This window comes from Camelina sativa, chromosome 4, assembly GCF_030686135.1.
Source record: "Camelina sativa cultivar CO46 ecotype springtype chromosome 4, ASM3068613v1".
In the NCBI taxonomy this organism is placed as follows: Eukaryota; Viridiplantae; Streptophyta; class Magnoliopsida; order Brassicales; family Brassicaceae; genus Camelina; species Camelina sativa.
Window position 1 is genome coordinate 18,467,207 of NC_141883.1, and position 258,936 is coordinate 18,726,142.

At 36.0% G+C, this 258,936-nt stretch overlaps 32 protein-coding genes, 1 long non-coding RNA gene, 2 other non-coding genes and 9 pseudogenes across 58 annotated transcripts; 20 read left to right on the forward strand and 24 right to left on the reverse strand.

Moving 5' to 3' along the window:
• Positions 1–8,859: 8,859 nt before the first annotated feature.
• Positions 8,860–10,819, reverse strand: LOC104783852 (uncharacterized). The gene has a single exon (XM_010508955.2). It carries the CDS (start codon positions 10,720–10,722, stop codon positions 8,878–8,880), a length of 1,845 nt encoding a protein of 614 aa, XP_010507257.2. The 5' UTR covers positions 10,723–10,819; the 3' UTR covers positions 8,860–8,877.
• A 10,325-nt stretch (positions 10,820–21,144) lies between these two features.
• LOC109132496 (uncharacterized) lies at positions 21,145–23,447 on the reverse strand (annotated as a pseudogene).
• Positions 23,448–24,307: 860 nt separating this feature from the next.
• LOC104780493 (serine/threonine-protein phosphatase PP1 isozyme 5) lies at positions 24,308–27,141 on the reverse strand. The gene is made up of 4 exons (XM_010504996.3): positions 26,603–27,141; positions 25,214–25,773; positions 24,949–25,132; positions 24,308–24,646 (listed from the first exon to the last, which is right to left on the reverse strand). Exons 1-3 carry the CDS (start codon positions 26,811–26,813, stop codon positions 24,959–24,961), a joined length of 945 nt encoding a protein of 314 aa, XP_010503298.1. The 5' UTR covers positions 26,814–27,141; the 3' UTR covers positions 24,308–24,646; positions 24,949–24,958.
• An 8,477-nt stretch (positions 27,142–35,618) lies between these two features.
• Positions 35,619–37,999, reverse strand: LOC109124693 (ras-related protein RABA2c). Of its 2 annotated transcripts, XM_010504998.3 has the most exons (4): positions 37,780–37,976; positions 37,603–37,668; positions 37,270–37,486; positions 35,619–36,400 (listed from the first exon to the last, which is right to left on the reverse strand). In XM_010504998.3, the coding sequence occupies exons 3-4, from the start codon at positions 37,432–37,434 to the stop codon at positions 35,912–35,914; spliced, it is 654 nt and encodes a 217-aa protein (XP_010503300.1). In that variant the 5' UTR covers positions 37,435–37,486; positions 37,603–37,668; positions 37,780–37,976; the 3' UTR covers positions 35,619–35,911. The 2 variants fall into 2 exon arrangements, with proteins under 2 accessions (XP_010503300.1, XP_087366442.1); XM_087510316.1 differs by having other exon boundaries at positions 37,603–37,999.
• A 1,044-nt stretch (positions 38,000–39,043) lies between these two features.
• On the forward strand, positions 39,044–42,536 carry LOC104783853 (subtilisin-like protease SBT4.5). The gene is made up of 10 exons (XM_019244302.2): positions 39,044–39,429; positions 39,534–39,628; positions 39,753–39,844; positions 39,932–40,184; positions 40,289–40,799; positions 40,876–40,970; positions 41,056–41,271; positions 41,359–41,470; positions 41,560–41,767; positions 41,875–42,536. The coding sequence occupies exons 1-10, from the start codon at positions 39,328–39,330 to the stop codon at positions 42,414–42,416; spliced, it is 2,226 nt and encodes a 741-aa protein (XP_019099847.2). The 5' UTR covers positions 39,044–39,327; the 3' UTR covers positions 42,417–42,536.
• A 7,217-nt stretch (positions 42,537–49,753) lies between these two features.
• On the forward strand, positions 49,754–52,981 carry LOC104783854 (subtilisin-like protease SBT4.5). The gene is made up of 7 exons (XM_087509080.1): positions 49,754–50,776; positions 50,870–51,356; positions 51,439–51,532; positions 51,615–51,826; positions 51,895–52,026; positions 52,107–52,314; positions 52,443–52,981. Exons 1-7 carry the CDS (start codon positions 50,526–50,528, stop codon positions 52,979–52,981), a joined length of 1,923 nt encoding a protein of 640 aa, XP_087365206.1. The 5' UTR covers positions 49,754–50,525.
• A 128-nt stretch (positions 52,982–53,109) lies between these two features.
• On the forward strand, positions 53,110–55,015 carry LOC104783857 (protein THYLAKOID ASSEMBLY 8-like, chloroplastic). The gene is made up of 3 exons (XM_087510317.1): positions 53,110–53,652; positions 54,058–54,448; positions 54,680–55,015. The coding sequence occupies exons 1-2, from the start codon at positions 53,269–53,271 to the stop codon at positions 54,445–54,447; spliced, it is 774 nt and encodes a 257-aa protein (XP_087366443.1). The 5' UTR covers positions 53,110–53,268; the 3' UTR covers position 54,448; positions 54,680–55,015.
• A 128-nt stretch (positions 55,016–55,143) lies between these two features.
• Positions 55,144–55,225, forward strand: TRNAS-AGA (transfer RNA serine (anticodon AGA)). The gene has a single exon. It is a non-coding gene; the product is annotated as a tRNA-Ser (tRNA).
• Positions 55,226–55,789: 564 nt separating this feature from the next.
• On the forward strand, positions 55,790–57,202 carry LOC104780496 (uncharacterized). Of its 2 annotated transcripts, none has more exons than XM_010504999.2 (5): positions 55,790–56,017; positions 56,113–56,164; positions 56,636–56,736; positions 56,856–56,928; positions 57,029–57,202. In XM_010504999.2, exons 1-5 carry the CDS (start codon positions 55,901–55,903, stop codon positions 57,043–57,045), a joined length of 360 nt encoding a protein of 119 aa, XP_010503301.1. In that variant the 5' UTR covers positions 55,790–55,900; the 3' UTR covers positions 57,046–57,202. The 2 variants fall into 2 exon arrangements, with proteins under 2 accessions (XP_010503301.1, XP_010503302.1); XM_010505000.2 differs by having other exon boundaries at positions 55,806–56,017; positions 56,636–56,697.
• A 7-nt stretch (positions 57,203–57,209) lies between these two features.
• Positions 57,210–58,013, reverse strand: LOC147945934 (uncharacterized). The gene has a single exon (XM_087510300.1). The coding sequence runs from the start codon at positions 57,886–57,888 to the stop codon at positions 57,271–57,273; it is 618 nt and encodes a 205-aa protein (XP_087366426.1). The 5' UTR covers positions 57,889–58,013; the 3' UTR covers positions 57,210–57,270.
• Positions 58,014–62,746: 4,733 nt separating this feature from the next.
• On the forward strand, positions 62,747–63,424 carry LOC104780497 (copper transporter 2 pseudogene; annotated as a pseudogene).
• Positions 63,425–65,898: 2,474 nt separating this feature from the next.
• On the reverse strand, positions 65,899–67,083 carry LOC109132497 (putative F-box protein At3g47150 pseudogene; annotated as a pseudogene).
• A 7,733-nt stretch (positions 67,084–74,816) lies between these two features.
• On the reverse strand, positions 74,817–75,930 carry LOC104783858 (putative F-box protein At3g47150 pseudogene; annotated as a pseudogene).
• A 535-nt stretch (positions 75,931–76,465) lies between these two features.
• LOC109132498 (uncharacterized protein At1g43920, Chloroplastic-like) lies at positions 76,466–76,911 on the forward strand. Its single transcript, XM_019244127.1, has 2 exons — positions 76,466–76,624; positions 76,690–76,911. The coding sequence occupies exons 1-2, from the start codon at positions 76,466–76,468 to the stop codon at positions 76,909–76,911; spliced, it is 381 nt and encodes a 126-aa protein (XP_019099672.1).
• Positions 76,912–77,686: 775 nt separating this feature from the next.
• On the reverse strand, positions 77,687–80,006 carry LOC104783859 (uncharacterized; annotated as a pseudogene).
• A 519-nt stretch (positions 80,007–80,525) lies between these two features.
• On the reverse strand, positions 80,526–83,005 carry LOC104780498 (tubulin beta-2 chain). The gene is made up of 3 exons (XM_010505001.3): positions 82,363–83,005; positions 81,986–82,255; positions 80,526–81,442 (listed from the first exon to the last, which is right to left on the reverse strand). Exons 1-3 carry the CDS (start codon positions 82,754–82,756, stop codon positions 80,757–80,759), a joined length of 1,350 nt encoding a protein of 449 aa, XP_010503303.1. The 5' UTR covers positions 82,757–83,005; the 3' UTR covers positions 80,526–80,756.
• Positions 83,006–90,277: 7,272 nt separating this feature from the next.
• Positions 90,278–90,383, forward strand: LOC147945935 (small nucleolar RNA R71). The gene has a single exon (XR_015597850.1). It is a non-coding gene; the product is annotated as a small nucleolar RNA R71 (small nucleolar RNA).
• Positions 90,384–95,140: 4,757 nt separating this feature from the next.
• On the reverse strand, positions 95,141–100,171 carry LOC104780499 (RAF-like serine/threonine-protein kinase 20). Of its 2 annotated transcripts, none has more exons than XM_010505002.3 (9): positions 97,325–100,171; positions 97,043–97,224; positions 96,879–96,950; positions 96,640–96,792; positions 96,380–96,543; positions 96,143–96,290; positions 95,742–95,864; positions 95,562–95,649; positions 95,141–95,479 (listed from the first exon to the last, which is right to left on the reverse strand). In XM_010505002.3, the coding sequence occupies exons 1-9, from the start codon at positions 99,633–99,635 to the stop codon at positions 95,280–95,282; spliced, it is 3,441 nt and encodes a 1,146-aa protein (XP_010503304.1). In that variant the 5' UTR covers positions 99,636–100,171; the 3' UTR covers positions 95,141–95,279. The 2 variants fall into 2 exon arrangements, with proteins under 2 accessions (XP_010503304.1, XP_087366445.1); XM_087510319.1 differs by having other exon boundaries at positions 95,562–95,597; positions 97,325–99,923.
• Positions 100,172–100,878: 707 nt separating this feature from the next.
• Positions 100,879–103,624, forward strand: LOC104780502 (serine/threonine/tyrosine-protein kinase HT1). Its single transcript, XM_010505006.3, has 4 exons — positions 100,879–101,189; positions 101,307–102,381; positions 102,485–102,931; positions 103,115–103,624. The coding sequence occupies exons 2-4, from the start codon at positions 101,620–101,622 to the stop codon at positions 103,415–103,417; spliced, it is 1,512 nt and encodes a 503-aa protein (XP_010503308.1). The 5' UTR covers positions 100,879–101,189; positions 101,307–101,619; the 3' UTR covers positions 103,418–103,624.
• On the reverse strand, positions 103,608–104,497 carry LOC104780500 (deoxyuridine 5'-triphosphate nucleotidohydrolase pseudogene; annotated as a pseudogene). The gene has a single exon (XR_015596827.1). The product of XR_015596827.1 is annotated as a deoxyuridine 5'-triphosphate nucleotidohydrolase pseudogene (transcript).
• A 178-nt stretch (positions 104,498–104,675) lies between these two features.
• On the forward strand, positions 104,676–106,206 carry LOC104780503 (uncharacterized). Its single transcript, XM_087510320.1, has one exon. The coding sequence runs from the start codon at positions 104,739–104,741 to the stop codon at positions 106,101–106,103; it is 1,365 nt and encodes a 454-aa protein (XP_087366446.1). The 5' UTR covers positions 104,676–104,738; the 3' UTR covers positions 106,104–106,206.
• Positions 106,207–106,258: 52 nt separating this feature from the next.
• LOC104780504 (DExH-box ATP-dependent RNA helicase DExH11) lies at positions 106,259–113,502 on the reverse strand. The gene is made up of 23 exons (XM_087510318.1): positions 113,034–113,502; positions 112,341–112,598; positions 111,970–112,230; positions 111,803–111,871; positions 111,627–111,705; positions 111,354–111,544; positions 111,168–111,275; positions 110,963–111,064; positions 110,681–110,881; positions 110,435–110,545; positions 110,103–110,170; positions 109,637–110,006; positions 109,384–109,539; positions 109,177–109,287; positions 108,968–109,021; positions 108,592–108,849; positions 108,379–108,488; positions 108,067–108,220; positions 107,539–107,992; positions 107,236–107,450; positions 106,903–107,141; positions 106,679–106,805; positions 106,259–106,598 (listed from the first exon to the last, which is right to left on the reverse strand). Exons 1-23 carry the CDS (start codon positions 113,166–113,168, stop codon positions 106,386–106,388), a joined length of 4,044 nt encoding a protein of 1,347 aa, XP_087366444.1. The 5' UTR covers positions 113,169–113,502; the 3' UTR covers positions 106,259–106,385.
• A 1,381-nt stretch (positions 113,503–114,883) lies between these two features.
• Positions 114,884–120,387, reverse strand: LOC104780505 (alpha-glucan phosphorylase 2, cytosolic). The gene is made up of 16 exons (XM_087510321.1): positions 119,800–120,387; positions 119,505–119,719; positions 119,152–119,331; positions 118,883–119,059; positions 118,719–118,804; positions 118,374–118,563; positions 118,199–118,291; positions 117,763–117,947; positions 117,561–117,678; positions 117,361–117,489; positions 117,048–117,266; positions 116,763–116,966; positions 116,277–116,435; positions 115,696–115,959; positions 115,345–115,535; positions 114,884–115,248 (listed from the first exon to the last, which is right to left on the reverse strand). The coding sequence occupies exons 2-16, from the start codon at positions 119,706–119,708 to the stop codon at positions 115,122–115,124; spliced, it is 2,526 nt and encodes an 841-aa protein (XP_087366447.1). The 5' UTR covers positions 119,709–119,719; positions 119,800–120,387; the 3' UTR covers positions 114,884–115,121.
• A 317-nt stretch (positions 120,388–120,704) lies between these two features.
• LOC104780506 (putative anion transporter 4, chloroplastic) lies at positions 120,705–123,644 on the reverse strand. Of its 4 annotated transcripts, none has more exons than XM_010505014.2 (9): positions 123,072–123,644; positions 122,717–122,943; positions 122,240–122,603; positions 122,032–122,076; positions 121,799–121,945; positions 121,515–121,652; positions 121,402–121,435; positions 121,078–121,257; positions 120,705–120,976 (listed from the first exon to the last, which is right to left on the reverse strand). In XM_010505014.2, exons 2-9 carry the CDS (start codon positions 122,863–122,865, stop codon positions 120,969–120,971), a joined length of 1,065 nt encoding a protein of 354 aa, XP_010503316.2. In that variant the 5' UTR covers positions 122,866–122,943; positions 123,072–123,644; the 3' UTR covers positions 120,705–120,968. The 4 variants fall into 4 exon arrangements, with proteins under 4 accessions (XP_010503316.2, XP_010503315.2, XP_010503314.2 ...); XM_010505013.3 differs by having other exon boundaries at positions 120,705–120,973; positions 123,061–123,644; XM_010505012.3 differs by having other exon boundaries at positions 123,061–123,644.
• A 5,516-nt stretch (positions 123,645–129,160) lies between these two features.
• Positions 129,161–133,397, reverse strand: LOC147945936 (uncharacterized). The gene has a single exon (XM_087509415.1). The coding sequence runs from the start codon at positions 133,307–133,309 to the stop codon at positions 130,364–130,366; it is 2,946 nt and encodes a 981-aa protein (XP_087365541.1). The 5' UTR covers positions 133,310–133,397; the 3' UTR covers positions 129,161–130,363.
• A 2,324-nt stretch (positions 133,398–135,721) lies between these two features.
• On the forward strand, positions 135,722–137,602 carry LOC104780508 (uncharacterized). Its single transcript, XM_010505015.3, has one exon. It carries the CDS (start codon positions 135,864–135,866, stop codon positions 137,493–137,495), a length of 1,632 nt encoding a protein of 543 aa, XP_010503317.1. The 5' UTR covers positions 135,722–135,863; the 3' UTR covers positions 137,496–137,602.
• On the reverse strand, positions 137,580–140,767 carry LOC104780507 (uncharacterized). The gene is made up of 9 exons (XM_087510323.1): positions 140,413–140,767; positions 140,082–140,286; positions 139,644–139,734; positions 139,407–139,552; positions 139,075–139,318; positions 138,880–138,984; positions 138,600–138,782; positions 138,326–138,527; positions 137,580–138,239 (listed from the first exon to the last, which is right to left on the reverse strand). Exons 1-9 carry the CDS (start codon positions 140,579–140,581, stop codon positions 137,755–137,757), a joined length of 1,830 nt encoding a protein of 609 aa, XP_087366449.1. The 5' UTR covers positions 140,582–140,767; the 3' UTR covers positions 137,580–137,754.
• Positions 140,736–143,574, reverse strand: LOC104780509 (uncharacterized). Of its 2 annotated transcripts, none has more exons than XM_087510325.1 (8): positions 143,278–143,574; positions 142,824–142,906; positions 142,595–142,740; positions 142,256–142,499; positions 142,058–142,162; positions 141,810–141,992; positions 141,528–141,730; positions 140,736–141,443 (listed from the first exon to the last, which is right to left on the reverse strand). In XM_087510325.1, exons 1-7 carry the CDS (start codon positions 143,357–143,359, stop codon positions 141,659–141,661), a joined length of 915 nt encoding a protein of 304 aa, XP_087366451.1. In that variant the 5' UTR covers positions 143,360–143,574; the 3' UTR covers positions 140,736–141,443; positions 141,528–141,658. The 2 variants fall into 2 exon arrangements, with proteins under 2 accessions (XP_087366451.1, XP_087366450.1); XM_087510324.1 differs by having other exon boundaries at positions 142,824–142,914; positions 143,278–143,482.
• A 39-nt stretch (positions 143,575–143,613) lies between these two features.
• Positions 143,614–149,567, forward strand: LOC109132499 (E3 ubiquitin-protein ligase SGIP1-like). Its single transcript, XM_087509416.1, has 5 exons — positions 143,614–143,675; positions 148,399–148,643; positions 148,737–148,876; positions 148,911–149,080; positions 149,195–149,567. The coding sequence occupies exons 1-5, from the start codon at positions 143,614–143,616 to the stop codon at positions 149,565–149,567; spliced, it is 990 nt and encodes a 329-aa protein (XP_087365542.1).
• An 893-nt stretch (positions 149,568–150,460) lies between these two features.
• LOC104780511 (uncharacterized) lies at positions 150,461–152,496 on the forward strand. The gene is made up of 2 exons (XR_766756.2): positions 150,461–151,684; positions 151,802–152,496. It is a non-coding gene; the product is annotated as an uncharacterized LOC104780511 (long non-coding RNA).
• A 12,855-nt stretch (positions 152,497–165,351) lies between these two features.
• Positions 165,352–166,784, forward strand: LOC104780512 (F-box protein At3g47030 pseudogene; annotated as a pseudogene).
• A 5,514-nt stretch (positions 166,785–172,298) lies between these two features.
• Positions 172,299–173,673, forward strand: LOC109132500 (F-box protein At3g47030 pseudogene; annotated as a pseudogene). The gene has a single exon (XR_015596826.1). The product of XR_015596826.1 is annotated as an F-box protein At3g47030 pseudogene (transcript).
• A 2,001-nt stretch (positions 173,674–175,674) lies between these two features.
• On the forward strand, positions 175,675–176,857 carry LOC109132501 (F-box protein At3g47030 pseudogene; annotated as a pseudogene).
• A 602-nt stretch (positions 176,858–177,459) lies between these two features.
• On the reverse strand, positions 177,460–180,763 carry LOC104780514 (uncharacterized). Of its 3 annotated transcripts, none has more exons than XM_087510301.1 (9): positions 180,356–180,763; positions 180,035–180,239; positions 179,786–179,876; positions 179,349–179,494; positions 179,020–179,263; positions 178,818–178,922; positions 178,544–178,726; positions 178,241–178,442; positions 177,460–178,169 (listed from the first exon to the last, which is right to left on the reverse strand). In XM_087510301.1, exons 1-9 carry the CDS (start codon positions 180,519–180,521, stop codon positions 177,682–177,684), a joined length of 1,830 nt encoding a protein of 609 aa, XP_087366427.1. In that variant the 5' UTR covers positions 180,522–180,763; the 3' UTR covers positions 177,460–177,681. The 3 variants fall into 3 exon arrangements, with proteins under 3 accessions (XP_087366427.1, XP_087366429.1, XP_087366428.1); XM_087510303.1 differs by having other exon boundaries at positions 179,648–179,876; positions 180,356–180,587; XM_087510302.1 differs by lacking the exon at positions 177,460–178,169 and having other exon boundaries at positions 178,233–178,442; positions 180,356–180,658.
• Positions 180,764–190,813: 10,050 nt separating this feature from the next.
• Positions 190,814–193,605, reverse strand: LOC104783860 (uncharacterized). Its single transcript, XM_010508962.2, has 7 exons — positions 193,363–193,605; positions 193,139–193,212; positions 192,929–193,013; positions 191,747–192,850; positions 191,498–191,629; positions 191,120–191,344; positions 190,814–190,951 (listed from the first exon to the last, which is right to left on the reverse strand). Exons 1-7 carry the CDS (start codon positions 193,603–193,605, stop codon positions 190,814–190,816), a joined length of 2,001 nt encoding a protein of 666 aa, XP_010507264.2.
• A 14,717-nt stretch (positions 193,606–208,322) lies between these two features.
• On the forward strand, positions 208,323–209,852 carry LOC104783862 (uncharacterized). Its single transcript, XM_087509417.1, has one exon. It carries the CDS (start codon positions 208,323–208,325, stop codon positions 209,850–209,852), a length of 1,530 nt encoding a protein of 509 aa, XP_087365543.1.
• Positions 209,853–212,606: 2,754 nt separating this feature from the next.
• On the reverse strand, positions 212,607–214,447 carry LOC147945937 (uncharacterized protein At3g43530-like). The gene is made up of 3 exons (XM_087509418.1): positions 214,124–214,447; positions 212,874–213,623; positions 212,607–212,789 (listed from the first exon to the last, which is right to left on the reverse strand). Exons 1-3 carry the CDS (start codon positions 214,445–214,447, stop codon positions 212,607–212,609), a joined length of 1,257 nt encoding a protein of 418 aa, XP_087365544.1.
• A 508-nt stretch (positions 214,448–214,955) lies between these two features.
• LOC104780516 (protein BCCIP homolog) lies at positions 214,956–217,173 on the forward strand. 13 transcript variants are annotated; one of them, XM_087510305.1, is made up of 9 exons: positions 214,956–215,307; positions 215,382–215,452; positions 215,591–215,710; positions 215,796–215,924; positions 216,077–216,166; positions 216,237–216,309; positions 216,386–216,479; positions 216,559–216,615; positions 216,728–217,173. In XM_087510305.1, the coding sequence occupies exons 3-7, from the start codon at positions 215,606–215,608 to the stop codon at positions 216,421–216,423; spliced, it is 435 nt and encodes a 144-aa protein (XP_087366431.1). In that variant the 5' UTR covers positions 214,956–215,307; positions 215,382–215,452; positions 215,591–215,605; the 3' UTR covers positions 216,424–216,479; positions 216,559–216,615; positions 216,728–217,173. The 13 variants fall into 13 exon arrangements, with proteins under 13 accessions (XP_087366431.1, XP_087366439.1, XP_087366441.1 ...); XM_087510313.1 differs by having other exon boundaries at positions 216,257–216,309; XM_087510315.1 differs by having other exon boundaries at positions 214,974–215,307; positions 215,606–215,710; positions 216,257–216,309.
• A 2,388-nt stretch (positions 217,174–219,561) lies between these two features.
• Positions 219,562–223,813, forward strand: LOC104780517 (ATP-dependent zinc metalloprotease FTSH 7, chloroplastic). Its single transcript, XM_010505020.3, has 13 exons — positions 219,562–220,647; positions 220,793–220,855; positions 220,933–221,067; positions 221,183–221,248; positions 221,340–221,525; positions 221,618–221,704; positions 221,792–221,905; positions 221,992–222,116; positions 222,222–222,330; positions 222,410–222,535; positions 222,636–222,956; positions 223,046–223,169; positions 223,331–223,813. Exons 1-13 carry the CDS (start codon positions 219,775–219,777, stop codon positions 223,456–223,458), a joined length of 2,457 nt encoding a protein of 818 aa, XP_010503322.2. The 5' UTR covers positions 219,562–219,774; the 3' UTR covers positions 223,459–223,813.
• A 243-nt stretch (positions 223,814–224,056) lies between these two features.
• On the reverse strand, positions 224,057–224,502 carry LOC104780519 (uncharacterized). The gene has a single exon (XM_010505021.3). It carries the CDS (start codon positions 224,500–224,502, stop codon positions 224,152–224,154), a length of 351 nt encoding a protein of 116 aa, XP_010503323.2. The 3' UTR covers positions 224,057–224,151.
• LOC104780520 (uncharacterized) lies at positions 224,057–227,619 on the reverse strand. Its single transcript, XM_010505022.2, has 3 exons — positions 227,301–227,619; positions 225,837–227,197; positions 224,057–225,664 (listed from the first exon to the last, which is right to left on the reverse strand). The coding sequence occupies exons 2-3, from the start codon at positions 227,165–227,167 to the stop codon at positions 225,412–225,414; spliced, it is 1,584 nt and encodes a 527-aa protein (XP_010503324.1). The 5' UTR covers positions 227,168–227,197; positions 227,301–227,619; the 3' UTR covers positions 224,057–225,411.
• A 10,641-nt stretch (positions 227,620–238,260) lies between these two features.
• LOC104783864 (uncharacterized) lies at positions 238,261–242,944 on the forward strand. The gene is made up of 7 exons (XM_087509419.1): positions 238,261–238,467; positions 238,810–239,163; positions 239,242–239,916; positions 240,073–240,301; positions 240,893–241,827; positions 242,040–242,093; positions 242,219–242,944. Exons 1-7 carry the CDS (start codon positions 238,261–238,263, stop codon positions 242,942–242,944), a joined length of 3,180 nt encoding a protein of 1,059 aa, XP_087365545.1.
• Positions 242,945–243,479: 535 nt separating this feature from the next.
• LOC147945938 (LRR receptor-like serine/threonine-protein kinase EFR) lies at positions 243,480–244,443 on the reverse strand. Its single transcript, XM_087509420.1, has 2 exons — positions 243,962–244,443; positions 243,480–243,681 (listed from the first exon to the last, which is right to left on the reverse strand). The coding sequence occupies exons 1-2, from the start codon at positions 244,441–244,443 to the stop codon at positions 243,480–243,482; spliced, it is 684 nt and encodes a 227-aa protein (XP_087365546.1).
• A 2,029-nt stretch (positions 244,444–246,472) lies between these two features.
• LOC104780521 (putative LRR receptor-like serine/threonine-protein kinase At3g47570) lies at positions 246,473–249,919 on the reverse strand. The gene is made up of 2 exons (XM_010505023.3): positions 247,139–249,919; positions 246,473–247,045 (listed from the first exon to the last, which is right to left on the reverse strand). The coding sequence occupies exons 1-2, from the start codon at positions 249,813–249,815 to the stop codon at positions 246,684–246,686; spliced, it is 3,039 nt and encodes a 1,012-aa protein (XP_010503325.1). The 5' UTR covers positions 249,816–249,919; the 3' UTR covers positions 246,473–246,683.
• Positions 249,920–258,936: the final 9,017 nt, after the last annotated feature.

Below are 258,936 nucleotides of genomic sequence, written 5' to 3' on the forward strand. Positions count from 1 at the left end.
GCATCGATCGATACTGTGGGATAGTGTCGGTCGACACCAAGGCCAGTGTCGGTCGACACTTGGCTGGTGTTGGTCGACACCTCCCTTCTAGTGAGATGATGTTTGATTTCTTGGTTTGTATATCTTGTTTGTTGATTGTTTGGAACATTGGTATCATTGTTGCTTGTGTGTATAGCCCAGTAGATGGGAGGATTGCCTTACTGAATGTTTATCAAATACTCATGCATCTCAATATGTGTTTGTGGTGCAGGTAAAGGCAAAGTGTGATCGTGGAATCAAGGCGATGAAGAGGAGGATGTTCTAGGGACTCGATTGGATGTTATCTGGCGTTGCTAGGTTGCTAGTTTCATGTTTCATGATGATTGATTATTGGATTGTTGATATGGATTAATATTGGTTATTTATTTATTGGATATTTATTATTGTTTATTTGGTATTATGATTTCCGTTGTTTGGTGGGTTTGTGGTTAGGTGGCTAGTGGGTATGGGACCATTAGTTGTAGTGAATTTATTATTATTATTATTTCTTATTTTAAAAAAAAAAACAAAAACACAAAAATAAAGCGGGTCGGGTCGTTTCAGTTTGGTATCACAGCCCTTACGGTTCTAGGTTTGGGTTCACTAGGATTTGTGTTGTAGATGTTTGGGATTGCATGTCTTGATTGATTATGTGAGTTAGTCAATTATGTGTGGCACGGAGTCCTAGAACATTCTCTTCGAGCCTACAGTGTGATTCCACAGTGAGTTTATGTTTTTCTGGTTTTGTGTTATGTTAAGATTGCTTGTTAGCCTTTATTCTTGGAAGTGCAGTGGTTAAAGGTGTTTGAGTTGTTGGTCGTGGACGTGGGCATTGTGTGTGGCGGGTTTCCGAGGCCAGCTAGTGTGTGGTCCAGAGTTCCATGAGGAGGTACGTCGTAGGATCACAAGCGTATCAGGACTGACCAGAGGGGGTTAGCCGGTGAGCTTGTCGGGGGTGCTGGGAACCCAAGTGTGGGGTTGCAGCAGGTGGAGCCCAGGGTCGAGATGATCGCTTGGCGGATCTGTTGGCGTGCTGTGGGAGCGGTTACCAAGAGGGGTACTAGTGCAGGCTCCAGTGTATCGCATGTGGCGGGGTGCAGCCGAGGGCTGCGGATGTTGAGACTATCCATCTCTTGTTAGGAGGATGGAGCAGCTGTAGATGACCGGTACGAGATTCTTCTCGAGGGTATCGAGCCTAGAGGGACAGATAGGTGGACATATGTAGTTGGAGCAGATATCTCTCTGTTTGGTGGGTAATCCGGTTGGATATTAGAAGTTGAGTGGGTAGGTGTAACATTGTAATGTTATACTCTTACCACGGGAAGTACCTTTGATCGAAAGATAAAAGTCTTTAAGGATTGTTGCTCCTGAAGGGATGGTGGTTTTCCCATAATACTGATAGCTCGAGGGGCTGTGGGCTCCGAGAGTGGCAGAAGGGATGATGTTCTCCTGAGGGGATGATTAGTCATCTGATACCGAGATCGTGAGGATTATGGTCCAAGAGTGAGACAGTATAACTCGAAGACGGAGGTCTGAGAGTGAGATCGGTATGGCTCGAAGGTTGCGACCTAAGGGTGGGAGAGTTGGGAGCAAGCAATGCCTAGGACGTGAGTATAAACATAACGACTGAAGGTAGACCTCGAGAGAGTGATGGTGGTTTAATCTCGGGTTTTGGATGTGTTGACCAGTGGGTCAGGGTTTTATGACTAGAACGGTCACGAATGTGTGGTTGTTGTGCCAGGATTGTGCGACCGGTGGTGCTGGAGTCCCGGGAAGGGGAGTTGCAGCAGGTATGAGCCGGGAAAGGCATGTTTGCCAGATACATAAGTTCATGAGAAGTCTTCATGGCAGGACAAACTAATCGTTGCGACGATGTTGGATGAAGTCCATTGGAGATGGACAAGGTTGCTAGATTCAAGGTTTTTGTAAGATTGTTGGAGGGAATAAGTCAAGTGGTTTGAGTTAGAGGCCTGCAAAGCATTTGATGCGGTGAATCAGAATATGCGAACGTATGGTAGTTGTTTGTTTTATTACGCTCGTATTAATGATTTACTGTGGAGTATTGTTAAGCGGAAAGTTAATTTTGGATTAAGCCATCTTGAGGAAGTTTCCCTTAGAGGCAAGTTACTAGAGGTTCTTGGACTAGCAAGAGGGGTTGATTTTCAGATGGTGGTGAGTTGATGTCAGCATACTTGATTATTAGTCTAGTAGAGCTGAGGAAGTAAATAGAGGATTTTTTTTCGTCTTATCACTTCACCGTGGGGGGCGTTGGTGGTGTTCGTCAAGTAGAAGGACGAGGTATGGGTTTATGAGTTTGTGGTGTTGCCGTTTGGGTTGACTAACACACCATCAGCGTTTATGAGATTGATGAACAGCGTGTTTCAGAAGTGTCTGGACGTGTTTGTCATCATTTTCATTGATGTCATCCTGGTTTATTCTAAGAGTCCCGAAGAGCATGCAGTGCATTTGAGGGCAGTTCTGGAGAAGTTGCGGGAGCAGAAGTTGTTTGCTAAGTTGAGCAAGTTCAGTTTTTGGCAGCGTGAGATGGGTTTTCTGGGTCATATTGTGTTTGCAGATGGAGTTTCTGTAGATCCGGAGAAGATTCAGGCTATCAGAGATTGGCCTAGACCGCAGAATGCCACAGAGATTAGGAGTTTTCTGGGATTGGCAGACTACTATAGGAGGTTTGTGCAGGGGTTTGCGAGCAGAGCACGTCCTATGACTAAGTTGACAGGGAAGGATGTTCCTTTTGTTTGGTCACAGGAGTGTGAGGAAGAAGATGTTGGCTATTGCGCCAGTGTTAGCTTTGCCTGAGCAGGGAGAACCCTATGTGGTTTATACAGATGCATCTAGAGTTGGTTTGGGGTGTGTTCTGATGCAGCATGGGAAGGTGATTGCCTACGCTTCGCAGCAGTTGCGGAAGCATGAAGGCAACTATCCTACTAATGATTTGGAGATGGGTGTTGTAGTTTTTGCCCTGAAGATTTGGAGATCTTATCTTTATGGTGCAAAGGTGCAGGTGTTTACAGATCATAAGAGCCTGAAGTATATATTCACTCAGCCCAAGCTGAACTTGAGGCAGAGATGGTGGATGGAGCTGGTGGCGGATTATGAAGATAGCCTACCACCCTGGTAAGGCTAACTTGGTTGCAGATGCTCTGAGTCGGAAGAGGGTAGCTTCGGCTCAGGAGCAGGAGATTGAGTCTCTGGTAGGAGAGATCGGTGCGCTGAGTTTGTGTGCTATGTCTCGGGTAAGAAGTATGTGAAGGAGATAGTCAGGTTGCACATTTTCTGGCCATTAAGAAGACTGATGGAGCAGCAGTCTTGGCTAAGAAGTATGTGAAGGAGATAGTCAGGTTGCATGGGGTGCCAGCGAGCATTGTGTCTGATAGGGATTGTAAGTTCACTTTGGTGTTCTGGAGAGCGTTTCACGCAGAGATGGGCACTAAGGTGCATATGAGTACAGCTTATCATCCCCAGACAGATGGACAGTCAGAGAGGACGATCCAGACACTGGAGAATTTGCTGAGAATGTGTGTGTTGGATTGGGGAGGCCATTGGGCAAATCACTTGAGCTTGGTAGAGTTTGCTTACAACAACAGTTATCAGGCAAGTATTAAGATGACTCCTTATGAGGCTTTGTATGGCAGTCTGTGTCGTACACCGTTATGCTGGACTCGGGTGGGGGAGAGGAGCATTTACGGGGCCGATTTTGTTCAGGAGACCTCAGAGAAGATTCGGGTTCTCAAGCTGAACATGAAGGAAGCTCAGGATCGGCAGAGGAGTTATGTCGATAGGAGGATGAGAGATCTTGAGTTTCAAGTACGAGACAGAGTGTACCTCAAGATGGTCATGTTGTGGGGTCTGAACAGGTCATTGACTGAGACTAAGTTGAGTCTAAGGTATATGGGTCCATTTAGAGTGATTGAGCGTGTTGGACCAGTGGCATATAGACTGGAGTTACCTGAGGTTATGCGTGCATTCCATAAGGTTATCCATGTTTCTATGTTGAGGAAGTGTCTCTGTGAGGATGATCAGTTGTTGGCTCAGATTCCTGAAGATCTTCAGCCTAACATGACTTTGGAGGCGAGACCAGTGAGGGTTCTCGGGAGGAGGATCAAGGAACTTCGGAAGAAGAAGATTTCTTTAATGAGATTCCTTTGGGACTATGATGGTGTTGAGGAGAAGTTTCCTGAAATAGAAGTTTCTAGTAGAGGAAAGATTTCAAAAGTGGAAAGTTCTAAAAATTGAAAGTTTTATGGGAGTTAGAATTGTCCATTTTTAGTGGTTGTGAGACTTGGAGGGGCTAGTGTGGCATTCGTGGCGGACTTTTGAGTCATTGGGCCCATGTGTGGCAGTCTTTTGAGACATTGTATGGCCTTTGTGGCAGGCTGTTTAGCCAATTGTGTGGCCTTTGTGTCGGGCTGTTTAGCCATTGTGTGGCCTTTGTGGCGGGCTATTTAGCCAGATGTGTGGCCTCTGTGGCGGATTGTTTAGCCAGATGTGTGGCCTTTGTGGCGGGCTGTTTAGCCAGATGTGTGGCCTTTGTGGCGGGCTGTTTAGCCAGATGTGTGGCCTTTGTGGTGGGCTGTTTAGCCAGAGTTGCCTGTTTAGGCGGTCCTTCGGGACAGATGGTCTTTGTGACGGTACTTCGGGATAGATGGTCTTTGTGATGGTCCTGTTTAGGAAATTTGTGACGGTCCTGTTTAGGACAATTGTTTGGCCTTGGTGGCGGTCTTGTTTAGGACATTTGTTTGGCCTTTATGGCGGCCCTTGTGGCAGTGAGATGATCCATGTGTGGTCATGAGGTATCCCAGTGAGGGGATATGTGGTTGGTAGGACATTGAGATGTCTTACGCGAACCATAGGAAGGAAACCTGGATAGGGATAGGACTCAGACGTGTTCAGAATTGTTTGCTCGCGACTCTAGGGGGACTTAGGTTCTCCTAGTACTGTCATATTCTGAGACTTTGTGGCTTGGGAGTATGGTTGGTATATCGACTTCGGATGACGATCCGGGGGCGCGCTGTAGGGTGGCAACCCGAGAGACGAGTAATGGATTGTTCCTTATATATTTTGGCATGAGGGCTTAGGCCCTATGAGAAGCCAACATTATGGCATGCAGACTTAGGTCTGATGAGGAGCCAATAAAAACTCAAGGTTTAGGCCTATGAGTAAAGGAAAGTCCAAAAGTCAAGAGCAAATAATGCCTGGAGCGTGAGTCTATCGCCTAGAGGTGACCTTTCGTAGATCGGTCGGAGGAGTGCGGGCCGTGGAGACGGTGGCACTGGAGTCCTTGACTGATGGTTGCTTGAGATTCGAGGACGAATCTATGTTGGTGGGGGAGAATTGTAACACCCGCAAACCAAAACTGTGTGTTTTGGGGGAGGGTGTCGATCGACACCACTTATTTCTGGTTCGACCAGTTTGATTCAATTATCGATTTGGACCGGTTTGGTTTAGGAAAAACCACTAAACCGAGATATTTAAGTGGGAGAACGACCTAGGTCGTGTTTTGGTGGTTGTCTAGCCGCTGAAAACAAAGAGAAAGAGGAGAAAGTACTGTTCTTTACTTGTTGGGAGTTTTTGTGAGACTTCAAGGCTTTGTGGGTGAGATCTTGCTGTGGGAGTGAGGATTCAAGGCTAGGAACGTGTGGGAAGCTTGATGGGAGTGTGGATTCGTTCATTGTTGGTCAGAAACTTCCTGCAAATAGGTGAGTGCATGACCATGGCTAATCTAAGCCTTTGATTCTTTGTTCTTGCTTTTTTGTTGTTGTTTTGTGTGTTTTTCTTGCTGGGATTGGTTGCCACAGGTTCCTATGGATGTATATGGCTTGGGTTTTGAGTATTGGGCGATTTAGAGGAGGTTGGGAGCGAGATTCGACTCTCGGCTTCGAGTGGATTGCGGTTGCAGAGGGAGTGTCGATCGACACCATGTGGTGTCGGTCGACACCAGCAAAATTAGGCATCGATCGACACTGTGGGGTAGTGTCGGTCGACACCAAGGCCAGTGTCGGTCGACACTTGGCTTGTGTTGGTCGACACCTCCCTTCCAGTGAGATGATGTTTGATTTTCTAGTTTGTATGTCTTGTTTGTTGATTGTTTGGAACATTGGTATCACTGTTGCTTGTGTGTTTAGCCCAGTATATGGGAGGATTGCCTCACTGAGTGTTTATCAAATACTCATGCATCTCAATATGTGTTTGTGGTGCAGGTAAAGGCAAAGTGTGATCGTGGAATCAAGGCGATGAAGAGAAGGATGTTCTAGGGACTCGATTGGATGTTATCTGGTGTTGCTAGGTTGCTAGAGTTGGGTCATTAGAACATTGTTAGGTTGCTGGTTTCATGTTTCATGATGATTGATTATTGGATTGTTGATATGGATTAATATTGGTTATTTATTTATTTTATATTTATTATTGTTTATTTGGTATTATGATTTCCGTTGTTTGGTGGGTTTGTGGTTAGGTGGCTAGTGGGTATGGGACCACTAGTTGTAATAAATTTATTGTTATTATTATTTCTTATTTTAAAAAAAAAAAAAAAAAAGGGTCGGGTCGTTTCAACTTGAGAGGAAAAATCTAAGAGACTTACAACTATAATATTATGAGTGAATATTCATAGCCAAAGAGATTATGTTTTAGGAGTCGAGCATTGGGCTCATCTTCATCACTAAAGACTTCCAACTATAGTATGAAAGTTAAAAAATCTCATTACAAAACAATGCAAAAACGTTAAATTATGACTATCTTAAAATATAATCCTTTAAAGGAGGCTAATAGATATTGACAAGATTATGATACCAAAATAAATAAATAAATAAAAACCATGGTAAATGATGGGAAAAGAAAGACATATAGTGTGTGATCGTTTTCTTCATTATTAGTCATGTGAGCATTGGATCTTACAACTATAATATTACGAGTGAATGTTCAAAGCCAAAGAGATTGTGCTTTAGGAGTTGAGCATTGGGCTCATCTTTCATCACTAAAGACTTCCAACTATAGTTTGAAAGCTAAAAAATCACATTACAAAACAATGCAAAATAATGTAAACACATTCACGACAATAAATACAGTTGAAAAGCATATTAATTGTAATTAATTCTGTCATATGCATTATTGCAACATGAACAATTTAAACAAAAGAAAACGTCCACCCATAATGTCTTAAAGGTATTGATTGAGCGAAGTAAATGTAACCTTAAGAAACTGAACAATTAAAATTTCTCAAATTAAAAAATATGTGTAGACAATTTAGTTTTACATTAGCAATAATTTGTCTTTTATTTCATTAAAATTGATAAAACAAAAAATGACACATGTTAAAAAATAGAGTGGTGTCAAATGACAATTTCTCATAATTGTACTTTATTATAGTTTAATATATAGTAAATATTGACATGTGAAACCGATAAAAATAGATAAGTAAAGCTACGGTTGTGATAAAAAAAATTAGTGAAGAATTTATAAATCGTAAAAAAAAAATAGAATAAATATATTATTGTAAAATAGATTATTTTTTCTTTAACAAAAGTAAACTATAAAGATTTTTGCTATGAAAGAATACTAAATGAAAAACCAAAAATAATTAAATATTTGGTAGACGAAGAGTAAAGAAATTTAAAGGAAAATTAGTGAGGAATTTACAAATTGTTTAAATTAAAATAGATATATTCTTGTAAAATGGATTACATTTTTCTTTACCAAAGTAAACTATATAGATTCTTGTTATGAAATAATACTAAATAATACAAACCCAACATAATTAAAGATTTGGTAGAGGAAGATAAAAGAAATAAATATTTTTCTAAGTAAATAAATGTAAAGGATCAAACTTCAAATTAATATAAACGACATGTGTCGCAAAAATAGAACGCCAAATATCACATCGAAAGGCAAAGTTAAAAAAAACTTGTCATATTATATAATGTATATAACTTTAACTGTGTATTTTTAATCAGAAATTATTTTTTTTATCATGAGTAAAATTCTTTAAAATTTTGTTTCTTATTTAAAAATTTACTTTTATTTTTTTTTCTACTAAATAATTGTAACTCTTAAAAATGATTGTTGTACCATTGAATATAGGAACCCCTTAAATATATGATGTTTCTTTTCCCTATCTCTAGTCAATTTTTTTTTTACACATTATATGTTAAGATGATTATCGAATTTTGTATTTATCCACCAATCTCAATTCATATTTTCATATGTTTGTGTTGTATTTTTTTCTATATCGCTTTTAACAGTTTAACTAGGTACTAACCCGAGAAAAACCGCGGGCTGAATTTTTTGTTTGATGAAAATTTTTAATAATTTATTTTGTTATTATGTTATTTATAAATATTTGTGATTAAAAATTTGGTTTGCTTACATAAAAAAATTATGGATGTAATGAACTTTAGATTTTATTCGATTAAATTTTTAAAATTTTAGCTGTTAAACTTTTTTTTTAAGTATGAATTAGTTTTGATTCTAATAGATTTTTTTTTACTTTTCTATAATTTATTTTATTTTTTGTGTCCCCAATTTTCGTTTTTTAATTAATTATATTTATTTAATTATTTAGTTAATCTTAATTAATTTTTTCTAATGACAATTGAATGTAATTTTCTACACATTTTAAGGTTAGTTTCATATTTGTACTTCCCAATTTATATAGTAGGATATTCTTTTTATAAAAAATAATTTAAAATATTGTTTTCCTTTAAAAAGGTGATAATATCAAACTTATAATTAATTTTACTTTTAATGTTATTGCAAAATAAAAAATGTGAAATTCACAAATACAATAAAATAAAATATGATGAAATAGATGATGATATGAACTGAACACCCTAGATGGAAAGTGAACTTTTAATTTATATATAGATTATTGTTCCAATACTCGCGAGGGTTTACACATATTATAGAACAAAAGTAACGGCCATCAACTTGAAGAATATAAGGAAGCTTGCATCTTGAAGAACACCTGAAGCAATGAGATCTACAAATAGAAGTGTTGGGTACCACTGCTCCTTTTGAGAAGTCGTCTAACGAAATGTGCCCTGGTATGTGATATGAGAAGTCTCCCACAACACACGAGACATGCAAAGTGATCCCACAAAGATTACATGCATAGGACCATTTATTTGGATTTATTTTTGTTTCACATACCTCACACCAAAGTTGACCATCTTCCTTAGTTTCACCGTAAGACAAGTAGAGAGGATGATCGTCGTACCTTTGATTCATTACCTTTCTAGGCAAAGTAGCACACCCGAAGTCCAACTGAAACTCACACTCATCACACCACAACGTACTTATGAAGACATGTGTTCTGTCACATGCAGAACATTTCTTACCCCTCTTAGAACTAAAGACTTCGTAGTATAAAGGATGTGGATGGCTTTCATGGAGAAATGGTTCAATTATTGAACTGCAACGTACATCTAGAGTGATACGACCAGATTCGTACTTGAAACCAGTGAAATACTGGTAACAAGCAAAACATCTTCTTCTATAAGTATCTGTTTGTAGAGTGAACGGTGTGTTGTCGGAGACATTCCTTATCTTTCTGGGAAGACTAGCACATGTCTCATGTAGAATAAAGTCGCATCGCTCACAATCATAAAACGACTCGTCATTGATCTGGGAGACACAAGCTTCACAAAGTTTGCTTTCGTGTATATTCTTACCAGCCTTGTTGAGTGTTAAATTATGGCCATGGCTGAAATGCTTTATATGATTCTCATCTACCACTTCGAATGGCGCGAGTTCCTCTTCTTCTGGTGTTCCTTCTAGTTCTACTTTTTCCCACACACCATTACTCGTTGCGCATCTCGCATGAACAGCATAGCTAGGACACTTTGAGCAAGAATAAGCCCCATAAAACCCATCTACTCTTTTACGACAAACTCCACATGTCCAATTCCCGTGTCCAAGATGACGAGTGTAAGAGATGCGATGATTGTGACGATTTATATTTATCACGCGGGGTAAATCAATACAAGCCCGATGAATCATGAAATTGCATTGAAGACAAAAATAAGGACTTCGATCACCTGCCGTCCCACAAGCATTGCAAGTACAATTGACAAGTCTTGGAACAAGGTGGAGTTTATGCTCATGTGTCGTTGGGCTCACAACAGAAACTGGCGGTGGGTTTGCCATGCAAAACTCGTTGCATATGGTTACATTACAAACATCGCAGTGGTAAACTTGATTACAGTTGTAAGATCTTCTGTCAAACTTCTTCCCACAAAGAAGGCAATCTTCATCAGCGTACTCTGGTGCTCCGTATCTGAAAAACTTGAGCGGGTGTTTGTGATGAAAAGAGTCTGGGATGAGCCCAGTAGTAGGCAGCGATAAGAATGTGGATGAAGTTGAGGATGGAGATGGATGTCTTGCACAAACCAAATGGACATTGAAGTCGCAAATTGAACAATAATAACCAACTTCCGATCTATGTATACACACACTACAACAAAATTGTCCACAATCCAGGCTAAGCTTGAGAGGATGTTCGGGATGGGAAGGGTGGTTGATCTCCGGTACAGACTCGACGCACCCCTTGTGGAAGAGAGTATTACAACCTAACTCATTGCAAATGTAGCCACCATAAAAGTAACCGTAAATACCACATCCTTTACACGTGTCCATACAAATCCGATCAAAGACGAACAAAGGATGCTCGTGAACCGGTAACTCTACTTTTTCCATTGCGGATTGAGTTCCAAAGCAGACAAATCAAAGCTCTCTTTTCTTCTCTTGTGATATCATTAGTCGTCAAGAAAATGAGTTTTTTTTTCTTTAGTTTGTTAAATGGGAACAAGGTTCGTGATATAACAATTTAATATCTTAATCAAAAGAAAAAAAATATAGATATACATATATTTAAGTTGAACCCATGAAATTATTAGTATACGCTAAAGATAAGATAAGAGACAACTGAGAAAAAAAAAATAAAAAAATAAAATAAATAAAATAAGAGACAACTGAGTCTGACGAGGTACATCGATACGTTGTAGGTCTAATTCATTTTAATACTCAACATTGTCAACAGCCGTCTCTATGATTGTTATCTTGGATATTAAATATTTCAATCCTACGCAATTCCTAACAACTACTTCATAGTTTATTGTATCACGTACAAGAAAACAATGATTGAGGTCACGTCCGTTTACTAGTAGTCAGTGACTGAGACTGTGACCATTGACCAATAACCAGCGGCTAGTAGCAGGGAATTGTTTTGTTGTTTCTTTGACATTCGCTAAGATTAATCGATGTGGTGTTCGTTTGACAGTCACTATTTCTTTTTTAATTTTTGAAATTATTAAGTTATGAAAATTGATTTTTAAATTAATCATTTAAATTTTATGGATTTCATGTCTAAGAACTAATTACCTAATTTTTTTAATAATGAATTTACTAATTTGTTTTTATTTTATATTTTAAATTGATTTATAAAAAATAATAAATTTAATTAGATTAATTTAATTTAACTTAGTTTTAGTTCTGTTTTTTGGTTTTTTTAATACTGATTATTTTTTACTTGTTTTTAAGGTGAATTTTTTTTTTGTAGTCGCTATTGTTTGTTTTTGCAGTTGTTCGAATCTAGCGACTGATCGCTAAAAATCACTAAACAATTAAAAACTAGAAGTTTCGTCGTTGGCCCCTGCAATTGGTTGCTGGATTATTGTTAAACGAACAGTCTGGCCGTGTCAAACGAACATAGCTTGATTCTGTATTAATCACTGCGAAGGTAAGAGGACTATATAAAACCAACAAAGTCCCATGATCTTTTCGTTGGTAGTTCAGTAGTGAAAATAATATGACTCACAGTATGAAATCATTGATGTTCTAATTGAAAAGAAATCATGTGAAATCAAAAAAAAGTCCAGAATTTAAATAAAACGACAAACAAATTTGTGGATTTTGGAACATTCGGAGAAAAAGGAAATAAATCTATATATAATAGCAATCCAAATAAATGCCATCAAAAGTTGTGTTTTTTCAATTATACATTTTGGATAATTTTGTCAAAACTGCTAAAAGTTTCAATTGTGTGTTCTACGAAAAGTTGTAATTGTTCATTACGAAAAGTTGCAACTGTTCATTGTAATGTTTTCTTTTTGTAAAGTTGCAACTGTTCATTATAGAGTTGTGTTTATTCGAATATTCGTATCTTTAAACATCTATATATTTGTCTATTCGAACTGTTTTCATTTTTTTGTCATGACACAAAATAAAATAAAGTTTCAACCTCAACAGTTTTTACAGCTTTCTAAATTTTTCTCTAGCATTTATTCTTTTAAAAGTAAAGAAATTCATCTAATTCTTGATTTAACAAAAGATATTTGAAATGGTGAATCTTTATAACTTTTAGCTAATTTTAAATATAAAAATTTAATGAAAATACCTAGAGTTTTTTCCAAGAGATAGATGGATTATATAGTGAGTTTTTGAATTTGACTTTTAGATTAAATGAAGATGCCTTCTATTTAAAAATAGTTTATATGAGTTGCATACATCGGAATTGGATGCTGCATTAACATTACTACAAAGTCCAGATCTAAAAATATATCCTCAAGCTATATGGCTATCTTGTATATTTTACATTTGTGTTGGACGCTTTAATTGTAGTAAACGTGAAATGAATCGTTTTAAATGGTATTCTTTTCCAGATAAAATTTCAACTATTAGAAGAAAAGCAATGATGCTAATTCGTCACTTCAATATAAAAGGAGGATATTTACGTTAAATATTATATATATATATATATATTTTTTAAAAATCATACAGTTGCGTCTGTTTATTGTAGAGTTATGTCTTTTACCATAAAATATCTATATAATATATTTATTTTGAAAAAAAACATACGGTTGTGTCTGTTTATTGTAGAGTTGTGTGTTTTACAGTAAAAAAAACTATATAATAATAACAATCTGAATAAATGACATTAATAGTTGCGATTTTTTGTCGTACATTTTCGTTAAATATTTTTTTCTTTTAAAAATAAAATCAAATGGTTGCGTCTGTTCATTGTAGAGTTGTGTCTTTTATCATAAAAGAAAATCATATGGTTGCTTATGTTCATTGTAGAGTTATTTCTTTTTACCATATCTTATTTACGTCTTTTTGTTCCAATAGTTATGTTTATCTAAAATGTTTTTGTCTCTTCTTAGATAACTAACAAATCAATGAATCATTGTTCGCTGACATAAATTTTTTCGTTTTATGTTGAATTTAAATAAAATGAATTTTAATATTCAATATTCAGTATTATTCAACAATCTAGCTAAAGATTTTAGTCATATAGAAATTTAATCAGCTTTAGTTATGTAACTTACAATTGCATTTATTTGTCGTAAATTTTCATAAAATATGTGTTTTTTTAAGATTTAACTATTTCATCATTTATTTTTAGAAGTTATGTATTTTTATTATAATTATTGGTTGATAAATTTTCACTCGAGATGACATTTATTTTATTTTTTTAATTATTTTATCAGAAAATTACATTTACTTATTATAATCGTTGGTTTGATATTCTCATTTAGGATCATTTCGTCATATTATTTGTTTATGAGTAATATAAATATCAGTAATTGTTATGATAGTTGTTACTTTTTACAATAATTTTTCATACAATATCTTATACTTATAATACATACAAATTATTTAATAATTTGCCTTAATACAAATAGAGTTGACTCGATTCATTATAAATTTTTATTTAATAATTTTTAACTAGAGTTGAGTCTTTTTACCATAATATTTTTTTATTATAAGTTTTTATTTTGATGGATGTGTTTTTTAAACTCACTGTTATATATATTTAATATTTATGACGTTTTAACCCTACTTATTATTTTTTTCTATTGAGATAATTTTAATTTTGTTATGTAGCATATATTTTCAAATGAATTTATAATACATAAATCTAAATTTGAAATTTAATTTAACTTGTTTTTAAATATTTTTCCCGCGATATCGCGGGGGTCTGAGTCCTAATTAGTTTTATAACCAATCTTAAGAAGTAAGAATAATTGAAACCATTTTATTCACGCGATGCTTAAAAATTTTACTGCTTAAACTTAAGCTAAACTAATGGCAGATCACAGTTGCAACTTGCAATCACCCGAAATACCGACTGACCACAGCTGATTCATTTATTTAATGGTGAGATTTTTACTCAAACTGAGATTTTTTGGTTAACCGTTTCGGTTCTCTCGGTTAAACCGATCAAAACATGTTTAATTTGGATTTGTTTGCTTTCGGTTCGGGGAATTGTTTAGATGTTTCACCAATACCTAATTTAACCGAATCAAATTAATCAAAAATACCCAAATGTAACTAAAAATAATCGATTCCGAATTTTGGTTTTGACCCGAGAACCTTACGAGTTTCTTTTTGGCAACTATTTAGAAATACTTTAACTAACCGATAACCAAACAAAACCAACAAACCCAGATGTTCGATTTCATAAGTAACGTGAAATTTTCTTTATATGCTAACAAATACGTCACTCCTCCAGTATGGGCTTTCAATTATTCCAAACCATGATGAAGGAATTTCTTGTGCTAGGCTGAGGCTCAATACTGAGAGTGTATTGACCCGCTAATGGATCTGTTTTACTTTTCCAACTGGTGAAACGTGTGTCCAGAGCCATGCCTATCCTTATAGAAAAAAGGCAAGTGCCTAAGGTCAGTTCACACTAAATATAACAAATTTCTAGGCCACATTTTATAGAAACTATCTTAATATTCCACACTATTTTACCTTTTTAGTGGTCAATATTGTAGAAAGGGAGACTGAATGATTCTATTAGATGTTAGGTTTACAATATATATAGTGTACACAAGTTATAATATTTACTATTGTCTCCTTTCCATATCTATATCCTATACACCCCTTCAAGATAAAGGGGCTTGAGCCACTCCAATCTTGTTAAACAGCTCTATGAAACGTGGTCGAGACAATGGCTTCGTCAATGCATCAGCGAGTTGGTCATCGGTAGAGACATCAACGACGCGTAACGCACCAGATTGGACCTGTTCACGGACAAAATGGAAATCAATGGCTATATGTTTCATGCGCGAGTGGAAGACTGGGTTCGCACAGAGGTAAGTGACGCCCATATTATCGCAGTACACAACCGGAGGATGTGGTAAGACGACCCCAAGTTCTGTTAGTAAGGAGCATATCCACATGAGTTCGGAAGTAGCATTCGCAACCGCACGATACTCGGATTCAGTAGAAGAGCGGGTGACACCTTTTTGTTTCTTGGACGACCATGCTATGGGAGTAGTGCCAAGATAAACAATGTAAGCATTGTTAGAAATCATGTCAAAGGTGTCGCCACCCCATGTAGCATTAGAGTAAGCATGCAATGTAAGCGGTGTGCGGGGGTGAAGCAGCAGACCATGAGAGACAGTACCGGCGAGATAGCAAAGAACCCGTTTGGCCGCTTGCCAATGCTTAACTGCGGGGGAGTGCATAAACTGTGATAAGCGGTTGACGGCAAAAGCAATGTCTGGCCGAGTGAAAGAGAGATACTGAAGACTGCTAACCACTTTTCTATACTCTGCCGGTTTGTCATATGGATCACCAGAAGTCGGAGTCAAAGACGGCGATGGTGGCATAGGTGTTGTCACTGGTTTAGCATTCAACATATTCGTCTTGGTAAGTAGATCAATAATATACCGCCGCTGCATAAGATGTAGACCTGCTTGTGATCGAGTTGCTTCAACGCCAAGGAAATAGTGAAGATCAGTTGGTGACTTAAGAGAGAAACGGCGTGCAAGAGCATCAATAAAACTATCAATCAGAGACGGATGGCTACCAGTGACGATAATATCGTCAACATAAACTAAAACATAGACGAGATCAAGGCCGTGCCGGTAAACAAAGACAGAGGTGTCGGCAAGTGAATTTCTGAAGCCCATACGAAGGAGATATGATTTTAACTCTTGATACCATGCTCGAGGAGCCTGTTTGAGACCGTAGAGAGCCTTATTGAGCCTACACACGTGATGAGGACGATCTTTATCAATGAAACCAGGAGGTTGCGTCACATAAACCTCTTTGTTCAGCGTACCGTGCAGAAAAGCATTGTTCACGTCAAGCTGCTTGATCGACCAGGAATGATTCACCGCCAGTTGTAGTACCGTACGAATCGTTACAGATTTCACCACAGGACTGAACGTCTCTGAATAGTCTAGGCCATATTGTTGATTAAACCCTCGAGCAACGAGACGTGCTTTGTACCTGTCAAGACAACCATTTGGTAAGTACTTAAGTGTGTATATCCACTTAGTAGGGATAACAATGTGACCCGGTTTTGGTGGAACCAAGTCAAAGGTACGACTGCCAATTTGTGCATTCATCTCAACACCCATTGCATTCCACCACTTCTCATCTCGCATAGCTTGGGTAATTGTTGTGAGGATGTGTGGCTTGGAGGTTACGGCAGAGAGATTAAATCGAGTATTTGGTTTGGTGATGTTGTTTTTACGGCGAGTTTGCATGGGATGGTTATTTAGTGGTGGTGGAGCAGGTTGCGGAGCTGGCGGTGGTGATGGTTGTGGTGGTGAAAGGGTTGGTGCCGGAGATGGTTGTGGTGGTGATAGAGGTGGTGTTGGTGATGGTTGGGGCTGTGGCTGTGGTGATAGATGTGGAGATGAAGTAGAAGTAGAGGAAGAAAGAGAACCTGTTTGCGTTTGCGAATCAGACCGTGTGCCAGTGGAATCGTTCAGGCTGATGGACCCATCATCAGCAACATCCCGCTCTACAGTACGTGGTGTACCTGTTGGTGATGCCACGGGAGTTGCAGACGACAGTGTGTGAGGATCCAAGACAGGAGGCCCGTGAGACTGAGTTGGTACGAATGGCGGAGAACGAATAGGAATGCTTTGTGATGGGGCATGAGAAGGAGAGGACAACATCGAAGGAGACGAGGAAGAACGTTGCGTGTTTGGCAAGGTAGCGAAAGGAAAACTGGATTCAACAAACTGAACGTGACGAGAAGTATAAACCCGGCCGGTGGTGATATCAAGACACAAGTAAGCACTTTGTGTTAGCGAGTACCCAACAAAAACACATGGAAGTGATCGATCTTGAAGCTTATGAGTGTTATAGGGGCGGAGCCATGGAAAGCATAAACTACCAAAGATCCGGAGTTTGGCATAGTTTGGAGGTTGATGAAAGAGCTTCTCATAAGGCGCGACGTTGCCAATCACCGGAGTAGGCATGCGATTGATTAGATACCCTACCGTAGCAAAAGCGTACGGCCAATATGTCTTGGGAATAGACGCTTGATGGAGTAGTGTGAGACCGGTCTCGACGATATGGCGGTGTTTACGTTCGGATATGCCATTATGTTCGGGCGTGTGAGGCGGTGTGGTGAGATGTGAGATGCCATGGGCTAACAAGAACGGACGCAAAGCGATAAACTCACCAACATTATCCGAGTACAAAGTACCAATCTTGGTTTGAAAACGGTTCTCCACCAGAGACTTGAAAGCAATGAACGTGTCCTTCACTTGTGATTTTTGCTTCAAGGAATACAGCCATGTGTACGTGTACCGAGTGAAGTGATCCACCAACACCAAATAATACTTGAAATTCTCATTTGACACAATAAGTGACATCCAGACATCAAAATAAAGATATTGAAGTGGTTGGGAAGAAACAATAGTGTTTGTATGAAATGGAATTTTGTGACTTTTATTAATAAGACAATGTGAACAAGGGAAACTTTTATTGGAGGATTCAGAACAAGGTAAAGAAAATTTTGAAATAAGAGAATGTAAAATAGGAGGAGAAGGATGGCCAAGCCGAGAATGCCAAGAAGGGAGAGACAATTTGGTGGAGGGTGAAGCAAACATGGATGTTGGTGTGTGTTTGGGGATTGGCCATTCGTACAACTCATTCTTTGTTCTCCCTTGGAGTAAACGGGCCCCCGTTTTGAGATCCGTCACCTGAAAATGAGCTGGAAAGAATGCCACAGACACTTGGTTAGAATTACACAAACGGTAAACAGAGATAAGGTTCTTAGCAACATTTGGAACATACAGAACATCATTTAAACAAAGGGGTTTAACAGGAGTGGAGAGAAAAGTGGAACCCGTATGTGAGATGGGAAGGCCGGAGCCATCCGCTATGGTGACCTCTTCACCACCATTGTACACCTGATGGAGCGACAGATTATTCAGATCAGTCGTGAGATGATGAGTAGCACCCGAGTCGAGAACCCAGTTAGGGTTGACCGGCGAAGCGGCAGCCAAGTGTGCACGTGGTTGCCAAGGAACCGGTGTCGAGGAAGACGACGAGAATTGAAACTGGGAACATCGTTTAGCACTATGACCATGGACACCACACAGTTGGCAACAACCTTGATATCCACCACGAGATGATGAGGACGAGAACCGTGGCGTAAACTGCTGCTGTTGCCAAGTTTGATTACCGCGAGACATTTGACGAGAGGAACCTCGAGCATAGCCGCGTCCGCGGTATTGAACTGCATTAGCGGACACCGGAAGCAAAGGAGATGGCATAGTCATCAGCGCCTTGAGCTTGTTTTCTTGGTAAAGCAACTTCTCTAACACTTCCGGAATAGAAGGACATTTCTCACGTCCTTCGAGTTGGTCCACCACACGATTATAGTCTTCCGGTAGACCTGAGAGAATCTTCTCAAGCTGATCCTCGGGAGACATAGGACTGTCGAGATGAGCCAGCTGATCAAAACGCGTTGTGAGCCCTTGAAAATAATCCTCAATGGACTTATCACCTTTGATCCACGCTTTGATTTTTTGTCGCACCTGTTGAACGTGAGAGCGACTGGGAGTGGCGTAGATCTGTTTGAGAGTGGAACAGATTTCAGCCGATGTGTTGGTGGTAGAGAGAAGTGGCTGCACGAAGTCGAAGATCGCACCTAGCAGGGCGCTGTAGATAAGACGGTCTTGCAGGACCCAGATCTTGTAGTCCGGGTTAGCAGCAGTGACGCCGGCCGTAATCACGGTAGGAGGCGGAACGACAATGGTGTTGTCGACATAGCCTGTGAGGTCGTAGCCATCAAGAAGGGCTCGAACCTGTCTGCTCCACATCAAAAAGTTAGTACTCTTGAGCTTGTTGACATTAGTCATATTGATGGAGGTAAGATTTTGTGTGTCAGAGACAGCAATGGTCTCACTTGAGGTTGACGACATGGTGAGCGGCGAAGAAGAGAACAATTTTGAGAGTTAAAATTTTAGGTTTAGGTATCGTCGCTCTGATACCATGTAGAAATGGAGACTGAATGATTCTATTAGATGTTAGGTTTACAATATAGTGTACACAAGTTATAATATTTGCTATTGTCTCCCTTCCATATCTATATCCTATAAATATAAGGCTTTTTATTTTCAATCCTTTTTAAAGTTTTGTTTTTCAAATTTTCAGCTTAGATACATATTTTCTGTCTTTTTCTTATACCAAAAGAAAAAAAAATACCCACAATCTTCAATATTTTGCCTTGCACTTCTACATCCTTGAGCACTGACGCTTCTTCACGTTTCAAACCTTATTTTAGCTCCGGGCAGTCAGGTATTTGACGGGTTGTCGAAGCTCTGCCAGAATACATTTCTAAAGGAATCTCTAAGTACAAGATTCCCATTTTTGAGAAGAATTGCATAAACTTGGCTGCTTCTTCTTCTGGTTCCATTATAAGGAAGGCCGGTGGACCAAAATGATCTAGTCCGTGTAATTATCACACAAAACTAAATTATGGTTTGATATCTTCAAAACAAATAGAGAATTTATACTATTTTTTAAAACGAGATACTTTTATAGGCGACCAAACTGATAAGGTAATTTTTATACAACATCTTATATAATAAAGTAAGATTTCCACAAAATCCAATATACGAGAAACTGATATTTGTTTCAGTTTCATAATCTTTTGACATGTTCCATTTTATTAAATTGAAATATATAAATTTTATTAGTTTCACTAAGGATATATTTTGAGACACATAAAACAATTATACAAGATAAAATACTAATCCAATTTCATATTTCTTAATCTTTTATTTTTATTAATAGAGTATTATATAATATATTAGATGTTTGAAAGGAAGATGAATAACTACGTGAAACTTGAAAACTTGTATTTAAATTTTATATGAAAATTTAATGAACTAATAAAATGCTAACGTCGCAATAAAAAGATGGTATGACATCTAAAAATCTATTTTATTTGTTATAAAAACACATATATAAAAATATTTTACTTATGTTTTGTTTTTATTTTACATATATGTTTCTTATATTTTACATATGTTTTTCTTATATTTTACATATGTTTGGCTTATTTTTTTTATAGTTAATTTACTTTTTCATATTATAAATGTATGTAAGATGTTACGTAAATGCAAAATCTTATCATTGAAATTAATTAGAAAATATATAATTATATGTAATATGTGTTCAGTTTTATGATGTTAGAAACCGTTTGAGAATTTTTCTCGAGAATTGTGGTATTAATTAAATACTAAAAATATGTTAATTTTAATGAATATTTTATGAATTTTTAGTAACATGGAATTTGTTCTCTTCGTCCATTCTTTTGGAGGAAAAAATGTTTCTCATAACAAGATGAACAAAATTTTATTATAAATAGTAACCTTTTTGTTCAACATTTCAAAGAACCAAATAACTAATTTGCTGCCATATATAAAGAATCACACCTACAAATTATTTTTTATATAGAATTTAATGAAAACTATACTCGATATATGTATCAAACAATAAAATCAATAATCACAAATCAATAAAATTATATAAACAACTAAAAATACATCGTCCATGCATCATGTGGGCAACCATACAATATGATAATGTAAGGGAGATAACTTTGTTTGTAGATACCCATTTCAAGCACGTTACCGAGGAACAATAGTCTAGAGAAAGTGAGGTATTTAAAAGAGTACATCAGATAAAGATGCATCTTTGAAATAGAGTGAAAGAGAGAGCAGGAAGAAACATACGAAGAATTCATAGGTTCCCATGCTGAGAAACTTAGCTCAGTTTATTTGTTGAACAAAAGTTTAATACTTTGAGTGTTTTAGTCGATTGCCTAGTATATATAAAAACAACACATAGTCACTTACCGCCATTGGTTACAAAGACAAAGAGATAATGCAAGTGCATTATTAGTAATATATCCGACAATTCCCAAGGATCTTTATTTCAGTCAAAAGAACAATAGTAATAATAAACACCATTCTCGGAAGAACGAAGAATATGAGGGAACTTGCAGCAAAGTGGTCTACAAATAGAAGTGTTCGATACCACTCTGTATGAGTCTTCTACCATTGAAATGGGTCCTGGGATTTGATAGAAGAGGTCTCCCACAACGCATGAAACATGCAAAGTGACCCCACAAACATCGCATGTATAGAACCATATCTTTGCGTCTACCTTTTTTTTCACACACATCACACCAGTAATCGCCATCCACATTGTTGTCATTATATGACAAGTAAAGAGGATGATCATCGTACCTTTGCTTCATAACTTCCCTTGGTAAAGTAGCGAACCTGAAATGCAAGCTAAATTCACACTCATCAGAACATAACATATGCCTGAACATGTGTGGTTGATAACTTGTAGTTGTGTCGCAAGCATCACACTTAGAGTTGCATATCGACTTGTAGTATAAAGGATGCGGATGAATTTCGTGGGAAAATGGTTCAAATATTGAACCGCATCGTACATCCATAACTTGATCATCACGAGCTATATACGCAAAACCAGTGAAATATTGGAGACAAAGAGTACACTCTTTTCTTTCGCGGAAGAATCCTTGCTATCGCTTGTGTGTAGAGTGAAGGGTATATTGCACAAAACATGCCTTTTCTTCCTAGGCATAACAGCACATGCTTGATGTATAATGAAACTGCATTGCTCACAATTATAGAACGGATCAGTATTGATCTGGAAGACGCATGCTTCACAAAGCTTGCTTTCGTGGAGAATCCTACCATTCTTGTTGAGTATTAAATTATGATCCTGACTCATGTGCTTTATTGTGTTCTCGTCATTCACTTCAAATGGTGGAATTTCTTCTTCTTCGAAGTGTTCCTTCTAGTTCAACCATATCCCATACATCTTTTCTAGTTGCACATAACGAATGAACGACATAATTGGGACATTTCGAGCAAGAGTAAGCCCCGTAGAACCCATCCACCGTTTTACGACAAACTCCGCAGTTTCGATTCCCATGTCCGAGATGCCAAGTGTATGAGACGCGATGATCATGACGGTTGATGTTTATGATGCGGGGTAAGTCGATACACTGCCTATAAATCATAAAATTGCATTGAAGACAAAAATAAGGGCTTCGGTCGCCAGAGCCGGCCAAGAGGCCAAGGAAGCGAAGCATTGGCTTGCGGCCGTACATAATAAATATAAAATTTCGGCCATTTTCAGTAAAAGTTTTCCTTAGGCTAGTGGTTAAGTTGTACTAAAATTAACACTACCTCTCAGGTTCGATCCCCATGAGCTGCAATTAGTTTTTTTTTTCTTTTTTTTTGCCTTGTAGCCCTAAAGAGTTGAGCGCCGGCTCTGTCGGTCGCCTTTGATCCCACAAGCATTGCATGTAAAATCGAGAATTCTTGGAATGAGGTGAAGTTGATGCTCGTGGGTCGTCGGACTAACAACAACAAGTGGTGGGGGGTTTCCCTCACATGACATGCATATGCTTACGTTACAAACATCACAGTGGTAAAGCTCCACTTTTTGGTGTTGATGTAAATTGTTCATTTCTCTGTTAAAGAGTTCATCCTGATACTTTATCCCACAAAGAAGGCATCTATTGTCGGCGTAACTGGGAGCTCCAAGTTTGAGATTTTTGAGGGATGGGATCTGTGGTTTGCATCTGGAGCAAGAAGGACTTCTAGGAAAGTCGAATGAATGTATAGATTGCACTGACGAGATTCGTAATAAAGTTTTTTTACCATCAAGGCTAATTACAAACTTACACTCTCTGCAATCGACATATCCCGAAAGCCCTGATACTTTGGAAGGTTCAAGTGGATGTTCATGCACCTTATGATTCTCAATAGAAGAGATCCGTGCACAAACCAAATGCAAACTGAAGTCACATATTGAACAAGAATAACCAAGCCACACGTATTTCTTACAAACAGGACATGACTTATAGCCAGGAGTTTTCATGAAAAGCTTGAGAGGATGCTCAGGGTGGGCATGGTGGCTGATCTCGGGTTTTGACTCAGTGCACTCCTTATGGAACACCTTATCACACCCCAACTCATTGCAACGATAACCTCCATAAAAGTAACCTTCACGTGAGCACCCGGCACATCGGCCATCATAGAATCGAGCAAAACGTAACAAAGGATGTTTGTGAACCCGTAGCTCCACCTGTTCCATGTTGGATTTACTTCCAAATCAAAGCCCCAACCTCTCTTCTCTAGTGATCTCAATGTGGTTATCAAGAAAATGGATTTTTTTCTTTTTTCTTTGACAAATCATATTGATAACTTAAGTAAAATAGTTTAAATATATCCGTATATTTTAAATTATCACCAGGCAACTTGAAAAAGATTCTTCTACCGATGAGACCAGAGAGAGAGAGAGACAGCTAAGTCTGACCATGTTAATCGATAAATTCCGAGTTTAATTCATTAACAATACCCAATAATACTGTTATTAAAAATCATTGGGTCCTAAACTCCTAATCATACGGTACTCTGCCCAAACTACTACTACTTTAGTCTTATGTTAAAACGTCTACTATTTGAATTATCTCCCACTTGTGCGAATCCTATGTTTGTGACGAATGTGTGTTATATTTGGCCGTTATTAAATTGTTATATCTTTCTAGAATTTTGCTAGAGCAAACTAATCCAAAACGGCAAAACCATCGATCTGTTGCTATGATGAAGCTGTTTTGGTGATAAGTTTGATATGGTTGGTTCACGTAGGAGAAACGCATAAGATAAAGAACCGCTGCTTAACAAGCCCGATAGCAACAACAACAAAGTACCATAAGACTCAATTTATTACTGCTTTTGGACGAATCTGTACCATAAGACTCAGTTTATTACTGCTTTTGGACGAATCTGTGCTAAATTTGGATAGATTCAGGTTTGTTGTATGAAAGAATTTTAATGGAACACAAAAACCAGCTTGATGAACTTGCCCCTGCAGTTCTCTCCATAAGGTTTTTTCATCATCATAGTTTGCTAACGCCACAGATAACTATAGAAAACCACAGATACGACTGCTGATAATTAGTATCTAGAGAACCCTTTGTTTTTTACTAAGCATCCATGAACAGAAGCATCCTGCAGTATGATTCTGATACATACATATGAAGTATATATACACTTTAAAGAGGATTTGTATTTCTGAGATGTGAAAGAACAGAGAAAGAAAAGAAAACAGAGCAAAAAATTTGGGTTTCAGAACCAAGACAGCAAAAGTGTGTGGCAGAGATGATAACCATGTAAATATATATGTATAGTTGCATTTGCAACTCTGGAGACTACTTAGGAGTTTCAGAATTATCTGCCACCAACATCCATTGTCGCCTTTTCTCCTCCCTTTCTTTCCGTAAGACTTGAATCAGGGTTAAGGACTGCAAAGGCATATGAGAGAATTGTGACGATTAACACTTTCACAGACAGAGATCTCAAGAAAAATTGAAACATGGAAACTGCTACACAAACTCTTAAAAAGCTCTCTGACTCAGCTAGTCAGCTGTACATCAAATGAGGCGCTATTATCATAATTCTATTTATAACAAACATGAGATTCGATGAAAGCTAGCCATGGACTTATTATGAGATGCAAGAACTTTTACTACGATATTGCGGATGAAACTGATATAGCTAGCTGAGTTTATGAAACAAAGAGTAAGAGAAAAACTCAAATCTATACCTCTTTCTCTTCAAAAGAACCGCGGCCTCCGATCCACAGGCTTAAGAATTTGGAAAGAGCACATTAAACTTTCGTCAACACTCATCAATGCACCCGCATTGTCAAATTCACCACAGTAGTTTGGAGCAGAAAACATAGTCACAAGCTGTCTATCAGCAAAGAACTCATACCCATCCTCTACAACCTGTGGGAACATTATAGGTTCTTGAGCTCAGATTTCATATCCCTAATAAACTAGAGGAAACATATATACAAATGTACTAACCTGGTGGGCACGACAGACTAAATCCATATCGTTCTTTATTAGAAACTCAGCAACTTTGTCAGCGCCAAAAGTGTAGGAGACGCCGCGATCATTCATCCCCCAGCCACTGACGTCTTTACTAGGATCAGACCAAAGAAGGTCACAAAGCAAACCAGAGTCTGGAATATCAGTTGGACGCTCTATGTTCTTAATCTGTTCCACATTGGTCAAATCGGGAGAAAGTCCACCGTGCATACAAAGTATCTTTTCATCTATGACAGCTGCCACAGGGAGACAGTTAAAAGTGTCTGTAAATACTTTCCAGAGCTTCACGTTGAATCTTCGTTTACATTCGTCATAGAATCCGTAGATTCTGTTAATAGACGCACACTCATGGTTTCCTCTTAAGAGAAAAAAGTTTTCAGGGTATTTGATCTTGTAGGCAAGCAGAAGACAAATAGTCTCCAAACTCTGCTTCCCGCGGTCAACGTAATCCCCTAAGAATAAGTAGTTTGCTGCAGGAGGGAAACCACCATACTCAAAAAGCCTCAATAAATCTGAGTATTGACCGTGAATATCACCTGAAACAATACAAAGAGAAAAGGTACAGATCAACCTAGTTATTCACCGGAACCATCACAAAAGATATTTCAGCTGAAGAGAAACGAATATAGCAGCAAGCGAATTTGCTAATATCGAAGCAATGCGTTTTTGCCAAGAAAAAAAAAACAAAAATGAACTTGCTTTCTCTTTACAAAACCGTGCAAATCTCCAAGAAACTGAGACTACCAATCGCGCTTAAAGACAAATGTTACATATCAACCTAGGAATCCATAGGAACCATAAATAATCAACCATGAGTAAATAAAAGCAAAGAAACCAATGCACTTTCGCCAGAAAAGATTAAGAAGAACTTGCTTCCTCTCGCATGACCGTATAAGCTCTATAACCAATACCACACTAATGAATAACCAGATTCTCTCAGGCAGGTTCCAAGCATCCATGAACAGGGCAAGCCAAACAAACACATCCATCATCAATTGGTAAAAACACTTAGTTTCAAGGACTAATTTCTCCCCCACCTAACAAACATTCTTTAACCTCATGACGTCCAATTCTAATGACCTTATTAATCTCCTCTACTTTTCTTTCTTACAAGATTAGCTGCTGCAATTAATGACCTTATCCCTCTCTCTCTCTCTCGCTTCCCATTATACATTCCAACATAACTTCAATTCTATTCGTTTCTATTCCCACGAAACTAAACTCATCTCCTCCAAGAAAAGTGTAAACTCTTTCGGTAAAACAATGTAAATACGAGAAAAGCAAGATCATACACAATCATGAAATATCTCAGATCCCAAAGCGAACAAACAGACAAAAACCAAATCGAGAGAGAAAGTTAAATACCGCAGATCTTAACAGGGGCAGCGAGCTCAAGAAGACAAGGCTGCTGAAGAAAAATCTCTTTAGAGACGAAGCAAAGCTGTCGGATCTCAGACTCGTTGAGCATAGCTTGCTTCGTCGTGCCACCAGCTTTAGGGTTTCTGTAATCAAGTAAACGCCTAATGATATCGTCGAGAACATCAGGTTCCATGCTTCCCTGACCTCGTTGTGGCATTCAACTCACTAACCCACCTTCCAAGTTTCAATCTTTCCGATTGGATTCGGATTCGATCGCCTAGAAAAAGAAAAAATATAAAATTTTCAAAATCTGAACCCAAAAAAGGTGTCGCCTTTTTAAATTAATCTATCTTCCAGATTTCTGATTTTGTTGTTTATTCTTTATTACAACAAGGTAGTTTCTCTGATGGGTGCGTTTTCCGAAAACGATTTGGTAATCTCTCCATTGGGCAAGGAACCTATTTGCCTTTACTCTGTTTTTATGCACTTTAGGGTTATAAAACTATCTAAAACAATAAATATTTTTTGCTGCAGATTTTGCTCATACATGCTTTTTAGGAAGTTTTTACGTTTAATGCACTGATTTTAATATTAATACCAAAAAATTTAAAATTAAATTAAGATAAAGATTAAAAAAAATGAAAAAATCTTTCTATCTCATTCAAACAAAAATATTTAATTCCTTTATTTGATATATTTTGATAAAAATTATATATGATTGATTACAGTAATAAAATATTATCTCATAAAAAAATTTTAAATTAGTACTAAGGAAAAAAAATAAATTTCAGATACACAATTTTTTAAAATATAAAAATCAATTGTGTTATAAAATCAAATCTAATAAAAAAAATCATATATTTAATTTGATGTCCAGGCGAGGCAAATCAAACTGATGACCTCACATATCCTAAATCATTTTCTTTGACCACCAGAAAAACGAAACAATTTTATAATCATGAATTTAACTCGTTTTCATATTTAATTGATCGCTACCACTTATGTTTTCGTGTATTTTATTCAATGTTTTCTTATTCTTCATATTCTTTCTTGTCATTTTTATTGTCAAATTTTGTGTTAATTGTTCATCGTAAGTTTTACCGTTTGGTTTTTCGTTATACTCTTTTTCTTCTTCTTCCTCGTCAACTTCTTCACATTAATCCACTGAAAAACTTTTTTTTAGACTATCACACAACTTGTTAACCCATCAAACTCCAAGAACAAAATCATTTCTTTTCTCGTAAAATTTGTGAAATTCATGATTACCATCATAGTCAACACATACACCCAATTATTGAAAATTTTATCCATATATTTATTTGGTTTTAGATCCACGCGTTTAGAAACTTCTCAAACCAAAATCCTTACTTGGTTTATAATATTTTAAAAACATAATAAAATATACTAATAATTATTTATTTAATATGAATCATATGATATATAGAAATATGAGTACAGTATAAGAACATATTAATTATAAGTAAATAATATCAATTATAATATATCATCAAATAATATCAACTGTATCATATTATCAAATAAAAAATAATTGTAACCGTATATAACAGTAACCGCTTGAACCGTAACCGTATTTAAACGTAGCCGTTTAACCGTTTGTTAAACGGTTCTGGTTAAGGTTATAAAAATTTCTAACCATAACTGATGGTTAATAAACCTTAACGGTGACAACCGTAACCATGGTCATGCCTATGTATAGCTAATAAAACATGTGTGTTTATCGTCCATCTTTCTTCTTTAAACCTCAAAATTTGACTCAAACATCAAATTAAAGTCTTGCGATATCAATCCTTCTTCCTTAGACCCAAAAATAAATAATTAATGAAAGAATATCAACTCATCTATAAAATCATACACAAAATATGTTTTACAGCTCATAAGAAATAAAAAGCACAAATGTAGATAAATAAGATAATTTATGTTTTGCATCAATATTTATAATATTTTAAACTTTTAAAAGGTTTCGAAATATAAAATTTGAACCTTTTAAAAATTTTCAATATTTATAATATTTTAAACTTTTAAAATTTAAAACTTATAATATTTAAAAAAAAATTAAAAGCTAAGAACTTTTAAAAGTTTCAATATTTATAATATTTTTTTTGAAATTGTTTAAAGTTTTAATTTGTTCAAATAAAAAACCAGATCAAACCAAATAAAACTTTTAAACTTGGACGCCTCATAAATCAAGCTTTCCTGCTCATTCGTTGTTGGAAGCATATTAATCTTATTTATACTGGTTCTGAACCATTGTCTAAAAAATTTGTAGCCGATGTGGGATATTGTGCTTAGTTATCTGATTACCATAAATTTAAAATTTCTAGGTTTTGAACCCAGCGTGGGTTTAATTGATATATTTTGATGAAAATTATATATAATTGATGACGGTAATAAAATATTATTTTATAAAAAATTCAAATAAGTATTAAGGAAAAAAATTAAATTTCAGATACACATTTTTTAAAAATATAAAAATCAGTTGTGTTATAAAATCAAATCTGATAAAAAAAATCATGAATTTAACTCGACGTCGAGGTGAGGCGAATCAAACTGATGGCCTCACATATCCTAAACAATTTTTTTGACCACCAGAAAAACAGAAAAAATTTATCATTATGAATTTAACTCGTTTTCATATTTAATTGATCGCTATGACCTATGTTTTCGTGTTTTTATTCCATGTTTTCTTATTCTTCATATTCTTTCTTGTCATTTTCATTGTCAAATTTTGTGGTAATTGTCATCGTTACTTTTACCGTCTGGTTCTTCGTTATACTCTTTTTATTCTTCTTCTTCGTCAACTTCTTCACATTCTTCCACTGAAAAATATTTTTTTTAGACTACCACACAACTTGTTAACCCATCAAACTCCAAGAACAAAATCATTTTTTCTCATAAAAATAAAAAATAAGATAAAAATAAAAAATTAATGAAAGAATATCAACTCATCTATATAATCATACACAAAAAATATATTTTACAGCTCATAAGAAATAAAAAGCACAAACGTAGATAAATAAGATAATTTATGTATTACATCAATATTTATAATATTTTAAAATTTTAAAAGGTTTCGAAATATAAAATTTGAACCTTTTAAAAAGTTTCAATATTTATAATATTTTAAACTTTTAAATATTAAAAATTATAATATTTAAAAACTTTTTAAAAGCTAAGAACTTTTAAAAGTTTCGATATTTATAATATTTAAACTTTTAAAAATTTCAAATATTCTAATATATTTTTTGAAACTTTTTAAAGTTTTAGTTTGATCAAATAAAAAAACTGGATCAAACCGAATAAAACTATTAAACTGGGACGCTTGATAAATCAAGCTTTCCTGCTCATTCGTTGTTGAAAGCATATTAATTTTATTTATAATGGTTCTGAACCATTGTCTAAAACATTTTTAGCTGATGTGGGATATTGTACATAGTTCTTTTATTTCCATAAATTTAAAAATTTTCTATTTCTAAAAAATTCTGGAAATTTAAAAAATGTTAATGAATGACATGTCAAATCCTGATAGGATGTTTAAAATAATTCTTAATATAGAAAATTCTGCAAATTTTAAAAAATGTTAATTAGTGACATGTCTAATCACAACTGAATGTTTTAAATCCTATGTGGAAGCCTTTAGGAGCTTATAACTTCTACTTTTTATTATTATAGATTTGAATTTATATTTAAATTATCTTGAATTATTCTATAATACATTTAGTTAATAAAAATTGTGCTTTTCCTGCATATGATTAATATATATTTTAAAAACGGATATATATTACTCAATAGATGAATAAAAAATACGGGTACAATATCCCACATCGCCTAAAAAATTGGACAACAGTTCAGAGTCATACTATAAAAGAGACCAAAATGATTCATAATACAGATGAGTAGAAAGCTTGATTTATCATGCATGGTTTATTCCTGTTCTTTATGTTAAAAAATTTTAAAAGTTAAATATTATAAATATTTATATTTTTTTTAAGTTAAACTTTATAAAATCTTAAAAATATTTTAAATATTTCAACTTGTAAAAAAAGTTAGAAGACCTTTAAAATATTAATAATATATTTAAACTTTTACGAAACTTCAAATATGAGAAATACTCAACCGTTTTAAGAATTCCAAGTATTATAAATATTCAAACTTTATAAAAAAGCCAATCTTATAAAATGTAAATGGTTACAACCTTAATAAATAACATATCAACTCAATCTAATATTTATAATAAAAAACAATAAATATTCAAAGTTAAGATTATATAGTGCGAGTTAAAATATCTCGAGACGAAGTTATATAGCGGGACGGGTTTTGTCGATATTTATATAAATTTAAAATATCATTAATTTGGTGTTAAACGGGTAAAACATCATTTCAATATTTTGTTAACACTATCGATATCCGAGAATAGACATATTTAATTAAATTAATTAATAAATATTATGTAAAAAATAAATTATATTGCAGTATTATATGGTCTAAACTTTAAACGATAAAATTATTAATTATTATATAATTATAACATATTTAACCAACAAATACAACTTATTTATTAGTTATAAATAATTTTTCCCGCAGTGTATCGCGAGTCCTAATCTAGTTTCAATTATATTTAACTTACAAAACATCCATTTAACACACAAAAAAAAACTGTAAAACTAAAAAATAATTTTATATGATTAATAATTTATCTATATATACATATTTAACCAATATTGTTAAAAATTTAACCCTACTATCATGACATACTACAAAAAAATATCATTACATTTTAATTTATATATAACTAGATTAGGACCCGCTCGATGCACGGGTTTTGAAAATGTCTGCTACTCCTTCTTCGGTCCCTTATAGATTGATGTTTTGACATTATCACACATATTAAGAAATAATTTAATTTTTTATGGACAACATCAATCTTTTAGGGACAACAATATATCATAAAACATCAATCTATTAGGGACAGAGGGAATAAATAAAATTTTGAAAGAATATATTAAGATTTTTTATAAATAAAATATATTTTCTATAAATAAATATGTAAATATTCTTAATTAAAGATATGTTTTTACTTTAATACACTAATTTATAGTTTTATTTTTTAAAAATATTATTAAAATTATTACAATAATCTAAATCTATATTATCAGTCACCAAAACTTTTTTCAAACAATAATCATTACAAATATTATTACAATATGTCAAACTCATGACCAAGCAGAGGAGTAGATAGTCAACCAAATACAAATATTGTCAAATTTAAAAAACGTTCCGCAAATTATTCATGTTTTACATGGACATAACCCATTAAAACGTCATCTTATTAGAATCCACGAACAATTTTACTTTATGTTTTACCACTAAAAAATGTTCTTACATCCAAAAATATTTTATTGTTAAAGTTTGGTCTTATCACCACATATAAAATGACTTTGTGAACAAATTAAACCAATTTTTGTTCATTTACTTTCAATTTGACGTAGTTCTTTTTCACCACTAAAATTTGTTTGTGACAGTTTGTATAACCACTAAAATATTCTTTAAAATTGTTTACTCAAAAAATATTGTGGATAAAAATAAAAAAAAGATATACACGATTGCAATGAGTTCATGACCAACCCACTAAAATTTGAGAAATTCAAAGATAGTTAACTTGATATAATAAAAATTAAAATTAAAAAATATAAGCACGATGATCTATGAGTCTTAGATAATTTAGAGATATAAAATATAAACAAAAAAAACAATTTAAAAATACTACAACATTAAAAATATTAAGAAAAAAAATATTGATCTTACATATCCTTAACCAAAGAAAAAAATTCAAAATAATATAAAAAATATATTTTAATATCATCACAAATTTCTAATAAGAAATCAAATTTAACTAACTAATATAACTAAAATATAAAAATATTACAACTTAATTAAATTAAAATCTTAAAAAGAAAGAATTAACAAATATTGATAGTTCGTGGATTTTTTTTACAATAGGTTTATAACTTTTCTTTTTAATTTTTAGTTTTTTTTAATGTCAACATCTTATTAATACAAGTAATGTGTGTCACGATCTTTTTAATGAGTAACTTTATTTTTTAATAACTATTGATCTGACATATCCTTAACTAATGAAATAAAATTCAAAATAATATAAATAAAATCATCACGAAATTATAATAAGCAATCAAATTTAACTAACTAATATAACTAAAATCTAAAAATATTACAACTTAATTAAATTAAAATATTAAAAAGAAAGAATTAACAAATATTGATAGTTAGTGGATTTCTTTTTTACAATAGGTTTAGAACTTTTACTTTTTAATTTTTAGTTTTTTTTAGTTAGTGGATGTTTTTTTACAATAGGTTTATAACTTTTTCTTTTTAATTTTTAGTTTTTTTTAATGTTTTAGTAAATTTATTATTGACACATGTCAACATCATATTAATACAAGTAACGTATGTCACGATCTTGTTAAAATTGATCTGACATATGCTTAACTAATGAAATAAAATTCAAAATAATATAAAAATATATTTTAAAATCATCACGAAATTATAATAAGAAATCAAATTTAACTAACTAATATAACTAAAATCTGAAAATATTACAACTTAATTAAATTAAAATATTAAAAAGAAAGAATTAACAAATATTGATAGTTAGTGGATTTCTTTTTTACAATAGGTTTAGAACTTTTACTTTTTAATTTTTAGTTTTTTTTTAATGTTTTAGTATATTTATAATTGACACATGTCAACATCTTATTAATACAAGTAACATGTGTCACGATCTTGTTAATAAGTAACTTTGACATCAAGCTTTATATAATAAGATAGCAATCCGAATAAATGTCACCAAAAGTTGTGTCTTTTCGTTCGTGCCTTTTGGATAATTTCCAAAAAAATCTATAGAAATTATAAATGGTGTGTTTTACAAAAAGTTGTGATTGTTCACTAGAAAGGTTTTTTTTAAAAGTTGCAACTGTTCATTTTAGAGTTGTGTTTATTCGAATATTCATATCTTTTGAAATCTATATATATTTGTCTGTTTGAACTATTTTCATTTTTTTGCTATGACACAAAATAATATAAAATTTCAATCTCAACAGTTTTTACAGCTTTCTGAATTATTCTCTAGAATTCATTCTTTTAAAAGTAAAGAAATTCGTCCAATTCTTGATTTAACAAAAGACTTTTGGAATGATGAATCTAATTTATTTCAATAGTGATGGATTAATTTTGGCACAAGTAAATAATGAAAGGAAATGTTGTTAAATAAAAATATAGGTTATCCTCAAAATAAAAAAGGAAAGAAATGTAATTTCAATAGTGATGGATTGATTTTGGCACGAGTAAATAATGAAAGGAGATGTTGTTAAATAAAAATATTGTCAAATAGGGTTTTATGTGCTGTTGTGCTATATAACTTACACATAACGCACACCTTGAGGAACACATAAATGTTAAATTTGCATTGTTAAAAAGAAATCATGAGGAGATTACCTTTGCATCTCCTAGACGAGAAGGATTAATTTTGACAAACAAAATATGTACAAACAAGCTTCCAAGTTCCGACCTTTCTCATATTTTGATTTCGTATTAGGCCACACATTTTGGGAAGCTACCAAACTCGATGACCTAGTTAATTTAATAACTAACTAAGAGGGGGTTAATGTTTCTATGATTTTAATGGATTTGGAAATCCAAACAAAAATCATGTGTTATTCAATCATTGATTTTAAAATACTTATCAAAATTATGTGTTATTGGTTCTATGATTTATAAATTCTTGTTAAAATACCATGTTATTCATTTAATGATTTGTTTTTGGATTTCAAAATCCACATTATGTTTTAAATGGATTTGAATGGATTTGAAAGTGTAAAATAAAAGGATTCAAATACAAGGATAAAACATGTTATTTCAAAATCCATGTATTTTGATTTTTCGATTTACAAATCCATATGAATTTAGAATTCATCTCTCCAATAACACCCCCTAAGAAACCTTTATATATTGGTTTATAAAACTGTTTAAATATTTTCGAAATTATTTAATAAAATTATCTAATATATTTAATTTATTAGTCATAAATCTTATGAAACAATAACAAACTATTTATAAAAATTATAAACCTTAATTTTATTTATAAAACTAAGATTAAATATTTGCATCCCTAAATCTTTTAATAATGACATATATATTTTAAAACTAAGATACAACATTGCTTATATTTTTAAAAATATAAATATTATATATAATTTATTAAATATTTTTCTTATTACACATCGATGCAGTGACATCTTATTAAAATCTAAAAAATTAAAAATGTTATATTTTATTTAATATAGTATATACAAAAAAAAAGGTTAAATTGAGATTTCTAAACAGTTTCAATACGGGTTTTATTTTATTTTCTGGATTTTACCAAATTTATATAATTCAAGGATTTGAACATAATATCATGTCCGAAAATGAGTTAAAATCAAAGTATGAAACTAAGTAAATTAAATGTAAAAGATTATAAAGTGTATTGAATAAATCAAATAAAACTTTGATTGTTATTTTATAACTAACAAATTATAGTAAAGTTTACACAAATATTTTCCTGTGCTATAACTATCTGTAACATTATAATTCTTATGTTATTTTACTGAATAAAAATTCACCTAAATATTTTCGTGTATAACATTTTGGAATTTTATTTAAAACCATAGTGGTAAGAAATTATTGAAAAGACCTCACACGTTGACTATATAAAATTTTCCACGATTTATTATTATTCTGTATTGCATGCAATTGTTTAGTTTCGCAAGTTGGCTACGATGACGTTTCTTTCTCGGTTTCTCCATCACCCCTTTTTATCACTGATTATGATGATTATGATGATGATGATGATGGTTTGGTCGGTTTTAAAACAACTAGAAATGAGCTAGTGTGTAAAATAAAGAAATGATTCTGGAACTAGATACATTGGTAAGACATGAATCAATGATTAAATCGGAGACAGAAACAAAAAACTTTATAAACCAGAAATGAGGAGAACACACCAACGGCGAGAAGAATCAAGTATATAATAGTACTAACAAGCTTTACTGACTAATCTCACAAGCTTTAACTGAACACAAACACGCAACAGAAGAGTAAATCAGACAGAAGTATTCTACATAGTCTTTGCATAGTTACGTTTCATCAGCCAAAACTTGGAAAGAAAAAAAGCCAGTGAAAAACAAAAGTTTTGAATCTTTGAAGAGTGAACAAGCGGAACAACCCCGTTTACCTTTAGCTTTAAGAAGAGCAACATGCTCGTTTCGCGCCTCCAGATGTGTCATCAACGTTAATCGTAGTTCCTTGCCCAGGGATTGCCGAGTTAGCTGCTGCTGCTTCTTGTGCAGCCAGTGCCTTTTTGCTTACGATATGGTAGATCTCTCCTAAGATGGTCTGAAACGCTTTCTCAACGTTTGTAGCTTCAAGAGCTGATGTCTCCAGGAAAGAGAGACCTTCCTTCTCGGCCAAACTCTGACCATCTTCCTCAGCAACGGATCTCAAGTGGTTCAGATCAGATTTGTTCCCAGCCATCATGATCACAATGTTGGAATCAGCATGGTCTCTCAGTTCACGCAGCCACCTCAAGACATTGTCAAAGGTCTGTCTCTTGGTAATATCGTACACAAGAAGTGCACCCACTGCGCCTCTGTAATAAGCACTGGTGATAGCCCTGTACCTCTCCTGACCTGCAGTATCCCAGATCTGGGCCTTAATTGTCTTTCCTTCCACCTGTGTATCCATAATACATTCGCAGTAACAACCAGTTAGATCTCAAGAACTGAAGCATCTCAAAAATTTACTAATGTTTCAACAATCAAAAGTTAAGACCATATATTTTATGGAGCCATCTTAGTCACATTAACCACAAACATTTTTAACGCATCTGTCTGCATACAACTACACAAGCGTATAGCATAATTCTTTTCTCAAAAAATTTATCAGTTGACTTTAAGAGAGTATAAAGGTGGACAAGGTCACGCATGACAGATGACAACAATGATCAAGATATACAATGAAATTATTGAAGACAAGCTGTGAGAATCTTTTCAATTTGCCCCTCACGACCATCCACTTATAGCCTTAAAATTGAGAAAAGCATCTGTCATGACTCAAGGCCAGCACAACTAAGATTCTCTCTTGAATAAAAATTCTTAACAAGACAAAAGGAGAAATCAATACACTTTAGTAGCTGAGAAAAGAACTGGATTCCATATACTCTCAAAACAGTGTACTCTTCAATCTTAAGAAACGAAATAACTGAAAAAAAAACTGTATTGAGGACAAGACCTTTCACCCGAATTCCCCATATCACAGGACCATATAAGATGCAACTCTAAAGAAACAAAACAGACTTATATTAAACACCTGAATTCTACAATACTCTAAAGGAGTCATGAAGCTACAAGCAAAAACCAATAGAGAGTAGGAACCTTCATGGACAATAGGATAAAGCAGATTACACCTTTAAGACTCTAAACATCACCTAAAATCACTATCTGTTCAAATCTTCTCTGATTCTAACAGCAAACAATCCGAATTATAGTCCCAACACAGGTGTACTTGAAGAAAGAAACAGCGAAATAAAGTTAGAATATCACCTGAGTAGTTCTGGTGGCGAATTCAACACCAATGGTGGATTTAGATTCCAAGCAGAACTCATTCCTGGTGAATCTAGACAAGATGTTAGATTTCCCAACACCAGAATCACCGATCAACACGATCTTAAACAAATAATCATATTCCTGATCTACTCTATGCGTCATTTTCTCCCTCTCTCTCTCTCTCTCTCTCTCTCTCCGATCTCGCAATCAAACCCTACACATTCGAAAAAGAGAACCTTTTGTCAGTGATTTCCATAATCAAACCCAGATCCAACGAAATTAAGAAGAACCCACAAAGTAAATCACAAGAGGAAAGACGATTCGTGTAACCTTTTTCGCAAAAATGGCGGATGAATCGAGAGAAGAAAAAGAAAAAAAAAATCGAATTTTTCAGATCTACAAAGAAAGAAACTTTGAGTGAGAGAGGCTTTTAACTTTAGTTCTCTCTCTCACAATCAATGGTGGAAGATGAAAAAAAAAAAAAAAATTAAATATGTCCTGACGAACTGTTTGTTTCAATTTGCTTGTTGGGGGCTTCGTCTTCTTCTTCTTCTTCTTATTCTCGAGGGAGAGAGATGAGGAAAGCAATAAAAGTGAATTATACGTATCTGTGTCAGGGGATAGAAACGACGTCGTCTTTGAGGGAAAAGACAAAAGCTTCAGTTACTTTGCCTATGTGGCAACTAATGATTTGTAAGCAGGCTGGCAAAAAGTAAGAGCATGTTCCAAAGGGGTATATTACAATTGGAAAAAGTATTTATAATTTCCGATTAATAAAGAGCAATGATTGTATTTGTGAGTGTTGATAATAAACTTAATAAGCCAAATTGAATATGAAATTGTGGAACAAGTTCAATAGAAGAGGTAATAATGAAATGAGGAGGTCATCATGAAGTAATTTTGTCAACTAAATTGGCTGCTTTTTAAAAAAAATCACTGCATAATTACATGGATTAGTAGAAGCAAAAACAGTAAACAAAAGTACAAATAACCTTATTAGTAAACTTTTTTGTTTTTGGGGTCTTTTTGGCTACATGTATCTTCTTTCTTTGGTTTACTAACAAGATACTTTTTTTTTTTTTTGGACAACACTAACAAGATGCTTATTAGTTATTTTGTTGACTCTATGTGCTTCTACTAATCCATGTAATTAGCCAGTGATTTTGTTGATATTAATTTGCTTTCTAAATGGAACTTCACTATAATTATTAAGAATATAATTAGTTACAACATATTTAAACTAATATATCTATTAGACATAGAGAGTGTGATCAAAGTTGTAACTTGTAAGAGAGAATCATAGCCATAATAAACACTTTTTTTGGTAAAATTCTTGATTTCATTGGAACATATTTATTACCTCTCTTTAAAGGTTAGACACGTTGTCCGGAAGAGCAATTAATTAAAAACATTAGCGTGGCGGATATTTCGTTCATGTAAGGTCAAACTCTATGAACCTGCCTCACATGATTAGGCTGCCATAATAAACCGAATTTAGGATTATATACTGTATTTTAAATTTGCACAATACTCATTTCTAGGCATAATAAAATTAATTTTAAAAAAATATTTCCATTTGTTTGTCCATTTAAGTGCTATTAAATATTAATAAGAACTACACTGTTATTGTTTATAAACTTATATATTATTCTTTTTTTATTTGTCAACATTTATATATTTTTCTTTTTGTCGTATAAAGTGAGAAATTATATATACCAAGTCAAAGGAGAGGTTATTTCTTTCTGTTTAAATATTTTCTGTATTCATGAACAACAACTAAAGGAGAGAAAATAAAAGAGGATACAAGGAATAGTGGACCAAGAAAGTAGAAACGGTAGCAAATTGCCAAATTAAACGTTATAATCGAAGCCATTAATAACGAAAATACATTATATATATTGCCATTAATATATATTAGTAATTAGAGAAAGAGAATCTTAAAAGACTTTGACTGCATTCTTAGACCAATGTACATAATCTCTTCTTATAAATAATTCCTTTCATTCTCACAAACAATCTTATAAAAAAAATATCATTTACTTATATCAATTAATTATGACAAGACCTGCTCTCTCCTCTTGTCTATCCTCATGTCTCTTTGTCTTTGCCTTGCTTGTGAGTTTTGCCGCAGCAGCCGAAAATGAACAAGACAAACAGGTAATTGCACAAATTATCCTTTTTTAGTTAACATGGTCATATCATGGTTCTAATTATATGACTTATGAGCAACCCTGATGCTGATGCTGATGATATATCCGTAGGTGTATATTGTATACATGGGTGCACTCCCTGCTCGTGTTGACTACATGCCAATGTCCCATCATGCTAGTATTCTTCAAGATGTTACCGGAGAGAGGTGCAATGATTTAATCCAATTTTATAGATCAGAGTGTTTATGTGATTATATGTATATGGTTTCATGTCTATCGATCAAATTAAAATTCATAGATCCTCTAACAAATGATTCTTTTTTATCAAAGTTCGATCGAGGATCGTTTGGTTAGGAATTATAAAAGGAGTTTCAACGGATTCGCAGCCTGGCTAACCGAATTCGAAAGAGAGATACTAGCAAGTAAGTGTAATTAACTCAAATTACTAATCTTCTCTATACAATAACATTAACTCTATATGATTTAATTGTTTTGTTATTACTTCTTAGGTATGGACGAAGTTGTGTCTGTGTTTCCAAGCAAGATACTGAAGCTCCAAACAACGACGTCCTGGAATTTTATGGGCCTCAAAGAAGGCAAAAGGACAAAGCGAAACAATCTTGTAGAGAGCGATACAATCATTGGTGTTATCGACAGTGGAATCTACCCTGAATCGGACAGCTTCAGCGGCAAAGGCTTTGGTCCCCCTCCTAAAAAATGGAAAGGTGTTTGCGAAGGTGGCAGAAACTTCACTTGCAACAAGTATGAAACCCCTTAAACTTATTATACAATTGAAATGTGTTAGGATTTGATTTGTCAAATTTTAAGGTTGAAATGAATGTGAACGATCTGGTGGCTGTACACAGCAAGCTTATTGGAGCACGGTACTACACACCCAAACTAGAAGGGTTTGCTGAGTCAGCGAGGGACAACATGGGACATGGCTCACACACAGCATCCACGGCAGCTGGAAACGCTGTGAAGCACGTAAGCTTTTATGGACTCGGTAATGGAACCGTGAGAGGTGGCGTCCCAGCTGCTAGAATAGCGGTTTATAAAGTATGTGACCCTGGCGTCAATGGGTGCACCACTGATGGAATTCTAGCCGCATTTGACGATGCCATAGCAGACAAGGTAGACCTTATTAGCATCTCCATAGGTGGGGATAACGGTTCACCGTTCGAGGCAGACCCTATCGCTATCGGGGCTTTCCATGCCATGGCCAAGGGAATCCTCACTATAAATTCCGCAGGAAACAGTGGTCCACAACGTAGCACAGTCTCGAGCATTGCGCCTTGGATCTTCACTGTTGCTGCTAGTAATACAAACCGCGCATTTGTCACCAAAGTTGTTCTCGGGAACGGCAAGACAGTTGTCGTAAGTACCAAGAAACAAAATCATCATTCCTTTAAAACAACTTCCTCGTTTAACATTAATGCTTGTTGTGGAACAGGGAAGATCGGTAAACTCGTTTGAACTTAACGGAAGGAAGCACCCTCTTGTATACGGGCAATCAGCTTCAAGTAGTTGCGGTGATGCTTCAGCCAGGTAACTTCTATTCCAAGAAACATTTTATCTTTGTAAACTATTTTGGTCTTCACATAGCAGGTTTTAATGGTAAATGCTGTTTCAGGTTCTGCTCACCAGGGTGTCTAGACAGTAAACTTGTGAAAGGAAAGATTGTGTTATGCGATTCCCCGCAAAATTCAGATGTAGCTCAAGCTATGGGAGCCGTTGCATCCATTGTTAAGAGTCGCAATGGAGATGTGGCATTAATCTTCTCTTTTCCAGTGTCTATTCACTTGGAAGACGAATATAACACTGTCCTCTCGTATATGAACTCCACAATGTACAAACCCATCTCTCTGTTTTAATTTTACAACTAGTACTCCATCGTATAGCTCCATCTTTATTTCATTTTTATTTTTTTGGCCAGAAACCCCAAAGCAACTGTTCTGAAAAGTGAGACTATCTTTAATCAGAAAGCTCCAGTCGTTGCTTCCTACTCTTCTCGTGGCCCAAACACAATCATTCCTGATATCTTGAAGGTATATATAGAAACACAGAAGAGCTAAGTTTCTTCTAGTTGTCATTCTAACATTCTTATGTCTGATTAAATGATGAATTTGATTTTCAGCCAGATATAACAGCGCCTGGATCAGAGATCCTTGCTGCTTATTCTCCTGATGGCCCACCAAGCAAATCAGACACAAGACGTGTAAAGTACTCTGTTGATACAGGAACTTCAATGTCTTGCCCGCATGTTGCTGGTGTAGCCGCCTACCTAAGAACGTTCCACCCAAGCTGGTCTCCTTCCATGATCCAATCCGCCATCATGACTACCGGTAAGCAAAAATAAAATCACTCTGTCCTTGTTTTTTTTCTTTAAAACATAAGTTTCTTGTATTGCAAGAAAATTTAAAATACTCTGTTTTTGATGGGTTTCGTGTAGCTTGGCCAATGAGTGCATCTAGTTCTCCATTTAACGAGATGGCCGAGTTTGCCTACGGAGCGGGCCATGTCGATCCGATAGCTGCAGTTCATCCTGGACTCGTTTATGAAGCTACTAAATCCGACCACATCGCCTTTCTTTGTGGCTTGAACTACACCGGGAAGAACTTAAGACTCATTTCCGGTGATAGCAGCAGTTGCACTAAAGAACAAAGTAATTCATTACCCCGAAACCTAAACTATCCATCGATGACTGCTCAAGTCTCGGCGGCAGAACCGTTCAAACTGACTTTCCATAGAACAGTCACTAATGTTGGTATGGGTAACGGCACCTACAAAGCAAAGGTAGTGGGATCTAAACTCAACGTCAAGGTGTTTCCAGAAGTCTTGTTTCTGAAGTCCTTGCACATGAAGAAGTCCTTCAAGGTGACTGTTTCAGGCAAAGGTCCCGAAGCTGATCAAAATTTTGTGTCCGCACACCTGATATGGTCTGATGGTGTTCATTCTGTGAGAAGCCCCATTGTTGTTTATGCTACGAACTGATTAGTCAAAATTAGTTCTTGTCTCTAAACATTATCGCCAGTTATGATTGTTTATTTTACTTGTCATGATATGTTTGTTGTTTAGGAGGTTTCTAATTCGTTCACCCATTTAAAGTCAAAACATCTTTGTCGGATTTGCTTATTGGTTCGAAATTCAACATTGTTATATGAGAGTTTTGATTTAATTTGGATAACGATCAAATGTATCAACCATCTTAAAGTCTTACTAATCAGCGTGTTTTATGCATTTGAAATCTATCACTGTTAACAAAGAAGTATACATTTGTTTTTATTTAATTTTATATTAGTTTGATTTATTTTTAAATATAGTATTACGTGAGATAGAATTGTTCAATGTTAACCAAAATATTTGATTTTTTTTTTGTCAACCAAAATATTTGTTTCTTTGTACTTCAAAAAACATAAGAATCCTGAAAGTTTAGTAAAATAACAGAGGATTCTCTCCTAATTACAGAATTGATCGAATATGAAATTCAAATCTCTCGAAAGCACGAGATCTTACGTACAACTGTTCAGGAGCTTGATCTAAACAAGATCAGTAATGGATTTCTAACAAATATGGTGCCTAATAATATGTGTAAATTAGTTACAGAAATTATGCTATAAATGATCGCATATAGTACAGTCAAACATTAATTTTGATAAATCATAAATGTAGATAGTTAACATGGTCAAACCTATGAAATAATTTATTTATTTCTTTTTCTTAAACAATTTTTTGGTATATGTAAACAAATAAGCTTGTAGTTTGGATTCGAAAATTCAAAAATAAAGGAAATCAAGTCAATTATTCATTCTCTTATGCAAACTACATTTATTAGTTTCCATATTAATAAACACAAGTTTTATAACAATTGGATATTTAACGTGAACATCAGTAGAGAGTAAAATAATAACAACTAGATTATGACCCGCGGTATATCGCGGGACAAGTTTTTTTTTTTTTCCAACCAAACATTAATTTAGAAAATAACTCCAAGATTGGTTGCCCAAACCGGAGGATAAAAGTTTACAAAAGAAGTCTCAGAAGATAAAGATCTCGAAGAACGAGCCAGACAATCTGCCCGTATGTTTGACAAGTTTTTTATTTATTTTTCAATGTACTATTTTAATACTAATTTTGCTAATGTACTCTTTTGTTAATTTTTGTGATTTAGTATATAATTCGTGGTATACCGCCCGACAATTTTTTTTAATATAATCTTAATTAAATCAGTTTGATTCGACATATTTTATATTTGTGTTGTTAAAATAGTATAATAAAGATTTAACCTGTATTGAAGTATCATATTAATGATATTTTATTTTTTAGTATTATCAATTCAATCATGTAATATCATATAATCCGTCATGTAATATAACTCTTTTGTGTTATTTTAAAAATTTAATATTTTTAAATATTCATAATTTTAAACATTTTATTAAGTTTAGATATATCAGTTATAAATTATAAACTTTTTAAAATTCTGTAATTTACTATATACAGTAAATTTACGATATATGTATGTTGAACACACACTTTTTATATTAATTGAATAATATATGTTCGTTTAAAAAAATTCAAATCACAATATATGCAAGAAAAAATATATATTTTTATCAACTTTATGTATTATATGATGATTCGCTACATTTAAATTTTAAAATCAAAAAAGATGATAGGAGAATAATTTTTTTTAATATGGAATAAATCTTCTAAAAATCTATATTAATTTTAAAATATTATATATATGGATATTTAAAATATCTTAATTCTGTTTGGTTATAAGGACAATAGAGAGAATTAAAACTTGTTTGGATATGAATATAAGCATTAAATGACATTAAATGTAAAAACTTTTCAAAACTGATTTTTGAGCAAAAACTGCTGCAAAAATACTATTATAGATTCAGTTATGTATTAATAGTTGGCAAAGAAAGATAAAGAAGAGATGGCTCCCTATCCTCCATGTTGGTCTGGTGCTTGTGAAGATCCAGAGTGTTGTGCTGGTGGTATTACTTCTATTCTCATTTTCATTTCATTTTATTTTTAACAGTAATATATTGTTGAGAGGATCGGTCGGGTTACTTTCGGTTCGGATTTTGCCTTAGATACATCATACATGTATGTAAGGATTAAACATTTCTAGTTATTAATTCCTTAAAAGTACAAACTACATAATTAAATTAAAATCTACCCAATCCTATAATGTAGTGTCATATGTTGCATATTTTGGAACTAAAAAACTTTCCATATAAAAAAAGGGCCAAGTGAAGATTTAAAAAAGCCTTACGCGTTGTCTCAGACGTCTGAACTTTTTGTAGAGAGAACCAAGCATTTGTGGTAACGTCATCAACATCCACTACAGAATATGTTTTTCTTTGGATATCAAGTCACTTTTCACACTTTTCTTTATATATTTTAAGCATTTTGGTGATTTTCAAAACTGTGTACCGGTTGTTTTTGTTTTGTGTATACCACAATTCTCGTCTATTTGTCAGATGTAATATGCCCCATTCTTCCTGATCATTAATGATGATTTTGTTCTTGCATCCGGTCATTGTAGGTTATGTTTGGATGATAGTGACATTTTGACTTTCTCTTACAATGAGCACTCGAAGATGTGGCATTTCCAAGCATCAACGAGCTGATAAATTTTGTGGTGAATGGGCAAATTGGATACTAACTGTTGGGGGTGCCTTGTTGAGCACATTGTCTATTTGATTTGGTTAGAAGCTAAAGCAGTCACTTGATTTTCAATGCCTCTACTGGATTAAGGGAGGGATGAACTAAAAAAATCTGACGACACTTTTCAAAAAAAAGACAAATGGAAAGCCTCCTAAATTGTGATTTTTTCTATCGGATTTCTCATGTAAAAATGTATCCAAAGTCTCCAAAAATCTATATTTTGATTTTTTATTTAAAAAAATTACTTTGAATAACAATTGCTTTTATATGATTTTGACAAATTATTAATTGAATAATAAAATATTGTGAGTGATTTTCAATGATTTTATAGAAATTCCAAATTGAATAACATTGAATTTGAGAAGTAATTTAAAAATCATAAGTTAAATAACAGATAGTTTTAATAAAAAAACCAAAATCCTCCAAAATCCTCATTTGAATACCCCCCTCGTAAAGTTTTCAGGATAAATTCTTTCATGTGTAATTGGTTAGTTTTTTTTGCAATTAAGGTTAAGGTTTTTTGCATAGTGGCTATATACCGATCATGTAGTTTGGTCCGTTCAAATTAAAGCAACTAGAAATTAGCCTGGCCACTTTTTTCTGTGTTGAATTAAGTGGAGAATTTGTTACAAAAAAAACCCTTTTTGAGATGTCTCTTTTAAAATTTCCCATTTTTAAAACATTTTCCTTTTTACCATTTTTACACAATTATAATATGTTAAATTAATTTTTAGAATTTTTTTTTAGGTTTGGGTTTTCTATTTTATATTTAGGGTATAGTTTTTAGGGGGTAAGATTTAATATTTGGGGTTTAGGGTTTATAATTTAATCGTTTTATATATTAAAAATGAGTATTTTTAAAAATGGACACTATGAAAGGGTATTTTTTGAAAAGTAACATTAAAAATGAGTATTTTTGAAAGTTTCCCAAGTAAGTATGCGTATTTATCTGTATTTAACTTACATTCTTTTTCTTTTTCTTCCCCTCCCTAACATCGATTTTCATTTTTTTTTTCTTTTTTTTTCTTTTGACAACGACTTGCATTGAAGGAGCAAAATTAAATTTTCAGCAATTTTCTTTCATTTTTATAACATCTCCAAATATTTCTTTAGTTTTCTAATAAATGTTCAAAATGATAACAATAAAAAAACAATAATGATTTTTTTATCAAAGAAATTAATGACATATATTTCTTTATCTAAGACACCAATGATGCATTGATGATTGCTTTAGTTATTTGTGGAAATCTAGAATTTGTAAGGTATATAGCCAGAATTGTGAAAATAGTCTGAAGTTTTTGGTAGTGGCGTTGTGAAAACTACATGTGGTAGTTCACTGGTTACCATGTGAGGTAGACATGTTGTATTGGAACTGATATCCCCTATATATTAAAAGAGAAGCATTCTCTTCAAAAAGCTGATGTGTCGACGCCAGAGACCTCGAAATACATTTAGCAAAAAACCCTTAACTTTTCTACTTAATTACATTAACATACCATTATATTTTCAAAAAAAAAAAATTAACTAAATAATAATTAGATATGTCATCAGTTCTCACACAAATTTAAATATCACATATTAAAACTAATTAAATAATTACATACTATTTTAAGTCAAAATTCCACTAAAATTTACTTACAAATATACAAGTCAAAGTTATATTATTTTTAAGAAAATATTAATTTCTTAAAATCAATATAAGTAAAATATTCTAAAAAGGCTATAAAAATATATAAAGTTAATAAAAATAAAGAACATATAACTTATTAACAAAATCATATAAAAAATGTTATTTTTATGTTAGTATTATTACCATAATAATTTAAATAACAAGCTTTCAATAATTATTATGATTGATTATAAAAAGAAATATATTACCCATGAATTATCTCCAACGTATTAAAGGAAACTTAATTCCCAATAAATATAGATTTATAGATATTCATAAATAAATATAAAAATGACAATAAATTAGGGGATATCATGATGTGTAATTATTTATATATATCTAAGTATGTAAAATAATTAATCTCAACACTTAGTGTGATTATTCATTAAAAAACTAGAAATATTGATAACGGAATAGGAATATACTTTTTAATTGTACATTAATCTATGTGCTATTAAAAACGAATATGACAATAACCTTATCATTATAAATAAACTTAGTACCGAAAAAATCATAATATATATAATGAGTGATTATTAAATTATAAAAAATTGTTATAGTTATTCGATTAACCATAAATATAAAAATTTGATTTTTCATTCACACAAAAATATATATTTCCATAAATTGTAACATTTTATAAATATTTTCTTTACCACGTTCACATAATTCACGGGTGAAATGTATTCTTACACGAATACGTTGATTTTGAAATTTCATTAATTTTTTCATAATGATTTTTTGGTAATAATCCGTTATTTATAGAAAATATTAACAAACCGACTAACTCAAAAGATTTAAATAGTCTAATCACAAATATTAAATCAATAAATTATATTATCTTCAAAAAAATTAGTTTAGAATCCGATTGTTACTAACATATAATAGAAATAATTAATTAAACTACCGAGTGATTTAGTATATGTTGTTATGGTTACATAAGAAACATGCAAAATTGTTATGATTACAAAATTAAACATAAGATATATGAATTTGATTTTTAAACCACACAAAAGACATGTTGCAATAAATATTAACATTTTATCAATATTTTTTCTTACACATTTAAAGATTTTACGGGTGAAACGTATTTTTTACACAAAAAAACGCAGCTTTGAATAAATAAATAAAAAACTTTAGTTACATGTTATGTTTGACACAAACAAATATTGGTTCTCGAATAATAATTTTACTTATAATAATTTTCTTTAAATCGATTTATCCCACACTATGTGCGGGTTGTTATCTAGTTTCAATATTAAAGAGAAAACAAGAAAAACGAAAATAAAACAATATGATCACATCCTATAAAATATATAATCACCGTATTCTCCCAAAATTTATAAGATTAAAAATGTTGAAATTTTATTTCTCTTCGTTTGTCTCTCTCTTGTTTCTGAAGTTCTGCTCAGCAGATAATGACCAAGAACAGGTAGCCCAATTGTTCCCCCTCATCTTCTTCTTTTTTTGTTTAAGTTGTTCCCTGGCCCCTCATCGTGATACTATATTAGGCTCATGTATTAACGCGGATATAAGAAAAATATGTGAAATTTTAAGTTGTATTCAAAATTTTAATTTTATTTAATTTGATTTTTTAAAAAATCGGATTTAGATTTCACACACTCCATCTTGCAATACAATTTCTTTTTATATTATTACATGATAATAAAATTATATTTTAATTCCATGCACTCAATCCCAATGAATAACATTTATAATTTTCATATAAAAAAATGTGCATTATATCAAATTTATACCTTACTTCATATTTTATAAAAACTAAAAATTAATAAAATATAATTCTCAATAAAAAAAATGAAAACTAATTTTATCTCATATTTGAAAAAGTAAAAATATCTTAAATATATTTGTTTCATATTTTGTAATCTGATAAGTAATAGTTTTACTAATTATCCAACAACATCATAAATTTATCAAAAATTCAAAGACGTTATTATGAAAAAATTATTTGTTTATGTAAAAGTGAGTATCTACAATCCTTTTTCTTTTAGGATTAATAACTGATAATATAATTTATTTAATTATGCTATTATAGTAATTAATTGTATAATTTTCTTAATTCTTTTTCTTATAGAATTAGTATTATTTTATTACATACATATATGAACTATCTTTTTACATTTATTAAATTGTTTAAATTTTTAATTTCTTATAATTTATAAATATGTTAAAACAAAGTTTTTGTATAACACATCATAACATCTTTAATTGTTGAATTGACATGTATCGCGATCACATGAGTTACTAACTTTGAAAACCAAGGTTTATATAATAACATAATATTGAATACGCTATCAAATCATTCACTGATTGAAAAACTTAAGAAAATTACATTAATATCTTATTTTGATTATCTTATATTTCTTACATTATGTTAATCACTAATTTTAACACATTAAACCTTTTCATACTTTAATCACTTTTCTATATAAATTTCTTTTTTTACTATATGATTATAATAAATAATAATTGCAATTAAATTACAAATATTTTCCTTATTAATTGCACGTATTTTCCTATTGAAATTAGTAATTTAATAGAAAATTTTCCTATTAGAATTAGTGATATAATTGATTACTTTTGGTTTTCTATACTTCAAAAATATTAATTGTAATTCTTTTATTTTTAGGATTTTTTAATTTTCTTATAATTATTAAATAAGTTTTTTCACACATGTCGCGATTATATGAATTACTAACTTTGAAAACTAAGGTTTATACAATAAGATATTGTTAACCTTACATGTATACAACTTATGAGACTATGATGTTGACGATGATGATCTTGCAGGTGTACATAGTATACATTGGTGCACTTTCTGCTCTCGTTAACTATTTACCGTTGTCTCATCATACGAGTGTCCTTAAAAAGGTCACCGGAAAAAGGTTGATAAATGTTGTAAATATTGTAAACTTGTAATACTTATATATATATACGTATATATATATTTTGGTTTTTCATGTTAAAATAAAAAGCCTTCAAGAAAAATATACTTGATTTCTACAACATTATTCTTACTCACCCGAACAAAAATTATATTTTGTGTACCTCTGTTGAGAATTGCTTCTTGACGAAGCATAAAAGAAGTTTCACCGGGTTTGCGGCCCAACTAACTGAATCAGAAAGAGACAAAGTTGAACGTAAGTGCCATCACATTCATAGGGTGCAAATGGTTGCACAATTGAAAGGGTCGAAGGAGTTGAAAAAAATTATTCAACCAACTTTCACCATTTCAATGGAAGAGGTGGAAGAAGTTGAAAAAAAACTATTCAACCTAGTCAACTTAAAAAGTGAAAAAATAAACTAATCCTACAGCAAAAATGTTTAATTTGTTCAACCATTATTTTGGAGATGAATGGGGTGAAGATTATTCAACTAAGTTTTGTTCAACTCACTTTTTCAATTTTAAATAACCATTTGCAGCGAGATTATAGGAACTTGAAAAACGTATATTTATTATAAAAAAAAACTACATTAGTTAATATGGTTTGTTATATATACTGTTATTTATTTTTCTTGTGTGTGTACTGATTTGTAAATTATCAATGCATCAACCAACCAACCATTATAAAGAATACGCTGTCGTTTGTGAATATTTTCATGTAATAGAAACATACAGTATTAAACAATGTCATGTAGATGTATTTATGCAATTTGTAAACTATTATTCTTGTGTTTCTTAAAATTAAGATTATGTGTATGTTTTAAATATTTAACTTCAAATATTAGGTATGGACGAAGTTGTGTCGATGTTTCCGAACAGGATACACCAGCTCCAGACGACATCGTCTTGGAACTTTCTTGGTCTCAAGGAAGACGAAAGAGCACACTCACACTCAAGCACCGAAATCAATATCATCATTGGAGTCATTGATACTGGAATCTGGCCAGAATCGGAAAGCTTTAGCGACAAAGGCTTTTCTCCTCCTCCTAAGAAATGGAGAGGTGCTTGTGAAGGCGGCAAAAACTTCTCTTGCAACAGGTTTGATATGAATCCACTCAAATCGATAGCAATAAACTTTCGTAAAGATGTCAATTTCTAAGTAGAAATGAATGTTAATTTGTTGTGTTACAGCAAGCTTATTGGAGCACGGTACTATGGGATGGAGTCAGCCAGGGACAACGATGGCCATGGGTCACATACGGCATCCACTGCTGCTGGGAACGCTGTGAAGCATGTGAGCTTTTACGCACTTGGAAACGGAACCGCCAGAGGTGGCGTTCCAGCCGCAAGAATTGCAGTGTACAGCGTATGTGATATTCAAGGGTGCAGAGCTGATAGAATTCTATCTGCATTTGATGATGTGATAGCAGACAACGTTGATCTCATCAGCATCTCCATCTCTCCGTTCACTATTTTACGATTCGAGTTGGACCCAATCGCGATTGGAGCTTTCCATGCCATGGCCAAGGGAATCCTCACAGTGAACTCCGCTGGAAACAGCGGTCCAGCGCGTGGAACGGTCAGAAGCGTTTCACCATGGATCTTCACCGTTGCTGCTAGTAACACGAACCGCGCGTTTGTCACCAAAGTTGTTCTTGGAGATGGTAAGACAGTTGTCGTGAGTACCAAGAACCACATTTATTTTTAAAAGCGTCCATATCTTGTCCTTTCTTTTAACATTAATGCTTGTTGCAAAACAGGGGAAATCAGTGAATTCGTTTGAACTTAATGGAACAATGTACGCTCAAGTGTACGGAGGATCAGCTTCAAGTAGGTGCGATGCTGCAACCGCTGGATAACTTCCATCCCAAGACACTAATCTTCATATTTATTTTTGCTCTTCACATAGTAGATTTAAATGGTTTTTTCGGTTTCAGGTTCTGCTCACCACATTGTTTAGACACTAAGCGTGTAAAAGGAAAAATTGTATTATGCGATTCTGCTCAAAATTCAGATGAAGTTCAATCTAAGGGAGCCATCGCGTCCATCATTAAGAGCAGCAGAGTAGATTTCGCCTTAATCTTCTCTTTCCCAGTCTCGGTCCTCTCGGAAGAGGACTATAACTCTGTCCTCTCCCATATGAACTCGGCAAAGTAAAGCAAAGCACTTCTCTCTGTCTTATTATATTTAGTTCTTACAAGTTATCCATCTTGAAGCTCGATTTGTTTTTGGCCACAAACCCTAAAGCGACTGTTATGAAAAGTGAGACGATCTTTAACCAGACAGCTCCCATCACTGCATCCTACTCTTCTCGTGGTCCAAACACTCTCATCCCTGATATCTTGAAGGTACACATAGAAACCATAGAAGATCAATTTACTTGTATTGCTCTCTCTTGGGTCTAATTGAATGTGAATTTGAATTCCAGCCGGATATAACAGTACCAGGAACAGAGATCCTTGCTGCTTATTCTCCTATTGCTCCACCGAGCGAATCAGACACAAGACGTGTAAACTACTCTATCATTAGCGGAACTTCAATGTCTTGCCCGCACATTGCTGGTGTAGCCGCCTACCTAAAGACGTTTCACCCACGCTGGTCTCCTTTCATGATCCAATCAGCCATCATGACTACGGGTATGCAAAATAAGGCCCACTCTTGTTTTTTAGAATACTCTGCTCATTTTATCTTGGTAACATAACGTTCTTGTATCGCAAGAAAGGGTTTGTCACACTCTGTTTTTTTTTTTTTGGGTCTCTTGCAGCTCAGCCAATGAATACATCAACTCTGTCCGATCATATGGCTGAGTTTGCTTATGGAGCTGGCCATGTCAGTCCAATAGCCGCAGTTCACCCTGGACTTGTCTATGAACTTACTATATCCGACCATGTCACCTTCCTTTGTGGCTTGAACTACACGGGAAAGAGTTTAAGACTCATTTCGGGTGAAAACAGCAGTTGCAGTGAAGAACAGAGCCACTCATTACCAAGAAACCTCAACTACCCTTCCATGACGGCTAAAGTGGCAGCAACAGAACCATTCAACCTGACTTTTCGTAGAACAGTCACAAACGTCGGTACATCAAAGTCAAATTACAAAGCCAAAGTACTCGGAGGATCAAAACTCACCGTCAAGGTCGTTCCAGATTCCTTGTCACTGAAGTCTATGTACCAGAAGAGGTATTTCACGGTTACGGTTTCAGGCCAAGGTCCCGAAGCTGACAAACTTGAGTCAGCACACTTGATATGGTCTGATGGAATCCATTCTGTGAAAAGCCCTATCGTTATTTATGCTACGAACTAATGTGTCAGAATCAGTGGATATGTCTCTTCAAAACTATGATTAATAATGACATTTATGCTACGACTACGAACTAATGTGTCAGAACCAGTTGGTATCTCTATAAAACTATGATTGAATATGATGTTTCTGGTTCCTCTCCAAGTTAGATTTTAAAGAATAGTTAACAAAGCGAAGCACCTTAAGACGCTGTCGTTTTGTTAGTTTCACTACTGTTCTAAGTGATACTACAGAGTAGAGAACGATTCAAAAGTTCACACCTTGGAGAGTCTTACGACCGAGAGAGAGAGATGATAGCAGTTCGCGTCTTCTCCCGAAAAATCCCATCTTTCGCATCGATCTTCTTACAAAACCTAACTAGAAACCCATCAATTCATCGGATTTCATTCTCGAATCTAAAACCCAGAACGCTACTTCACCCGATTCCGCCGAAACCCTTTACGGTGTTTGTTTCTCGGTTCCATGACGGGAGACCAAGAGGTCCTCTCTGGAGAGGGAAGAAACTGATCGGAAAAGAAGCTCTTTTCGTGATTCTGGGTCTCAAGAGATTGAAAGAAGACGACGAGAAGCTTGAGAAGTTTATAAAAACCCATGTTTTCAGATTGCTGAAATTAGATATGTTAGCTGTTATCGGCGAGCTTGAACGACAAGAAGAGACTGCGTTAGCTATCAAGGTGAGTTCTTTACTTGACAATTTCTTTTGGGTCTTTCACGCTTTTTTTTTTTTTTTTTTTTGCTTCGGCTTAAATTTAGTTAGATTCCATGTTTTGGGGGAAATGCTTGAGCTTTGTTGATTACTACGATCGTGTTTACGTTTTTTTATAGTTTGATTGCAATGTTCTGTGTTTCTGTTCTACAAAATTGGGGTCGGTTTTGGTTAAATGCAGAGTTTCAGAGGTGCTCATGAACTGTTCGACGAAATGTCTGAACAGAGCTGACTTTAGTGTAGTTGTATTCTTAAGTTCTGAGACCTTCCTTTATAGTTCATATACGTATATTCATGTGGTTCTGTGTTTTTTCTAGTTTGTAGCTCTTAAGGTCATGCATTGTTGTTGATGATTGGTTTATTTAATTTACAGATGTTTGGGGTGATCCAGAAGCAGGAATGGTACCAACCTGATGTGTTTATGTACAAGGACCTTATAGTATCCTTATCAAAGAGTAAAAGAATGGATGAGGCAATGGCGTTGTGGGAGAAAATGAAGAAAGAGAACCTCTTTCCAGATTCTCAGACTTATACTGAAGTTATTAGAGGGTTTCTGAGAGATGGATGTCCCGCTGATGCAATGAATGTGTATGAGGACATGTTGAAGTCCCCGGATCCGCCGGAAGAGCTGCCGTTTAGGGTTCTGTTGAAAGGGCTTCTGCCGCATCCGCTTCTTAGAAACAAAGTGAAGAAAGATTTCGAAGAGTTGTTCCCTGAGAAACATGCTTATGATCCACCAGAAGAGATATTTGGTAGATGCTGAGGTGTGTTATGCACATTATAACTCTACTCTTCTATCTCAGACTTCTCAGTGTTTCTCAAATTGTTCTCTTTGAATACTGTTTCTCTCCACGTATGAAGTTTTTAGTCTTTTGGCAATCTAAGATAGTTAAATCAAATCATACTGTAGATCAGTCTTAGTCTTGGATTGCACCAGTGAGTAACGAGAAATGTTTGCGACTGTTATTCATCCGTGACTTGTGTGCATCATGCAGGCTCTTAACAATAGCAACATGGGAAGTCTATCTTGATCAAGATCCAGTATGTGTGATGTTGAAGAAGTATGAGTAGATCTGAGCAAGTGGCGAAACAAACTGTTACATCACAAGACAAAAGACCAACTTTAGTTAGAGATGAGCCCAGATTATGTAGCGACTTCTAGTCCCTGTTATGATGCTTCATAATATTAGGCAAAGACCAAACTTTTGTGAATCCAACATCTTTCTTTATGTAGCGACTTCTATTCCTTGTTCTGATGCTTCATAATATTAGTCAATGACCGAACTTTGTGAATCCATCATCTTTATAGTAAAGATTCTAAGTTGACAACATTTCTACTTTTTCCACATTTCTGTGGCCTCTCATGTTCTTGAAGGGTTCCTCTTTTCATCCTTACTTAATGAACAACGTAATAGAAGAAGTTTTATTATTGTTGATTTCTGAAATGATGCTTGTCCTTGTGGGCGTGCCGGAGTGGTTATCGGGCATGACTAGAAATCATGTGGGCTTCGCCCGCGCAGGTTCGAATCCTGCCGCTCACGTTTTTGTTTTCAATATGTTCATATTATTGACCCCAAAAGATAAATTTGACTAATTGAGCTCCTTTTTTTTTGGGTCATACATGAACATTACCAAATCCATTTGAGTATTTGGAATAATATCTGAATAATCTGATCATTTAGTGGCATTAATATATTATACATATCCTCACCTTGTTGAAAAAGTAAGAACTATATAAACATTATGGCATCATCCACTTGACGAGACAAACAGAACATTTTTAGTTTGGGATCAAAGCTATTTGACCATTCTTTATTAATGTGACACTACTGGTGAAATCTATGAAAATGATGTTAAGATCTTCCGCCAAAATCTTCTTTTTGAAAACACAATTAAGACACCAGTGGACTAGATAAGCTCAAGTACAATTGTTTTTGGCTCTTTGTGATCAACAAAGGTTGGAAACTTACAGAAAATGCTAATTTTTGTAAATCAACATAGTGGTGGGGACTAAGTCTAAAAGCGGTATAAGATTTAATTTTTTTGTTCTTTTGACTTTCAACATTATCATTGTAGCATTGGCTATTTGTCTATATATACACCCATGATCTTGTTGTGGCTACACACCTTATCATACTATCTTCTTCTACATTCTTAATCATATTCTCTTTTCATTTCTTTCTACGTGATTAGTTAATAACACATTTCTCTTAGTAATGGAGAAAGGACAAGCTGGATCATCATCGTCTTCTTCCTTCACCGCTCAACTCTTTGGCCCCAAGGAATCTACTTCCTCTGCCAACTTCAACTCCATTTTCCCTCCTCCCTCCAAGGTTCCATTATAAACCCCTCTTCTTATAGTTCCTTGTGTTTCTTTTTTTGACTGATCCTTGAAGTTTATTTATCCTTTTTCCTTTCTTTTTTTTAGAGTTTTCAGGGAACAGCAAGAAATATCCTAAGCTCCAAACATGGGTCCCTAGGTCAGTGGAAAAGGCCTTTATCTCCAACTGTTTTTGTCTTGGGAATAGTTTCATTACACTTAAAAAAAACTTGTCTCCCTTCTTGAATCAATATGGTCATTTTTGCAGTTTTGTTAGAAAACGTTCTGTTTCATCTCGAAAACTAGTCATTTTGATTTAAAAAATGGCTCAACTTGCTTTATTTGGTTTGGTACTGAGTCAATCAAGAACATGAAGAACTCGATCAAGATTGGTCCAAAGTGCTTGTCAATCATTGAAACTAAGCAAAAACCATACTACTTTTACGGATGATATCAAAAGAAACTCCAAATTCATCATAAACAAGCTTGAAAACTTAGCTCTCATGCCAAGAAAAGCTCAAAAAATTCCACTTTTGCATTGAGATTCACTGTTCTTTTGCCAAGATAACAATTCCAATGTGGGTAGTCTTATGAATACATTATCTCCTTGGTTTTGGTGGTTTCTTTACAGAAAAACGTAAAGACTCTTCAACCTGCAACCTGAGTTCATCTATTTACTACGGTGGTCAAGAGGTTTACTCTCAATCAACACAGAACTTTACTTACCCTCCAGTGAGTTATATACTTATATCACCCACCCGTTCCTACATGAGTCATGCCACCGTGATGTTTGATTGTTTCAAAGAAGCGACAAAATAATCTCTAACTTTGCAAAACTTTGACTCAATCAGATTAACAAGGATCAGGACAGAGACAAAAATGATGCCAACTCGTCGGACGCCTCAAGAGGAGACTGGTGGCAAGGTATGATATATTTATACCCCAACCAAATGATTTTGTTACAAAATTCTTGTCTTTGTTTGTTTTCCTTCTAACATTTTACCCCATATCGCAAATTTCGCAGGTTCACTATATTACTAGAAGAACATAAAGTTGAAACAGAACAACTTTGATCATTTTATCCTTTGTTTGTTCTAAAGAAACTGTTTCAATGACATCATGCTTGTCTCTTTATCTAATGTTAGACGAAAGATTATATCTTTTTGTACTTCAAATAACAGAGGATTCTCACTGGCTATAGAAACTGATCGAATCTGAAACTCAAATCTATAAAAAACACACAGATTGTACAAACCCTTAATAAGGTTAATAAATAAATGCGTAGAGAACAAGAAACACATAGATAACAAGTGCGGAAGGAACCAGGACAACAAGAGGAACAATAGCTGCGAGTGCATGAAAGCTTCTCTTACATTCCAAAGGTCCAAGTTTGATCTGAACAAGATCCACTAACGCCATTGTCAAGAACCCACATCCAAAAACCGACGCAGCACACGAAGCAACGATCCCAACCCTCAAAGCAGCCAAGTTCACACGGCCTTCTCCTGCTTTTAACACACGCGTCTCATCCTCCTCCACCACAACGTTCCCGTTCCTTGTTGTTGTCCTGATTGCTTGCTTGAGAGACATAGCGATGAGGCTGGAAAAGAGGAAGAAGCTGAAGGAGTAAACATGGCTTGAGACTAACCTCTCCGCTAATGCATTGCCTTTTGCGGCGATACACCTGCGGAGATGTTGGCTCTCGGCCGCGGAGGAGGATGAAACCGGGAAAGTGATGTTTCCACTTGTGGTGAGGCCGAGGAAAAGAGCAAGCGAGAAGAGGGAATTAACGTTAACGATCCCGTCTAAAGCCGTGACGTGGATAAGCGTCGTTGGGAGGAGCCGTCTCCGGAGAAACTCTACGGCGCCGGTGGAAATTGCCATAAACTTTGAAATGTTTAAGCTATACAAGATGAATAATTAGTACATAATTTTGAGAGAAACGGAGATTAAAATTAATGACTAAAGAAAGGTTAGCTTTTAGTTGTTACTTTGAGGGAGACTGTGGGAAAATGTGTGTTAGCGTCGAAGCTAAGTATTGCGTGTCGTCTCCGCTGAGGAAAACGACGGACATGTAATGATGGGCAACGTGAATTGAACTACAAGGTACAAAACCTTTTTAGGCTTTGTATCGATACGTCGCCGTATGAGTCAAATTTATTACTCTTCTCCTTTGTAGGCTATCGATATATATATACCTCGTCGAACACTATTTTATAAAGTTAAATCATTTATGAAGATCTATTCTGATTTGGATATAACTTGTCTTAGGCCAAAGATATATAATTCGGATCAATAACCGTTCTTAAATGATTTTTGTTCTCAAATTTCATTTCCGGATGAATGGACTCGGAAACCATTAACCAAATACTCTGCGTCTTTTTTACTAATTCAAATTCTAGAAATCAATTTGTTTTGAAATTATACACTTTTCAGGTTTTCTATGTATTTGTTATATTCCCTATGGAAGTATACAACTTCTTTTTGTAAACTATATAATTTTTATAAGTTGGTTACAAAATAGGTTATAGATTAAATATAGGTTAAAAAATGTTATACATTCATTGATCAATCCATGGGCTATACGAATACATTTAAGAATATCCCAAAAAATATTCTTAAAGAGAATATTCCAATGATTTATACAATTTCCAAAATAAAATCTTTAGTATTCCATGTATTATTACAAAATATTTACGGTTAGGCATAAAAATTTACGGTTAGGCATAAAAAGAATAAAATCTTAGCAATTTATCATACTTAATCGTGATTTCCGAGATTTTATTGCAGTTGAAAATAAAATCTTACTTAAGTACATGTCATATTAAAAAACTTTCACCAAACATGTTCAAAAATTAAAATAAAAACAAAAAACAAACATAACATTTCTTATACATAAAATTACAAAATTAACAATATAAAACTTACAAAATATGTGTGTTTTTCAAGCCATCATATTTAGCATATGATTTTATTGCATAATGTTTTATCTAAAAAAAGTTTTACAAACAATCATATAAATTATATTTCATTCTAAAATTATAATATAAATAAAAAGAATTTCAACCCGTGCTAAGCACGGGTCCAAATCTAGTTTATTGATGATAAATTGTAAACTTCATTTTGTTTTGTTTTTTTTTGTTATAGTAAACTTCATTTTGTTATTATTGATTTACATTTATTAATTTTGTTAATCATAAAAAGGAAAAAAGATGTCTAGCTACATGAAGTATCAGAGAATGCATGGTCACATATGCCAAGTATATTATTGTATAACCAACTACACGAACTATATGTATTACATGACCACATGCATGAACTATATGACGTTATACGGTCAACACCATAAACATATAATCCAGTACACCGGTTGACTGACTCCAGCGAAGACCGACGTTGATTCCGGCGTTGACCAACTGAAAAAAAAATTTAATTTAAAATTTATACTAAATCAATTATGGTTTTTCATGATTAAAAGACATATTCTATTTAATATCCAAATATGTTTATATATATCTCTAATATATTCATTCTTATAATTAGTTACTTTTTGTTTTTCAAGCTAAAGTAAATAGTTAAATAAAAATCATTTATAATTATTTTCAAGATAGAAAAGTTCATTTATAATTATTTTTAAGATATATATTTATATATATATATCTCTGATAATCAGATTATTTAAATACTACAAAATCAATAAAATCAAATTCAACTACTTTCATTAGAAAATAATATGCAAAAGATTGAGTATATGACTCTTTACTCTAAATTTTGCATGGTAAATGTTATACAAAATTTTAGATACTCTTTACTTTAAAATTTACATACTCAAAATAACATATAAACAACAACAACAAAATTCACAATATCTACTTTTAATAGATAAAAGATAAAGATACAAAAAATTCATTTTAGCAAAACAATATATTTGATTTAAGGGTATGTTTGCAAAAGGGTATAAAATAAGAGTATTTTTGCAAATGCCTTTATATTATATCTTGAAAATAATTATCAGTGATTTTTATTTAACTATTAGTTTAGCTTTAAAACTGAAAATTAACTAAGTATAAGAATGTTAATTTAATTTTTAGAATTTTTTTTAAGGTTTGGATTCTCTATTTTACATTTATGATATAGTTTTGAGGAGTTAGGATTTAGTATTTGGAGTTTAAAGTTTAGAATTTAGTTATTTTATATATAGAAAAGGATGTTTTTTGAAAATGGATAACATAAAAGGTTATTTTTGAAAAATGACATAGGAAAAGAGGTATTTTTGAAAATCTTCCTAGAATGAATACATTAAAAAAATATAAAAAATATTTAGATATTAAATATAATATTTTTTAATTAATAAAAACTATAAATGATTAAATATAGTGATTTTTTAGTTTTTATTTTTAATTTTAGAATTTTTTTTTGGTCAACACCGGTCTTCACTGGAATTAATCAATCAGTGTACCAGATTGCATATCTATGATGTTGAACACATGACGTCATATAGTTCATATATGTGACCATGTAATATATATATTTCATGTAGTTGAGTATACAATAGTATACTTGGTATGTGTGACTATGTATTCACCTATACTTGATGTAGCTAGCCATCTTTTTTCCATCATAAAAAAATGGTGGGGATTCCAGGTTTAGTTCAGTTTTGGTTTGTGTTCGATTCTGTTTGGTTTTCATAAAACTCAACCGAAGTTAGTTTGATTTGGTTTTTGTTTATTTCGATTTAGTTTGTTTGATTCTATTCTGTTAAAAAAACTAATTAATGTGATAAAACTATTGAAAAAATGTGATTATTGTAATCTATTAAAACTGGATTTTACAGACTTTTAAATATTATTTTACAAAATTTAATCCTATTACCTAACGATATATTCAGTTATTCTTTTATTAAAATATTTATTTGATATACAAGTTATTCAGTTGGACTACTTTGAGAAGTTCTAAACCAAGAATTTAATGAGTCAACAATTATTTCAACAATTTCCTCAACCAATTACCACAAAAGAAAAAAAAAAGTAATGTCATAGACCTATTTATTTTGAAAACTAAGTTACTATTGAAAGTTATAATTTTATCATCAAATTCTTAATACTTTGTCAAATAAGAAGAGGTATGATGCATTTTATCATGAAAATAAGGTAAACATATATATTTAGGGGAATTTTTTTTGTTTCTTTCATTTGAAAATCTAGGGAAAATTAGAAATAAATGAGGTTTTTCTAAACATTTGTCCATATACACTTTTTTTTGAAGATTGTCAATTGTGACGAAAATACCCCTACTAATAGATATAGTGAAGTTTTTAGGAGTTTAAACCAAAAAACAAACATAAAATCCATGTTAGTATACAACTGTGTAAAAAAAATTTGAAAAAAAAATGTTTTGGGTGTCAAAAATCAGTTTGTAAATTGATGATTTCTAGTCTAAATTGTTCATAAAAGACTTTCTACGATTTTTTCAAGTTCTGAAATATTTAGATTATTCATTCTACATTTTGTACATGTTCTACGAAGTTTAGACGAAAAATTTGTTCTAAAGTTTTCAGAACCTGAATTTTGTATGTTATACAAAATTAAGAATATGTATTCCACATCTTTCTTCATTCTACATCAATTCAGAATATATTTTCTACGTTTTACCCTATATACTAAAAGAAGTAGAAGATATATCATAGACATTTTAGAATTTATAATCTGTAAAACTTAGAATACCATAGAAATAGAAAGAAAATAAATTAAATAAGGAAAATGAATATGTTTTGAATAATCTTAATTTATGATTACAATTCTGTATTTATTGTTTAGATATGTTCTAATATGTTTTAGAATGTGTATTCTTAATTATTTAGAAGAAAGACAAATTGATATTCGACATGACTTAACCTAATATGATCGATTGTTGACTTAAGCTAAATGGACAACAACGAAACTGTGTTTTCTAATAATCATCAACACTTGTATAAATATTTAAGAACAAATTTTCATCAAACTTGTTTTTTTGCTTCTTTGATTTGAGCTTGAAACATTGATGTTTATTACCAATTTTTCATCCTTCTGAATTTTCTCATCTTCAACAGAATCAAACACCTCAATTATTTAACCGAAAAGTCCAAAACCAATGTCAATCGCAACACGTAAAGCTGTAGACACAATTGCCATGAGTCATCATCCTTTAATAATGAACATACAACAAAGTTTCAAATCTGTTCCCTATAATTTCTTGATAATTTGGTTTTGTTCAGTGTAGTCTCTAGAATAAGACAAATTTTATCATATTCCATGATATTCTTGGATTATTCTTTTAAACAGTTGAAAACATTCAAAAGAAACTAAATAACATTATGAGAAAGAGAGAGGCTTCTTTTTTTGAATTTTTTTTGTCCAGTTACGATTTGGACTTGTAAGTGAAACCTCTGTTTTAGCTAGAGGTTTTGGGTGTAGAGAAAAAATTATTTTCTTCAATTAAGTAATTTTTTAATTAAGGGTATAATTGGTTTTAAATTTTTCAAAAAATCTATTTCACCAAACTTATCTAAATAAAGTATAGATATACAAAATCTTTAAAAAATATCTTTTATTTCTAATTTTCCAGAAAATCTATTTATGGGATATTCTAATATAACGAATGTTTGTACTACACAAAAAAAAATTAACAAGTCAAACCATGATGTACTTGTACTACAGTACAACACATTACACATATACATTTAAGAAAACACAATAAATAATTTACAAACCTATTCTCTCTTAAAACTTTTGTCTATGAACAGAATCCATCATAAACCTATATACCATTTTAGTAAACATGGATCACGATAACATGCATATGCCACCACCATCATCATAATCGATGTCGAATCATACCAAACCACACATGATGATGATGCACATGACATTCTTCTGGGGCAAGAACACGGAGGTTCTCTTCTCCGGCTGGCCCGGGACTAGCTCCGGCATGTACGCTCTTTGTCTCGTCGTTGTCTTCTTTCTCGCCGTGATTGCCGAGTGGCTCGCCCATTCTCCTTTCCTCCGTGCGGATAGCTCCACCAGCCGCGCCACTGGGCTCTCTCAGACAGCCGTGTATACACTCAAGACTGGCCTGTCATATTTGGTGATGCTCGCGGTTATGTCCTTTAACGCAGGCGTTTTCATCGTTGCTATCGCCGGATACGCCGTGGGTTTCTTTTTCTTTGGAAGCACTGCTTTCAAGAAACCCTCCGCTGACCGGAAAACCGCCGAGCTTCTCCCGCCGTCGTCAGGCTGCGTTTGCTAATAATTTTTTTTTCTTTCTTATAAAGAACTTTTCCTTTTGTGTGTGCATGGTTGGCTTAAAAAAACAAAGAAAAAAATATATATTTTGTTTGTACCGGGGATTGCACAGCTTAAACAAATAAAGATTTTGTGGGAAAGAGCAAGCAAGTTCTTTTATTAATCGGGAAAAACGTGAGATCGTCACTTAAAACAAGTCGGGATAGAGCTTGTTAGTTCACAAGCGAACTAGCAAGCTTAAAGTGACGAACTGAAAATAGGAATGAATTATACGAAAGACAATAACAGTTTTCGATGCAAAGTATTGCTCTGTAGGTATTGTCCGCGGGTCAGGATCGTGATCCCAATAAATGTTTTCTCCTTTTATAGGGGACTGTTGACCTAGGGATGTCTAGGGTTTTCGTCGTGAATTCCTCAGATTGCCTATCGCGGGAATTAGTGGCTTACTCCCAATCTTGTCGGGCCGAGATTGTAATTAATGAATTTCGTTGGGCCGAGTGGCATATTGGCATAGCCCATATCCAACATATTTCATTTTGGTTAAGTCGATCTAATATTAGTGGACGCTAAATATTTTCAATCCATGTTCTTAGGTTGCAAATAGAATCACATAATTAATTCCACAGGTTCATGAATAATTTGACTAAAGTTTTTGGAATTTTAAGAAACGACATAGAATTCCCATTCAAATTTTGAAGATGTCACTTTTAATTTCATGTATTAATGTGGTTAATAGTTGACCAAAAAAAATTGCATATATAGATAAGAAATTTTGAACCACAAATTTATGATAACAAATGCTGTCCATTGAAAGTACGTACTCCCATGTACAACCACCCCCATTGGTTTTAACTTTTAAGTTATAAACTCTGCGTCTCTGCCAGTGAGAATGTGAACTTTCATTGATAAAAAAAAAAATACATTTTTCAAAAATATACTGTGTACTCTATTATATGTGACATAATAAATTGATCATATGTAGCTTTTGTCAAGTCATCTATTTGATTCCTAGAGTCGGTCGGTCGGATTGATTTCAATCGGTGTAGATCTAAAACCTTACATATGTTTCTTTGTTTTGTAATCTGATTTCATGAAGTTTCAACCTTTTTTTTCTTTGTTTTGTAATCTAATTTTATGAAATTCAAAAGGAAAAGTATAGCATGAAGAATAAAGAGCCGTCCAAAACAAAAGAACAAGTGATGCAATTATAAGAATAGTCCATGCACTATCCAATTACATGTAGAACTCTTTTATAGAACTGATATCGCAAAAAGTTTTTTAATTAGGCCTTCTCGCTATTAAGAAATTACGAAAAATAACAAGATTGAAAAAAAAAAACTAGGCACCTTCGTTGACAAAACAATTAATAAATAGACAATATCTTCAGCTTAGCAATGCCAATAATTTAGCAACGGTCAAACAATAAACAAGTAATATTAGTAGCCAGTATACGTACCACGAGAACGGGCAAGGTTCACGCCTTTTTTCCGAGGGACTAAAAGATTTCTTTTAGAAGCAACAATGGTTAAAAAGTAAAAACTATTCTCCAAATATTCTATATTTCTATCTTAAAGATTCGAGACTAACATTTGATCAACCGGTTCTGTTACCGGTAGAGTTGGTTTAGTTTTGTTCTGATTAATTTAATCCGGTTTAATTAGCTGACCTTTCAACAAGGAGACAAATAGAAGAAGAATTAAAACTTAAGATAATGCATGGATTATTCATATAATTGCTTCACAAAAAGGCATGTGTTGTCGACCAAAAAAAAAAAAAGGCATGTGTTATAACTTAAGAGAACCATTATATTGAATTAATTAAGTAGCAAGAAATTGTCTATTTAATTTGCGGTCATTAAGAAGAACATAATTAATTTGCACCTTCGTTCACATATCTATTTCTTCAACACTACTACACTAGTTGTTAGCCCTGTTAAGGGAGCGGATATCCGTATTCGTTTTATCCGTAATATATTATCTGTATTCGTATCCGGAGATTTTGGATATCTGTTAAAATTTCGACTATTCGCGAATATCCGCGGATATCCGTAAAAAATAAAATAAAAAAATTATGTATTTTAAACTAAAATACAGCGTATTTTGTATAAAATATTGTATATTGTATCTAAATATCGAATATCTGTGAAAAAACAAATATCCGTTTTAAAATTTAGCATTATCTGTATCTGTATCCGTATATAATAAAGGATATTCGGGAAAAAGTGGATATCCGTTATTCGTTTTAAAATTTAGTACTATTTGTATTCGTATCCGTATCCGTTTTATTTGCTATTTCACTATCCGACATTGTTGGTATCTGTATCTGTTCGCCCGAACAACACTAACTTTTCCTTTGCAAGATTTTGGATACTGCATAATCCGTATCCGTATCCGTATCAGAAGAAGAAACCATCTTGCTATGAATCTGATGACTTGATATATACGACACTTTTGGAACTTCAATATTAATTCTGTTATTTTCAGGAGAACCGAAAAGATCTAGTCGACCATGGAATCTTTGAATCATGGGGCTTCCCAAAAACATAGTTTAATAATAATAATTAAAAAAGCAAATAAATAAGCATATATTGTTTAAAGAAAAGTCGTAAATTGAATCAGGCTTTTAATAACATGAAGCTCTCAAAATGAACCGAAACACTCACATTATATTCAGTGGCCTTCTTAAGCTCGGGACCATACAATTCTTGATTCAGTCCTTCAATCATAAAATTTCTCGTGCTATTCGTCTTCAAATTGTAGAAGACTAGACAAAACGGCTCAGAGAATTGTTTTGGAATTAGACAAATATCACCGGTATGAAAAGTACCAACAATGTCGAAGTCAAGGCCAGCAACAGATTCGGGCATATGAAAAGTGTTCATGGACCATTCATCTTTCTCAACATCTTCCAAAATCCACATTCGAAACCTACCCTCACGAGGATGCTCGACAACACTAACTTTTCCATTGTAGTTGATCAGAGTTTTATATGTATGCCACGTAAGCTCATAAACCACAGGTATGTAGATGCTCTTGAACGTTTCATTCCTAACATCGAAACTAACAATTACAGTAATATCATTTAGGTCCGTCCTGATAGCCCCGTAGTAGAGTGTTCCGTTCATATACAATGCCCATGTTTTAGCAACATGAGGACATGCAACACATGGAGCCGCTCTCCAATTAACTGTTTCTCCTCCCAATACCACAACCTGGTGCTTTAATCTCAAACGCGATCTATCAACCGCGAGCACTTTGTATTGATCTCCAACAGGATCGTACCCTAAAAAATAGATGGAAGGCGGTTCACCATCACGAGGAATATTTTCGAATATGATTCGGGGAAAAACATGGACCTTCCAAGTGGCCGGGTTACATATCGCCACCCTCTGTGTAGTTCCAACGCATATCAAGCCACGAGCCGCATTGTACACCTTTCTCCCATGGAGTTTGAGTATGCTCAAATCTTTGTATGGTACACAACATGAAGAAGATGAAGAGGAAGATGCGGTTGGGTAAGGTAACGAGAATAACAGGAGCTCTTTTCCGTAAACCTTGGCGAAAGTGATGAGGAGACGAGGAGCTGAGGAAGCAGCAAAGTTTAATTGCCGGTTTCTGAAATCTTGGCTGGTGATGATAGAGGACCAAAGCTTGGAGACGCATTGAAATCTCAATAAAGACTTGACAGGCAACCTTAAGAGTGTTTCAACCTGGAGATCGAGAGGAATGTAGTGCGGTGTCGGATTCGGACTGGAGACTTGCTTAAACCTCCTTCTGTGTTTCCGAAAACACAACTTCATTGTCTTCTTTAAGAAGTCTAAAGATTAGATTCAAGTTCGATGGCTTTGTAGATATAAAAACCCTACAGAATAATACAAGAAAAAACAAAATTTTAACAAACCCTAAACCAAATTGGAATTTGCGTGTATATGTAAGATTTGTACGTGTTGAAAATTGTATTAAAAATATATACATTAAACTAAAATTCTCAAAATAGACGGATTACAAAACTACTTAATAAAGTATATAGAAAGAGCAATTTCCAAAGATAGCACCAATATATTTTTTTTTCCAAAACTAGTACACATATGTTCAAATTTAACACAATTTAATATTTTGGAGAATTATTATTAAAAATAATAAAACAGAGAAATATATTAAAAAAATAAATAAAACGCAGCATAAACCGGGTTTCAGAAATTCATTAGTTCAAGACTGGAATAACATCGTAAGGAGACAGGGTGATGATATTTCTCTTACGGACAGAGTTGGTAACTGCAGACGCAAGATATCTCAATGGAAGAGAGGATACAAAACTAATGCAGAGGAAAGAATTCAAGTCATCAGACATCAATTAGATAAGGCCATTACATCAGGAGCTTCCACACTAATGGAACGAAACCAACTCAAGCGGGATCTTAATCAAGCTTACATAGATAAGGAGATTTTTTGGCAACAAAGAAGCAGAAATCGATGGATGCATGAGGGTGACAAAAACACAAAATTTTTTCACACTGTGACAAAAACCAGGAAAGCACGGAACAAGATCATTTCCATTGTAGACAATGATGGAACTCTACACAATGGTGATAATGTTATCTCGTCAGCCGCAATTGAGTACTTCCAAGACCTGTACAAGTCATCTGCTCCTCAGGTGTCCTTACAAGAACAAATATTAAGAGACTTTCAACCAAAAGTAACAGAGGCTATAAATGCTGATCTAACACGAGATGTGAGCCAGGAGGAAATTAGACAAGCAGTTTTTAACATGGATCATCACAGAGCTCTGGGACCAGATGGCTTTTCAGCAGCTTTTTATCAGCAGTTTTGGAATGAAGTTTTTCAGCAGCTTTTTATCAGCAGTTTTGGAATGAAGTTAGTCCAACGGTAATATTGGCAGTAGAGAATTTTTTCAAGTCAGGGCTGTTGGATCTTTCCCAAAACCACACGAACCTATGCCTTATAACAAAGACTGAATCACCTACATCAATGATGGAGTTCCGACCAATAGCTCTCTGTAATGTCAGCTATAAAATAATTTCAAAGATCTTGGTCAACAGACTAAAGATGCATCTGTCAGGCATTATATCAGAGAATCAAGCAGCCTTCATCCCAGGTCGAATGATTACAGATAACAACATCATAGCACACGAAATGTTTCATGCTCTAAAGGTCAGAAAGCGACAGTCCAAATCCTATATGGCCATCAAAACAGACATCACTAAAGCTTATGATAGATTAGAATGGAGCTTTTTGAAGCAGGTTATGCAGCATATGGGTTTTGATTACAAATGGATTCAGTGGGTAATGCAATGTGTGACAACAGTTGGATATTCAATCTTGATAAATGAGACACCAAAGGGATCAATAACTCCAAGCAGAGGCATAAGACAAGGTGATCCATTATCACCTTATCAGTTCATACTATGTGCTGAGGTGCTATCACATATGATGATGCAAGCTGCTTCCAACAGAAGACTTCAAGGCATGAAAGTGAGTGATCATGGTCCAACAATCACTCACCTACTTTTCACTGATGACTCTTTGTTTTTCACATTAGCAAACGACAAATCGTGTAAAGCTATAACTGAAGTGCTGAACACATATGAGAAGATATCAGGTCAAGCAGTTAATCTCAAAAAATCATCAATTACTTTTGGAAGCCGAGTTAGAGCACAGATCAAAACCCGCATGCGACACATACTAGGCATCCACAATGAAGGAGGTGGAGGCAAATATCTTGGTCTACCAGAAGAAGTTAAACAAAAAAAGGTTGAGATGTTCAAATACATTACTGATCGGGTCAGAGGTAAAACACAAGGATGGAGTAAGAGATACCTATCATTAGGCGGCAAATAGGTACTACTCAAGTCGATTGCTCTTGCATATCCATTTTACTCAATGAACATTTTCAAGTTCCCAAAGGAAACATGCGAAGAAATAAACAGCATTATGGCTAAGTACTGGTGGAGTAATGAAGAAAACCGTAAAGGAATGCACTGGTTTAATTGGAAGAGGATGGGACTAACTAAGAAAGATGGCGGTATGGGATTCAGAGATGTTGAACAGTTCAACTTGGCATTGCTAGGAAAGCAAGTCTGGAGGATAATGCAGCACCCACAATGTTTAATGGCGAAGATCCTAAAGAGTAGATATTTCTCAAATATTAATATCCTCAATGCGACTCCAAAACGGAAATCATCCTTTGTTTGGAAATCTCTGCTACAAGGTTGGGATCTCTTGAAACAAGGATTACGATTTATGATAGGTAATGGTTCGGATATTAATGCGTGGCTAGACCCATGGTTACCATGTCACCCTCCTCGTGCACCACAACCAAAGACTGCAAATCCTCGACCAAGCCAAATAAAAGACTGGATTCTAGAGAATGGAAGAGGATGGAATGAAGCTAAAATTCGAGGCTTAGTGGTGGAGTCAGATGTTGATCTCATACTAAATATCAAGCTATGTCCCACAGCGACTCATGACATCTTAGGATGGCACTATAATCTTGATGGACTCTACACAGTTAAATCAGGGTACTGGTTGGCGACTCAACTAAATAGAGATACAAACGTACACCCACCACCAGGAAATCCATTGATCAAAGCTAAGATTTGGAAAATTAATACTGCTCCGAAGATAAAACACTTTTTATGGAGACTTCTATCAGGTGCTTTGTCTGTAGGAGATACACTAAAGAGGAGACATATCAGCTGACATTCACAATGTAGACGTTGTTGTCAGGAAGAAAAAACAGTACAACATCTCTTTTTCGATTGTTTCTACGCACAACAGGTTTGGCGAGCTTTAGGATTTTCACATCAATGTCTTTTTGATGATCGAGTTACGGTGGAGGAGAAGATAGATCTTATATTATCTACTCTACTAAACAAAGAGCACCATCGTTTTACTCAAGTTGCCATTTGGATCCTATGGCGACTATGAAAGAGTAGAAACCATCTAGTGTTCCAACAAAAAAGACTTGACATGGTATTTGTCCCTGAAGATGGCGAGGAATGATGTTTCAGAATGGGAAACAGGGCAAGAATACATTCAGAGTTTACAGATGAACTACAACCCTAGATATACAAGTACTCAAGATTTTTCTATAGAGAGATGGAGCAAACCCCCTGCTGACTGGATTAAGTGCAACTATGATGGCTCGTTTTCATCACATAATCACCAAACAAAAGCTGGATGAATATATCGAGATCATGAAGGTATATATATGGGAGCAGGACAATCACATGGATCAACAATGACATCGACACTTGAAAGTGAACTACAAGCACTGCTACGCCTGGTCAAGAGGATATCGACGAATCATTTTTGAAGGAGATAACCAGGATATAATAGCTCTTCTGGAAGGTACCAAACTCAACTTTGGAGTGTACAACTGGCTTCGAGACATAATACACTGGAAAGGAAAATTCAGAGAGGTTTTATTCAAGTGGACATCAAGGAAATCAAATCAACCTGCAGATTTGTTGGCGAAAACACCTATTCCACATAATACTACTTATCATTTCCATTTATATGTTCCAAGCTTCATTGTATCAGCCTTACATTGTAACCTCTTACAAGCAAATTAAATCAAAGCAGATGTTTAAAAAAAAAAAAAAACGCAGCAATCGTCATCTTTCTTCTACTTAAAACTAAAAAGTTTCCTTCCTTCCCAGTGAAAAGCTTCTCCTCTCTCGTTGCAACGCTTCTTCAATCTCAGATTTTAAACACAAGGCAAGCTTGATTTTTATTATGGATGTGAATCTCGATTCTCGATTATGGGATCTGGATTCAATTCATAGGTCTGATTCCTTTGTCCGATTGAAACTAGTGAGTCTACACCATGTTTAATTTTCTCGTAAGCTTCTCTTCCACCTTTTCGATGTTTATTGAATCTAACGAGTACTAGATTCTAGTTAACTTCAAGAGGAGAAGTTCATATAAAGTCATGGTAAGCTACAAAATCTCCGACTTCTCCTCCAGCATAATCAAATTGAAACAGTTTGTGGCGTTCTCCCTTTGTTGATTTGTCCAAGCAAGTTCATGTATGAGTAAGCAATTCAAGCAGTCGTGAAATTGAGCGATATAATGTAGGTAAGGGTTTAGAGTTGTTTAATCAGATGAAGCATGATCGAATCTCTCCCAATGTGTTTGCTTACAATGTTTCCTATCGATGGGTTGTGGAAAGCGAATAGGATGAAGGACACACAGCAGTTGTCCGACGAAATGCTTGTAAGAATACTTTGCCCTCTCTGATAACATATAACACGTTGATTGATGGATTGTAAACTTGGGAATCTAAAAAAGAGTTTTATGGTGAGAGAAAGTATGAAAGCGAATGACACTGAACGAGTCTTATTACGCTCAACACTTAGCGTAAGAGACTGTTTTAAAGCTGAGATGGTGAAAGATTCATAGAATGTTTTGAAGGAAATGAAAGATCAGAGGTTTGTACCAGATGCTTTCACCTTTTGTTTAATGGTTATTCGAGTAACAAGGAAATTGAGGCTGCATTGGGTGTTTATAAGACTGTGGTTAATTCTGTTGAGTTAGGCCTAGCATGCATCATTAGTTAAGCATTTATCTTTATGTAGTTAGATTTAGATGCTAACTAATAATAAATCTGAAGCATGTTTACTTGAACCTTGCCCAAATACAACATTTTATTTAAAAAAACTCGGTTGTCTTATTACTAATACCATGTTGTATCTTTTTTTAGATTATTTTGGTACTTGTATTATGTTTCTGCATCATAACAATGTCATGTGATTGAACTTCAAGAAGGGTTATATGAAAATAAGGAAGGACTAAATGAAATTTGGGAAGGATTGTATGAAACTAAGGAAATATTCTTTGAATTTCATGATGACTTTCATAAAAAAAGTTTAGATATACTAACATCCGAATATGCATAAAAATGAAATCATCACCCCTTCCTAATGGACTAATCTTCTAATATTTGATACATTGAAGCAAAACCCACAAAAAAAAAAGATTTAGGAACACATTTATTCAAATTTAGGAAGAATTAATATTCATGAACGTCTCCTTGAAGTTCAGGATAGTCTTTATAACACAATGGTTGAAAGATTATATGAAGCTTCTTATTCCTATCATTATTTATAACAAGAGAACCAAGCTCATACATTAAGGAAAAACATAGAAAAAAAAACTCATTTTTCAAAATTTAGGAAGGATTTCATAATGTTTAGGAAGGGTTTTATAATATTTAGGAAGACTTTCTTGAACTTTAGGAAGCTTTCCTAAATATCCAGAAATCTCAAAAACGTGATGAATAGAACCATAAGATCCTCCACCATTGTACTCCGCCTCATCAGCATTACTATCCCACTCTATAATTGACGAACTACAAGCCAAAATGATTATTAAACATGAGTATCACCACCACCATTGTTGCCTCAACAACTCTCCTCTTCTTCTCAATGTCTCATGTATTTCTGGCCATTAACTCAATATCATTCCCTTCATCAGAGCATGACAAGGAGCTGTTCAAGGAGTTCCCTATAGGAAAAAAACTGAAGTCCAACGTTTCACTACTACCATTATTTTAATTGCATAGCGATACAGAGATCACAATCCCATTTTCAATCATTCAAATCCCACTCCACACTCTTTTTACCTTCTTATCTCATATCCACAACTCTAAACCCATAGAACTGTTGAGTCTGACCTTCAATTCTATCTTCCATGACATATAGCTTCTACTCTCAAAAGATCAAATTCAAATCAACATAAGATACACAACAGAACCCAATTGATCTTTGGTAGATCAATGTTGAAAAAACACAAACTTTCAAGCTTATTCCTAATAAATTTCCATTCTTCCCTAAAAATCTAGAAAGGAACTTAGAGACAGATCCTTGATTTCGAATAAACCCAAACACATATGCACACAATACAATTCACAGATAAATAAATTCAAAGACATTTCTCCATATAAGACCTCTCAAAACTTTTTAATTGGGAAATTTATGAGATGTTGATTAAAAATAACTACAATTGAAAGACGATACATCAGCTCATCAAAACCCTATTTCTAGAATTAACAAACCAATTGAACAATGAGTGATTCTCAATTCTATCTCTGTCGTGTAGACAACGATATATGTAGAGGTGGAGGGATGATTACGGAGAGTGCGAGAGAGATTTTATGAGTGAACGATGGGAATGCCGCCATGGGAATGATCTTCATTATCTTTTTCCTTGATTCAGCTTAGTGGTGGAGTTGAATCTGTGTGTGTTTATGAGACGAGGTGGATACATTTCTTTCTTCCCTCGGAGAGGAGATAACAAAAATGATAAAATGCTACTTTTGGAATATTTTAGAGTGTGTGCTAACCTTTAAAGAAACACTTAGATGTATGCTATTTAAGAGTATTTTCTCTATAAAAAATATAATTTTTAATAAGAAAGCAATTTAAATCACTATTTTTTACTACAATGAATTTACAGATCCAAATAAAATATAAAAAGAAAAGTGATTTAAATATATAATATTATGAGAAATACCCTAAAATATCATTAAAACAAGTTTTATGTACAATTATAGCACACATTCCAAAAATTTCTAAAAATAGCACTATTTAACATATTAAAATATTTAAAATTAATTTTAATTTTAATTTTTTTTTTAGGTTTGGGTTTTCAATTTCACATTTAGATATAGTTTTGAAGGATGGAGTTTAGTATTTTGAATTTATGACTTAATTTTGAATAATTAATTGGTGCTATTTTTAGAATTTTAGAGATGTCGTGCTAAGTTGGAAAAAAAAACTTATTTTGGTGTTATTTTTGAGAATCTCCCTAATTTTATTATACAAAGTTAATGTTCTAAAATTAGTAATTAACAGTATCGCAACATTGATGCTTGTTGAGTTGTTTTCAAAGATTCATGATTTTGCTTATTTCTCTTTCTATGTTATAGATTTTTTTTTTGTCTTTGTCGACCTTTCTTTTTCAATTTTGTTGCATCTTTTGAAACTAGATTGCAATTATTGGTCAGTATTTCTCTGCTTATTCGAGTAGAACCCCTTTATACTCCACTTGTGTTCACTTCTTGGAGGGACTTCCTTCTTACTTAGCACTAGAGCACATCCAAGCTATGCTCGAACTTCTCTACAGTAACCGGCTTTGCGCCACCTTGCTTAACACGTAGCCTCTATCATTTTTGCCAATTATAAGAGCATAGTTGATCATATTCTCGAACAAACCAAACTGGAGGCATAAACACAAGATTCGGAAAGGGGCACTCATTACACTTTTAACAGAATCATATTGCAGTGTGAAAAAAATACCATATTTGTAGTAATTAAAAGAATCACTAATCATATTCCACAAGATCACAGATTCATAATTCACTTAGCGTCTTCAACATTGTAAAGAAGAGAAGAAGAAACCATTGTAACGTAAGGATATGCTCGACCATGAGTACTGAAACATGTAACCTTGGAATCATGTGGTGCTTACCAAAAGTAAAATTTATTTTCAAAGCCCACGGAAACTAACTTCAGGTTTCTAAAGACTTGAAGCTCTCATAATGATCCCAAACAGTCACAACAATATTACGGAGTGGCTTTGTCTTGAACTCGGAAATAGGCAGTCCTTCAATTGTGACACTTCTCATGCTACTCGTCTCCAAATTGTAAAAGAAAAGACGAAACGGATCAGACAATTCTTTTGGAACTAGACAAATCTCGCTGTTGTAAAAGGTACCCTTGACGTTGAAGTCAATACCAGCAGCAGACTGGGGTAAATGAAAAGTGTTCATAGACCAATCCTCTTTCTCAGCATCTTCCACAACCCACATTCGAAAACTACCCTTACGAGGTTTCTCAACCACACCAATTTTACCTCTGTAGTTGATCAGAATTTTATCGGTGGCAGAGCGACAAGTCCACAACTTCTCATAAGCCACGGGTACTTTGATGATCTTGAACGTTTCCAAAACTCACAATTATAGAATTAATCTTGGAATCGATGTCCGTCCTACAGGCCCGTAGTACATGGTTCTGTTCATATACATCCCCATGGTCCGAACAATATGACGACAGGTGGCACATGGAGCATCTCTCCATCCTCCTTCTCCTCCCAATACCACAACCTTGTGCTCCGATCTCTCAAACAAACAATAAACAGCAAGCACTTTGTATTGATCTCCAACAGGATCGTACCCAAAATAATAGTCCATGCAGCGCGTATCTTTAAATTTTATCAGGGGAAAACTATGCACCTCTCCCGTACTGGGGTTACGAATCCCCACCCTTGAACTACTGCTAAAACATATCAATCCCCGAACCGCACTATACAACACTCTGCTCCCATCAAATTTGCTTATGTTCAGATCTTTGTAGGGCACACAGTATGAAGAAGAGGAAGACAAAGATGCGTTTGGGCTAGGCGACGAGACTAACAGAAAATTTTCTCTTTTGAAGTCCTCGAAAGCAATAAGAAGACGATGAGCTGAGGAAGAAGCAAAGATATAAATGCCGTTTTTGGAAATCTTGGCTGGTGATGATAGAGGACCAAAGCTTGGAGACGCATCGAAATCTCAGTAAAGACTTCACAGGTAATCTTAAGAGTGTATTAATCTGAAGTTCCAGAGGAATGTAAATCGGTGTCATCGGATAGATCAGCGTCGTTGTGCCGTCAGATAATATATGAAAAAGTTTATAGTCTTTTACAAGATGTAGAAGCTTAAAATATTAAAACCTTCATTGGCCTAGCAAACCCTAACCTTAACCTAATTAAAGTTGGTAATTTTCTATTGGGAAAAATGTCAATAAAATCACGAACTTTCAAAGTGTGGTCATTTTAATCACAAACTTTAGATAAGGTCATTAAAAACATGAACTTCCGTTGACTTATCATTTTAATCACCATATTTTTGTTGACCACGACGAAAAGATCATGTCGTTAAATCCTGAAACGGAGCAATTAGCTGGCATTAAGAGATCGTTAATCCGCTTAACGGAGGTGCAAAACGACACCGTTTGAACCAGAGCAGACCCGATAAAAAACCCCCAAATCAAAAATCCAATCCCTAATTTCTCATTTTCCCCAATCGAAAACCCTAATCCCTAATTCACTTTCTCCCCAATCGATTTCTCAGTTCTTATCTCCAATCAAAAACTCTTTTCTCCTTCTTATCCAACAGATATGAGTTGCAATTCTGGACAATCGGGTGGTGAAAACAGAGACCGCGGATGCCATAGGGTTCCCTCGAAGTGTCATTGTGGTTTAGATGTTGTTCTCTACACATCGAACACGCATGCAAACCCAGGAAGACCTTTCTTTCGCTGTCCAAACAGAGGAGATGTATGTATTAGAATTGTTTTGAATTAGTGTGTTTTCGAGTTTTGATTCAAGTTTTTGTTTTTCAGGACCATTTATTCAAATGGGTTGAAGAAGGTGTATACGAAGAGGTTGTAGACTTGAAGGCTCGGATTGAAGAACTGGAGGAAGATGGAATGTTGATCAAAAGAGACAATAAGAAATGGAAGTTGATGAGCTCATTCTGCTTGGTGTGTCTTTGTTTTAGTGTCATTGCCATTGTGATCTTTATTCTTAAAACCAAAAACCAGAAATTAGTTCTTGGTTACTAGAGTCTTTTGTAATGTGTTTTGTGTTTGTGGTAATGTGACTTTGTAATGGTAGTTTGGCAATGAAAGACTTTGTTGTTTTGGGCATTGATAAATAGAACTTGTTTTGACAACAAACCAAAAAACTTGATACAACAAAAAATAACAAACCCGATTCAACAAAACAAAACAAATCCGAGACAAGATAGATAGTTTTTACTTTGGTCCTGTAACAAAACAAAAAAACTAGTTGATGCAACAAAACAAATCCGAGTGAACAAAACAAATCCGAGACAACAAACCCAAAAACTAGCTGGAACACTCAAACCATGATGCAAATCTACCAAGTCCTTACCCTTGTGGTACTTGTGGTTGTGATCCTTGTGGTTGTGATCCTTCTCCTGGTGGTCCTTGTCTTTGTGATCTTTCTCCTTGTGATCCTTCTCCGTGTGATCCTTGTGGTTGTGATCCTTGTGGTTGTGGTCCTTGCACATGTTCTCTTGATGCATGTGCTCTTAAGACGTGTGCTCTTGATGAGTGTGAAACATGTGCTATTGATCTTTGTAGTACTTGATGTGATTGAGACTCTTGTGGTACTTGATGAGTTTGTGATCCTTGTGGTACTTGATGAGATTGAGACTCTTGTTGAGGTTGAGATACTTGTGGTACTTGATGAGATTGAGACTCTTGTTGAGGTTGAGATCCTTGTCTTTGTGGTTCCTAATTCAAGTGTATGTTAAAAAACTGAAATAAACACTTATTTTTGTAAGCTAAAAACTGGAAAACAAACAGAACAAACCTAATATTTTCGTGGTCTTCCTCTTGGTCTCTTTGGCACACTAACGGCAGTGGGATTTTTACATGCTTGCTTGTTGTGGCCTTCTTGATGACAGTTAGAGCATGTCATGATTCTTTTTGCCCTTGACATCTTCTTGGTGTTTGAAGAAGACAAAGATTCATTTCTTCCTTTCCTCCGATCATGGTTAGAAGGCCTTCTGGGATTTCCCATTCTCCATGGTGGTGGAAATACAGGCAACCGATTCAATCTTGGCCACAATGGCATCCCTTGCACAAGCCTAATACCATCAAGGTATGTCTCTCGCCACTTTTTCTTTGTGTAGTAGTCGTTGACATTATCCTCAACCTTCTCTTTTCTCCCTATAATCACACTTGAGCATGAGAACATGGGATTCCAACCATCTGCCACTTCCTGCATCCATATCAACACTATAACCTACACCACTCTCCCATACCTCATGTATGTTGTTTCTGGCCATATATCTCTTGCAATATTGGGCTCCAGCAATTGCTTTTTCAATCTTTGCATGAGCTTTTTTTGTGAACCGTGTCTTCAACCTCAGCTATGATAAACCTCTTTGCATTTCTGACCATGCACTGTCTTCTTATGTCCTCAAGCAAATCCAGCAAAGGCTTTCTCCTGGCTTGTCTAATAGTCCTATTGAATGAATCACTGAGATTGTTAAGATTGTCATTGCAGCAAGTACCAATCTTGAAAAAAGCTCTTGACCAGGTTATTGGATTTGTAAGTTGCAGAGAGGCGTATGCTTGAGGATTGTATCGCTTGAGTTCTGCCATATTGTCATTGAACTGCCCTGTGGTGTAGCTGCGTGCTATCCTCCAAAAAATGTGTTGTAGTTCTTGGTCGTGGCTGTCTCGCTTCCAGTTATCCATTATGTGTTTTGCACATTGTCGATGCTCAGCGTGTGGAAGGATGTTACTGATCGCTTTAACTAAACCCTGCAAACAAAAACAAATTTAACAAAGTGTAAGTCTCGTATCAGTCAATCAAGTCTCAAAATGAAACCCACAAAAAAAAATTAAAGTCTCATACTTACCGATTGTTTATCCGAAATTAGAGCTAGATGTGTCATTGTAACCAGACCCAAACTTGCACAGAGATGTCTCAATAACCAGTCCCAGTTATCATCATTTTCTATTTCTACAACTGTCCAAGCAAGAGGGACAATCCTATTGTCCCCATCCCTTCCAACTGCAGCTAGAACATGCCTTTTTATATCTCATTTTAAAAAAGCTTCATCTATTCTTGTGATAAGTCTACAAGTTTTTCTCCATGTATCCTTTTGAGCTTTAAAACAGATATACAACCGAAAAAACCTTTGTTTGCTTCCAACCATTGGCCCTGGAGCTGTCTCAATCTCAAATTCTGAGCCAGGGTTCTGATTCAATACCTCCGCTTGATAATCCCATATTCTTGCAAATTGTGATTCATGACTAGCCTTTCTTGCACTCATCACCTTGGTCTTCGCCTTTGCACACTGATCTGGAGTTACTTCTAAGTTATACTCTCTCTTAATCTCAGCAGCCATCTCGTATTTTGTAAACTTCGGATTTACTCTAAGCCTTTTGTCAAACAAGAAAGCTATAGAAGACCTCTTCAACATCTTTGAATACCCTGACCTAACACATACATGCTCATTTACATACACTCTAATTTGCATCTTATGCTTCCTCTTCTCATATGAGCAATACACTCTCCAAGGACACAGAACACCATTCTCATCAACGTAGCAACACTTTGCACCAACCAAGAAAGCATTGGACCGATAGAGTTTAATATCATACCTTGTCTTCAACGAGTACATCAACACGGCAAGCTTGAAGTCTTCGGGAGAGTTGTATCTTTTCTCCACCGCTAGCAAAGACTCTGGATCAGACCAATCTTTAGGAGCTGCCTCATCTTTGTCTTCTTCTTCAATCTCGTCTTCGTCGTCCTACGACAAAGGATCCGGTAGCTTGTCATCGTCCCATATATCATCCCCACTGTCGGAATCAGAACCACCTTCCTTTGTTCTAACCATCTCTGGGAAATCATGTTCAATGTTTAAGTTAGCCACTTCTTCGAGAGCCGATTCTTCGACATTAGCTTCTTCGACATTAGCTTCGTCATTTCCACCACCAACTGCATCATCAACATCATTGCAATCCTCATCTCCATACACCGCGCAGTCATCTTCACTGTCGTGCTCAACTGGAGCCTCCACTTTGTCATCTTCATCACTTCTATTTTTTACGTTTTCCACGCCGACGTGAAGCCCCACCACTCTTTCCTTTATCTCTAACAACAGATTCAACTCCATCTTCAACTCGAGGAGCCTCAATTAAACTTAGTTATTCCTCTTCTGGTGGAGCTCCAACAAACAATATCACACCTTTGTTTCTAACTTTCGGCATTTGGGATTGAGAAATCGATTGGAGAAAAATCGATTATTAAGGAATTAGGGATTTTGAAAGAGAGAATTAGGGATTGGATTTTTGATTTGGGGTTTTTCTATCGGGTTTGCTCTGGTTCAAACGGTGTCGTTTTGTACCTCCATTAAGCGGATTAACGATCTCTTAACGCCGGCTAATTGCTCCGTTTCGGGATTTAACGACATAATCTTTTCGTCGTGGTCAACAAAAATATGATGATTAAAATGGTAAGTCAACAGAAGTTCATGTTTTTAATGGTCTTACCTAAAATTCGTGATTAAAATGGCCACAATTTGAAAGTTCGTGATTTTAATGACATTTTTCCCATTTTCTATTCTATTTTGGGGTATTTTAATCATAATTTTGGTTTATAAATCTTCAAAAAAAAAAGAAGAAGAAAACAAACATGGCTAAGACATTGATTAATAGAAGATTCAAACGAAAGAGGAAAATAGGACCAAAATTAAGAACAAAAAGTACACAAACAACACACCATAAGACTAAAAGGATCCAGAGTTGTCAATACAAGCCCTAAAAACCTGCAACTGGTAGTTGAGGTTTTCATTTTTAAAAGAACAAGAAAAGAAAAAAGATAAGCAAATGACTAAATTGGTTTGGTTAAAGGGGGTAACACTTGCTCAGTACTCCTCCTGTTGGTATTCTCCTTCTTCCTCATCCTCGTACTCACCTTCTTCATCTGCAGTTGCGTCTTGGTATTGCTGGTACTCTGAAACAAGGTCGTTCATGTTGCTCTCAGCTTCTGTGAACTCCATCTCGTCCATTCCTTCACCTGTGTACCAATGCAAGAAAGCCTTTCTCCTGAACATTGCTGTGAACTGCTCACTCACACGCCTGAACATCTCTTGAATCGATGTTGAGTTGCCAATGAAAGTGGAAGCCATCTTTAGACCAGTAGGTGGGATGTCACAGACTGTTGATTTGACATTGTTGGGGATCCACTCAACAAAGTAGGAAGAGTTCTTGTTCTGCACGTTCAGCATCTGCTCGTCAACTTCTTTTGTGCTCATCTTGCCACGGAACATGGCAGAGGCTGTGAGGTAGCGTCCGTGTCTTGGGTCAGCAGCACACATCATGTTCTTGGAATCCCACATTTGCTGGGTGAGCTCAGGGACTGTGAGGGAACGGTACTGCTGAGACCCTCTTGAGGTGAGAGGAGCAAAACCCACCATGAAGAAGTGAAGACGAGGGAATGGGATAAGATTCACAGCAAGCTTACGGAGGTCAGAGTTGAGCTGACCAGGGAATCTCAAACAGCATGTGACACCAGACATTGTAGCAGAGATCAAATGGTTCAAGTCACCAACTGCAGACAGAGAATAAAGATGTAAGTAAGTGTCCTTCTAGCCATATAGACACTTCTCAGCACAAGCATATTAAAACAAGAGCATAACAGAAAACAAGTATATAAGAAAGCAGACAGTACACTTTCACAATCATAAAAATCAGTTTGACAATCAAGCTCTTATATACAGCAAATCCCTTATGTTACAAGAAGTACCGGATATATACAGGACACTTAACAAGAAAGTATGATACCAAGAAGATTAGAGAATAGCAGTATAAGGAATAAGGATTTGTATGTAGTGATGCCATAGACGCAGACAACCAGGGAGCATTAAACAGAACCAATAACACAAAACACTGGAGGTAAGTAGGCCAGAACAAACCATTGAAAACAGTAACAAATCAATTCTGATACGAAACAATGACCAAATCATGTTCAACATCTAGACAATGCATATCAACCATACAACAGAAGGCATCTCATAGAGAAAACAGAGGAATCAACTGATCTAAAACTTTAAAGAACAGTATCAATGCGACCATTAATCATAAAAGGACTTACAGCTAGGTGTTGTGAGTTTCAGAGTCCTGAAGCAAATATCGTACAAGGCCTCATTATCAAGAACCATGCACTCATCTGCATTCTCAACAAGCTGATGAACAGACAAAGTAGCGTTGTAAGGCTCAACAACGGTGTCAGAAACCTTAGGCGAAGGGAACACCGAGAATGTAAGCATCATTCGATCTGGGTACTCTTCACGGATCTTGGAAATCAAAAGTGTTCCCATACCAGATCCAGTTCCTCCTCCCAACGAATGACAAACCTGAAACCCTACAAACAACAAAAATCCCCACAGTTCAGAGTCCCAACAACACCAAAAACACTTCAACGAAAGCAAAATCAACCCTAAAATCGAACAGATCTAGCGAAATTTTTACCTTGCAAGCAGTCACAGTTCTCAGCTTCCTTACGAACAACATCGAGTACCGAATCAATTAGCTCAGCTCCTTCAGTGTAATGTCCTTTCGCCCAGTTGTTACCAGCACCAGACTGACCGAAAACGAAGTTATCAGGACGGAAGGTTTGACCATACGGTCCAGATCTGAGACTATCCATGGTTCCTGGCTCCAAATCCATAAGCACAGCACGAGGAACGAATCTACCGCAACTAGCTTCGTTGTAGTAAACATTGATCCGCTCAAGTTGTAGATCTGAGTCTCCGGTGTACCTACCGGTTGGATCTATGCCGTGCTCGGCGCAAACCACTTCCCAGAACTTGGCACCGATCTGGTTACCGCATTGACCACCTTGGATGTGAAGGATCTCACGCATTTTCGCAATAAGGAAGCGAGATAGAATAGAGAGATTGAAAAGGTTTCGAGATTTCGAGAATCGAAACCCGGAGAGGAAGGAGCGTGATTTAGGGTTTTTTCGGAAAATGTGAAGAAGAGTGAGTGAAGTGAGAAGAGGAGTGATTTTTATATAGAAAGATTTAATGGGTAATTATATATTTTTCCCTAATTTGATATTTCGCTGAATATAGTATTTGTTTTTTTTGAAATTTAAAATGACACGTTTTTTCTAACAAATTTAAAATATTACTTACTGTATAGCAGATTTAATTCTATTTTGTCCATATCCGAAGAATTTTTTTTTACACATCTACTTTAATTTTACATATTCTTTTCTTCAATGAAAAGATGAAATTACTTCTCTAATAATTTTTAAACAAAAATCAAATACCCTAGTTGTACATGTTGCACCCTAGTTATATCCGTTGCACCCTAATTGTACCCGTTGCTTCCTAGTTGTACCCATACCTTTCTTCTTTGATGAAAGGACAAAACTAGCTCTCTAACAATTTTTAAATAAAAATCAAACACCCTAGTTGTACCTGTTGCACTCTAGTTGTACCTAGTTATACCCCGCATAGTGGGATTCGAATCCTGGGCGCGCGCACGTGCGCATGGAACTCGCAACCACTGAGCTACTGTGTTTTTCGTTGAACACTTACTGGTTTAATTATACAGTATTAACCTTTAACAACCTTTATTAAGGGTAATATTATCTTTTTACCATTGAGGGGTTTTTGAAAAATTGTTTTGATGAAAAGGGAGTATGAGATTGTAGTCCGCTGTCCAGCTCCGTTTCATATTAAATAATTCCATAGAAAACAATTAAATTTTCTATTTCACCATTTGTTAGTACATTATTTTATTAGATATAAAACAAAAATTAGACAAATAATAAGACAAAAGTAAGAGACAAAATAAAATTTATTTCATAATTTACATCGTAAATAAAATATGACAAGTGATATAAGATAAAATTTGAACTCTATAAAAACAATAAAAAGAAATGGACTTTATTCTATATAGAAATTTTGTATATCTGTATTTTAAAATAAAAAAATTATATGTTGTGTTAGTTTATATCTTATGATATTTTTTTATAATTATAGTTATTTATATATGTTATGCTATAATTTCAATAATGTATGTCTTACAACAAGAATTAAATACCACTGTAAAACATACTTTTGTAATCTGTATTTTTCTTTAAAGCAAAATAAATATTATTTTATGAGTAATAATATATATGTAGATATATGTTATATTTTTTTGTTAAATAATGATTAGTTTTGTCATATTTTGTTTTAATATATTTGGCATTTTTTTAATATTATAGTGACATATTATGATCCGTCCGACAAAATAAAGTATTTTTTTAAGATTTAAAATTAAAATTTATATTTTAAAATAGATAATATTATTGCAGAAAGAAAAAAGATCTTATTTTGTTTAAGATCTTCTTTTTTATAGTTTTTAATTTTATTAAATCTTTCATAATACTGTGCCGGATAAACTTCAGTTTTATAACTATGTGTGGTACAATATTGTTCTTAAATTTTTTAATATAATTATAATTATGTAATATGTTTTAAACACCAAAATATTTTATAGTAAATTTTTATGGATTAAGTTGATTATACTATTGCAAATAGTGGTCAAGACTGAGTTCACATCAAATGGAATTCCAAATGTGTGTAACCATGATAAAGTTTCATAATCAATTTTGCAAATATTTAGAGGTATCAAAGCTTATTTAAATAATCTCATCGTATAATCTTGTACATTTACATTGTCAAAAAGAAAAAAATTGTCAAAAAAAAAAAATCTTATACATTTACATGCCACCTGTTATAATGAGCATAACTCATTCTGCCATATAATTCAATATTTTAAATATATTTGTTTTTTAAAAATCGTTTTGAATCTATAAAGGAAAAAATTATATACAATCGTGCATTGCAATATACTAGGCCTTCTAATTCTATAAGAGTATTTTTGTAATTTTTAATTTTTTTTATCGTATTCTTTTAAAATATCAAGCTAAACTATTTTTAAATGTTATAAATTCAAATATTTTAAAAGATTATATTATTATATAAATAGAAATATTTAATTTACTATGATATTCTACTCACTCGTAACTTTTGATCCATGTACAATTTATTTTTCATAGATTGAACAATTTGTATACGTTTTAAAAAGTCAAATCATTGCATATGCAGAAAAATGTACTTTTATTATATGGATAACATGATGATTGAAACATGGATTTTTCTGTGGATAGACATATGAATGAATGAATGATGCAATCAAGCAAACAGGCATAAGCAGTGATGATCAAAATGGATGCAAGGTGTTTCAATACCCTTATGATGTTGTAGCATAAAGGATATCAATCCATAAAGAGTGTGATAGGTAAGGAGTCAAGATGTGATCAATGCATTCAAGTTAGGCCAAATATAATTATGATTGGTTTCTAACAACCTAATGACAATAATGAAATGCAATGAACTAAGACAACTTAAGACAATACTAATGCTGAATTAAACTATAGAACAAGTGCAATAAACAAGACTAAGCAGAATTAACTAATAAGCAAAAGAAAACAGGAACAGAACAATGCATAAGCAAGAAAGTAAAAGGGAGCTCAACCTAGCACTCGGTCGAGTGCATGGTCAAGTGGGAGGTCGAGTTGACAAGCGAATGAACAGAAACAAAGCAAATAATGAAAACAGAGCAAACAACAAGCAATTAACAATACTTAAACAGGGAAATCAATAAACAAAGAAAGGTCTTAAGGATGGATTCATGGGTTGGACTCAAGCTAAGGTTATCTAAACTGGTCAACAAACCTCAATCAACAATGAGCTATCTCTAGAAAATGATCTTCTAATACTTGTTAATCCATTCTCATGACAATAACAATCAAACTTAGATACTCTTAGACCTAGTTTTCACTAGCTATTACATATAAAAGCATGCATTAAACAACCAGATCATCAATGTCAAAAATCACTTTAAACATCTAATCTCTTAGCATGCTTCATGATAATCTCTAGTATTATCTTTATCTAACAATTTAGACATTGGTGTGATGCTAAGAAGCTTAAGATCTATCCTTACCCTCTCAGTATAAGAATAGCATAGAGCATATCTAATCTAGAAGAGATGTATATACAATCAAGCTTGACCAATCTAAACAACCATAACCCTTATCCAGCCTAATCCATCCCTAAGATCCTAAGCCACTAATAAGATCTAAAAATCATCATGAAGAACACAAACCCAGAAAATGATCATATAGACATGGATGGATAGATAATGATGAGATGAACAATTTAATACAAAGAAGTGAAAGAAAATACTCAATATATTCAAAGTTATGAAGGTTACAAATCTATGAAAATCTAGAAAAAAGATAAGAGATGATGCAATAAAGTAAAAGCAGCTAAAAATGGCAAAAACTAGGTTATGAGGTGTCTACATGGTTTCCAGGGTCTCCCCTTTTCGGCCACAAGTGCGAGCACATATATATAGTAACGAGAGAGAAGCCCTAGTTAGCTAGAGGACAAAACAGAGATTCGGCTGGAAGTGCTCGACCATGTGCTCGGTCGAGTGCTCGGTCGAGTGGTTGGTCCGTCACGTAGCTCGAATCTTCGATCTGGGATGATATCCGTTCAGTAAAATCAAGATAACTCTTGAAATACACCTCTGATTGCCATGAGACCACCGACATTAGAAATATAACTCAATTTCCTACAACTCTCATGAAGGATGCGGAAGCTGAATCGCAACGGAAGATCTTAATTTGGATCGATCTTTGAGGAGCTCGTTATGAATCCGACCGAGTACTCGACCGTGTGCCTGCTCGAGTGTTGTGGTCGATTTGCCTTGCGAATCCACTTCCTGATATTTTCAGTCCTCTTGTTTAGCTCCAGAAATAACACCAAGTCCTTCCTTACCCTTTTAGAGCTTCATAACACCTAATAATACTCCAAATGCACAAATGTATGCAATGCATGCTTCTAAACATCCTAAGTGCATATTTGGACATAAATGACTATAAAACCTAAGGAATCATTTCTATATGATGCAAAACATGAACTAAACAAAAAGTACATTTAGACTAAGAGCAGTAACATCAACACCCCCAAACTTAGTCTTTGCTTGCCCTCAAGCAAATAAACAAGACATAAGTAGAAAGGTGAGGTTTGAAAGTGGGATCTTAGAACCTAACAACTTGCTAATGAGCTACCTAGAATCAATGTCCAAGTTACTAGTACTATGATGCAAGGTGAATGAGCTGTACTTAAAAACTTTAGACAGACCTATCACAACCTCTACTGATTCAAGCCTTAGATATCCACATGCATTCAGATCAATCATTTCCTTTAACATTCATTAAGCAAGAACATGAATCAGATTGTGCAATGTTTAAACTCATTTGGCTTGGAGATAAAGGTTTAGAGACAAGGATGGTCTCTCTTTAGAGTGGGGCTCATTAAGTCAAGGTTCTCTCATAAAAATGGATTGAGCTTTAGAAGAAGGCTAAAGGTAAGAACTAATAGACACATACAAGAACAAAACCTTGTCTACCCAAAGGCACCCAAAGTGTTTGATCCTAACATTTTAATCCCAAATGGTCCTAGTTCTACCCTTTAACTTCATCACTTCTCAAATACCCTTTTTCTCTTTTGTTCTAAGCCTTAGGAGAGGTTTCTTACTTGAACTTTCTAGTGGAATAGAGGTTTCTTTCTTATTTGCTATGGTTCCCTTTTCTTCTTACTTCTTAAGACATAAAAGCTTTTTTCTATACTCTTCTTTTCTTTGACCAGAACCATCTTTAAAAATCTCATACTTCCCATTCTTTCACTAGAGCTTAAATTTACTTAAACACATTCCCTTCCTAAAGACTCTAACCTTTTCTTTCTCTTTTTCTCTTTTCTTTTTCTTTCTTTTTCAAAACAACCAAGTCCCAAACCCAAGAATTAAACCACCTAGTCCTATCTAGTTTGAAAATTGCAAACTAGAACTACACAAGGCTTTACTCTTGTCAGCTCAAACCTAACACTTTCTACCAAGCTCAATCCCAAAAAGGACTTACACACTCAAGAATAAACATGGCTTGAAAGAAGGGTTGGTTAAGGGTAGGAGGAACTGATTTAAAAGTGAAATCAGCTACTTGTATCAACAAGAGTGGTAAAAAGGAGAAAGATGATCCAAATATGTATATGGTATCCATGAGTTTAAAGTAATGCACAAACAGATAATTACAAGTCAATATTAGGTTCTTATAAGTAGGAAATGACATCAAATCACAAAATGCTTCAATTTAGACCAGAATGCAATATAGGAATTCAAGGCTTGGTTCAATCTTATGTTTCTAGATCACTCAACTAGCATCAAAGTACTATTAACTTGGGCATTGATCCTAGTCTAGCTAATTTAAACAAGTTAACAAGGCTGAACTCATCATAGATCCCTAATGCAAATATGAAACAGTCCTACATGAAATATACTAACAAGATCCTAATATGCAATGCAAACTACATGAACACTCTTTTATTTATTTTATTTTTTTGTAAAGATTTTTGCAAAAAAATTTAAATTTTTAGGTTTTTCTATGCCATAGATGAAATGCAAGTACTAACATGATTATGCTAAAAATTTGAAATAAGAAAACAAAACACAACATCAAATGTCATCTCAAACCCTCCCCCAAACTTAAATTATACAGTCTCTTGTGTAAGAGAAATTTGAAGGAGGATTTAAGAATCAAGAAACAACACAAAAACAAAAAAATGCAATGTTATATACAAATATAGAGTTGGAGTATTACTTGGGATGGGCTAAGGGTGGGATTCATTTGATATCCACCAAGTGCTTAAAGGACCTCCATGCTACCTGACCAACCATAACACTAAAGAAAACAAGATCAAAATAACAAGAAACTTAAACCAATATGTACAAGGATACCTTTGGGACTTCCTCCCAAGTGAATTTGTTTAAAGTCTCTAAGCTTGATTTTGCATACTTCTTATGCTTTTGAAGGGTTATAGAGAGGTGATGAAGTCCCCTTTGTTCTTAAAGATTCCATTGCTCCTCTTATTCCTGGGTCAATGCTAAAAGAGTTGTGTCTGCTAATAATACTCATACCTTGCCATGCTTTCTTTGGAGAGGAACTTCTCACTCTACCATGAAGCTTCTTGATTTGCCCCCTTATCTCCTCATCCTTAGTTGTTAAATCCCTCACTAAATCATGTAGAATGTTTATAGTTTGAAGCTTAGACAAACCATTGAAGGAAGGATTTCTTGGCTCTTGTTGTTGATGAAGCTTGGGGATGAAGTCAGGGCATTTTGGGTGACTTGGTACCACTCGGTCGAGTGACCTAAGGTGCTCGGTCGAGCAGCAGGTCGAGTTCTCTCTTTTTACCTCATTCACACCCTCAAAGATTTCAGACTCAGTTTCATGACCTTTCTCTTTATTCCTGAAGGTTGTCCATCAATAGTTGGCTTCTTCTGCTCAAGCTCTTTAACTTGTGGCTTATCCTTTATTTTAGCATCTTCTAACAAAGGTTCATGACTCAAGAGCATCATTGCTTGCTGATCAATAGAAGCCTTGTACTTTTTCAGCATTTGCTCTTTAAACCGTCCTGGAAATGGCAAAGGTGGTTGATAGGGAGGAGGAATGAACCGAACCGGCTTGCTAGATTCTTGAGCAATGACTCGATCAGGCACTCGACCAGGCACTCGACCATGTGCATGGTCGAGTGTATGGTCGAGTTGTGTCTCAAGCTCAGTTATCTTCTCATTCTGCAGCTCTGGTTGAAGAAAATCCTCCCCAACTTGGTTGTCACTGTCCTCAGTGAGCTTTGAAGGTAGTTCTTTGAGGGAGATAGCTTGGGTAGTGGCATACTCCTTTAGATTGTCAATTGATGTCTCATTGAGTTGTCTAGAAGAAGAAGATTCACTCTTGCTCTCAAGGTGAAGGATTATGCAAATTAAAGCTTCAATCTTGATATTAAGGGCACCATATGTGGAGTCTATCTTGTTTTTCATCTCTGTGAGCTTCTTACTTGTTTCCATATCTCCATTAACTTGGCCTTTTATGACCTGCTGAAGCATACTCTTCATCTCTTGATCTAGAGCAGGAGTTTGTTGGAGTTATTGTGGAGGATAGACTTGAACCATAAACTTCTCATCTTCACAAACAACAAGTACTTGCTTTTGTTGGGTTAGAAGTAGTTTATCTAGCTTCTCAAGCTTCTCATCTAAGGCTTGTAGTTCCTTTATATGCCCTTCCTCATAAGCAACACCTTCTCTTAAGCTTCTATCATATTCTTCACTATAATTGCCATTGGACTGAGCAAAGTTCTCTACTAAGTCCCAACCTTTATCTACATCTTTATTCATGAAGCTTCCATTCGAGGTTGTGTCTAGGAGCATCCTGATCTTGGGAAGAACACCTCTATACAAAGTACACAACAAATATTCCCTGCTAAATCCATGATGTGGGCATTGTCTCTGATAGCTTTTGAAGCGCTCCCATGCTTCACTGAAAGATTCACCATTCTGTTGGAGAAATCCTGAAATTTCATTCCTCAAATGTGCAGTCCTTGAACTAGTAAAGTATTTTGCAAGGAAGACCTTCTTACAATCAACCCAAGAGGTGATTTTTCCAGAATGTAGAGTCTTCTCCCACTGATGTGCTTTATCTCCTAGAGAAAAAGAAAACAACCTCAGCTTCAAGGCATCCTCACTGACTCCATTTATAGTGGTGAGGCTACAAAGCCTATCAAACTCATCAAGATGGGCAAGGGGGTCTTCAATAGGCAGTCCATGAAATTTGTTGCTTTGAACCCTTGAGATAAGACTACTCTTGATTGTGAAGGTTGTGTTATGGAGAACAGGAGGCACTATCCCATATCTATGAGTATGAGTAGTGGGAGCATCACTATCACCAATCTTCCTTCTCATTTGAGGTTCATGCAGATTTTGTGGAAGTTCCATTTCCACCTCTTTTCTGTTTTTTTGAGACTCTGAGCAGGTGCTCGAACAAGCACTCGTCCGTTTGCTTTGAGGTACTCGACCGAGTGCCTAGTCGAGTGGTACCTGAGAATCAAAACAGAACACCAAAATAACAAAGAGGTGAGTAATAGAATCAAAAGTAACATAGATTAATCTTGAAACAATGAAATCTCGACTGGAACATATAAACACCCTAATGGCAACGGCGCCAATTGAAACAAGAATTTTTCTATCTTAACCTATGAATGAATGAATGGTGCAATCAAACAAACAACCTTAGGCTAAGATGATCAAAATGTATGCAAGGTGTTTCAATACCCTTATGATGTTGTAGCATAAAGGATGTCAATCCATAAAGAGTGTGATATGTAAGCAGTCAAGATGTGATCAATGCATTCAAGTTAGGCCAAATATAATTATGATTTGTTTCTAACAACCTAATGACAATAATGAAATACAATGAACTAAGGCAACTTAAGACAAATGCAATAAACAAGACTAAGCAGAATTAACTAATAAGCAGAAGAAAACAGGAACAGAACAATGCATAAGCAAGAAAGTAAAATAAAGCTCGACCTAGCACTCGGTCGAGTGCATGGTCGAGTTGACAAGCGAATGAACAGAAACAGAGCAAATAATGAAAACAGAGCAAACAACAAGCAATTAACAATACTTAAATAGGGAAATCAATAAACAAAGAAATGTCTTAAGAATGGATTCATGGGCTGGACTCAAGCTAAGGTTATCTAAACTAGTCAACAAACCTCAATCAACAATGAGCTATCTCTAGACAATGATCTTCTAATACTTGTTAATTTATTCTCATGACAATAACAATCAAGCTTAGATATTCTTAGACCTAGTTCTCACTAGCTATTACATATAAAAGCAGACATTAAACAACTACATCATCAATGTCAAAAATCACTTTAAACATCTAATCTCTTAGAATGCTTCATGATAATCTCTAGTATTAGCCGTATCTAACAACTTAGATATTGGTGTGATGCTAAGAAGCTTAAGATCTATCCTTACCCTCTCAGTATAAGAATAGCATAGAGCATATCTAATCTAGAAGAGATGTATATACAATCAAGCTTGACCAATCTAAACAACCATAACCCTTATCCAGCCAAATCCATCCCTAAGATCCTAAGCCACTAATAAGATCTAAAAATCCTCATGAAGAACACAAATCCATAAAATGATGATATAGACATGGATGGATAGATAATGATGAGATGAACAATTTAATACAAAGAAGTGAAAGAAAATACTCAATAGATTTAAAGTTATGAAGGTTACAAATCTATGAAAATCTAGAAAAAAGATAAGAGATGATGCAATAAAGTAAAAGCAGCTAAAAATGGCAAAAACTAGGTTATGAGGTGTCTACATGGTCTCTATGGTCTCCCCTTTTCGGCCACAAGTGTCAGCACATATATATAGTAACGAGAGAGAAGCCCTATTTAGCTAGAGGACAAAACAGAGATTCGGCTGGAAGTGCTCAACCATGTGTTCGGTCGAGTGCATGGTCGAGTGGTTGGTCCGTCACGTAGCTCGAGTCTTCAAATTAGCAACCTCTGATTGCCTTGAAACCACCAGCATTAGCAAGTTAACTCAAGTTCCTACAACTCTCATGAAGGATGCGGAAGCTGAATCGCAACGGAAGATCTTAATTTGGATCGATTTTTGAGGAGCCCGTTATGAATCCGACCGAGTACTCGACCGTGTGCCTGCTCGAGTGTTGTGGTCGAGTTGCCTTGCGAATCCACTTCCTGATACTTTCAGTCCTCTTGTTTAGCTCCAGAAATAACACCAAGTCCTTCCTTACTCTTTTAGAGATCCATAACACCTAATAATACTCCAAATGCACAAATGTATGCAATGCATGCTTCTAAACATCTTAAGTGCATATTTGGACATAAATGACTATAAAATCTAAGGAATCATTTCTATATGATGCAAAACATGAACTAAACAAGGCCTTAAATATAGTAAAATATAGTAACATCAATGATATATTTGTTTTAAAAAATAGAATCATCCTAAGAAGAAAAATGAAGTATAATGATTAATAACAAATTAATATGGTAAATTATATATCAAATCTTATATGTCCTTGTCAAAAAAAAAAAAAAAAAAATCTTATATGTCCATCTTGATTGGTTATTCATTTTTTTTGTAAACTAATAATGTATTTTTGCTCTTATAAAGTAATTAAATTGCATAAATTAATATTTGATATTAGTATAATTTTTTGTCTTCAAAATCTATATTTGTAATGGCATTTTGATGTAATTATTAACACTCTAAAGGTTATAATCAAAATGTATTTTCGTAATCTATATATATAAAGTTAACTTTTCTCTCTTCTCTTTCTTCCACATCATTATCCACCTAATCAATATATTTTTTTTACATTAAAAAAATACTATTTTAAATATTCATTAATTACTTATTTATTATTTATAACTAATAGTACTAAAAATAAATAAAAAACGAATTAACTAAAGTTAAATAAAATTTAAAATAGTATAAAAATTAATATAATTTTTTTTAGTAAATAATAAAAATAATAACTATATAAAAATGAATTAAGTAAAATAAATGTAAATTTTAAAATATTAAAAATAATACTATAAATTTGTTTTAATAATAATTTTATTATTCAAATTATAACCAACAAGTGATCATATTCCAAAATTTATAATGGATTAATGAGTTTTAGAATGGAAGTAAGATTTTAATGTCTGCTGGAGTAAAAAAACAATTTATGTAATTGTATTTATAAATCTAAACAGAAAAATAAAATTGAAGTGGAACATTAGTTTATTTTTAAAATTCTTTCATATTATAGTGACATATTATTGACATTGCTATAACAAACCAATTTAGAGTGTTTGTAGTTTCTAACTTTAATATCAAGTTTCAATACTTTAAAAATATTTCAAAAAAGATTATTTAAAGTTTATTATAGTATATAAAATTAAAAAAATTCAACAAAAAAATATGAAATTGAATTTAAATATTCAAATTTTGACCCGTTACTCAGTAAATTTTTTAATTCAATAGATAATATTTTCAAAGAATAATATTAACAAAAATTGAATATTTTATAGATTGAATGATTTATATTTATTTTTAAAATTTTAACTTATGGTATATCCGGAAATAAAAATATTTTTTTATTATAAGAAATAATATGATATTTTTTTTCACAAAATAGACTCATATATAAAAATGAGAGGTGAATTATAATAATAATTAACAAATTAATATGTTAAGTTAGATATCAAATGATTTTATTTAATGAATAATTTAATAAAGGAAATTAATATGGTAACTTAGATGATATCAAATAATTTTTTAGAATATTCTCTTTAATATTTTTGGAAACAATAAATCCAAACTATACAAATAATATAAAACTTAATGTATAACGTATTTGTAACAAATTTATTAAAATTATATAGTCTACAAAACAATGTTGTGTACTTCTGTTTTATTATATAGGGCGATATATTAATTATCATATAAGTTAATATAATTTTAGTGGAGCTAACTAATTCAATTGCCTAGTCAACTAATGAAAGGAAACATACTATGATTTTTATACGTGTAATAGTCAATATTTATAAAATTACGTAAATGCATAATCATGAATTTAAACTATTTCATTTCTCATCCAAAATATTTTTTCATTTTGAATATTTAATTTATTATAAAAGAGCATAATTTTTTTTAGATGATGAAAGACAAATCAAATAAAATGTAGGAAAAATATATGAAGTAGATTTATCAATTATATGATAGTAAATTTTATTATAAATAATCTTGATATCTATTTTTTTTTGTGGCAAAAGAACTTAGATATAATTAAAATACATGTTAAGTGTACTAACTGTGTAGAGAAATACGATTTTTGGAATTAAGATTGACATAAATTTTAAAAACTTAAAATAAAAGTTAAAAAAAAAAACAAAGTCAAAAATAAAGGAGAACATGTGTCACACTATCACCAAAAGAAAATGCCAAATGCAATGTTGGAAAGCGTTAGAAAAATACTCTCTCATATTTTGGTAAATCTAAGATCCATTTTAAAACTACTAAATCAGCCAACACACACGACGAAATAGTGTAATAATAATAGAGAAAATGGAGAAACGAATAGCACATCAAAAATCCTTACAAAACTTGCGCTGAGAAGACATTGTCTCTATACACATACCAAGTTTCTATCGATGCTTCAGAGTTCAGCTAATAAATGCTTAAGCATTCCATAGCATAGATTCTAAGGCAACAAGTTTTATATGTCCATGCAGCGAAAAAAACATGCAAGACGAACATGCTTATCATTTGCAAAAGTATGCAATACTTAGTTTTTTTACATATGAAGCATCATCTATTTGCGTGTGAAAATCTTGTGTGGTTATAGATTTAAAAATGGTTCAATTCATATGATATAGTTATCCTTAAGATTGTGGTCCTTGTGTTGAGACTTGTTCTTTGGAAGGAAGCTTTGTTGTACCCCTGGACCGTAGTTCATTCACGATCACAGTGAAGCTTGGCCTCTCTGATGGTTCCGCAGACCAACATCTCTCCATCAGCAATTTCCAGTCCATGTCACAGAAGTCAGGAATTGGCGGTCGTAGCGTATTACTAACTATACCACCTGCTTCAAATTTTTGGTTAAGAAAATCCAAAATAGAAACAAAGCAAACCCGTAAACAAGTATTATGTAGAAAAGGTTTCACCTATGATCGCCCCGTAGTGCAAGTCGGCGTAAGGTTCTTCACCGGTGAAGAGTTCCCAGAGCACAATTCCAAATGAAAACACATCAACCTATAGTGTCCAGATTAAGGCTATCCGCTAGAGAAGCAAATACATTATACAGACAAATAACCAAGTAGGTAAGAGTTGATTAGTTCACAAACCTTCTCAGAAACAAGGCTACTGATTCCATTTAGAAGTTCTGGTGCCATCCATGGGAGTGTTCCTCGGACACCACCCGATATTAATGTCTGACATTTTACCTTCGAGAGACCCAAATCCCCAACCTGAAATGATCACAAACTTCTATCAGCAACTTAAAGGGGAAAGATAGCACACACAACCAAGTGGAATGATTTCTTATATGTTTTCCTCTGTTACGAGAGTGTGAACTCTACTCAGAACTAATGCTAAACCTTATCTATGCATACAAAATAATAATCCTGAATACCATTACTTGATTCCTCACCATTATCCCTTCTGATTATGAATCTCATGTTAAGAGTTCGATGCATATAGACAAAACTATTTAAAGAGACGAAATATAAAACTCGAGTCAATCTACCTTGCAAATTGGGCGATGAGGATCTCTGAGATTGACGAGTAGGTTATCACTTTTAAGATCAAAGTGTACTATATTCTTTCCATGCAAATACTCCATCCCAAAAGCAATATCCATCGCGATCAGCAGGCGCTTGCGCCTATCAAGATTCCTGAAAAATAAACCATTACAATTAATGGCGTTCTTATAACCATGAATCCATGTGTCAACATAGCTATGAGGAATGTATACATACGATACCTCACATTCTTCTGCAATGCATTTCGTAAAGAACCATTAACCATGTACTCTGTAACCGTTGCCACAGAACCTCCAGGTGAATCCAGCACAACCCCATAAAAAGCAACGACGTTAGGATGATGCAAGCCAGCTAGGTTCTGTGCCTCGTTCCAAAAGTCATCGATCTGATAATTTAAAGATAAGATAGAAATCGTTATGAACTATTCAACATATGTCTAAACATGTTTTTAAAAAGCATCATCAGCTGTACTGAGACAAACCATTCGTTCTTGCTCAGATGGTTTGCCAGCAAAACATCGATCATTGATCCGTTTGATTGCAACATCAGTGCCTCGCCATTTCCCATGATAAACTGTCCCAAATGTGCCAGATCCTAGTTCTCGCAATTCCTCAAGGTCGATGTCCTTTATAATCTATCAAAATATAACATATGATTCTCACAATTCCTCAAGGTCTCTCTCCTAATGAACGTAAGTGAATTAAGAACAAGGTGTCAAACCTGCAACTGATCCAGAGAATCAGAACCAGAATATCCTAAGTACAATCTTTCGACAAGCTGGTTCCTGATATCCTGAGAAACAATAATAACAAATTCATCACTTCTGAAGCGATACGAAACCTAACGAAAGGAATGACAAAAATAGTGAACAGTATGCGACAGACCTTGAAGTGTGTGGACTGGTGTTTTATTTCATCATTACGTGAAAATTGACCTTTATCAGAAGCATACTCTTCCACGTTGATCGGAGGTTCATGATATGAAGGTGTACTTGATTGTAAAACAGAAGCAGCCACTCCTTCAGCAACATTCTGAAGTTCTTGTTTGATGTGCTCCTCCTCCGAGCCTTGCAGAAAGAAGCAAAGACCAATCAACAGATAATCCTCAACGATAATAACATTAAAAAAAAAAAGTAGAAATGGAGTCATGTATAACACAAAAAACACCTTTGAAAGAACTAAGTAGGTTAGGTTTGGTATCCTCCTTTGAGTCAGTTTGCAAATTCCATGGGCCCGGGTTGCTAAAAAATGACGATGACTCTTTGACGTCTGCACCGCCAACACTAGATGACAAGGATGATGGTAAATTGGCAGCACCAGGATGTGATGATAAGGACGATGGTAAATTAGCAGCATCAAAGGAAGGTTCAACAGCGCCATATACGGGGTTGCAGGACTGCGCTTCCAGAGAACCGAACTGCTGACCTCCAACCAATGATTGTAGATACAAACCAGGATTACCTAATAAGGGTGACTGTGTTGGCGCACATGATGTATTAGGTTGAGATTCATGGCCTGGAAGAACGTCTACTCTTGTTAGTGTCTCATTTGAGTCCGTGTGACCAATGTTTGGACTTACTGGAAATTGACCAGAGGTGTCATGTAGGAACATATTATTCCTTGCCGTTTGTTGAGAACTGGTACCCATAATATCTTCTTTTCCAAATTTTTCAACTGGTGAGACGAAATTCTGACAATTGGTATATGTCTCAGGAGCATGTATGTTAACATTATCCATCAATCCTCTTGGTTGGTATTGGCCATATGCTACTGAAGGGTCTACAGGGTTTTGCTGCTGTCTAGATACTTGAACTTTTATCGGAACATCTCTCACAATCTCATTGAGTAGAGGTTCAATTGTCTCGACCTGAGCACTCGCAACATTGGCTGTACGTAAAGTATCTCTGTCTTGATGACCAGAATGATTGAGGAAGCTTTGTTGACCCGTAAGATTATCCATCTGTTGGATTCTGACGATATCATCTGGATGTGAAGCAGGGTAAGATGAGCTCACATACGGTACAAACATTGTAGAGCCATCATTTCTCTCCCGTATGGTGGGATCAGAATGCATATGAGGCAAAGAAGTCTGGCACATTTGACAATCATCTACCCTTTGAAAACTTTCAGGCATAACTACTTGTTGATGCAAAACTCTATCAGGGAGAACAATATGTTGAGATGGTGGAACCTGAGTCCCACCATAACCGCTAGTTGGTATACCAGGAGCAACCGTACCTTGATATGCAGAGTAGCTCGGCTCTGTAGGAAAAGGGACTAACTTTTGAATCCCCACATTTCTTTCAGCAGGAAAGTTCCCCAACATGGTTTCTTGGGTTTGCATTGCCGGGTTAATCAAAACTGGTGTGACACCAATCTGAGCATTCAAGGGAGCCATTGTCATGTGAGCAGCAGGAAACAACTGGTGTGATGAGACATTCAAAGTACTTCCTTGAAAAGGTTGTTGGGAGAGCAAAGAGGTAGTACTTGGCAGAAACTGGTTAGGTGAATGAACAGAATCTGGTTGTCTTAAAACTTCTAACCGAGATTCAACATACACCGGTGAATGATGTTCAGATGGCGTAGCTATGGGTAGCTGCTGGATCTTACTAGCGTTTGCTTGCTCTGAAACAGTCTCGAGCTGAGAAGAATGAAACGGATCAGCTGGAACATTCATAGGTAAAACATAAGTAGACGAACGCGGATCAGGAGGAACAAGTCTTGGTACAGTATTCACATAAGTGTGAGGTGAAAAGGTACACGAGGTCTGGGTTGCAACAAACTCAGTCTGACCAAGGCCCAAGCTATCAACAACGTCCACGCCACTAAAATCAGAATTCGGATTAGAACCACCACTAGCAACACTCTCCTTACTCGCAACAACACCATTCACAGCCTCTACAAATCTCTGCCCAATGTCAACTCCATCCCCACCATACTCCGCTACTTCAAAAGTATCATCAACCTCAGACGAAGAAGCATCAAACAAAAACACTCTCAACTTCCCAGAAGACCCATCTGAAGATCTCTCCACCAACTTATCAAACTCTTCCATCATATTATCAATATCCTCATTACAAGAAACAGAGACCAAAGCATCAAGCTCCTCATCAGGAAGCTGGTACTTGATAACAACAACAGGCTGACCATAAACCTCGATCATCTTCTGCTCAAACTCATCAAATCCCACGTTTCTTTTAACAGTAACGATCCTTGTCTGACCACCAACGTATCGTAACACCCCATCGCTTGGTCGAGGCATTATCTTTCCATTGTAGCTACACAAAAACTTCAACTTTTCCCCATCTTCTTCACTATCTTTAATTCCAAGATTTGGATTGTTCCTATCTATACTTAACTGTTCACTACAGTTGTTACTTTCTTGAATAAACCCAAACCCAGTAGTGATTCCATCAGAGACACACTTATTACCCAAATCAGAGATATGATCAAACCCAGAACTGGGTTCATGTGCCATTGTTTTGTGAAAAAAAAAGCGAATTTGAAGCAGAGATACGCAGATAGAGTTGATTTCTCTCACCTGGTCAATCTTGAAGATTATTTTCTTCTTATTCGGGGAGGAGGCAGAGGGAGTCGCTGGAGTTGATGGAAAACGACGACGTTCTTCGGAGTTATCAAACTTGGATTTTCTCAGTTGAAGCAAATTTAGTTTTCTCGGGGAAAGGTTTTTTTTTAAGGTAAACACGTGAGAGAGTGAAGAAAGATGAGAAGGGGCACGTGGTCTGGGCTCTTGGTCTCTCTGGCCTCATGCAAAAGAAGAAGAAAAAAAAGGTTGCGTTTGTTATCCAAACTGTGTCAGAGAAAGTGTAATGCTCCATCACTCGACATGTTTTTTCTTTTTAAATAAAAAAAAATTAAAAGTTCAAATAAAAAAGTTTGACACATGAGAAATTGTATGAAGAAAATTGTCAAATTTTGGTTATCACTTGTTATCTCTCTTTTAAAAATCTCTGCCTACGATTGATTACCCTCTCTAAAAACTCTCTCCACCTCAATTAATAATTAATTCCCGCTTAGTATTAATTATTTAATTATATTTGTCTAATTTAATTATAATCTATCTAACCCGATTACTTACCATTTAATTTTGCATATAGTAATTATTTTTATAGTCAAATATAAATCAAATATGTATTTTTTTTGTTATTTAAACATTTAAATTAAGAGTTTATGATGTTTTACAATAATTAATGTACAATTTTTTAATGAAAATCATAAATTCTTTTTTTTGTGTCAACCATTGGGCCAACTGACCGGGTGTGATGGTGCCTTGTACATTAAAGACTTACCATTGACCACTGCACTAAGGTCATTTCACTAATAAATTTTCTTTTAAAATTACGTTTTTATGTGTTTACCGTAATTTAAAAAAAAAACAATACTATAATTTTATATTTTCTTTAATATTTTTATTTAACATAAATATAATTATACATATATTTAATACTATATATTTTGTTTTGTTATTAATTTAATAAAATAACCCTAAAATTAGTTTTCGATTAATTCACGTTTAATTTTTGATTTTTTCTTTAGACGCTAGGCCACCCGACCGACGCTTTTTTGCATATAACATTTGACGTCAGAACATATAAAGTCAACAAGTAAATCTAAACAGAATTTAGAAAGCATATTACTGACATTGACATATATCACGAAAACGACATCGCTTAAAGCTCTTCCGTGTTTTTCTTCTTTTTGAGTTTTGACCAAAAAAAAATCTGAAGAATTTGTCTTCCCCTGGTTTTTGATTATTATTATATTTCTGGAAAGGAAACTTTTCCAAGAAAAAATCTCTCTCAACAAAAGCCGTCTTCTTAAGCGAAACAACAACAAACAAAAAGTCACGAATTCGAAACTTCCTCGTCTTTGTTGTTGTTGTTGGTTACCATTGAAAGCTTTCATTTTTTTCTCCGTTTCTCTTCACGAAATCTACTCGCCGGATTCTGATTCCTAATTCTCCGAGCTTCACGTATCATAGTTTTTTTCTTTTGATAAATTCGTGTTTCAGGTACGTTCTCGATTTTTTTTTTTTTTTGTTTGTGTTTCTGATTCATCAATGCAAAAAAGTCGTATCTTAATATACTTTGTTGTTGTTGTTTCTTTGATTTGGTTTTATTTATATTAGGAAGAGGGCATCATATAGTTGTTGGGTGGTGCAATCAATTCACAAGTTCTTTCCAGGAGACTTTTTTTTTTTTGGGTGATGAGATGTTGAACACTCTAGGTTTTGGAGTGATTTTTAGTTTTTTGATTCTAGGAGTTTGTGGATTTAATGGTAGAGGAAGGTATATGGTGTTTCTTCAATGAATCTGAAGGACCTCTCGTTTCTGTGAAAGACAAGATTTTGTTGTTGGAGATTACTACTACTCATCTCATTCGTCTTCAAGGATTTGCTTGGTTAGAACTTTTTAAGTGTTTTTTAGAGATTTCTAGTAACCATGGATGGAGAGGCTACTTCTTGGATTAGGAGAGCTAATTTCTCTCATACTATTTGTTACCGTATGATAAGCTTAGAATCAAATCCAGATAGGACTTCTGGATTGAAAAGAATGCCTCTGAGTTCACCTTCTGATTTGAAATCACTTGTTGGAATTATTTCACAGCCAAGTTTGAGCTCCCCTAGTGTTGTTGTTGGTGGTGGTGGTACTGAGATACAGAGGAATCCACTCACTAATAAGAAGAGGTCTGTTTCTCCCTCGCCTCATATGGCTCTTCCTAATTCTTTTCAGGAAGCCAAGTCTGATATTAAGAGGTTTTCTACTCCACATCCTATAAGAATGGAGTCAGAAAAGGGAATTAAGGCCAAGGATTCCTCTGAAAACAAATCTTTTAATCTACGGCCTTTGTCACACTCTGGTCCTATTAGGGATCTTAGTACGTTGAAAATTCAAGACAGGGCAAAGAGTAAGATAGACAAGAGGTCTTCAAAGTCTGTTGACTATAGAGGCTCTAAAGTTAGTTCTGCAGGAGTGCTTGAAGAATACCTCATTGATGCGTCTAAGGTGTCTTATGGGGACAGGTTTACGCACGGGGTATATAGCCAGCTTTACCATGGAAACTATGAAGGCAAAGCTGTTGCTCTAAAGATTATCACAGCGCCTGAAAATAGCGACGACAGATTCTTGGCAGCTCGTTTAGAGAAACAGTTTACAATGGAAGCCACGCTTTTATCTCGACTTAGCCATCCGAACGTCGTTAAGGTGATTCATTTTATGTTGTATTATGTCAGTTTGGTTGTATGAAATATGATTGATGCCATTGGTGTGTGATTATTTTCTTCTGATTGATGATGTCCTGATGCAGTTTGTGGGAGTCAGTACTGGAAACTGTATCATCACGGAGTATGTACCTCGAGGGTCATTAAGATCATATCTGCACAAGCTCGAGCAGAGATCTCTTCCTTTGCAACAGCTAATCGAGTTTGGTCTAGATATTGCGAGAGGAATGGAGTATATTCACTCAAGAGAGATAGTTCATCGGGATCTTAAACCAGAGAACGTGTTGATCGAAAAAGACTTTCACTTGAAGATTGCTGACTTTGGCATAGCGTGCGAGGAGGAGTACTGTGATGTTTTGGGTGATAACACTGGAACTTATAGGTGGATGGCACCTGAAGTGATAAGACGGATACCACATGGAAGGAAGTGCGATGTTTATAGCTTTGGACTTATTTTATGGGAAATGGTAGCTGGAGCAGTTCCATACGAGGAGATGACTCCTTTCCAAGCTGCTTTCGCAGTCATGCACAAGGTAAAATCATTCTACATCTGCTTGTATATGATAGAAAGCTATAGAATTGCTGTTGATTTACACGAACTATGCCTAGATTAGGATTTGATTATAGAACAGAAGACAATAATCTGATGACTAAGTTAGAGCATTATTGTTCAGTTTGTTCTAAAACCATTTGGAATTTGTGTTGATATTGGCCAGAATATTAGGCCGGTGATACCAAAAGATTGTCCAACGGCTATGAAAGAGCTGATCGAGCTATGTTGGTCGTTGCAAACAAACAAGAGACCAGAATTTTGGCAGATTGTCAAAGTGTTGGAACAGTTTAAAAAGTCTCTTACAAACGAAGGAAGACTCACTCTTTTACCGAGCCAAATCTGTCCAGAACTAAAGAAAGGTCCCAAATTCTGGATTCATAAATTGGGATCAATCCATCATCACCACAGCGGTGGCGGCAGCACCAGCACCTTAGGCTCAGCCTTGCCTAAGCCTAAATTCGCTTGAAAGACTCTGACTGACTCACATTTTTTTTGTGAATAGGAAAAAAAGAGCCAGTGGTTATGTTTTTGTTTATAATCAAGGGTCTCCGTCTTACTTTTCATTGGGTTGGCTTCGTTTTTGTTAAGTCATCTCTTTCATGTTTTTCTTGAAATTGATTCGTTTTGTTTGGAATTAAACAAAGGCTTTAATAAGATTTGATAAAGATACCAATTGGATAGATCAAGAAAACAGCAGTCGCAGCTGCAACAGGAGCTAAATATGCAACAGCTTGTGTCAGAAGAAGGATAGCTATACTGATTCGGTAGACTCTAAAAATACTTAAAAAAGATGAAGCAAAGAGATAGATATTACAATAATGCGCACAAACTGTTCGACGAAATGACCCTAAATTAAAACTAAGACACATACGCTTCTTCAGACGCCGGTAGAACCAAAACCACCTTCACCACGAACCGTATCATCCAAATCTTGAACCTCTACAACATCAGGAGTCACAATCTTCTCAATAATCAACTGAGCGATTCGATCACCCAACTTCACATCAAACTCAACATCAGAATGATTGAACAAAATCACACCAACAGGTCCTCTGTAATCAGCATCAATCACACCAGCTCCAACATCAATCGAATGTTTCCAAGCCAAACCAGATCTCGGAGCGATCCTCGCGTAAGTTCCTTCGGGAACAGCGATGCTTAGATCCGTCGGGATAAGCGCTTTACCTCGCGCCGGGACTTTCGAATCAGCCGCGCTTGAGAGATCGTATCCAGCGGAGAGAGATGAGCCTCTTGTTGGTAAAACAGCTTTCTCTGAGAGTTTCTTCACTTTGAAGAATGGTGTTGATGAAGAATCTCCATGATGGATTCCGTTTCGATCGAGCTTTTGGATTTTAGGTGATGGTTCGTTGACGGCGTCGGAACCGTTGTTGATCTTCGTCTCGACACAGGCCATTGTTGAAACTGGGAAGCGAAGTGTGGTGAAGCGTTTGCTTAAAGAGTTGCAGAGAAACCCTAATTTCAATTGAGGTCGAGTTGTAGTTGTGGTGGCGGTGGTGATGAGGAAGAGGCGTCGTAGTTCCGCCATAAATGGAGTGAGTGAGTGAGTGCGTGGCGCCAAAATTTCCCTCCACCCTAAAAAGAAATAGAAACTTAATGGGCTTTTAACCAATTCATGCTTTTCGGCCCAATAGACCCAATAATTGTTGTTCTTCCTCATAAACCCTTTTTTTTCTTCTTTGGACCTCATAAACCCTAATTTCATTTTTTTTTTTCTTGAATAATTTCGAACACTTGTCGATTCACTGGTTATTGTATTGTCTTTTCTCATGTATTCTCTGTTACTCCATGGAAGAAGGTCTGTGGAGTTGCAGAAATGGCATAATTTAAGAGTTTTTACAGTGAGCATTGTGCAAAATGCATTTGCTTTTACCAACTCGTTCTCCTCTGCAACAGCTGGGGATGTGAGTACTACTTTTACAGTCTCTTATCTGGTGAAATCATTGGGTTTAACTACAAGACTCGCTGAATCAATCTCAAGGAAGGTCAGTTTCGAGGACAAGGCTAATGCGGATTCAGTTCTGAAGCTGCTTAGAAGCCATGGGTTTAAAGATTCTCAGATCTCCACGATTGTTAGGTATTACCCAGAATTGCTTGTAACTGATGCTGAGAAATCACTTCGTCCGAAGCTCCAGATTCTGCAGTCAAGAGGAGCTTCAAGCTCTGAGCTAACAGAGATTGTTACCAAAGTTCCGGCCATCTTGGGAAAGAAAGGTGAAAAGTCTATCAGCTTGTACTATGATTTCATCAAGGGCATTATGCAAGGTGGTGAGAGTTCTTCCAAGTGTGAAGATTTGTTATGTCATTCTTTGGCAGAGGGTAAGAGACAGAACAAAATGCGAAATATATTGGTTTTGAAAGAATTGGGAGTGCCTCACAAGTTGTTGTTTTCATTGCTCATCTCTAGTTCTCAACCTGTTTATGGTAAAGAGAAGTTTGAAGGAACACTCAAGAAAGTTGTTGATATGGGTTTTGATCCAGCCAAAGCTAAATTCGTGGAAGCTTTGCGTGTAGTCTACGAGATGAGCGACAAAACCATAGAAGAGAAAGTCAATGTCTATAAAAGGTTAGGCTTAAGTGAAGTGGAGATATGGGCAATTTTCAAGAAGTGGCCTTTCTTTTTGAAATTCTCCGAGAATAAGATTATTCAGACGTTTGAAACACTGAAGAAGTGTGGTCTGGTGAAGGAAGAGGTCCTTTTGGTGTTGAAGACTCGTCCACAATGCATACGAGCTTCAGAGAAGAAGATATTGGACTCTATTCAAACATTTCTAGACTTAGGGTTCAGTAGAGATGAGTTCAAGTTGATGGTTATGCGATATCCTAACTGCACTGCGTATTCTGCAGAGATGATGAAGAAGAAGTTTGAGGTTTTGGTGAAGAAAATGAATTGGCCACTAGAGGCTGTGGTTTTGTTCCCTGCGGTACTTGGATACAGCCTGGAGAAGAGGATTGTGCCGAGGTGTAATGTAATCAAAGCTCTCATGTCAAAGGGATTGATTGGAAGTGAAAACCCTCCGATTTCATCTGTCTTGGTGTGTACTGATCACATATTCTTGAACAGATACGTGATGAAGCACAACAAGCTTGTTCCTAAGCTTATGGCTATCTTCACGAGAGATCGTGTCTCGTAGTTTCGTTTTTATTTACGAGTGTCTGTATCTGAAACCCATTTTTTGTAGTCTCAGTTCGACTTTGGATCCGAGTGGTTTTTAATATACAATCCAATTGGGGAAATGAGTTTTACCATTATAAGAAAATGCAATAGTCGTAACAAATAACCACTATATTTGGGTCAAGAAACTGCATTAAGTTTAAGACTTTGTCAGACAGTAAATCAACATTGTTAATGTGTTATAGGGATTTGAATTTCAGGTTATGTGACAAACATCTCGAGTCAGTTTCATATTCAAATCTTACACTCCAGTCACATACAGACTAGCCGCAAAGACAATGTCACGTTTTATAGCATTTGAAGCCATATCCATTTTCTTGTGTAATGCCGAGTTCCCCATAATGGCGGCAGCGTTCTTGAACTCACGGCATGTTTCGTCCAATCTCACAATGGTCCGAACTATCAGACCTTCAGGGACATCAGTCAGTTCACATATCTCTGCGAATGGAGTCCCCTGCAAAAATCAAGCATACAATATGTTTAAAAGATGTGAAGTGTGAAATGTATAAATTACCGTGTTTTCTAGTAACAAACCTTTGCCCATTCATAGACAACTTCAACCAGACCAAATTTGAGATTCTCCTGGGCATATTCTTCAGGGTCTATTTGCAAGTTGTACTGAGCTTGAAGTTCACCAAGTCTGATTGCTGTATCATAGAGTCTATGCAGAAGAGGGTCAATGATTAGATTAGATCGATCAGATCAGATCAAAATTACTGTTCGTAGTTACGAGAAGGGAAAGAGTGGCCGTAACAAACCTTTGTTTAGCTTTAGCTAGCTTAGGAGTAAGTGAAGGCGCTGAAGTGTTTTTCTGTTGGAAGACAAAGGCAGACATTATAGCCACTGCTTCTTCTGGTTCTAATTCTTCGAATTGATTCTCAAACAGACACACTGTGCATATCAATTCTTCCCCAGAATTCATCTCGCAAGCGACACGGCCTTTGATTTGAACAACGAGGTCTTCATCTATACACCCAATTTCCTTCAGAACGTCGATCTGCAAGAAGAGATTAGAGCTCTACATATTACTCTAAATTATCATACATAAAGAGTAAACAAAGATGCATTTGGACTTTCTCATTTGAATGTACCCGGCCCTGAAACGCAGGCATCTGTAATAGGGCTTCATCAGACATTTGAAATTCTAGATCTTTGAGATCCTTCTTATGCTTCTTAATCTCCCTAGCTAACTTCATGTGCTCTTCCAGTTTGACACAACCGTGGCACTTATTCGCGGACATCTTTTGCAACAGGCTGGTCCATTTATAGTACGTCTCCACAAGCTCAGCATCTTTCAGCTTCAAATCTGAAATGGAATCATGAAATAAAATTTAAGGGAGAAATGATTTTGCAGCAGGGAAAACCGAAATAGGGATATAATTTAGTTAAAGAACCTTTTATTGGGTCTAGAGCAGGAGGATACTTGTTTCCATTTGATTTCAGATCCAAAAGCTGTTGAACCGTCTGAGAAAAAGCTGCCTTGTTCCCATCCTCGAGTAGACGAAACTGATCAATCTTTATCTTGCTATCGCATATGCACAAGAATTCTTTGTTATCAAACCCTTTAACCTCGTAACCTACACCAGCAGCGACTCCATGGTACGGGAGCTCTATCTTGATCACAACGGAACCTTTACGAGAGCTTGGCTTCGTATAAAATTCTTCTTCAAAACCACGTTTTGACTTGGGCGCAATAAAATAACCTTGAGAGGGATCTGAGCTTTTCTTGCCAATGCTGACCATATTTTTCTCTGGTGGCGGTATTTCAGATTTTATTACCAAAATAATATATTGTCTGTTATTGTTGGAAGGTCCCTTCAGAACGACTCCCAGTAAATTGTCTATGCCCTGTACAATAACACACATGAGCAACCCATTAATGAATCAGAGAAAAGACAGACAGGTGGAGACTGGGTGCTCACCGTTTCAGGTTTCATGACCACTACTCTTCCTTGTACAAGAAAGTTCTGGGCATTAGGAGACTGCATGACTGCTTCTGACATCTTGCTGTTACATTCGTCTGCTTCCATATACAAGTCATAGTAATCTTCAATTGCCGGTTCACATTTAATACATCTGGACGAATAAATCTATAGGTTAATTCGACAGTGAAGTTGAATGCAGAGGTAACATAAACAACACAACAGAATCAATGGATTTTTTACAATTCTACAGAGAGTACAAAAAACCGCGCAATCACTCTGAGTACGAAAATTAAGTAGGTTTGGCCTTACTCGATATTTTTGACTGGTAGAGCACGTTTTAGCATGAGAAGCTGCTGTTTCTCGGGCAATTTCTTCTGGGCATGGAATTCAGCAAAACTTCTTTTCAGCATGTCCTCCACCTTACAAAAACAACCATTTGAAAATTAGCGAGTCAGAAAACACCAAGAGAAAGGCCTGTTAGCAACACATATGGCAGATCAATGGTCCAGACATTTGAGATACCTTCAATTCTTCAACACGTAAAAGATGGAGGATCATTATGTAGGTTAGTCGGAACTGAGATTCTAGTCTTGTTGCGCTTCCAACAATTATACGCCTCAGATCACTCTCATCTGGAACTTCATCGCGACACATGACAACAACTGTGCCAGTTTTGTCAAGTCCTCTTCTGCCAGCACGCCCTGCCATTTGAGTGTACTCTCCAGGAAGCAATTGTCTAAATTCCTTGCCATCAAACTTTCTCAAAGCATCAAAAACGACCTGTAGCATAAATCGAGGAAAGATAAATTATAGGTAAACTTCATAGAGGTTATGCTTATCAAGATACCCACATTTGTTATAAAGAATACGATCCAAAACAATATCAAACTAGCCTCACCGTTCTGGCTGGAGCGTTAACCCCCATGGCAAATGTCTCCGTTGAAAATAGCACCTGCAGAAAGATTCAAAAGATTACCTGAAGCAATGATGACAATGATGTCCACAAGGCAGTAACCAGAAGCACGGAAAACTATTAACTTGAGCATTGTATTTATCGTGTAGGCTCAGAAAATAGCACAAGAATAAAGCCTAAAATTTTGAGCATACCTTAATAACACCACGGCAAAAAAGCATTTCAACAACTTCCTTTACTATTGGAAGCAGCCCAGCATGATGAACACCTATTCCTCTATGAAGTAAGCTTTGGACTCTGAGGACCTTTAAAATGTATTCCCCCACAGTTCATGAGTAGGAAATCAAGGCAACTCTTTAAATTTATAATGTTAAAAACCAGGAAATTTTATGATAGCCAACCTGAGGTAAATTCCTATCAGACCCTTTCAGTCTTGAAAAAGCTTTATCGCAAAAGACACGGATTTCACTTTTCTCAGAACTACTAGTGAGGTCAGTCCCAGTCAAAGCGTCAGCACATCTATCACAATAATTCTTCGAGAAACAGAAGACAACCACCTAATGGGAAATGAAAATAAAAGGGTTAGACATAATGACCAGAATTGACAAGACAGTAAATTTAAATATAAGAAACGAGAAGCGACATCTAACATACAGGTAATAGGGACTTTTTTGAGAGCTTGTTGATAAGCAGTAACCAATTTGAAGCTGCTGATCGTCTAAAAGCCCCATTGTTCTGACTGTTACCACTATAAGAGGATTTTCCCAAATCTTTTGCACTTGAGTGTTTATTCTGCTTGCCACGAGAATGAGCTTCATGTTTCTGAGATTTGTTCCCATCTTGATGAGCTGAAGATCCTGTATGCTGTTTAGGAGCGACACTAACTGCATTTGAATTCTTCTTCTTTTGTGAATCTTTAGCATCCTTTATCCCTTTAGGAAGAAAAACTTCATTCTCACAAACTTTGTAGAGTTCTCCAGAATAAAATAGGCAGTGCTCTAGGGGAACTGGTCTTTTTGTCGTGCTGATATTAAAACCCATAAAATTAAGAAATTAAAACTTCAATATCAACCATTGAATTAAATGAACAATACTTTAACCAGGATATATTAAATCTCACCCAGTAACACGTATCTCTTTTTGTTTTGTTCGGCCAATCCAATCAGCAAATTCAAATGTATTTGGCACCTATAAGAAATTATTCATGTTATAAGTTCAGAGGCATATGGGGAAAAAAGAATGCAAAATAATGATTGAACCATGAAGCCATATATATCTCCATAGATGCTAGAAACTGGTGGATTGCGACCAAAAAATATTAGATCACCTATTCCTTTCAAACTCATCTTATGTGAAAAGTCATAGCCAAAGATTAGATGCAAAACAAACACAACACCACCTGAAAGAACTAAGATTTTCTAAACACATGCATATAAAAGCATTGAGTAGTACCGTTGCAGAAAGGAGGACAAAATTTATATGCCTTGGCAACATGATGATAACTTCTTCCCAAACAACCCCTCTCTCTACGTCATTGACATAGTGAACTTCATCAAATATAACCTGCCAGTCATAGGAACATTAACAAGGACACGCGATTGAAGTTTCACACAGAGCTACTAAGGCTGCTTAGAAATGGAGCGATTTGGGCACACTATTAAACACATAAGAAAGTAAGACATCAAAAAGCTCTTTTACCCATTCTATATCACGTATGATATCGGCACCACGATAAAGCATTGACCTTAATATTTCAGTAGTCATGATCAGACAAGATGCCTCTGGCCTTATGCTTACATCGCCTGTTAGAAGTCCTACGTCAAACTTCTCACAAAAATCTCTGTATTTTTGGTTACTGATGGTTTTAATTGGAGCAGTATAAACAGCTCGTGTACAATGCTGAACACAGAAAAAAATGATCAGCGAACAGAACAAAGAATATAAAATACGAATGCAAAGATGTTTTTCATAATTATCTACCTTGGTGGCTAAAGCGAATGCATATTCTGCAACAACTGTCTTCCCCGCTGATGTATGAGCAGCTACAAAAACAGACTCCCCCTTCTCTAAACAACAGATAGCCTGTAGGCATAAGACACTTAGTTATTTACCGAAAATCCACATATAAAAGACAACCAAGCACATTTCTCAAACGTACGCAAATTTAAATTGTCAAGGGAAATACCTCCTTCTGAAAGTTGTCTAATTCGAATGGGAATTCAATCGCCATGTCAGGAACAAGCTCATAAAACCGGTCGGCAATGTCTTGGCTATCTCCTTTAGTGGCCCATCCCTAGAAGAAGAACGCACCCCAAATCACGTTTATGAGAAGGGAAAATGAAATCTTAAAATACAGAATCCACATTCTTACCTCTTTCCGTAGTTGTTTATTACTGTTCCCAGTGATTGCCTCTTCCGTCAATATTGCTGTTTTTGCTGATGACAAAATCTCATCCAGCACAGTGGCGTCAGTCTCTATTCCCTTGTTGGCTTCATTGCTTTTGCTCGCTATAGCTTCAGGTTCAGCTTCTGCCTTTAGAGACTCAGATTCAGCTGTATGATCTACATGACAGTATTGAATATCAGAAAAGCAAATCAAATATATGTGAAAACTATAGATGTTGAACATGAACGTTTAAACAACCATCTCTCTCAAGTTCGGAGAAAGCATCTTCTTCCCATGCCTTCTTCAACAGATCATCAAACTGAATAGACAACGTACTCTGGAGGTATTCACAATGCACGGACAGTTAAAAAGAGTTATTGCCAGAACCAAATGTAAAGTAATTTTATGTACACCAGTGAAATTGATCTACAGACCGACTTTACATCTGAAGCATTGCTATGTGAACTCTGATCCTCATAAACGTTCCATGTTTGGGGATATGGCTTTAAAGTAAAAAAAAAAAGAAAACAGGAAGAATCAATCAACACTGAATCATAAGGAATTTACAAAATTTAGATAGTGATACTATAGGATAACATACCATCAGATCTCCAAGATCTAAACTCTGCTTAAAACTAGGAGGAACGGTTTGAACAGGACCCCCATTGAGCAATTCCTGTACCCATTGGCCACTAGAGACACCCTCTGGAAGGACTCTCTCTGAAGATTGTGAATCCTCCAAGCCACCTGGACGGAACGGGCGATTATTGACACTTCCTCTCAGAAAATCCTTCGGAGGTCCAACCATTCGTGGAAAAAATCCAGAATCTTGATCTCCGTACATTTGTTCTGATAAATCCACCTAAGATAATATGACAATCCATTTCTCCAACAAGAGTCAGAAACTGAATGCTAATAGCAGGTCATACTACTGTCTAAATGAACTGGTTTATTTAAGATAATTCATGTTACCTCCACTGATTTTGGCTCCCATGCTCTGTTCTCAGTATCGTCTTTTTGACGCCTGAATGGCAACTCCCAAGTGGGAAGCACAACGGACCTTGGCAAAGAGGGTTGAAGTGGCACCTTCACCCTGGAAAACCAATCAAACTCCCACTGATTCTCAGCTTTTTCAGCAGAAAACTGATCCGGTTCCAGTCTTGGTAGGAGATATTTCTCCTCGATATGTTTCTTTATTGATTCTTTTGTTTCTTTGGCAAAAGCAGGAGGCTGAGAAACACGCATATACGCAAACATAACATAAGCATTACCAAAGCCATAAAGCTTTACTAAGAACCAAGACTTTGTCTCCTAAAACTTAAAAACACATCATCAGTGTGCAAATCTAAACATGTAAGAGCATCTACCATTGGATACATTAATATGTAAAAATAATCTGTAGCTTCTCATGTCACTAATAACTACCACTGAACAAGAATTTCCAAAGATCATTGTATCCATTAGGATTGTTGAAGAAAACACTAAGTAAAATTCACACTTAGACTTAGCTAACTACAAGACAGAAACGCGTAGGTATTAGCAAAACGAACTAATTGAGCATACCAAACGCATCAAATTGCATTAAAAAATAAAAATCAGCGCCTAAGCGAACCCAATTTTTGAAGACGTGATCAAGTTCTAGCCACTCTAAATCAGAAAACTCACGGATACGAAATCTGGAAGTGAGTTCACGGCGTCGTCTCTCTCCGCCGTGTATAGAGGCTCAACGCGGAGGTGACCACCATGACCGGAGAACCCGACACGGAAGGCAAGTTCGTTGCCTGCTTGGACTCTGCTCATTATGCTGTCCCTCTCTATCTATCGTTAACTTCTTCGCATTCCCTTTCCTCGCCGTCTCTCGTTCCGAAGTATTCAGCGATCGGTCTCGGGAGAATCCGGTGAAGGAACAACAATTTAGATTTCTCTCCGGTTGAGTTCTGCTGCTATGGAACGCCGTGTCGTTTTACTGCTAAAAGTTAGGAATGTGTGCTGTCTTTTATTTATCTTATTATGGGCTCTGATGTAGGCCGACTTGCTAACAAACTAGTTATTCTTCCCTTATTTTTACACCGTATGCCAAAGTTAACTTTTTATTTGTAAGATTAAATCTTTGCCATTTGAATAAACATCCATCATTTCACGTGTTTTGCCGGTGATTTAATCTTAAATTTTCAATTTTGTACAGTAAAACCTCTATAAATTAATACTCTGTAAATTAATAAACACTATAAATTAATAAATTTTGATGGTCCCAAGTCGGGCCAGTGTAAAAATTAACAATATTCGATAAGATAATAATTTTTTCGAAATCTCCTTATAAAATATGGTCCCAATAATATCATAAATTAATAATTATGTAAATTTATATATATATATATATACTGATATAATAGTGTATGTTTCTCCTAAAACACAATTCTATAGAACAATTGTAATGTTGTATTTTCAACCTATAATAATATCTCTAAAATATTTTATAACATGTCATACAAATAATTAAAATTTAAAGTTTTAATTTTTAGATATGCATCATTTACAATTTGATAATTTGACAGATAATTAAAATAGGAGAATTGATATTATTATTCATAGATTTGAATTTATGTGTCTCATGTGTATAAGTCAATTTGTCTATAATATTTGTAATTTATTGTAAATAGTGCTTTCTAAATATTACAAGTTCAATTCCTAAACCATAAAATTTATAACATCCGAAAGTTTAATCTTATTTTGCTATAGTTGTTCCAATTCATAATTTTTTAAAAAATAAACAATTAAAAATATATCTATAGATTAATAATTATTAATTTACACTATAAAATAATAATTATTAATTTATAGATAAATTAATATCACTATAAATTAATAAAATTTCTTAGTCCCAACATTATTAATTTATAGAGGTTTTACTGTATATCCTTAATCTAAATTTAAAATAATATGTATAGTTTTGCATAAACCATCTTCCAACAATATCACTTTATGTTATATTTCTTCTAATTTTGCTCTGATCATATAATCAATTTTGACATTGTATTAATTTTACAGGTTCTAAATGTAATAAGTTATATGATGGAATGAATTGTGATCTTCAAAGGAATGGGTTAAATATATAATATCAAAATTATATGATAAGATGATTTAAAACTAATATAACATATCAGAATTTTAAAATATAAAAATATTCAAAATTTCTATGTAAAATAAAGTTCAATCCGTGTTCTAGCATGAGTACTAATCTAGTTTAAATATTATATTATCTCCAAGAATAATTGAGATCAACATAGTATTTGATCATTTATATACATACACCAAAGTTATATTTCAAACTGAAGTTCAGCTTTATAGAGTTGGATTCTGCTTATTCAGTTAAGTATCAGTCAGTTTTTACATATATGTACAGAACTGAGTCAACTTACAAAGTAAACAATAGTCAAGAAGAATGAAACTCAAGTTAGGGTTTAAGAAAGTGAAAAACCACAATACAAAAATAAAATTTAAAATGAGAAAAGAAATCACTAAAACCAAATTTGAAATTTCATTCAAATAGCATTTTACATAACCTTTTCATTGAGCAAAATTAGAATATAGCAAACATCATGGACTACACATACGAAAAATTTCATCATTTATTTCATTTTGATTATATTCTTAAGAGTTCTTATATATATGATAATATCGACTTTGGAGCTGTGTGTGGATATGGAGATGTCTTGGTAAGTAAGGTAGGGAATGTACGAACGTAACCGGGACTTAGGGAACAGGACAAGCCTCAATGTTCCAAATCTCTTTGGCATACTGAGCTATCGTACGGTCACTGCTGAACTTTCCTGAACCGGCTGTGCTCAATATCGACATCTTCAGCCACCCCTTACGGTCCCTGTCACATTAAAGAATTTCATTATTCATTTCGATTCAGTTTCTGTTAAAAAAAACCTATGAAAATGGACAAGTTAAGTTTAAGAGATGGGCTTACTTATAAGCTTCATCAACTTTGGCCTGAGCGTCCATGAAGCTTGGGAAATCATACCCAACCAGGAAGTAATCACCACGCCCAAAACCTGTGTTACCCTCAAGAGAATCGAGGAGCGGACCATAATCATAACTCCCAAACACTCCACTTTTGACAAACTGCTTCGCCTCTTCAAACCGAGGATCGGGTTTGAACTGATAAGTTTCAACATGCACATAAACATTTCATGTCAGAGAAAGTACAGCAGCATACAGTGATTTCATCACAAGGTTCTTCATGGTATGGTCATGGTGGCTCACATTTGTTCCACAGAGACAAAAAGTATGCAAGGGAGAAAAGGAGAGAGTGGCATACCAGTCCATCTTCTCTTTCTTTACGCAGTCTAGGGACCTGATCGGCTGTTGCCCCAAAAAGAAAGAAATTTTCTTCGCCAACCTCCTCTCTTATCTCAACATTAGCCCCATCAAGGGTTCCTATGATAAGGCAACCATTAAGAGCGAACTTCATATTGCTGGTACCACTTGCCTCCATGCCTGCTGTGCTGATGTGTTGAGATAGCTCACTTCCGGGTATAAGCATCTCTGCTACAGTGACATTGTAGTTTGGAACAAATACCACCTAGAGAACCATATTCGTTAAACCAGTTAAAAATTCTTCAAGCCATGTTCAGGAAAATAAAAGGAGAAAGTAATTCATTGCATTTGCATCAAAGTAGCAAGAATAAGAATGATTTGCTCTCAGAAGGAGGCTTAATTAGCATTAGACTTAACCAAAAGAAACCTTATCTTGAGAGATACAAAAATCTGTAATATTTGACATTGACAAATCAGCAACAAACTGAGGCAAACATCACTATCACGCAAGCAAGCAATCATCGTGTTTAGCTATCTCTAAGTTACACGGATAACATTTTAAGAAGACTCAGGCAATGTTACCTTTAGGTATTCGTTGACCTCTGGATCGCTGTTAACAACGTCGCCAACATCATTCACTAGTTTCACTATCCGTTTTGCATTTGTATAGGTTGCAAATGCTTTACCCCCAATCATGACAGTACGAGGAACTGTTTTCTTCCTTTCCTCAGGCTTCATCTCCTGTAACATTTAGCCGTAGGAAAAGAATGTCAAACAAGAAATACATACATGACCTAAGCAATGGTTTATGGACATTTTCTTTTGGTTAAAAGCATAAAAAGTTCCCAGGGAAGCTTTATGAGTTTTGGCTAGAACCGACATGTAGAAAGCTCATAAAAACTTTGGAAAATTTTGCCAAGGGAAAGGGAGTGCCCTGAAGTATCTCACTTATTTTTACTTGTTTATATAGCATTAGGTCTACCATAACTTTTCACGCAAAGGAAAAAACATAGATAAACTACTAGGAATCATAAGGCAAATCCAGATAGATGGGTAAGCCAACTGTACCTTTAACTTTTTGAATCTATAAATTACTCCAAGAATGTTCATCAGCTGCCTCTTGTATTCGTGGATACGCTTAACTTGTATGTCAAATAAGCTTGTCGGATCAATACTCACACCAGTTACACGCTCTATATACTGAGCCAAACGTTTCTTATTGGCTGTCTTCGCAGAAGCCCATTCAGATTGGAGTTCTTCATTGTCCGCAAACTAGCAGAAGAAGAGATAACATCAGCATGGCAACATAAAAACCCATTGCAAATCTGGTTCTCAAATAAATAAAAATCAGACCTGCCGAAGACCAGTAAGTAGGTCAAGATCAGTGATCCATTTGTCAGTCTTCAACCACTTTGTGATTATATCACTGAGCTCAGGGCTGCAGAAACGTAGCCACCTCCGAGGTGTGATGCCATTAGTCTTGTTTTGAAACTTGTTTGGCCATATAGAGACATAGTCTGCGAATAACTCAGCCTTCAAGATATCACTGTGTAACTGAGCAACGCCATTCACCTGTCAAAAGGCTCTCATAATTAGCACTTCAAACATGAAGACTAAATGGGACTTAAAATAAATATAATATAATCTTGACAGAGGGGACACTTACTGTATGCGAGGATACAACACATAAGTTAGCCATTCTCACCACAGGCTTTTGGGGATTGTTATCTAAGATGCTCAAACTTGAAATCTTGTCCTCGAGATCAACTCGTGTATCGCGAATGGTTTTCACAAACTGCAGAATGGTAATACTCTATTATTGCAAGAGATGACAGAAACAAATCATTAGAATGATCAGAAAAATACCCTCTTATCAATCTCTGTTATTATTTCCATATGACGAGGAAGAAGCTTCCACATCAAAGATTGTGACCATTTCTCTAACGCTTCGGGAAGGACAGTGTGATTGGTGTAAGCAACGGTCCTGCACACCTTACAAGTAAGTCCGAACAGAAAAGTGGAAAAACTTTGTCGGATATACTGATTGGTTCATGCACAAATGTAGTACCTTGATGTCACATCCCAAGCTTCATCCCATCCAAGTCCATTTTCATCCATTAGCAATCGCATGAGCTCAGGGATTGCAAGAGTTGGGTGTGTGTCATTCATTTGAACAGCAACTTTACTTGGAAAGTCTGACCATTTCCGGCTGCCTTCGGTCGTGCTCCTCTCATGAAATCTTGATATAATATCCTGCCATAGGTTCCCATATTGTGAAGAGGAAGTACTAATAAAATTATGAATCACTTGAAAGTAGTAGTCATTTTGGAATTCTTGTTCCAATTTATATGCCAACATGAAATTTATTTTGAATTTATATTTGCCCACAATTAATCGTTTTCAGTCCATAATGACATCCATCAGAGAGTCCTAAGTTGATCCAATACATTATGGCTTAAGAATAATGAAGAAAATGAAAGGAACCTACAATCAAATTGACAAACCTGAAGCGAAGCACTGCAGAGAAAGAACTGTTGTTTTAAACGTAATAACTTCCCATTCTCGGTAGCATCTCCTGGATATAACACAGTGCAAATCTGCATATATATACATTTCATTGTTAGAGTGAAACAGAAAGCCACAAGGCAAAAGAAGATAAAGCAGTACGTAAAAGATAACCTGTTGAGCTCGAGAACGTAGCTGCGCAGCCAATTCATATTCTCCTTCATTGAACTGAAAAAGATCAAGATCCTCCGCTCTAGCTTTTGCTTCCCAGAGACGGAGACTGATTGTGTTCTTTGTGTTAAATCCTGGGATTGGCACGTCATAAGCAAGAGCTTGTACAACATCACCGCCTACCCATTTCCGTCTGCAAAATCGTCAATTGATCCATTAAATGCTTTTTTAAGAGCAAGCTCGGTGAAAATTCAGAGAACACATAGCAAAACTCCTAGTGTATACATCCACAGAAATCTCAAGTACAGACATATGTTTAGTCATTTAAGTTCCAACATTAATACTTACGATCCATCTGGATTTATCTCAACACTGCCGAAAAATCTGACAGGGAATACAACGTCGTGCCTCACAATTTCCCATGGGCTGAACTTCTGCAAATTCCCACTAAAACAGGATGAGTTACAGTCTCAAAATAATCTGTCGAAATCACCACATCAATATAACATCACCTCAAGCCAGTCCTCTGGAATCTCTTCTTGACCTTTCTGTGAGATAAGTTGCTTAAACAGCCCATGTCTGTACCTCAACCCATAACCCCAAGCAGGCAAATTTAGGGTAGCCATCGAATCCAAGAAGCAAGAGGCAAGTCTCCCCAACCCACCATTCCCCAGAGCTGCATCTTTCTCCTACAATTTCATAACAGAAAAGCTCAAAAACATTTCCAATGGGGAAAATATCAAAAAGAAATTATCAAAATCCCAAGTAACTCAAAAAGTACCTGCTCGGCTATCTCCTCAAGCTCATAACCGAGCTTACGCAGTGCATCAGCATATGGACCTTGAAGGTTCAAATTCCCAATGGCATTTGTCAAAGCACGACCTTGGAGATACTCCATTGACAAGTAGTATGTTTGTTTCGGATCAACTTTGTTAAAATGAACATAAGTCTCATTCCACAGCTGCAAAACAATTCACACATCCCCAAGTTAATATCACTCTCACATAAACACACAAATTAACACATTCATAGTTTCAGATCAACTTTGAAAGATCCCTACAACTGCAAATTCAGTTGAACCTAACCACGAGAAAAACCATAAATTAAAACACTCAAATCTACTTTACTGATTACCTGAATGAGACGATCGCGAAGACTCTCAGCCGTAGCGTAGAGAGCTTGCTCAGGCCCGAACTTTAACGGAGAGAAATGTGGACTGTACTTGGCGTGGTAGAGGATATTCCCAGCGATCTCCGTAGCTTCGTTCGCCTCCGGATTAGCCTTCGCCGAGATTTTCTCCGGCAAACTCGTCGCAGCTTTTCCATTCGTGTTCGCCATCGCTTATCTCCCTGAAACAACAACCACTGTTATTCAGAAATTATTGCCGAAGTAAAGAAAATACTAAGATCAAAATTAGTGAGCAATTTACCAAATTTTGAAACTGTAATTTGGGGAAGAGATGAAGAGACACTTGAGAGAACTTATATGAAGCAGAAAGATACTATGGAGAAATCAGTATATACTAAAAAAAAAAAGAAGCGTAAGATATTTTTCAGAAACGTTAGTTTTGTTGTTGTTTTAATTTGAGTCTCTGTTTTTTTCGTTTTGGCGATTTGATTTTTGATTTTTGATTTTCCGGAAGGATTGAAAGTGTGAGGATCACAAGAAAAGAGAGTGAATTGAAGTTTTTTATGTGTCAGAGGAAGCTCAGGAGAGCTTTGTGATTTTTCTTGTTGAAAATATCTTCTAGGAGCCCCCACATCTCTTTGTTTTTTAGTTAGAGAGACCCTTCATGTTATTTTCGTATAAAAAGAACACCTCTTGTATTGGGGATTGGGGACCATTGATCATTTTTCTAAGAACTTTAATTAGAAAGAAAATACTATTTGATAACCTAATGTAGACATTCATTAAAAAAAGAAAATAAGTGACTTTTTTTAGGAATTTGATGGAACAATAAGAATGAGAAAAGAAAAGAATCAAGAAGGAAGATTCTGAAATTTCTTTTAGTTTCAACATTTTGCCAAACGGAAGAAATTCAAAATTTATAACCAATCTGAGTAAAAAAGCCAAACGTAGTGGCTCGATTGCTTACGTTACGTATCAATACGGTAATGAGAGAGGACTAGAGTGGGAAAGAGCTACATGAACACGTGTGTATGTATGTAAAATCACGAAGTAGAGAAAAGTGCGCGCACCTCAAGGTACCAAAATCACGGATCTGCACCTGCTGAAACTTCACTTTTCCTCTGCTTCCGTGCCCTTTTAGATTCAGTTTCTAATTTCTTCGAGGTTTTAACATTCAACGTGTAATTAACAAAAACAAGTCATCAGTTAACTCAACATTGTTTTTCATTATCTTCTCACAGGCGTTTCCACTACACTCAATCATCAACATTGGAAAACTTGCTACATTTTTCATTTGTTTATCGAGGAGGAGAAGAATAATGTGGATATCTTTTCTAACTTCTATACAAGGCCGGATATATCTTGTTCCTTATATATGTACTTAAAGAGAAGTAGCTTGATTCTATTTAGATTTGCAACTTCTCTACTGGCTGATGCTCCATCTCTTATGTGTGGATTTGTCCTCCTCCTTCAAGCTGCTAAGAGGACCATTTGCAAATTATTGGAACAACAAATCATTACAAAATTGACGAAACTGAACACCAGAAAGCAAACAGCCATAACTCAAGAAAATACCAACCTGTTGTGTCAAAATCGACTCTTTCTCCAGTTGCATATATGTTGTAAAAGAGAGCGGAAAGGAGATATAATATTGCTGTAAGAAGAATAAATCCTTGGAAGGAACCCAAAAGTTCTACAAAGAAACCAGCTCCAACAGTTCCAACTATTGCAGCCAATGTTCCAGCAGTAAGACACATTCCTATAACAATATAAAAGGTGAATACCAGTCAAACGATTTCTAAGGCCAATTTCTTCTCAGAGGTACAAAGTAGCCATCGGTGATAATTGAACCAATAGGAACTCTGGAAACCAATGTCTATTAAAGGAGAATTAGAAAGTGTACCATGTAGAACACCAGAATACTCTGGAGCAATTTCCTGAAACAAGAGGAAGTCAGATGTGAAAGATACTCAAAATTTGTAGTGTGGGTTAAGTATGATACACACGCTTGGGTACCTGAAGGTTAATAAGAAACCCCAAATGGCTGAATGATTTTAGCCCAACAGCTAAACTGAGCCAGGCTGATGCTACTAAAGGTTGTTTTGCTGTCGTTAGACCAATAAGAGCAATTCCAGGACCAATGAAACCAATGGACTGCCAAATGAAATCCATCAGTCAGCAAAAGAAAAGAAAAAGGCTCAATGAACACTTCAACACCATTTTGATATGTATACAGAACTCTTCAGTCCGAGGGACCACTTGCTTGATTCAATGAATCCTGTGAGACAGGAATCACAAACCTGCATGATTTTTCGCGTTAAGGTGATGCTTGTACCACGTCGTATCAACAAGTCCGACCAAAAACCAGCAAGGTATCCTGTGAAAGCCATCATACTCCATGGAACAGCACTAAACCAAGAAGCTTGTTTGAGGTTCACATGATATACCTGCAGCATGATATTCTCTTAAATTTCTTAAGAAGAGTAAAAGCAACAAAATTTCTATTTAGAATTTGTTGGTGATAGGGCCTTACTGTATTGAAGTATATGGGCATCCATGAAAGAATCACAAAGAAACCCTGGAAATAAGTAATTAAGTCATAGTTAAATGAAATTCAACAGATAGGAAAGCACCTGATCATAACAAGTCATAGCAGTTGGTGCTAACAATTTCACTTCAACAAGAAATCCTCATAGTTCCAAGAAGGAAAGAGTTGAATTGAGAGGAATCTTCATACATACCCAGCTATGCATGGAATTTGCAACTATAACAGCCCAAGTCGGCATCTTGGAGAGAAGGCGTCCAAAAGGAGGTATTCCACCTGTTATGTATTGTTTGTTCACCCTAGTAGACGTTTGCTGCTTTTGCTTTATATACTCAAGTTCAGACTTTGTAATCTGTGGATGTCGATCTGGCACACTCGACGTCGCAGAGAGCCACACAAGCAACCATAGGAACCCCGATAACCCAAATATTACAAAAGGGCCATATATACCGCCTTGAGACATAAGAATAGGAGACAACATGAGTCCTACAACATTCCCAAGCTGAAACCCCGCCATTGCAATGCCAACAGCTCTAGAACGTTCCGTTGGGGGAAACCATCTACATCAAAAGACCATCACTAAGAACCCAATAACCAGTGTCTGCTCGTTTCAAAATCATGAGTGTGCCTCAATCACATTTGGAAATAGTACTGAGAAACATACTATCAGTACCTCGCAACCATGTTGTTCATACAAGGAAGAGCCACTCCTTCAGCAACCCCCACCATAGCTCTTGCAGCAAGCAGTGCCCACAAAGAAGTATCAGCTGCCCAAGGGGTAAGAAAAGTAGCCAACGACCACAAAGCCACACCCCAAGCCATGACTACCTTACCACCATAACGGTCCACCAAAGTTCCCCCAGCTATTGGTGAAATTAAGTATCCCCATAGAAACGATGACTACCAAAAAAGAAACATTCAAGAAAGTATGAGACCAACGAGCACAGTAGAACGACTTAATACTGAATTGTTTACCAAAACAATATATGAAGGAATCAAAATCTTGAAAGAGTTGACCTGAACGATACCGGAAAAAGATTTGCTCCATCCACGAGAAAGCGAAAGAGGAACAATCGCAACGGACATCACAACACGATCCGCATTGCACAGCGCTAGAGCAAGCGCGAGCATCGCAACAACCTTCACTCTCTCCGACGTTATAAATTCCGAAAAATCAGGTTGCGCAGTCACCTCCGCCGGCGTACGGCGAGCATCGCTGCAAGACACTCTAAATCGATGACGTGGAATAATACCACATAGCTCCACAGGAGTGTTTCCGTCGAATTTCAAGGAGCCTACGCCTCCCCCGGAGCAGAGTAACAACTTTTTCCGGCGGTCTCGCTCCGGCAACGACGGAAACCTCAGTGTAGGTAAGCTCGAAGTCAAGACTGCTCGATCTCCATGGATTTTTGGGGTTTTGCGATTACGGTAGTCTATTGAGGGTTGTAAAGAGAGAGAGTAACACATTTTTCACCAATTGGAGCTAAGCGCTTAGTAATTTAGTTCGGTAAGTGAAGAAGAAGAAGACGAAGATGAAGATGAAGATGAAGATGCTCGCTCGGTTGGTGTCTACGGATTGCAACAACCAAATCGCGTGACACATCCGCGTCGTTTTGGGGCCCATTAACATTTAATAGGCCCGTATGTTTTGGGCTTTTTAATTAGCATGATATGATAAAAGTGTATAAACGAATTTTAATTTTGCCTAGATAAGGGTATTTAAATTCAGGAGTTTAAGAGTAATCCCATCTTTAGCTAAACAAATCAATCAAAAAGTAATTGTCAGTCACTGTATCTGGAGTAAGCACGTGGAAGATTCCAATCTTTATCAGAAAATGAGAACAATTACAATAAATACAGTATGTATGTGTCGACAAAAAGAAAAAGTATAAACTATAGTAATATCGTAAACACTGTTTGGCTTCGGGACTTACTAATGTTTTTTTGAAGAACACACAGGCTCTCTTGGGAACTTGTCGGAGATCCGAATCTCTATGTTACTCGTGTTATCCAATTAAATTATAGTCGCATCCTGGATATATTCCTTTTAATTTTTATATATCTTACCTGTTTAACTAGTTATTCATCAAGGCTTCGACGTATATTACATATGCCGAGTACTATATATGTAGCATGTTAGCTTACTAAGCTAGGTAAGAAAAAAAAAAGGAAAAATTAGCAGGAAACATGATTAGTTAAATGCAGTTGAAATAAATATATATATAGGATGTTTAATATTGAGTTGGATAATTTTGTGTCTCTATAATCACTACAAACAAAAGAAGTGTGTTGTATCACTTAAATTGTACCGAATTTTTAAAAATACTTATTTTTCGATTTTACTTTTCAAAAATACTCATTTATGGTATTTATTTTCAAAAATATTTTTTTAATATATAAAATGACTAAATTCAAAACTCTAAACCCCAAATACTAAACCTTATGCTCTAAAAACTATACCCTAAATATAAAATAGAGAACCCAAACCTAAAAAAAAATATTATAAATTAATTTAACATATTGTAATTGTGTAAAAGAGGGCAAAATGAAAATGTTCAAAAAATAGGATATTTTTGAAAAGAGATATCTCAAAAAAGGTATTTCTAACAAATTCTCTAAATTAAATTGTATCACAAGACTAAATAATGCAAGTTTAAATTATTTATGGATAAATGAAGCAAATATGTATATATATATATGACTTAGCATCAATTAATTTAATTGATAATTATAATTATCTAATTTAATATCAGTTAATTAAAATTGATTCAGTTTCTATTATATTGTATCACTTTTAAAAGTCGATTTAAAATATACATTTACATCATTTAGATAATTGATGTATCTATTCATGTTTAGTAAAAATCATTTTTAAAACAATACAAAATTTACATCAATTAAAACTGATGTTAAAAAATAAATGTAATTAGAAGATAAAAATATTGAAAAAGTTGATCCATTAATAATATTATAGCAAATCATCATCTAAACAATGCAAACCTAGCTATATGTATCTCTATTTTTCTGGAACCTTAATTCATCAAGTAAGTTGTATGATTGATGTAGTGATCGCGATGACATCTTCTTAATCAACTTCTAGTTTATTTTTTTCTGTATTTTTTCCTGCAAAAAGTCTCAACATTCTGTAAAAATATGCTTTGTTTATTTTAGATTTTGTTTTGTTAAAAGAAAAGTCATAGAAATAGACATACGGTAAACAAAAATGGTTGTGTTCGCTTTAGTCTAGCTTACGACACTGTCGGAAACCACAATTACATTAGTTTGCAACTAATAAAATTACTTTAGAAAAAAACAATGTATGATGAAAATAACACTATATGTGTGAGCAACCAAAACAAAAAAAAAAAAAAGAGAAATTAAAATATATGTATAACTAAACAATATCTATATGACATCTTAAAAACAAAAATTACCACATCTAAATGAACTCATCATTTGTTTATAATTCCTCTCATATATATAACAAACAATTTCTAACTACTAACTAGTATATGGAACAAAATCTTTTTGCACTAGTATATTCTTTAGGGTTATGAAATGATCTCTTTTTCATTTGAAAAATAACACTTAATCACCCTATATATATATATATATATATATATCTATATATATATATATATATAACCATCATGTCGTCAATAATCATAAAGCAAACTCACTATTCGATCATCACCTGCTGCTACTCCTAAGAGGCGAGGAGAAATGAAATCTGCGGTGACAGAGGTGTCTTGGAAGAAGACGTGGAGGCCTACGAAAAATTTCGTGTGATGATACAATGATATTTTACATTAGTTTTACAATATTTCTTAGCAACTTTGATTTATTTATGTTTTATGAATTTGCACGATGGATGATTTATGTTATCTATTTCTAATTTATATTTAATATGTGGGTTCTTTTATTCAATTCTTTTTCGTTTTGTATTTTTAATTTCTTAAATCAATTAAATAAACTATTCTGGAATTAAAATTCAATTATAAATACTATGAGAAAAATATTCGCATTAGTTTTTTTAACTGAAACAATTATTAGAATCATTTATAAAAACTGACATAAAGTTACCATCAATTATGTACAGATGATAATAATATCTCAAATCGATTAATGCAGATACAATTATTATAATCACTTTAGAAAATTGACACTAGTTTTACATCAGTTATATATTACTGATTCTATTATTTGAATCGGTTATTGTCAATTATAAAAAAAATTAAAATCACTTCGAAAACTAACACTAAATAACATCAGTACAAGGGATATTAATAATACAATCGGTACTTGAAACTGATGCAATTATTGTAATCATTTTTAATAATTGACACTAATTTTAAATCAGTTTAATTAAGGGACATAAATACTAACATCACTTAAATAAACTGATACAAATGTTGACATCAATTTTAATCTTAAACAGTGTTCGAAAAAACGTTCTATGCGTCCGCCTCCACCCCGTCTAGGCACTAGGCGCTATAGCACCGCCTAGACGACCGTTTTGACCGCCTAAAATTGTAGTATCATCATTTTAGTGTATTTTTAAAATTTTAATTTCACAAATTTAAAATTTATAAAGTTTATTTTTATAAACATAATTATAAATGTTTAATATGTTATTTAAAATGAACTGAAATAACGTTTTTATCTATTATTTTGTTTTTGATTTAATATTTTATTATTATTTTATATATTTTGTATAATTATATATATAATATCAGATATATTAGTTTATAGTATAAACGTCTAAACCGCCTAAAACCCTCTAGATTCTGATTCGGCGTTCTAGGCGCTAGGCGTTGGATTAAAGCCTAGTTAACGCCTAGTGCTTTCTTGAATATTGATTTTAAATAAATGATATATATTGACATTCAAATATTTTGGATACTAATATCAATTTTGATATAAACCGATACAAACTATTTACATCAATAAAATATAAATTATTTATTAAAATGATGCAGATTATATTTGCATCATGTAGATCTGATGCAAAAACAGAAAATAAATGATGTAATACCACATTTTTGTAATAATTATAATAACCTAATTTTCTTGTATATGAATCATTTAGCCATTGTCTTTTAGATTTTCTTTTCATCATCTAAACAAACTCATTTAAAACTTATTTAACCATTTAACTCATCTAATTAAATGAGTTCATGAATTAAGTCACCTCATTTAAACAAATGAGTTAGGTTAATTCATAAACTCATTTAATCTAAACTCATTAGATAATAAGTTGATTTGACTTGAGTTAATCATTTTGACACTCATATATATATATGATTGTTAGCTAATCAATGAAATAGTAATGTCGAGTTTGACCCATTGATTTGGAAGGAAATCCAAAGACTACGTTTGACTGAATTGGTCAAATATTGATGGTCAGTAATGTATTTTTCTTATTTTGTTATTTTGATATTTATGTTGCAATTTGAGCCTGGTCCTTCTCGGCTTCTCGTATAGAAGAGTAGAAAGTTGATTACTAGGTCATGATGACAAAAGAAAAAAAAGAGAAAAAAAACACTTACTCTACCAAAACTATACTATTATTTAGCTTAAATGTCATTTTATTATTTTATATTAAGAGTCATTTAAAATTTTAACTTTGTAATTTATATAAAATCTCAAATTGAACTCTATATTTATAAGTCATTAAAAAAAACTATAAATCAAACAAAGCTTTTACCTAAGAAAAACTCTACCAAAAAATAAAATATTCAACAGTACTATTCATTACCACAAGTGACACTCAAACCATTTTCATCAAAGATAGTAAAAATGGAGATCAAAGCAAAACCGACTTCGTTCACTAGTATTTTCTCTTTAGGTATAAGTTAGTCTCGTAAGAACAAATTATATTATTGTTGATTTCAGCAAACAACATCTAAATAAAAATATTTTCCATTTAATTTTAAAAATAGTTTATTAGCTTCACTTCTGTCCCTATGGAAAAATGATTAGCCAAATGGTAAAAACATTCTTAAACTTAAGACCACAATAACTCCCAAAAATCTTGAATCGTCTTCATATGTTTTTGAAGCCTTTTTAAGCTTTCTTGTTGTTTTCATTACATTAGTCATTAATGTATTAATAGGAGAGAAAGTATCATGTTGTGTATCGGTAGAAATTTAACAGTTTTTTTATTATGGATGAAAAACTCATGTATGGTGTTCAAAATGAAGAAACGATGTACAAAACAAACACATTTTATTTTTTTTGCTAAAAAAATTTGTTACATAAAGAATAAACAATACATTTTTGACACCAAAATTTTAATATATGATCTTTATATTTGGACCATAGTGAATTATACTAGCCTTCTCCTTACAATATATTGGTTTTTTTTTTTTAAATTAGGATACATAAATAAAAAACGTTATTAATTACTATGAACATAATTTATGTGTATTTAAACAAGACTACATATGTTAAAATATACACGTTTACGAGTTGTTTAGATGCATCATAATAATATAAGATTTATGTCTTGGTTCGGTATACCATCTTTACTATATTTCCAACTTCTAAACGTAAATCTCCAAAAGTAATCTAAATTGAAAATATATAATTCTAAATATAAAGTAAATTTGGAACCTTCATTTTTGAAATTAAAAATAGAGATGAGTTGAATATTATTTCACTCTAAAATAGAGTGTGGAAATAGATAGGAAAATGCATTACATCTCTAGAGATATCTAAGTTTTTAGAGTTTTGGCTATTTTTATCAAACAAATTTTTGTGATTGAATTTTTTTGTATCTTTTTTTGTTTGTCAAAGATTATTATTGATATCGTTGATGTATCATTAGTATCCAAATTGAAATTAATGTTTTAATTATTGATTATGCCAGATATTTTTTTTGGACTCAAAATTTTGGTTAAGCTAATTATATAAACAAAAGTTGTGGAGAAATATGACCTGAAAACAAAATAAAATAAAATTCGAGGGTACTAAAATACTAAACAAATAGAAAATTAAAGAAATGGGTTTAAGGAAGATAAATTTACCATAATTGATCCTACAATACAAACAACTAAGGTCATGTGCATTGGTAGTTTTTTATAGAGTTTCTCATACTAAAAATAAATGAAAAATAAATAATAAATATTATATTTTAATTTTAAAAAGTGAGAATCGATTCTCAAGGGCACTCATGTGTAGACAAATTTTACTATAATAACAAATCTATAAAAAGAAAAAAAAAACACACAAAAAAATAATTTCTGTTTTTTTTATGTTCTCCCCCTTGTTCTGACGTTGTTCATCGAGGATGATGGAGGCGGATTTCTGCGTCGGTTTGCGAGTATTTTCTTTATCGCATGCATATATATATAAACACACACACCATGTGGTGAGACCTGACCTGACCTCACCCTCCGGATTCTTCTCGTTGGTCTCCAGTCACGCGATTAGATTCTTACCTAATCGACTAATTAGTTTCTCTTCGTTTGATTCCCCAATCTCACGACTTAGAATTTGTGAATGATGAATCAAGGAGGTGATGACCATACTTCTTTCGTGAAGATAAATTGATTCTGCAAAAAGGAATGCCAAGATAATATCATGTCATCTATACTCTTTTGTCGGCAAGCTCAAATTCCCTATAGGATGTCAACAATTTCTTCTCAAGTTGTTTTCCAATGTCCGCCTGATAGACTTCTGGCAAGGAATCTGCTCCCAAGAACACACTTGCAAGGTCTTGAAGATAAACAGACGGATTGATGATGATCAATGGATTGAAGATGCAGCGGAATGGAGAGATGAATGGCGATGAAGGTGAAATAGGTGGAATGCAGCGGATTTGAAGGGGAATTGAGATGTACTTCCAAGAGAGGTGAAAGTCTCTTAGACTACAAGCTTGGATATATCTTAGATATGACACACTAAGAAATAAACAAGTTGAGAAGATATTACACACTCCTCAGATCAAACAAGTAGAAAGAAGTTTTTGATTAAAATGTTTGATGGTTTACAAAGAAGAGTTACATTGTCTTTTTATAGGAGAAGGGGTGGACGAGATAGAGGAGAGAAATAAAGGCCTAGGAAATCATGCAAGAGCTTTTCCAAAGTCTAGCTCATGCATAATGTCTAGGAAATTACAAAACATTAAATGCAAGTTTGAATAAGAGAAAAGATAGAAAATGGGCCAAGGCTTTTGTATTTGACCTTGGACCACGACTTGGGCTGGCAAAAGGGGTCTAAAAATGTTACTTAGGCCTCATTAAAAACCTTGTCAAGAAAACCCAATGGGACAAAACTTGACCAAGGGAAAAAGAGCACCAAAGTAACACTTTATTCTTTACCGAGCACCTTGAGCTGTGAGCATGGTGAATGTGGTTTGAGTCATGTCTTCTAGCTTCTTGTCCAACTCCTTAAGTATTGCATTGATGGCTTGGTTGAACCTCTTAGACTGTGACCTTGTTATAGGACCCGCCGGGACGATCAATACTTCTTCCGATGCTTCCGCTGGTACAAGCTGTTTCTCCGGTGCTTCCTCTGGTTCAAGCTGGTCCTTCGGTGCTTCCTCAGGTTCAAGCTGCTCCTCTAATGCTTGCTCGGGTTCAAGCTGGTCCTCACGTCCGTGTGGTTTGGTTGAGCTGGCCATGGTTTCATCATCCTCTCCCACTTGAAAAGGATTTGACCTCAAATCCGAATTATCTGCACAATAAGGAAAAAGATCAGAAACATTGAAACTACCACTAACTTTGTACTTACCTTGGAGGTCGACTTGGTAGGCATTGTTGTTTATTCTTTTGAGCACAGTGAATGGTCCATCAATCTTTGGCATTAGTTTTGACTCCTTTTCAGCTGGAAATTGTTTACTCCTCAAGTGTACCATTAGTTGTTCGCCAACCTCAAAGATCATCCTAAAACAACCATTGGATTTATGATCATGCATCAAAATATCTCCAATGCCGGTTCTCACAAAGATTTTGGACGAAAGAACTGCTAAATCTGGGGGCTCCTCTTTTGTACCTGCAAAGTTGTCAATACCTTTGGCAAAGATCAAGTGTGTCATTATAGTCATGGATTCACTATAAACATGAAAATATATCCTAGCTTGGTACAAAGCACTATCCTTGTCATGTTCAGAATTTTCTTTGAATAAACCTAACCCTTTCCCATGATTTTCTGAATGTAACAAACTGATAATCAAAGCTCTAGCATCATGAGAAAAAAATTGGGTTAAGGAATTACTTAGCTGGATAATGCCTTGGGTATGATCAATGCTCATCATGATTAATGGAAGTGGATCTGGCGGTTCTTCTTGGATCAGTATGAAGCTGCTGACATCTTGGTGCTCATCTTGATCCAAATCAGGTGGCTTAAATCTTTTGTCTCTCACTTTCTTTTCGGTTTTGATTATGCGCTTCTTGACCACTCTAAAATCTGTATTTGGCTCTTTTGACAAAGACAAGCGAATCATATCTGTGTGATCTTGGATAAAAGTATCCTTGATAATAAAAATACTTATCTTATGACAGTTTGGTATGAGCACAAGTGTTGCATCAGGTGGTTCATCTTTGAGCGTTAAGTAAGCTTTCACTATTTTTCCATGCTCCGCAAGATCTCCTACATCAAAAAGAAACAGTTTAGGCACATAGGAAAAGATCAAACAGATATTCATGTAGTTGTTATCAAAATAGAGTTTTAGAATGGAGCATCCTTTGGTGATCATAATGTTTTTTCTGAAATACTTCCAGCTTCTAACTCCAAAATGATAAATCATTTGTTGGCATATATCTGGTGGTTTCTCCTTGATTTGAACAGAACATCTTTCTTCTCCAAAGTAATTTTGCTCCTTCATGTAACATGTTCCTTTCGTAGCAATCATGGGAAAGAACAAGTGCATTATACTTGAAATAGAGAAATCAAAAACTTGATCTTTCACAATTGGTTTCCAAAGCTCATTGAACAGTTTAAACTCACACAACTCTTTTTCAACTAAATATCTCATTTTAGAAAAAGGTTTATCCGTTACATGCTCAGTTTTAGTTCCAAACGGCTCAATCACAATGCTACTCAAAGAAACTCTAAAAGAAGAGTTAAATTCAAGAAACTTTTCAAGTAACAACCCTTTTGGCTTAAAGAACTTTTTAAATGCAAATGTTTCAAAACTTGGAATCATTTTGTTAAAAACAGATTTTGAAACACAAAATTCTTTCACATTTTCTAAACCAAAACGTTTTTCATCTTGAGCAGAAAGCATCACAAAATAATTAGGATCTGTCCTAACCAAATCAATTTCCTTACAGTGCTTTCTTGGATAGTCACAAAGATATGGTATAGGGGCTGGGTTTGGAACAATGTTGTTCTGCTCCAAATCACTAATCAATGGAAAACTGATTTGTGTTGTTTCTAGTGATTCTTCTTCCTCAACCTGTAAAAAGGAAATAATGCTACTCGGTTGCTCCGGTTCACAAAGGGTTAGTTTTTCAAGCACAAAATCAGATTGGATAAAAGAAAGATCACATTTAGCTTGAGATAGAGTCATAGGTCCAGTTGGTATAACAACATCATCCTCAGCAATGAACTGTCTCTCCTTGGCTTCTTCTCCAAGCTGTTTCTCCTTGGGTCCGTCTCTGAGCTGTTCTTCCTTGGGTCCAGACTGATCCTTTCTTTCAAACTCCTTATTCTCCTTTTCTTGTTCTGCTTGCTTCCATTGTCCTCCATTAGAATCTGTACCTATCTCAACACTTTTGGGCAAAGACAAGTGCATCATACAAGAATTGGAATTTTCTAAACCTTGAACAGTTACTTCCTTGGATTTTGAAAGTGTAGAAGACTTACATTGCTTTGGTTCCCTACTTGATTCAAGCGATGGTTTTAGACTTTGCTCTTGAACGTTAATCTGTTCAGGGACCTTCTTTGGTTGAGATGTTGACTTAGTCTTCTTCTTTTCAAGTTTAAAGTACTTGGTTAATGCCTCAAGAAGATCTGATTGCGCCTTAGCCTCCACAGATGTTGGGTTTTTCTTTTGGGCTGGTATTTTGACTGGTTGCTTTTCAGGAACTGCTTGGATTGTGACATTGGCTTGGGCAGTACGGTGTAGCACTTGTGGAGCATACTTGTTCCTTAGAATCTTCTTAAGATCTCTCCACAATGTGATATTTGGCTCCTTGTAATACCAACGGTCATCAACTTCTTGCAACCACCATTTGTAAGCGTCTCCTGTGAGTTGGGTAAGTGCAAAAGCTAATCTTTCATTTCTTGGGATATCATTGTAGTAGAACCAATCCTCCATGTGTTTCTCCCATTCAAGGTAATCTCCTTTTCCTGCAAATTTATAGAGTTTATGAGCTAAAGAGATTTTATAATGAACCACAGATTTAGATTTGGGAGTATGAGAGGTTTTCTGTAAGCTGCTCCAGGTTGATCTAGATGTGTCATCTGGGGGCTTGGGTTTAAGATCCTGGTGTTGCCTTCGACGCTGATTTGGTTATGGGTTGGTTTGATTCAAGTGTAGATCGCCAAGTCTTGCATCAAGTATGGATGTCATAGCTGCGGTGGCAGACTTAAGAATCCTCCTTTCAAGACTGGATGTAGATGACTCTTCCTCTTCCGACGTCACCATGGTACCTGCAAAGAAAACAAAGATCCACCAGTAAATAGTTCCAAAAACGCGTAAATAAAAACAGATCTGGGAAAATTATGAAAACGAATCCAAAAATTCTCAAATCAATTTTGAAAAATACTACACTCGTTCTTGGTTCTAAAACAGTTGAGTTTGTAATTTTTTTGAACGAGTATAACATTTTATAAAACTCTCGTAATATCATGTCATCTATACTCTTTTGTCGGCAAGCTCAAATTCCCTATAGGATGTCAACAATTTCTTCTCAAGTTGTTTTCCAATGTCCACATGATAGACTCCTGGCAAGGAATCTGCTCCCAAGAACACACTTGCAAGGTCTTGAAGATAAACAGACGGATTGATGATGATCAATGGATTGAAGATGCAGCGGAATGGAGATGAAGGTGAAATAGGTGGAATGCAGCGGATTTGAAGGGGAATTGAGATGTACTTCCAAGAGAGGTGAAAGTCTCTTAGACTACAAGCTTGGATATATCTTAGATATGACACACTAAGAAATAAACAAGTTGAGAAGATATTACACACTCCTCAAATCAAACAAGTAGAAAGAAGTTTTTGATTAAAATGTTTGATGGTTTACAAAGAAGAGTTACATTGTCTTTTTATAGGAGAAGGGGTGGACGAGATAGAGGAGAGAAATAAAGGCCTAGGAAATCATTCAAGAGCTTTTCCAAAGTCTAGCTCATGCATTATGAGAAAAGATAGAAAATGGGCCAAGGCTTTTGTATTTGACCTTGGACCACGACTTGGGCTGGCAAAAGGGGTCTAAAAATGTTACTTAGGCCTCATTAAAACCTTGTCAAGAAAATCCAATGGGACAAAACTTGACCAAGGGAAAAAGAGCACCAAAGTAACACTTTATTCTTTACCGAGCACCTTGAGCTGTGAGCATGGTGAATGTGGTTTGAGTCATGTCTTCTAGCTTCTTGTCCAACTCTTTAAGTATTGCATTGATGGCTTGGTTGAACCTCTTAGACCGTGACCTTGTTATAGGACCCGCCGGGACGATCAATGCTTCCTCCGATGCTTCCGCTGGTACAAGCTGTTTCTCCGGTGCTTCCTCTGGTTCAAGCTGGTCCTCCGGTGCTTCCTCAGGTTCAAACTGCTCCTCTAATGCTTGCTCGGGTTCAAGCTGGTCCTCACGTCCGTGTGGTTTGGTTGAGCTGGCCATGGTTTCATCACCGCCCGACGATCTCCCATATTTGTTCAACATTGAGTATCTTCCTCAGAAAATTTCAAGAGCTTGGATTTTTAGTCATACGAATGCTCCAACACATATGCCACTGATGAGCACTTATCACAAATGGTACTCGGAGGAGTATTTTGCACTACGTCTGAACAATATTTTGCTGTTTACACAGATAGTAAGACTACTGTCAAAGCTACCCATGAATCAATATTACACGTATAAGTTGGCTCAGGCTGTGTTTTGTTGATTATTGGAGGACAAAGCACACAAACTTAGTTGTCTTTTGTGTTCAAAATAGAAATCTCTCAAGTCTTTGATATTGTAAATAAAAAAAACAAATCGATAAAACCTTAAAATCTTAATAAAATAGTTTATTTGTTATTGTTTTTTTATATAAATCATAAAATAAAATTACCTATCTAACAAGTTCCATTATGTATAATTTAAAATTATAGATTCATATTATTATAAATTAATATTAGTTCATACAATGAAAAATATTAGTGTGATTAAATAAATTCTGAGATTTGAAAAAAAAATAGTATTGTGAAACAAATTATAAGATTTTTAAAAAATAAAAAATATATCTATTTTGATATTATAAAAAGTTGTAATATGATATATGAAATAAAAATATAACTAATTAATAAAATTAAATATATTTATAAGTAATTTAATAAGTTTAAAATATATTAATAGAAATTTTTATTATTAAAGACAAAATTTAAAACAAAATAACAAAATAAATACTCAAATAAAATTATATAAAAATAATAATATTATACACAAAATAAAGAAGGAGTTCTCAAAATTCTCTAGACCAAAAAAATTAATATTATATTGGTGAAAAACTGATTGAGTCTGTCACTAAACACCAATGCACATACTTCGAACAACACTATCACCGAGATTCTAAAAGTAAACTAATCCATTAAACTTCACTCTCACACTCTCTCTCTTAAGTCACCGCCGCACGCAAGCAAATCAAACGAGAACCATTCTTCAGTTCAGCCCATGGCTAACGTCAAACAAACCAATCGCCGTCGTTCCTCTTCCTTATGCCACCGTCACCCTTCCGCTAAACCAACCACCGGTTTCTGCGCTTCCTGCCTCCGTGAACGTCTCGTCACTATAGAAGCTCAGTCTTCTTCTTCTTCTCACCCCGCCGCCGTTCAGACTCCTGAGCTCCGTCGTATTAAATCACACTCCGTTCGCAACGCATCAGTATCCGTATTAACGCAGCCGCGACGGAGATCGTGTGACGCTAGGTCAAGCGCAAGCTCACTACACGATCTGTTCGTCGATGATGACGAAGAACGGTTAGATAGTTCGATTCGGAAACCCCTGGTTCCGGATTTGATAGAAGAAGATTACTACGATGGAGAAGATATCAAATGTTTTGATGAAGGCAAGCCGAGGAAGATCGTCGAAGAAGAAGAAGAAGGCGTAGAGAACAAGACGATGAAAGAGTTTATAGATCTTGATTGGGGAAACCAAATCAAGAAGAAGGAGATAGCATCGGTTTTGAGCAGGAAGCTTAAGATATTTTCATTGAATCATCATCATCATCACAAGGAGAAGAGAAAAGATGAACAATCAGATTCTAGATTTGGTCGTCACTCTTGTGATGTAGATCCTAGATTGTCTTTTGATGGAGGTAGGATCTCGTTTGAGAAACCTAGGGCTTCATGGGACGGATGCTTGATTGAGAAATCATATCACAAGTTGACGACATTGTCTACTGTAAACGAAGATGCTAAAGCTAATAAACGTGTTGTTGTTGAAGAAGAGGAGGAGGAAGAGGAGAAGAGTCCTGGTGGGACAGTTCAAACTAAGAACTATTACTCGGATTCTCGTAGAAGAAGAAGCTTTGATCGAAGACAAGGTTCGCTTGAGGTTGATGAATTGAGAGGTGTTTCGAATGCTAAGGTATCACCTGAAACTGTTGGTTTGTTTCATGGTGCTAAGTTATTGGTTACAGAGAAGGAACTTAGGGATTCTAATTGGTATTCGATCAAAAACGTTAAACCGGAGAGTAAAGAGTTAGTTTCTAAAGGAAAGATTTGTATTGGTGCTGGTGGTGGTGAGGGGAAGAAGCAGGATGGTGTAGAGTTGAAGAAACATAGAAAGAAATGGCCAAAGGGATGGAACATTTGGGGACTGATACAGAGGAAAAACGAGACGAAGAATAGCGAAATCAAAACCGAGCAAAGTTTGAAACTTGAAGGGAATGCGGTTGAGGGTTCTTTGGCTGAGTCATTGTTAAAGCTTAGGAGAGTAGGTAAAGGAGAAATCAATGGTGGTGTTAGTGAGAAGCTTTTGAAAAGCTACAGCGTTAGCGCGAGAAAGTCTTGTGATGGTGTGTTTAGTGGTGATGCTAATATTTTCAGTGGCTTTGAAGGTGGAAGAAGCTCCTGTGATGGTCTGTTTCATGGATCTATTAACAGTGTTGAGGTTGGAAGAAGCTCGTGTGACGGATTGGTTAATGGTATTGAGGATAAACAAAATCATCATGTACTCCAGAGAAATGCAAATGTTGGTACGTGCGGCCGAGAAAAACTTGAGAATGATTTGTTTAGATTCTATATGACTCCGGCAAGGAGCCATAAGACTAGCAAATCCGGGAAGAGTAGGCTGAAGAATTAGTTTGATCTGACATTTTGTGTGTACTCTTGAATACTCTGTTGTAATTAGCAACTAATGAATTTGTTACTTCCGTCAATAGACAAGTGAAATAAAATTGCTGTTCATCATCGTCATACTGTTAAGATTAAGTTTACCACACCAACAATACATTGTTTTCTAGTAAGTAGTAACTGTTTGCAAGTACAAATTCGACAATGCGTGTAATATATGTCATAAGATATTTCCCCAATGTTGTGGTAAATCAATCAAACTGGTGAAGTTACACCAGTTTTGAATCGAGACTGAAACCAAAGGGGAACAATGGGTCATACGAATTGGCATGAGCATCCAGTGGCAACTGCTCAACGCGTTTGAACCAGCTCACAGGTAATCTCCCCTTGAAGTCATAATCTCCAAAAATAACGTCAGCCATCCCTTGCCCTTCTGTTCCAGGTAACCAAGCAGCAACCAGAGCCTCAATCTTTTCAAGAACTATCTGCTCCAAAACCACAGGTCGTCCTGAGATCACGACCACCAGTGTCGGAATTTTCTCTGCGACTGCGGTGACAATGTCGCTACCATTAAAATGTATTGTGAGCTCCGAGTTATCCCCCATTGTCTCTGCATAAGGCGGTTCCCCGACTGCAACAATGGCGTAAGAGAATCCTTCACTCGACGCTAAGTTCTCCTTTGATGGAGTTTTCTCGTAGATTACTTCGGTTTCTTCTCCAACTACTGCTTTTATGGCATCCAAAAGCGTTGTTCCTACATTTCAGACAGACATAGATTCATGTTGATTAACGTTTCAGCAGCATCTTGTAGCCTCTGCTAAATAAGGTCCAATTAGTTACCGATAGTGATCCTGCCGCTTAGACCAAACCATGTCTTTGTCCATCCTCCACACTGATAGCCAAGATCATCAGCGTGAGTTCCAGTGACTAGAATCCTCTTGGCTTTGCGGTCTAGTGGCAGAAATGGTTTATCAACGTTTCTCCCATTCTTTAAAAGAACTAACGACTTCCTAACTGCTTCCTGCGCCAATTCTCTATGTCCCTGCACACATGGAAAAATCTTAGAATAAAGGCAGCAATCTGGTCTAATGGCATTCAATACAAGAGAGCTCACCTTGCAACCAACAGTAGGCAACAAAGATCGATCAGTGAGAGGATGTTCGAAGAGACCAGCGACAAATTTCACTCTGAGTATTCTTTCAACAGCATCATTGACCCGAGCCATCGGTATTTCCCCTGACTCTACCAGATCTGTCATGTCCTGTATGAATTGTTTGTACTTGAATGGTACCATCACCTGCAATAACATTTGATTATATATATAATCTTCACTCCTTCATTCATTCAAGATGATGCTAAGCTGAAATATTTGGCATAATGGATTCAGAATCTACCATGTCAATGCCAGCATTGACCGCAGTTTTAATGCAGTTGCGGTAGTTTGATCCCTGAGGCTCACTAAGCCGGTCCAAACCTTCCCAGTCTGAAACTAGAAATCCCTGGTGATATAAACAAGAAAACTAGCTTAACGCCTACACTTCTAGCTTATTTCTGCTTTTCATTCGTACTCAATTAAGGTTTGCACAAACCTTGAAACCGAGTTTTTCCTTGAGAACTTCTGTCAAGAGAAAACGGTCAGCGTGGAGTCGAGTTCCATTCCAACTGGAGTAAGATGCCATAACTGTGGAGACTCCCTGAGCAAGACACTTCAGATATGGAGGTATATGTATCTTCTCTAAGGCTTCATATGACGCAATGGTGTTCCCTTCATTTATGCCCTTGTCGGTACCACCATCTCCAACAAAGTGTTTGGCGCACGCGACGACATTGTTTCTATAATCCAGTGAACAAATCCATGAGACATGACATCAAATCTACGAAAAACTAAAAACGAACCACACTGTAGTGATTTATTTGATACCTTCCCGCAACAAAAGGGTAGCCATTTGGGTGTTCTTCTGGTGGCACGCCTTGTAGGCCCGAGACAAGCGAAGTCATCTCGCAGACAAGTCCAGTATCTTCTCCATAACTCTCATAGCCTCGTCCCCATCTCGGATCTCTCAAGACCTGTTAGAAAGACAACATTTCATTCAAAAATTTACAAATCATAATGTTCAGTTTCAGTTGTTAGATTTTTACATATATAAAAGGGACTTACAGCCACACAGGGAGCAAACGCCCAGTGAGCACCACAAGCCCTTACTTCAAGTGCAGTTGCTGCTCCAATTCTTCTGACCAAATCTGCATCTCTACAGAAGTACCACGACATCTACAATTGTTATTATCATATAAATAACAGTCACACACAGCATGGCTGCAATAGAAGCACCTAATCTTGAAGATACTAATCACAACTACTGCAATACTACTACTACTACCATGTAATCAAAAGCTAATTGAAAGCTAATCAGAATATTAAATAGGTGAATAGGTTCGGTCAAGTTTCATAAGAAAGACAAAAATAGAACAAATCAACCAAAACCAATACCACCATTACAAATCACAGTCCAAAATGTCAAATGCAACTATATCTCATTCTCTATCTACTGTTTGGAATTTTGTAGTTTGCTAATGTTAATTGTGTTTTAAAAAAAACCTGGTGGCTCCGAGGCCAATGTTGTGGGGGAAGACAGTGGCGCCGTAGACATTGTTGTTGCCATGGACAGCGTCAGTGCCGTAGATGATTGGAATTCCCAAACGCGACGCTAACGCTGAACGCTGAAAACCGTCGATCATATCAGCCCAATCCGACGACTTAGCATCCTCGAACGGCGCACTCCCACCGGCGTTTAGTACACTTCCTGTAACACCAAATCCATAAATTATATTCTGATTATCCAAAAAAAAAAAAAAAACACACTAAAAAGGTCATTTTTCAAGAATCAAGAATCAAAGTGAAACAAGAAGACTGTGCTGTCTGTGCATACCGATGAAAGAATCTGTAATGGCGGCAGGAGAAGCAACGGTGCGTTCAATCTGAGTCATCTGACCGATCTTCTCCGGCAGAGTCATGCGAGAGAGAAGGTCCTTCACACGCGCCTCCACTGGCGCGTCTTGGTTCTTGTAAACGCATGAAGACTCCTCCTTGACTACCATATTCTTGAATCTTACTCTTCTTCCTCTTCGTGTGGCAGTCGTGCTCTTCTCACAAAGTTCAGCTACTTCTCTTTATCTATACTATAGCCAATTTCGAGGAGACGTGGCACACTGATTTGACAGTACACTCAACTGCTCAATTAAATTGTGTAAGTAAAAAAAAATATACATTTGATTAACTTAATCAAAACATGTGGGTTAGTTACAAAATGGTTGAACTAAATATGTTACATGTCAAATCTTGAAAACATTGAGTAAAAAACCAAAAACTACTGAAAATTTGACTAATTATAGATAAGGACATACATTTTTCAATCATACACTTTTATTACCCGATCCTCTGAATCAGACAGGTGAAGTTAAACCGGTTACAAATTCTGTCCTGAGTTGCAAGTGAGTCCAAAACCAAGAGGAAATAATGGGTCATACGAATCAGCATCAGCATTTAGAGGTAACTGGTCAAAGCGTTTGAACCAGCTCACTGGTAACTTCCCTTCAAAGTCATAATCTCCAAAAATGACATCAGCCATCCCTTGCCCTTCAGTTCCAGGGAACCAAGCAGCGACCAAAGCCTCAGTTTTTTCAAGAACCGTTGGCTCCAAAACCATTGGCCTTCCTGAGAACAAAATCACTAGAGTAGGGATTTTCTCCGCAACCGCGGTTATAATGTTGTTACCGTTGAAAGGTATTGTAAGCTCCGAGTTATCCCCTTTCATTTCTGCGTATGGAGGTTCCCCCACTGCAACAATGGCGTATGAGAAGACTTCACTAGAGGCTAAGGTTTCCTTTGTTGGAGTTTCCTCGTAGATCACTTCGGTTTTGTCTCCAACTGTTGCTTTTATAGCATCCAAAAGTGTTGTACCTACATTTCAAAACAAAAGCATAAGTATACAAAATCAACTTCTGATATCATTTAGTGGCGTCTGTTCTATTTCAGTTTCACTACCAATTGTGATTCTGCCGCTTTGACCAGATTTAATCTTTGTCCATCCTCCACACTAATTCCCAATATCATTTGCGCGCATTCCAACCACTAGAATCCTCTTGGCATTGCGGTCTAATGGCAAGAAAGGTGCATCAGCATTTGTACCATTCTTCAGCAAAACTAAAAGACTTTCTAACCGCTTCACGAGCCACTTCTCTGTGTTCCTGCAGTTGTGATAAACAGAGTCAATCAATCATGCTTTCATACACCTTACAATAGTGGCCTCAGCTATAAACACCTCACCTTGCAGCCAATAGTTCCCAACAAAGATCGGTCCGCAAGAGGATGTTCAAAGAGACCAGCAACAAACTTCACTCTAAGTATTCTTCCAACAGCATCATCAACCCGAGCCATTGGTATTTCCCCTGACTCCACCAGTTCTGTCATGTCCTGTATGAACTGTTCGTACTTGAAAGGTACCATCACCTGCAATAACAATGATTAACAATCTTTCTTAATCATTCAAGACAGTTGGAAAATAAATTCATTACCATGTCGATTCCAGCATTAATCCCGAGTTTGACGCAGTCACGATAATTTGAACCTTGTGGCTCGCTAATAGTCTCCAAACCATCCCAGTCAGAAACTAGAAATCCCTGGTAACAAAAGAAAAAAAAAAACAAAGTGAATCAAATAGCTCAATGCATACCTCTTAGCTTATTTAAGATTTCTTTTCATAGTGAATCAACCTTGAAACCGAGTTTCTGTTTGAGAACTTCCGTTAAAAGAAAATAGTCAGAGTGGAGTCTACTTCCATTCCAACTGGAAAAAGAAGCCATAACGGTAGAGACTCCCTGAGCAATACAGTTCAGATAGGGAGCAACATGTATTTCTTCCAATGCTTCATATGACGCAATGGTGTTCCCTTCGCTTAAGCCCTTGTCGGTACCACCATCTCCAACAAAGTGTTTTGCACAAGCGACCACATTGTTTCTTTCACCAAATGAACAAATCCATGAGAAAATAACAACAAGCCTATATAGTCTAGTGCATTATATATGTTTATATGTAGTATATAATATACGGACCTTCCTGCAAGAAAAGGGTAACCGTTAGGGTGTTCTTTGGGCGGCTCGCCTTGTAGGCCTGAGATAAGCGAGCTCATCTCACAAACAATATTAGCAGCTTCACCATAACTCTCATAGCATCTTCCCCACCTCGGATCTCCCAGAACCTAATGAGTAAACAACATTTCATTCAATAGTCCACAAATCATTTTTTCCTTTAAAGTAAGAATCAAACTACAAAGGGATTTACGGCCACGCAGGGAGCATACGTCCAGTGAACGCCACTAGCCCTTACTCCAACTGCAGTTGCAGCTCCAATTCTTCTGACCAAATCTGCGTTTCTAATCGAGTTACCATACAAAACTACGACTGTTATCACATCAACAACAAACAAACACGGTTGATGAACGGATGATCTTAAACACAATCAGATTCTAATCATAGCCAATGCAACTACTACTACTGTATGATCAAAAAGCTAATTAAAGCAAAATCTTCATAAACTCCTACTACTAAAAATATCAAATTCTTGTGGAAACTGAATTTACAAAAATCCAAATTAGCTTGAAACTTAACAAGAAGATTCAAACTTTTTACCAAAATTCAAAAGCTTTAAATGTCTAAACGTTCCTTACATACAAATCTCTCTGTTTCTCTCCCCTCTTTCGCAAAAATTTAAAGTTTGCTTTAAAGTTTAATCGAACCTGGTAGCTCCGAGACCAATGTTGTGGGGAAAGATGGTAGCACCGTAGACGTTGTTGTTGCCATGAACAGCGTCAGTGCCATAGATTACCGGAATCCCCAAACGCGACGCTAACGCTGAACGCTGAAAACCATCGATCATATCCGCCCAATCCGACGACGTAGCGTCCTCGAACGGCCAGCTCCCGCCGCCGCTCTGTACACTGCCTGTATTACCAAAAAAAAAATAATTCATAAATAAAGTATTCTTTTTTACGTTACGAAAGAATGTGAAAAGTTTTGGTTCGTTGACCCAAAACAAAGACAAGAAACTAATGTTTTAGTGTTATATACTACCGATGAAAGTATCTGTTATGACTTCTGAGTCATCTGACCGATCTTTTCCGGCAGAGTCATGCGAGTGAAAAGGTCTTTCACACGCGCCTCCACTGGCGCGTCTCAGTTCTTGTAAACCCATGAAGACTCATCAGTGTTTGCCATTTCTCTTTTTTTGTTTTGTTTCTTTCTCACTAATCTAAACTCTTAAAAGTGACTAAACCACTCCACTTCTCTTCTTTATCTAGCCAAGCCGAAAGCCGGAGGACGACATGTTACACTCTTTGTTTACAATAGAATGCTTAATTAATTGGTTAATCGCGTAAAATAAATCGAGCTACCTCGAATCCTTAGTCATCACAGTACAATAAATCAGTTGAGATCCCTGTTTTAAAAATCTCCACGTCCCGTAAAATTGTTAGAACTATAATTTCCGCCTCGATTAATTACGAATTCCCGTATATCATCAATTATCCGATTATACCGTCTAATCCGATTATTTCCCGCTTAATTTTGTATATACCGATTATTTTTGGAGCCAAATATAAATTAAATATATAGTTTTTTGTTATTTTGATATTTAAATTAAGAGTTTATGATGTTTTAAAAAATTACGTTTTTATTTGTTTACAGTAATTTTAAAGACAATGCTATAATTTTATATTTTATTTGATATTTATTTCATATAAACATAATTATATATATTTAGTACTACATATTTTTATTTTATTATTAATTTAATAAAATAATCCTAAAATTAGTCTCTTATTAATTTCCGATTTTTTCACTAGATACTAGGCCTATCCTGACCTCCCGACTAGCGCAAAGCGGTTTTTAAAACTGGGGTTGAAATTAGAACCAGAATGAACTCTTTCCAACAATACAATTTTGAGAATCTTTTTGGAATACTAGTAAGAGAATTAATGAGAGAGAAGCGTAATGTAGAAGAAATAAGAATCTTTAACTATATAACCTTTTAAAGCTTGTCGTCACTTACCTATGAATAATATGAATATGCGTAATACAATAAATGTATTGTAAAGTAAACTAATCTATAGATCGATATACACTTCAGTCACTTCACATAGAGACTTGTGAATATGTCCAAACTAATCTTTAGTAGTATACGGTCCTAGAGATTCAGTGGCCTAAAGCATATTTAGAAATATATACTTTATATATTGCATGTATTGAAAACTAAGCTTGTTTTGATAAATTGACACTAATAATAAGTCCTGACATACAAGGAAAACTGATAAATATTGTTTAAAACAACACATGAAATTAGGAAAAGTAAAAAAATGATAAAAGTACGTGAACATGAGAAGAGAGATTGACTAAAGTTAGCCAATAATTAGTGTTCCAATGTAACTAAGCATAGCCTCTAAATTATTTAGTTATTGGTGGCCTAAAGCGACCGCTTCATTCGCCTTATGGGAAGGACCGGCCCCTATTTTAAAAATCGTTGTCTCGCACTAATTACACTCCTTAAAATAGTTAGGTTCACATTTTCTGCTTTAATTAATAATTAATTTTTGCTTAGTATCGATAATATAATTATGCATGTCAAATTTGATTATAACCCGTCTAATCCGATTACTTCCCGCTTAATTTATATACCGATTATTTTTAGAACCAAATATAAATCAAATATTTTTTTGTTATTTACACATTTAAATTAAAAGTTTGTAATGTTGTACAATAATGTACAAATTTTTAATAAAAGTCATAAAATTTTATTTTAAAACTATTTTTATGTGTTTCCTGTAATTTTAAAGATAATACTACAATTTTAAATAGAATTATACATATATTTAGTACTTACATATATATATATATATTAATTAATTTAATAAATAACCCTAAAACTAGTTTCTAATTAATTTTTATTTAATTTTTGATTTTTTCGCTAGACGCTAAGCCCACCTCAACCGCCCGACTAGCGTATAGCAATTTATCAAACAGGGATATATCTCATTTTCCTTTAAATTAAAAAAAACAAATGACTCTCTAGGTCTAAATATAAAAAAAATTATATAATAATAACAATCCGAATAAATGCGACCAACAGTTGTGTTTTTTCAATCGTACCTTTTGGATATTTTCTGAAAAGTCGTGATGGATCATTGAAACAGTTATTTCTGAAAAGTTACAACTGTTCACTGTAAAGTTGTGTTGATTGGAACATTCATATCTTTTGAAATCTATATATATATTTGTCTGTTTGAACTGTTTTTATTTTTTTGCAATGACATAAAATCAACTAAAATTTCAATCTCAACGGTTTATATATTTTTCTAAATTATTTTCTAGCATTAATTCTTTTAAAAGTGAAAAAATTTCTCTAATTCTTGATTTAACAAAAGATTTTTGGAATGATGATCTAATTTACATCTTTTAGTTAATTTTAAATATAAAAGTTTTTATTAAAATACCTAGAATGTTTTTCCAAGAGTTAGATGGATTACATAGTGAGTTTTTGGATTTGACTTTTCAATATGGTAACAATCCGAATAAATGCCACCAAAAATTGTGTTTTTCAATCGTACCTTTTGGATAATCTTCCAAAAAATCTGTAGAAAATTTAAATTATGTGTTTAACAAAAAATTGTGATTGTTCATTATAACGGTTTTTTTTGTAAAGTTGCAACTGCTCATTGTAGAGCTGTGTCTATTCGAATATTCGTATCTTTTGAAATCTATATATTTGTCTGTTTGAACTGTTTTTATATTTTTTGCTATGACACAAAATAATATAAAATTTCAATTTCAACGGTTTTTACAGATCTCTAGATTATTCTCTAGCATTCATTCTTTTAAAAGTAAGAAACTCCTCCAATTCTTGATTTAACAAAAGATTTTTGGAATGAAGAATCTAATTTACAACTTTTAGTTAATTTTATATAAAAAATTAATGAAAATACCTATATATAATAGTAATCCGATTAAGTGCCACCAAACTTGTCAATCGTACTTTTTGGATAATTTTCCAAAAAAATCTGTAGAAAATTAAAATTGTGTGTTTTACACAAAGTTGCGATTGTTCATTGTAACGGTTTTTTGTAAAGTTGTAACTGTTCAATGTAGAGTTGTGTCTATTCGAATATTCGTATCTTTTGAAATCTATATATATTTGTCTGTTTGAAGTGTTTTCATTTTTTTTGACATGACACCAAATAATATAAAATTTAAATCTCAACGGTTTTTACAGCTCTCTAAATTATTCTCTAGCATTCATTCTTTTAAAAGTAAATAGATTCCTCCAATTCTTGATTTAACAAAAGATTTTTGGAATGATGAATCTAATTTACAACTTTTAGTTAATTTTATACATAGTCTTTTTCGAAGAGTTAAATGGATTATATAATAAGCTTTTGGATTTGACTTTTTAATATGGTAATAAAGATGTCTTCTATTTAAAGCAGTTTATATGAGTTTGTAAGTATAATAAAATGCACACACAACAGTTGCAATTTTTCGTAGTACATTTTCGTAAAAAAATGTTATTATTTGTTTTTTTTTTTAAATTCAAACGGTTGTATATGTTCATTGTAGAGTTGTGTCTTTTCACTATATTTTATTTATACTTTTTTATCACAAATTTTCGTTTTAATAGGTGTGTCTATTTAAATAGTCATACTTTTTGAACTCTCTTTATATTTGTCTCTTTATCACTAACTAATAAGTTCGTTGAAACAAATTTTTTATTTTATGTTGAGTCTAGATAATTGAAAATATTCTATAATCTAACTAAAATTTTAGAAATGATTATAGAAATATAAAAGTTTATACAACTTAATATTGTATTTTCAGTTGTGTCTATTTATCTTAAATTTCCGTTAAAAAAAATGTTTAAATATTTAAAAATAATAATAACAATCTGAATAATAAGAACAACAATTGAGACTTTTCGTTGTACTTTTTTGTAAAAAAATTGGTTTTATTTGTTCATTTTTAAAAACTCAAACAATTGTATTTGTTCATTGTAGAGTTGTGTCTTTTCACTATATTTTATTCATATTTTTTCATCACAACTTTTTATTCTAATAAATGTGTATTTAAATAGTCATATATTTTGAACTCTCTATATATTTGTCTCTTCATCAATAACTAATAAATCATTGTTGTTGAAACAAAATTTTTATTTTATGTTAAATCTAAATAATTTGAATATTAATATCTAGTATTCAGTGTTATTCTATAATCTAACTAAAATTTTAGAAATGATTATAGTAATATAGAAATTTAATAAAACTTAATATATAATTTACAGTTGTGTCTATTTATCATAACTTTTCGTTAAAAAATATTTTAATATTTAAAATTTATTTTATTTTACTTTGTTCTTAAGAGTTGTGTATTTTAATTTTAATTTTCTATTGATACTGTTCACTCATTATTAAAAATATTTTTAATTATAGTTATTTAATAGAAAATTACATTACTCATTATAACCATTAGTTCAATATTCTCGGTAAGATCATAATGATTTTTTTTAGTTGTCGCTTTTTACCATAATTCTTCATAAAAATATCTTATATTTATAATACTTTAAACAATATGTTTTGCAAAGTTGCGTTTATTCTACATAATATTTTTTGTTATAAGTTTTCATTTTGATGATTGTGTTTTTTAGTAACAGTTTTATGTTATGTATTAAAACTATTCTATTACATTCAAATAATTTCATAATGTATAGTTTTAAATTTTAAATTTAAATTTATTTTTTCTGAAATATTTCCCTCGCGTGGGGTTCTGAGTCTAGTATAAAATAAGTCGCTGTCGAAGTTTGGGATTCTATGGTTTAGCGACGCCAAGGGAAAACGGCAGAAGCAAGTCAGCCGCCCAAGCAACTTCCGAAGAGAAAACTCGAAGGAGATCCCAGTTGATCTTTTGATTGAGATTTTCTCAAGATTGACTGTTAAAGACCTTGCGAGGTGTCGTTGCCTGTCCAAACTCTGGTCGTCCATACTGCGTCGTCAATATTTCACAGAACTATTCCTAAAAATATCTTCGGCTCAGCCGCGTACGTTACTCACCTTCTTACACAACGGTAAGCGGATCTTCTACTCCGCACCTCATTTTTTACATCCCGAGCGTGCCCATGTACCTTTGATTCCCTGTTATCATATGTCTTTCCACGAAGGTATGAGTTCTTCCTATGACTGTGAGATTCATGCCCCTGTATGTGGGTTTCTTTGTAGCAAAACCAGCAATCATGTGATCTATAACCCTAGCACAGGAGAGTACATAACTTTCCCGAGAGTGAGAACAAAGAAGGCTGAGATAAAAAACCTATTTTGGGTATGATCATATCGACAAACTATTCAAGGTATTGTGTTTGCCCACGCCGTACGTGGCGGAGGATTTTGCCAGTTTAGTTTCAACCTTAGGAATGGGAAAAGTGTCCTGGAGAATGGTCGAATGTTTGATACCCCATAGACCTTTGAGTACTGAGACATGCATCGACGGAGTTTTGTACTATTTAGCTAAGTGCATTGGGAATACAAATCCAACACATGTTATGGTAGTTTGTTTTGATTTTAGGTCTGAAACGTTTAAGTTTCTAGATGTGGAACATAAATTTTATTGTTCAACTCTGATAAATTGCAAAGGTAAATTGGGCGTACTGTGGCCAAAGCACATTGGACTTGGTGAACATACAAAAAGTCTTGAGTTGTGGGTTCTGGAAGATGCGGATGAACTGAAATGGTCCAAGATTGTCTACACATTGCCATTTTGTTTGAAGCATATAGCTCCCAATACCTATCTAGACATTGTCCGGATGACTAGTGGAGGTGAAATTGTGTTATCAACATCCAATCGAAACGATCCTTTCTACATCTTCTACTACAGTGTCGTGCTGGACACTTTGAATGTAGTTGAAATCCAGTTTGGGAATATAGCTGAGAAGGCTAAATACTCAAAGATTTATACATTTATAGACTATGTTGAGAATGTGGAGCGTCTAGATTAGAACTTTATAAACATATTTGTGTAGTAGTTTGGCTTTTAAGTTTGGGTTCGTAAACACTTTATCTGTTGAATTTCTCAAAATAAGGTCCTCATAAATTTCTATTAATATTTCAATATAATTTTGTCTATTTTTTGTTTAAGTTTAACAACTCACAAGTTGATAGTTGTGAGCAGAGTATCTAAAGAAGGTTACCGACTCTCTTACCATAACCTTTTTTTAGTTTGTTTATTGCCTACATTCTAAGTTAGAACCGAGAACAGAGGTGTTTTTTATCATTCATACCAGAAGCCACCGTAAACGTTTCTGTAGTTTGATGCAGTTCTGGTTAACTTGATCTCACTGTCCATACGTGGTTTCCCCAATTTGATTTCCTTGTTTTTATTCTTTTTGCCAAAGAATTCAAAAGCCATCGGCTTTCTTGTAAAAGCCAAACATTTCATTAACTATTCTAATGATATTTACAGTTTAGCAAAAAAAAAGAACAGAGGTGTTCTTCGTGTACCGATGTGTCTATCTTGTTCAGTTTATTATATAACTATTTTATGTTTTACTTTTGACTTTACCGACCGACACTGTGTATGAGGATACAAATTTGTACAACAGTTTCTTGTCGAGCAAGAAAGCCTTAGACTAATTGACTTGTTAATGGATGATCGCATACGTTTTCTATATATGCATGCACACAGACCATGCATTACTCCATATATAGCTAATTGACTGACTAATAAGAGCATCTCTATCGGTTATATCCCATCTCTAAACTTTTTAACAATAAAACTTTTAAAAAATAAAGTTTTTAGTCGTAATTATTCAGAGATATGTGTCTCTGTCCATACCGTTTTAGATACCTAGAGACACTGAAACGTGTCAATAATCCATTAGTTACATTTTGTTTTGTTTTGTTTTTACTTTTCTCCTCTCTCTCGATACGAACGAGGAAAAAACTATTGGCATAAATCAATTTATCAAAATTAAGGATTAAGGAATTGGGGTTTTTTCGGGAGTGAAGGATGATCCAGAAAAGAACTTTCAAAGGATTGATTTGAACAAATCATGTGGCTTTCTTTCTTAAGACTTAGAGATCGATTCTCCTTAGCCGAACTTAGGTTTTGTTTAATCGGTTTTTTTGATTTTTTTTTTATTATTTTTTATTATGGGTTTATTATGTATTTATCTCTAATATCCTGCAACCTGTTTCAATTGCGATTAATTTCTGGTTCGATTGATTGTGACTTTGATCATTGTAGCGTTTTTGAATTTGTTGTTCGGATGTGTTTTTTTTTTTTTCTGGGTCATACTCTCTTTGGTATTTGACTTAGGCAGTTTGCAATTAGGTTTCTGGGAAGTGTAGTGTTTGATTGTTTGAATGGTGTCATTGATATTTCAATTTTAAGTTCAGTTTTCCCCAGTTTCAGTCAGGAGTCAACTTTGTAGATATTGCAGCCAATTTTGGGTGGGTATATCTTTGACCATAGGACAATGGAATTTAATTGGGATCTTAGTGTTACGAATTATGACATTAGGTGTTTGTTGATTGTACTAGATGATGATGAAACTATAAGTGTTGAAAGTTTGTTCTGGTAATAAACTTATCTCTTTTGTCATTGCGTTTCTCTCTTTTTAGAGTCTTGAACATCAAGCCTAGGATTTCAGTTTTGCACATCTGGTGGATCTTACTTTTGTTGACACATAGTTTCAATGTTTAGTTTTATTGTCCAGAACGTACGACGATGGTTTCTAATGATTGATTGCAGATTCAATCTGTTCTGAATTCTACTAGATCGTTGTGGTTTAGTCAGTTTATGATTCATTGTGTCTCTGATCATATTTTCTGAATCATGTGTTATAACACCCATAAGTGTTTCCCCATCTTCAAAACTCTCTCTGTTTGTCCATTCACAGTAGTATCATTCGAAGCTATTAGAATTTTAGGCTCTTTCCTCCCATGAAAGAAGTTGAAGGCTCTTAATTAGTGCTTTAATCCTGTTTTTTAAGAAATATTTTTTTTTAGTTTATGTGAACTGAGAATGTGTGTGAATCCCTATTTTTACTGGTTTGTATGGAGAAACCTTGGAGCTCATACAATGCAAGGCTTTTGAACCCGTGTTATTGAATTGGTATTTAACACCTCTTTGACATGATGATAATTTTTTTAAAGGGAACTCATACAATTCAATGCTTGATGCCTTGCTGGATCTTTAATGGAGTCTGATTGCTTTGTATCTTTTTTAAAGGTATCAAGAAATTCCGACTGATCCTATTTAGGCTGGCCAATTTATGCTAATGACAAATCCTCATAAGATGAAGAACCAAGACTGTCGTTGGTGTTAGAAACTGTTGTGTCATTGCCGAAGCCTAAAAAACCTGAAGAAGCAGCAACTAATTCTTCCATGAAACCTGTATCATTAGGAGAAGCAGAGAGGACATAGAAGCAACTAATTCTCTCTCACATTGATTCTCTGATTAATTAAGCTCGTTGTTGCTCCGAAAAAAATCTGAAGAGAGAGAGATTCAGATTCTTCTTAAAAGGAGGCTTGGCTCATTAAAACGAGAAACCAACACAATCACCGCCATGTATAAGAAAGATGGTGAAGAGAGCTTTGCAAACTGCAAGATTTGGCACCGGAGAGAGCTTTTGCTGAGTTGTTCTCTGCAACTCAGTCCTCCACTTGGTGATCATCAACTTCTTAAGATAGGTGTTTCACTTTCCTATCTACAAATGGCTTTTGTGTCTTCATGTACTGGAGCTTTTAGGTGTCACTTGGAATCAAAACTCTATTGGAATCAAAACTCTGTTTTGAGATTTTTTTTTCTTGTTGTCAAAAAATCAAAAATGAAATATATTTATGTTTTTTTATTCTTAAGACATTCATATGTAAAAGATGACCAATAAAGGAGAAAAAAATAAGAGATTATTGGCATTATAGTACATTTTGGAAACTTAATTAGAAATGTAGTACATGTACTATTCATAATTGGAGAAACAGTCAAGGTCCCACTTGTGAGATAGAATGTTAGTGAGATAAAATTGTGTGAGAGAAAGAGAAATGAGATGGTGTGTGTTTGAGAGAGAGAAAGAGGGAAAATATATATTTATTCAAATATTTTGGTAATATGATTTTTTTTATTTAAAAAACAGATATATAAAAATCTATATTTTTTTGTTTATAATTTGATATGTATTTTGTTTGATGATTTTATTTGATAATGTTAAATATTTTTTTACAAATTTTGTATCCGTACACATAATTAAGTGTACGGATGTCTGTACGCCTTATTCAATGTACAGATATCTGCACACCTTATTAAGTGTATAAATGTCTCTACACATTACTAAGTGTACACATTACATCTATACACTTAATAATGTGTAGAGACATCTGTACACTTAATAAGGTGTGCAGATATTTGTACATTTAATAAGGTGTATAGACATCCGTACACTTAATATTGTGTACAAACACTTAATAATGTGTACAAATATTCGTACACTTAATAAAGTGTAGGGGTAAAAAAGATGTATAGAATATATTTAAAAATTATTAAACAAAATGCATATCAAATTATAAAGAAAAAAATATAAATTTTTTAGTATCTGAAAAGTTTTTTAAAAAAAATTATATTAACAACTATTTAAATAATTATCCCAATTTTTCAATCTCACAAATGAGTCCTACATAATTCTCCTATCTCACACACAAACACTCCACCGTTTTTGCCAATTATAAATAGTGTTTGTACTAAAACACTAATTAAGTTTCCAAAATATACTATAATACCAACATACCCGAAAAATAAATAGAAGTTAGTGAGAAATTTTAATTAATATTTAAGACACCTATTAGAGTATCACCGATGAAGTTGTTCTAACAACTAACATACAAATCGGTCAAGTCCAACCGGGCTTTGTGGTATTGCTGGAATTTCAACCCGGTTTAAAAACCAAACAACATCATTTTTTTTTTGACAACAACGGTATCTTTTTCATAAAAAGTAATATTAATGTTTCTGACATTTTTTATTTTTCACATGAATGAATTAAAATTCATGTTTACATTGACTAAAATATATGCCAGCTTTTAAGGTTTAATAGACTACCAATTATAATGAATTAAAACTTTAAAAGACAGATTTGACTATATGTCAACTTTGATTATACAATATGTTTTAAAAAAAAACTCTTATTTCTCCCTTATAACTATCACATTATACTAGATCCACATCAAACTTTCACCTAGTTCTATATTTCCCTAAGTTAAGTTCTCTACCTATTTTTCCATGAATCGATAGTTCAGTTGCTATTTCTCTTTGGGATTAAAACTTCTCATCTAATTCTCCATTAGATTATAGACCATCTTTTAAATTTTAAAGCATAAGGGGGTGTATTAGAACCATAATTTTGGAGAATTTGATGGGATTTAGGAAATTTGGAATGTTGATAGATTTTAGAGAAGTTGATATGATTGAAACGACCCGACCCATTTTTTTTAAAAATAAATATTAAATAATAAATAATAATAATAATAAATAATAAGCTACAACTAGTGGTCACATACCCACTAGCCACCTAACCACAATCACAACCAACAGTGGAATAACAAATACCAATATCCAATAAATAAATAACCAATCTTAAACCATAACAGCAATCCAATAATCAAACATCAGGAAACATGAAACCGGCAACCTAACAATATTTCTAAAGACTCAACTCTAGCAACCTAGCAACACCAGACAACATACAATCGAGTCCCTAGAACATCCTCCTCTTCATCGCCTTGATTCCACGATCATACTTTGCCTTTACCTGCACCACAAATACATATTGAGATGCATGAGTATTTGATAAACACTCAGTGAGGCAATTCTCCCATCTACTGGGCTATACACACAAGCAACAGTGATTCCAATGTTCCAAACAACCAACAAAACAAAACATACAAACCAGGAAATCAAACAACGTCTCGCTGGAAGGGAGGTGTCGACCGACACCAGCCAAGTGTCGACCGACACTACCCCACAGTGTCGATCAATGCCTAATTTGCTGGTGTCACGATCCCCTCTGCAATCACGATCCGCTCGAAGCCGAGAGTCGAATCTCGCTCCCAACCTCCTCCAAGTCACCCAATACTCAAAACCCAAGCCGAAAACATCCTTAGAAACCTGTAGCAACCAATCCCCAACAAGAAAACACACAAAACAACAACACACAAACAAGAACAAAGAAATCAAAGGCTTAGATTAGCCATGGTCATGCACTCACCTCTTTGCAGGAAGATTTGGACCAACACCAACGAATCCTACACTCCCAGCAACCTTCTAACACGTTCCTGGCCCTAGATCCTCACTCCCACATCAAGATCTCACCAAAAACACCTTGAAATCTCACAAACTCTCTCAAGAACCTTTAGAAACTGTTTTCTCCTCTTTCTCTCACTCTCAAACGGCGTAAGACAACCAAAAACACGACCCTAGGTCGTTTTCCCCCTTTTAAACCTCGGTTCAATGGTTTTCCCTAAACCAAACCGATCCAAATCGATAATTAAATCGAACTGGTCGAACTAGAGAATGTTGGTGTCGACCGACACCACCATGGTGTCGACCGACACCACCATGGTGTCGATCGACACCCATCCCAGAAAACGAATAATTGGTTCAAGGATGTTACAATTCTCCCCCACCAATATAGATTCGTCCTCGAATCTCGAATAACCATCAGCCAAGGACTCCCATGCAACCGTCTCCACAGTCTGCACACCTCCGACCGAACTACAAAAGGTCACCTCGAGACGATAGACTCACGCTCCAGGCATTATTTGCTCTCGACTTTTGGACTTTCCTTTACTCAGAGGCCTAAACCTTGAGTTTTATTGGCTCCTCATCAGGCCGAAACCTGCATGCCATAATGTTGGCTCCTCATCAGGCCAAAGCCTGCATGCCATAATATATAAGGAAGTCCAATACTCGTCTCTCGGGTTGCCATCCTACAGCGCGCCCCCGGATCGTCATCCGAAGTCGATATACCAACCATATTCCCAAGCCACAAAGTCTCAGAATATGGCAGTACTAGGAGAACCTAAGTCCTCCAAGAGTCGCGAGCAAACAATTCTGAACACGTCTGAGTCCTATCCCTATCCAGGTTCCCTTCCCGTGGTTCTCGTAAGACATCTCAATGCCCTACCAACCACATATCCCCTCACTGGAATACCTCATGACCTCACATGGATCATCTTACTGCCACAAGGGCCAAACAAGTGTCCTCAACAGGACCGTCACAAAGACCAAACAAATGTCCTATTAAACAAGACCGTCACAAAGACCATTTGTCCCGAAGGACCGTCACAAAGACCATTTGTCCTGAAGGACCGTCACAAAGACCATCTGTCCCGAAGGACCGTCACAAAGACCATCTGTCCCGAAGGACCATCACAAAGACCATCTATCCCAAAGGACCGTCACAAAGACTGTCTGTCCCAAAGGACCGTCACAAAGACCATCTGTCCCGAAGGACCGTCACAAAGACCACACATCTGGCTAAACAGCCTGCCACAAAGGCCACACAATGTCTCAAAAGACTGCCACTAAGGCCACACAATGACTAAAAAGTCCGCCACTAAGGACACATAAGCCCCTCCAAGGCTCTCTCCACTTAAATGGACAAATTTTAAATCACATAAAACTTTCCACTTTTACCACTTTCCACTTTAAGAAAACTTCTATTTCAGAAAACTTTCCTCCAAAAACCCCGCCTCACGGAAACTTTGTACCCCGAGCACCACCTCATCTTGTTACTTAGTCGCACAACCAACCACCCCAAGCGACCAAGTAAACAAGAGAGATGGGCTGGAATACTCCATTCCCGCTCCAGCCACGAATTAGAGATGGGACCAGGCTAGACAAGCTCAAGTCGCGCTTGCTTCTCATACCACTTCTTAAACCTTGCCTTCATCCTCGCCTTAGGCTCCCAAGTCTGCTCCTCAACACCATCACAGTCCCAAAGGACTCTCACCAAAGGAATCTTCTTCTTCCGAAGTTCCTTAATCCTCCTCTCGAGAACCCTCACTGGTCTCGCCTCCAAAGTCATGTTAGGTTGAAGATCCTCAGGAATCTTAGCCAACAACTGATCATCCTCACGGAGACACTTCCGCAACATAGACATATGGAAAACCTTATGGAAAGCACGCATAACCTCAGGTAACTCCAGTCTATATGCCACTAGTCCAACCCGCTCAATCACTCTGAACGGACCCATATACCTCGGACTCAACTTAGTCTCATTCAATGACCTGTTTGGACCCTGCAGCATGGCCATCTTGAGGTATACTCTGTCTCCTACCTGAAACTCAAGATCTCTCCTCCTCCTATCGGCATAACTCCTCTGCCGATCCTGAGCTTCCTTCATGTTCAGCTTGAGAACCTAAATCTTCTCTGAGGTCTCCTGAACAAAATCTGCCCCGAACATGCTCCTCTCCCCCACCTGAGTCCAGCAAAACGGTGTACGGTATGACCTCCCATACAAAGCCTCATAAGGAGTCATCTTAATACTCGCCTCATAGCTGTTGTTGTAAGCAAACTCTACCAGGTTCAGGTGATCTGCCCAATGGCCACCCCAATCCAACACACACATCCTCAACATACCCTCCAGTGTCTGGATCGTCCGCTCTGACAGTCCATCTGTCTGGGGATGATAAGTTGTACTCATATGCACCTTAGTGCCCATCTTTGCATGAAATGCCTTCCAGATCACCGAAGTGAACTTAGAATCTCTATCAGACACGATACTCGCTGACACTCCATGTAATCTGACTATCTCCCTCACATACTTCTTAGCCAAGACCGCTGCTCCATCAGTCTTCTTAATGGCCAGAAAATTTGCTGACTTAGTCAACCAGTCCACAATGACCCAAATAGCATCAAAAATCTTGGACACTGGCAAACCTACCACGAAATCCATAGTAATCAAATCCCACTTCCACTCTAGAATGGGAAGACTCTTTAGTAACCCTCCTGGAACCTGATGCTCAGCCTTCACTAGCTGGCACACGTCGCACCTCGCGACCCAACTAGCTACATCATTCTTCATCCCGACCCAATGATAGTACCTCTTGAGATCACAGTACATCTTAGTCGCTCCTGGATGAATAGAAAACTTGCTCCCATGAGCCTCTCTCAGGAACTCCTGCCTCAACTCCTCATCCTTGGGCACACATATCCGACTGTGCACCAACATAGTACCATTATAGGAGACCTGATACTCTGAATCCACATCCTTTGAGGCATTCACCATCCCCAAATCCTTCTCTTGAGCCAACCGCACTCTGCTCAGAAGATCTCCTCTATCAACCGCCTCCAAACCCAACTGTTCCTGAGACACAACACTCAAACTCAACGCATCGATCTCTCCTACCAGAGACTCCATCTCCTGCTCCTGAGCCGAAGCTACCCTCTTCCGACTCAGAGCATCTGCAACCGAGTTAACCTTACCAAGGTGGTAGGCTATCTCCAAATCATAATCCGCCACCAGCTCCATCCACCGCCTCTGCCTCAAGTTCAGCTCGGGCTAAGTGAATATATACTTCAGGCTCTTATGATCTGTAAACTCTTGCACCTTTGCACCATAAAGATAAGATCTCCAAATCTTCAGGGAAAAAACTACAACACCCATCTCCAAATCATGAGTAGGATAGTTGCCTTCATGCTTCCGCAATTGCCGCGAAGCGTAGGCAATCACCTTCCCATGCTGCATCAACACACATCCCAAACCAACTCTAGATGCATCTGTATAGACCACATAGGGTTCTCCCTGCTCAGGCAAAGCCAACACTGGCGTAGTAGTCAACATCTCCTTAAGACTTGCAAAGCCCTCCTCACACTCATGTGACCACACAAAAGGAACGTACTTCCCTGTCAACTTAGTCAACGGACGTGCTCTGCTCACAAATCCCTGCACAAACCTCCTGTAGTAACCTGCCAAACCAAGGAAACTTGTGATCTCTGTGGCATTCTGCGGTCTAGGCCAAACTCTGATAGGCTGAATCTTCTCCGGATCTACGGAAACCCCCTCTGCAGAAACAATATGATCCAGAAACCCATCTCTTGCTGCCAAGGACTGCTCTTGTTCAAATTAGCAAACAATCTCTGATCCCGCAGCTTCTCCAGAACTGTCTTCACATGCACTGCATGTTCCTCAGGACTCTTAGAATAACCAGGATATTGTCGATGAAAATAATGACAGACACGTCCAGAAACTCCTGAAACACGCTGTTCATCAATCTCATAAACGCTGTTGGCACGTTAGTTAACCCGAAAGACATTACCACGAACTCATAAACCCCCTACCTCGTCCTTCTACTTGTTGAACAACACCGACGCTCTCCACGGTGAAATGATAAGACGAATGAATCCACTACTCAACAAATCCTCTGGTTACTTCCTCAGCTCTACTAGACTAATGATCAAGTATTCTGACATCGACTCACCACCACTCGAATATCAACATCTCTTGTCCATACAAGAACCTCTAGTAACTTGTCTCTTAGGGAAAACATTCACAAGGTAACTTAATCCAAAATTAGCTTTCCGCTTAGCAATTCTCCACCGCAAATCATCAATACGAGCGTAATAAAACAAACAAGTACCATACGTTCGCATATTCCGATTCACCGTATCAAATGCTTTGCAGGCCGCCATCTCAACCCACTTGACTTATTCCCCCCGAAAAGCTTACCAAAACCTTGTCTATCAACACATCCTAAAACCCGAGATTAGACCACTATCAATGTCCCGAGGTTTACATTCAATCTTTATGTTTATACTCATTTCCTAGGCATTGCTTGCTCCCAACATCCCACTCTTAGGTCGCAACCTTCGAGCCATACCGATCTCACTCTCAGACCACCGTCTTCGAGTTATACCGTCTCATTCTTGGACAACAATCCTCAAGATCTCGGTATCAGGGGAACTACTCATCCCCTCAGGGGAACTACTTATCCCCTCTGCCACTCTCGGAGCCCACAGCCCCTCGAGCTATCGGTATTCTGGGAAAACCACCATCCCTTCAGGAGCAACAATCCTTAAAGACTATAAACATCTCCCGACCAAAAGTACCTCCTGTGGTCCGAGTATAACATTGTAATGTTACACCTGCCCACTCAACTTTAATATCCAACAGGATTAACCATCAAGCAGCAAAATATCTGCTCCAACTGCATATATCCACCTATCCGCCTCTCTAGGCTTGATACCTCTCAAGAAGAATCTCGTACCGGTCATCTACAACTGTATGGAAACTCCTCAACATCTGCAGCCCTTGGCTGCACCCCGCCACATACGGCACAACTGGAGCCTGCACTGGTACCCCTCTCGGTAACCGCTCCAACAGCACGTCAACAGATCCGCCAAGTGATCATCTCGACCCTAGGCTTCCCTTGTTGCAACCCCACACCTGGGTTCCCAGCACATCCGGCTCGATCACCGGCTAACCCCCTCTGGTCCCTCCTGATACGCTTGCGACCCTCCGACGTACCTCCTCGTGGAAACTCTGGACCACACACTCGCTGGCCTCGGGATCCGCCCGACCATGACCATGACCACGTCCCCGTCCACGACCAAAAACGCAAACACCTTTAACCATTGCACTTCCAAGAACAGAGGCTAACACGCAATATTAACATAACACAAAACACAAAAACCAAAACTCACTGTGGAATCACACTGTAGGCTCGAAGAGGATGTTCTAGGACTCTATGCCACACACAATTGACTAAGTCACATAATCAATCAAGACATGGAATCCCAAACATCTACAGCACAAAGCCTAGTGAACCCAAACCTAGAACCGTAAGGGCTCTAATACCAAACTGAAACGACCCGACCCGTTTTTTTTTTTTAAATAAGTAATAAATAATAATCTACAACTAGTGGTCTCATATCCACTAGCCACCTAACCACAATCACATCCAACAGCGGAATAACAAATACCTATATCCAATAAATAAATAACCAATCTTAAACCATAACAGCAATCCAATAATCAAACATCAGGAAACATGAAATCGGCAACCTAACAATGTTTCTAAAGACTCAACTCTAGCAACCAAGCAACACCAGACAACATACAATCGAGTCCCTAGAACATCCTCCTCTTCATCGCCTTGATTCCACGATCACATTTTGCCTTTACCTGCACCACAAACACATATTGAGATGCATAGGTATTTGATAAATACTCAGTGAGGCAATCCTCCCATCTACTGGGCTATAAACACAAGCAACAATGATTCCAATGTTCCAAACAACCAACAAAACAAAACATACAAACCAAGAAATCAAACATCGTCTCGCTGGAAGGGAGGTGTCGACCGACACTGGCCTTGGTGTCGACCGACACTACCCCACAGTGTCGATCGATGCCCAATTTGCTGGTGTCGACCGACACCAAGTGGTGTCGATCGACACTCCATCTGCAATCGCGATCCGCTCGAAGCCGAGAGTCGAATCTCGCTCCCAACCTCCTCCAAGTCACCCAATACTCAAAACCCAAGTCGGAAACATCCTTAGAAACCTGTAGCAACCAATCCCCAGCAAGAAAACACATAAAACAACAACACACAAGCAAGAACAAGGAAATCAAAGGCTTAGATTAGCCATGGTCATGCACTCACCTCTTTGCAGGAAGATTTGGACCAACAACAACGAATCCTACACTCCCAGCAACCTTCTAACACGTTCCTGGCCCTAGATCCTCACTCCCACAACAAGATCTCACCAAAAACACCTTGAAATCTCCCAAACTCTCTCAAGAACCTAAAGAAACTGTTTTCTCCTCTTTCTCTCACTCTCAAACGGCGTAAGACAACCAAAAACACGACCCTAGGTCGTTTTCCCCCTTTTAAACCTCGGTTCAATGGTTTTCCCTAAACCAAACCGGTCCAAATCGATAATTAAATCGAACTGGTCGAACCAGAGAATGTTGGTGTCGACCGACACCACCATGGTGTCGATCGACACCCATCCCAGAAAACCAATAATTGGTTCAAGGATGTTACAATGATTTTCTGTAAAATTCTTTCAAATCCCACCTAAACCATGGGATTTGGATTTTTGTATTTTTAACTGAACAAATTCTTTCAAATCTTCCAGGATCCCTAAGAGAGAGGTATTAAACTTGTATTTTAGAAGATTTTAGAGTATTCTTAAAATAACTTGTTATTCAATTGATGATTTATAAAAATATTTTAAAATCCTATGTTATTCAATTTGTAATCTATGTAAAATCATTTAAATACATTTACAATTTCTTATTATTCAATTAATGATTTACAAAACTTACTTAAATCCACTGTTATTCAAAATATCACAACTTTTTAAAAAATGCTACTTTGAATGATTGTACAAGACTTTTGTTTGTTTTTTTAGTTGAAAAATATGAATAACAAATCATACCTCAGGTAGAATTTCGAAGGATTTCATAAAAAAAAACAGTCAATATAACACAACAAAGATAAACTCGATCAGACAACTCTAATCACCGCCGATGACCAGCCACCTTCTCCACCGATAAACCTGAAGCTTTCTTTTTCTTAAAACCAACTTTTCCTCCTACAATCGATCGAATCCGATAACGTGCGATTATGGCCAATAGTAATCTTCCTGAAGAATCATCAAGGTATGTTTTCCCAGTCCTCTGTACAATCCTCGATTCCTATATTATCCAAATCCTCCAATTTGGTGATTTATACTAGTTCAGTATAATTTGGGTTGTAAAGAATTTTATAGCTTTGTTAAATCCAAAATCGAAGAAGAAGAAACCTCTCTCTGCCTTATTACTAGTTCAATATAATTTGGGTCGCAAATTTTTTTATAGTTTTGTTTAATAGCTTTGTTTAATCTGAAGATTGAATCTTTTGTTTAATCCAAGATTGAAATTGATAATGTTCTCTAGCTGTAAATATAGTATTGTTTATTTTATTCGCAAACGCCATCAACACTACTATATTCACAAGCTTTGTTCAATTTTGTTTAATAACTTTGTTTGATTTTTATCTCCCATCTATGTTTCTGCAACTTATATGTGATCTGACTTTTTTTTTTCTTTCTCCGATCTCATAGGAAACTCAACGTTGGGTTGGGTTAATAGGAAATTGGTAGTGGTAAGTTCATCAATTCATTCGCAGCCCAAATTAACCTGGAATCTCTCTTTGAAGTTATGTCCTTTATCTCCTGCACCTTCACAAACACATATAAGCGATTGTATAGAATTTTTTCTTTTGTGTTATAAAATATTTTAAAATCACCCAAAGTTAATTAAAATCTCATAAAATCTCAAAGAATTTCATAGAATAACATTTCATTTTCTTTTTTTTTAAATAGAAAAACTCTAAAACATAATCAAATCTCCTAAAATCTTTCAAAATTTTAAAATATTAAAATCCTATCAAATCCAAAAAAACAAGTTGAATATCCCCCTCTAAAATTCCTTAAAATTAAAATCCACAAACTGTTTTGAACAACAGTAAATTTTAAAGTAGATTTTTAAATCATCAGTTCAATAACAGTAAATTTGAATAGACTTTTTAAAATCCATGATTAAACAACATAGGATTTGTAAATTTTACACAAATCAATTAAAATGTCAAGTTGAATACATTCCACTAAATGTATTTTTCGTTACATTTCATTCAAATTAGTATTGCAATATGGAAACACATATTTAAAAAAATAAAAACCAAGCTAGCATGCGAAAAAATAACGGCTTTGCACTGGTGAATCCATATGTTATACACATCCAAAAGAAAGACTACTATTTTTGGTAGATTCATGAATTATTAATATGCATTTGGTTGAACTTGAAAATTAGCAAGATAATGTCTCGATCTATTAGACCTGTATTTTTCTTATAAATTAGAAGTTTAGGCATGCGACTTTGGGTAATACGATTCAGTTTGGATTGGGTACTTCGGCAATCCGGTATTTTCAGAATTTTGAAGTTGTGCCAAAATTTTGATTCGGTTCATTCGGTTTTTAGATTAAAACCCTGAACATAACTGATATTTTACTATTATTAAATTCCACTTTTTTGAGTTTTAGTAACATAATTTTGGTTTTAAAATACCCAACAGAGAAAAAACCCATCAAAATACAAAGCCCATCAGCTAAAACAATTAGGGTTTTTTTTTTTTTTTTTTTTTGAAGAGGTGGCAGCAGTGTCAGTTCACTCAGGCTCCGGTTGCAGACGGCGGTGGTTTACTCAGGCTCCGGTTTCAGACGGCAGCGGTTCACTTAGACTCTAGTTGCGGACAACGGCGGTTCTCTCGGGCGATAGTAGACGAAGGCGGACGAAGACACCGTCATAGTAAATGATTTTAGTAAATGTCAGTTGCCACTGTTGTAATTTCTTGGTTCCTTTGATGGATTAATATAAATTCAAATGACCAAAAAAACATTAGCCAAAGGTCTTTAAGAGATGATTGGTTAGTGGCTGTGAGAACTTTTAATTAATTACACAGCTTTTAGAGTTTGTTTTTATCTAGTGAGGCTTCTAAGTTTTTATTTTTTATTTTAAAAGTGTTAAAAGTGTAACTGCTTTTTATTCTGGAAAAAGTGTAACTGCTTATTCTTTCTTTTTTTTTTTTGGAAAAACTGTAAATGCTTCTTCTAAGCTATTATTTTTTTCATTAATATTTATCTCTATATTTTATGTTTAATGGATTGAACACACAAATAGGTCTGATAATTTGCAAGCTTGCAAATCAATTGCATCATCATTTGTAACTGTTTTTTTTTTTTGGACAAAGTGTAACTGCTTATTCTCTTTTTTTTTTTTTTTTAATAAAAGTTCAAAAACCCAACTTTTAAAAGTTATACAAAACAATTTATTTCTCTTTTTAGTTTTTGTTCGATGGAACGATCACACAAATAGTTTCGATAATTTCCAAGCTTGCAAATCAAACAAATATTGCATCAACATCATTTTTGTGTAAGATTAAGGTTTATCACCATGAACTAAAATTTTCATGAGATTTCGTGTTTGTGCCTTTACTCCGCTATTCTAATACTTTTTAAATTCAAAGAAAAAAATATTAAGGTATATCCCTCATCTATTGATATTTTTATTGTTGTTGGAGTAACAATTATTTAGTTATAGTACAAATTATTATTTATTTGATTTACGAATATTGATTCAAAGGAGTTTTTATTACAAGAAAACTAGCGATTTCTAAGAGAATATACTAGAAAATCTGTCACAAATAGAATAATACCAAAATATTTTTGAGAGAAACAAATCCCTCACAAATCAATCCTCCCAATTTTTTTTTTTTTTTCTTATGATCCCACACAAATTTTAAGACGATATTCTTATATACCTTGTAAATTGGGAGTAAATTGTTATGGTGATCTTTACAATTTTAGGTTGAGTTACAAAAAAGAAGAAGAAGTAAAAACTGAGAAAACATAAATGATCAGTCTCATTTGTCGAAAATAAAAAAAATATATTTTTTTTTTACTTTTTGTAATTCAAATTAGTATTTTAGCTCGAAAAATATATGGAAACGAACGTTTTGAAAAATGACGCGCGAAAATATAATTGCAGCTAAAAATAACGGTTATTTTCCGTCATAAAATGTAACTAATTTACATGACGAGAGAATTTTTTTTTTCTTTTGGTAGATTCAGGAACTAATTATGTTTGAATGAAATTAATAATTATCAAGACAATATCTCCATCAGTTAGACCAGCTGTGGTCCTCCTTTTAAGTCCTTATAAATAGAAAATGTTAGAACTCACTGTGTCCACACCTTCGAAATCAGAAGGAAAAAGAAAAAAAACAAGCCATGTTTGGGATTCTAGGGTTTAACGCCGCCATGGGAAAAAGGCAGAAGAAGCAAGTAGTTTCCAGCCCAAGCAAGTCCCCACCAAGAGAATACAAGAAGGAGATCCCAGCTGATGTCTTGATCGACATATTCTCAAGGTTGCCAGTGAAAGACGTCGCAAGGTGTCGTTGTGTGTCGAAGCTCTGGTCTTGCGTGCTTCGTCGTCGAGACTTCACCCAACTGTACCTGAAAGTGTCATCGATTCGTCCGCGTCTCTTATTCACCTTCCTATACAAGGGTAAGCGGATCTTTTACTCCATGCCTCAGGATCTAGATCTAGACCAAGACTACCCCATTGTATATCCCCATTACCAGATGCATTTCCTTAAAGGTTTGGGTTCTTCGGCTGATGTGTGTCCATCTATACTTGGTTTCACCTGTACCAAATCTAGGAAGCCGATGATCTGTAGCCCTAGCACAGGAGAGTACATATCTTTACCCGTAGCGACAACCAAGAGGAATCTGAGTAGACCCTATTTCGGGTATGATCCTATCGGCAAAGTCTTCAAGGTATTGAGCGTGTCTGATGATTATGTGTATCGAGTTTCAACATTAGGAACAGGTGTAGTGACCTGGAAAAGGGTCGAATGTTTGATACCGCATCAACTGTTACATACTGAGGTATGCATTGATGGGATGTTATATTATTTAGCTAAGCGCATGGGCCATTCCAGGTTATATGGTCGTATGCTTTGATGTTGAATCAGAGAGGTTCAAGTTCTAGATGTTGAGTTACCAATTTTGGGTTCAGCTCTCATAAACTACAAAGGTAACTAGGGCATATAGTTGCCAGATTTGGGTATTATATATGAGGGCACAGAAAGTTTTGTGCTGCGGGTAATAGTGGATACTGATCATGAGGTCAAACGGTCGAACAATGTCTACATATTGCCATTTTATTGGAAGTATGCAGTTTCACATTCCTTCCTATACATTGCGGGGATGACTAGTGCAGGTGAAATTGTGTTGTCGACAAGCTTTCTAGTGGAGCCTTTCGAGGTGATCTACTACAATATTGTGGAGAATACCGTGGTAAGAATTGAAATCACTTTAAGAATTGTAGATAAGAAGGCTCCCTGCTCAAGGGTTTTGACTTTGGTAAACCATGTAGAGAATGTGGAGCTTATGGATTAGGATTTTATAACATATAGCTCTGATCCCCTTCTATATAAGTTTGTGCTCTTAATTATATACACCCTTATTCTTGTATCCATCTTGTATCAATGTTTGTTGAAACTTGTAAGCTTATGTTTTAGCTATTTTGAACTTTTTGTCTTCTTGAGCAACCTATATTATCTTTGTAAATTTTACTATAATAGAATTTGATCCATTGTCAGATTGTCTGATGAAAGGGAGGGCACATAACAAATTTGGTAAACTCAACCTGCACGCATGTAACAATTATTTAATGATGATTCTCATCATTTATTTCTTCTCACCATCAAACAGTTGATGATGATTGTTTTTTTAATGGGATTACCATAAGAGACTATGAGTTATCAGATCTACTGTCTAACAAAGCATCCTCTATAGAAAGTAGAAACCAATAAAATTTAAATTTTATATGTCATAAATATCACAAATCAAGCTACAGGTAAATCATTCCCAGAAAAAGAAAAAAAAATAGGGTTTAAATCTGGATCAGTTTCTCTTTATTGCAAAGAGAAAACAACGCAAATAGGAAATTCGTACAACAGTGAACAGTCTATAGTTTCTTGTCGAACAAGAAGGCAAGACAATGACAAAAGCACCACTCCATGTATTGCTTTATTTGGACTATATTAAAATACTCCCATCATATCAAATAATATCACACTTTCACACATTTCATCAAACCGGTGAAGTAAAACCGGTTTTGAGTTTTTGCTAGAACCAACTGGTCAACACGTCTGAACCAACTCACCTCGTAGTCATAATTTTATTGCACGCTTGTAACAATTAATTAACGATGATTGCTATCATTAATTTGATGATGATTTTTTTTTTCTTTTGTGTTGGTTTTGTTTAATGGAATTACCATAAGAGACTATGAGTTATCAGATCTACTGTCTAACAAAGTTTCCTCTATAGAAAGTAGAAACCAATAAAATTAAAATTTTGTTATGTTCATAATAAATATCACAAATCAAGCTACATGTAAACCATTCCCAGAAAAGAAAAATAGGGTTTAAATCTGGATCAGTTTTTCTTTATTGGAAAGGAAAATCAACGCAAATAAGAAATTCGTACAACAGTGAACATTTTATAGTTTCTTGTCGAACAAGCAGGCAAGATAATGACGAAGCCAAGAATGGCTTATGAACCTTAGGCCTTCCTCAGGATCTACGTTTAGAGTTTGCCCTGTACATTTGGTTGCCTGTTATCATATATGCCCTTCGCCAAAGGTATGATTTCTCCTGATGGTTGTGAGACTTGTGCCCATGTACGTGGGTTTCTTTGTAGCCAAACTAGCAAGCCTAGGTACCAGTATTGGATTTAACTCACGCCTAAAAGCTAATTTAATTACGGAAAGAGTATTGCAACACACTTGTATTGCTTAAAAAATAGTTTAGCTTCCGATGTGGAACTCTAATACCCCTCCCTCGAGTTCATAATTGGACATTTTAAAGGTGAAGTTTGTAGGACTGGACATATACGGCTGATAACTCACTTTTAAGAAAATTGGATCTTGCTTCTAATACAAAAGTTAGTTTGAGTTTAATTCACATCTAAAATTAGCTCAAGAGAGGAATATTTTAGAGAAGGATTGCTACACACTATATATATGTTAGAGGAGGAATATTTTATCTCCTGATGTGGAACTCCAATACTGGGATCCATAACCGTAGCACATGAATGTACATAAGTTTACCCAGAATGAAAAACAAGGCTGAAATGAAAATATTTCTGATTTTATAATAACACGGTAAAAATTAATTAAAATCATCTTAAAACCATTTTATTTCATAACAAAAAACCCAAATTATTTTTTTGATCCATTAACTATTTATCTCCGTGAGTACAAATCGTATCGAACAAAAAAGATGGCTCTCAGCAATTATTGGTTGATCGTTTGATTAGACAGCGGTCTGCCATTTTCTTTGTATTTTTGATACATGTATTGAACACATAAATATATTTGATAATTTTCAAGATTGCAAATCAAAAAAATATGACATCATCATCATCATCATCATCATCTTTGAGAAATATTAAGGAGGTATAACACTCATAATTTCAAAATATATTGATTTTTCAGTTGTTGGTCGAGTAACAAATATTTAGTACTAGTATAAATTATAATTTGTTTCAATTAACAAAATCGATGATTCAAATGTGCTTTCATTACAAAAAAAAATAAGCATTTAAGTGAGGATATATATTAACTAAAGCCTCACAAGTTGATGAGTATACCAAGATATTTTTTGAGTGAAACAAATCCCTTGCAAATTAATCTTTCCATGTTTATATTAATCCCCTCGCAAAATTTGTTCTCATATATCTCGTAAATTGATTATAAATTGGTATGTATTATTTTCTTATCATGTTCTAAGCAGTTATAAGTTGTATCAAAGAAAAAATGATGTGAAAACGGAGAAAACAGTTGATGATGATTAATTACAAATTTGGTAACCTCAACCTGCACGCATGTAACAATTAATTAATGATGATTTGATTCTCGTCATTCATTTCTTCTCAACATCAAACAGTTGATGATGATTTTTTTTTTTTTTTTTCCAGTTTTGTTTAATGGGATTACCATAAGAGGCACGTCACACGTGGTTGTAGTCTATGAGACTGAGTTATCAGATCTACTGTCTAACAAAGCTTCCTCTATAAAAAGTAGAAACTAATAAAATTAAAATTTTGTATGTTCATAATAAATATCACAAATCAAGCTACATGTAAACCCTTCCCATAAAAAAAAATTCAGAGTTTAATTTGGATCAGTTACTCTTTATTCCAAAGAGAAAAAAACGCAAATAGGAAATTCGTACAACAGTGAACAGTTTATAGTTTCTTGTCGAACAAGAAGGCAAGACAATGACAGAAGCACCACTCCATGTATTGCCTAATTTGGACTATTTTAAAATACTCCCATCATATCAAATAATATCACGCTTTCAGATGGTGGCGGTTCACTTAGAGTCTAGTTGCGGACGACGGCGGTTCTCTCGGGCGACAGTCGACGAAGGTGAACGAAGACACCATCATAATAAATGATTTTAGTAAATGTCAGTTGTCACTGTTGTAATTTCTTGGTTCCTTTGATGGATTAATATAAATTCAAATGACCAAAAAAAACATTAGCCAAAGGTCTTTAAGTGATGATTGGTTAGTGGCTGTGAGAACTTTTGCTTAATTACACAGCTTTTAGAGTTTGTTTTTATCTAGTGTGAGGCTTCTAAGTTTTTGTCTTTATTTATTTTAAAAGTGTTAAAAGTGTAACTGCTATTTTTTTTGAACAAAGTGTAACTGCTTATTCTCTGTTTTAATAAAAGTTCAAAAACTCAACTTTTTAAAAAGCTATACAAAACATTTTATCTGTCTTTTTAGTTTTTGGTCGATGGAATGAACACACAAATAGTTTCGATAATTTCCAAGCTTGCAAATTAAACAAATATTGCATGAGATTTCGTGTATATCATCATGAACTAAACATCATCATCATTTTTGAGTAAGTTTAAAGTATATCATCATGAACTAAAATGTGCATGAGATTTCTGTTTGAGTCTTTACTATGCTATTCTAATAATTTTTAAATTCAAAAAAAAAAAATTAAGGTATATCACTCATGATTTCACATCTATTGATATTTTTACTGTTATTCGAATAAAAATTATTTAGTTAAATATAAATTATTATTTATTTGACTTACGAATATTGATTATTTAAAAGAGTTTTTATTATAAGAAAACTAGCAATTCCTAAGAGAATATACTAGAAAATTTGTCGCAAATAGAATAATACCAAATTTTTTTAAAAGAAACAAATCCCTCACAACTCAATCCTCCCAAATTAATATATTTTTTGATGATCCCATGCAAATTTTGTGAAGAACATAAATACTCTCATATACTTTGTAAATTGAGAGTAAATTGGTATATATTTGTTATCGTGCTCTTTGCAATTTTTGGTGGAGTTACAAAAAAAAGGATGAAAACTGAGAAAACATAAATGATCGATCTCATTTGTCGAAACTAAATAAATAAATGTTTTTTCTTTTTTTGTAATTCAAATTAGTATCTTAGCTCGAAAATATATGAAAACATAAGCCAAAGGTCTTTAAGAGATGATTGGTTAGTGGCTGTGAGAACTTTTGCTTAATTACACAGCTTTTAGAGTTTGTTTTTATCTAGTGAGGCTTCTAAGTTTTATTTATTATTTTAAAAGTGTTAAAAATGTAACTGCTTATTTTTCTTTGGATAAAGTGTAACTGCTTATTCTACTTTTTAATAAAAGTTCAAAAACCCAACTTTTTAAAAGTTATACAAAACATTTTATTTCTCTTTTTAGTTGTTGTTCGATGGAATAAACACACAAATAGTTTTGATAATTTCCAAGCTTGCAAATCAAACAAATATTGCATCATCATCATTTTTGAGTAAGATTAAGGTTTATCACCATGAAATAAAATGTCCATGAGATTACGTGTTTGAGCCTTTACTCCGCTATTCTAATAATTTTTAAATTCAAAGAAAAAAAAGATTAAGGTATATCACTCATCTATTGATACTTTTATTGTTGTTCGAGTAACAATTATTTAGTTCTAGTATAAATTATTATTTATTTGACTTATGAATATTGATTATTCAAATGAGTTTTTATTACAAAAAAACTATTGATTTCTAAAAGAATATACTAGAAAATTTGTCGCAAATAGAATAATACCAAAATATTTTTGAGAGAAACAAATCCCTCACAAATCAATCTTCCCAATTTTTTTTTTTTTGATGATCCTATGCAAATTTTGTGGGCGAACATAAATACTCTCATACACCTTGTAAATTGGGAGTAAATTGGTATATTTTTGTTATCAAGCTTTTTGCAATTTTAGGTAAAAGTGAAAACTAAGAAAATGTAAATGATCGATCTCATTTGTTGAAAATAAATAAAAAAATGTTTTCTCATTTTTTGTAATTCAAATTAGTATCTTAGCTCGAAAAATATATGGAAACGAAAGCTTTGAAAAATGACGCGCGAAAATATAATTACCGGTAAAAATAACGGTTATTTAAAAACATTAAATGTAATTAATTACATGATGAGAGAGTTTTTTTTTCTTTTTGATAGATTCACGAACTAAATTATGTTTGAATGAAATTGATAATTGAGAAAATTATCAAATGTGCCATGAACAATGTTTTTCCTTTTCAGATCTGCCATAATCGTTTTTGTCTTTCCAAATGTGCCATACCGATGGCAATTTGTTGACAACTTAGTTTGGTAGACACCATTTTATGCATAAAGTGGTGGACAACTTTAACCATTTTGATGGACAACTTTCACTTTTTAGACAATTTTAACCCTTTCATTAGATAACTTTAATTTTTTGGATAATTTTAACCCGTAGTGGACTTTATTGACTTGTTTTTTTTTTGTTTTTTTTTGATAAACAACATTTTATGCTATAATGCCAAATATGACACATTTGGAAAGGCTAAAAGCAATATAGCACATTTGGAAAGACTAAAAGCAATATAGCACATTTAGAAACTTTTAAAAAAAAAAATATGATATATTTGACAAAAATCCCTTGATAATTATCAAGACAATATCTTGACCAAAAAAAAAAAAAAAAAAGGCAATATGTCCATCAGTTACACCAGCTGTGGTCCTCCTTAAGTCATTATAAATAGAAAATGTCAAAACTCATTGTGTCCACACATCCGAAATCAGAAGAAAAAAAAAAAAAAACAAGCCATGTTTGGGATTCTAGGGTTTAACGCCGCCATGGAAAAAAGGCAGAAGCAAGTAGTTTCCAGCCCAAGCAAGTCCCCACCAAGAGAATACAAGAAGGAGATCCCAGCTGATGTCTTGATCGACATATTCTCAAGGTTGCCATTGAAAGACGTCGCAAGGTGTCGTTGTGTGTCGAAGCTCTGGTCTTGCGTGCTTCGTCGTCGAGACTTCACCCAACTGTACCTGAAAGTGTCATCGGATCGTCCGCGTCTCTTATTCACCTTCCTATACAAGGGTAAGCGGATCTTTTACTCCATGCCTCAGGATCTAGATCCAGACCAAGACTACCCCATTGTATATCCCCATTACCAGATGCATTTCCCTAAAGGTTTGGGTTCTTCAGATGATGTGTGTCCATCTATACTTGGTTTCATCTGTACCAAATCTAGGAAGCCGATGATCTGTAACCCTAGCACAGGACAGTACATATCTTTACCCGTAGCGACAACCAAGAGGAATCTGAGTAGACCCTATTTTGGGTATGATCCTATCGGGAAAGTCTTCATGGTATTGAGCGTGTCTGATGATTATGTGTGTCGAGTTTCAACATTAGGAACGGGAGAAGTGACCTGGAAAAGGGTCGAATGTTTGATAACCCATCAACCGTTACATACTGAGGTATGCATTGATGGGGTGTTATATTATTTAGCTAAGCGCATGGGCGATGGAACTCCACCAGGTTATATGGTCGTATGCTTTGATGTTAAATCGGAGAGGTTCAAGTTTCTGGATGTTGAGTTACCAATTTTGGGTTCAGCTCTCATAAACTACAAAGGTAACTTGGGCATATTGTTTCCAGATTCGGGTATTATATATGAAGGCACAGAAAGTTTGGAGCTGCGGGTTCTAGAGGCCGATACTGATGAGGTCAAATGGTCGAATACTGTCTACATATTGCCATTTTACTGGAAGTATGCAGTTTCACATTCCTTCCTGTACATTGCTGGGATGACTAGTGCAGGTGAAATTGTGTTGTCGACAAGCTTTCTAGTGGAGCCTTTCGAGGTGATCTACTACAATATTGTGCAGAATACCGTGGAAAGAATTGAAATCACTTTCGGAATTGTAGATAAGAAGGCTCCCTGCTCAAGGGTTTTGACTTTGATAAACCATGTAGAGAATGTGGAGCTTATGGATTAGGATCGTTTATAACATATAGCTCCCCGACCTTCTATATAAGCTTGTCCTCTTAGTAGATACACCCTTATTGTTGTATCCATCTTGTATCAATGTTTGTTGAAACTTGTAAGCTTATGTTCTAGCTATTTGAAATCTTTCTCTTCTTGAGCAACCTATTTTACCTTCGAAAATTTTACTATACCTAAACATAGAGTTTGACCCATTGTCAGATTGTCTGATGAAAGAGAGGGCACACAACAAATTTGGTAACCCCAACCTGCACGCATGTAACAGTTAATTAACGATGATTCTCATCATTTATTTCTTCTCACCATCAAACAGTTGATGATTATCTTTTTTATGGGATTACCATAAGAGACTATGAGTTATCAGATCTACTGTCTACTTCCTCTATAGAAAGTAGAAACCAATAAAATTTAAATTTTATATCTTCATAAATATCACAAATCAAGCTACAGGTAAACCCATTCCCAAAAAAAAAGGGTTTAAATCTGGATGAGTTTTTCTTTATTGGATAGAAAAAACAACGCAAATAGGAAATTTGTACAACAGTGAACAGCTTATAGTTTCTTGTCGAACAAGAAGGCAAGACAATGACGAAGCCAAGCATGGTTCATGGACCACTGGCCTTCCTCAGGATCTACATTTAGAGTGTGCCATGTACATTTGGTTCCCTGTTATCATATGTCTTTCGCCAAAGGTATGAGTTCTCCTTATGGTTGTGAGATTTGTGCCCAATACTAGTGTTGGATCTAACTCACGTCTAAAAGCTAATTTTATTACGGAAAAAGTAATTCAATACACTTGTATTGCTTAAAAAATAGTTTAGCTCCCGATGTGGAATTCTAATACCCCTCCCTCAATGTCATGACTGGACATTTGGAACGTGAAATTTGTAGGATTAGACATCTACGGGTGATAACTCATTTTCAAAAAAAATAGATCTTGTTTCTAATACAAAAGTTAGTTATGGGTTTACTTCACACCCAAAATTAGCTAAAGTGAGGAAGATTGTTACACACTATATATGTTACCCAAAAAATATTTTATCTCCCAAAGTGGAACTCCAATACTGGGATCCATAACCCTAGCACATGAATGTACATCAGTTTACCTAGAGTGAGAAACAAGGCTGAGATGAAAGTGTTTCTGTTTTTATAATAAGACGCTACGAATTAATTAAAAACATCTTAAAAACATTATATTTCATAACAGAAAACCCAAATTGTTTTTTTGATCCTTTAACTATTTATCTCTGTGAGTAAAAATCTTATCTAACAAAAAAGATGGCTCTGAGCAACTGTTGGTTGATCGTTTGATTAGACAGCGGTCTACCATGTTCTTCTTATTTTTTGATCTATGTATTGAACACACAAATAGATTTGATAATTTTCAAGATTGCAAATCAAACAAATATGGCATCATCATCATCTTTGAGAAAAGATTAAGGTATAACACTCATAATTTCAAAATATATTGATTTTTCAGTTGTTGGTCGTGTAACAAATATTTAGTACTAGTATAAACTATAATTTGTTTGAATTAACAAAATGTGCTTTCATTAAAAAAAAAAAAAAAAAGAAGCAATTTACTAGTGAGGATATTAACTAAAGCCTCACAAGTTGAGTATACCAAGATATATATATATATATATATATATATATATATTTTCATATTAATTTTAATTATTCGCCTCGCAAAATTTGTTCTCATATACCTCTTAAATTGATATAAATTGGTATGTATTATTTTATTATCGTGTTCTAAGCAGTTATAAGGTGTATTAAAGAAATTTTTTTGTGAAAATGGAGAAAACATATATAATTTCTCATTTGTCAAAAAAAAAAAGTTAATAAATGATGTCTCTCTTTATTTATCATAGAAAGTACGATATATTACCGTATAAAATATAAGAAAACAATTTTTTTAAAAATCACATTGTAATGGTTTTTACCCTGATGTTTCCATATTATATATATCTACATTTGAAAGATTTTTTTTTGGGTATGTTCATGATAAGCTAATATAGGTTTGGATGAACTTGAAATTTTTAAGACAATAATATCTTCATCTATCAGACCAGTGGTCCTCCTTATAAATAGAAAATGTTAGAATTCACTGTGTCCACACCTCCGGAAAAAAAGAAGAAGTTATGTTCGGTATTCTAGGGTTTAACGCCGCCATGGGAAAAAGGAAGAAGCAAGTAGTTCCCAGCCCAAGTAAGTCCCCACCAAGAGAAAACTTGAAGGAGATCCCAGCTGATGTCTTGGTTAACGTACTCTCAAGATTGCCATTGGAAGACGTTGCGAGGTGTCGTTGCGTGTCAAAGCACTGGTCGTCTGTACTGCGTCGTCGAGATTTCACCCAACTGTACCTGGAAGTGTCATCGGCTCGGCCACGTATCCTATTCACCTTTGTGCACGAGGGTAAGCGGATCTTCTACTCCATACTTCAAGATGTAGATCCAGACCGCGACTACTCCAATGCTATATCTCCCTATTACCAGATGCATTTCCCTAAAGGTTTGGGTTCCTTTCATGATGCGTGTCCCTCTATACGTGCCTTCATCTGTAACAAATATAGGAAGCCGATGATCTGTAACCCTAGTACAAGACAATACATATCTTTACCCATATCGACAACCAAGGGGAATCAGATGAGACCTTATTTCGGGTATGATCCTATCGGCAAAGTCTTCAAGGTATTTTGCGTGTCCGATGATTTTGTGTGTCGAGTTACAACATTAGGAACAGAAGTAGTGACCTGGAGAAGGGTCGAATGTTTGATACCCCATTGGCCTTTACATTCTGAGATATGTATCGACGGGGTGTTGTATTATTTGGTTGGGTGCTTGGAAGATGGAACTCGACTAGGTTATAGGGTAGTATGCTTTGATGTTAAGTTGGAGAAATTGAAGTTTGTAGGTGGTGTTGTTGGGTCATTAATTTTGTATTCATCTTTCATAAATTACCATGGTAAGCTGGGTACGTATATTGTTTCCAAGTTCGAGTAACATGGAAAGTATTGATTTGTGGGTTCTAGCAGCTTCTGCAACCAAATTAGTGAAATGGTCGCATATTGTCTACGAATTCCCAGATTGTTGGTTTGATTTTGTTGCCGATACCGACATAAAGATTGTCGGGATGACTAGTGCAGGTGAAATCATACTCTCGACATGCTCTCTAGTGGAACCTCTCTACGTGTTCTACTTCAATGTAAACAAGAATACTCTAACTAGAGTAGAGATCGATTTCGAAATTGTAGGTAAGAAGGCTTCCAACTCACAGGTTTCAACATTGATAAACCATGTAGAGAATGTAAAGCTTATGGATTAGGACTTTATAATATATGTAATGTAGCTTACCTACTATATAAGTTTATTGTTGCATCCATCTTGTATCAATGTTTGTTGTAACCTTGTAAGGTGGCCATGTTTTTAGCTATTTGAACTTTTTTCTCTTCATGAACATTGAATTTTACTGTTAAGTTGTATAATTAAACATTGAATTTGATGAAATGTACAAGCCAGCTTCTCTGAAAGAGATGGCACACATGTTAACTCGGAATGAATGATTCTCATTATTCATTTCTTCTCACCAACAAACATAAGCGGCACATGGTGGCGGACCCAAGATAAATTTTTACCGGGTCAAAAGTATTTTAGGAAGAATTGAACTTGGGTTTTGGGGTGTCAACATGTAGAGGAAAACTAATTTTGCTACTGAAACTTTAAAAATTTACATGCAAATTTTTGTTTTTTAGAATTAAACCTGGGTCAATTGAACCCCCTTCCCCTCAAATAGGTCCGCCAGTTTGTAGACGTACTTGTAGTTGTATATGAGACTATATTTATCAAATCAACTGTCTAAACAAAGTTTCCTCTATTGAAACCAATAATATAAGAATTTTGTCTTCCCATAAATTTCACAAATCAAGCTACCCGTAAATCCAGTGTCCATTTATTGCAAAGGAAAAAAACAAGACAAATAGGAAATTTGTACAACAGTTTCTTGTCGAACAAGAAAGCAAAGACAATGACAGAAGCATCACTCCATGCATTTGCTCTGAATTATTTTAAAATAGAAATTTACAAACGCCACTCATACTCCCATCATATCAAATAAATTTCACGCTTGCACACATTTCAACAGACCGGATTTTAATTCTCGGCCGAATGGTAGTTCAGACCGAAACCAAGTGGAAACAATGGATTCGAATTGGCATCAGCGGTTAACGGCAACTGGTCAACGCTTCTGAACCAGCTCACTGGTAACTTCCCCTCGAAGTCATAATCTCCAAAAATGACATCAGTCATCCCTTTCCCTTCGGTTCCAGGAAGCCAAGCAGCAACCAAAGCCTCAGTCTTTTCAAGAACCAGTGGCTCAAGAACCAATGGCCGTCCAGAAAACAAGACCACTAAAGTGGGTATTTTCTCTGCAACCGCAGTTATAATGTCGTTACCGTTTAAGGGCACTGTGAGTTCCGAGTTATCTCCCAATGTCTCTGCGTAGGGAGGTTCCCCCACCGCAACAATGGCATAGGAGAAGCCTTGACCCGAGGCTAAGGTTTCTTCAGAAGGAGTCTTCTCGTAAATCACTTCGGTGTTTTCTCCAACAACTTCTTTAATGGCATCCAAAAGCGTTGTCCCTGCATTTTCAGACCATATTAGATACGTTCCCATTAAAAATTTCCAACAACATTGAAGTCACTTTAATTACCGATTGTGATCCTGCCGCTTAGACCGAACCATGCCTTTGTCCATCCTCCGCACTGATATCCAAGATCGTCAGCGTGAGTTCCAGTGACCAGAATCCTCTTGGCATTACGATCTAAAGGCAGAAATGGCTTCTCAGATTCTTTTCCATTCTTTAGGAGAACTAAAGACTTTCTAACCGATTCACGCGCTATTTCTCTATGTTCCTGGAGTAATGGAAAAACACGTCAATCATGTTCCCAACAGGTCCCAACACTCATGTCTAATTAAAATCTAATGGCATTAATCTGTGTACAAGATATCTCACCATGCAGCCAACAGTACTCAATAAAGAGCGGTCCGTGAGAGGATGCTCGAAAAGACCCGCAACAAACTTCACTCTGAGTATTCTCTCAACAGCGTCATCGATCCGAGACATCGTTACTTCCCCTGACTCCACCAGATCAGTGAGGTCCTTTATAAACTGTTGATACTGGAAAGGCACCATCACCTGGAGTAACATTGATTAATTAAATCTTAGCTCTTTGTATCATCCCAGAGAGATGAAAAATCATTAACTAGCTAGGAGTTTTAGAATCTACCATGTCGACTCCAGCATTAACTGAGATTTTGACGCAGTTGCGGTAGTTTGAACCGAATGGCTCACTAAGCCGTTCCAAAGCTTCCCAGTCTGAAATGATAAACCCCTAAAAAAACAAAAAAGGCAAAGGCAACACAGCTTTAAAATCATACACCTCTTGCTTATATAGCTATTTCATATCCAAATCAAATTTATTGGCTAACCTTGAAACCAAGTTTCTGTTTGAGAAGTTCGGTTAAGAGGAAATAGTTGGAATGGAGTTTACTTCCGTTCCAACTAGTGTAAGATGCCATAACCGTAGAGACTCCCTGAGCAAGACAATTCAAATATGGAGCAAGATGTACTCTCTCCAACTCTTCGTATGACACAATGGTGTTCCCTTCGTTTACGCCCCCTTCGGTACCACCATCTCCAACAAAATGCTTGGCGCACGCCACCACGTTGTTTCTATCACATAGTAAACAATTCCTTGAGAAATGATTTCAAACCAATTACTGACACTAATCCAGCTAGAAGTATATATGTAATATACCTTCCTGCATGAAATGGATAACCATTGGGATGTTCTTTGGGTGGCTCGCCTTGTAGGCCAGAGACAAGAGTACTCAACTCGCAAATAATGTCAGTATCTTCACTGTAACTCTCATAGGATCTTCCCCATCTCGGATCTCTCAAAGCCTGTCAGAAACATTAAAGAATAAACTCTCTTTCATTATTTTCTTCCATTCCTCTTATATATAATCTTGATTTTTCACTAAGCCTGTATAGACAGACGTCTAATTCAGGATTAGGAAAATTCTCATGTATTGAAAATATAGAGCTCATACTCACAATGTTCTACTCATATGGCATTAAGATATGAGAGATGCCAAATAAAACATAGAGTATTCTCAAGAGAACACTCAAAGGTATCCCACCAAAGGCTCCATTCAATTTGAGTAAGCGATTAGCTAGGAACTTATTACTTACGGCTACACATGGAGCAAACGCCCAATGAGCGCCACAAGCTCTAACTTCAAGTGCTGTTGCAGCTCCGATTCTTCTGATCAAATCTGCATCTCTATCACATTTAAAAACAACCACTTGTTCAAAATATACTTCTAGGGTAATAATCCAATATCATTGGCACAATACTATAACAATTAACACCCTAATCAAACACACAACACTACATCTCAAAGTGTGAAAAGAGAATGGTAAAAAGAAAAAAGAAAAAACCTGGTGGCTCCGAGGCCGATGTTGTGGGGAAAGATGGTGGCTTCGTAGACGTTGTTGTTGCCGTGGACGGCGTCAATGCCATAGATGATTGGGATACCCAAACGCGTAGCTAACGCTGCGTTTTGGTAGCCGTCGATCATATCAGCCCAATCCGACGTCAAGGCGTCCTCGAACGGCCAACTCCCTCCACCGTTTAGTACACTACCTGTAACCCCCCCAAAAAAGTTTTGGAACTTGGGAAACTAAAAAGGTTTGGTCGTTGACTTGACCAAAACAGAGAAAAAAAAAAAACAAATGGAGTGTGGATTGTTTCGTATATACCGATGAAGTAATCTGTAATGACGGGATGAGTAGTGACGACACGTTCGATCTGAGTCATCTGGCCGATCTTTTCCGGTAGAGTCATACGAGAGAGAAGGTCCTTTACACGCGCCTCCACTGGCGCGTCTGGGTTCTTGTAAACGCATGTTTCGTTGCTTCCTTCCATACTAATTTTTTTTTTTTTTTGCTTCTTTTTTTTTGTTCTGTTTTGTTTTGTTTAGCCTTCTGTTACAAGTTTTTGCAAACTTAACCTTTATATGTATATATTGCAAAGGTTTAGGATATGTGGCGTGATTCACCCAAAATTTTGCCGTAGCCGACTAGATAAAGAATAAAGAAGTAATGATGTGAATCTTTCTCCAGTTTTATAAATTTTTTATGTTTTTTTCAATTATCAAGGGAAAGCTTAAATCCTAAATTTTGGAGAATGATCAAGTCAAATCTAGCATAAATCACAACCTAAATAGATAATTAAAAAAGAACTCTAGTAGTCATCAGCTAATCATTTGAACATCCTAATTCCTAATCTAGTCTAATTCATGATTCAGCAAAAAGTATACTCATTAACATGATATGAAGTGATGAAGACTTCAGTTCAAAATGTAAATACAATATTTAGTCTTGATCTTAGTTAGACGGAGGAAAACTTAGGTTAAAAAATGTCAAAAAAATGTTTAAATACATAATAAGTTTGGATTGGGACCCAAGCTTAATCTGGGTTGGATCTAATAAAAATGGCTCGCAACGACTTGTTGCTTGACGGTTTGGATTGACAGCGGTCAACCATTTTCGCATGTTTATAAACGGATGGTTGACTGTTTTGGTCATGTTACTGGTTATTGGTTAAACGTGCTTGTGATCCTCGTCAAGTTGTAGTCTTTTAAATCTATACTAAAAAAGATGTTAACTCTCTTTATTTCAGTGACACGTTAGTAATAAGGAGAGTACCACATATTTATTTTCATTAAAAGCAAATGAACTTAAATTAAAAGGAATATCAAACATTTTCTATGTATTTATTCTTTTTTTATATCACAAAAACAGTTTTAATATTTATATAAGAAATTTTGAAAGGCTTAGAACATGTTCCAAGAAATTAGATGCATCACCAAAAAACAAAAGAACATCGAGAGTGAATCAAAGAGATACTTCTTCCTTTTGGCATAAACAATGAATATATGGACATATGGTTTAGGCGTTACAATTTTGTCAATAGTTTGAAGAGTTGCAGAAGTGATCAATATTTTTGTTAATATTATACAGGAATTCATGAAAGTTTGTCTCTAAAGAAATAAAATTTTGAATATGAAGAAGATTGAGATTTTGTTCACTATCAAATGAAAAATAATTGAATAAAACTGTAGAATGTTGGTTTAAAAAAATACAGAGACAAAGAGGTAGGGGTTTTTATATTCTAATATTTAGAAGTTGACAAAAAGAAAATTAAATGAAATTCTTATTAAAAAGAAATTCTAGAGTTACAGTAGAACCTCTATAAATTAATACTCGATAAATTAATAATACCTATAAATTAATAAATTTCTCTGCTTCCAAGTTGGGACCAGTGTAATTTTTGACATTATTCGATAATATAATAAGATAATAATTTTTTGAAAATCCTTTGTAAATATATGGTCCCATCAATAATATAAATTAATAATTATATAAAATTATCTAAATATATGTATATATATACACATTAATTTTTACTAGAATTTATTTTTAAGATTTTTATGATATAAAAATCTTTGAGTGATATCTTTAAAACATGATAATTGTTATTTTCTTTGTAATTGAATTTATAAAAATATTAGTTGTAACGATTGAATCTTATTTTTAATATTTTTTTAATCAAATTAGGAAAATCTCTCTATAAATTAATAATTATTAATTTATCGAGAAATTAAAACCTCTATAAATTAATAGATTTTCATAGTCCCAACATTATTAATTTATAGAGGTTTTACTGTATATTCAAGAAATTGAAGAACTAACATGAAAGGAAGATGTCTATTTTAACTAATTTATTTTTTATTTTTTATTTTTATTTTTGAATTTTATTATATTAAATTATAATAGGTCTTTCCAAATGGGCTTGACCTTAGATTACATACAAGAGACCCAACAGATACAAAAAGAAGGAAAACGACGTCGAAGTGCCTTCGCCGGAAAGGAGGATCGGATCCTGCTGATCAACCTGAGACAACTGTTCGAACTGTAGCACTGGTGGTTGCAAGATCGACGGCGTTGCGGCGGATTCACCAGATCGAATCCCTTGACGGAAGCAACCCAGATCCGTCAGTTCTCCTTCTCCGGTGAAACCACCTGACCTGCTACAAATCTTCCGACCAATTCAGACAACCGATAACAGGCTCCGCGAAGTTAGGTCCCGTTCCTAGCAACCTGCTCACTCAGATCGAACACCCCCCTTCTAACTCCGGCGACAACCGCTTCCTTCAGGTAACAACTCTTCAATCCGGTCCGGTGGAAGCAAGTATCGTGGCGGTTTGCAGACGGTGGTGGTTCAATTCACCGTCCAACATCCCGGAAAAACCACGAGAGCCTAGAAGCTGCCAAACTCCACAGTTAACCACCGTGACAACGCAACTCAACCCTCCTGCCTCCCAACCAACTTCCGCCGCAACCCGCAGCTCAGATTGGACGGCTGAACCCCGAGAAAACTCCACCGCGACTTGATCAGGAGCTTCCCGAACCGCCAAAAAAAGCCACAGTCGCATCGGTTGGGACCAAAACCACACCTCTGTTGCCGGAGAAGAGATCTACCCACCTCTGCCTTCCTCTTGCAGATCCAAAGCCTGCAAATTAAGCGCCGCCCTCCTTAATTACCTGACATACAACACCAAACCACCAAGCAAAGAACCGCCTCAACTGGAGTGAGAAAACTCTCACTACTCATCTGGAGCCAACGAATCGCCGGATGAGAAGAACGACCCACGATGAAACCACACCCGATCCGCCAGATCTGGTTCTGGATTTGATGCCGTCCTCAAGCACCATCACCAAAACTTTCACCAGCGGTCACCACCAACAGAATCTTCGCTTCACGCGCCGAACAGACTCACCGGAACCACCATCCCGAGTGACCAGACCAAGACGGAGGACCTCCTTACCGATGGGAAGAGAGATGTCAGAAGGAAGAGAGAAAAACTAAAAGAGGACACAAAGCCCTCTCTGGCGCCGGAAGGGCACACCGGAGAGGCAAGAAAAACCTAGATCTGAAAGTTGGTTTTTAGAGAGAAGGGAGAGAGAAAGGTATCGCTTTTTGACATGTCTATCTTAATTATATCTATTAAAAAAGTTAGTTTTTGATAAAAGAAAATATTAGTGTTCATAGTATATAACTGAGAAGCTTAAGTATGTATATATCTAAATTCTTAAGAAACAATTTTTAATGAATGTAAAATTTATTCAACCAAAAAACTCTTTGTTACAAAATATGTATCCTTAAATCAAAATCAAGCTTTTATTTAAAATATTTTTTAAATGTGTTAGACAAAAATGATAGAATATTTAAATATTTTAAAACAAAGTTGTTCATTTAATAAAAAAATCAACACCATAAACCATAAGTCCGCGCATAACATTAGTATTCATCTAGTTGTTTTAATTATGCTAGATTTACACACTTTCACAACTAAATGCAAAGATCACCACAAATGCCAATCACCCCATAAAAGCATATATATATGCATATACAACCCTTTGACCTTTTTCCCATTCAATCACCACACATACTTATGTTCTCTTTCTTTTTTACTTAAAAAAAAAAAAAAAAACTAATCGTGAAAAATTCCACGAAAAGCACCTCTATGATCCTATGCCCAACCGCATGAAATCGAAACTAATTTTTTTTAAAACACATATATCTTGATTTACTATCTTCTTCTTTTTATATAACAATTTCTTGATCCTATCTTGTTTTATATTACCAATGACGGAAAAATTCATCATAATTACAATTCACACCAGTGGCGGATGCAGACAAATATTTTGACTGGGGAACAAAGCATATATATTTAAAATATTAAAATTATATAATAAAACATATTTAAAAAAATATTTTTGATAACTTGAATTTGCATCTTTAATGATTCAAATTTTCAAAAGTATTTTTTCTATTACTATAGAAATATCTTTTAAAAATTTTAATTAGAAATACACAATAACAAACTTACAATTCAATATAAAATAGACATTTATATTTACTTTTCTAACCATATATATCACACAAACTTAAACCCTAAAAATAATAAATTATTTACAAACTGACATTATTTTTAATGTTACTAATATGTTAGTTTTACTATCATTTTATTAATTAAGATATATGTATAGTCTCATTTTATGCATCTGGTAGGCAAAAAAAGGATTAAATGATTAAAAAAGGCATAGAACAAATATAAAATTGTAACCCCAAAAATGAGAAAAATAAAATAGAACAAAGTGACAAAGAGGGTTTGAACTCATAACCACGTAATTCTCATGTGTGCCTATTTGCCAAATGAGCTGAAGGATATAATTTGACATATTTACTGGCTAGTTTATAAAACGTGGTATGGGGCACGTGCCCCACCTGCTTACTGCCTAGATGCGCCCCTGATTCACACAAGTGGGGATTCTAATCTATTGTGATAATAAACATGCATGTATCAATACAACTTATAAAGTATAAACAATTGTAAGAAATAGTTTTTGTCAAAAATATAAACCGAAAGATAAGTTTTTCTTTTAAATAAAAAAGTATTATTTGAGGGACAGCGCATAGTACTACCAAGTTCTCTATAAAATTAATAAATCAACTATTCAAACTTTTAGTTGAAAGTTTAAACCTTATCGGTTTGAATAAGTCATGTATAAGCAACTTTGCATTTAACAATTTTGCACTCAACAACCAGGAAAATTTCTGGATATTGTATAAAACACAAAAACCAAATCCTAAGAAATCATCTTCTGTAGGCCTTCATTTGAGTTTATCCTCATATAATTTAATATATCGCTAATAAATGTTTTAACTATTTATCATGAAATAAACAACTCTATCACTATTTATTTGCATATTGAGTTCAATTGTCCAAATCAAGCCTAATATTGTTACGTTAAAAGCTAATTTTAGTTCCAGGTTACGTTAATGTTCTCTTCGATGACATTTTGTATTTATATATATACGACATCCAAAAGCGTCGTGCCTACATTTGTAGTACCTTTTGTTACTATTGACTTATGTATCACATAAGTTTATAGTTTGTATACGAGAGTAGTTAAATCTAGCTTACTATTCTGATATACTAAATGCACAGTATAAATATTCTTGTATCTCTACTTTGATTGATTGATGAAAAATATTTTTTACACCAAAGTTAATATAGTATCAGAAGTCTAACTAACTTTTTTTGTGAGTAAAAGTGTTATAGTTGTTGCTGCGATCAAGGGCACTCTTACTAACTAGTTTAAGATCAAGGATCTTGGTCCAGCTAATTTTTTTCTTGGATTAGAAATAGCTAGGAACTCGGAGGGAATCTATGTTTGTCAAAGGAGAAATATTGTTTAGACTTATTGGCTGAAGCATGATTATTAGGGTGTAAGCCTAAGTCAGTTCCGATGGATCCAAAGGAAGTGTTGACTAAAGACACTTGTGTTCTTCTAACTGATGGACGACCGTACAGAGAATTGATTGACAGGTAACTCTACTTATGTATCACTCGACCTGATATCACATTTGCCGTACATCGGTTGAGTCAATTCCTCTCGTATCCTACTGATGTTCACTTTCAAGCTGCTCGTAACATCCTCAAGTATCTGAAGAATAGTCCTGGCCAAGATCTTTTTTATTCCGCATCTTCAGATATTTGCTTAAATGGCTTTGATGATGCTGACTGGGAAACTTGCAAAGACTCTCGAAGATCAATTTCTGGTGTGTGTATCTTTCTCCAACAGCACTGAAGCAGAGTATCAGAGCATGACTCAAACAACAAAGGAGCTTCTTTGGTTTAAACAGATGTTACAAGATTTGCGTATTACACCAGTCTCCCAAGCTAAGCTGTTCTGCGACAACAAATCAGTTCTCCACATTGAGAACGAAGTACGTCGAGATTGACTACCACACTACACGTGATCAGGTTAAAAATGGGTTTCTCAAACTTTTTCACCTCAGCTCTGGGAACCAACTCGCATACATTCTTACGAAGCCTCTACATCATGGACCGTTTCATCACCTTCTTCAGCAAATGTCGATTTCAAGCCTTTATTCTTCCAAGGAAATAACGGTTTGAGGGGGATATATTGACTTATATATCATATAAGTTTATAGTTTGTATACCACAGTAGTTAAGTCTCATTTAGCTTACTGTTCTGTACAGTGTAAATACTCCTGTATCTCTACTTTGATTGATTAATGAGAAATAAAGTACTGTATTATTTCACTTTTCTATCCTTCGCATTGGTATCTAAGTTCGCCCATATTCCAGTATTTTTTTTTCTTTATATCTTATTTCTCGTTTTGCTAAATTTTAAGGCCGACAATGACGATTTGGCTGCAAGCCTGCAAGGGTTCTCAGGATATTCCTATATTCACCCAAGTTGGGAATTATGTATTTCAATTAATTGTTTCATTTAAAACTTTCTGAATTTTAAAAAGAAATGTTAAAAAAAATCCTAGAAAAGGTCATCAATCAGTTGACCTGATTAATATCGTAAAATATGAACTGAAGGAAGTTTGCCGGACCCAACAAAAATAAAGAAAGCCTGGCTAAATACTATATAAAATTAGGACTAACACATAAAAACTGTTGGTCTTTGGTTAATTGAATACAAAAACACAATAGCTGAAACCAATTCGTGCCGTGGGAGAGTTTCAATTCGTGCCGTGGGAGAAACTAAGAAAGGTATTGAATTTGGTATTTTTAAAGATTTTAGAGTATTCTTAAAATCCTATGTTATTCAATTGATGATTTTAAAAAATCTTTTAAAATCCTATTTTATTCAACTTGAATTTATGTAAACTTATTTAAACTATTCTAAATTCTTTTGTTATTCAATCAATGATTTATAAAACTTATTTGAAATCTATTATTATTCAAAATTTCACAACTTTTTAAAAAACTGATACTTTGCATGATTCTATGAGATTTTTTTTCTGTTTTTTTTGTTAAAAAATAAGTCTAATAAAATCACACTTCTGAGCTAGTTTTTAAAATTTTTTCAGTTACTACTAGGCTTCCTCTGTTGTTTTTCTCTGGACAATTGGAATGTCTACAGGTTTTATCTTCTTCTCTCCTCATCATCATCAGAGACGCCTAACAACTGTTCGATAGAATTCCTCATAGAGAGAAAAATAAAAAATGTACGTGGTGAAACGTGACGGGAAGAAGGAAACTGTTCGCTGTCTCTAGTCTCCACAAGAACACTAAGAACTCATTTTCTGAAACGTGAGTGTTCTTTTTTTTTTTTGTGCACCCAAACTCTTCATTCAAACTTAACAAGATACAAAGGGATGGAGCATATTCGAACATACCCGAATAGCAAACTTTGAAGTTAAAGCACAAGAACAAGCAGAGATTAAACATAGAGTCACAAACTTGACAAAGCTTGATAGGGAACCAGGAGATGTGTTGAAACAAACTATCACAAGAACACCCATGAGAGAAGATGCATACAACACAAAAAGCTCAACTGGTAATACGATAGTCACCAAACAATGTGACTTTGAACTGAAGTTCGAGCCATCAACAGTGGCTCTAGGTTGAAGGCAACCTGCAGTAACGCCGGAGGAGATTCCGGTAAACAAGCACCGCCACAGTTGGGCGGAGTCTGAATCAACAAAAGTGATTTTGGACTGACCGCAAAGAGAACCTGACGGAGAAGTATCCGGTGCTCTGTTGGGGGTGGAAGCAGGAGGTGCCGCGAGGAGTTGCATCGCGGCGCCGGTTGCCAGGAGGGACGACAACAAACACACCAGTTGAGACCATCAGGTTAGCCTGGTTCTTTGGGTGGGCACAAGAGGCGGAGATGAGGTCGCAGGATAATCCGCGCAGGGGGAAATCCGAAAGAACAAAGGACTGAAACCGGAGGTTAGAGGCGGTTGGGAACTTAGCCCGACGACAGAGGAAAGCGGATCGAGAGAGAAAGTTTCTCCGAAATCTCACCGAGGAGCTCTCAGAAGCATAGCCAAACGAAGACATCGCCAGAAGGAGGCGAGTGACGGAAGAAGGTAGAACACGGCGGAAGTAGCGCCGGATCTGAAACCGAAAATACGGTTCGAACACACCCTGAAGCGAGATTGGATTATACGGGAGATGAACAAGGCAGCAAAGAGAAGAAAGAGACCGGCGCCGGCGAGCCAAAGCAACACCGGCGCCGGTAGGCGGAGACTTCTTTGTAGATTCGGGAATTGCGGCTAGGGCGAACAGCAGTAGAGAGAGTTTTTTTTTTTTTTTTTCTCGTTACCAAGATAAACGTGAGTGTTCTTTGTTCTGATTTCTAGACGTATTAGTGACTATTAATTATTCATATGTGTTGTTGACTTTGATGGATTTTGGGAAATCTTCATGGTTAGAGATATGTACAATCATGTCAATGAGAGATCTGGACTCAAGGCTCCTCTTTCAGCTTTTGTCTTCTTCTTCTTTATTTTCTTTTCACTATCTCCTTTTTCTTTTTGTTGTAGGTTAAATCTCAACACTAACCTCATTTGTTTTTGTATTGCAAGTTGCCCACATGTCAACGCAAGATGAATAATTGATCATTCGCGTAACATTCATCATTTTAGAGAGTACTGGGATAAGAGAGCCTGTCACTTGTGTATGACTGGGATAAACAATTTTTTTTTTTTTTTGTGTTTGTGAAATATTCTAAAATCACCTAAAGTTTAATAACAAAATCTTATAGAATCACATTCGTTTTTTTGTTTTTTAAATATAAAAACTTTAAAAAATAATTAATTTTTCTACAAACTCAATCAAATCTTTTAAAATTCTAAAATGTTAAAATCCTACCAAATACAAGTTTAATATCCCTCTAAGTAATATTATGATGACGTCATAATTAGAGATAATCTATGGCTAAAAAGGACGTATGTAACTGAGACGCTAATTGACATGTCTTTTCAAGATTGGCGAACGTATATATTTGAAAAATATCTTAGCATATAAAGCATATGACAGAGACATTTTTGTGAATGAAATCCACCACCAACTGATCAAATGTATCTCGAAGAATTACAAATGAAATAGATGAAGGACGTATGACGCATCAAACACACCCTTTTCATTAAGAAATCCAATATCTAGACAGGAATTATTCCAACGTATAAACTAAAGTTTTGAACATTTTGAATAGAAAGAGTCCCTTGATATTCAACAACAAATTCAACCCGTGTTAGAATCCTCCACCGAATCACGATTGAGACCAAAACCAAGAGGAAAGAGGAAACAATGGAGATACCCATTTGATTTAATCTCAAGCGGCAACTGGTTTTCGCATTTGAACCAGCTCACAAGTAACTTTCCTCGGAACTCATAATTTCCAAATATTACACTAGCAATCCCTTGGTTACGAGACCGTAAAGAAACGATTTGTTTCATTAGTTACAATAGTTACCAACTGTAATTGATCGCAGAATTAAATAAATTTATAAAACTTTCTCTAATATTCAAAATTATAGTAGATTTCCCAAAGTGACAAATGGACATTGGAGTCACGAAGTTTCCATGCCACATACGTGTAAATAAATACATATGCAGTAAAACCTCAATAAATTAATAAGGTGTAGATCATGAAATTTTATTAATTTATTAAATTTTTAATTTATCGATAAATTAATAATTATTAGTTTATTAATTAATTAATAAAATATCAATTTATAGAGAGATTTTTTTTTATTTTCATAATTTTGAAAATTTTCTATTAAAAAATAAGATATTTTTTTTTGTTATAATTCATATTTTTAAGAAATTTTCTTAATTTATAATCTTGGCTTTGGTAATAAAATGGATACTACAAGTTTATTAAATTATTCATGTGAAAATGATAAATGTTTATAAATATATATATATGTATATTTAGTTTATATTATTATTAATTTATGATATTGATGGACCATATTATATATATATATATATTTTTTAATTATTTACTTATTATTTTATCGAATTATGTTATTTTTTATACCGGTCTAACTCGAGACCATAAAAAATTATTAATTTATAGCGAGTATTAGTTTAAAAAATATTAATTTATAGAGATTTTATTGTAAGTTACAAATGATTTTTGTTTTTTTGGTCCTCTGATAGTACAAGAAAGAAACTTAGAAAAGTAAAAATAATCTATGGGAAAGGACAGAAAAAAACCAAATGAAAGAAGAGAACACTACAAGTGCTTGATAATGAAGCCAGATCGCTCTCCAAACACTAGGAATTGCAGTAAACCTTCGAATAGAACTCCTTATTCTTCTGCATCAATCTGATCATGGAACCATGAAGGACCTCCTAATGCCAAGTACGATTGGAATCTACCATCCTGTGTCACACTCTTGGCAATAGCTGAAGCCACTCGATTAGCAGGCCGCCCCACTTGTTGACACTCCCAAGAAACAAACCCAGCACATATTTGATGAATCTCCTTTAGCTTGAAACAAAAGCGAGGTCACTCTTCGGGATTATTGATCGCCTCCAGGCCCTCCACTACCTATGCGCTATTAGTGACCACAACCACCCGCTCTAAGTGTAAATTCCAACCCTCCCCACACACCGAATCCGTTCGTGAGAACGCTTCTCTTGCATGATAAACCACCTGACCACAAGCATCTCTCACATTCCAAGCACCACCAAACATAGAGGATGAATTTATCCATGATAGTGCAATATTACATTTGACGACGCCGGGAAGAGGCCTACTCCATCGGCCCTCCACTGTCTCACCCTTCCTATTCCATTTGGACTCCAACTGCTCCTCACTCTGTTTCACCTCTTTCCACTACAAAGTGTCTTGAAACGCTTTTGTAACTATTTCCTGGACATCACCCAGTTTTCCTTGGAAAACCAAAGTATTCCTATATTGTCATATATTCCAAAGTATCCAGGGGATAGCATTCTGAATATCTTCCGGAACCCCTGAATTTTGTATCACCTCCATGAGATGCTCCCAGTTTCTCTCAACATTAATCTCAGAGAAACCCCCCAGAGGAAGCGAAATATTAGCTAAAGCAAAGACTTGGTGAGCTACTTGGCAACCAAAAACCGTATGTCTGATAGTCTCAACCTGACAACTACAAACTAATCATCGCAAGTCTATTGCGATCCCTCTCGAGGCCAATCTGTCTGCCACTGCTAAGGCTCCAGATAACATTTTCCACAGGAACATTTTAATTTTGGGGACCGTCTTTAACCCCCAAATCTTTGCTTTGATCTTGTTGGATCTTATCACCTCCTCCGATTGCTTCTCATATATAGTTGGTAAGGTTCTTAACAACCAATACCCACTTTTAACTGTATACGCTCCAGCCTTATTGTAAGGCCATATAAAACGGTCATCTCGCCCCTCCATTATCTTCATTGCTAAGATCTGTGCTGAATCAAATGGGGGAAATAGTTCATTAACTTTGGAGACATCCCAATGACCACTCACCGGATCTCTCAAATTAGCTACCTTAAAGTTGACATCAAAAAATGTTAAAACGGTATGGAGCACGGGGTGTTTCTCCTGTAACCACTTCTCTTGCCAAACCAAGGTCTTGCGTCCATCACCAATCACTTTATGTAATCCTTTTTTCAGTCCATGTAAAATGCTACGCCACGCATAAGACGGACGAGAACCAACCCCACAGTCCAAAATCGACTTTTTCTGAAAGTATCTGCTTTTATAGAATCTTACCACAAGAGACTCCGAGTTATTAAGCATGTGCCATGAGTGTTTGGCGAGAAATGCCTGATTGAGGTCATTTAAATCCTTGAATCCTAAATCCCCTTCACTTTTGGCTGTACATAGCTTTTTCCATGCCACCCATGCAATCTTTCTCTGCCCTTCACAATTACTCCACCAGAACTCCATCATTGCACTAGTAAGTTTTTTACAAAGATTCTTACTTAACCGAAAACACGACATAACATATACTGGTAAGTCCATTGAAATGGATTTAAGTAGCACTTCCTTACCTCCTAACGGAAGTGATTTAGCAAACCAACCATGAAATCTACCTTTTAGCTTATCTCCAATGAAAGCTAACAAAGCTTGTTTAGATCCACTAAAGCATTTTGGTAAGCCCAAATACGAGCCAATACCCCCTTCTTCAGTTATACCCAAAATACTCTTGACGAGCTCTTTTTTCTCATTTGAAGCCTTACTCCCAAAAGTGATTGTTGACTTAAAATTAATCACCTGGCCAGATGCCCTCCCATACAATCTTAGACAATTCAGCACTTCCTCACACTCCTCCTTTTTAGCCCTAAAGATGAAAAGGCTATCATCTGTAAACAGTAAATTCTGCACCGAGGGACATGAATCATTAAATTTGAATCCTATTAAACATCCATGATCCTGTCTTCTTTGCATAACATGTACCAGAGCCTCCACACATAGAATAAAGATAAATGGGGATAGAGGATCACCTTGTCTAATCACACGACCTGGTATGATGAAGCCATGACTGCACCCATTGATAAGAACCGTGTATGAGACAGATATGACACAGGACATGATCCACTTTATGTACTATGGAAACCCATCTTGACGAATAGACATTCAATGAAATCCCATTCAATACGGTCGTACGCTTTAGACATATCAGTCTTGATGGCCACCATATCCTCATTGAATTTAGCATTAGTACGCAAAGCATGAACCACCTCATGTGCAATCAATATATTATCGGAAATAAGTCAGCATGAAAGAAAGGCTCATTGAGTCTTAGAAACTAACTTAGGAAGACACCTCTTCAGTCTAGAACATAGTATACTGGACGCTATCTTGTACAACACAGAGCATAGACTAATTACCCGCATATCAGACATAGCATTAGCATTTATTTTCTTGGGAATAACGCAAATCTGCGTGTGGTTCCAATCTTGAGGCAATGAACCATTAGTGAAGAAACTTAACACTTCTGCTACTATATCCTGACAAATGATATTCCAGTATCGCTTAAAGAAAATGCCAGTCCACCAACCTACACCCAGTGCACTGTCTCCTTTAATCCTGAACGCAACCTGTTTAATCTCTAAAGCAGATATTGGAGCCATTAACTTGCTATTCATATCATCTGAGACTCGCGGTTTCATACCTTCAAGCAGTTCCTCAAAACTATTCGGTTTGGAGGACTGAACAAATCATAGAAATATTCAGCCGCAATGCTTCCCTTTGACCCCTCCTCAAACGCTTCATTCCCATGCTTGTATAATAATGAAATCACTCTGTTCTTTAGCCTTTTGTACTTTACGCTTCATGAAAGTATGAGTTTTTCTTATCACCTGCCTGTAGCCACGATTGACGACTCTTTTGTTTCCAATATATATCCTCATCTCTAAAAGCTGCAGCCAAATCCCACTTTATTCGTTGTAATCTTGGAAAGTTAGGGAATCTTTTAATGGATTCCGATTCCAATTCCTTTCGAAGCTGTTGTATCAGCGTGTTAGAGTTTGTAGGAGATAACCGTTTCCATTTGAATAGAGCTCACTTAAACCGTAGTAATCTCCCTGTCACCGAGCCACTTGCTTCAGAAGAATTCAAACTCCAATGTTTCTTAATGATGTCTACTATTTCAGGTTTGCTTGCCCACCTTTTATCAAAACAAAACCGCCCTTTGAAGCACATATCATCTCCCACTAGGCGCGTGATGATTGGTTTATGGTCCAAACCCAACAACTCCAAGTACTCTGTTTTCGATCTTGGGAACAAAGTGAACCATTCCGCATTACCAAAGCTTCTATCAAGCCTACATTGAACCCAAACATCCTCTCTTCCCCCCATTACCAAAACTAACAAGCCAAGAGAATCTATTACCAAAACTAGATATCTTTTTAATTCTGCAACTTCGTGCCATCGTCTGGAAGGGGTAAAAATTCCACTCAGGTCGTCTTGGTCCCCCCATTTTCTCAAAGTTTTCCATGATCTCGTTGAAATCCCCTATAATCAAACAAACTTAATCTCTCTGGACACCAATCCTCATCAGTCGTTCCCACACCTCTGCTCTCAAATGTCTGGCCGGATCCTAATAAACAAAACTGACATAAAAAACCAAAGAACCTTGAGAAATCCATGTGTCAATCACTTTTGCATCTGATTGTAGTATCTCCGAGTACGTATCCTTCCAAAACAAAGCCAAACCTCTAGTTATAACCATTGGATCGACGATATGAACTTGATCATATTCCAACCAGTCCTTAACTCCCAAAACGTGCTCGCTGGAGTTTTTTTTGTCTCCAGGAGGAACAAAAAGTCTGGAAAATGTTCACGACACATTATGTAGACATGAACTGCCAAGGTGCTCCCCATTCCCTGGCAGTTCCAACTGGTTATACTCATTGAGAAGTGGGTGGTTTCTGGCAAACCACCAAACCCATTTGTTATTCATTGTGATCACACGACGCTGTAGGTACCTCTCTAGACAATTACCTAGGCAGGTTGTTCATCGGACCAATCTCAATCGATTGTAGCGGTTTCCCAGATATTGTCTCATCCCTCTTCAAGAGCTTGGAAGTAAACTTGGTACCTTCTTCAGCTTTTCTCTTTGAAATCTTTCCCCCTCCCCCCCCCCTTGAAAGGGTTCACACACATCTCTGAAGGTTCAAACAAATTCACTTTGAGAACCCTTCCCCCCCCCCCCCCCCCCAACTGATTGTCTCCTCCTCCAAGAGGTTGACTTTTTCTGATACGAACCTCACTTAACCTTCTCACCCCTCATATCTTCTTCAAATACTCCCATATTGAAACATCCATTCTGAAGTTCATCGAACTTCCACTACAAGAAAACTTGCGTTTAGCGACTACCACTTGTTCAAGTGACTCTTTATTCAGTCGTAAAAAATAGCGACCACTTAGCGATTCATTTACGACTCTTTCCCAACCAAATTTACAGAAGAAGCAAAACAGTCGCACATTTACGACAGAAACATTATAGTCGCAATACAATCGCATTTTGAGACTGTTCAATGACAGTAATTTATAAAAAACAAAGAGTCACAAATTAGCAACGATTTTGCAACGTATACTCCGGTCACAAGTTTATTTATCGATAACTTGCTAACTCCTATTTTTTGCGACGAATGTGCTACGACATGTGCGACTTATTTGCAACTCTTTTGCGATTGTTTAGCGTCTAACACCTGAATTAGATACTGGTTTGCGACTCCTTAGCAACTCTCGATTTTTTGAATTTGAAATTTCACATTAGAGAAATGTTAACATGTTTCTATACTCATTTCCACTTTGAATTGATCAATATCAGTCATATAAACTTTGTCAAAGCTTTCCATTTCAGTATTTAGACACAAAAATTTCATAATATCTAAATCATTGTAAAGAGTACATGTTATTTCATAAGAAGGTTTGTAATTTTATGAAAATTGCAAAACAAAGATATGAAAACAATATTTAAAGGTCATAAACTATTTCATATACTCTATAAGACAATCATGAGTCCATATTGTTGATTGATATCAATAGAACTGGTCAAAAATGATAGATTCCAAAAAATTGTATTGTGACTAAAGTCGGAGAGTCACAATAGGGTAACAATTTGCGACTAACTTGTTACTAACTTTGCGACTCTTGTTTTTTGCGACTATCTTGCTATTAACTTTGCAACGATTTCCCTACCCTTCTGTGACCATTGTGTTACTCTATTTGACCATTTTATTATTTTTTTGCCAAGGTTTAGGCGCGTAATATTCCCCCCTTTTTTTTAGTATGTGTCTCTTTTGCGACTACTTTTCGATTCCTCTTCGTTAATTACTAGGCAAAGAACACAACAATCTCTATTCTTTCTCTCTTTCTATTTTTTGACTAAGTGTCGAAAACCTCTCAAATCTCTCTTCTTTCTCCTTTCGAATCTCTCCTCTTGTCCTCTCAAATCGATCAAATCTCTTCTCTTCTCCTCTCAAATCTCTCCTCTTTCTCAACTCTCTCTAATGGCATGTAGGGGTCGCGGAGGCAGATCCACTGGAGGTGTTAGGGGCCGTGGAGACAGATCCATTGGAGGTGTTAGGGTTTACAATTGTGCGAGTACAAGGGAACCCAATTCTGCCGCAGTTAATCAGGCCTCCAATGGTGGGACTTCACGCGGAGGTCGAAGTGGTGTCGGAACGTCGTCTCACTCCTCGAACCATCAGGTTCTCAGTCCGTGACTATTCAAATAGAACTATGTCGTCCCAGTTTCCGCCAAGGACACAACAATCGCCTCCTGCTTCTCAACCACCGCCTCCTGCTTCTCAACCACCGCGGGTTGCTTCTCCACCACCGAAGGTTGGTTCTCAACCACCGCGGATTGGTTCTCAACCACCGCGTCTTGCTCCTCAACCACCGCCTCCTGTTTCTCCACTCATACAAGAACAACCAGACCTAAACATGGAAGAGGATTACGAAGAAGAAAACTCTAATCCCAATCCTGCCGAAGAAGAAAACCCTATCCCTAATCCAGCCGAACAAGACTACCAAGATTTGTTAGATGCTATGCTAGCTCTTCCAGGCCGACAACATCTCTGAGTTCTGTCTGTCGATCCCATCCCTGGCGTTGAGACTCTATGGTAATTTCTCTTTGCTCTTAGTGTTAGGTTGATTGTTTGGTAGGTTGAGATTGATTGTTTGTTTTAAGATTGAGATTGTTTGTTTTGTTGATTAAGTTGAGATTGAGATTGTTTGTTTTGTTTTGAGATTGAGATTGTTCTCTTTGCTCTTAGTGGTAGGTTGAGATTGATTGTTTTGTTGATTAAGTTAGAGGTTGTGTTTGATTGTTTGGTTAAGACTAATTGTGTTAATTTGTATTGGTCAAGACAGATTGTGGTTAAGACTGATTGTGTTTGTTTTGTGACAGGTTTAACAGACACAAAGGAACAATTTCTCGGGTGATTTATGGAATATTTAGAAGGAAATTCGATGGTCCTTACTACAGCTGGAAGGTTACTCCTAGACCCATTCAAGAAAGATATTTCAGGACATTTGCGGTAATGTCTTATAGCTTTCAAAGTTTTATTATCTCTCATAACTGACTTAGTATCATCACTAACTTAACTCAATTGTAATATGTAGCGGAAGTTCTATTGGGATACTGGGATTACGGAGCTTGTTATAGAGGGGTTCTTAAAGATAGCCAAGAAACGAATGAAAGGCATTGTTAGTCAAGCTAAAAGCAGGGGTAAACAACCTGTTTGGATCACCAGTGCAGAACTGTGGGCTGAGATGTGTGATCATTGGAACGAACCTGATGTAATGGAGAGGAGCTCAAATGCCTCGCAGTGCAGAAACTCCGATCGTGGTGGTCTTGGAGTCCACAAACACCTTGCGCTCAGAAATCATTGGTAATTTAACATTGCTTCCATGATTTTAACACCCTAAACACCTTGCTTCCATGATTATAACACCCTAAAAACCTTGTTTCCATGATTTTAACACTTCACAATTACTTTGTAGGAAGAAGAATTGTGCCGTCCGGTATCATTTGCTGCAGTGTTCTTGAAGACACATACTCGAGCTGACGGATCATTTGTTGATCAAAAAGCTAAACAAGTAGCTGAGACTTATGAGAAAACATTAAAGGAGAGACTGTGCGAAGTGGACGATGATGGTCCAGAAAATTCAGGGAATTCTTCTGAACGTTCAACTCATCGTACTCTCAGCATTGATGAAAAGAATGATATCTTTCTTAAGGTAACTCCTTAGTTTCTTTATTTTGATGAGTGTGTATGATTATTCTTAATGGTAACTTTCTTTATTTTGATGAAAAGAATGAGTATTTTCCTTTCTTAATCCATATTTTAGTTTTCTTAATCCGCATGGTTTCTTTATTTGCTGAGCATTTTGATTTCTTAAGATTTGTTTCTAGCCTTGATGTTTTTCTTTGTTTTAGTGTACTCAAACAAATGAGAAGGGAAACCTTTTTGGTCTTGGATCTCTTGTTGAGACACTTAGGAAAGGGAAAAGGAAGGAAAGCTATGCAGAATCTTCTCCACCATCACTTCTCGAGCTTCATGAACAACTTCGCAAGAAGATAGCTCATCTAGATGCTGAGAATGCCCAACGTGAGAAGGAGCATCAAGAGCTTCTCATCTACGTGAAAGAGAAAGATCCAGCATATGATACTATTATTGCTTCCTTGCAACCAAGAGTACAAGCAACAACACCAGCAACCACACCTGAAGACATCATACCACCAGCCACCGTGTCAGGTACTCACCAGCCACCGCCTTAGACACAACATCAGCCACCACATCCCCTTTCTCCAGTACTAAACATTGTCTTTTCTAAAAAAACATGAATTGCTTGTTTGAGACTTTTTACTTGTTTTTGCTTTAGGATGATCTTTTTGGTTAATACAATGATTATGCTAATCTTTATGTTTAATGAATGATTATGATATCTTTTGTGGTAATTTGGTTTTCAATTTTAATTTATTGTGATTCATTCCAAATTTGATAGATAAAACAGGTATGTTATATGCTAAAATGTCACCAAATTGCGACCAAATTTATTTCTATGAAATTATCAGACTAGTGGCAAAATGGTTACTAATAAACGAGGACTATTTTGCGACGACAACAAGGAGTCTGAAAATGGTCACACAATTTAATCACTAACTTGCGACTGACTTGTAACTACTTTTACGACCGAAGCTTCCTAATATAAAGAGTCTGTAAAGAGTCGCTTATTAGCGACTATATAAGAGGAGTCATAATTCCGTCGTAATGAGACACCTAAATTTTGCGACCATTTTTTAGCGACTATCTGAAATAGTCGCGTAGTAGTCGCAAAGTAGGTTTTTACGAAGGTTTAGCGACGATTGTTGGAGTCGCTAAACGCTTGTTTTTTTATAGTGTTCCTTCATGAGATCATTCCATGGGAGACTAGGAGAATTAACAGCCTTCTGAGTAGGGTACCCAAACACCAATCCCTTACCCTTATCGAGGCTAGTATTTTTTTAAACACCAAACATATTCTCTCTCGTAGAGATTCAGACAACTTGTCCAGCCTCTGTATTCAGCTGAGAAGAGTCCTTCTCCTTCAAATCCTTACGCAAGAAAGGGCAGTGTTGTTTGTCGTGAGTGAGTCTCAAGCAATGGAAACAGCGCTTACATACTCTCTCATATTCAATCTCCACCGCAACAGTCTCCCCCTCGAGCAGTTGCATGGATTTAGTTTTAAAAATATACTTTCTTATATGTTTTTTTTAACAAAATAAAAATATTTTAAAATATTGGAATTCAATACTGTAAAGTGTCGGAATAGATAATGGGGCATTTTAAAAATACTTTTTTCTTATGTCATTTTTGAAAAATAGCCTTTCATGTTATCAATTTTCAAAAATATACATTTTTCTATATATAAAATGATTAAATTATAAGTCCTAAACTCCAAATATTAAACCCTACTCCCTCAAAACTATATCCTGTAAAATAGAGATCCCAAACCTTAGAAAATATCTAAAAATTAATTTAACATATTGTAATTGTGTAAAAGAGGATAAAAATTGAAAGATTCAAAAAATGAATATCCCAAAAATGGCATTTCTAACAAATTCTCTAAAATTATGATATGATTAAAAACTAAAATTTCGTTACAATATATAAATAGAATATATATTTTTGTTATTTGATACTAATTATGCTATTATTTGATGCTAATTATATATTTTTAGTTTATCATTTGTGATGTCATTGTATTTTCTAATTTAACATATGTTATTATTCAATTTTAAAATTTCAAAACTGTATTTTCTAATTTATTCTATGTTTTTGTTATATTTTAAAATTTAAAATAATTTAATAACTATTGTTTTTAATTATTATATTTTTTTAATTATTATATATGTTACAATGATTTCGCTGATTATACTTTTTGCCAAATGTTGCAGGCTTTTCTTCTTTGGCAAAGTCTTGCGTCAAGGGGTTATCCTTCTCTAACACCATTTCAATTTCAAAAAGGGATTCCAAAGCATGAAGATCGGCTAAAGCACCACCATCAACTAATGCTTTTCTAGTCATTGTATTTAATTTTTGTACAAAAAGTGTTTCACTATCATCTAATAAATCTGCCAATTTCCTTTATCTATCTATCAATTTTGTTTCTGTTTGATTCACAATACTTTTTATACCTTGATTGATTTAGACAATATAGTTACAAAATCTAAGCGATTGGGCAAGGCAAATGCTCCACCGCCTAAGCCTAAGCCTAAGCCTAAGCACAAGGCTAAGGGAAAGAGAAAAGGGAAAGCGCAAGGCTAAAGGAAAAGAGAAAGCGCAAGGCTAAGGGAAATGCTGCTCCTACAAAACCCGTAAGAAAGAGTAACAACCACAAGCCATCTGGTGCGTCTTTTTGCCTCTTATCATTACATAATAATACTTATATAAGATAGGGGAAAGTCATATGCCATTTATCACATTGGTTGATTAGTATTATATTATTATCTCTAATTATGCGTATTGATATTGATCCAAATCTATCCTAAACAACTAGTTTACTGCTTGGAGTTGATTTACAAGGATCAGTTGTTATGATCCTAATTTGATATTTTCTCCTTTTATTGAATTCAGTTGGTCCAGATCGGGATTATTTTTCCCACAAACAGAGTCCAGAAGTTAATCCAGAGTCTAAACCAAAGTTACTTCAACCTGTAATTCCTCAAGAATGGGATTGTTGTTGTTGAAGTAACTTTGGTTTAGACTATGGATTAACATGTAATTATTCAAGAATGGGATTGTTGTTGGGCAATTGCGCCAACGAGGCAGCTTGATGCTCTATATAGAGATGAAGGCTTGTTAGCTGAGAATGAAGCACTGTACATTCAAGAATTTATGGAAACAATGCCGAGAACAACTTTAGATGATGGTGGTGATTTAGATGATGATCTTCTAATGGTGCTTTAAATCATCTTCCTGTTTTAGGATTACTTTTTGGGAAATGAACTGTAGAAACTAGGTTTCACACAATGAATTTGTTTGAAGGGGGAAACAAATTCAATAAATAAGAACTCTCTCAAGAAAACTCGATTAAAGCTAAGAATAAAAAATGAATTTAAATCTCTTGAAGAACAAGTTAGGGTTTTGCTCAAGAACAAGGAAGAACTAGGGTTTTTATATTAATTGTTGGATGCTTTACAGGGAGAGGGTACCCCTCTATTTATATGAATGCATTGATTACAAGATAAGTCTATTTTCCTCAAATCTCGGATTGAAGATATGGTAAATTTCCTCTTCTGATGATCAGGCCGGGCTTAGGGGGCGGTCTCGTAGGTCGGTCGAGTGGCTTCGCCATGCTTCTGCTTATAGGCCCGTTTAGCTGGCCCAAAGGGGGGTTCCCCGATTTAGTTGATGTGCAAGATTATTCAGTTTACCTTCGGTTTAGGTCGGTATGTCGTGGGTGCTAAATCCTGCACCAACAATTAGTCCCCCCAGTTTGGTAGATTATCCATTCGAGTTTCCAAACTATAGGAAAAAATATTCAACCTAAATTTAGGAAAATCGAATTCCGAGCACGCGTACCGTTACAGTCGCTAATCCAATTGAGACATGTCGTAGATCATGATGACTTTTTATAAGTTGGTTGCTCTCTTCATTCCATAAATACACGAGTTCATTCTTCATTTCTGAGCAGCTAGTTTGCAATTCCAGACTGGAACCTCGGAGGTCGGAATAGGAAGCTCAATCTTCATGGGCCATTAGGTTTGCGATCTCCGAACTGATTGAAGATTCAGATCGGGATGATAATAGAAACTGGATGACTTTTGAATCGAAGGCCCTATCTTTAATCCCTTTTTGCCTCTACATGAATTCTCTAAGGACGAACTGGGAACGATGAAGATATCAAAACGAGATTTTTGCCTCAAGGTGTCATTGTCGAAGATATTACACTTTTTTGCAATGATGCGAGTTCGGATTCCCGATAATTATTGTATTTGGAACTTTACAAGCTGCGAGACGTCTCTCAGCTTAAATCAAGTAATCCTACATTTAGTGATAATTTGAAGATAACTCTGGGCTTTGTAGGTGGGTGGTTTTGTCCCAAGCAGTGTGTGATTTTGCGGGGGGGGGGGGGGGGGGGGGGGGGGGCGAGATACTTGGCTCGGCTTATCCCCTTTTCATCTACTTCGGAGGCGTATTGCAAAACTAAAACTCTGGGTTCGGCTTATGTTTCCGTCCGAACTAGAGTTTAGGTGCGAAATAAAAACTGTAGGTTTGGTTTATCCCTCGATTAAGAGTTCAGATGCGAAACAAACACTCTGAGTTTGGCTTATTCCTCGATTAAGAGTTTGAGGGCAGCGAGATATTGGGCTCGGCTTATTCCCCATTTACGGTTTGATGTGAGTTGAGCATCTGGCCAGGATGTTCGAAAGATGCAGTATGATTCAATTAGAACATAACTGAAGCTATTTGATGATGAACTGAAATCGAAGTTGTTTACAACGAGCTGAAGCTGAAGTTATCTGAAGACAAAACTGAAACTGAATTATCTAAAGACGAGCTGAAACTGAAGTTGTCTAATGATGAACTGAAACTGAATTTGTCTGAAGACGGATATCGAAACTGAAACTGTCTGATGACGAACGGAAACTGAAGTTGTCTCAAGACTGACTGAAACTGAAGCTGTCTAAATACATACTGAAACTGAAGCTGTCTAAAGATGAACTGAAAATGAAGTTGTTTGAAGACAAACTGAAATTGAAGCTGTTTGAAAATGAACTGATATTGAAGCTGTCTGAAGACGAACTGAAAAGTTGTCTGAATGACGAACTGAAAAGTTGTCTGACGGAAGCACTGAAAAGTTGTCTGAACAACGAACTGAAACTCAAGTTGTCTTAAGACGAACTGAAAAGTTGTCTGAAGACAAAATGAAAAATTGTCGAACTGAAACTCAAGTTTTCTGAAGATGAACTGAAAAGTTGTCTGAAGACAAACTGAAAAATTGTCTGAAGGACGAACTGAAAAGTTGTCTGAAAGACGAACTGAAAAGTTGTCTGAAGGACGAACAAAAACTCAAGTTGTCTGGAGACGAACTGAAAAATTGTCTGAAGGCAAACTGAAACACTCAAGTCTGAAGACGAGATGAACATGTCCGTTTATAGGAAAGTTCGTCCTTAATTTGCAAGCATGAAGCCCGAATTTTAGCACTAATAGTTCGAAGTCCGAACTGAGTTATATATATCTGATCAGATACGCCATCATGCTGAAAAGATCCCTCACAATAACGATTCATGCATAAACAATCAAGAATGCTAGGCATGTGATAAAGAGGATAGCAAATCAAATGTATATGATCAAGTGATAATGATTTCATCCGTTTTGATGATTCTATATGGCATGAGGATATCTAGAGTGAGCTGATTTGAGCAAGTTAACATATATGAATGTATAGAAAACTTATCTTGATGAATGTGTTGGACAGAATGTGTCTGTTTCAGAAACAAGGTGATAGATTTTAGCAGGAATAGCTGATTGACATGAAATTGGTCTTCTTAGAAATATGAGCGTCCGGACTTCAATTTGATATGTAGATCGTCGTCTGGTTCTATATATAACGACTGGAAATTGCTTTCAAAGTTGGTTCTCTTGACAAATCGGATTTGTGATTTTGAGTTTTAACAGATTATCTCAGGTTTAAAGAAATCAATGATAAATTTCTTCAGACAGCTTGGATTGAGACGAGGTAGATCTTATTAAAAAGACAAGCCTTGGAGCTTCAGATTGATATGTAGTACGGCATCTGGTTCCTCCTATATTGCCAGAAAATTTCCTTCAAAGTTTGATTTTCTTGACAGATCGGATCAACAATTTAGGGTTTTGACAGATCGCACCAGTTGAGGAATTTTTTTGATAAGTTTCTTGAAACAGCTCTGATTGAGGCGAGGTCAGTCCTGTTAGAACGATAAGCCTCGGAGCTTCAAACTGATATGCAGATCGCCTACAGGTTCTATCTGGATCTCTGGGAATATTGTCACGTTGTTAGACGATCTGACAATTGCGGACAAGCTGCATCTTTTCCGGAAAATTTGTCATATGTTTAGATAGAGAGCAGAGATTGAGAGAGATTGAGATGTGGTCAATCTTGTTAGAAATATAAGCCTTGGAGTTTCAAATTGATATGTATGCCGGCTCTAGGTTCTGTCTAGATCGGTGGCAAACTGCTCTCCAAGTCGGGATGACAAACTGAAAGTTATAGTTTCAAACAGGATGTGTATGTTCCGGAGATAGAGTGATATCTTCCGGTAGACACTGCTGATTGAGACGAAGTCAGTCTCATTAGAAATATAAGCCTCTGGGGTTCAAATTGATATGCACACCGACTCTAGGTTATTTTTACATAAGTTGATAATTGCTCTCCAAGTCGTGACAGCGAGCTGATAGCTTGGCGCTAGACCATTATTGGAAGCTAAGCGATCTAAGAGAGAAATTAGGCAGTCAGGTGACAAGCTGGGCGATCTGGCAAGGTAGGCGACAAGCTGGGCGACCTGGCGAGATACGTGACAAGTTGGACGACCTAGCGAGGTAGGTGACAAGCTGGACGACCTGGAGAGGTAGGTGACAAGCTGGGCAACCTGATGAGGTAGGCGACAAGCTGGACGACCTAGCGAGGTAGGCGACAAGCTGGGCGACCTGGCGAGGTAGGTGGACTGCTCGCGAACTGTTAGTTAGGGTTTTTGACACGCTGAATGGAACATGCAATAACTCTTAGCTCAGAGCTTGGATTCAACCAAGGTCAGGCTTTATGGATAGCTGACTCTAAGGGCTATCCGTGGATAGGTTATTCGTAATCTTGTTTATGATACTTTGTCGGGAAATCGATCCCGAAGGCTGATTGATGCCATAAAAACAGATCTGTGTTTTAACAGATTATGTATGCTGCAGAGAAACAACGATATCCCTCGGCAGACATGTCCGATGAACTTGAATCCGGATTCTATGGAAAGCTGATTCTTGGGGATTTTTATATATAGTTTATGCATAACCTGATTCGTTGAACTTTGCCAGGAAATTGATCCCGAGGCAGGCTGGTCGAAAACAGACGGATATGTATTTGAAAGATAGAATATGTTACATAGAAACTGCAATATCTCTCAGAAGAGAGCTCAGATTGAAACGAAATTGGGTTCCACGGAAAGCTACTGTTTGGGGCAATCCGTGGATAGGTTACGCATCTTCCAGTTCGTCTGGAGCTGCCAGGAATTCGCCTTGAAAGTTGGCGGTTCAGATAGTTGAACTTGATTTTCTAGTTTGTTTTAGCTTTGTTTTACCTTTAGTGGTAGAGAGAAAAAACGTAGAACTTTTGCGTAAGGGTCTCCACAGACGGCGCCAATTGTAGAAACTAGATATCACACAATGAATTTGTTTGAAGGGGAAATAAATTCAATAAGAACTCTCTCAAGAAAACTCGATTGAAGCTAAGAATAAAAAGGGAATTTAAATCTCTTGAAGAACAAGCTAGGGTTTTGCTCTAGAACAAGGAAGAACTAGGGTTTTTGTATTAATTGTTGGATCATTTACAAAGAGAGGGCACCCTCTATTTATATGAATGCATTGATTACAAGATAAGTCTATTTTCCTTAAAACTCGGATTGAAGATATGGTAAATTTCCTCTTCTTATGATCATGTTGGTTTAGGGGGCGGTCTGGGAGGTCGGTCGAGTGACTTCGCCTTGCTTCTGCTTATACCCGTTTAGCTGGCCCAAAGGGGATTCCCCAGTTTAGTTGATATGCAAGATTACTCGGTTTACCTTCGGTTTAGGTTGGTATATCGTGGGTGCTAAATCGTGCACCAACAACAATTGTCTTGGAGAGTGTTAATCTTTTGACCCAACACTATGCCAAAGAAGAAAAAAAACAACCTTTGGCAAAAGGTATGGAGCTTGTGATGATTATGATGATGATTTTGAAATCCGACTTAAAGTATAATTAAGTCACCCACAGCCGCAAGAATTTTTGTTGTTGTTGATGATTATAATGAGCTTGAATTGAGAGACGTGTATTAGCCAGATGAATATGAAAAGGAAGATTATGGTTACTTTCTATTGTTTACTGGCTTTGGGGTTGATTGCGATGGAGTTGTTTTTTGGGAGGCCCAGGATTCGAGGGGAATAACACATGGAGACCAAAGGTATATACGAATAGCCAGACGTAACAACCTAGTTACTGATTTTCTCAAAATGAAAAAATAGAGCAAGGTTCAAACCGGTAAAGTCGATGGCGAGTTTGCCATTAGTGAAACGGCCAGTAGCATTGTGGTCGAAGAAGTCACGTTCATAGGGAGGGAAATTGGCCTTGACAAGGGTAGTGAGACGGTTGTTGTTACCGGCATCGACAACTGAATCTCCCATATGATCAAAGCCGGTACAAGAGGCTGACCAGTCCCAACGCCGGCAGCAATAACCAAAAAGCTCATCAACAATATTGTAAACATCTTTATTTTTCTATGTAAATGTACGTAGTAAGCGAGAGAGATAAAGAGAGGGTTGAGAAGTGAAGAAGTAGTGAAAATGGTTAGTGGTTTTAAAGGAAGAGAGGTTGCTTGATAAAGAAGGAACTTTTTTAATTTGCTTTGAAGCTGCATGCACCAATCCGAATCCTCTGTTGCATTTCATTTACTTTTACTCAAAACCAATTATTTTTTATATGTTTTCATATGTGTAGTTTCGGAGGACTAATAAATCACTAAAAATAGTTTGACTTCTAGCATAGCATGAGAAGGATATGTTTAGTGTGGAAAATGGTGCAAGTTTGGAAAAATAAAAAAGATTAGAAACATAGATATGAAATGTTTCATAACTGTGAGAATCCTTAAAAATCAATAATAATAAAAAAAAAAGGAGCATATATATAGTTTTTTTTTTTTTGCTGGGTAGAACATCCTTAATCTAAGGATCGTACAACTATGAGGTCGAGTAAACGTCTCAAAAGTCTCTAATTTTTTTTGACAAATCTCCTATCTCTCTCTCTATTCTTCATACTCTCACTTTTTTTAATAAAAGATGGTGAAACGATTTTAGCCTTCTAATTTCATTGATTTAGATTAAATTTTTAAATAAAAAAACAAACTCAACTCTCATTTTTGACCCGAGAAACTCACCTGGTTACTCACGTCTCAATCCAGCCGCCGGCGATTCTTCCGTCGTCGGAGCTCCTGCTGCTGTCGTTCTTCACCAACTCGAGTTGAATCAAGTTGTTCTTCAAAATGCAGGTGCGTTACTTCTCATTAGAGTAGCTTTTGGTTGAATTTGTTTTTGATTTGTAAATTTAGAAATTCAATTGGATTTAGATCGAAGAAAGCTTATCACATTGGGTGTTTTACAAAGGTTTATTGGTCGATTGAGCTATCTATTAGATAAGAAAGGGATTTGGCTTTCGATTTCAGTGAATTAAGGAGATTAGAACTCGTTTACCATTCGATTCGATTTTGATAGGAGAGAGAGAATGTGGTGAAACTGGTAATACTGGTATATTTAGTAAAACTAGTAAAACTAGTAGTAGTACTAATTATGATTTTTTTATATTGGTTGGTTTGGCAGGATACAATATGCGAGAACGTCAACCTACATTTTAAATTTGAAGGACGCATGTATAGTATAATGTTCAAGAGGAATATAACATTGTTGATGTTAAAAGCAAGGATACAGAGGAAGCTTGGGTTTGTTGAAAGTAACGTTCAGTTGCAGCTGAGCTACAAGCCACTACTGGTAGAAACATTGGAGCATTGTGAGCTTAATGATGATGAGGATGTTAATGTTTATCTAGACTCTGTTAATTATGAGAAGCGAAGATATATGTTGTTTGTGAATGTCATCCCTTCTGAGCCTCAGCCTGAACAAGTTCCCATAGTGCCCATAGTGCCCACAGTGCCCACAATGCCCATAGTGGACCAAAGTTCTGTCGGTATGAACTTTGAAAACCAACATGAGAAGGATGGTGAAATCGGACCTAACGCCATTGTTGTCTACGTAGGCAAAGAAAAGGCTGTAGAGGGTGATTCTAATAAAGAGGGTGAAGCTGAATCACGTGATGAAGGTGATGAATATAATGAGCCACGCCCTGTTGTAGAACCGTGTAAGTATATTGAACCATGGGATGACGGTTTGGATCTGACTAAATTTCAAGAATTTCCAAACAAGAAGGCATTGCAAGATGTGGTGGATAGAGCTTCATTCTCTAACTTTTTTAGTTTTGAAATAGTAAAGTCAGACAAGGTGCGTTATGTGGTCAAACGTCCTAAAGAAGGATGTAACTGGGGTTTACGAGGTGGTAGGATTCGAGATACAGATATTTTCTCGATTAGAAGGCACAACAAGATGCATACATGCTCTCTGGCTAGTCAAATTTCAAGCAACAGTAAGAGACAAGGCACTCCACAATTAGTTGCTTCTCTTTTACATGGTGATTATCCAGGGCAAATGGACACTCCACCTCCAAAAATTATCATGGATCTTGTCAAGACAAAATTAGGTGTTGATATATCATATTCCACGGCGTTGAGAGAGAAAAATCAAGCTGTTACTGATTTGAAAGGTAGCCCAGAAGAAAGCTACAAGATGCTGCGATGTTATCTGCACATGTTAGAGAAGGTTAATCATGGTACAAGATCATATGTGCATTGCAATGAGAATAATAAATTCATGTACTTGTTCATAGCTTTGGGAGCTAGCATTGAAGGATTTAAAGTCATGAGGAAAGTTATAACTATGGATGCAACTTTTCTAAAGAACGGATATAAGGGTGTTCTTGTTTTTGCGTCAACTCAAGATCCTAACCGTCACCATTATCCCTTGGCGTTTGGTGTTCTTGATGGTGAGAATGATGCAAGTTGGAATTGGTTTTTGGAGATGTTGAAAACCGTTGTTGGGGATTCTTCTGAAATAGTATTTATGACTGACAGAAATACAAGTCTCATAAAAGTCATAGATAATGTGTATCCTCTGGCTCATCATGGTTTTTGTATATGGCATTTATCCCAAAATGTGAAAGGTTATGCTTGTAACGTCAACAAAGACGTTGTTGCATGGAGATTCATGGAGTGTAGTAGGTTTTACACAGTGGCTGAGTTCAACATTGCTTACGCTTCTTTTACGACAAGATATCCTTCTGCTGCCAAGTATCTTGAAGAATCTACCCAGAAAGAAAGATGGGCAAGATGTGTTTTTCCAGGAGATAGATACAACCAAGACACAAGCAACTGTGTTGAATCGTTGAACAGTGTATTTAAAGATGCAAGGAGGTACTCCTTGATACCCATGCTTGATGCAATACTTCAAAAATTCTCTGAATGGTTTAATGAACATCGGAAAGAGGCTGTGTCTTGATCGGTCGCAAATAAATTGGTGCCTTTAGTGGAGAACTACTTACATGATTTATGGGCAACTGCTGAGAAACTAAAGGTGATAGAGCTAAATGGTTTCGAACTTGAATACAATGTCATTGACAGTGACGGAAAGCCTTATTTGGTGAAGTTGTGATTGAGAAGTTGCAGTTGCAGGTTTTTCGATATACAAAAGTATCCTTGTGTGCATGCATTGGCGTCTTTCATTACATTCCAAAAATATGGAGGTAAGGATATCGAGTTACATGAGTTGTGTTCTAAGTATTATTGGACGGAGCTGTGGGCAATTGCATATTGCAGGACAATTTATTTAGTACCTGATAAGTCTCGATGGGATGTCCTAGATGAAGTCCAAGATATGCAGATCATGCCTCCGAATCGGAAAATAAAAGGGAGAAGAAAGAAAACAAAAAGGTATGCATCTGCTGGAGAAAAACGACCAAAAACTCGACCTAGGACGCAGAATAAAAGGCGCCGGAGACAAGGACTCCAATGGTTGTTATTTGGAGATAATGTTCATGTTTGATTCACCTCTTCATGTATCAATTGTGTTTGGTTATAAACTTAATGTAAAACTTGGTTTGAACTTAATTTGAAGTCTATTAATGTTTTCTTCTTTCAAAATGTGTATATAAGAGAGTAGAACTGGCACAACTAAGATAAAACTGGTAAAATAATAAAATTGGTACTACCTAAAACCAATACATATTGTATAATACATGTGTATAAATGTTCTACATAGGCTTCTACTATAAATGAATAGTTTTCGAAAATATACTAATTTTAATTTATTTATGAAAGAATCTCAACAAATGTTTCCTTACACTTTTAATGTCACTTTGTAAATAATTACCAAGTAAGCATGAAAAAGTTATAGAATTATAAGTTTTAACTTATGAAGTTGCAAAAAGCTTGTAATTATATGTTAGTTAATTTTAATCAACTGTAAAACTAAAAAAAGTAATGCTAAGGTTTAGTATAACTAATTAAACTGAGAAACCTCTAAAGTACAACTATTTGAAAGTTTAGTGCAACTGCATTAATCGGTAAAACTGTGTGTGAACACGCAGTGTGAACGCACACATCTTTTACACGTGGCCAGAATTTCGTTTTTTCTTTCTTTCTTCACCACAGCCCTGAAGATTCATCTTCCTCATTCTCATCCATTCATTCATTTTCTTCGAAACCTAAAGTACACCTTTTCTCCTTCTCTCATCTTCCAAGTCGAATTCTAGATATATTTCTCTCCTTCTCAAACTATGGAACAATTTGAGGCCGACCCATACTATGCTGATCAGAAGAGGGCGAGGAAGTTAGAAGCGTGGCGACAAGCCATAGCCGATGGTGATTTGGGCATGCCTCGAATTTGCCCATGTGGCGAACAAATCGTCAATGAGATCTCTCCAACAGAAACAGAGAAAAGAGATGGTTTACTTGCGTTAAGAATAAGGTAAATTAAATTAAATCAAATACAATTGAGAGACCTGAGTATGATGTCTGTTCGTTGATATATTTTGCAGGATGATGGATTGCATGGGCGGAAAAATTGGGCTGATGCAATTGAAGAAGAAACCCAAACCTTAAGGAAGGATGTTGATAACTATTGGGAGAGATTGAAGGAATTTGAACCCCATCATACTAAGATCTATAATTTGCAGATGCAGCTTAAGGAGAAGAGTGACGAGATTGCCAAACTAAGGGAGGAGGTGGCGTTGCTTACCACTCGAGTGGATCTCCTGGATAGGTTGTGTTTCGATTAATATTATCTGAGTCGATCTCATTCTACGTTGGTTTAAAACTTGTTGAATCAGTTTCTGTTTCTTATCTTTTCCTTGAATTCTCTTGTTGAATCAGTTTCTTATCTTTTATGTGACTTCTCTTGTTGAATCATGATGTTCTATCTCTCTTTTATGTGACTTCTAGGATGATGCCTCCTTCTTGAATTGAATCATGTTCTATATTTTTCTTATATGAATTCTCTAGTTTTGTTTAGTTTTACCAAAAATACGAACGACAAATCCAAAAAAATAACGTAGTTTTACATAGTTTTACTAGTAATACCAGTACCAATCGCAAAACCAAGAAAATAACGAAGTTTTACATAGTTTTACTAGTACTACGATGACAAATCAAAGAAAATAACATAGTTTTACTACTTCTTAGACCTTTTTCTCTTCGTCCCTCTCCCTCCTTCTTGCGAAGTACTCGGTTGCTCATCATCTACAGGCGCCTGACATGAAACCAAATTTTGTTAACACCTTCTAGTATTACCAAGTATTACTATAGTATTACGAAGTATTACCTTCGATTTCTCTTGCTCTTTCACATATACTTCCAACGGTTCAATCCTTTTTTCAAGCCCATCAATCTTCGCCGAAATGTTATCGAACTGGGTTTTCATATCCTGCTTCATGGTCCTTAGAAGATCCACCAACTAAATAGTATCTTCTCTCGGTTGTTCATTGGCGTCTATTTCCTCATTCACATCGTTTTGTCCTGAACGAGTAGCCACATCGGCTGTGTACATCTCCTCCAAAAGTACAGGTAGTCCTCTACGAAGGCGCCACATCCAACTGGCAACTACGACATCATGGATATCGTCTTCCTCAGCTTCTTCCATGATTAAATCGAGAAGAGGAATTTCTTCATCAATATGAGGGATCACACTAGCAATTGCCTCTTTAAACGACCTACTTTAGATACATTACAAACGAATTTATTCAAATGATTAATAATTTCAATTGTTAGGATAACTAACCTTTGTTGTACCAAGTGTATCACCTATATTCTTTAGAGGAAAACCTTTTTGACTGGTACTCTTAAATTTCCTCCTGCACATCCTAGGACAACTTGCATCCGCCTCAGAAATTTGGTCAATGTAAGTGTTCGCCAAAATTGGAACTGCCTCAAATAGTAAAAACTACACAACACAAAAAAAAAAAAATCAGCTTCACTTATAAGAAATATCAACAATGAGAAAACTTCAAATTTTAAACTAACTAACCTCCAATGGAATACAAAAACCTGGAACAGGCCATATCACATTCTCTTTATGCACGACCCCATTAAAATGCCTCATTGTATGGGAAATCTCTTCTAGCATGTTCTCGAATGATAATCTCCCCCAAGGAAAAGACACACAAAAACCTAGATCATTCACTGCTCTTACAACAAAATCATCGATACCCGCAACATCTTTCCCCGAGTCTTTTGTATAGCCTACAATGATGCTTCCTAAAAAGTAGAGAACCGCCATCTTCAACCTATCACGAGTACGATCTGGTTGCATTACCATTAGCTTTCCCCTCACATCTTGAAGTGTAATCTTTTTTTTTCGTAAAAAATACTTTCTTCGAAACTCGATACCGCCGGCTTCCTTGTAATCAAGTGGATAGCACCGACAATCTAATCCAGACATCAACGCATGTTCTCTCAGACCATACCGGATTGGAACACCATTCAAAACAAACCATGCTTCCTTCTTTTTTTCGATTTTAGCCGTTCGAAGTAAGAGAAACCACATTCCCATAAGCTTATGGTTTGGTTCCCTTGGCATGTGGAAAATGTGCTTGAATTGTGGATGTTTCTCAAACCAATCCCTCTCAGAACTAGTCAGTGGATGCTCTAATTTATCCAGCGTTTCCACAGTTTCAAAAATATGACACCTTGTCGATAGCTTGATTTTTTTGTTGTACTGACTAGGCTCAAAGTGCATTCCTAAAGGTTGCATCGCTTCTGTTTCCTCCTCTGATTCCTGCAACAATATCAGTATTACATGAGTTATACCAGTTATACAACAACTAGTTGTACCAGTTCTACTAGTTCTACACCACCTAGTTGTACCAGTTCTACTAGTTCTACACCCATTAGTTGCACCAGTTCTACCAGTTCTACTAGATCGATTTCAAATTCCAATTCAATTCCGAACGAATGACACAGACTTGTTGTACTTACACTTGCATCGTTGTGCTCCTTGTGCTCCCTCTCACTTTCGCTTGTACTCCTTCTCCAGTTACCTGCCGAGTTCGAACTTCCCTCCTTATCTTCTTCTTCTTCTTCTCCTTCATCGTCTTTTTCTTCCGATTCTTCTCCTTCATCGTTTTCTTCTTCCCCTTCATCGTCTTTTTCTTCCCCTTCTTCACCTTCTTCTCCTTCATCGTTTTCTTCTTCCACTTCATCGTTTTCTTCTTCCCCTTCATCGTTTCCTTCTTCCCCTTCATCGTTTCCTTCTTCTTCTCCATCGCTTGATTCCACAGAAGTAGATCTCTCGTTATCTCCTCCTTCTTCATCATCTTCTTCTCGATTACTTGATTCCGGAGTACCGGATTTTGCTTTCTCTCCTTCGTTCGCATTTTCTCTTCCGACCACCGGATTGGGTTCCTCCGAAACTCGACTTTCACTTTCTTCCGCCACCGTACTCAAAGCTCTCTCTCCTCCTACTGTCGCCGGACTCAAACCCGACACACCTACTTCCGGCGAATCGAATTTTGCTTTCGAACCACCATCTCCTTGTGAGATCTTCTTCTCTTTCAAACGCTCACTCCTCCTCACACGACCCCCCCCCCTTGTTTTCACCATCTTCTTACTTGATTTTTGTTTGATTGAAAGAAAACGAGAAAACCCTAGTTCTACACTTTCACCCAAATCGATTCGAGTTTCCCGAAGAAAGAGAAGAGTGACGAGAGAGAGCGGTTTTAATTTACAGTTTTTTTTAAAAAAAAAACCGATTCAGTTTTTTGGGTCTTAGATTCGTTTTCGTTTGGTTGGATTGATACTACTCATATATTTTTTGTAAATATCTTAATTTTCTTTGGACAAGAATGGAAAACAAACATTCTGGATTTAAAAAAAATTAAAAATAAAAACCAAAAAAAAAAGAATTTTTTGACATTATCAGAAATTTTTTAAAGACTTTTCAGACGTTTACTCTATGAGGTCGGCGGTAGTAACGTCGTATCCGATGCAAAAGAAGGTAAACTTTAACACGCAACGCACCCACAAGAAGACATACGTGACCTCTCACATTTTTCATGCAATCAATCACAATCAAGGAACAAAAGTAATTAACTATTATATATATACACATATATATCGTTTGTTAAATGTTTTTCTTTCGTTGAGTTTAGTCAAAAGATCTACGAAGAGATCACATGTTTTAGCATTTGAATGAAACTTAACTTTTACTTCATAACAAACCTTTTTTGTTATCTTCCTCGAGTCCTTAGTCTCTACACTAGTCATGTGAAATTGTGAATGTTTACAGTAATCTTGATTCTTGAATACACACTGACTTCTCCGTTTCATAAGGTTACTCCGTTTCTTTCTGTATAGGATCCAATGGGGTCGATCTGGGGTCCAATTGGGCTTTGATTTGGAAGGAACAGAGGTCGGGTTTATTAGTTGGAACGGACCGGTACGGTGGATTAAAAAAAAATCCGGTATGAATTGACTCGATTGAACCATTCGGTTTAGGAAATTTAATTGTATGAAGCCGTTTATTTTAGTAAACCAGGTTCTTCTCTCCGTCTATCTCCAAGTCGCCGCCGATTCTCTAACCGGTGCTAGATCTCAGCTCCACCGTCGGTAAGATTCTCGTCAATCTCAATCCAAAGAATTGCTATTCATACTCTTTTTTTCTTTATGGAGTAAAGTTATGATCTCAATTCATAGAGAAGAGACAAACTTTAGGTTCTGGTTAATTTGGCGTTAAATTTTTGTTAGTTTGGATTGGGTTAGATGCCTCGGAAGGCTATCAGGGAGAAGAAGATTGTCAAAGTATCTACCTTTAGCCTTTTGCTTCAACGGCTAGACGTAAATTGCCTCATCCGGATATGTCTTTTGGTTAGTTAGTACTTTGTAGTTAGTAGTAACCTTAAAGATTGAGACTTTCTCAAAGATTCTCTTACAAAACTATCTCGATGACAAGGACTGGGATTTGAGCGGCTTTTTGGATTTGATATTGAATCAAACAAAGGTGGCAACTGTAGTCAAAGTAGCAGATGATGAGGATGAAGCATTATTTGCTCTTGTCACTGCTCTTAACTTGGCAAGTCATGTAAAAACTCATCTTTGTTACGGGACTTTACTTATATTTTTTTATCTATGCTTAATGATCGAATTGAATGTTTGAAGGTGTTTGTTCGTATTTGGTTTTATAACTTTACTGTATGCATTCTATTAACCACTGTATATGTATAACCAGAGAAGACTATAGTGAGTGATCTAGAACTACTCTTGGAGAAAAAGGAGAAAGATGTTGGTTTACTCGACGAAGTCTCATGGGCCACTGAAGACGAGGTATGGTCTTTTGAAGATAAACTCAGGTATGTTCTTTACTTATGACTTATGAGAAATGTTAATTTAACAGTTTGAAGTTTCGGTTTATAGCCTACAGAAGAGCTTCGAGGGTCATTCCGCTTCAACTCACCAAGATTTACAAGGTGTTTTTTGTGTTCCCATAAGATTCTTTTCCGGTTTTTGAATCCTCTTTCTGATGTGGATTCTTGGTTATATTAGTTGAAGCATCCCAATCAGAGAGAACCTTGTTATATTGAAAAGGAAAAGGAGGAAACAATATTCCTTAAGCCTGAAGATCAAAATTATTCTCGAGGTACTTACCCTCACATTACCTTGTGAAACGAAAAAAAAAGTTATACGCTAAACATTTTGCTTAAAAATGTACTATTCAGCTTAGCTCTTGGTCCTTCGCATTCTCTATGCACTCGCAGCTAGTTACATCTCAAGAGGCAAGTTCATCTCTTGAATGCCAACATACTTTGCTTCGCCGGAATCACAACATAAGTTTGAATACAGTTGTTTCTGTTTTGTGATGTTTGGTTATAATGTCAATTCCTGCAGTTGAAGAATCATCAGTTGATGGGTCGAGTGATGGTCGTGGATGCACAAAAGATCCCTGAATTCAGACAGAAGTTGAAGTCTCTCATTGACGAACAGTAGTGAACATCTTCTTCTTCTTAAAGATTTCGGCTAACGGCTTTGTTGTTTATTTCGGCTAACGGCTAATGAACAGTTTTGATGAGATTATTAAAGTGCTGAGGTTTTGTTGTTCTCCGACTTTCCTCCCCTGCATATTACTGGAACTGAGACAATGTATATTAGCTTTTCTTTTTTGCTAAAGGGTTTATCTGGATTAGAAATAGAGGTAGACTTGGTTTATTAGACACACATTTGTACAGTTCTTTTCTTTGTGTTTACTACATTAGAGATCTTTGAGAAACAAAACGCAGCGCTTGTGTAAACTTTTGTATTTTACCTTTTGAAACTCAAATTAGATATTTTCAAAAGATGAAAACAGTAACGTTGACAAAAAGTACTCAAGTATGTGTGGTGGATCACGCCGCTAGAGGAAACAATATGAACTGTAATATGTATTTGTTTCGTTTATAGTCAGTTGTCTTTTTGTAATATGTATTTTTCAGGAGACTACAGTAAAAACTCTATAAATTAATAATGTTGAGATCATAACATTTTATTAATTTATAGTGATATTAATTTATTTATAAATAAATTAATAATTATTATTTATAGTGTAAGTTGATAATTATTAATTTATAGATATATACTTTAATTGTTTAAATTTTTAAAATTATGAATTGAGACAATTTTAGTAAAATGAGATTAGACTTTAGGATGTTATCAGTTTAGAATTGAATTTGTAATATTTAGAAAACAGTATTGACAATAAATTACAAATACTCTATAAAACTATCAAAAATGAAAATGGTGCATAAGTAGAAATTGAAAACTTCAAAAAAACTTAGCTATTTTTATGACATTGTATAGAGTATTCTCAATCATTATAGTTTGAAAAGACAACATAAGAATTATTTCTAGATATAATTTTCAGAAGAAAATTCAAAATTTTAAAGCATACATATATCAACATATATATATATATATATATACATGATTATTAATTTACGATATTATTGGGACCATATTTTACATGAGGATTTATAAAAATTATTATCTTATTGTCTTATCAAATTTTGATATTTTTTATACTGGTCCGACTTGGAATTAGCAATATTTATTAATTTATAATGTTTATTAATTTATAGATTATTAATTTATAGAGGTTTTACTGTAAAAACAATATGAACTGTAATATGTATTTGTTTCGTATGAATAGCAAAAGTTATATTTTTCTCAAAATTAAATACACTAATATATAATTTAACTAAACAAAACATATTAAAACAAAAAGTTCAAATCATTCAAATAAGGCATAGTATATTTGAGAACTTGTATTATTTTTTTTTTACAAATAGTTTTTTTTAATAAACTAACAAAATGCTAACGTGACAATAAAAAAATAGATGGTACGACAATTGAGAGTCTATTTTATTTGTTATAAAAACACATGTATAAAAGTATTTTACTTATGTTTTGTTTATATTTTGCATATGTTTTGCTTATTTTTTTGTTAGATTATTTTTTTTCTAAAAAACATATGTAAGATGATACATAAATGCAAAATCTTATCAGAAAAATTAGTTTGAAAATACTTACTCATATGTAATATTATCAATCAAGCCATGTATATATGTATAAGGAGAATTTATACTTCAACAATTTAAATTTTACTAAATACTAAGTACTTGTGCGGTGGTGGATACATGATATGCAATTTAATTTTGAGGAGTTACTCATGAACTACATACATGAATTGCCCACAGCTGCTAGGCTCTCTACGGTTCATAAGTCGTACAATAACATTGGTTTTAAAGAAATTTATTATCCAAATGAAAAAGCAGATGAGGAATATGGGCATTTCCTCCTTATTACCGGATATGGTGTTGATTATTTTGGTAGAGCTTTTTGGGAATGTCAAGATTCACGTGGATTGATGTAATAGCTTTGAAAAAAATCGCTTGGTCTCGTGCTTACAAGATGAATCGCGCGTGAGAATATCTCGTTTGCGCTTTCTCTACCCATGATGCTCGTCACTTTGGTTTGGTATTCCTTGTAGTTTTTCAGCTGTTGGTTCAATCTGATTGCGTTCTAACAATATGATAAACCATAAAATGTTAAAAGCATTCCGATTAACTAACTTCATAGCCTGATTAAACCAGGTTAAGAATATTAATTACGTATAACATGATAGTTTTTTCAAGAAAACCGGAAGCACCATAGGCGAATTGGCTCCGATTAACAAATTTGTTCCATTTGATCTTGGCTAAGGTACGACACCGGATAAGAAGTGAATCCTAGATTCTCAGCTACTCGAACAACAACAAAAAAGAGCCTAAGGAGTAAGGAATAAGAAATGATAGATGTTACTATATAGTATATACACGTGAATAGTGAGTTAGGCTGGATCGAACTAGAATTTACAAATGATTCAGAGACATTTATAATTTAAGTCATATTACAATAGTTTAACAGTTTGAAGTTTCAGTTTATAGCCTATAGAAGAGCTTTGAAGTTTGAAGGTAATTTACAAATGATTCAGAGACATTTATAATTTATTCGTACTAAGACCATACTAGAATTTTGGATAGAGTGATTTTTTGGTTTTTATTTTCTTCTAAAAGAGAAGGATTGATTAGGCTATTTTGGGCCTCTTTCGGCCCCAAGAAACTCTTAAATCTTTCTCCAATTATAATCCACGTGTCCTCTTTTGCACCATGTAGTTCAGTGCGCCGTGTCACACTGGATTACTCGGCTTTACCGGTGCCCGGTGTTCTAAACTTCTAATTTAGTCGCCCCTAGTGACATCGACGGTCGAATTTTAATCTAACGATCGATCCAACGATCAATATTCGAAGTTGAATTTCCCAGCAAACCTCTGTCGTCTTGAATTAGACAGATGGATATATATAAAAAAACGAATTATGAAATGTGCGTTCTTTGATTTCCCCAATTTCTAGGGTTTCGAAATAATGACTACTACTACATTCGAATTTGCTCAGCCAAGAATCAACGCTAGGTTCAAATTCGCTACTTGTGTTAGTCATCATAATACTCTATTGTACTCGAAAGCTTCGAGCTTTTTCAACCATCGTTGTAGGGTTTATCCCCAGAACCCGAATCGCTTCGTCTCCAACTCAATCCCGCTTCCTCTGGAGAAGAAGAAGAAAGCTTTTACGGTGTTGAGAAATCAAGAAAGGTTTAATCTTTTTGATGGGTTTTCAAGGAAGACGAGCAGAAGAGTTGTTGTGAATTGTCAAGAAGATGATGATCATATAGAGGGTTCGAGTGAGAGTAGTGAGGATGAAGAGAGAAGCCAGAGTACTCCGGCTAAGTCGGGTTCATCGTCGAAGCAAGGGGAAGATAAGGTGTGGTGGTCATCATCTAAGGGAAAGAAGAAGAAGTGGCAGTGGCAGCCTATAATCCAAGCTCAGGGGATTGGAGTTTTGTTGTTGCAATTGGGTGTTGTTATGTTTGTGATGCGATTGCTTTGGCCTGGGATACCTTTACCTGGATCGGAGCCTCGAGTTCAGACGACTTTCGTGAGTGTGCCGTATAGTGAGTTTTTAAGTAAAGTTAATAGTAACCAGGTTCAGAAAGTGGAGGTTGATGGGGTTCAAGTTTTGTTTAAGTTAAGAGATGATGGAAAGTGGAAAGAGAGTGGAAGTAATAGGTTGTCAGAGTCGTCTGAATCGCTGCTTAGAACTGTGTCTCCCACGAAAAGAGTTGTGTATTCCACCACTAGACCCGGTGACATCAAAACACCATATGAGAAAATGCTTGGGAATAATGTGGAATTTGGATCTCCTGAGAAACGCTCTGGGGGATTCTTCAACTCTGGATTGGTAAGGTCACTGGTGCTACACCGCATTTTTCACTATTTGTGCTACTCCTTAGATAGGATGGCTTTTTCAAAAGAATGGACTTCATTTTCACTTTTGGCAAGCATTTATTCGATAAACTGTTTCTTTTTTTTATCTGTTGTTGCAGATAGCTCTTTTCTACATAGCGGTGCTTGCAGGGCTTATTCGATTCCCTCTTAGCTTCTCCACGGTATGTATCTCCTGTATATTTCAGTATGGTTGTTTAAATTATTTCAAGTTCTTAAAAAAAACTATGGGTGTACACAGAATACAACTGGCCAGCTTAGGACCCGGAAGTCTAGTGGTCCGGATGGGGGAAAAGTCTCTGGTGGAGGTGAAACAATCACTTTTGCAGATGTTGCAGGTGTTGATGAAGCAAAGGAAGAGCTAGAAGAAATTGTGGTAGGTGTTTCAGTCCTTTAAGACTCTGCACATACTTATTAATGGTCAGATTGATTGTTAGAGCATTACTCTCAGTCTAGTATTTGTCTTTTTACACATGGATTAATTGATGCAGGAATTTCTTAGAAATCCTGACAAGTATGTCCGTCTAGGTGCACGTCCTCCGCGTGGTGTCCTATTGGTGAGTTATATCATTTGATTTCACTTTAATCTGATATTGGTTACAATGGCTCTCCTCTAGACTTTGATGCCTTTGATTCTTTTCTTTTTAGGTTGGTCTTCCCGGAACAGGGAAAACCCTTCTTGCAAAGGCTGTTGCTGGGGAAGCTGAAGTCCCCTTCATAAGTTGCTCTGCAAGTGAGTTTGTTGAGCTGTATGTCGGCATGGGCGCCTCACGTGTAAGGGATCTTTTTGCACGGGCCAAGAAGGAAGCTCCATCAATTATATTTATTGATGAGGTTAGTATTCGTAGTCAATGTCAGATTATTTCTAGTACGTTATACCTCGGGGCATCTTAAACAAAATTTTGTATTTCCTTTTCATGCTCCAGATAGATGCTGTGGCAAAAAGCCGTGATGGTAAATTCCGAGTCGGCAACAACGACGAAAGAGAGCAAACTTTGAATCAGTTGCTTACGGTAAGTCTGCTTTCATGCACCTTTCCTGCATAAGTAGCATGCTTGATTTTTCCATGAATCAATTACATGTTAGATACTTTTCTGCAGGAGATGGATGGTTTTGATAGCAACTCTGCAGTCATCGTTCTTGGAGCTACAAATCGTGCTGATGTCTTAGACCCGGCCCTGCGTCGTCCTGGGAGATTTGATCGTGTTGTTACGGTTGGTAGAATGGATTAACTCAGAATATTTGTAAATAGTTAGGCATTTTGATAAGGTTCTCTCAAAGGCACTGATTCATTTTTCAGGTGGAAACGCCGGACAAAATTGGAAGAGAATCCATTTTGAGAGTCCATGTGTCAAAGAAAGAGCTTCCTTTGGGACATGATGTCAACCTTGGAAATATTGCCTCAATGACCACTGGTTTCACGGGGTACAGTTTTGTGTATTATCTCTGATTTGAAATTTCTTCGGTTATACGTTTTTTTGGGCGTATTGTATATCACTATCTCATAAACTCTTTTGTCCTATTTTTCAGGGCAGACCTTGCAAACTTGGTAAATGAGGCTGCCTTGCTAGCTGGAAGACAGAACAAGGGGACTGTTGAGAAAATTGACTTCATTCAAGCTGTGGAGCGATCAATAGCGGTACCTCTATAACTTTTCTGTTCTATTGATTATGTAATGCAATTGTCAAAATATGATTTTTACAAAGCATCTGTTTCAGGGCATAGAGAAAAAATCTGCAAGGCTAAAAGGCAATGAGAAGGCAGTCGTTGCAAGGCATGAAGCTGGGCATGCAGTGGTTGGTACTGCTGTTGCAAATCTTCTTACTGGACAGCCACGTGTGGAGGTAAAATTCCAAAAAAAAAACTAGATATGTCTGCTCATTGTCTCTGCTGTTTAATGTGTGTAGATGATTCAAGTCTTGCTCATCTTCATTGTGTTGTTAGAAATTAAGCATATTGCCGAGAACAGGAGGGGCATTGGGATTTACATATATTCCCCCTACCAGTGAAGACAGATATTTGCTCTTCATTGATGAACTGCTTGGACGTCTGGTTACCCTTCTTGGAGGTCGTGCAGCTGAAGAAGTTGTATACTCAGGGCGTATATCAACAGGTGCATTTGACGATATAAGGCGGGCGACTGATATGGCATACAAGGCCGTAGCTGAATATGGTCTTAACCAAAAAATCGGACCTGTGTCTGTGGCTACACTTTCTGGTGGTGGCATTGATGACTCTGGAGGCTCACCATGGGGAAGAGATCAGGTTACAGTCATTTTGCATTGTCTTTTCCTAGGTTTCTAACATACCCGTTGAAAGAATGCAAGAGTTTAACCTTCCATGTTACAACACAGGGGAAACTAGTTGATCTTGTTCAAAAAGAAGTGACAATTTTGTTACAAGCTGCCCTCGATGTTGCGCTGTCTGTTGTACGCGCTAATCCAGATGTATTGGAAGGGCTTGGTGCTCAACTTGAAGGTATAGTAGTATAAGTTTGTTTACTTTCATCAAAACAGATTTTGAAAACGTTTAGGACACTATAAGATATCATCGCTAAAAGTTTTGTTTTTCCATGGCTTTTTGCTTGAGTTTAATGTGATAACTGGCTCATTTCGATGAAATGTCATGTTTTGGTGCAGAGAAAGAGAAAGTAGAGGGTGAAGAACTGCAGAAGTGGTTAAGTATGGTGGTTGCGCCAGGAGAACTTGCAGTCTTTGTCAAAGGAAAGCAAGAGCTTCTACTCCCGGCACAAGCTAGCTCCAGTTAACAGCTACTATGTTCTATCATCAATTATAACCATAAAGACAGTTTCTAACACGGTTTATCAGCTCTTTCCTGGCTGCCTTATGGTATCTCCAGGTCAGGTCTAGTAATCACCATTGCCTAAGCATAGCATTCATGGTTCCAGCATGCGTAGAACACTTGAATCAAAATTGGAAGAACCATATTGGAGTATGACTCTGGTGATATAATTCATAGATTTTGTTTGATGTTTGTTATTCTTGCTAGATACAGTCTCTTAAAGAGAACTTGGCAAAAGTGTATAATTGATTCGGATGTATAAAAAGCCTTTACATATTATATCTGCTTTGAAAATAGTGTGATTCACACTCTTGAATTCCTACAAGGTCCTCTTTGTATATGAATCATCCCTTTGCTCTGTTCTTGAAAGGACTGATGTATGTGTAATGCAGCTCTTAAAGGACCCGCACAAAAGGTTGCATTAACATTACTCATTTTAATCCACAAAAAAATTGGCGTTAGCATTACTCATACTATATTATTCTCAGATTTCTCGAAGTAGTGAGTGAATCTTGATAATTGTTCAGAAAAACAATAACTAGATCATGTGATGTCAAAGAAGATGAAGAAAGAGTAGCTTATATATAATTGAAATCCGAAGAATTATAGAGAATAAAAACAGAGGCATAAACAATGCAAATTACTATACATGTTTCTTTTATTTTTTGAAGAGGCCACCTAAGCCACCAAATCCACCTTCGTTCTTCTTCGGGGCAACAGGCGTTGGAGCTGAGTTCTTACCACCGCGAACGCTTCCTCTGCCACTGGTAGTGCCACTGCTTCTTGTACCTCCTTTGCCACTGGTAGTGCCACTGCTTCTGGTAGCTTGTGTCTCCTCCACCTTCTTGAGAATTGGATCAGTCTCGTAGAACTGATCTTGCTTTGTCATAAACCCAAGAACAAAGTCGAGGGGATTCTTCTCCTCCTTTGCGGGGCCTGAAGCTCCCTTTGCGCCTGTGGCGTAAACCCTGACGGTGGCAGGAGCAAATGACAGAAGTGAAGAAACCATTGTTGCTTATCTCCTCTCTTCTTCTTCTTCTCTTTCCCTGTTTTTTTATCGGAACTGTGTGTGTTTGCCTGTCTGTCTTCGTGTGGCATTTGTTACAAAAGGATTATAACGAGGTTGGGTAAATCTGAGCCGTTGGATTTTTCTTGGCACAAACTCTCCACAAGTGTCTTATCCTCTTTCTCTTTCCCTTTCACACATTTTTTCTTAAATTACTTGGATACCTTTTTATTTTGGTTTTAATTTTATTTAGATATATATGGGCACAAATATGTAGTAAATAGGTTATTGTGATTATATTATTTGTAGCTTGTAAGAGGTTTTTAAATGGAAGATTGCACATAGTCATATTCTCCCATTTGTCTGATTTATTTCTTCAAATGTAACGTATGAAAGAGGAAGAGACACGCCTTGGTTTTTTGAGTGTGCGATGTTGTCCCATGTAAAAGTTGTGGCAAAATTGGGCCAAGGCCCATTTATTGGGAAAGGTTGTTCAACGCTAGAGCGGTAGACTCTGTAAAAGTTGTGCGTGAGTCTCTGTTAGCACCACAACACTGCTGAACGAAGCTCAAAGACAGTAACAATTACATTAAACGATTCAAATATGCTCACTTATTATTTCACCAAAAGCAATGCTCAGTGATTATTATTAGTAGTGTTGGATCTACACATGTTCTTTCTTATTGGACGCATCCATGATCAGTAGACCAATGGAATCTGCGACCGTATTTACTAGAGTGGAAAGTTAGGCAAAAGCCAAAAAAAAACAAAAAGAACCAAAGAGAAGCAATGCTCATCAGCTGCACTGGTTCACTCAAAAACACTACTTACAGTTTTCCTCTTGCTTCTATTTTGTACCTAAGTTCTGTCCCTGTCTCTTCACTGCTAACAAACCACATCATTCACTCGTTCCTAAGCCATTTCCTGAGGAGACTCAGACGATTCTAATGGGAAACATGTTTCCTCACCACCCGTTTGCCAGAGGAAGCTGGCGTAGTTGGCGGCGTGGAAGGAGTTGGTAGGGTCTGCAGATATAGCTTCGAGAAAGTTCTCCTCAGCCGCCCAGAGATCGTCCCGAACTTTCCACAGGAAGATAGCGTATTTGCTGTACGCTTCCGCATCTACATCTTCTGACTCTATGGCTTTCTTGAAGCAGTTCTCCGCTCTAACACACATCCAAAAGCAAACATCATTTGTCAAGTTCCAAAGGTACATAGAATCATGACCAATCTACACACCTTTGATGTTCAATGAGCCAAGTGCAAGGATATACTTCACAAAGTACAAGTAATAAACTCTTGAATGTTAGATGCAAGAATAGGTAAAGGATGTATCACCTGTCGTAGTCTTGAGTAACGAGGTAATTGAACTGAGCGTAGTTAGCTAGGAGCAGATGGTTGTTCGGCTCTTGAGCCAAACCTATCTTATATAAAAGCTCTGTTCTAGTGTAATTGGCATAATCATCCAATTCAATCCTTGCACGGATCGCTGAAACAAATCTCAATCTCATGTCACGGTCAACAGGGGAATCTTGCATCTGATCTGCTTCTTCAACCATCGAATTCCACAGACTCATCTCCTCTTCTCTAATCCCTTCTCCTGAAACCGAGTCTCGGTGTAACGGTAAGTGGGAACCTAACCATTTGGACCCATCAATCCCTTTACCATCTCTTCCACTTAAACTAGACTCCTTTAATGAAGAACAATCAATCCTTTGATGCGTCTGATCTGGACCTTTACTACCCAATGGCACGTCTTTTGTCTCCTCTGAGTCTGGAGGAGATGCTGCAATAGGTAGGTTTGATGCAACTGAATGCACAGTGTAGTTCGCCAACAAAACCATCACATAAACCATCAAAGTAGGTGTCTGAGAGAACACGCGTTGGAAAATCCAAAGCAAAGAAGCACGCATCTCCTTCTTAACCTGCCTAAGAACACCCACCCTAGTCTGCAACGCAAAGCTATGAAGCTCCTCAAACATGAAAACCATAGAAGAAAAAGCTCTATTGATAGAACAGTAACTAGATGCACTAGCTTCTTTAAGCGCTTCTTCTTGTAACTTCCTCTTTATTATCCTAAGTGACAGAGGCAAATCAACACTGTTTGCTTTCATTTGAATACTTGAATGGTTAACCATCTCTGCCCATGGTGCTTCCAAAGAAGCTAAACCTGGAACAGACTCTTGTAATAGCTTCACAGAACCAAATCTACGATTACCTACTACTGGTTCTGATTTGTGTTTGTTCTCTTCTTCGTCTTCTTGCCCTGCAATCCTGAATTGTGAGGCTAACTCCTGCATCTTCACAGAGAAGGCTTCGTCGGAGAAGAAACCTGAGCTCGCACTACAAACTCTCCTTAACGAACTATTATTTCTCTTCACCACATCTGTTGTGGTTGTTGTTGTTGTTACCTTAGAGAATTCCCAAGGCTCACAAGATTTAGATCGGTGAAGCTTCCCAGATTGCGTTCCAAGAAACGTGGAAGGTTTCAATCTACTCTGACAAGCTAAAGATCCTCCAACAACGGAGGAGGCATCTCCGGCTCTTCCACGAGAAGAACGACGGCGTTTTGAGGAAGTTAGGGTTTGAGAAAACGACGGACATTGAGGAATCGTCGTGTGACGTCCTGACCAATGAAACGACGTCGTGGTAGCTACTTTCACCTCCATTGTTTACGAAGAGACGCTACAACTCCGAATCTGTATGAATCGAGAAAGAAAAAGAAAACTACAAAGATTAAAGACAAAATTGATTACGAGAAATTGAAAGATAGAGAGAATGTGAGAGAGAGAGATAGAGAACCTTCTTGGTGAGTTTTCAAATTCGTTCGGTTGAAAGAGATTTTCTTGGGAGAATTTTGGGTTTGTGAGGTCAAAATCGAATTCAGTGGCTCTCTCCTGAAATTTGTTAGAAACAAAGAACAAGGAGAAGAAGAAGAAGACAAAAAGCCCTTATACGTAAAAAAATTAGCATAAAAATATAATAATAGAGTAAATTACCGGATATAGCCGGTGAAAAGGCGTGTGCTATTTTAGAGAAGAGATTAGATTTTTTTTTAAATCCACGGGTGGAGACGGTTACAGGTGATGAATGATAAAACTGAGCTACGCGGTTTATTCGGGGGAAAAAAAATCTTACGGATGGTAATAAATCACGTGTTGGGTTTGATAAAGCTGGCTTGATAGTATTTGACACGTACGGGATTGGAGATGGGTTCACGGGACTCGAGGCCGAGGACATTAGATCTAGGCACTAATACCCGTTACCCGTATTCGATCCGTTACTCAATTTATATCCGTTCTGAAAAAAGAGTACCCACAGCTTTAGGATTGAATAAAGGGTATTATAATCATATTACCCGTGAATAAGGAACGAATATAAGGTATTAGTTTAGTTTTCAATATCCGTCCCGTTACTCGTCCCGTTACTCGTCCCTTTACCCATTTTGTTATCCGACCCGTAAATATCCTTTAATATTTTGTATTATTATTATTTATTATTAATTTATAAATATATTATAGAGTTAAAGTTAAAGCCTAAGTTCAACTTAGTCCAACTGAAATGATATATACAACGCCCAATTGAATTAATATTTTATTTTTATTTTTTAAGTTTGTAATTTTCTAATTTTTGGACTTATATGTTGCATATATTTATGAATTTTTCCTTTTCGGATTTTGGAATATGAAATTATTATTGCGATTATTGACAATTTTTTTATCGGATATTCATTTATTCGAGTAAGAGTAAAGGGTCAGGTATTTAAAGGGTCAACTATTTTTTTCCGGATACCCGTTTTTCCGAGTACCCATTATTTAAGGATCGAGTACGAGTAATTTTTTTCTATTACCCATTAGAGTCGGGTTGGGTAAAGGGTATGAGAAAATTCAAGGGTACCCGTCCCGTGTCCAGTCTTAGAGGACATTGTAGAATAGTACTACTAGTAAATTAAAATTTGGTTAGAAGTTGAATTGAAATACATATCTTTTAGTGACTAGTAGTATATTAATAGATCTAAAAAGTACATGTCAGATGTAAAAATGAAGTACATGGCACCACTACTTGGCTATCTTGATCTGGAGTGCTATGAATTCTAAATTTGTGGTACACATTGTTCTAGTTCACGATGATAATTTTAGTATAAGATTGCTATATAAGATATACGCCCAACAAAATGGATTATGATAATTCATAACAAATACAGAGGCCATGAAAGAAACTAAATGGGCTTATATATTCCTAACACGAATATGGAGGTACCTACCCAAGCCTTGTTCGGCAAGATTATTTTAATGGAGCTAGGCAAGGCATTACATATCTTCTCTGCCAAGAAATTGCAAATTGTAGTCTTAGTTTCCAAAACCATGATAGACGAAGAACGTAGCAGTTAAGACAATGATTCCTCCTTTACTCGAGTCACTGTGCTTGTATTGACGAGTTGTGTGTTAACACATGTACTTCACTTTTTGGTCTAGATTATTATTCTTCCCAGAAAATGTAAAGCTGGAAATACAAACATTTTAATTTTAATCTTGTCTGGAAACAAAACAGAGCATAAACAGAGGAAACAAAACAAACCACTGAATATGAAACGACAATATGATATTTATAGAGAAAACCCCCCTCTACACATCAACGTCTCGTATAAACTTTCAAAGTGACAAAGCAAATGTAGTTCAAAGACAAAGGTTTCTTTTGGCGTCAATGCTCACGATTAAGTTAGTGTTTCTTAGAGACACATTGACCAAATAAGATTAAATAATGGATTAATTGGTTTCTATGTTGCATGAAATCGCAAACAGAATTGAGATCTTTTACAATCGGTGTTTTTTAGCATTTTCCTGTATTTTCTTAAAAACTTTGGACAGAGTTTCCATATAATCTTGATCTATTTAGAAAAATTCATTTAAAGAAAATTGAGAAAACTAACATTAGTTGGACAAAAAGTAAGTAACACTTGCAATTTGTTGAGAATCGTAGATCCCGATTCATCTCTGTAGTGAACCGCATACCGTGATTCTGCTAGTACTCCTCGTCTACTTCATAAATCAATAACATAACATAAAAATAATACAGAGATTTAACGAGTTCCCCTCTATGTGAGGGTACGTCTCGTGTAGAAACATTCTCCCACAAACATCCACTATCAATCACTCAAGGCTTACAATGTGTTTCATATACAAAGCTTAGATAGTAACTACAAAGAAACGTGAAGAAGAAAACACATATTATATGCTTTTCTTCTTCTCCTCTCTTTGTCTTTAGTTCAGCTCTCTCCTCCATGTATAACCCTGAAACACTTCCAAAACCCCAAAGAAGCAGCTCCACCTTCGTCTCTCGTAAGAGTGTCTTGATGACTCTCAGCCCTTCGACCCCAGCCAAGCTTCTGCTCCTTTATCATGGTTCCTATTCATGCGTAAGAGAGGATAGATGAATGGGTCTTGTAAGTAACTGCTTATTTTGTGCCTGAAAGTTGAATCAAATAGTCATATTATAGAGCTGGTCTCTTTGAAGAGTTTGCAGGACAAAAAGCGTTATGTGACGACGAAGATTTTAATTTTGGGAGATGCATACTCATTCAGCAAGATACTTGGGATTTTTATAGTTTTTAAAATTAAGGATGAACATTTGATTTACAACTTTTCTAGTTCTCTGGACAAAACTGAAAGATAGATATTTTATTAGATATAAGACAGTGAAATTTGTAGTAGCTTAATTGAGTCTTTCACACAACCATGAGACACAAGTACAATATTTCAAATACAAAGCATTCACTAGAAAACTCCAACGTTCACACAAGTAAATAGAGACATATCTCTATGACAAGTAGCGGACATGTATATTTGTGCGCGTACCTATATCTCTTCGCTTAATTGTATGTCCTTCGTACTACAACTCGTTTAAGTCTCCTTGTCGCCTGAAAGCTTTGCTATGATAGAGACCAGCTTAGTCACAGCCTCAACCATTGATATTCGGTTAACTAGTGATTCTTCTGAACACATGATTCCCACTTGAAAGACAAGGGTCACACATTCGACCAAATTGAGGTGTTGAGCATATGCACCACCGAGAATAGATTGGTCTATGATATCTAATGCTTGTTGTTTCAACAATGCGGATTTGGTAAAACTATGGAGAGTTAAACCATCCACGAATAACTTATTGGTGGGTCTTTTTCCTGTGAAAATTTCTAGAAGGAGGATACCAAAGCTGTATACGTCGCCCATTTTTGATGGATGACTTCCCATACCATATTCTACAAAGTTCAAAAATAACAAACAAAAGATGCAAGTAATATTAGGAAGATTGTCTTATCTCTTCTTAATATAATGGTTCTAAACTTTAATGTAAAATATGCATACCTGGTGCAACATATCCAATGATTCCACGAACACCTGCAGAGCTGAAATGAATATCGAATGTTTTCTGATCAAACTTCAGTAGGAGTTGTGCCAAACCAAAGTCGCTTACATGGGCAGCCAAATCTCCGTCTAGTAGAATATTGCTTGGCTTAATATCACAATGGGCTATAGGGTTGTGACAATAAGTATGAAGATAAACCAGAGCCGAAGCAACATCTCTTGCAACGTTGAGTCTTTCAGTGAGGGTCAAGATTCTCGATGGACTATTATCAGTTTCTTCCATTTCATCTCGGTGCAGCCACATATCCAAATTTCCATTAGGCATGAACTCATAAACTAGAGATCTAAAATCATTCCCTTCAAAATCAGCACTCGAACAGACTGTTACCAACTTCACAAGGTTGCAAGGTTGCAATGTCTTATACCTCTTAATGTTTTACATTCTGCCATGAAGCTCTTTACAACTCCATTTTTGGAGAGATTCAAAACTTTAATTGCAACAACCTTGTTATTGTACCCAACAAATCCTTTAAAAACATCCCCAAAGTTACCTGCCCCAATCAAATTGCTTGAAGAGAAGCCACCGGTTGTCTTGTAGATCTCATTGATAATAGGCTTTTCACCCATGGTATCAATTCTTTATGTAGTTGTAGTACAAAGGGTTATCAATCCAAATGGTTGTTATGCTAGCAGATAAGATATGATCAGAACAAACAAGTCAAGCCAAGCAATAGTTGGGGTTTGATCTAACAATCCTAAAATAATTAAAAGAAAATAAATAAACAAGAATCACACGACCTAAGTACTCGATGCGAGCATTCGAGTACGAGATCAGGTGGAGTGATCTGGTAAAGAAGAAGAGTAAGAACAACTCGAAGGTGTACACAAAGCTGGTGATCGAGTACCAGTTCGGTTATAGGGTCGAGTTATGAATAAAAACGTAAACAATCAAGATGCGAAAGCTCCTAAAAATGGGGTAATCGACTCCTAAGTGTTCCTGACTAGTATGCATGTCCTACATGCCTCAAGCAAATATTCCCTAGACAATGAATCTCTAAAATCTTGTTAAAACACTCTCATGATAGAAACAATCAACCTTGATCACTCTCCTACCCAACTCTCGTTGGAGAAACATGACCAAGCAGGCAATACAAACCGATTCATTATTGTCAATAAACTCCTTACACATCTAATCTCTTATGCTAAGTGAGTAAATCTCTAGCATTGATTGATTCAAGCATTTCAACAACATCTCTCGATGGCAAAACACCCTAGATCTACTCTCAACCTCTCGGTCTGAAAATAGCATTAAGAACACCAATCTAGAAAGGAATTTATATAACATAAATAATCAAGCTAAGGCATCCTAATCGATCAAGAACACATATTTGTCTATCCCATCCCTAGAAACTTTGTTTCACTACTCAGATCTCATTGTAGAAAACATAAAAACACATATAAACGAAAATTCCATTGTATTGAAAAATAGAAATAGAGTAGAAGAGTACAAAATCGAAATCTAGAAGAATAGCAAAAAGAAAATGAAAATAAATCCTAACAAAGTGGAAAAAGAGTTTGGATCGCTCAGTCTCTCTCCCAGAAGCTCTCGCTCTTTGTTCTAAGGGTCTGCAGCGTGCTTGGGCGAGAGAAAGAATAGGGGGTTTATATATGGAAACCCTTTAAACCTAGCTGCTCAGTCCTGCCCGAGGGTCTGCTCGAGGCGGCGCTCGAGGATGTGGTCGGGTTACTCCTCGGATAGGTCTTCGGGTTGTTCTTCCTGCCCTTGGATCCTCTTCGATCGGGTTGAGGTTCGGACTGTTCTTCCTGCTCCATAGCTCCTTCGGGTACATGCTCGAATTTGATCTTGTTTCTCTCCATTTTAGGCTCTAAAGCACCTGTTTTCATCCAAAATATGCAAATGCAAGAATGCAACACCCTAAATGGCCTAAATGTGGATTCCTACAGTTAATGACCTAAAAACGCTAAGGTTAGGGTATATATAATGCAAAACATGGACAAAAAAGGATGCCTAAAACATGTAAACCTAGCTTCCATCACTCCAACTGGTTGCTTTTGAGAGCAAACATACACCTCAAACTCGTAGTCCTCTGAGTTTTCTCCCTGTCCTTGCTCAGTCGGCTCTCTCTCTTCAGCTGCGGATTCTTCCTCAGGGTTGTACAGCTCTTCCAATGGTGGTGCAAAGTCTATGTTCTCTCCTAGCCGGATTTTGGTGCACACGACGTTGGGCAAAATCATTTGAGTAGCTCCGACTGCTGGATGAACGAACTTGAAGAGTGACATGTCATTTGGCTTCTCATAAGCCAAGAATCTCGTCAATGTGAGGTAGTCCATGTCAAGCCATCTCGGCTCATGCACCACTCCCTTTAGGGGCACATCGCAAGCGACCAAAATTGGTGTGACCAAACCTCCTATGGATATCTCTCCAGTTCCCTCTCGCATCTCGGTTTTCATTGCCCAGGATTTCAGATACATGAACTGATCGAGCAACACAAAGATCATGCTAGTGTCCGCAACATCTCCTAGCAGCGGTCTACCATCCCTAGCATTATCCAATATTCCACACAAGGCTATGTCTATCAGTTGGAGCTCATGATCATTCACATTTCCAGTCTCCTTCCTAGCGAATAAGGTGCAAGCTAGAGATTTGTGAAAGTACCTCAAAATAGGGTTCCTTATTTGAACGGATTTGGAGCTTGTAAACTTATAGGGAAGCTTATCTCCTATTGTCAGCCATAGGGATTTCATTTCTTCCTTGTTTACTTCCATGTTTTCTCCACTCCCAGCCTTGAATCCATACAGCTCCTCCATCTCCTTGTAGGTGAGTTAGTATTCCTTGTTGCGCACAAAGAAGATGATGAACCCGATCCCCCCACCGGGTAGTAGGGTCGGGTGGTCTTCAAAGTAGTGTAACTGCAGCGTGGAAAGGAAGTGAACCGTCTCTTCCTCATAAGCTTCGAGGTTGGTTTGCATCATCTGGCCCAGGTGGCACAAGTCGAAGAGAAACCCGATGTCTCTTGCGATTCCCAACTGCTTCATTGTTTCGCGGTGGGAGTAGCGGGTACCAACAAAGCTCATCTTGCGGAGGACCTTGAATAGCTTGGCCGGAGTCTCCACTTCTCTTTATTTCAGCCTCCTCGATGCTAAACATGTGTGTTCCCTCTGCTCCTCTTCATTATCACGGCTGTCATCCTCGGTACCTTGATCTTCTTCTTCCGCCGCTCTCTCTGCTATCTTCTCAGCTTTTTCAGAGGCTGGTCTCTTCCTCTTTGCAACCGCAGCTCTGCTTCTCAACCTGGAGGTTTGGATCTCCTCCGGTTCTCCTCCATCTGCATCTGAATCAACCTCCATTGGGTCGGTGATGGTTCTCTCGGACGTAGACAAGTCCCTACGTCGAGGAGATCGGCGGATTGCAACCGCTACTGGGCTAGGTGAGCGAACACGGTTATCTACCCGATCGGATGCTCGAGTGTCTCCTCGGGTAGATGATCGGGTTGAGCATCGGGTGGGGGATTGGAAACATCCACTCAGCAGTTGGGAATGCGAAACGTTTCCTCCCCTGAGAATCGCGAGCATCCGCACCATCACCTCCGGTTCCAGCAGCGACGGAGGTTGATCTTGTCCCCTTCTTTTGGTAAGTTTTCATCTTGGGAGCCATTGGTTAATCCTTGAAAAGAGAAGAAGCTAAACTCGAGATCAATAGGGTTAGTTTCTAAGAGATTAAAGACTCTCGATCCTTTGAGAGAAAAGTAGAAAGTTGGAAGGCAAAAAGTTTTTAGGGTTGAGAGACTTATCGATTTTGTGATGCTGATGGAGAGGGGTCCTAGTCCCCTTAAATAGAAGAGATAGCTTCTAGGGTTTCATCGAGAGTGGGTGAGGGTTTTGTGGAATTCGGACTCCACTCGCCACCCGAGTAGGGACACGATCAGGCGCGTTGGGTACGGATTCGGGTAGAGCCTCAGGTTCCCCAAAATTTCCTTTGTCTTCCTTTTTTTATTCTTTTTTTTCTTTTTTTTTATATATATATATATATATGTATATATAAATATGTAAAAATCGAAAATAAGACAAAATAATTAAATAAAATTAAAATAAAATAAAAGGATACCTTTGGGACTTCCTCCCAAGTGAGCTTGTTTTAAGTCACTAAGCTTGACTCTTCATGCTCTTTAAGCATGGGTTTTAGAAGGGAGAGGTTTTGGATTCCTCTCCACTATAGCAGGCTGGTTTAATGGATTTTCCAGTTCTTGTCTAGGTTCCACAACAAATGTAGTATGGACTTCTTTGTGATGCTTGACTCTTCTTTGTTTTGTCTGGGTGAAAAAAGCTTGACCATTAATGGTTGGCTTCTTAATTCCCTTCTTGATGCCAAATTCTATTTTGAAGTTCTCTCCATGCTCAATTATGATCTTCCCTTGCTTCACATCAATCACTGCTCCTACTGTTGCTAAGAATGGTCTTCCTAGGATCAGTGGATCGTCTGGTTCCTTATCCATATCAAGGATCATGAAATCAGTAGGAACTTCCACTCTTCCAATCCTGAGAGGCAAGTTTTCCAGGCCACCAATGGGGTGTCTATTTGTTCTATCAGCTAGAACCAAATACAGACTACTCGGTTTAAAACTGCTAAAACCCATCTTGTTAGCAACTGAAAGTGGCATGATGCTGACTGAAGCGCCCAAATTGCACAAATAGTTGTTGAAAATCCTAAGGCCTATTAAACATGGCAAGGTGAAAGAGCCGGGATCCTCCAAGTTTTCCTCAATTTGCAGTTCAGGATCTAAACACACTCCACTCCTCAGAATTGCATTCCCAATCTCCTTGAAAGCTTCCTTTAACTCAATCTCCAGCAGAGCTGTCTCCTTGATGATTTCCTCTCGAAGTTCGTGTGGTGGCAAGAACTTAGGAGGCGAGGCTTTTCGTTTGGACATAAGCTCTAATGGCGCCTCTAACTGGATGTCAAGAGCAGCTTTAAACCTTTCCTCTAATTCTCCTTCCTCAGCTTGAGGCAGTTGAGGTTGATCTGTCATTTGAACGTCTACCTGATGGATCATCCGATCACAATCATCGGGTATGTCATCGTGTTCAGCCTCGGGTGGTGCATCGGTTTGCGATTCTCGAACCAGTGCTCGATCATCAGCTCGATCAGTCTCCTCGTGTGAAGGATCGGGTTCATACTCGGATATGTAGTACTGACACTCATTCATCCCATAGTGATCCATATCCTCCCCATCTTGAACATCGCTGTCCTCAGTGAGGTAGTCCTCAAAATCATCATCAAGAAAGATGGCTTGGGCAGTGGCATAGTTTTTTGGGTTTTGAACAGCTTTACCTGGAAGCTGGTTGATTTTTGGAGGTGGTTGTGTGATGTGTTGGCCTTCAAGGTATCAAAGCTTAGTTTTGAGAGAGTCATACTTGTCATTCAGGTCATTATTGTGACAACCCGTCCTGCGGATCCCACTAGCCACCGGTTGTCTTGTAGATCTCATTGATAATAGGCTTTTCACCCAGGGTATCAATTCCCTATGCAGTTGTAGTACAAAGGGTTATCAATCCAAATGGTTGTTATGCTAGCAGATAAGATATGATCAGAACAAACAAGTCAAGCCAAGCAATAGTTGGGGTTTGATCTAACAATCCTAAAATAATTAAAAGAAAATAAATAAACAAGAATCACACGACCTAAGTACTCGATGCGAGCATTCGAGTACGAGATCAGGTGGAGTGATCTGGTAAAGAAGAAGAGTAAGAACAACTCGAAGGTGTACACAAAGCTGGTGATCGAGTACCAGTTCGGTTATAGGGTCGAGTTATGAATAAAAACGTAAACAATCAAGATGCGAAAGCTCCTAAGGATGGGGTAATCAACTCCTAAGTGTTCCTGACCAGTATGGATTTCCTACATGCCTCAAGCAAATATTCCCTAGACAATGAATCTCTAAAATCTTGTTAAAACACTCTCGTGATAGAAACAATCAACCTTGATCACTCCCCTACCCAACTCTCGTTGGAGAAACATGGCCAAGCATGCAATACAAACCGATTCATTATTGTCAATAAACTCCTTACACATCTAATCTCTTAGGCTAAGTGAGTAAATCTCTAGCATTGATTGATTCAAGCATTTCAACAACATTTCTCAATGGCAAAACACCCTAGATCTACTCTCAACCTCTCGGTCTGAATATAACATTAAGAACACAAATCTAGAAAGGAATTTATATAACATAAACAATCAAGCTAAGACATCCTAACTGATCAAGAACACATATTTGTCTATCCCATCCCTTGAAACTTTGTTTCACTACTCAGATCTCATTGAAGAAAACATAAAAACTTATATTAACGAAAATCGCATTGTATTGAAAATAGAAATAGAGTAGAAGAGTACAAAATCGAAATCTAGAAGAATAGCAAAAAGAAAATGAAAATAAATCCTAACAAAGTGGAAAAGAGTTTGGATCGCTCAGTCTCTCTCCCAGAAGCTCTCGCTCTCTGTTCTGAGTGTCTGCGGCGTGCTAGGGCGAGAGGAAGAAGAGGGGGGGTTTATATATGGAAACCCTTTAACCCTAGCTGCCCAGTCCTGCCCGAGGGTCTGCTCGAGGGGGTGCTCGAGGATGTGGTTGGGTTAGTCCTTGGATAGGTCTTCAGGTTGTTCTTCCTGCCCTTGGATCCTCTTCGATCGGGTTGAGGTTCAGACTGTTCTTCCTACTCCATAGCTCCTTCGGGTACATGCTCGGATTTTACCTTGTTTCTCCCCATTTTAGGCTCTAAAGCACATGCTTTCATCCAAAATGTGCAAATGCAAGAATGCAACACCCTAAATGGCCTAAATATGGATTCTTACAGTTAATGACCTAAAAACGCTAAGGTTAGGATATATATAATGCAAAATATGGACAAAAAAGATGCCTAAAACATGTAAATTAGAGAGTTATCACTCATCATAACTTATCATTTCATATAATGGGGAAAGAGACAGATCACTCTCATTATTGTTAGCCCCGACACTCTTCTTTCTCTTTTTGTATTTGCATTGATAAACCACAAACAAACATAACAACAAAAGTGTTGCCACACCTGCACTTACACAAATGGCAATTATCTTTCCGACTGATAAAAGTCTCCCTTGTGATTCTACAGAGCATGGTTTAAGTTGTAATGATGGGATGCCTCCACAAAGATTTATATTTCCAAAGTCAGAAACTACACTAGCATTATGAAATATCCCCTTTGTTGGCACAACTCCTTCAAAGTTGTTCATAGAGAGATTCAGATTCTGCAGCTGGGAAAAGTTTCTCATATAATCAGGAATCGGGCCAGAGAGATTGTTGTTAGACAGATCTAAGAGTCTGAAGCCAGTTAACCCTTTTATATCTGGGATGGGACCAACAAATGAATTCCCTTGTAACAAAAGATATTCTAGTGAGAGACAATTCGCCAAGGTCCACGGAATCTGTCCTGATAATTTATTGTATGAAACATCTAGACCAAGCAAAAACTTAAGATTACCAACATCTCCTATCAAAGAACCAACCAACGAGTTAAAAGATGTGAACATGAACACACTAAGAACGTGTTCTCCTTGTGTTAGAAGAACATGTTCTTCTTATGATATAAGAACATGTTCTTCTTAGGATATAAGAACCCGTTCTTCCTACGATTATAAATGTACATTCTAGTAGTTTCCTTATATAAACTCCATTGTATCCCTATAAATAGTTTGTAATTAGGTCATTATTATTCAAGGAATGAGAATCTCTCCTTCTCCTCTATTCTAACCTAGCCGCTCTCTCTTTCTCTCTTTCATTCTCTCTTGATCATTCTATCTGATTCTCTATTCTTCTCATACTCTTTCGTAATTCTTACATGGTATCTGAGCAGTAACGCTCCTATTGTGTTTATTCTCAAATTTTCATCTTCCGCACCAGAATCTGATCATAGATCTCAGCAAAACCCTAATCATCCCTGTTACACTAAAAGGTAGAAACTACTTGCTATGGGCAAGAACCACAAAGACAGCACTGTGCGGTCGCGAGCTCTTGAAGCACATTGAGAGCAATGAAGTTGTGAAGGAGACGACGACCAAACAAGAAGGAAAGGAGATCGCTGTGTGTGACAACGACAAGTGGTTCCAAGAGAACCAAAGTGTTTTAGCCTTCATCCAAAATTCCTTGGATGCTCCGATTCTTGAGTCTTACTCATATTGTGAGACAGCTAAGGATCTTTGGGATACCCTACATAATGTGTTTGGTAATGTCTCCAATCTGAGTCGTGTGTTTGAGGTAAAGAGAGCAATTAACAATCTCAACCAGGAAGACATGGAGTTTACTAAACATTTTGGGAAGTTCAGATCTCTTTAGGCAGAGTTGGAAATGTTAAGGCGTAACTCGGAGGATCCAGTGGTTCTAAATGAACGCCGTGAACAAGACAAGGTGTTTGGCTTGCTCTTGACATTGAATTCGTCATATAATGATCTCATCAAACATATTCTTCGTTCGGACAAGCTCCCAAGTCTTGATGATGTGTGCAATCAAATTCAAAAGGAGCATGGTTCCATTGGTTTGTTTGGAGCAAAAGGTGATCTTATCACAGCCAACAAAGGAGAGGTAGCTGTTGCAAACAAGGGCTACTATAGAAATGATGGAAAGAACCGGTTCATATGTGATCATTGCAAGAAGCCTGGACATCTTAAGGAGAAATGTTGGGCTCTTCATCCACATCTTCGCCCGAGAGGAACTAATCCAAGAGCAAATCAAGCGAGTGGATATGGTGAAACACAAGCTCTGATGGTTCCTCAAATCACTGAAGGAAACAGATCAGCATTAGAAGCCTCCTCGGAGTTGGTGAGAAAATCTGATCTCGATGCACTCATCAAGGCTCTAAAAGAGTTTTCTGGTCATGCCTATCTTACTCTCAATGCTATGAAACCTCTTATTGTTGATTCTAGAGCCTCTCACCATATGATTAATGATTCTAAGCTAATTAGAGATATAAAACCGGCTTTAGGAAATGTGATCATAGCCAATGGAGATAAAGTACCTATTGAAGGAATAGGAAACTTAAACTTGTTTGAGAAAACATCTAAAGCTTTTTATATGCCTAGCTTCACCTCTAATTTGTTATCAGTTAAAAGGGCGACTAATGATCTTAATTGTTATGCAATATTTGGCCCTAATGATGTTTATTTTCAGGATATTAAAACAAGTAGAGTGCTTGGAAAAGGAACCACTAAAGATGATCTTTATGTGCTTGAGGATTCAAACCTATCTACTTCCCTTTCGTCGTGTTTTAAATCAATAATTGATAAGGCTAATAGTTCAGTGTGGCATGCTAGACTTGGTCATCCCCATTTTCGTGCTTTGGAACTTTTGTTGCCTAGTATTTCGTTTAAGAATAATGATTTTGAATCTTGCATCCTTGGTAAACATTGCAAAACTGTTTTTCCTAAGTCCTTAACTATATATGAGCATTGTTTTGACTTAATTCATTATGATGTTTGGACTTCACCTTGCTTATCTCGTGAAAATCAGAAATATTTTGTTACTTTTATTGATGAAAAATGAAAATATACTTGGCTAACCTTGCTTCCTTCTAAGGATAGAGTTCTTGATGCTTTTACAAACTTTCAAAACTATGTGACTAACCATTATAATGCCAAGATTAAAATTTTGAGATCAGATAATGGTGGGGAGTATACAAGTCATGCGTTCAAACAACATTTGGCCAAACATGGGATTGTTCACCAAACAAGTTGTCCTTATACACCCCAACAAAATGGCGTAGCTGAAAGGAAGAATAGACATCTTATGGAGGTTGCTCGATCTATGATGTTCCACACAAATATACCAAAGAAGTTCTGGGGAGATGTTGTTGTAACAGCATGCTACTTGATCAATCGAACTCCAACAAAAATACTGAGTGATATCTCTCCATTTGAAGTACTTAACAAAATTAAACCGTCTATCAATCACTTACGTGTATTTGGATGTGTGTGTTATGTCTTAAAACCAGGTGAGCAGCGTGACAAGCTTGACGCTAAGAGTGTCAAGAGCATGTTTATTGGCTACTCGACTACTCAAAAGGGATATAAGTGTTATGAACCTGAAGCTAGGAGGGTTCTGGTCTCAAGGGATGTCAAGTTCTTAGAATCTAAGGGATTCTATAATACAAGTAATTGGGAGGACTTGAAAGATCTTCCCTACTCTTCATCATATAGAGCAGAAAATCTCCGCATTCTTCTTGAAAGGCTTGGAGTTGCGAATAATCAACATCAACCTTGTTCTTCTCTGGATGAAACAGATAGTCCTCATAGTCAAGAAGCAGATGATTATGATAAAGCTGAATATGAACTGAACAATCTAGGTGAAGAACGTGTATCCGAGGAGGATGATCTTGCTTCCGGGGGAGAAGAACCTAAATTAGAGGAAGAAGATCATGTGGAAGAACATCCGACTCAGGTTGAGGCTACAGAGCTTGAGGCTACAGAGGATGATGCCATTGAAGTTATTCCCCTCCGACGAAGTGAACGACTCAAGTATGCTCCTAAGAACTGGAAAAATCCTCGCATCTTCTACAATAGTCAGACGGTTGCTCACCCTATACAAGCTGTATGCACTTTGGCACATTTTCCTGTTGAGCATCAAGTGTTTCTCACTCAAATTGATCAGAATTGGATTCCACAAAGTTATGAGGAAGCTAAAGAACATAAAGTTTGGCGTGATGCGGTCGGAGATGAGACTAATGCAATGTTGAAGAATCACACATGGGACGAAGCTGATCTACCAAAAGGGAAGAAAGCTGTGACATCTCGATGGATATTCACTATAAAGTATAAGAGTAATGGGGAGATAGAACGATATAAAGCCAGACTTGTAGCAAGAGGGTTCACTCAAACTTATGGAGAAGACTATTGTGACACATTCGCTCCAGTGGCCAAGCTTCACATGGTAAGAGTAATGCTCTCATTAGATACTAATCTATCTTGGGAATTGTGGTAGATGGATGTGAAGAACGCATTCTTACAAGGAGAAATGGAAGAAGAAGTCTATATGAGACCACCACCATGACTTGAAGACACTATTGGTCTTGGCAATATATGGGCTGAAACAATCACCAAGAGCTTGGTATCATAAACTCAGTTCAACATTGATGGAAAAAGGATTTAGAAGATCAGAAGCGGATCACACTCTTTTCACTTATCCAAGCCAAAGAGGTATTATAGTCATTCTTATATATGTTGATGATATTATCATCTCCAGGAATGACAAGGTAGGTATTCAAGATACCAAACTCTATCTCAAATCAGTTTTTGATATCAAAGATCTTGGAGAACTAAAGTACTTTCTTGGGATAGAAGTTTGTCGTTCTGAAGAAGGACTCTTCTTGTCGCAAAGAAAGTACACACTTGATCTTTTGAATGAGGCAGGTAAACTTGGATCAAAACCAGTTGAAACTCCACTTGAAGAAGACTACAAGGCTGGTCATAAGGGGGAGCTGAATGATGCTTCTTTCGAAGATGTAAAACAGTATCGACGGTTGGTAGGTAAGCTTATTTATCTCACCATTTCTCGACCTGATATATGCTTTGCTGTGAACCAGGTGAGTCAACATATGCAGAAGCCAACATTACATCATTGGAAAATGGTGAGCCGAATACTCAAGTATCTCAAAGGATCACCAGGACAAGGCATATGGATGGGATGTAATGGAAATGCAGAGCTGGTAGGATACTGTGATGCAGATTATGCTGGGGATCATGAAGATAGACGCTCAACATCTGGTTATTGCACGTTTGTTGGAGGAAATCTTGTCACTTGGAAGAGTAAGAAACAAAAGGTGGTATCTCTCTCAAGTGCAGAGTCTGAATACAGGGCAATGAGGAAGCTCACAACCAAACTCATGTGGCTCAAAGCTCTCTTGAAGGATCTAGGCATCGAGACTCCAAAGCCGATCACAATGCATTGTGACAATGAAGTCGCTATTCACATTGCATCAAACTCAGTATTTCATGAAAGGAAGAAACACATAGAAGTGGACTGCCACAAAGTCAGAGAACAAGTTTAGTTAGGAGTTATCTTGCCATGTCACACCAAGAGTTCTGAACAACTGGCAGACATCTTCACCAAAGCAGCGAGTCCAAGGTTTGCGAGTATATACACTCCAAACTTGGACTTATGGACCTAACCAGGCCACCGATGAAGACCCTAAGCTATTGACTCCATACTCTTTTTCCCTTAGTATGTTTTTGTCCCAAATGGGTTTTCCATACTAAGGTTTTTAATGAGGTGGGTGTTCATAGTTTCAAGCTTAACCTCTGTTCCAAAATGGTTAAGCTTGAGGGGGAGTGTGAACATGAACACACTAAGAACGCGTTCTCCTTGTGTTAGAAGAACGTGTCCTCCTTATGATATAAGAACGTGTTCTTCTTAGGATATAAGAACCCGTTCTTCTAACGATTATAAATGTACATTCTAGTAGTTTCCTTATATAGACTCCATTGTATCCCAATACATAGTTTGTAACTAGGTCATTATTATTCAAGGAATGAGAATCTCTCCTTCTCCTCTATTCTAACCTAGCCGCTCTCTCTTTCTCTCTTTCATTCTCTCTTGATCATTCTATCTGATTCTCTATTCTTCTCATACTCTTTCGTAATTCTTACAAAAGAGACATTTAAGATGACAAGAGATGGAAGTTTCATAACCTCATGGGGTATGCTGCCATTCAACTTATTAGTACCGAGGTTCAGATCTAGAAGGTAACTGCAACTTCCTAGACTTGAAGGGATGCTACCTTCGAAACTGTTGTTATACAAATACAAGTATGTTAGCCAAGTGATATTTCCCACAGAAGATGGTATCCCTCCGGACAGTACATTTGAATAAAGTGTGACTTTCCTCAATTTAGACAGTTCTCCAACAGAAGAAGGAAGTTTGCCAGTTTGCCAGTCATAAAGTTTTCACTCAAGTCCAATGTTTGGAGACTTATGAGATTCCCTATGCCATGCAGAATACTTCCCGAGATGAGATTTCCACCAAGGGAGAGCTCAGTTAATTGGTTGGAGAGATTGGCTATGGAGACAGGCAACTAACCGGAAGGTTGTTGAAACGAACATTTAAGTACTGCAACTGAGTGCAGTTAGCTAGAGCACCAAGAAAATCAAGATCACCAAAAGAGTTGTTTCCTAGAGAGTTAAAGTGAAGGCCTAGGCTTAATAAGTTATGAACCTTCCCAAAACTCAATGGTATATCTCCTAGAAAATGGTTATGCGGAATATCTAGATCACGGAGAGTTGAAATATTGGAAAGTGTGTATGGTAGTGGAATGGTACCCGTGAAGTTATTTTTCCCCATATATAGTATTTGAAGGTTAGGTAAAAGAGTGCCAATATCAGGTCTAATGGTGCCTGAGAAACTGTTGCTAGTTATGGACAAGAGCATTAGAGTGGACAAGTTGTAAATAGGAGGAGGGAAAAACACCATCTGTTTCAGTCCGGCTATACTCTCAGGGATCTCTCCTTCTATATGGTTATATATAAAATCAACCATCTGGAGTGATGTCATGTTTCCCAATGAGGCAGGGAAATTTCCAGTTAGGTTGTTTTTACCAAGAGATAGAATGACAAGAAACCGAACTCAGAAGGGACACTTTGTTCAAGATGATTTGACGATAAATCAAGCGTTGAAAGGCTAGAGCAGTTACACAAAAAAACTGGGATCGCTCCACCAAGAAAATTATTGCTCATATTCAAATATTGTAGCCGGAACAAGTTTCCAACTTCCAAAGGGATCACACCACGAAGGGAGGGACTACACCGGTTAGTTTCAGTCCTCCAAGGTCCACAACAGTTACTCTTCTGTGTGTGCGGCCACACTTAACTCCAGTCCACCTACAGATAGGTAGGGAGACATTCCACGAGTCTAAGACGATTCTACTTGTCTCAGAAACATGAGACTTAAAATTGAGCAATGCTTGTCTATCAGTCTCCTCCGTCAATCTCTGTGTTTGAGCACAGACCACGGCTGAATTTTCAAGTGGTACAGTGAATAGGAAAGCAGATAGAAGAATCAACCTCATAGCCATAAAGTAAAAGCTCATGGGGAATAAAAGCTTAATTTTCAAAAACAATATCTCTTTTTTTCCAACCAAGCAAAATAAGTTTTTTTTTTTCACTTCCTATGCAATAATGAGGTTCGCATATAAGCTTACAGAAACTCAAATAGAGCCATGACTTGTCTCAGCTGTTAATCGATTTACTGCTTTATTTCGTCCAAGTCAACTGTCAGGCGCTTATCACATCTACAATTTACAAAGAAAACCTAATTATTTAACACTAATAACAACGACCACTCTTTAAAAAATTTAGTCAAGAGATGTTTTTCAAGTTCTTAACACTGACCATCATGACGACATCGACGATTTCAACATATACCAAATTACTTCTATATAGTTTATGTCAACGTCAATTCATAATTTAGCGTAATTACAAAACAACTAGAAATGGAGTTTGTCAAACTTAGATGGAAAAAAACTTAAAATATCACTATATATCCTAATATAGTTCTTTGTTTGTAGAACAAGTCAATAAGATTTAAAGAAAAAAAATTGAAGTTTACCTCTCTGATTTGTAAGTATAGGAGCAGCAAGCATTGCATTAATCCATATTCCATACTATGAGGGCCAGAATACCTCATTCATGTTGAACGCCTGAGTGTGTTGCAAAGGTCAATACAACCACGAACAACTAACAAAAGTATACAAGCGATAGGAAAACTATGTAACCAAACCAAAAAGGTATGTTGTAACACTTTCTTTCATTATAAATGGTAAAATGAACACGTCTCATAAATCAGGACAAACAGACAATGATAGTCAAGGGATGAAGCAGCTATAACGCCCCCAAGGGATATAATCTCCTGGAAAGAACAACCAGAGAAACAAAGTTTATTACCAAATAATTGGCTCATATATACATATCAGGTGATTGTGCGATTACTTACTTTTTCATCATGGGAAAATTTGCAAGAATCACCACGAGTACACTCTCCCCTCTAAAAAGCTCTGCATACACGGCGAGCCTCTCTGTTCTGCCGTTGCGTCTTTTCATTTATTTTGTAGAATAGTGAATATTACGGACTAAAATCAAAAGCAAAATGCATGTACCTTGTGGTGGTAATGCAGCTCAAAGAAAACAGGTGAGTAAATATATTTGGCTCAAAATCACATTAAAAACTTCCAGACCGATCCAAAATGGCATGAGGACTCTTTCCGTGTAAGTCACGTCGTTAACCTGTCTAAAAACATACATATAATCACTAGTTTTTATGAATTTTCTGTAGACACCATATCATTTTAGTGAAAGCAAAACACTAATTAAGAACCAAGGACTGACTCTAATCGCTTCTTTGAGATACGATGCATAGAAATATATAACTAATAGAAAAAAAACTATTTTACAGCAAATTAAAAAAGACGAACAGACCCTGAACGCTAGGCAAAAACGCACGCCTCTGTTTTGATATATTATTAAGTGGACTGAAGAAGAGAACACTGAAATTTCAAACAAAGCTGGGAAAGAAAAAACATTCAATATTTATTCGAAAACTGAACATTTATTGCAAATAGCACAACATTCATATTTTGTCTGCACAAAAAAAACAAGGATTCATTATTGCAAGCCTTCTAAAGTATGTGTAATAGAGAGAAACAGAAATCATAGATTATGATAGAAAATATTACATAGGCTTTTTAGTATAAGCCTTTTTATTGGGTTACAAAGGCTGTAGAGGAAACCATAATCACTTCAACGTCTGGCTGTTCTTCTGGTTTTAAAGAACCTCTCTCTGATTGAGATTAACTCTTTTGCAGCTTCACTCGTTGCCAACCGGTTGATCGGGGATTCTCCACAGCACCTAAGTCCCAATTCAAAAACCAATTTCAAGCACTCAGCAACAGGGAAACCGATTCTGAGACCGCTGTGAAGAATCGATACGTCGACAATGTCCAAGACTTGCTCTGGCAACGCCGATTTGGTGTAGTTGTGCATGGTGAAGTTTCCTCCAAATAACTCATTGGTTGGTCGTTTTCCAGTGAAAATTTCCAAAAGGAGAACCCCAAAGCTATACACATCACCGTGTATTGATGGTTGTCCTCCCATTCCATATTCTACACCATAGTTAAAAGACAACAAGATTGTAACGAAATAAATTACATAAACTTTCTCTTCATCTAGACATTCCATATGTGTAATAGTTTTACCTGGTGCGGCATAGCCAATAGTTCCTCTAACACCAGCTGAGCTTAGTTGATTCATGAAGGACTCCTGGTCTAACTTGAGGAGAAGACGAGCGAGACCAAAGTCGCTAACATGGGCTGTCAGATCATCATCTAAAAGGACGTTTCCTGGCTTAAGATCGCAATGAGCTATAGGTTCATGGCAATGAAAATGAAGATAGTCCAACACAGTAGCCACGTCTATAGAAATATTGAGCCTTTCAAGAAGTGTCAAGGTTCTTGAAGGCCTACGAATTTCTTCCACTTCCTCTGGATGCAGCCACATATCCAAACTTCCATTTGGCATGAACTCATATATGAGAGCTCTGAATTCATTTCCTTGGAAATCAATACTGGCGCAAGCTGTCAATAGTTTCACAAGATTACGATGCCTTATGTCTTTCAAGGATTCGCATTCTGCCATAAAGCTCTTCATCGCTCCACGTCTCTTCAGGTTTAAAACCTTCACTGCAACAATCTTGTTCTCCGCCGGCAGCAATGCCTTAAACACAGTGCCAAAACTGCCTGACCCAACCATATTGCTCAAAGAGAAGCCATCTGTCGCATTTCGTAGGTCTCCGTAACTTAACTTCTCATGGAAAATCTCCGATGTGGTAGGAGCTGAATTATTGGTCTTCTTAATCTTTCTTTTTCTGAACCAACGTAGAAAAACAATGAACACTAGCAAAAGAAAAGTTATGCCTACGCTGACCCCAATCGCAACTTTCCTCAAAAGCACAGGAGATGGATGCTTCGTCTCTATTGGTGGTGCTTGCACAATGCATGGTTTTAGTTTCAGTTCCTTGATGCCTCCACAAAGATTTTTGTTCCCAAATACCAAAACTATGGTAGAGTTCTGAAATCTTCCTTTTGTTGGCACCCTTCCCTCAAAATTATTCATGGATAGATTGAGATATTCCAACTTTAAAAAACTTTCAAAATATCCAGGTATGCCACCAGAGAGATAATTATTCGACAAATCAATTTTTTTAACACCCACCAACCTTTTTATATTTGGTATTTTTCCATCAAAAGAATTCCCTTGCAGATATATTTCTTCCAATGAGAGACAGTTTTCCAAAGTCTGTGAGAGCTCCCCTGCTAATTTATTGTTGGAAACAGATAGTCGAACGAGATTTTGTAGTTGTCCAACATCTTTTGGTAGAGTGCCTGTGATAGAATTACTTGGCATGCTAAAGGTAAGAAGCTGTGAAAGCTGCATAACTTCCGCAGGTATGGACCCATTCAACTTGTTATACCCAATCTCCAAGTATAACAAGTCACTGCAGTTACCAAGACTTGGAGGAATGGTTCCTTCAAAACTATTGTTGTACAAATAGAGTTTTTCTAACCGAGTGAGGTTGCCGATAGTAGATGGTATTACTCCTGACATTTTGTTTGAACTGAGATCTAAAACCCCAAGTCCAAAAAGATTACCAAGAGATGTTGGGAGTGATCCAGACAACATATTGTCACTTAACTGAAGCGTTTGGAGACCCATGAGATTTCCAATATCGTGAGGCACTCTTCCAAAGATGTGATTTTTTTCAAGGCTTAAACCGGTGAGTTCCTTGGACAGATTGGCAATGAAAATAGGCAACTCACCCCCAAGCCTATTCCCACCAATCCCTAATTTCTCTAGTTGGGTGCAATTTGTTAAAGAACTGATGAATTCAAGATCTCCAGAAGAGTAACTTCCTAGAGAATTGCCATGGAGAATTAACCATTGCAAAATTGGTACATTTCTGAAGGTAGGAATACTTCCTCTGAGATTGTTGTCATCCAATGCCACTTTTCGAAGAGTCGAGATATTGGAAAATGTTGTCGGAATGGAACCTGTGAGATAATTTCTTCCCATATTTAACTCTTGAAGATTTGGTAGCAGAATACCAAAATCAGGTCTCAGGGGACCCGAGAATTGATTTGAAGCCATATATAATTTCCAAAGTGAGGACATATTATAGATTGCGGAGGGAATACCACCTGAGAATTTGTTGTTTGATAATTCAAGTATCATCATTTGACTCAGCCTAGCTATATCAGCTGGAATTTCTCCTTCCATATTGTTTCCTCCGAAGCTAGCTCGCCTGAGTGATGTCAAGTTTCCTAGAGATGCCGGAAGCTTCCCTTTCAGATTGTTATCACGGAAATTTAAACTAACAAGGTTCGTCAATGACCCTAGTTCTGAAGGAACACCTCGTCCAAGAGGATTCGAAAATAAATCAAGTTCCAACAATCTAGAGCAGTTGGACAAACTGGCTGGAATCCCTCCTCCCAGATAATTAACGCCCATATATAAGTATTCAAGTCTAAACAAGTTTCCCACCTCTTGAGGTATGTTTCCACCAAAAGCATTATCAGAGAGATTAAGATATATGAGGAAGGAAAGATTACCAATAGATGACGATATCTCTCCGCCTAATTGCAATCCTCCGAGCTCCAAACGAGTAACTCTCTTGTGTTTGCGGCCACATGTAACCCCCTTCCAGTTGCAGAGTGGGAATGAGTTATTCCACGAGGACAAGACAACTCTTTTGTCTTCAGAAATTTGAGACTTGAACGCGAGCAACACTTGCTTATCACTTTCATTGGTAAAACCATGTGCTTCAAGTAACATGAGAGCATTGAAAGCAAGTAAAAGAAATACTCTCATTCTTCCCATTTTTTTTTCTTTTGTTGGTTTAAGAGCTTGTGGTGCTTCTCATGTTTTGTAGGAAAGTGTATATATAAGAGATGAATCAACTGCAAAATGCCTTAACTTGTGGTGAAAATTAAACTTAAAGCAAGAAACAGCGATATGAAATATGCTCACAACCAAAGAGAATTGTCCAAAATGGCATAGATTCTTGCCGTCTAGACTCATATGCCGTGTAAGTCAAGTAGTCAACTGCATGTCTAGAAAGACAAAAATACATTTCACGAGTCTTTAAACTTTTTTTAGACGTCATGTGGTTAATGTGTTAACCATCAACGACAAAAAAAACCACTTTTAATTTACATCCGACTGGGACTTTTCGTTTATTTACCCCAGGAAAATGCTTATCATTTGTTAAAGCTGTTAACACAAGATTCATATAAAGAATCAGAATCAAGAAATTTGTTTATTAAACAAGACAACAATATTATAAAATTATAAGCAAATTAAAATCTTTGGCCTCGCAGTTATAAGGAATATCACTACATAAATTAGTAATTTACACACAATTCTTATATTCAAAATCTTCATAGACTAGGTAAAAAGTTAATGTAGCAATGCTTCTGACCAAGAATGCCTTGACCGCATAGCTAGAAAAAAATATTTGTGAGCTAGCTAGGTCCCGTACGTCAAAGATCCTAATAGCAGGGAACAAAGAATTAAAAGAAGCAAAACAGTAACACAGAAGATGAAGAAGAGAACCCATGACTGACTGTAATCGCTTCTCAGAACTACAATGTAAAGAAATATAACCAAATATAAGAATTTTTTTATTATAATAAACTTTATACTAATAAAATATATATTAAAATTTATTGTACATTATTTATATTTTTTTACTATAATACATTGATTTATATTCATATACAAATCTTTTTTTTGTATATTATTATTAAAAATGTATTTTTTACACCTAGGTATATTGTATGTTACAAATATATTATTTACCACCACTTAGAAAATATCTATATGAACAAATTAAGCAAACTATTATATGTCCCTTTATTTTCACGTTTGCATAGTTTCTTTAATCACTAAAATTGTTGGCTCAAAACACATTTTGATTAAAACATAAATTACATCACAATAGTGTATGACTAATTATGGATAGAACCTCGGTTATGCCATTTTCCCTTATGGAGAGAACTTTGCATCAAATCTCCTCCACCATTGAGAGAACCTTCGCTCCGCCTTCCTCCCTTGGGGAGATAACCTTTTGTCCAACCTCCCCCACCTTCCTCCATTGGGGAGATAACCTTGCATCTAACCTCCTCTACCATAGAAAGAACCTCGGTTTTACCCTCCTTCTGTGTGGAGAGAACATGTTCACGTCTTTTAGCTATCTCAAAGTGGCTTGCTCCAGCAACCAATGAAACTAACGACCTTTTTCCAACGTTACAAAATCTTTTGATAGTAACTAATATTAAATTTTCCAATGTATTTCATGTTGCCTCTGTCTTCAAGCTCCTATGGATCTATCAACAACGATTTATGTTTTTCCAATCTACCTACGTTTGTTGTAGGCTTGTGTTTGATTAGCCTATTTTATCCAACCATTAGGTTGATGACCTTCTCCTCTTTTTCTTTTTTGAGATTGAACGAATAGTAACAATTATGTTTGCACAAAAAAAAAGTCTATAACCAACCAATCAAGGTTGAAAAATTATAAGAAAATTATTTTTACATAATTAATGAAATAATAGAAAATTATAAACACGATAATATATGAATCTCAAATAATTCAAAGATGAAAATATAAATAAAATAAAATAATCTAAAACAACTACAATAAATTTTAAAATACAGTATTACAAAAAGAAGATGCATATACTAATCTTTTTTTTTGTCAACATATTAATCTTACCTATTCCAAACTGAAAAAGTAGAAAGTATGAGTATATTTCGGTTTAAAAAAATAAGAAAAATTTGTGTTCCCATTTAAAAAGTTTGACCAATAGAAAAAAGTTGAAAACAATATTTTTAAATAAATTATTTTGTTAGATGAATAATATGAGACGATCTATGTTTATATAGAAGTGAGTATTTACATTTTGTAGAATTAATAATTTTCTGTATATTTTCCTTAAGCCCTTTTCTATTTTCTGAGAAATTTTATTCCAATGAGCTCATTGTTTTTTTTTAAAAAAAATTCTTGCTTCCCACTTTCTTGTAAGACGTACTATCGTTCGAGAATAAGAACGATTTATGTTTAATTGATCTAGTGTTGTATAATATATGTTGTTATATTGCATTTGTGTATTCATTTTTTTTATAATACCTGTCTTGCAAATTAATAGAAATAATAATAACATTGTGAGAAATTTGTTAATCCCAAAAACCTTAGTTATTATGGATAAAAAACTTTGTTAACACTTCAAAGTCAAAGATTGTTTAGTATGCATTATGAAATTGAGGAACTAAATAAAATTCAAAGAAACGATGACGAAAACACGTGATAATATTTAAGAATCTTTTTATATAGTTGCTTCGATTAGACAACAAACAAATTACCTTCGAGACTTGTTCAAGAACGATGATGTGTCAAACAAAAGGTTAATAAAAAACAAAGAAAAAAATTTTACCAAGAAAAATAAAGCTAGTCGAAATTATTTTGTTTGGTGAAAAATATGTCATCATCTATTTGCTTATATAGAGGGGTGTATTTACAATTCTTTCCCTTTTAGGATTAACAAAGTTTTTTTAATATAATAAGAATACAATTATCTTATGTTTCTCGTTTTACCAAACTTGAAAACTGTGATTTTTGATATTAAAATTGGCACGTGTCACGATCTGATGAGTTACTAACTTTGATATGTAATTTCTGATCATTAAAATTCACACATGTCATGATTTGATGAGTTACTAACTTTGATATTTAAACGTAAAAACTGACACGTGTCACGATATGGTGAGTTTTTAACTTTGATATCTTATCGTTAAAACTAACAAGTGCCACGATCTGGTGAGTTACTAACTTTGAAAACCAAGCTTTATATAATAAGATTATTGGGCCACCCCAAAATTGGGCTTGGCCTTGGAAAATTACACAGTTTCAACAGTTACAAAATGAGGAAAAACGGAGGACGTTGTCGTCGCCGGAAAAAAAAAGATCATGCTGAAAGACCTTGAGACAAAAGCTTGAACATGTACGCCGGTGGTTGCAGGATCCACGGCTTTGCGGCGGTAACACCAAACCGGAACCCTTGACAGAAGCAACCAAACTCTGTTTCGGATTCTTCATCGGTGAACCACCTGACCCGTTACAGATCCTTCGACATGCTCAAACAACCGATCTCAGGCTCCGCGAAGTCAGGTCCCATGCCTAGCAACCCGCTCACTCAGATCTAACATGCCTCTTCTAGCTTCGGCGACCTCCGCCTCCTCATGATGATATTGCTTCAAATCCGGTCTGGTGGATACACGTGTCATGGCGTTTTACTGAGGATGGTGGCCCTCCATTAACCGAAATCCATGCTATCCCGAGAGGGTGCCAAACCTCCAGGTTAATACCCTCCTGCCTACCACTGACTTCCGCCGCAGACCGCATCTTCCATTTGGCGGATGAACCAAGAGAAAGCTCCACCGCTGCCACACGTGGCTTGATCTAGGAGCTTCTCGACCCACCAAAACAGAAGCCGCAGCTGCATCGGATGGAAGACAATACCACTCCTTTGTCGCTGGAGATGCAAACCACCCACCACTACCTTCCCCATGTAGATCCAAGACCCAAAGTCAGAGCCGCCACACCTTACCTGTCAAAGAAGCCAAACTGGATCTATGAAGTATCGCCTCGACTGGAAAGAGAGAGGTCCAGATCAAGTGATACAAACACCCAGATCTAACCACCGGAGCTCACCGAAGGAAAGCTACGACTCTCACTGCTCACCAATGCCACCAAATCCTCCGGCAAAACCCAACACACAAAGTCTTCGAACCAGACCACCAAATCCTAACCTGAAATTGATGCCGTCCTTAAGCATCTCCTTCGGGTCTTCAATAGCATCCACCACCAACTGAAGACATCGCCTCACGCGGTGAGAAACCACCGGAAACCACCATCAAGAGAGCCTAGGCGGAGGATGAAGGAAAACTTTACAAGGGGACGACAATGATATTGATATGATCATGAAACCATCCAAGACGACTCTTGAGTCTTGTTCAACACAAACGAAGTCGAAGATCAATTCTTCCAGCAAAACAACTATTTGGGATATATTCTTACCCCATTTAGAGCATAGCTCGAAGTGGAATCAATCCAGTCAGAGTTCAGATGAAGGAATTATTTATTTTACAAATCAGGTGAACTCATGGCTACGCGATTTGGACCTACGAGCATTCAACGGCGGATTCCGACCAATTCAGAAGGATTCAAGCTATTAACCAAACTGTTCTGAAATCTTGATCCATTCCGGAACCATGGAGATTTGGATTCACATTAAGATCAGTTCATATGTGAAAGATATGGAGATTTCAAGTCAGTGGATCTATCCAAGTTCCAGTTTCGCGTCTGAGCCAAAGATCGTGTTACACAGACCAGCTCAGCAACAATTTCAACAAGAAATCAGTTGGAGGATGTCAATGGATCTCGTATGTTTCCAACAAGTTCAAGAAAACAAGATTTGGTCAACAAACCACAAAGTTACGCTTCATGTGCCAAAGAAGGTCAATCTAGTTCTTCACCTAAAGAGTTTTATATCCAATTGGTTTAGGAGCTTCCAGAATTATGTTTTGCAACCAGGAGCTTTTTCTACTAAGCCCAAGGTTAAGAAATCATACAGCTCATCTTGTTTCTCATCAGCTAGTTAGACCAAGGAGTCAAAGAGGAAGAAGTTCAAGGATGCACTTATTGGGCTAATTCAAGAGATTATAGGCAAGGAAAGCATAGGAAATTGTATTGGGGATGTTGTCTATCAAGTCCAGTCCACTTTGAGCTTAATACAAGCCCAAGAAAGCCCAAAATAATCACTTTATTTTGTGGTCAAACAAGAGTGACGAAAATAAGAGATACATGCATCAAGAGTCACTTTGGAACATGCACCAAGAGTTGGGTCTTCATTCAACTTAGTATCTTTAATGTTTTTTAGTTTCAAGAATAATCAATACTTGGATTTGTGACCAAGTTTTCTATCCCTATATAAACACATGTAATCTCATTTGAGAAATATTTCAATGAAGAAATCTTTTATCTTTTATTTGAGAGTGGTTAACTCTCTTGTTCCTTTGGAACTTGTTCTTTCTCCTTGGTGGGTTACATCAAAGAGTTCTCCTTGGTGGGTTACATCAAAGAGTTTTCGGTATATTAAGTGATTCCGCTGCACTTGACGTTGCCATTCATTAGCTGAGGATTGAAGAGTCGTTACAAGAGAGTCTAGGGCACAAGGATTTTCGGGATTCGTCTCACGCCTTGTCATTTGTCTCCGCGAAGCTTCTACCTAAAGTTCTACTGCCTTGCTTTGTTTGGATTGTTTTAAGAGAGTTTGGGGCATAAGGATTTTCGAGTTTATCTCACGCCTTATCATCCAGCTCCGCGAGCCTTCAGAGATCTAGGATTATCAGTCTACCAACCTTAGAGCGTCGATTCCTTGGGAGGATCACATCAGATAGAAGGGGCAAGGAAAAAACTAAAAAGAGGAGCCCTCTCCGGTGCCGGAAGGGCAGCCGGAGAGACGAGGAAGAGAGATATGAGATCTACTTTTAGAGAGGAGGAAAGAGAAAAAAGTTTTATAGAGAGAAACTAATATAAAACCAATATATGAGAGAGTTGAAGAAATAATTGTAAAAAATCAATAGAATTAACTAAAACGTTCTCTCTCAGGCACTACTATCGAGGCCTCAAATCTGTCAACCTCCTCCGACGCCGGTGAAGCTCTTGCTCGCCGACATTGGGATCTAGCTCCCTCTGCTCTCCGCTTTATTGAAACTTCTTCTGTTATTTTTCTACTCTTTCCCCTGTTTCTCTTTTGGTTACAATTCCCCCCCCACAAACCTCAGATCCCGGCGAGATATCATTAGACAGAGCTAAAGGGTGTAGGTGGCTTCCGGTGAGCCCCCTCCTCTTTCCTCTGAACGTTTCAGCCGATGTACCGGATTCACAAACAAACGACATGCTTATCATCAGATCTGGATGTGTATCCTCCCCTGAGAAAGCTTCCTCCGAGGCACCGTGTTTAGCAGGTGAGTCCTCCTTTGGACCAGCTGCTACTTCTCATCCGGTGGAGACGTCGACGGCACACGACGCCTACGTTTTCAGGTCAAGCTCTCATCCTTACAAACTTGAAATGTCTTTGTGGAATCCCGTCCGAACCTCTCACTTTTCATTTGGCTTGGTTCTGCTAGAACTTTTCTTACCGGAGATGTATATTATCTTGCAAATCTTCACACCTTCTCCGACCAGCCGCCGCTGCAGCGCTATCTGTACAACTAGGTCAACCACAAAGAACATTGGGTTTCTTTTGGTGGGCCTTGACATTTTTTTCGGCCCGTTAACAGTCTAATCAGTAGAGGCCTCAATGAAAAAGCCTAGTTTTGACAAATCAGAGTTTTCACGAAGGCATATCATATCGCTCTCTCGTTTTGACTGTAAGGGTAGACGACACCTTTTACATCTCATCTCGTTAGTTCCGATCGATGTCCGTGAATGCCATCTCCAATCCCTGATCCAAAGCAATCCACTGACGAGTAATCTCCATCTAAGCTCTAGGCTCTTGGGAACTTTGTTTTGGGTCTCTATTTACTGCAGAGTGATGAAGAACGGCATTATGGCTATGCCTCTACGGAGCGCTGGTTGCCAAATCTTCCTCACTTCTCTGCCTCCATATCCCGTGACCACTGAATTCAATCATGTTCAACATATATTTCTCCGGGAAAATGTTCAGACAATGGTGGCTCCAACCCTAAAGCTATTTCAATCCAGGTACGATACTTTACAGCTTATATTGATGTTGATACTTAGCCAATGGTGTGATCAAGATTATGCTCTCTATGGTTTCCATCTGAGAAGTAATTCATCATTGTTGCTTTAGCGTCACTCGCTCCTCCTGAGAATCCTGTTAATAGTAACCTGTTCGACCCTCCCCTTTGAACCTATTGCTTGAGTGTCTATGGTGTTTGGGTCGAGAACTCAAATTGTCCGAGCGCTAGTTGTGGTTTTGATTTTTCCAAAACCGCTCTAAACCCTACGGAAACTCCACTAGACCTCCTTAAGCGACAGAGCATTCTAAACCTTGCTCAAAACTGTGTCAAGCTCCTACTCCGTGTAGACCTTCTCAAACCGGTGAGAAGCTTAGCCTTGACCCCTTCTCTAACGCCAGTACGTCTTATGACAGTGGCTATCTCTCATCCATCGACTTGGTCATGGAAGAGTTTGTTGACAATCTTGATCTTACATGTACCAAGATCCTTCCAAGATTCTAGCTCAAAACTCTCAAGAACCTATTGCGACTATCTTACTTCTGCTTTGTTTCTTTGTTGCTTTGGCATTGGGGAGTGCCCTTGTTTTTTCTTCTTGTTGTATAATTTTTGCTTGTATAAACCTTCTCATTTTTTTTTTGATAACTGTTAATTATATTATCAAAGGAACTTGAGGTTTACACAAGTTTATATATTTAGCGACAGCCCAAAAAAATTAAAAAGATGAACGCTAAAGGAGACAAAAGGCTTCAGAAACTGAAAAGAGATTACATATCCGAGAATTACTAGTTAATATAAATGGGCAAGCCATTTGCGAAGAAGTCCTTTTCCTTGCTTGCTGTGTTGGTGAGCTAGAAGAATGTCCCTGATTGTTCTATCAAGTACTCGAAACAGAGAATCAGGGGTAGAGAGAACACCCCCATGAGTGCGAGTGTTGCATTCCTTCCAGATGAGGTAGATAGTGGCTTGGGTGGAGTGGACGACAGACCAGTTGTTGAACCGATAAGCCAGCTGATCAGAGTTTGCCAGAATGAAAAGGTGAGGTTTGGTTGACCAAGTCGCGTGAGAACAAGTCCCCAAAGTTGGAGAGAGTAGTCACAGTGCAGGAACAAATGCTCCCTGTTCTCTATATCTGTAGAGCATAAAACACAGGTGGCGTCTAAGTTGATTCCCCAATTGAGAAGTCTCGCCTGCACTGGAAGTCTATCTCGATTCGCTACCCAGAACGTGAAAGAGTGTTTTGGAATAGACCTCTTAAACCAGATTGCCTTGCTCCATTCCTTGATCCCCGATGAGGGTCTCACAGCTTCCCAAGTTGTCTTAGTGCTGAAGAACTCCTTTCGTTGCCTTTCAGGTCCCCAGGAATAACTATCAGCACCTACAGATTCTTGGGGGGGATCCACCATGAGGAGAGCGTTGCGGATTGTTAAGAGTGATGCGTTTCTGGTCCTGTGGGATGGTAGTCTCCAACCTTGTGAACCAGTTCCCTGTGCAACAGTCGCTTCCCTTGGAATACCCATTAGTCTCGGACCATCACTACCAATGACATCCATCAGTGGACCCAAACAAGTCCAGTTATCAAACCAGTAGCTTGCAGTGTTCCCATCACCAATATTACAACTCAGTAATGATTTGACCATTGGCCTCAAGGCATTGAGATATTTCCACATCCAAGAAGCCCCTGAATTAACTTGAGCCGTCCAGTAGTTTTTGCTTTTTAGCATGTTCTTCCTCATCCAAGCAACCCAGATAGAACCGCTGTTCTGAAACAAAAGCCAAACCAGTTTCAAGTTAAGCGCTTTGTTCCAAACAGAGAAGTTTCTGAGGCCGAGGCCACCTTCCTTTTTAGGAAGGCAGATATCTTTCCAGGAGACTTTTGCGGTGGCCCGTTTTTCCATATTTCCAGACCAAAGGAAGGAGTTGCACATGGATTCAATATCACGAAGACAGCCTTTAGGTAGAGCAAAAGCAGAAGACCAAAAATTTACAGAGCTGTAGATCACTGCTGAAATAAGTTGAAGCCTGCCCGCAAACGAGAGCACTTTAGTGGACCAAGAGGAGAACCTAGCCTTGATGTTGTCCAGGAGAGGGGAATAGTCAGCCTTCCTCGGTTTGCGATGAAGAAGAGGCAGCCCAAGATACCTCACAGGGAAGGCTCCTAAGCGGAAGCCCGAGA

Excerpts from the sequence above, each read along its gene's own strand:
- LOC104783852 (XM_010508955.2), bottom strand. The coding sequence starts at position 10,722 with ATGGAAAAAGTAGAGTTACCGGTTCACGAGCATCCTTTGTTCGTCTTT.
- LOC104780493 (XM_010504996.3), bottom strand. The coding sequence starts at position 26,813 with ATGCCACAACGAGGTCAGGGAAGCATGGAACCTGATGTTCTCGACGAT. Across the intron at positions 25,774-26,602 it reads TGCCCCTGTTAAGATCTGCG|GTGATATTCACGGTCAATAC; the intron begins GTATTTAACTTT and ends GTATTGTTTCAG. Across the intron at positions 25,133-25,213 it reads TAGTCTGTCGTGCCCACCAG|GTTGTAGAGGATGGGTATGA; the intron begins GTTAGTACATTT and ends ATGTTCCCACAG.
- LOC109124693 (XM_087510316.1), bottom strand. The coding sequence starts at position 37,434 with ATGACGCATAGAGTAGATCAGGAATATGATTATTTGTTTAAGATCGTG. Across the intron at positions 36,401-37,269 it reads TCGCCACCAGAACTACTCAG|GTGGAAGGAAAGACAATTAA; the intron begins GTGATATTCTAA and ends ATGGATACACAG.
- LOC104783853 (XM_019244302.2), top strand. The coding sequence starts at position 39,328 with ATGACAAGACCTGCTCTCTCCTCTTGTCTATCCTCATGTCTCTTTGTC. Across the intron at positions 39,845-39,931 it reads CGAAAGAGAGATACTAGCAA|GTATGGACGAAGTTGTGTCT; the intron begins GTAAGTGTAATT and ends ATTACTTCTTAG. Across the intron at positions 40,971-41,055 it reads TGCGGTGATGCTTCAGCCAG|GTTCTGCTCACCAGGGTGTC; the intron begins GTAACTTCTATT and ends ATGCTGTTTCAG.
- LOC104783854 (XM_087509080.1), top strand. The coding sequence starts at position 50,526 with ATGGACGAAGTTGTGTCGATGTTTCCGAACAGGATACACCAGCTCCAG. Across the intron at positions 51,357-51,438 it reads GAGATGGTAAGACAGTTGTC|GGGAAATCAGTGAATTCGTT; the intron begins GTGAGTACCAAG and ends GTTGCAAAACAG. Across the intron at positions 52,315-52,442 it reads ATCAGCCATCATGACTACGG|CTCAGCCAATGAATACATCA; the intron begins GTATGCAAAATA and ends GGTCTCTTGCAG.
- LOC104783857 (XM_087510317.1), top strand. The coding sequence starts at position 53,269 with ATGATAGCAGTTCGCGTCTTCTCCCGAAAAATCCCATCTTTCGCATCG. Across the intron at positions 53,653-54,057 it reads AGACTGCGTTAGCTATCAAG|ATGTTTGGGGTGATCCAGAA; the intron begins GTGAGTTCTTTA and ends TTTAATTTACAG.
- LOC104780496 (XM_010504999.2), top strand. The coding sequence starts at position 55,901 with ATGGAGAAAGGACAAGCTGGATCATCATCGTCTTCTTCCTTCACCGCT. Across the intron at positions 56,165-56,635 it reads CTCCAAACATGGGTCCCTAG|AAAAACGTAAAGACTCTTCA; the intron begins GTCAGTGGAAAA and ends GTTTCTTTACAG. Across the intron at positions 56,737-56,855 it reads AGAACTTTACTTACCCTCCA|ATTAACAAGGATCAGGACAG; the intron begins GTGAGTTATATA and ends TGACTCAATCAG.
- LOC147945934 (XM_087510300.1), bottom strand. The coding sequence starts at position 57,888 with ATGGCAATTTCCACCGGCGCCGTAGAGTTTCTCCGGAGACGGCTCCTC.
- LOC109132498 (XM_019244127.1), top strand. The coding sequence starts at position 76,466 with ATGAGTTGCAATTCTGGACAATCGGGTGGTGAAAACAGAGACCGCGGA. Across the intron at positions 76,625-76,689 it reads GCTGTCCAAACAGAGGAGAT|GACCATTTATTCAAATGGGT; the intron begins GTATGTATTAGA and ends TTTGTTTTTCAG.
- LOC104780498 (XM_010505001.3), bottom strand. The coding sequence starts at position 82,756 with ATGCGTGAGATCCTTCACATCCAAGGTGGTCAATGCGGTAACCAGATC. Across the intron at positions 82,256-82,362 it reads GAACTGTGACTGCTTGCAAG|GGTTTCAGGTTTGTCATTCG; the intron begins GTAAAAATTTCG and ends TGTTGTTTGTAG. Across the intron at positions 81,443-81,985 it reads GAAACTCACAACACCTAGCT|TTGGTGACTTGAACCATTTG; the intron begins GTAAGTCCTTTT and ends CTCTGTCTGCAG.
- LOC104780499 (XM_010505002.3), bottom strand. The coding sequence starts at position 99,635 with ATGGCACATGAACCCAGTTCTGGGTTTGATCATATCTCTGATTTGGGT. Across the intron at positions 96,951-97,042 it reads ACCAGTCCACACACTTCAAG|GATATCAGGAACCAGCTTGT; the intron begins GTCTGTCGCATA and ends ATTGTTTCTCAG. Across the intron at positions 95,650-95,741 it reads GTAGCCTTGTTTCTGAGAAG|GTTGATGTGTTTTCATTTGG; the intron begins GTTTGTGAACTA and ends TGGACACTATAG.
- LOC104780502 (XM_010505006.3), top strand. The coding sequence starts at position 101,620 with ATGGATGGAGAGGCTACTTCTTGGATTAGGAGAGCTAATTTCTCTCAT. Across the intron at positions 102,382-102,484 it reads GCCATCCGAACGTCGTTAAG|TTTGTGGGAGTCAGTACTGG; the intron begins GTGATTCATTTT and ends GTCCTGATGCAG. Across the intron at positions 102,932-103,114 it reads CTTTCGCAGTCATGCACAAG|AATATTAGGCCGGTGATACC; the intron begins GTAAAATCATTC and ends GATATTGGCCAG.
- LOC104780503 (XM_087510320.1), top strand. The coding sequence starts at position 104,739 with ATGTATTCTCTGTTACTCCATGGAAGAAGGTCTGTGGAGTTGCAGAAA.
- LOC104780504 (XM_087510318.1), bottom strand. The coding sequence starts at position 113,168 with ATGAGCAGAGTCCAAGCAGGCAACGAACTTGCCTTCCGTGTCGGGTTC. Across the intron at positions 111,545-111,626 it reads CTCCGAACTTGAGAGAGATG|ATCATACAGCTGAATCTGAG; the intron begins GTTGTTTAAACG and ends ACTGTCATGTAG. Across the intron at positions 110,171-110,434 it reads TTGTCCTCCTTTCTGCAACG|GTGCCAAATACATTTGAATT; the intron begins GTACTACTCAAT and ends AATTTCTTATAG.
- LOC104780505 (XM_087510321.1), bottom strand. The coding sequence starts at position 119,708 with ATGGCGAACACGAATGGAAAAGCTGCGACGAGTTTGCCGGAGAAAATC. Across the intron at positions 117,948-118,198 it reads TCTGCAGTGCTTCGCTTCAG|GATATTATATCAAGATTTCA; the intron begins GTTTGTCAATTT and ends AACCTATGGCAG. Across the intron at positions 116,436-116,762 it reads ATAGATTCAAAAAGTTAAAG|GAGATGAAGCCTGAGGAAAG; the intron begins GTACAGTTGGCT and ends TAAATGTTACAG.
- LOC104780506 (XM_010505012.3), bottom strand. The coding sequence starts at position 123,510 with ATGTGTTACTCTCTCTCTTTACAACCCTCAATAGACTACCGTAATCGC. Across the intron at positions 121,436-121,514 it reads GGTTTCTTATTAACCTTCAG|GAAATTGCTCCAGAGTATTC; the intron begins GTACCCAAGCGT and ends CTCTTGTTTCAG. Across the intron at positions 121,258-121,401 it reads GTATTCTGGTGTTCTACATG|GAATGTGTCTTACTGCTGGA; the intron begins GTACACTTTCTA and ends ATATTGTTATAG.
- LOC147945936 (XM_087509415.1), bottom strand. The coding sequence starts at position 133,309 with ATGGAGGATTGGTTCTACTACAATGATATCCCAAGAAATGAAAGATTA.
- LOC104780508 (XM_010505015.3), top strand. The coding sequence starts at position 135,864 with ATGGCTAACGTCAAACAAACCAATCGCCGTCGTTCCTCTTCCTTATGC.
- LOC104780507 (XM_087510323.1), bottom strand. The coding sequence starts at position 140,581 with ATGGTAGTCAAGGAGGAGTCTTCATGCGTTTACAAGAACCAAGACGCG. Across the intron at positions 139,553-139,643 it reads CGTTTGCTCCCTGTGTGGCT|GTCTTGAGAGATCCGAGATG; the intron begins GTAAGTCCCTTT and ends TCTTTCTAACAG. Across the intron at positions 138,985-139,074 it reads AGGAAAAACTCGGTTTCAAG|GGATTTCTAGTTTCAGACTG; the intron begins GTTTGTGCAAAC and ends TTATATCACCAG.
- LOC104780509 (XM_087510324.1), bottom strand. The coding sequence starts at position 143,417 with ATGATCGATGGTTTTCAGCGTTCAGCGTTAGCGTCGCGTTTGGGGATT. Across the intron at positions 142,163-142,255 it reads AACAGAAACTCGGTTTCAAG|GGATTTCTAGTTTCTGACTG; the intron begins GTTGATTCACTA and ends TTTTGTTACCAG. Across the intron at positions 141,731-141,809 it reads TGGGAACTATTGGCTGCAAG|GAACACAGAGAAGTGGCTCG; the intron begins GTGAGGTGTTTA and ends TCACAACTGCAG.
- LOC109132499 (XM_087509416.1), top strand. The coding sequence starts at position 143,614 with ATGAAAGTATCTGTTATGACTTCTGAGTCATCTGACCGATCTTTTCCG. Across the intron at positions 143,676-148,398 it reads TTTCCGGCAGAGTCATGCGA|CGACGCCAAGGGAAAACGGC; the intron begins GTGAAAAGGTCT and ends TCTATGGTTTAG. Across the intron at positions 148,877-148,910 it reads TGAGAACAAAGAAGGCTGAG|AAACTATTCAAGGTATTGTG; the intron begins ATAAAAAACCTA and ends GATCATATCGAC.
- LOC104780514 (XM_087510301.1), bottom strand. The coding sequence starts at position 180,521 with ATGGAAGGAAGCAACGAAACATGCGTTTACAAGAACCCAGACGCGCCA. Across the intron at positions 179,877-180,034 it reads ATCGGCCTCGGAGCCACCAG|AGATGCAGATTTGATCAGAA; the intron begins GTTTTTTCTTTT and ends TAAATGTGATAG. Across the intron at positions 178,443-178,543 it reads TGAGTACTGTTGGCTGCATG|GAACATAGAGAAATAGCGCG; the intron begins GTGAGATATCTT and ends CCATTACTCCAG.
- LOC104783860 (XM_010508962.2), bottom strand. The coding sequence starts at position 193,605 with ATGGCTCCAATATCTGCTTTAGAGATTAAACAGGTTGCGTTCAGGATT. Across the intron at positions 192,851-192,928 it reads TTCTATGTGTGGAGGCTCTG|AATTTACTGTTTACAGATGA; the intron begins GTACATGTTATG and ends CCCTCGGTGCAG. Across the intron at positions 191,345-191,497 it reads ACTGGGAGCATCTCATGGAG|TGGAAAGAGGTGAAACAGAG; the intron begins GTGATACAAAAT and ends GACACTTTGTAG.
- LOC104783862 (XM_087509417.1), top strand. The coding sequence starts at position 208,323 with ATGTTGTTTGTGAATGTCATCCCTTCTGAGCCTCAGCCTGAACAAGTT.
- LOC147945937 (XM_087509418.1), bottom strand. The coding sequence starts at position 214,447 with ATGGTGAAAACAAGGGGGGGGGGTCGTGTGAGGAGGAGTGAGCGTTTG. Across the intron at positions 213,624-214,123 it reads ATAACGAGAGATCTACTTCT|GAATCAGAGGAGGAAACAGA; the intron begins GTGGAATCAAGC and ends ATATTGTTGCAG. Across the intron at positions 212,790-212,873 it reads GTTTTTGTATTCCATTGGAG|TTTTTACTATTTGAGGCAGT; the intron begins GTTAGTTAGTTT and ends TGTGTTGTGTAG.
- LOC104780516 (XM_087510305.1), top strand. The coding sequence starts at position 215,606 with ATGCCTCGGAAGGCTATCAGGGAGAAGAAGATTGTCAAAGTATCTACC. Across the intron at positions 215,711-215,795 it reads TCATCCGGATATGTCTTTTG|GACTGGGATTTGAGCGGCTT; the intron begins GTTAGTTAGTAC and ends CTCGATGACAAG. Across the intron at positions 216,167-216,236 it reads CATGGGCCACTGAAGACGAG|TTTGAAGTTTCGGTTTATAG; the intron begins GTATGGTCTTTT and ends TTAATTTAACAG.
- LOC104780517 (XM_010505020.3), top strand. The coding sequence starts at position 219,775 with ATGACTACTACTACATTCGAATTTGCTCAGCCAAGAATCAACGCTAGG. Across the intron at positions 221,705-221,791 it reads CTTTGAATCAGTTGCTTACG|GAGATGGATGGTTTTGATAG; the intron begins GTAAGTCTGCTT and ends ACTTTTCTGCAG. Across the intron at positions 221,906-221,991 it reads GATTTGATCGTGTTGTTACG|GTGGAAACGCCGGACAAAAT; the intron begins GTTGGTAGAATG and ends TTCATTTTTCAG.
- LOC104780519 (XM_010505021.3), bottom strand. The coding sequence starts at position 224,502 with ATGGTTTCTTCACTTCTGTCATTTGCTCCTGCCACCGTCAGGGTTTAC.
- LOC104780520 (XM_010505022.2), bottom strand. The coding sequence starts at position 227,167 with ATGGAGGTGAAAGTAGCTACCACGACGTCGTTTCATTGGTCAGGACGT. Across the intron at positions 225,665-225,836 it reads GTTACTCAAGACTACGACAG|AGCGGAGAACTGCTTCAAGA; the intron begins GTGATACATCCT and ends GATGTGTGTTAG.
- LOC104783864 (XM_087509419.1), top strand. The coding sequence starts at position 238,261 with ATGGGACCAACAAATGAATTCCCTTGTAACAAAAGATATTCTAGTGAG. Across the intron at positions 239,164-239,241 it reads ATCTGAGTCGTGTGTTTGAG|GCAGAGTTGGAAATGTTAAG; the intron begins GTAAAGAGAGCA and ends AGATCTCTTTAG. Across the intron at positions 240,302-240,892 it reads TTTTGAATCTTGCATCCTTG|GTGAGCAGCGTGACAAGCTT; the intron begins GTAAACATTGCA and ends TCTTAAAACCAG.
- LOC147945938 (XM_087509420.1), bottom strand. The coding sequence starts at position 244,443 with ATGACATCACTCCAGATGGTTGATTTTATATATAACCATATAGAAGGA. Across the intron at positions 243,682-243,961 it reads AACCTTCCGGTTAGTTGCCT|TTTCGAAGGTAGCATCCCTT; the intron begins GTCTCCATAGCC and ends GTATAACAACAG.
- LOC104780521 (XM_010505023.3), bottom strand. The coding sequence starts at position 249,815 with ATGGGAAGAATGAGAGTATTTCTTTTACTTGCTTTCAATGCTCTCATG. Across the intron at positions 247,046-247,138 it reads TATTGGCTATGCCGCACCAG|AATATGGAATGGGAGGACAA; the intron begins GTAAAACTATTA and ends ACTATGGTGTAG.